The sequence below is a fragment of the Vanessa cardui genome, chromosome 6 (genome assembly GCF_905220365.1).
Source record: "Vanessa cardui chromosome 6, ilVanCard2.1, whole genome shotgun sequence".
Taxonomy (NCBI): domain Eukaryota; kingdom Metazoa; phylum Arthropoda; class Insecta; order Lepidoptera; family Nymphalidae; genus Vanessa; species Vanessa cardui.
This window is the reverse complement of record NC_061128.1, coordinates 2,614,964-2,883,924: the sequence shown is the minus strand read 5'-3', so window position 1 is coordinate 2,883,924 and position 268,961 is coordinate 2,614,964. Positions and strand designations below refer to the sequence as shown.

The 268,961-nt window shown below is 30.8% G+C and overlaps 4 protein-coding genes across 5 annotated transcripts; 3 read left to right on the top strand and 1 right to left on the bottom strand.

Annotated features, from left to right (window-relative positions):
* The first annotated feature begins 51,812 nt into the window (after window positions 1–51,812).
* LOC124530752 (serine/threonine-protein kinase DDB_G0283821) lies at window positions 51,813–203,084 on the top strand. The gene is made up of 9 exons (XM_047105020.1): window positions 51,813–52,204; window positions 94,419–94,574; window positions 143,613–143,808; window positions 173,097–173,194; window positions 178,948–179,108; window positions 183,615–183,805; window positions 199,328–199,555; window positions 199,866–200,020; window positions 200,332–203,084. Exons 2-9 carry the CDS (start codon window positions 94,443–94,445, stop codon window positions 202,192–202,194), a joined length of 3,024 nt encoding a protein of 1,007 aa, XP_046960976.1. The 5' UTR covers window positions 51,813–52,204; window positions 94,419–94,442; the 3' UTR covers window positions 202,195–203,084.
* A 77-nt stretch (window positions 203,085–203,161) lies between these two features.
* On the bottom strand, window positions 203,162–204,063 carry LOC124530754. Its single transcript, XM_047105021.1, has 2 exons — window positions 203,977–204,063; window positions 203,162–203,899 (listed from the first exon to the last, which is right to left on the bottom strand). The coding sequence occupies exons 1-2, from the start codon at window positions 204,016–204,018 to the stop codon at window positions 203,228–203,230; spliced, it is 714 nt and encodes a 237-aa protein (XP_046960977.1). The 5' UTR covers window positions 204,019–204,063; the 3' UTR covers window positions 203,162–203,227.
* Window positions 204,064–204,632: 569 nt separating this feature from the next.
* On the top strand, window positions 204,633–225,179 carry LOC124530240 (phosphatidate cytidylyltransferase, photoreceptor-specific). Its single transcript, XM_047104293.1, has 10 exons — window positions 204,633–204,831; window positions 204,913–205,037; window positions 205,383–205,479; window positions 207,417–207,593; window positions 210,614–210,806; window positions 219,733–219,899; window positions 220,353–220,505; window positions 220,811–220,939; window positions 221,074–221,208; window positions 221,804–225,179. The coding sequence occupies exons 1-10, from the start codon at window positions 204,757–204,759 to the stop codon at window positions 221,894–221,896; spliced, it is 1,344 nt and encodes a 447-aa protein (XP_046960249.1). The 5' UTR covers window positions 204,633–204,756; the 3' UTR covers window positions 221,897–225,179.
* A 6,304-nt stretch (window positions 225,180–231,483) lies between these two features.
* On the top strand, window positions 231,484–265,906 carry LOC124530702 (protein spaetzle 5). Of its 2 annotated transcripts, none has more exons than XM_047104957.1 (8): window positions 231,484–231,719; window positions 234,652–234,724; window positions 261,418–261,560; window positions 261,975–262,189; window positions 262,894–263,209; window positions 263,707–263,886; window positions 263,997–264,057; window positions 264,364–265,906. In XM_047104957.1, exons 2-8 carry the CDS (start codon window positions 234,674–234,676, stop codon window positions 264,454–264,456), a joined length of 1,059 nt encoding a protein of 352 aa, XP_046960913.1. In that variant the 5' UTR covers window positions 231,484–231,719; window positions 234,652–234,673; the 3' UTR covers window positions 264,457–265,906. The 2 variants fall into 2 exon arrangements, with proteins under 2 accessions (XP_046960913.1, XP_046960912.1); XM_047104956.1 differs by having other exon boundaries at window positions 263,997–264,170.
* Window positions 265,907–268,961: the final 3,055 nt, after the last annotated feature.

The window sequence follows — 268,961 nt, the reverse complement described above, 5'->3', positions numbered from 1 at the left end:
ACTAACTAGACAGAATGATATAATGTTTAATTTTATTATCTCAGAGTATTAAGCTAATACTTAATTGTATAGATGAAAGCCGTTACAATGGCGTTAGCCTTGCTCTAGACCTATTAGATTTCGTAACAGAAATGCTGTAAAAAGTAAGTAGAGTAAGTTGGGTCAAACATGGATATTTATGTCGAAAAGAAGTTTAATAAAAAAACGTTTATTTATTAAATACAAAATGTATTATTGTGTATATAAAAATGTAGTATTATATTTATTACTCAACAAAAATGTGTACTTTATATTTATAAAATAAAGGCATAGTGCAAAGCAATAAACACAAACAAATATGCATTCCAAATTTTGTTACTATTCTAGAGAGTGGTGAGATGAGATAACTGATTGAGATTAAGAGATTGGTATAATTTGTATGTATTCTTTGCTTTTGCGCCATAGTGTCCCAAAAGAAGAAGTTTAAGTATCTTTTTCATATTACTTATACATGTTATAATTAATATTTTTTTAATTACATAAAAAATAAAAAATAAAACATCTGAGGGAAATTGAAGACTCTCTTCTGAACGCTGGAACCGGGCATTATTATAATTTTATCTTAGATTACTGTATTTTTGTACTCATTGCTTAACTAATAAAGACAAGTTATTCGTTACTCGTATAAATTGTACATTGTACTATAAACTGTCAACATTTAATTATGCTGAATATGATATTATTGCACCAGTAAATAGAAATTACCCTTGGAAAGCGATCTATATTCGTTAATATTTGACTTTTTTTTTCGATACTAAGGGTTTATTTTTGGTACACTTTGAATATGGAATTATCATTTTCAACCTCGACATCGCCAATCTCGGCCGTAACAATTAGTATTGGTTAGCATTAGCACCGATCTCTATGAGTAAGCCGTAACGTCCTTCAAGTAACGAATAACGGAGGCCGTTGCGAATCAAAAACATTCAATTTAAATATAAAATTCCTATGGGAAGTTTATGACCTATTTAAAAAAGTCGAAATAACTAAATATATTTCTAATTTATGATGTATTTTCAAAATGAAGGGAATTGAAGTCCGACACAATGTATTGTCACGCAAGTCTACCGTAGTTTCTATAGATGTTGAGGCCTCTATAGAAACTGTCGACATCGTTATTCGATACTATGCTTCCGACACTAACTTTCACGCCTTGGACTATTGTAATTGATGGAAAAAGTCATTTTATTTGCTTGGTTTATAAGCATTACATGAACTAAAACAACAACAAAACGTGTTGTCTGATAATATTGCTATGTTGTTTGGTACGGAATAATAATTAGCTGTTATTTAAAAAAAGAATAACACAATTAACAAATAACATCTTTTAAACGGAACATAAAGAGTACAAGAATACGTACACATTTAACGAATACCTACTCTTAGAAAGTAAGGTTAGCGGTATATGGACTATTTCCTATGTTGAAATATTCAGATTAGGCAAGTAGGTACTGTTACAATTTACGCTTATTGATAATTTAATCTAACCAGTGGTATATTACCAACCAAATATCAATAGTTTTTTTGCTTGCATGTTTCGATCTGCAAGGTGAGGTAGTATAAAAATTAGAGGGATTTTAAATTTAGTTCCAACGTTTTTTTTTATTTAGTTTTATCGGTCTATAATATAATTTATTTTAAACTTACGATAGAAGGTCAAAAGGAATCATTCTTTACATCTCCAATGGGCCATCGACCTTGAGTACTAGGTTATTATGTGATTTGTGCTCGTAGACACACTGGCTCACTCCTCTTTCAAACCCGAACACAACAGTACAAAATAAAGTAGCTCGACGGTAGAATATATGATGACGCTGGTGTTTAAGTTTAAAGTCGCTTAGGAAGTTAAAGAAAAAGTAAAGTAACAGCTTGCAAATGTTCTTCTCGTTTTCAAGTCTTCTCCTCATAGGAGAAGACTTCGCGGGACCTCGCGCTTCTGAAGTTCAGTTCAGTTGGTGCTTCAGCTTCGTGTCAGCCGGTTTGATGAGGTATAGTCTACTTATCGTACATCCTTCCGTCAAGTAAGAATTCTAGGTATTGTATGTTGTGTGTTCCAGTGTAAAGGGTGTATTATCCAGAACTACACGCATAACAGACATAGCATTTTAATTTAGAACTTTTGAGGCTTGTGGAGCATTGGCGACAGGGAATTGTTAATATATCTTACGGCACGAATGGCAGTGGTAACCAGTTTTTATCAGGTAGCTAATTTGCCCGTTGCTTACAACAAACTTGCATTGGTTATGTTTACCTTAACTTTTTTTTACTTTAGTTAGAAAATTTAAATAAAACATATTTAAAAAAAGTAAGAAATATGTATTATTTTCATTTCTATTGTTTTATAAATACAGTTACCTATAATATGTAGGTATTTGCCTTATTATAAAATAGGTTACACATGATTTAGGGCCCAGGAACTGAGTACAGTCTTAGCCGTTCCGATTATTACTATGAGACTCATCACTGGAGGTTAGTAGATGTCCCAATTTACTTACTACAACTACTCATGTATATTCCGTTTGCAGATTTTACTATAACTTATTAATTTTGTATTAAGCAGATTTTGTAATATTAAGTCGTCGGTGGCAGGTACCCGACGTGATACCGTAGCATGAGGGAGGGCTACGCGCGGTACTTCACAATATTTGGAAATTTCAGACTAAGAATATGATGAATTGCATAAATAATTACTGACGGCCATATAAAATGATATTTTATAATTATAATTATACCTTGCAAAATTAATGGTCGTGGTTAAGTCTAATATATTTAATACCTAATAAACAATCTCTACTCATCTACATAGTATTGTATCATAGTAATTAAATTATTAAAGCTTTGGTCAAATTTATTATTTTTACGTGGCACCCCAAAAAGTTAATTTTAACGCGTAAATATCCCGCAGCTGGAATTAAGCATCTTTGCGTACAGAAGATTTAGAAAATTATTATGGACATTTTTCAGAACTTCAATGCTTTATAAGGTAACTACAAATTTTAAACTAGAATGGCGGAAGTCTACGCCGTTGGACAGATCTACGAAAGATGACATAAGGTTTTAGAGTCTCTCTCTAACTATTAATTGCGGTCTGATTAAGCCATTGATCATATTGACACCCATTCTAATTAGCTATCCAGGCGGATGTATCATGTTATTGAGGCTAAGATGATTTTTATATAACTATCAGCGAAATACGCAACTAATTGAAGATACGCCCTGAGGTATCGTATATCAAATGTAATCAAATAGTGGCTCAATACAACTGTAACAGATAATATTAGGATACCAACGCCGCAAAATTCATAACGAACAAAGCATTAAGTTCATATTTTCATGTTATTTACTATTTTAATAATGAACAAGTAACTTTGTGAAAAAAGTCATTACAAAAAGTATATAATTCACAATGCCTACAGATGTAACATGTTAAAGTTTTATTTAAGTGACTTTGCCGTTAAAATATGTAAGGCGCTATGAATATTGAAATACGAAATTGTTTAAGTATGAAAGGTTAACTAAGATTAAAGACTAAAATGTTTTGTTTAATTTTTCCTTTTTTATTTTTATTCAACAAGGTATGTAAAAACTTAACCGTGAGTCCTCCTGACCGATTTCAGCCATAGCCGCTTATATTAAGGAAGACTGACCAACTACAAAAGACATTTTAAAGTGCAAAGCTGTACGCTATATTCCCTTACACTCTTAATTGGATGGGAAGGTAAATCCGACACGAGTGGTAAAAATTCAAGCACAGGAGGCGCTTTACGTGCTTTCTGAGGCGAAGGGGGTCACAGCATCCAACTTTCAGATACACAGCTGCTACTGAAAAATTTGGTGCAGAAAATTGTTATAAATTAATATTAGTCCTGTGATTTGAACCCAATACCTCGAGATTTGCAGTCTTGCCATTAGAGACTGGATAAACGAGGCATTTATACAATATAGGTAGGTATATCTATTGTCCTAGTATAGGTAACCACGCGTTCAAATTAATGTAAGGAATAGCAATTATGTTAGGACACATTTTTGTGTTGAATAAAATGTCACGAAATGCTATAATAATAATGTAATCATTCTAAAAGACACAGAGTAGCGTGTTTAACTTACTATGCTTATATGTGGTGTTTACGAGCTTTACCAACGTTTAATAGAGCTGGTTTCCAAAACGATATATTTTGATTATGTTATTTAGTGTCAACGAATAATAATGTGCTAATCATTTCATTGACTAATCGGATTACTTCGATACTACGAGTATAAATAATAAATAAGTATTCAATAAAAATATTATGTATATCAACTACGTTAAACTACTTGATTTTCATAATGGTTACTATGTAAAAAAGGCTTCAAATTAATTAATAACAAGTAGGCAAGTGAACGGGCCACAGTCCGTAAAGTATCACTTTCGTATACTAGTAAAAAGGAATATTGCGACAATTTCCCATCGGCTTCTAGTGTTACACATATCGAATCCAGCTTTCTAGTGAAAACGGAGCGTTTGTGGTGGGTTGTGCAACGTACCGGAAGAGTAGCAGTACGGATAGACAAAAAAACTAATCGTGTAGAAAAAACATATTATGCTAACATAAGAATTTCAATAAATCGATTTTTTAGAACATAATTAACATATTTTAGTTCGTCTTTTGTCAATATTTATTTTCCAGTTGTAATAATACTTAGACTAACAAAAAATATGGTATAACTTCAATATTCTTTGTTTGTTAATTTCACGTAAGCCTAAATTTGATATGTTTCGTTTATAATCATAATACAACGAATATAATATGATACATAAATAAATAAATATTTCTGTTTCTTTTTCTGTCGGTACTAAATCTGTCTCGATATGAAGGGATCCGCAACAATTGTAACACATTGGGTACAACAATTTATGTGAAAATACGACGCCCTCCCATTAACAGTGGAGATGATATCTCATCTCATTGTTATATAATCGGAACTAATTGCCTTAACAATGAGTAATTAAAAATCTCGTTGTTATCAAACAGACTAAAATTTTAGAAACGGAAATTAAATTAATATGAGATATCTTCGTTCACCATATTACTAGAATCCAGAAATCATACAAATTACGTAGTGGTTATCCTGTCTGTAAATAATGCTTTTTCACGGGTAAGGCTAAGTGTCTTTTTTATAATTTATTTTATACGGTGTATACAAATTTATTTAAAGGAATCTTAATTACACTTTAACAAATATTTCGTAATAAAATAAATTTAATCAATGTCAAAAATCGAACGACATAAGCCATAGTTATGATCTTTTTGTAGGAACTTTTGAGGAAACTAACACTGGTATAAATATAAATAAGTTTAAACACAATCAGTGTGGCCAGATAATTGTAATATAAAAAGTTAATAGCCGTAAAAAGGAGGTACGGCATATTTTCCTTTTTTTCCCTGGATTCAATTACTTTGTAATTTCAAAACGTGAGTGCAGCCGCGGACAACTACTAGTTTCAATATACATCAATAACTTCGTGAAAATTTTGTACATATATTTGCCTTTTTTATGGAGTGTAACATTTATTTTCTTATAGCGATTTCTTGCTATTCTTAGGGGCGGGCGGTGCTTTGATTTGATTAATGTCAATTTGATGTGACGCGATTTGTTAATGGCTTTAAATAGCTACAGGGTGTTTATGGTCATTAGATACATTCGTTTGTATCTTTAACTACTGACTGTGAGGTCTTTCTCGTAACAAGATAGTAAAAAGATTAGATACTTAAGAAATGAAATATGTAACGCTTTATACAAAGCTTTTTACGCTTCGAGGCATAAAAGGTTAATTATAAAGTAATTCTAATAAATAGTGAGCTTTATTTATGGTACACACATTACTATTAAAGCACTTTCTTGTACATTAATCATTTTTACAAGCTAAAGCCACTTAGTCCTAAAATTGATAGCGCAATAAACATGAATAAGTCATATACAGTCACGAAATATCTGTAATATTTCAAATATATAATATTTCAAATAAATTAATGTCATCAATGGAAATGGAAAACAATATTTTTTTCTATACTGCTTATTGCTTATTGGACCTAAAGCTTCAAAGGATGGTAACTATTATATTGATTATTGATTAATAAGCCTGAGTCTATATGCCATTTGTCAGTCCAAGTAATAAAATATATACATAATTATACTTTATTTACTCATGAATTAATTACTGTTCCACCAACCCGCATTGGAACAGCGTGGTGGAATATGTTCCAAGCCTTCTCCTCAAAGGGAGAGGAGGCCTTTAGCCCAGCAGTGGGAATTTACAGGCTGTTGTTGTTTGTTGTAATTACTGTATAAATAACAATTTTAAATAGCTACCGTACAGAATATTATTCCTGCATAGAAAAGTGGCATGAATACATCATTTCTTCGCTAAAACGCTATTCTAGATGCAAAATAAAAATAAGTATCGTAAATATATGATTAGAAACGTGATCATAATAAACGACAACCAACCTTAATACATTTAAGATTTCTCAAAAAACCTGGGAATTATTGGACTATTTATGACATGTGTTGAACTATTCGAATTTTATTTTACACCTACATACATATATAGAGTCACTTAATTAATATGACAGATCAATCTTTACATGTCTTACAATTCTAATTTAATTTAATTTTGATAAAATATGTAAAACGATATTGTATTTTGCCTCTTTGACTTTTCTGGACAGGAAGAATAAAAAAAATGAGTGTCGTGCTCACTCTAAGTTTTATAACGCATTCACACATGCGCGAAAGTGACGAGGAGAAGCGATGCGGACAGTGACTCGTAAATGGTAAACTCGTCAATTCCCATACCTCGTTTTGTATACGTTGGGTGGTCTTCAGGTGCCAGGGTGAGTGGCAAGGCCAATTTTATCAGTATTGCTCGTCTAATAGCATATTGAATGAAAAAAAAAGTAACTTACGTAACTTTGTAGAATTATTTCTAAGAGTCTAAGATTTTTAAAGTACTGGCTGATGTATTTTGAAATATGCATTAAACGAATTACATAAAGGCAATTTATAAGTCAGGAGAATAGAATATTTTTTAACTCGAAAAGCAATGGAATGCAAGAACGTAGAGGTTGTCCATTTTATTGGTGAAGTATTTGTTTAAATTTTAATTAATAGATTAAGAACGAGTAAAATATCGGTTATGTCTACCCGAATGTTCGTGATTGGCGACACAAATAGCGTGTTTGCATGTATAAATGAGGTAATACATTGTAAACAAATGTTATTTTAATAAAATGATAGCGGCAACTGACAAGTCAGTGCTAGAGGTGAACAGTGAAAGGGCTATGGCACTCACGGTTATTCTACAACATAATACCTTTTATTTATTGTTTGCGAATAATTGGAAAGTGTTGCGATAACTTATGTTTAGTTAGATAAAGATAACGATGTTTGCATTTCTGCGACAAAATATATTTATTACTCACTTCAATTTTATGTTTCCTTACCTCGCTTTTTGCAAATTGTATTAATCTCATACAATAACTGTAGGTATAGTTTAGTTCATAGTTGATGAAATTTCTAAAAATATGTTAAACAACAACATCCAAAACATATTACAAAGTTTGATGTTAATTTAATTTATAAGCTTACTCTATTGTCTCGGAGCCTTGTTAGACTTACAATTAAGAATATAATTCAATCGAGTCTACAGAAAGCTTCGGTAATTGCCTTTTAAGGCATAGGAGAGAGTACTCAACTACTCAATACTCTATGTGATAGCGTTTTTCATATAGTTTTATTTTTAATAATACTACTTAGTCCTTTATCTAGACGTCGTATGTAATAAATCTATGTCCAATAATTTACTTATTAATATAAAAACTTAGTACGAAAATATATTTATAATGATTTTTATATTCATTAGTTGTTGTATAAGTCATGAAAGAATGTAATGACTAAGGAGATTCCTTTATCCATATCACTGGCTAGAACAAATTAAAAAAATAACAAAAGAGCGCGAAACTAAATTAAATCGCGATACCTTTTCTTTTTGGGCGCGTACGGTAAGGTCGATATTGACTATTACTTGTAATTTGTTAAAAGTATTCGTTGCGTTTTATTTTCGATTTGTAAACTCACCTGAATATGTAGTTTACTTCAATATGTATATTTTAGTTATTTATTTATGTAAAATTTAAGTTAGGACTATTTTTGGTTTGTTAGTACATTGTTAATTCTTGTTTTTTTTTATCTCTTTCACCTCTGTACATTAAATATAATATTAAATTGAAGCTTGTCAGTTTTTGTTCCTGATATACAATACTCCTTCACCACCGAGGACTAGATTATAGGTCTATTTGATCACGAAAGCGCGTTCTCTACATTAAAATCTGCCATTACAGATAACATAGCTTATAAGAACTCAGTCAGATATTTTATTATTTTATAGGTCACACATGTCCGCCACAGTATATTGCAAATATTTTCCAACCCACATCAGCTTAGATTATTTGAATGAACCATTTATATACAATGAACGCAGTTCGTGCCTCTGTTGTTTAGCCACTGGTATTAAATCGAAAGAGTTAGCGCTTCAACGTGCCCCCATTATGCGAGATAATGTAGTAAATGACACCGGTCATGATTTTGTTACACATATGATTAACTCACCGTACGTAACGCATATTATTTTAAATTTCGTAAAGTCGTTTTTTTTTGTTCGGCAGCAACAGTCGACCTTAAGTTGCTTGGGTTTTAATAATAAAGAAAATGAATGTTTGTCTTAGAACTAATAAATGAAGTCAATGTAATATGTGTTCTCTAGGCACAAATAAAAGCCAAAATAATAAAAACCAAACGCTATTTCTAGCGTAGGCTAGTTATGTGGTCACCTTTTTATTGCCGCGAGTACACTTGAACTTGAAGAGGAATGCGAGTAACTCCAGATCGGAGTGGAGTGGATTAGCGAGGGCTGTGTTGTTGGGGACAGGAACACCTTCCCCCCTTAAAAGAGTTCTTGCTATTTACAAGCGGAGTACAGCATGGGAGGGGAAGTGGACGGGCATATAGCCCAGCAGCAGCCTCTACGATCCGGCTGAAGACAGCCATTACAGTGGTTTTGTCCATTCCCACACACGTTAAGAAAAATAGATACCTACATATAAGTCTGCTCCAAACAAGTATATGTTTATTTTGTTTTGTATGCACATTATTATATTATTACTCGTATATTATTACTATAAAAAAATGTAATACTAATATCAAATATTCAGAAAATTGGCGTAGAAAAGTGGCTACAAGAATTTCTATGATACGTTTTAGATTAAATTCACCTGTTTAAGCTCCAACGTGCGATCAACTCATCACGAGGGCAGTTAAACCATTAATAGGTTAACGGTCGCCACGACCGCTGAAAGGACATGCCATTAAATCGGCTGTAAAACACAGCCTACGCACACTGCTATTGATACGACAATGTTGCAAACATTACGCAACAATCATATAATTCGCTGCTATTACCAACGGACTTCGAGGATATTGACATTTCTAGATATTTTATCGAATACAGAAATAACTTAAATGAATTTACATTATAAGACAATATATATTAGTATATTTCAATAAATTTATATGAATTTATGTATTACTATACTACATTATATTACATTACATATAAGTATGTTTCGTATTCATTTAAGTAGATGTTAATATGTTAACTGTTAATTTATCTTCACTTAACAAACCTTAACTCTAAGTTTAACATAATACATAAATTCTTATATCTCAACACATGTTCGCTTGTAACACGCTGATTGTTATCATAATCGCTAATTGTTTACATGAATTTAGTGCCTAATTCTAATTTTCTATTACCTTATGCAACTAGTAATAAGTAACGCTAATTAAGCTAAACAATGACGTTTTCCAAAACAAAACAAAGGAGTTCGAAACTGTTTCACAGCCTTCCTGTTTAAATTCCGCAAGTCGCCTATCGCGTGAAAACAGACTCATTGAAAATTTAGTATTGTCATCCACTTAATGTTTTGCGCAATGGAAATATACGTTATATATTCATATAAGAGTATCTGTTATACGGGGATAAAATTCGCGCCGGACTTATTTATAAAGCGCTTACTAAGTAGGCTAATGTTATGGTCCATTTTTTTAATACTTTTTGATTGGCTACCTTTAATACTATATATATAATACTACTTACCTATAACGTTTCTCATTTATAGTATATATGTACTTTATGTTTGTTCACATAAAAAGTAAGAATGCACGAGTGCATGGCATATGGATGGCAAGTGGAGTTCAGCGTTTACAGACTTTACACTAAGAAATAATAATCAATCGTAACATCGCCAATGCGCCGCCAACTATGGGAACTAAGATGTTATGAACCTTGTTCTTGTAGTAACAGTACATGACGAGTGGTTCCAATCCAGATCGAATCCCGTCTAGGTAGGAACCCTAAGTACGAAACCTTTGTGCAAGCGCACATAGCCCTATCGCTAAATTGAAAGAGCATTATGAAAAGATATGCATTTTATGTTTTCATTAGCTACTTTAATTATAGAATTAATGATCATGTTATCGGCTTGAAACGTTTTGCTAAGCCTTGCTCGACGCAGCTATATCCAGTAGTCAGGGTCTTATTAGCTTTTGTTAAGTTTGTTTAAAGAAATTCTTATCACAAAATGACCTTTATGCCCATAGCAATAAAGTCGATTCGTTCTCATGAGCACGTGTTCATCCACTTTTACTCTTAAGATATTTTACACCACGAACGTGACAATAGGCCATTTGACCACATGTAGGGCTAAATAAGGCTACATACTTAAATATAAGGTCTGTTCTAGGAGAAAGTTGAGAGGCAATTTTGGTTAAATATGTTTTAGAATATAATTTATGTAGATTGTACGGATAAACACGATATATGATTATAAAAAACATATCATTTAATTTTTCTTAACTATAAGGTGTATTCAATTCTACCAAATTTCAAGAAGCATCAAGAGTTATTAGTTATAAGTTTTTATGTTAAAATGTTATTCTATGTAATTGAGATTATGTAAAGTGTTTGCACCTATATTTTGTATTAACGTCATACGCACCTTTAACTGTAAATAGACGGACAATTCATTTTATAGCATTTAATAGTTTGATCATATGTGCTGATAGTTATTATAACAATAGTATATATGTATATGTAGTTCATTTCAGATTATAGAAAGCCATTATAGAAACACTGATAGTCAGTTGACCAGCAGTATAATTATGGATGTCTGATGAAATATTGACTACGTTACTTATGAAAACTGCATTCCTTCCTCAATAATAAACAACAAGTATTAGGAAACTCGAAAACAATATTGCACTAACGCAACCCTTGCTGTCAAAATCCCTTTTAACAGATCTCTATACTCAGCAAAAGAATACCTATTAGCTAGCTCTGGAGAACTCGTGATGAGCGCATCGCTTAGTTTAGTTAGTTACATATTCAATTGTTATTTGACGTTTTGTTTTATTGTTATACATTAATAGTACTATTAGAATTAGACAACACGACATTAATGAGTGTGACAGTATCGTGACTGGCTTTAACGTGCCAAGTCTCTCTATAAGTGTCACATGGTACAGGTTAATGCAGCTAATTTAATACATTGATTAAATACAGTGTTTATACAATAAAATCATAGACATGTCGTGTCTATAAAGATTTCTATCCTTCTAGACAGCTGAGAGTCGATTTGCACAAATTTGCTAATAATTTGTAGATTTAAATAAAACGTTTTATTGACTATACAAATTTTAGTAAACTGTATATAAATGAAATAAATGTTACGTATTTACTTGAATCTATAAATCTGCATTGTGTAACTCAATACTTTATGTAGTTAAACAAGCAAATCATGGAAACTATAATCCTGATGTTATTTATTAAATAAAATAGACCATTTGTAGACATAAACTTTTGGCTTTGATGTATTCTTAAACTCGGAAATAAGTTATTTCCTTTAGTATACTTCCGTTTTTCTATTCGCTTCCCTTGACTTAACATTAAATACCAGACACATTACTTCAAGTTGAAGTAATGTTGTCCGGCTGTCTGTCTGTTTGCTATTTTTTCACTTGAAAGATTAATTGTTGCCAAAATAAGTTATTTTATTATATGCTATACGTTCGTGCGCAAATAATACGAATGAAGTCTTGGAAAATATATATCAGTCAGAGAAGTCTCGCTAATATATATTTCAATTAGTGGCATAAGGAAGTAATTGAGTTCAAAACGCCAGACCGTGCCATGCCCAGGCGTGAATTGCCTATAAAATTATGCAAATATAGCAATTTTGCTATTGACGCGTTTAATATAGTGTAAATTTTAAGTGTGCGTTGGTCTTCCGCGTTATTAGCAGCGATGTCCGCAATCAACGATTGTTCATGATTTAATAGCCTTTTCTATGAACTTTAGATTGCTTAGATTGAAATATGTATATAAATATTATTTAAATAGAATATGTTCGTCTTATCCGATTCGTCTGAAATCCAGGTAATTCAGCAGCAGCACGGTTCTCACCAAAAACTAATCTCAGTGTTGCAAATTCATTATATGCATTTTTTTAAATAAAGCTTTAAATTTTAATTTTTATTTATTTTTGATGATCACATAACATTTAAGTACTTTTGTTATATATATACAACCTTTTCCTTTATACCTTGTAGTATTAATACAAAATATTCTTATAATAAGTGTAATTGCTCCGTGTACACGCTCGCACTCATGTCTGATCTGGATCTTAGATTAATTACAAGATAGCGTGGCGTTGTCGCTGACACAATACAACTTGGTTAGGTAACATATTGTAAGGCTAGTTATGTGTTGAGACTGTATGACCGGAAATAGTGACCAACTTATGTGTTTAAGCGATTTATATTTTTTATAAAAAAAAATTCACATGCTTATTATCGAGCCTTCGATTACGTTACTGAGGTTATTGAACTTAGTATTGCTTTATCGTTTTGGTTTATCATTGTTTTATATACTTCATACATAATAACAATAAATAACTGTTTCATTTAGTTAGTGTAATAGGCAGATGCTCATTTCCTGTAGCTAACTTTCATTTTTATGATTCAGACCTTATTCTCGGTGAACCTCAAACCTTATCATTATAAAATGTTTTCACGACTGTTTAACATCCTATGGCTGTTATGAACCTCATCAATACACTTCAGAGTACGTTTGTGTAGATAAGTGTATGAAGGTTAATGACAATAACATTTGTTTGCTCAATTTGCGAATGAATGATTTATCTGTGGGAACGATTTTAGAGAGACCACTCGACTTTATGGTTTGCAATGATTTGTAGATAGTTATTATTATTTTGTAATTATAGAACTGTAATATTTAAAAAGGCGTTATTTTAGTTCTATTGGCTTTTTTAATGGATCGGTGTGGTTCATGGAGAGTGTGTTACAGTCGTTGCATGCCACGTGAGACGTTAGGCTAGGCGGACGGGTGGACTTTATTTATTATATTTTCTTTATATATTTGTTCCTACTTAAATGTGCTTGAAGAAATCTCTACATGGGGTAAGACTAACTTTTACATTTGTACTAAGTGTATGTGTTATTATATAGTTAAAGTATAAATATGGAATAAGTACCTCATAATGACGATAGTTTTGTTGAAAAACTACATATATTTGTGAATTTAATTTTATTACAAATTGAGTGTTAAATACATAGTTACAAGAAGTGCGGCAATACAGCGGGGCAGCAAGTTAACTTATCAATTACAACCCATCATCCTGTTTAATTTTTCAGAGTAATGTCATAATTTTTAGTATCAAATTTTGAAATTTTGAACTCTTTAGAACAATTTTGTGAGATTAACTCTATATTGAATTATATTTTATCGATTCCATAAGTCATGTTCGTAAATACGATGTTTGCCGATGCGTCATATTTATTCCATTGTATTGTATGATTTCTACAGAAAAAAACACTTTTCAGAGAACAATATTATTGAAATATAAATAAATGCAAAAGTATCCATATTTCAGTCTTGCGTGACTTTCGGCTCTCCGTCTCCACCCGACACCGACATTGTAACGAGGTCTTGTTCCACGTCATCTAACCTGAGTTGACCTTTCCTAGGACCGCCTGGTCGACCTTACCAACACAATGAGAAAATAAACATAAAAAACAATTTGACGATGGTTTCTGAAACAAAACCTACCTCCATAAATACTCCTGTAATCAATTATTACTTTTATTTTATTCGATACACTTAGTAAAGAAAAAATATAAATATTGTTTTAAAATATATATAGAGTTTTATGTTTTTTCTTTTGCAGTTGGTTTTAAATTTCGAGTCGAGGGTAGGATTCATATTAGTATCTATATATCTGCTTCGTAACTTTCTTAATATAAAAAAAATACATAATGTACGCCAAAATAGCAAGGTTATCATAAAATGGGTAAGTAATTATATATTAAACAAATTTGTCAGTATTACGCATTCATATCACATCAAATATGACCCACTTAACATTTAGGTTTGATAATTTGCTCTAAGAAGCGAGATGTCATTGCAACTGTTTGGCTATCATTCATCATGCAATACGCCACTTCATTCACTATCGCTCACCAGATCTTTCCGTTCAAATCAATACTCATTGGTCAATACGGTCAGTGATGCCAAGCGCTAAATTAGTAATGCGTCGTACCGAATTTCAGTGACATAACATTACTAAACGAGAGTGTAGATTGTAAAGTCGATTTGTAGTCGGAGAGCTACCGGGGATTAGAGGTTTAGTATTTGTTTAAAAATTTGTATGGGTAAAATCTTTATGTAATCTGCAAATACGGATTCATGGCAACAAAACTTTAGTTTTAGGATTATTTTTATTACGATCCAAGGTTCACCAACCATCCATAATAACAGGTGAGATAAAATATAAAAATTAAAAAGCTAAGCAGTTTGAAAAACTTATTAAAAGGGTATGTAAGGACGTCAATAAACGTATGTAAAAAACGTTCAATAAAAAAGAACATTTTTTTTTAAATTTCGTATCAATATTAATGTGTGTGCTACGTACCTATACATTATTAAATTATTTTATGTATTGAATTATTTTTATGGCGCACAGCTATGTTACATATGTGCTAAATAGAATACACTGACTCTTAGACTATTAAGTTAAACATCATTCGCACTTCCTCTAGTTCACGTAATGTAGTTCCCATACATGATACGATTGCTTTAGTTACGTTCGGGTAAATTGTTTTACTCGAGACAGTCAAGATCCGCTCCCATTAAATAATATTACATATAATGTCACAAGTCAAGTATTGGCAAATATTTGGTTAAAGTTTGATTATACAGGTCAACTAGATTATTGGTTAGGACCGGTTTCATAAAAAACTTAGAGATTTTGATTATTATGCTATTGAATGTAAAAAAATGTTGTGCAACTGAAGCAGAATTGATCCAAACTAGCTTTAAAGGTTTCTAAGGAGTAGCTATGTCCAATCACAGGAACCTTATAAATTTTAAATCTAACCATCTCAGCTAAGACATTTCGGTTTCACACGTGTATAATTATGAATATACCGAAAAGAAAAACATAATTATGAATTATGTCTTTTTTTTTGGTCAGATCATTTGAAATTTTACGCTTTTTCGTTTGTTTATATACTTATAATGCTATAATGGTTTTTTTAGCTTTTTTACACTTTTGCCGATAAATTAGTAACGCATATTTATTTGGGTCCATAAATAATTTATTTCATATAACTTATATATTATAATTAAATTAATATTATTGAACAATTTAATTTTATTTAGATCGATGTATTACATAGGTGCTTTCGAAGGTTTTTTTTTCATTTATGGCCGTTAATTGGCAGCAACTTCGAGCACCTTTAGCTAAGCACTCGAAATTCTTAAATTCTTTTGTTTTGATCTTTGTTAACGTAAATAAGTATAAAGGCATTAATCGATTATAAGTTTGTGTTTGCTTATTAATCTCATTTCATATGAATACAACCTTCTACTGTAATAAATAACTATATTTTAAACAGCCGAGCTATTTTGCGTGAGCGATATCTGGGTGTTACATTAGTAAAAACGACGTATTTGTCGTAATAACTGTTTTAATTAAAATAAACGTTTTTCCTTAATTTAATGGTGAAGGTGTAATTCTGCTAATTTATAATAGTATCCTAATGTCTTAAGAGATAAATTAGTTCATGTAATGATAGGTTCAATATTTATAATAGTACTATTTTCGAGCTAGACTAGACAACTATTTACGATATATTATACAAACCTTCATTCATTCATTCTTTCGTGTATATTCAATACAGTACAATTTCATCTTTACTCTACGAAATAATCAATGATTGTCTATCATAGTATGTAATGTTCCAAATATGAAACTAATTTCTAATAATAAAAGAAAATCAAACCAATCTCGCTTTCATTACTCTATAAATCTTAATTGACTTGTCTATAAATATATCTAATTCTCCTTATCTTATTGAAAGAAAACCATAATAAATTAACCAATAACAACCTTCTTCCGTCGGATGTTAAGCAGCCAGTAATCAAAGAATCTATTAGATGGCAGAGATGTAAAGTGTAACACACACAGTTGTATATAATTAATTTTATTTATTATTTTGTTTTAGTATATACTTTTAAATTTAATGGGCTTTGGATTCTACAAAAGCATTTGTTGATTATTGTATGGATATACAATATAGTGTTCTATAATTTAAAAAAAAACATTTAGAGATAAAAGAAATATAACATTTTAGATTGCATAGATTACGTTAAAACTAAAATTGGTTTATATGTCTATCAGTTGGTTCATTCGCAAGTTATCCCTAAGATATATTAAAACAAAATTTACGATTTATTATGTTTTGAAACTAATCAATGTTTATGTAACTCTTGAATAAAAATTGATTATAGTAACAATAAAGCGTTAAATTAATTTGTATGAAAATAATTCAATCAAATATAAAATCAATCAAAAATAACTCAAGTGTGTCTCAGCCGTATATATTATTAAAAAAGTAAAAGTGAAACAATTATGTGCCTATCATTGAAATTGGTTCCCGAATCAGCCAATTGACCTATCGCTTGTCCATAAATAATTATGGTGCATTAGATTAGATGTTCGTGTTACGATAATGGTCAATTGCCAAAGCTCTTTAAGTTATAAATACGCTATACGATTAATATCGATCACTCATAGACAAAGCGTGTCGTTTATATTGACTGCTTATTAGGTAATATGGACGTGTGTTTAACGATTATCTGATTTAAGAAAACTAGCTTACTAATTATAAAATGTATTATCTAGATTTATTTATTTTCCTGTTCGTAAAAATGGTCGTTAAAAATAGAACGATTATATTCCTTGAAGGCTGGCAACATACCTGCAAGTCCTGCGATGTTGTAGATGTCCAAATGTCCAGATGTGACAAATATTACAAGTTTCTTACGATGTAAATGTGCCACCTATCATGGGAACTAGCTTGTAATTATAAAACCTCACTCACCTTTTAACTAATCATAGCAATACACCGTATTTAGTAATAGAGGTAAAATTGATGAATGCGTTTCACCCCATGACCTAACCGCCGTATAAAATGTTGTTGGTTTTGAATATCAGACAAAACTAACAATATAATATTATCTCTAACTGAGCTAAATTCACTTAAACAATAGCTTCCTCACGTTTAAAACGTTTGCGTGTTTCCGTACATTTAGCTGCATGTATTCGAGAAATCTGCTTTGGCTTATCGACAGTATTCGGGTTAACAGCTATACGAAATTGTCGAAGGTGAAATTGAAACGAATTGCAACTATCTATTGGTTTGTATAGGATGAGAACAATGTGGGTTAATTATATAAAATTTTGAACACTGTTGTTTTTATTAATAGCCAGAAAGTTATGGTATTTATTGTAATTTTGTTTAAAATACTATTTTTTATATATTTCAAATAAACGTAGAATATTTAATATAATATTTAAATATTTTTAGTTTTCGTTACGAATACACATCTTAATTATGAGTAGTTTTGTTGAAAATTGTGTTCAAGGTATCGAGATTATTTAGAGAACATTTCTTTTTCAATAAAAATAATGTATTAGTTGTATAACGTATTTGTTGTAATAAATACTTCCATTAAGCAAAGCTTGATTTTACGGAAAAGAAATTTTAATATGCATGTCTAATGGGACTTTCTTTAGAGGGAAAATTATACATTCAAAGGTGTGGTTTTCACACCATCAATAGAATAAACATATAACAATTTCCCACAGTTAATATAATTTAGATTTTATAAATAACGTTTCATATTATTATACGTCATAAAATTAGAAAATATGTCCTTTCGCTACAAATATGAATATTATTATTCAAGAATTATATTTGTGTTTCATGTTATGATTTTAAAGTAATTATTGTTATATAATGCATCATGTATTGTAATTTTGAAATAGTCCTACTTTTTAAGTCTACCGCTCATGTACTCGTTAATATTCTAATTATTTCTAATTGAATATTTTAATTTCGTTCTTGATTTAAGAATTTAGAATTAATATTACAGAGTAACAGACACTCACGTAGAGTATAAAAAATACCTCAAATAAGTTTTACCTGTCAAAAGACAACTATAGTAAAAAAGCTTAAAAAGATAAAGATCCTGTATCACATATAACGTAATCCTAGACGTTCTTTTCTTGATTTTTCTCAAGTTTTGTCTATGGTATGGCTCTTAATTTTATTTATATATTTTTATCTGCTTAATGTTATAACAGAATTTGAAATTTGAAAACATATCATCAATTAAAAAAAAACAAACACGCTAGTAATTTGTTTGAATAAATAATTAAATTAACTATATATTATATAAAGGTAAAAAACAATGTTATTATACCGTATAATTGGCTTATAATTATTTTATCTTTACGTATGCAGTTTTTGCAATACGGTGCTCGTATATTATACATATTGTGTTCATATAAAAGTTGTCTCGGTCCATGTAACCTAAACTAAATCTATAATTATAAGTATTATGCTGTACTATACAATATTATAATTTAAATCACAAGTTAAGTAATGAGATTGATAAGGTATTACGTTTTTTTTAAATTGATTATTGTTTTATTGATACGTAATTAAAAAAATCTACAGAACAACAAAACAGTTTTCGGGAACGTTAGTAAATGGGTCAAATAGTCGAGATTGATTTTTATTATTTATTTATATTTTTCACCACGTAGTTACGTTAACAGTGTATACATATATCGCAGGCAACCATTTATGCAGTTCGCAATTCAATTTACAGTTGCTACGACTAGGATATCAATGAAATCGCTGATTAAATTATTTGAATGTGAAATACATATACCCATTATGCCTTTAAAAAGACATAAAAGTCTATTAAGTTTGTAAATGTGGTCGTCATAAAGCTCCTGAACTGTGGATATCCGACAGTAAAATTATTTATACTCTTATCGTTAGTTTATAAAGTGCTTATAGAAAAACGTGTGTTATCCAATTATTGATTGAAGATAACGGTCTAACGTCTTGTTAGGACAGAAACTGATTTGTAGTTTCTAAAAATGCGTAACATTGGTAGTAATTTGCGCTTGATGCTTGTGTAACACAACGTTTACCTTCACCAAGTTAAAGGATTAAATAACTGATACAGTTTTAAAAATATTATTTTAAACCGTGTTTGAAATATTGTATTAGGATTAAAGTACTTGTATATAGCGTGCAAATATTATGCATTATCAAGAGAAAAGCTAGCCTAATTAATAACAATAAGCATGTAAATCAGTTTAATTAATTATTATTATGTAAACTTTTTTTTAATTCCACAATATTATATTAAAAAATTGTAAAGTAAATCTGAAACGAAGCCTACAAATCAAATCGATACATATATATTTATTAAAAGAGTGCAAAAGATCTCAATATATAAAGATGTAAGATTATTCAACGTTTACGAAAGTTGAGTCTCAGTGTAAGCTATGCGTCGGTGTAAATTCTCGAAATACAGCAATTATGCATCTATTTGGATTGAAGCAACCATCTGTAAACAGTCATCTGTACTGGAATCTACAGAATTTTCAATTTCCAAATACTTATTGTACACTTAATTCTTGAACGAGACTTAAACTATGATTCATTGGATGATCGGTAATGTAAGTAGGTTTATTTGTAACTATTGTAATCTCGTGAGCGCTAAGCTAAAATTATGAAGAAAAAAATGAATGATAGATTGCTATGAGTTCTAAGGAAATATTTGCGACACTGCGACAACATATGTCTATCAATTTAATGTTACCCGTAACCGGGGCAGGTCGTTAGTAGAATTTTTTGATTAGTACACGAATTAAATACACGAAGTAAAAAACTTTTTTTCGTAGAATAGTAAGTAGTGTTTGTAATTGATTTTAATGTCACTTCTTGTTTCTGTTAAGTGGTAGTTAAATTATCGCCAAGATAAAACAATAAAATGCCAATAATAATTAGTATACTCGTAATTCTTACCATAAGTAATATTTTTAACGACTAAAATTTTGATAATGCTGAATAGTTGTTTCGTTTAATCTAATGTAAGATTTGTATCATTTGAATCAAAATTGAAGTTGATTTGAAACTCATAATTGTCGCATAGTGAAGTCACATTTGGTGTAAATCTATCTATATTTACATGCATCCAAATATCCGTTTTTTAATTAAAATACTGTTGCAATTGTACATTTATAAGTACTAACTTATCTATTGTAACTCTGAATGTTACGTAACAATTTGTCGCACTGTCTGTTTACACAATAGTCGGTACATACTTTAAATAATTAAAACATGTATTGTTAGAAGTTAATTACGTCTCTAGTTACCGCCTTATAACGTAACTTGAAGTATTTGATGTATAAGATAATGGTTTTGACATGTCGCAGTTTTCTCGGAAGTTTAAATTAATTAAATCCGGATATAACTGGAGCGTAATAAAATGATTACTTCATTTAAATTAATGATTACTGGCATTTGTATTAACGAGGTATCCCGATGTGTATCCCGATTAAAAATGAGAAAATTTGTCAAGAATTAAGATCTCACACTGATATTGACTGAATGAATCGTTGGTGGCAATGGAATTTGAGTTTCAAGATGTGGAATGGAAATCCTGCAACAAACATTTTTTCGTACAATTTTTTTTAATACTTTTCCTATGTCCGATATGTTGCAATATGTAATATTTTCCGTCGTATATTTATTATTATTGAATATTATTACCTGTAAAATCAACATTTTCTTACAAACATAATTTCAACTAGAATTTCAAATGTGATACACTATACATTAAAAATCACTTTTATATAAATGAGAAAAAAATACTTATAAAATGAGAAAGTGTTGTTAGTAGAAAAACATTAATACATTTTTCTCAATACAGCATTTTAAGTGTAATAGAGACACTCGCGTCAGTTTAGGCATAGAAATTAGAATATCATTGTTTTATTGATATCATCGGGCGTGATCTTGAAAACAAAATAACATCGCTATAATACATAGTAAATTATGTACCACACAAATATTTTTATTAATACTTCCGAAAGTTGGTCTTGAGTTCTGACATATATGTATACTTAGTTGTTTGAATTGCATATGCTGTGTACATTTTTCTAGGAAAAAGAAACAGATATCGGCTTATAGTCTATCTCTATGTAAAATTTTGTGTCGATTGTTCTTGTCACGTTGTTTTTGTTTTGTTGTGTGAAGAACGCACACACTCGCAAACGTCTAATCGACCTTTTAATGTCATTATGTACCATGGATTCAGATATTTGTTTTTTTTTCTCTCTGATTCTATTAAAATTATTTTTGACAACAAGGATTTTCGTAATTGGTTTCGTTATTGCAAATGATATTTTTAAATCTCTGTATATCGGACATCCCCTTATAATTCGTGTCATTTGAAAATCTAAAATGTAAAAGCCCTTTTTTTAAGTAAAGCCGGATAATATTTTATCATCAATCGCTATCATCAACCAATCATTTATACCACACATCAATATTATATAGCTAAATTATGATTTAAATATATTTTTTAAATCCGCTTGATGACTTTTTTTATTTAAAGGTACTATATAAAATTTTTAAATTGATACAATATTATTACAAGTTTTTTTTAGCTATTATTAAATATCATTACTGTAACATATAAATAAGCAGCACAGAGCGATTTTATAACAGTTATGTTACATATTTTTTACAAAATACAATAGTGTGCAGCGTCATTATATTTATCTATATTTGATTGCTATCAATAAACTAAACGAAATTGACATTTTAGTCTGAATTCAATCGTCGTTAAAACAAATTGTCGAGAAAGTGTTGCAATCTCGCCGACATGTTACGCGAAATGTTTATAATGGTTATAGAAAATTTAGTTTGAATACGGATTTATGTGTATGCTTGCAAAAATCACCCTTATACCATTGTTTTATATATCATTGTTGTATGAATATATAAAACATTGAGACACAAACAATTACGTTGTTTGTAAAGGTTAGATATAAGCGATTAGTGTTCATACATTCGTCCATAATAACATTATCCGCATATTTGACGTTGAATTCGATTGCACCTATTTATAGTTAAGGGTTAGTTATTTGATTGAAAAAAAAAACAAACAAATGAACATATTATATTATATTAAGGGTTTTTATTTAACTTGCATTGTTTGTTTGTTGTCAAATCTGGAAATCTGATTAGAAGCCTTTAACTCTTTTATGTCTGTTACTGTCCCCATTAAGAGTGTAATAGAGACTTAAAAGTTTTCGTGTAGGTTCCATTCTGAAAACAATGAGTTTTTATAGAACGCATAACCCGATTCTACTTCAAAGATTGGCTCCAGACGAAGAAACCCTTCTACGGACAACATCATCAATTTATAAAGCATCAGTCAATCGTATTCCTGTTCTGCTCCAGCTCTAGCTGGAGCAGAACAGGAATACATCTATATAAAAGCTTAATCTTGTAATATTGCTTTATTTTCAGTTTGAAATGCCGATACTTCCGACACGATCTCCCCCTTAACAATTTAGACAATCCGACACGTGCGTAGATTATAACAGTTATCCAAGCTTGTCATTAACAGAAAATGCTTTCTATGTCCATTCAATATGCTATATATTATCTCACATGTAGTCTTTATCGCTCGATTAAAACGAACGTTCATTAAAATTATATAACTCAAAGGTACGACGTTGTTGTTTTAAACGAACAACAGTGATGAAACATTGTAACAATTTTTGCATTCGTTTCTATGAAATATATGCACACAGAGTAACAAAACTAAAATGTACATTACATATACATATTATATTTAATAAATAGAACAAAAGGTAACAATATATTTACTTATTAATATAATTCGTTTTAAGCAAAACAAATGTTTTCTCTAAAAAAATTGGAGTTCTTTGAATAAATCTTTTAAATATTAAATTTATAGAACAATTAAAAAGCAATCTGTAATATATTATTAAACTAGTCGTCGCCCGCGTCGTCGCTAACCTTTTAGAAATATAATAATTAAAGGGCTTTAGGCTCAAGCTTTGCTAACAAATTACATTAAATTCGGTTTAGTTTAGCTCTGGAAGAGCAACCTACAGACAGATGGACGTATAGAGTAAGTTTCGCATTTATAACGTTAGTAATATAATATAATAATTATTATAAAAAATGTGATATACGTTTAAGTTATATCACTACATAGTATACAACAAAGTCGCTTCCCACAGTCTGTCTGTCCCTGTATATGTTTACATCTTCAAAAATACGTAACAGATTTTTAAATAGATAGTGTATCCAGAAGAAGGTGTGTACAATACATGCATAACAAAGTTGTCAAATTCTGATAAGGTTTCTAATGTGATGTTGTAAAAAAAAATACATGTTTTTGCTATTACTTTGCAAACGCTGGCTGGATAGATCAAAATAATATACTACAGAATTATATAACTTAAAATGTTCCATAAGTAAGTCCGCGACGTCATATGTTTATCTTTTAGGGATAGTTCACAATAAACTTTGCCCTTTAAAGCATGTTATTTAAAAGAATGTTTTCGAAGATATTACAAATTTAAAATGCAGGGACACAGTGGTTTGTCGTATCCCCCACCGACTTCGTTCTGAGCTGAGGTGCGATCTCATAGGAGACACCCTCAGGACGAACTTTACATTAGTTCCCGCCCGTAAGTCAGTAGGTCCAACAGCAATACGTCACTCATAAAAAAAAGGTTTGACGTAAATATACTACAGACATCCTGTAGTATATTTAGTATCAAAATTGCACCCGTACGAAGCCGGGGCGGTTCGCTAGCTAAGAATAAAATAAAGAACGGTTTGATAGACGTCGCATTAAAAATGATTAAAATTTTAATTGGTTGTGATTTGTAACAGTTACATGATACATTCATTGCCTTATCGAATTATATGTAATTTATTTAATATTCATTAGCGAATTGAAAATTAATTATTGAATACATTAGTATAAAATATTTAATCGATATTAAAGGGATGTAATTTACATCAAAATAATAGTATAATTACTAAGAAAATTCACTATTTTTTTTTAGTATAGTTTAAAACTTTTCTTATATTTATATATTTTGCAGCTTTTAATTAGTTATTTAATTTACTTTGACTGAGACAGAATACCACTCCACCAACCTGCATTGGAACAGCGTGGTGGAATATGTTCCAAAACTTTTCCTCAAAGGGCGAGGAGGCCTTTAGCCCAGCAGTGGGAATTTACAGACTGTTGTTGTTTTTGTTGTTGTTGTTGAGACAGAATAATATTAAATAAGTTTGAGGGTGACAATGATAATGTTGTGGTGAATGATTTTTCCACGACGATCAACCTTACGAGAGACTGGTCAACTACGTAGGACACAAAGGTGTGTGCGTAAACACAAAGATGCACTATCTATTTCTTCACCCTCATAATTCGACGGAACGGCAAAGATGACACGACTGGGCAGGGTTCAGAGGCATTATTAACTTTCGGAATCCTGGCCGTTATTGGTTTTTTTTCGACAGAAAAATTCAAAAACTTTTTTTTGACAGTTCGACCTTTTATTTAAACTTCAAAATTCGTGACTTGTGGTCTTGCATCCACTATACTAACGAGACAGTAATCAAATTGATAGTGCCACTAACAAAATAAACTCATGAAATCTTATATTTAAGGTCAGCTCCCCGTTTCTTCAGATATCTTAAACTTTGACACTGAGGTCGTAAGCGAAAGGCGTCATCGCGACTGTCAATACTCGTCTCGAGTATCTTACTCAACGGTGAACACTCAACGATTTGCTTTGAAGATACAATTGAGCGTGAGACTAAATTTCTGTGTTTTTCTTAAGCCTACCCATAGAAATTATTTGACGTTTATATTTGTTGAGACTTATAGAATGTGGTATTTTTGATCGATTACATAATTATTTCTTAACCCTCTTAAGAATGTATATCGTAGTCAAAATAACTCGTTGAAACTAGTTGTCGCTCGCAGCTTCGCTCGCGTTTTACGGAGTTGGTTGCAATGTGTTAGGCAAGAAAGTACCCTATCTCCTTCCTTGGACTTCAAGTATTATTCAGACCAGATTTCATCGAATTCGGTTTAGTGGTTTGCTCATGAAAGAGCGACGGACAAACAGACAAAGTTACTTTCATTTATAATACTGGTATAGATTAATTTTATCTAAATATGTTTTTTACACTACTCATACACAAATGATAGATACTCAAAAGTCACTTTACTTTCAAAATAGTGATGATAATACGATTTATATTTCTTAAATAGATTTTTTCAATTATCTTTTAATGTTTTTTATATATCAATTTTACAACGTTACCTCGTGTACTTTACGTAATATTTTAAAATGTCTTTTCACATATTATGTTGAGTTGCATCGTTGCAACATTGTGTTTGTTTAACCTGTCAGTAATGGTATTCTATTTAATTAAAGTTAAGTAAAGATTATTGCATAATACTAGTAGTTAAAACATTATCCAATATACTTTGGTTGAATATTTTTAAATTGATAGCTCGCGGGTAAAAATAAAGAGTTGTATTATGTCATTGCAAATTGGTCTGCAATCAAGTCGTTTATTTAGCACATTTCTATTCGAGTCGCTTGTTATACTTCACTGTTGTAACACATCCAGTAAAAAGTTCTCATCGAATTTATGCCAAGCAATTAGTACATCTCACTTATCAAAATACATTTAATTTGTTTTTAATTTACATATATTTATGTAATTTAAATATACGCAATAGAACAAATAACTATTCAAGATAAGGTCACTTGTGCTTATGTAATTGTTTTTATTCGATTTGTGCTATATAAGAAAATCACCAAATCAAGAAATAATACGTTAGTTAAGATTTCATGAAATCTAAAATCATTTTACTTAAACGAACTAACTTTTATTATTACATCACTAAATAGTTGCAATATACCTTTCTTAGGTTTCCCATGCTATATCAAACAAATCATGAACAATCATCAGAATGTTGCGTTTCCTTGCTTTTTATTAGATTTGACACCTAGTACAATAAAATAATCAAAACAAAATATTGTTCTAAGCCTTGACTTACGTGTAATAATAAAATTAACAATAGAAAAACTAATTGGGTCAGTGAAATTAAGATATTATTTTAAACTTTCTTTTATGTAAATCATTGATGAAGTAAATAAAATCATTCGGGATAAATTTTCAAGCGAAGTCGTGATCGAGAGCTTGTTATTGTAATAGAAACGTATATTGAGTTAAGTGTTGCGTTAAATTGTTTTGCTGGAATATATCTTGTTATAACATTACACTATGTTAAATACCAACGATAGTGAGTGATTGTGATATATTGTAGAAATAGTGAGCTTTATAGGAGACAGACCGTTAGCCAACATGATTTAGTGCCTCTTAAACTAAATCGATTTAAACGTTATCGACGTTATCTATTCAATTTATTATGGATTTAATTTGTGATTTCCAAACGACAAAGCATGTTTCGTTTAAAAAATATAAAAAAAAAAATATATTTTTTATTATACATAGATAATTTACGTTAAATTAATAAAAATATTGAGTAAGAGCGCGATTTTGTTGAGTTTGAAATCTTAATAGCAATATAATTTACTTTTAATTACAGTTTAGTTTTTCATTAATTAATAAAATTAAAAAAACAATAACAGAAACTTCGAAATAGCTTTATTTATTTATATTTCTATAAAGTCTTTCAGTATATATTACACAAACTTAGATATCAATTTCCTTCCCAATGAAATAATAATGACAAATTAATCAATAAGTTGCAACGGATTTTATTAAGTGCAACGTTTTTCTTAGATCTCATTGAAGTAATTAATAATTTATAAAACGCTTCTGATGTCTAGGAGGGAAACTAAGAGGAAGCGAAAATATATGCATTTATAATACTATATGTATGAGAAGAAACTTCATAATACCTTTTATAATGACACAATTTGCTTTAAGGAGGTTAATGTTTTTTTCCGGTAATATGAAACTGTTCTGAAGTGATCTATATTTTTAACCAAGGTTACTTTTTTGTCCGACGTTTTTGTAAATTACTGAGACTTACCTTCTACTCAATTTTAAAGTATTTCGGTCATTTTGAACTTCGAATATTGTCAACCGCTTTTATTGACCTACCTTAATATGACCTCAAAAGATTTAGCCAGTGTAATCGCTGCCACTGATTTTAGAAAATTAAGTTTTTTTTAGGTTAATTAGTACTCGTCAAGTTTAATAGTATATGTCGGAGACATAGTTGGGTTGTCAGCTTCCATTGCAATTAAACGCAGCCATTTCAATATTATTTATTACATTATATTAACAATTTTATAAAATTAAGTAAATTCTTCGAAAAAGTGTCAATGTGATGTGTCGTTGCTAAAACAATCTTCGTTTCGTTAATCTCGTTAAAGCGTTCTTCTAGAATGAATCAAACGGATATTCACAACTACAACTTTTATAATAAATTAATGCAATTAATGCAAATTCATTCTTGAAATACAGTTTAATATTAAAAATGAATATTTATAAGATTGTTATTCTTAAATACAGCTCTTAATCAATTACAAGCGAATTACTTAAAATAAGTAATATAAACCAATATTTCTATTACATAGTCGGTTATGACACATTATAGGTGGCGCTGCATAACAAATCCACATTTTAGTTTTACTTATAACATTGTAGTGTTTTACAAATTTACATAATAAAATAGAAACATTCAAATGATAGTTAACAATATATAATTATTAATTAATGTAATTAATATTTTAAAACCATTGCGGATAAATAGCGACATGAGCTCACATCTTCCAAATAATAAAACAATCAAATCTCTATTAATTATTAGAGTCTGATAAATAACATCATCATGTTTACAAATAGCTTTTAAAATACATATTTACGCTTCTTAGACATTTATCTAATTAAAATATAATAATATAAACGATAACTTAAAATATAAATATCGTTATTTAACAACCATTACCGATAGATGGCGACTTGCGCCCATATATACTAAGTCTTCTTCTTTATGAAGTGAAGTTCTTAGGCTACTTTAGTGTGGCGTGGCACAAACATTAATATCATCATCATGAGCCTGGGTTTGTCCACCGCTGGACATAGGCCTCTCCAAGTGCACGCCACTGTGGTATTTCTCCGGCTACTCGCATCCAGCTCCTGCCTGCCGTCTCGCGTAGATCGTCACTCCACCGTGCCTGAGGACAAACAACAACACGGCCACACAATGAAATTACACACAAAATAACTTGAAAACTTTTTAGTAAATTTTGATTAATATTCACGTATTACTATTCGTTTAACTATTGGGCAATCTCGGCTCATATATGATTAATTAATGAAAAAAGAAACAAAAAATAGGATTAACTTCTTTTCATTTATTTCAAGAAAAAGATTTTATAAGATATATGTTAGCTAAGCTGAGATGGCCCAGTGGTCTCACCACTGTGCATATTAATCGATGATGTTGGGTTCAAACCCAAGCAAGCACCACTATGTATATATATATGTGCTTAATTTGTGTTTATAGTTCTTGTGCTCGGCAGTGAAGGAAAATATCTTAAGGAAACCTGCATTTCTCTAATTTCATCGAAATTCTGCCATATGTTCATTTCACCAACCAACATTGGAACAGCGTGGTAGAATATGTTCCATAAACCTCTTTAATGGGAGCAGAGGCCCAGCAGTGGGAAATTTATAGGTTGTTACTATGTCAGCTAGTAATAGTTCGTTGTGTTTGGTTGAAAAATGTCTTTCAATCATCACGGTAAGCCCATAGTTTTTTAATAAAACTATATGTATTAATCAAGGAAACAATAAACCAATTTTGTCCTTGAAATATTAAGTTTCGAAGGTTCTGAAATCAATACTACATCTCGAAGCTCAACGGAAGCTTAACTGAACATAAAATAAGTCATAACACCTGAGTCATAGCAAGTAGTACGTAAGCAAAACGTAAATCCCAAAAGCAATTACTAATTTTTCTTCAAGGAAAAATATTAGAATCGAATGAAAAGCGCAATCTAACTTTTCATACTTGTAATATGTTAACGCGAGGAAAAGTCTACGTCGAAATAGGTTTTTATAAATAAAATAACATATAAAAGCTGTGTTTTGTATTATTCTATCAGCTTTTACTTCATTTATATGAATGAGTTACTGTTATGTTATGAATGTTTTATACTAAATGTAAATGTTTTATACTAAAATCTATTATCACAGCTACATAAACGCTGTGGTCAAGAATTAAATCATCGATTTTACTATAATTGTTCTTCAGCGGTCTAACATAAATGGCGAGAAGTTATTTAAAATAGTTGAGGGGTCGTAAGAGTGGTTTAATTGTTGTTGAAAAAAATGTGACGAGTGGTCATTAAACTATACCATTTTTACATCAATATTGTTAGTGAGATTTTACTCAATAGTATTTGTAGTACCAAAGATGAGGGGAATGAAGCCGTATACTAAATGTTTGTGTAAATGAGTTCTTAAATCAGAAATATCTTTTGTGTCTTTGATACTCATAGGACGAGAGACATGATTGCGTTCTCTATTCAACGACATCAAAGTAAAAATTACATTGGCAATTTAATTTGACATCATACGTCGAGAAAACGCATAATTGAATAGCCAATCAGATGGAATTCCGTGTATCAGTATAATAAAAAGAAAAATTTATATAATATACAACATGATGAAATTCACAAATGCTATATTAATATTCTAAGTTAAAGGGTAAGTTGTCGCACGTATCTTCACTCGCGTTTTAGAGGTTGGTCTTTAATTTTTAGGTATAATCAAATTCGGTTCAGAAGTTTGGCAGTCAAAAATAATCTCTTAATCTAATTCTTATTTATAGCGGTTTTTACTTTTTTTAAAGTTACGTAATAAACAAAACATTTCCTTATTAATTAATTGTAACCATATACATTGGTATATACTTACTCATCTGAATATACCATAAGTCATACCTTCTGAGTCATAGTTAGTTGAACCAGAGAAAAACATAAATCCCCAAAAGGAAAATATAGAGTAATCTAACTTTTCAGACTTGTGCTATGTTAAGCGAGGATGTATATTTTCAACTTTAGCTTTTAGTGGTTATAAACTAATGTTGACAAAGATTTCTCGATTTTCTCCACAACAAATCATTATATCATAAATTTAAAGGCATTTTGCAAATATATAATTAATCAATTGACTTCGTAACTTCGAAGGCCTACGTAATTCACATATTAATGTGCATATGAAAACTGTTACACTGTAGTGTAACAAAAGTGTATATATAAACGCTGAGTTCTATTTATTTATTTTTTATTTCAAATAGATTAAATCAGTCTAGGTATAATCACAAATCGTATAATAATAATGATAGACATTTTATCATCATCATCCTGTACACAAAATTCCGTGAAAAGTAATTATCACTTTTTTTATGACATAGGTGGCAAACGAGCAGGAGGCTCACCTGATAGAAAGTGACTACCACCGCCCATGAACATCTGCAACATCAGAGGGCTTGCAGGTGCATTGCCGGCCTATAAGAAAGGAAATATTTAGTATATGATAATATCATATATGTAGCTGCTAGTAATTGTTATATAATTTATATTATATTGAAATATTACATCAACGTTAAAGAAATATGAATTAACTTATAACTGATAATTGATTGAGGGTAGAGGCCTCCTATTTCACCAATCATTTTTATTTTGGATCAGTTTGGGGATCGACATATTATGCAATTATCAAGATGGTTTTTCGTTGTCGAATATGAGATGAATAAAAAATATAAAACTAGGTAGTTGTTTGTTGATTTGTTGTTGGAGTAAAGAAGTAATTTGAAACTACATCAGGTAGTACAGTAAAGAATGTGTTAAGCCTTACGCTATCTAGTAGCGACGGTGTGAGCGAGAGTCCCAAAGAGTTATAAACTAGAAACTAATGATCAGCCGATAGTTTGGTCTATACCTACTTGAGCAATTGGCGGAAGAAGCGGCATCATGTGAGGCCAATTTCTTAACTATTTTATTACCCGTGCGATAAAATTTGCTATTACATTTGAAATAATTTCGTATTTTATTAGTAAATTGTAATTAGGCGAAAAGAAAATCCAGTTTTATATAAAGGGTCACGCTAAATATCATATCATATCAAATATCATATACAAATATGTTGTTTGGATCTACTTTTTTCTACATTATGTCTAACAGTTACATAAAGTAAGAAAAGTTGTCAATATTACAATAAAAAAGTTTTAGTTCTTTACTATGTTCGACATTCGAAAAAGGAGGTATGGAGAACACACGAAAAAAGATACAGGCGCTAACATATGTAATATACTTAATTTTTTATATATTTTTTATTGTATTGAACAGGATGTTCGAGTTTAAAGTGATAGGCTGTAAAACACAAAAAATATCGTAGGTATCGTAGGTTATGTGAGCTCTACATGAGAATATTTACATCCAGGTATGATCGCGGTAAAACGTAAATGTAAACAGATGGTAAGAAATGTATTTTCTGTTCTGTTTTATTAATAATATATAATAATTCTAAATAAATATATTTGTTTATCTTATCTATGTACATTTTAATTATTAACAATATATTAATCTGATTGTACGATAAGATCGTTATTAAACAATAGCTGCTTCTTAGGCCGTCAAAGGACAACAAATGCGAACAAAAATGTTATTCCTTTCAAACAAGACATTAATTGAATTGTCGCTCCCAGTTTTTTCGGCTATATTATAATGAAAGAGGTCTTTGCCAATATGTGTAAAGCCGCGGGCCTTAGTCAAATTATATAATGAGTTATTACTACTTAATACTCTGCTTTCATTTGACCCAGTGACTTTACATATGATTAATGCTATCATATTATATTCTGTACGTAACATCTCAATCTCATTAATATAACAGATATCACACGCACTCGTCATAATTCATAAATATATTGCTGTTTGTTATTCGCCTTTTGCAAATTCAATTTATACTTTACTAGTAACGTTACTTCGCTCAGGTATTTATTTATTTGCATAAGTTAACAAACAAAGAAGGAGTCAATAGAAAAAGTACGTAAATATGATAACAACAATGATAAAATCTTCCTATCAATTAAAAATGAAATTAAATCAAATTTCAGACAATATTTCATACAATAAACTGTCTTTTTAACGACTATCTATTGAATAATATCAAAATAATAAAAAAAATGTATCCGTAAACACCTCAAATATGAGCAGGATGTTTTGTAACAAATTCGCCCGTAAGAGCATTATAAAAAGCTTTCAAAGTCGATCTGATCATTTTCATGCAAGCAAGCCGTTAACCCGTTAATAATAAGTATAAGAAAGCTAGTAATAATAGAACATAAAAAGTTTTATAATAATAATTTTATATATACCAAACTTAACACGCATAATTTTGTTTATAAGTTTAATGATCTATACGTGAAAGCAGTTAAATGTTTTACTACCTTATTTATTTAGTCTATTTACGTAAGATGTTTGAGTTATAAAATGTTACTTCTTACTAATTGAACTATAAATACTTATAATATTTGTTATCAAGTATTCTATCATGAGACTATGTGATTTCCTCTTTATGTTACGTCCGATTTGTGTTATTTTAATATCAAATCATACCAAATCACATTTATTAAACCGAATATTTATGATGGGCGTTAATATAATTGATGAGTGGCTAATGACTATGTAAGCTTTTGATGCTGTTTTTTATTCTTATTTAATAATAATGTCTCAATTTGTTTGGTATTAAATTATTTTTTAATTTTATATTTCGTTTTGTTTTAAAGCCATGTTGTTTTGTTATTTGGCGTTCAGCTCTCTCTGTATTGCGTCTCCATATAATCGGCGTCGTTAAGCTTTTCGATTACGGATGTTGACTTCAAAAAACTCTTGAGACATTAAGCATTTATTATTTTATATTTATTTAAACAATATTAAGTAATCAATAATTAATTTATAAGTGTATGTATGTCACTGTCAAATTGTAGGTTAATACTCGAATCGAAGTACTTTTAAGTTAAATGTACTAATTAATAAAATATCGAAATTTTAAACTATTTATTGTAAATTGAATGTCCGTGAACAACTGAGTCGAGGTGGCCCAGTGGTTAGAACGCGTGCATCTTAACCGATGATTGCGGGTTCAAACCCAGGCAAGCACCGTTGTTTCATGTGCTCGATTTGTCTTTATAATTCGTTTCGTCCTCAGCGGTGAAGGAAAACATCGTGAGGAAACCTGCATGTGACAAATTTCATAGAAATTCTGCCACATGTCCATTCCACCAAACCGCATTGGAACAGCGTGGTGGAATATGTTATAAAAACCTTCTCCTCAAAGGGAGAGGAGGCCTTTAGTCCAGCAGTGGGAATTTACAGGCTGTTGTTGAACAATATTTTGACTGTTTATAATCCATTTTACGTATTCATTGTATTTATTGTAATCTAACGGTATGTATTCTAATCTAACGGTTTATAAATTTTACTGTAATATATTTGTATTACACATACATATTATATATATTGATTCGGTATCAATATATCGGTTGTGTTTTAGGTTCATCTATAAAACATTTTAAAAATCGTCAATAAAATAATTGTTTGTGAACAACATATAACATACAAAACAAAGTGACGTATAAAAGAGATTGTAATAAAATTATACATCTCTACTACGTACTGCTTCGATCTTCTCGGATCTAATTATCTCGATTCTTCCTCATCAATAATATTTAATAGCTATGAAGTGTCGAGCTTTTGAAAAACGCCTTATGATTAAATAGTACGTTTCCTTGCGCCCTCGGCGTTTTTAGCTGCTTATTTGAACCCAGCACTTCTATCATTTATTGATGTAATTGGCGTGTTGCTCTATACTTATAACTTTGTTCAGAAAATGTTGTCTGTATGTGGTATTATGAAACCATCGTGAGGAATCCTGCGTGTGTCGGTTGAGAATCTGTCACATGTTTATCTACTGCAATGGATCAGCGGTGGATAAAATCTGCCAGTGGGAGGGACATTTACACGCTGTCACTTTTTCATTACTTTTACAGTGGATGCAAATCATTCACTGGGCCATTAACTCTCACTGAAATATCACCAGATATTGGTAATTAAACTTATTTTTATAAAAAGGCTATTTCAAAGTGTAAGTACTTTTTATATAAAAGAAAATCTCTAAGTGATTTTGCCTTTATTACTGAAGATAATTTTAATTAATTAATCAAATCAGTACTCGTGTTTGAACGATAAAATGAGAAGAAGTAAAAGACTCTCGCTTAAAAGGAGCTTATAATATCACCACTACATTAAAATATGCTTAGTAGTAGTAGTTAGTAATTGAGTTTAATAAACGCTTTATTTAAAGAAGTGAGCAATGCCACGGGCTATTTATAGTATTTAAATTGCCGCTAGTATTGCATTAGAAATCTGTAGAAAATTACTAAGAATCTACGGTTTATGATAAATGACATTTGTGTTACGTTTACGTCAAACTTTTAAGTTCTCGCTGTCATGTGTGGACTAAATATGTATGTATATAAAGTATTGGTTTGTATTTAAGACGCGCACCTATTCGCACACAGCCGAATATTCCATTTCTTTGTCTTGCATGTCAAGTGTAATTGACATTTATAGGCCTTCGTATGCTTTACAATCCCTTAAATAGGGTTTTACATTGAAATAATTGTGTATTTGAATTTATTTTAAGAAAACTTTTATAGCAATAACATGATCAGTGTCAGCTGCTAATACATATAAACTGGGCAACTTTAGTGGACTTATTTGATATATATGCTGAAATTACTCCCTAATATACCCGAGTATTTTTAATTCAAATCGTCTAAAACAATCCAATTCAGTTGTTTATTTTGTAAAGAGTTTGCTGTTAATTAATTATCCTACTTAATATAGAACTAATCTGAAGCCTCGGGATTGATATACGTCAGTTTTACATTTCCTTTTCCTTACACAATAATCACTCAACCGTGACATGTCCAATATTACCTTCCAACTTATTTTTGCAGCTAATAACGAATACCTCTTGCTTTATAAACCTTAATCAGACGTAATAAAGTTTAAAATATAATGACACAAAAATGTTTTATATCAAATACAGATTTGTAGGGTCTAAAATAAAACGATATATTAGATTTGCGCGTGCGCATGCATCCAGTCTCATTCATCATCGTAATGTTGGTCATTAATGGTTAAAAGTTATGTCATTGGCTGTGTTCTGGTGATAATAATAAGTATGGGATTCCTACGGTTTGATTTCACGCTGATCGCCTTAGGTCTTTTTTTTAAATAATGAGAATATTTTATTTTTGATATTTATACTAGGAGTCGCCGGCGGCTTCGCTCGCGTTTAAGTGGCCTGTCCTTTCTTGTAGTTCTAGTTTGCTTCATACCAAATTGCATCAAATACGATTCAGCGGTTTAGTCGTGAAAGAGCGACAGACAGACAGATAGAGTTACTTTCACATTAATAATATTAATTTAGACTACTTTAATATTATTTATTTATCATACAACTAAATTGAAATTCAAATAAAATCTTTTTAATGATTACAATTATGTAATTGATATATTCAACACTAAAACAAATAAGTTGCCCTATCATGTATATAAAAAAAGTTAAAATAAATGATAACATGCAGTTTAATACTAATAAAGGAACGTGAATATATATAAATGTAATTTAACCATTATGTAATTATGTTTTCACTTAATTCATTACAAGTAGGTTACGTTCATTATTTGGATACCATTATAGAATAGATATGATTACCTAGTGTAATAAATATTATCTTTTAAAATTGTGTGAATTTGATTATTTCATGTTATATTATATTTTTTCAACATATTTATATTTAAAACTAGCTGTGCCCGCGAACTTGTACGCGTTTTAATTTAACAAAAAAATATATTATTGTAGCCTAAGTTACTCCCAGTTATCTGACAGTGAAAGTACCATCAAAATCGGTCCAGCCATTCCAGAGATTAGCTGCAACAAACAGACAGACAGACAGATAGACCGACAAAAAATGTAATAAATGTAATTTTGGTATAGGTACCGTGTATAGATACATATGCATTGAGTAAAAAGGGCTATTTTAATATTACAAACAGACACTCTAATTTTATTATATGTAATAGCTGTGTAAATGTGGTGTTAATATATTGAACTGAATATGACAGACATATAATATACTATATTTAAGGTTTATAACAGAATCGAGTTGTGTGAAAACAGCTTTAATAATGTCGGCCTTAATTTGTAGGTTAAGTGCTTATTTTGTTTACAAATTGCAAAAACTAAATAAATAGCTGTAGCATCAAAGACATGTACATTGAAATACCACTATACTGCATTAAAAACTGCAGTAACATTACGCTAATTATCTCATTTCTATTTTTCATCATAGTCGACTAAAAATTCTTGTACACTTTAACTTAAGCAAACAAGCATAGCCTCCATTCAACCAGTTTAACCGTATCATTCAAACTTCTCACCTCGAAGTCCCATTCCAAAACCATTGATGCATGCTGCTAGAAAGAGATGGGTGTTGGAGAGAGACGGATTTATTTGCTCCGTTTTATAAGTTGAATGGATATCATTCTGAGAATAACCTGTTTAGTAGAAGACGACTCTACGCGTCCTTTTATTTTTAAGGATGCCTTGTTCGCTTCCAAAAGCTTGATTTTTATACGATTATGAAGTAATGTAAGCCTTTGAAATGTGCATACATTGGAAAGCATTTTATGAATGACTATAACATGTAAATAACTAACTAACCTTATCTGACATCGCTATTTAAGAAAAAATACGATTTGATTTGATACAGACAAATACATACTTATACTTATGTAGGATTATAATTAATAGACTTTAAAAAACGTGCCATAATAATTTGTTGTTTCTCAAGTAGGGAAATTTATCATGTCTTCTTGTATAACTATGTAATTTAAATAATTTTATTTTATTTTTAAAGAATACGGTAGTCCTTAGACTAGAATGTTTCCAGCATTACCAAAAGTTTGCACAAATTTTTAGATCAATAATAGTTGAATGATGTCAAATTAGCTTTTATTGAGAGTACTTAACTATTACATTTTGTAGAAAATAACTTAGTCACTAAAATAACCTTGTGAAATATACGTTTTGATTTAGACTCTTACTTAAACATCTTAACGAAACATCAATTTTTTTTCCATAATAATATAAAAGTAAGGGCATGGAACAAAATATGAAGCTATTAATCTGTTTAATACGACAGTAATGTCGACGCCAGTGACGTTTTAATTTAGCTTACATGTAATAATAATATTAGTCTAGACGATAGCGGGTATAAAGTAGAACTTCTTTCAGCTATCTTATCTGGAAAATGATTTAAAATTAAAACTAGTTATATGAATGGCATGGTATTTCAAAGACTCGTACAAAATCTTATATTAAAGTAAGAAAACTTTTCCAATTAATCGTTTTAAAAATAGTTATGCTGTAATTATACCATGCATCAATAATTCAAAACTCGTATCGATTTAATATGATGCATAAAGATATGTATTTTTGTATATGTTTTATACATTCAAAGGTATAATAACTTATTAACTAATTTTAACAATATTACAAGCTATATGATTTATTTAATTCATTGTCCAAGTAATTACTTGGACAATGAATTAAATAGTTTTAGTGTAATTGTTTCGTAAACTTTACCATTAGTGGTTAATAATTTATTATGGAACTAAGGCGCTATGCAAAGCTGTCTGGGTCGATAACACCCATGGATTAGTTTTTCTATCGTTAAACAAAACTATTTTGTATTTTTGTGTTCCGGTTAGGTTTGTTTGTAAAGTTCTGCTCCGGGTATTTCTTTGGAACTGGTATAAGATTTTTTTGAAAGCATATTTTGAAGTCACTGTAATCCTCCTATTTATTTCATTAGTATACTGGATTAAGTTATATAAGCATTATGTAGAGTTAGCAAGCATTGAAAATGTTTTTTAGTATTTTTATCATTATAAGTAAATAGACAGAGAATACCTTTGTTATTGTAGTGCCAATTTCTATGAGAAGTAGTGACCACCTACCATCAGGCTCATTTATTCATCAGCCTTTGTACGAGTATGGCATAAAAAAGTAACATTTATCACAAATATTTCGTTATTGTATATATTTTTATGTATAATAATTTACTTATTATATACCTAGTAAGAATTTTAATTTAAATAAGACTTTAATATTTTAAAAGTTACACGATGAATTTTAAAATATATGATTCAATAGGGTAATTATCCTTCTTCAGAAGGACTTCAGATGGATAATTAAAAAACTCTACTTATGGTATCTCTATGTACAAAACTAACTTGCACATCGCGTGCATAGAATATTTGACGAGTCTCTAGTAAGTGTGATATTGTAATAAGATACTATTTTCACCTTTACTTTCCAGACACAAGATATCAGTAATTGATCCTATCCTACAAATGTGTCTCAGGTATCTTTTCGTTAAGTGAGAAATTGTAATAAATCAATCGAGTGTCATTTGACAGCACTCTAATTATTATTGCTCCAGTTCAACTCCTGCGCAATTAACTAGTTTTGTTTCTATATCTGTCATGGAAAGTGTTTCCAACTAAACAATTTTCTTACTTAATATTCATACAATTATCTTTCTTAACTTTAATGTAATATGACATATTTCACTGCACACCTTTTATAGCGTTACGGTACTATTTGTAAATGATTGTAGCTGTGATGATGGTTCTTAATTCAGCTAGCTAAGGGTTATTTCGGCGTGCACAGTTGTTGTACTGTGTGGGTTCATTAATAGCAAAACGTAGGGCACATATGAAGGCAGGTTGTGTGAGCGATACCTGTTCGTTGTCAACATACACCCGACCTACTAAACCTGTTGGGTGGCATGAGTCATAGGGCGACCACGTATTGCTACTATTATTTAATTTAATATTAAAAATGTATTACGTTAATCTATTGTGAAGTCTGACTATATTTTCTTTAGTTTGTAACTTTTGTTAAGTCGAGATGGCCCAGTGGTTAGAACGCGTGCTTCTTAACCGATGATTGCGGGTTCAAACCCAGGCAAGCACCTCTGTTTCATGTGCTTAATTTGTCTTTATAATTCATCTCGTGCTCTGCGGTGAAGGAAAACTTCGTGAGGAAACCTGCATGTGACAAATTTCATAGAAATTCTGCCACATGTGTATTCCACCAACCTGCATTGGAACAGCGTGGTGGAAAATGTTCCAAACCTTCTCCTCAAAGGGAGAGGAGGCCTTTAGCCCAGTAGTGGGAATTTACAGGCTGTTGTTGTTGTTGTAACTTTTGGTCGAATTTAAATTAAAATATACAGTAGCATTGAGATGTACGTTTTCATATTTTTTTATTTCGTAATCGTTATAATAGAGAGCTTTCGTGAGCTAATGTAAAAGAATTTTTAAAAAAACCTTTTTTACTTTTAAGGGACTATGCTAATATATAACACGACAAATGATAAAATTTGAAGTTATATTGAAACACGAGGTAATGTTCAAACGAGCGCTCCGGACGGTCCGTAATCAAATCGGGTGTAGATTGATTAAGCCCTGCGTTCGTTCATTCTGCCTGTTACCGTTAAATTGGACGAATGTTTTCGTCGTTCTGTAAAATTTTGCATTGAAATGAAACTTTCAAGTATCAATTTTTGTAAAAAATCGACAGAACATTAAATGTTAAAATAATTTGATTTATTTATATCTTATTTGTTTTAAAGAATAACATTTTTCAATCAATAATGATCAAGAATATACTATTTTAATTATATCAATTATTCTTTATTCTGAACTATAGAGCGCAAATATTTGTATATTCCTTAATGTTTACAGAATTATAATTTTTCTATCGTAGCATTTAGTCTTTCATCCCGTATTCACGTGGACACCCTTACACGAATCAAGTGCAGGCGGTTCGCCTTGCCCGGACGTTTCGCTGCGCGTGCGCAAGTCAACACCAGACACTCCTTACCGTGCGTGTTGATTTGCTGCTGAATCGATCAATCGTCCAATGCTCTTAATTTCTAGACTCTCTCCGTTCAAGGCTGAATATCTTTTTAACTATTAGAACTAGTTAATTGAGGTGAATTGCGTTTTTCACTGTCAGTTGCTATTTTTACATTTCTAGAATCATTCGAATGCAATTGAAGATATATAACTACGCATTTTTAATGTTCTCATGTAAATAAATATACTCAAAACAGAAGCTTGTATATATTGAATATAATAAAACGAATAACACTTACTATACTAAATTGCATTTTATATTGACAACGATTTATATAAATTTTTAGCTCAATTGGTCACAGGGATTGGCTTTAAATTATATTTCAAGATTTAACCGACTCTTACTAACAGGTAAAATAACATAAAAAGCTAGTACAAATTATAGTTCGTATGTTAGTTAGTTCAACTTGGATTAGATTTAAAATAAAATATATGTGATATTTGTAAGTTTCTTAAATAATAATAATGGTTTGTCTCAAAAGATTTTTTTCTTTTTCTTTTATATGGAAACAAATACATATATGCATCGAATGTAAAGTACGGGTAAATAAAATCATTTAATCCTTTTTACGTGCTTTTCGAGGTAAGAGAGGGTAACACTGACAATTTCCTTACTGTAAGTGACTAATGAGTTGACACTTACCGTGTAAGATGATAATGACAGAATAAAAATCATTGTCTATCGTTCACTCTCATCACACGACGGGAGCTCGATACGACTGGAGACAGATCAGGTTATTCGTACTTACGTGTTTTCTGAGGCAACGGAGTATGACAGCCAATTTTCTAAATTTAGACTTCTGTTAGTTTTTTTTGACACAGCAATATCATGCAGTTTATTTACCCAATCCAGGATTTCCAGCCTTATAAGCTGCTAGACTAACGAGGTAGTCGGCGATTTATCCTAAAGAGTATAATAACATATAATTTGTATTTTTATATCAAACTAGTTACTAACTTACTTAACTTTCAGGTAGTAAGGATTGCATAACTTTAGTTGCGAATTAATAGTCTGTTATGGTGAGGGACCTTTTTATATGTAGTCGTACATAATTCCTTATACGGCGATCGAAATTTCTTCGATTTCTTAGTTTATTCCAATCAAGTCGAAATCACAGTTCCATAATAAAGTATAGGAACATATCAAATATTAATCTCGTTGAATTTTACAACTTCGATATAGAATATTATAATGATCTCCGGGCTATAATTTTCTAGGGAAGGAATCAATAGTGACATGGCTATCTACAGCGATGAATAACGGAGGGAAATTTATGTGACCCAAATGGGAATCGAAAGCGTTATATATGGTCGTTACAGTGACCTCGTGGAAATGTCTGTACACTGTTTCTATAATAAGAAAGTCCTATTCTGAAGAGGTTATCTCGTTGACGAGATTTTTCCAATTTCCTTCCATACACCATTATTCTTATTTGAACAGTTTGCTCATTTATGACTTACACTTCACGGTCTAGTAGCCCACGAATATATTTAAGAATTGGTTGTTGCTAAAAGAAAATACGATGTCTCCCATCAGAAGATTTATTTTATGCATTAAAGTGTAAAAACAAGTGTTCTCTTATCTATAACTACACTAAATATTTGTCATAAAATGTATAACGCAGAGAAACTCTACAGGATTTAAAGCATTTATATACATATAACTCTTTAGAAAAAAGGGATTAAAGGAAACTTGTCATGGTCTTAATGATTAATTTAATATACATTAGTTAGTAGTTAACTTACAAGAGGAGTTTGATGATACGAGAATGTGTTTTTAATTTTTATGCAAAGCTTTCACTAATTTATTTGTATTAGTAGTCTTTGGTTGTATTTTTTTGTAATATATTAATGGATCCAACCCACTTGTATAACTGTAAATGTAACAAAATGTTATGCCATAGATAATATTTGATTTTAATTCCTTAATTGATTTGGCTGTTGGTGTTAAGACTGAAAACACAACTGTGATACTTTTTATGAAAATAAAATTATGGCATATAGAAATAAATGAGCAGATAAAAAAATGATTATAGTTTAATATTAATCAGAATATGATTAGTAGTCATCAAGTTGAACTATTACGTTGCGTTTACCTGTAAGTGCTAGTAAATAGCTTTTAACTTTTTACAAGCTATTTATGCTATAATAAGACATATTATGTACATGAATAAATAAATGATTATAGATTTAGTAGCGCTGATAAAAGTCTATTGATTTTAATAAAACGTTATCTGAAACTAAAATAGGAACAATCACGCAAAGAGCTTCCTGAACGCAAGCTTTTATTTTAATTGTGACATTTAATAATAATATTTTAGTATAATTAGACAAAGTAAATTGATTGGAATGCTAGATGCTACGACTAAGCTAAGCTAAACTTTTGTTTCATTTGATAACTCTGCTTTATATTTTAGTTTTAATTTATAGTATGAGTTTGTTATTAAATTAGTACATTAAATATATTGTACATTAATTTATTTTGAATCACATATTCATCGTATGGAACGTAACTCCTAATGTCAGAAATTATGAAATATATATATCCATATACAAATAACTATTTGCATTGATTTTATAATATTGTCAGAGTCAAATTAAATCATACTAAATTATGTTTTCGTACACAATATTTTTTTTTAAAATCAGCATGACATTTTCAAATCGAGCTTGTAGGACTCACTTGATAGAATAATGACGTCACTATGGCCTAAAATCATTCGGAACTGTGATGCTAGGAATGTTAATGAGCTGTGCAGTTCTGGCCCACATCCGCCAGCGCAGCGTGGTATCAGTTTGGTGCGCTATGTCAGTTGACAAAGGTCAGGCTTCGGTCACGAGTTGAACCCGCGACCGATACTCATGGGAACAGTCTAGCCGTACCATCGGTCGCTTTTGGATACATTCCGATTGTGTACTAATTCTTTAAGGAACTTTATTTAATACATTAAGTACATATATGACGACCTAAATGGTCGAGTGGTGTGTACACCGGTTTTCATGGGTAACGCCACTCTGAGGGCCCGGGTTCGATTCCCGGCCGAGTCGGTGTAGATTACCATTAGCTTTCTATGTTGTCTTGGGTCTGGGTGTTTGTGGTATCGTCGTTACTTCTGATTTCCATAACACAAGTGCTTTAGCTACTTACATTGGGATCAGAGTAATGTATGTGATGTTGTCTCATATTTATCATTTATCATTTTATCATTTATATATTGTTCGTCGGTGCAATAATTTAAAATGCCTTTTAAATAAACATAACATGATGATGAGAATAGATGTCATTTAACGCGTGTGTTTTGAATTGATGTCACAATTTTATTTTCATAATAAGTATTTTAGTTGGGTTTTCAGTTCAAATATCAGCAGTCAGATCATTTAAGAACTTAAAATTTCATAACTTTTTCAAGCCCAAGTAAGTATAAATATATATACTTTTTAAGATAACCAGTGGTTCTCGTTAAATAATTTTCAATAACTCAAATGTTTCAATATATATAAATTAAATACGGACAAGTAGTAAGGGCAAGCAAGGTTGTACATTCAGACCAAAGGCGCCTCGCCCTTACTAATGTACTAGATTGTACCTGAATTATGACGTCTCTTGATATCGCTGTGAGGCGAAACTCGGATATTAAGCGAAAGTACCAACCATTGTTTTTGTGTCGGCGTAAATTCATATCTAAATGGAGCATCGTATGTTGTATTCGAACCGGTTGCGAAGTGTGTATGAATAATGTCGTGCTGAAGGAAATGATGGCAAAATAGTCCTATTTTGCATATTGCTTTTGGTGCTGTTCGATTCTAATCTCTGTCGGTGAATTTATGTAAATTTATTGGAACTTTGAGGGAATTTTGCAGTCAAGTGGTTTCGATTAGATACTTTCGACTCAGTATATCCGCTATCTTATTAGAAGACTATTTGGAACAGAGATGATAATAAGTTTAATACAGCATTGTTTCAAATCAGTTTTCTATCTAACACAGTCAATATTTTAAAATATTTTTGCTGCCTATTTAAATTCCACCGAATATCTCAAAATATTCCCCGTGATCATGTAACATACACATTTAAGAAGGAATGCGGAACTCTTCAGTATTTTCTCTTCAACCTTGCATGACCAAATTTGATCTTAATGAACGAAAATAATACACCGTAGGTGATTATAAGAAAAATAATTTACCGTATCATTTCGTTTTTCAACACTGTGTCAATAAGTGCTTTCAACAATTAACACACAAAGTTAAGTCTGGGAACCCGGTCCATTGTTTAGTAATCACAATTTCGTTTTTACTGGACAAGTTTTCGACACGCTGTCCGTTCCTCGTAACAGTGTGTCGCAAGCTAATTAGAGGAGTGATGTTTATTTTTTGCATATTGTTAATAAAGATAAGGTCTTTAAATACGTCATCAATCTTGTGCTGTCAAAATTATGAGTCCTATTTATATTTATACATAGGGAAATTACTGTATCTTTTTAAATAAATATTCTGTACGTGAGTAACTAAGCCCTTTGGACCGATAATTTTTTGTGGGTGGGTTTATGGATTCTTTGGATAAGATCCGGTAGCGCTGCTATCGAGAAAATCTTAATTCAGACTTAGTATTCTACTTTAAGTTAACTCACTTATAAGTTGTGCGCTCTATGTAAGTAACATATAATAAGTGGGTTGTTTTATGTTAGGTATCACATCTATTCCTGATATTTTAAGTTGATAAATGCTAAGTCGAGCAAAACTTAATGGTTATTAAACTCAATAGTGTAGTTGTACTTTGGAGGGGTCACCAGTACCTAGAGACATTCGCGTTGAGTTACATTTTACATCGTCAATGTGCGGACCATCGGAACCAAGATGTTGTCCTTTGTGCCTGTAGTTGCAATGGAACTCAACAAACTTAAGTATTGTTTTTTTGCGGTAAAATATGTGATGAATGGGTGATACCTACCTAGATGGCCTCGCACAAATCTATACCAACAAATAAATTTAACAATGTTTACATAGTGTGGTGTAACTACTTTTTTATAAATTATTTTAGCGTATTATATTTTTCAAACTTTAAATCAAGTCTCATCAAGGTCATGTCAAAGTATTTATTTGTAGTTTTTGTAAGATTTAATTGTAGTTTACTTATTACATTTTATTTCATTAATTGAGTAAATGTAATAAAAACTTTTATTTCTGCTTTAAGTGTTCAACTTTCCTTGCTATAAGTTTTACTAGCAAGAGTTCTTCAAGCGTATATAATGCGATCGGTAAATATATTTATTTTTAATAAACAAAACGTTATTGCGTTATGATTGATTGATTATAATAATTATATCTTCAATGCAAAAAAAATCGAGGTCACTTACCAAATTTATTACATAGCACTTCAGCTTTTAGCGTTAATTCATATTTTTTATTACTTTCAGGGTTATTCTTCAAATCATTACGAAATTATGTATTAACTAGAGAGAGCCTGTGACTTCGTGGCCATATTAACATGTCGATAACTAACTGTCGTGTCGGTCATTAGCTGGCTTATGCGACGACTGATGTCAATGTCTTGGGTACAAGCCCCGTGTCTCAGTAGCGATTCAGTAATAGGAAACTGGAAAGTATATCCTCTTAGTCTTTGGAAAATAATTCAAGCTAATTCTTTGTATCACGCCATTATTTTTTCATACGTATCGAATTGTCTTTGCCTCGTATAAAGTAAGTATAAGTTTGTGCACATACTTGAACAGTGCTTATCATTCTAGCTGCTGCAATTTATATTTCAGTTTCGCCAAAGTCGCAGTCGAGCTTAAGTAAGATCGATATTACGAAGATTTTTTTTTAAATATTAATAACAAAATATAATTTTGTTTATTAATGAGACGCAAAGTATTTTATATGTTGACTTCTATGTATATAATTACCAGTTATTTTAAAACAAATTGGATTCTTTCTTGTAGTACATATTAGCTAAGACAAATACTGAAATCAAATATTTCGAATTCATCATTAAATACTTAAAATTTACCTAATTTATTATTTTTTATTGCAGTTAATAATGTATGAATTCATTTTTGTAGCGCACAGACAAATTATAGTAACTATAATAATATATAGATATTGATTACTTTGAAGATAATTAAGATCGGTAGTCATTGGTTTCGCATTAGGTTTAAATTAGCATTAAGGCTTGCACTGAATATAAATGACGTTCGTTAGTGTATACATTAATTTTAAAAAAAGATTTTTTTTTACGAAATCAAAAATTACGACACCAACTTAATTAGAAATTAACTTTATACCAAAGTGAAGATGACATTTAGTATATTACAATAAGCCATGGCAATATAACTTTGACAATCGAGTTTGCCGATACAAAATATTTACTCTGAAGGATTAATTTCATAAATTTCCTTAATTTGAGTTTTTTTGATGACAACACTTTTTTGAAGTGTTGTTGAGATTACTTTTGGCTGTCCTAAATATTTTTCTCTAGTAAAATACCGTCTCCGAAAACGCCGTGGACAATTCTTGAAAATGTCTGAAAATGACAAATGACAGATCTGAAGCACTCGTGAGATTTTTATTTATATATAAGTAAGGCGAGAAACACAGTGTGAAAATAAACATTTTGTTTCAATATTTTTAACTCAAACTGTAGGTAGTGTCCTATTTTTATACATCGTTTTTTCTAAAGAAAAAGAAAATGTACATTGTATTGTGTATCAAATTATGAAATATTGAAAGAATAAATATTGGACGTGTGTGAGACACGTATTTATATAATAAGAAAAATATTATATTGGAATTTTAAGACATCATATTATGGATCTTAAGCGGTAACCAATAATGTATTATTAGTGATTATTACTCGATATGCTTATTTATTTTTATTTTTAATCTGTTGTAAGCCTAAAGCTCGGCGATACCGCAATGACGTAGAATGTGTTAGCATAATCGTTCGGCGCATGTTCGGATGGAAGAAACTGGGTGTACGAATATCCTGACGGCAATATTGGACTCAGCATTTATAAAAATTATATAGGTATATCCAAATATCTTATTGCGTTACATACACAGTCGTATATCTAGTCTGACGATCAAAACTGCGGAGGAGCTGCTACAAGGATTTAGTATGTTATCACATAATTTAATACGTATACTAAAAAAATGTGATATAATTTTATACTCCCGTAATATATTTTTAAATACGTTTAATAATCTAAACATAACACCACTTAGTTGCAAGTTCATCTGCCATTAAATAATTCAGCCCATGTCTATGCGCGGTGTATATATAAAGCATGAAAATAAACGCATATGAACCTCAAACTTTTTTATCTATAATGTATATTATATGTATCTTTAATAAGTATGAAAATGTTTAACGCGGAATTCAGACACTTAGTCACGAATCCATTCTATCAAATGGAAATTGTGAAATGCCTACATATTTCATTTTAACTGTTATGGAATTGTTGCCATGTAAGTACTTTTCTCGGTACAAAGGTCTGGCTAATAAATGTGAGCCTCAGATCTGGATATAATAACCGCGTGATAAACATTCTGAGCGGCGAGCAGGACATTTAACGTCATTATTTATGTCAGTATTTTGTTATTTACACGAATTACTTTCAGGGATACCATCGGTTTATATTAAGACACGAAATTAGTTCGAGTGACTTTATATTTTGATGGTTATGTATTTCTCTTATGGTAAATGCTCTACATCATCTTTTATATAATGCTCTAAGCCCATTAGAAATTTTTACCTTGGCCTATCAAAATCTCATTGATACATAATTGCTTGTACTTCTCTATTAGTATAGTGTACGATGTATTTATGTAATAAATAATACAAGAGCCAGAATTTTGTTACTCGAAGACGGATGTTTTGGTGATCATAAAATATATTTTTATTTTATTTATATACGTAATAAGTGATTTATTAAACAGTAAAATAGTATGTTCCTAGTGCCTGCTATATATATATATATATATATATATATATATATATATATATATATAGATATATGCTATATATCAGCTCACTGCAAACAGCGGTAAAAAGGATTGCGGTTGGGAGTACACGGGTACAATATTTGGTGAGTGGTTGATCTCTCTCATCCAGACACTTTATTAGTGGGTACGATATAATATAATTATTCTTTCATTCTGCCACTGTTTGTACAGCTAAAATCGTTGGTCTAATATATATAGATGGCTAATAAGCCATAAGTCCGCCCGTTTTACAACACTTTTAATGTACTTCTTTTGTTTTTTTTTTCTAAAATTCTTTTTTTGTATTTTATTAATTTTGTGTTACTTTCTTTTTTGTGTTTTTTTTTGCGGTGTGCAATAAAGAGTAATTCATTCATTCATTCATTCATGAATGTGTTATTTTTTTAATGTATATAAATGCATTATTTACATTTAAAAAACATTTTTGATTTTTTAATCAAAAATGAAACAAGAAAACAATATATTAGTATACAAAAAAGCTTTATGGGAGCTAAGATCCTTAAAAATGTACAACGCCGGTACGATATCAAAGGCTTTTTATTCACCCATAAAAACATTAAAACTAAGTTGGACGCAAAAAGACATCATACATTGGTTAATACCGCAAAAACGTCTAAATGTGTATAATTTAACATTAGAATGTATCAAAAAATGTAATCTTGTTAAAATTATAAACTAAATAAACGCAAGGAAATCGCTTAAATCTTTAAAATAGTTTTTGTTCATTTTACATTAATTACAAAATAAAGAGATAAAAAGTAATCCGTATTTTTCTACTAAATTTAAATCTTAGTAAATATTTTTTTAAAAGTTAGTCAAGTTTTATCAAAAAAGGGATCGGAACATGTGTTCTTATTTTCTCTGTCCGTTTTTGTGATAAAACCTAAATATTTCCTTTTTTTTATATACATATAAATGAAATCCATAATGTAGTAAATTTCATTATCATATATGTTTATAAAAATAGTTATCACCTCTGATACTAACAAAATTTGTGTAATAATTAATATACCTTTACCATTAACTATTCTTTAAATAAGATTTCTGGAAACTTACGACTTAATTGTAAAGTCACCTATGTGTAGGAACCGTCGAACCTTCAGTCGTTTTACCAGTCGACAAGAGTTTTACATTACTGTGATCTGCAGTATTATTCTGTAAAAAATCAGTTCGTAAATCGACAGCCGAGAATTTTGAATCTATAAATTTTATAATGTTTTAACAAATCACGCCCGTCTTCGGCAGTGATTTGCAAGTTTCTTTTTATGAATAGCTGTACTGATATCAATGTTAAGTTAGGGAGTGAGATTATTAGTAGGAGGAACTTGGCAACTTAGATCTCACAGTTGGTAGAGCAAATACTATGTAATAGGGATATTTCATTAATTCATTTCTTATGAAGAAATGAATTAATGAGAATTTAGAGAGGTCTTACAATCTGCGTGCATCATGTCATGACCGTTATATCTATTTTTTCAACTTTCCTATAAACATGTTTCCTAAATAAATGTTTGTATGTTTGCCCTTCATGCGTTCCTAAATCGTTGATCCGATACTTCTTGCAAAGCCCGTTAGCGTTTCTCCACTTGTTATCCTTAAAACCAAGATTTTTTTTCTTTATATTATTGTTTTTCAATAATAAACGTTTTAAGTAGGTTTGTGCTAACCGTACACGGAACACTTAGCTTTTTATAAATAAAAATGCATTTCTAGGAATCCAAGGCCAGATATTTAAGTCTAGTTATTAGTTGCACTATATTAATATAAAAATGTGTCATTTGTATTAAATGTAATTTTATATTTGCCCTATTGCTGATTTCAATAGTAGCCTCTTACAATGCGGGTTATCAGCGGCTAAATGTTAATCGAGCGAACTACAGAGAAGGGACCGTGCGAATACTGGAACATTTCGTCAGACCTGTGTTCCGTACAATCAGACTCGCCGACGTTGTTCACTCATTCAATTCATTCTAAATATAGATGAAGTAGCCTTTTAGCGTGCAAGATAATAGCTTTAAATAGTTCAAGCTGATGTATTGGTGCAGATTTGTGTAAGTAATGTCAGTATTTTGAAGCACTTAGATACTTTCCTACAAATAAATTAGTATTAAATACGATCATGATTTACTTTTGCCATGAAAACGTACTCTGTACACTTATAATAATTTGATGGAGTAAAATTTTTTTGAGTCAGAAAATACGATGACTTATATTTTCAAAGTTTCCAATACAATTTCAAGTCACCTTAAAAGGTCAAAATGTATCAATGCGTAGGAACTTCCATACAATATTTTATTATTTTAATTAATCATAATATGAAATTCTTAAAATTTCAAGCCTTCTATTTTCTATATATTTTTTGGAACTAAAACTCCTAGATTGTAATATTAAAACTATATCTTGATAATGATATATTTTTTGTATTTTGCAATTTTTAAAATATTACCAAGATTATTGCTATCCATTATTTCTATACTTTTCGCTGTATTTCATCGCGTGCAACGAAAATTGCATTTTCAAAACAAATCAAAAAGTTTACGGAGCAGGACTGTGATGTAGAATCGCACAGTCGCATTTACAGCAATAACATTATTACGGAAATTGTTCCTAAACTTTCAAAAATGTTTGAAAACAAAACAGTAACATGGTGCAATAACTATAAAAGTTCAGCGGCCCCATAAAGCGACTCGAAAGCCTTCCTAAGGGAATTGCCAGACGGCGCGAACGAAAAAACCAATTTCATAAAACTATGCACCCAACTGCATGCAGGGTCCACAACAATAAATGAGCAAAAGCCAGAACCTGATGCTTAGTGCTAATGTTCCATCTCAATGACAATTCTACCACACTACAAAACTTTTCACGCTACATAGACTTGTTTATACAACGCATGAAAATATAATTTTATAAAAAAGAGCAATGAATATCGTGTGATAACTTATATCGCACTACTTCTTGTCGTTGTAGTGGAATCTGCAAGTTCGTCACTCACACAGAAGCGTGTGTGACGTCGGAAGGCTTCGACTGCACACTCGTTAAAATTAACATCGCGTCAGTCTGCACCGAGCCGCCGTTCGTGTCGCACATGCCGCTCGACGTCGCGACGACGATCCTCCGATCGCGAAAAAAGTTTAACACACGAAACTTTCTTGAGACTTTCCTTTCAACCCGAACACTGTTGAAGTGGAACTGTCTGCTTTTGATCCAAACGTTGAGAGTGACCTTAGCTAAAAACCGGAATTCGGTACCCCCAAGAACGGGTTTAGAGCCCGGGCCCGTGGCAGGACATTCGTGAAGTGATAACTTGATTTTCAGTGCTGTGTTCAGTGTGGGTTACTGGATTTTTCTTTGCCGTTATACAGATCGATAAAGGAGGAGGACTGGTCTCTGCCTCTTAAGGTCGGCTACACATAACAGTGCTGTCAAACTTTTCCGTAAGTATGACGAAATGTATAATATAAGTAATGTTATTATTTTGTAACTGGTAATATTTGGTCGTTTTTTTAATACATCATAAATTTTAAAAAATCGTTATACAAACATAAATATATATATAAATATATGCATAACAATTATACTCACAAGATTTAAAATTTAATTGTATTTTAACATAGTTATCTTCTTTCTTGACTATTAATATACAACCCGATACTTGATAAGTTATTAAAAAATCTTTCACTATCCAAAGAATAGAGCTCTTATTTCGAGTTATATTAAACGTGCAGTCACAGATCATAAGTAATCAATCAATTTTAAAGAGAAAAATAAATTAACAAACATCAAGGTATAAAGAAATATTTGATAAATAGAAATCTATTTAAAAATATGTATTTATAAATGTAGTAAAAAACTGTATGATTACATAAATGTTAACAGTTACGAATTAAAATAAAAACCGATAGAATAGGGATATGATTTTTATCAATATCGTTTACGAATAAACCGTTTATCGAAGGCCACTATTTATTTTACATCCGGATAGACAGGTTCTTCATTAATTGTATGATTTTATGAATTGTTAAAGAGACTCAAATGAGGTTACAATTATTCGGACGTTTACGTAAAAACATTACAAGAAAATGTGAATATATTAAGTGGGATTAAACGTATAAAATCGTCTAGAGTAAGCGTATGAATTAATATGATCTTAATATTCGTATTGAACATTCACTAAAACTTCTTCGTAAATAAGTGGTGTATGTGATAAAAGTGGCGCAGTACTCAATTTACATATTTGGGAGATGGCCTCGACCGTGTCGCATTTCAATCGAAAGTGCCATGTGTCTATTGCAAATCTATTTGGAACCGAACAGATGTGCAAAAAGCGATCCATAAAACGACTTTTTAACGTTTTGTAACAATAAAAAAAGATCGCGCCGCTAACTTTATTCTTTTTTACTGTAAAGCAAAATTCGCTCTCGACACCAAGCGTAAGTAATGTGGTTTTAGTTTTTTTCGCTTAGAGAAATTATTCTTAACACTCACCAGCCGTCGTGAACTTTGCTTCATCCAATGGACCTCGGAGGTTTTTTTTGTTAAATTTTCGTTTGGCCTCGATCACTACCTCCGTATTTAATATCGGATTTGAGATTTCATTTCATAACTGTTCTGCCAAGTTGTCAGAGTTTTTTTTTGTAATGTTGAGGGCACAGTTGCAATTATCTCGGAGCTATTTATTTAATCGAATTTTATATTCCACATGCATGTTTTCCCTTTATTGATTTACTGTATTACTACAAACTACGGAAAAATTAATTTTTTTTCCGATGAAATTTTATTCGATCCCTGATCCGATAAGGCTAAATTTTCAAAGAAAGACTTATAAAGTAACAAAAAAAGATTACAACAAAAATTCTTATATTTTATATTGCAAATTATATAATTCAGTTTTGTGATTTAAATGTCTCAGACTCATTCATTTTGATTAAATTTTGTACCTTCTTTAGTCGTGACATTGATAAAAAAAAGCCAGCCGTGCGTATTTTGCCCGGCTCATTGAATTACAAGACAAAAAACTATCCGTTACAATATCAAGGCATCTCCACGTGAATGAAGATTAAACTTCACTTTATCAAGAATCAATAGAACCATCAATAAGATTATTGAAACTAATTGCTGTTATTTATAATTGTTAGATTAACCTCTCAATTGTTTTTCTAGACGTTTGTATAATATCGCGTAATCTGATAAGTTTCAACTATCAATGAAATTTAATGTAATTAATTTTAATTCTCATTACTTTATCGTAAATAAATTGAATTTACAAATAGCTGTTGTATGCGACTCAAAGTATTGAAAAATTTTGAAAAGGCAGTTCTTCAGGAACAGTTCCTATACGGTCCACTGTCGGACTTCAGTCCGGTTGGAGTGTGACTGAATTGCTTCATGTGGTTAAATTTCTTCCGGCACATGCTGGCTGCTCAGCGGCCAGCTTATAATCGAACCTGCGATCATCACTTAAAATCTACATGCCCTATCCACTGAATCAACATGGGGTGATTTAAAGTATATATAGTTTTGGAATTATAATCTTTTCGAAAACACTAAGAAATTGATGCGATTGTAATGCATAACGTTGCATAATGAGTGTTTGGTTAAATGATCGTCTAAATGTGGGGCAAACAAATGCCGTAATCGTCGAAATAGTGTAATGAAGAACAATTAAATGGAACCATATGATCCATTAAAGTCAGTAATAAAAACTTTTTACTAATCTCTGAAGCATTGCTCTATCATTTGTCGAAAAGAAATAACTGAGATTGATTGTTATTTACTTTAGTAGGGAGCAAATATTTACGGTCACACGAGTAATTAGTAAGACATCAGTTGAGAGACATCTCTTGGAAAAAATAGGTTGTTTATAGGTATCAAATCATCAGATCAGATCTTTAAGGGTTTATCGAAATTATAATTCGCAATACAAACTTATTCACGTTTTATGTGTCTTTGTTCATATTGAAATTATTTTTTATTGAAAAAGATATGTTATCCTTTTTACTCTCACACTAAGAGTGACAAGAGAAACATATTTAATTTTAAATGTAATGCAGTTCTTCGACGCAATTATTAGGATTTTTTGGCAAGAAATAAAAAAAATAAAATATTAAGTTCTCTTTTGTTACTTTTACTTAGATATTTTTACTAATAGATTATTGAGTAAGTAAGAGAATTAAGCCCATACATATTAGATGACACAAAAATGTATGTGGGAGTTTTGCAATACCTGTCATTCCTAACATGTTTCTGTCAAATCTTGTAACATTTAGATAACGATTGCAAATATTAATTTTGAGTGTACATGTTATTAAAACCGTGTATGCTTGCATATTGCTTAATTCCTTTAGCATGTGTTCTTACTGGAACAAAATAGCAAAAATTATTTGAAAATTATGGTTAATAGTAGTCGAAATCAGCAATATTAATAATAATTCCTTATGTATATCTTATGATTCCATTGTTACTTTCTGACCTTCTGACTACCTCGTACCTACTAACTAACTAGTGCCTCTATAGTTTTTTCGGTACTTTATAGAGATATATTTAAAATACACTTTTTTCATAGGTCTACTTATTCATTAAAAAAAAAGAATTATGTTAGTTTTAATGCCGTTTATAAGAAAATGTGGGATTAGTATTCAATTAAAACGCTCCATTTAATAAAACAAAAGCCACCAATCATTCCATTTAAAATACCTCTAAATACCTACTAGCATCTAGATAGTATTTTATTTCAAGAAATAAAATATTACTATTTAATTATTATTTCTTATAGTATTCGTAACAGATTATATTTGCATAATTCGTAAAAGGAACTTCTTTTTTAATTTATAAAATAGGTACTTAATTTTTAAATTGTGCTTAATGGAATATGTAAAGAGGTTTCTTACCTACGTTTAATTAAACACCTAAACGATTGCATAATAGTTAACAAGAAAAACACTTCAAAATTAGGGCAATCGTTACGAAAACCAGACTAGATAACAAACAACAACATTGCAAGTGCACTTAACAGTACCTAATTGATAAGGTCATGAGCAAGAACAATGAATGCACAGACCGAACACCGTTATTAGGACTAACGAAGTTTTGGTTAAACATCAAACATGCCTTTACCCAAAAATATGCAATAAATTTGTTACGCTATGAATTAAATTGTATTATACAATCGCAAAGGTAGGCGTATGCATAATGCATATTGAGGAGTTATGATATTTTACGTTTATTAGTATAATTTGCATAAAGTGTTTGTATTTAAATTTAAAATTTGATACAACCTTTTTTAAATTCAGTATAATAAAACATATCTGCGATTTTTTTTTAATTTTCTTTTTTTTTTAAATAAAGATAAATGAATTAGTCGTTCTGCTTTATATTTAACCTAATTGGCTCACTCACTCGCAGGTACCAGTACTCGTACTATAAAAATAATAAGAATTTCATGCCACAATATGAAAATGACGATATATGTCTATTTGTACTGTACTAACAAGCGTAGTAATGTGATGCAATTGACAAATCATTAAAGCTTAGCATAATATTATGAGTTATACACGATCAGATCAAATAATGTCGGCCTTGTGCTTATTATTTACCTGCACTCATTGAGAAACGCCTGTCAACTTGACAGATCGCTACGTCATCGCCTTGACACATGTAAGTGCGAAAATTAACGTTTTTGTTTAATAATTTCGTGTTACTACTGGTTTGGTTATTTCATCTTTACCCTCTAAATAAAGTTCTAACAGATGGACAAATAGTTTCTTAAAATAGAATCAAATATAATCACATGCCTTTGTTTATTATGACTCAATTAAAATTAACAGTTTTATGTGTTTAAGTATCAGTAACGTTTTCTTTATTTAGTTTCTATCTAAGCAAACAAGTATTTTATGTTTTTGCAAATTAGAATAAACAACATATTAAGAATAACTTTGATGTTTTGCATTAGGTAGGTACATTAAAGCTGAATAAGAGGAAAATTATTACAAAACCTGTTACTACTAATGCAAGTTGCATTATGGTCCTTCGATTAGTTGCGTCAATTCATTAGGTCTTTGAAATACATTATTAAAAATTTTGACGCAAGAACTGAATCAATCTATAACCTGACCTTTATCTTTACCGGATCTATTTTAAAAAAATATCTATATTATAATATATTATTGTATAAAAATCAAATTAATCGAGTTTTCACTTAAAAACATCGCTACTGAACATAAATAACATAAGTACACCAAGGTATATGATCATTCAGAAACTACATAATATTGAAGTATTCACCTTATTTTCATCACAGTATGACTAATTCACAACGCCTTAGTGTGGCCGTGAATATGTCGATGATATTGCTAATTATGAAGATGTTATTGCATAATAAAACACTTAACATTTAGCAATAAAAGTTTTAAGTAATGACATAAGGCCTTATGCATTTTGCGATCGCGGGATTTGGGTAAATTAAAGATATCATTAGCCTTAGAGCTTTTTATGCCTTTATGCTAATTAGATAAGTATAATGTCAGGCGCTAATATCTTGTATTTCTTGTAATCTTTTTCGCCGATTTTAGATAATTGGCTTTTAAGTATTCATATTTGTGGCTTTGTTGTTCAATAACTTTGCTCATGTCACCAGATTCTTTTTCGTCTTAAGAGGGTACTTGTTACTTGTCGTGTATACCTCAGTATGTGTGTGTCATAAATTTTAACCGAATGCTTAAGTCCGGACTCCAATGAGTTTTCATGTGATCTTGTTTTCGTCTGTGAACGAAAATATGGTGTAGATCAACCGATAAACGAAGGTTCATGTATTGGTTGAAACTCCTTTATACTAGTATCCACCAATAATTACAGTAAGATGATGTACTATATATTATGTATATACATAATATGTAACTAAGCACAATGTAAACTAATTAGTTCCCCAAAGTCGTGAATAATTTGATTGTGCTGTTTGTAGATATTTAGATATTATTATTGTACATATTGTAATTATGAAAAAAAACATTTTGAGAAATCACTGGTTTAATTATTAAAAAATAAATTAAGATTGACATTTCTTTCAGGAGATTTGATGTTTAATGAAGTTTGTAGAGCACGTTATTATCGATTACATATTATTTTGGCTCTCATGAGTTCTGTAAAAAATACAAATGACATTTCTTAATATATGTAAAAAGGAATGAAATCGAATGCGATTACTATATAATTTATGTAAAGAGAGTGGCAACGGAAAGTCGTATACAAATACGTGTTCTGAGATGCACTCGACAAGATTTATAAAGAGCCTCATATGAAGTAGTGAAGCCTCCTTAGCACAAGCACAAGGAGGCTTTACTTTGTATTAGAATTCGTGTGAATTTCAAATCTATTCTGTAATAATAATAAGCTTTAAAAAGGTTGTGTTGTACGCGTGTATACTAAATACATATACGTTATAACCTTGATCACAGATATATAACAATGTTTGCTTTTTACTTGTACGTATATATCAAACCGTTGAAGTGTAGCTCGAATCGGTAAAGGCCACACATGTTTGAATACGTCTTAATGCGGTACCAATTCTCATGGCCGCGGTACCATGAAATTTTTTGTACTACTTCCATCTTTCGCTACACCGCATCTTGTAATGTTTTAGTGAAACCGGTCTTTATCGTTTGGGAACGCAAAATTACGAGTACGACTCTTGACAGTTTCACCCACTTTATATTTTGCAACAAATAAATTACTTTTTAAAAATCATAAACTTATTAAGACATAAATAGCCTCTATTATAACCTTTTGTATTATTTTCAATAGTATTATTTGATTACTGAATGATATGTATATTCTGAATGGAGTAGGTGTTTTTAATCATTTGGTAAATGTATAAAACTACTACTTTCTATAAGTATTAATTATGAAAGAAGGCTAGAATGCGTTTTTAAGACCTTTATATTATATATTTTGCCATTTACCATTTTAGATTTCAATCGTTCCGATTGTCAATTCTTATTACACAATATATTGTAGTAGTTTGAAGATCGTATAAGTGTTTGAAGTGGTTCGAAGATTTCAAAAAGTCAATTTTCACCATCTGTTTTAGTCGTTTGAGTGAGCGACAAGGCCGTCTAAACAATATCTACGGCTCAGCCTAGCCTAATCGTAACTTTGATTAGTAATTACAATCACTCGGCCTTTAGGGTGTAAATCGATAAACGATTCTTACCTAGAATCGGGCTCAGGGTGAAAAGAATATGACCTTAATTTTCTTTTAATTACGAGCCGTGATGCCGCCGATTGTGAATGCATTTCCATTGTTTCATTGAAGCCTCACTGTGGGTCCAATTTTGTTCTGGTTTTGGACGGTAACTCAATTAGTACTTTCCTGGCCGACTTAACTTGGGAATAAGGTCGCTTGAAACATATTTTTTCTGCAAACAATCTCTTGGTACATTCAAACAACCTTTAAGGAAGAGGAAATGTTAACTTAAGTAATTTTACGACATTTATGGTAAATATATTCAAAGCATTTGTGACGTAGCGGCGTACGTTTTTGGTTATTTGATAAACGAGATAAGAGATAACGTATTAAAAGCATATGCCGCCTGGACTTGTTGATCAAAGTACCCAAGCGCTGACTCATACGTTAAGTTTATATTGTTGACCTTAAAAATAAAGTAAAGTAAATTAAATAAAATTGTTATGCTGAAATTTATATTAATAAAAACAAATATAATAAGGAAATACGTTTAAGATGCTTAATGTAAAAACATCCAGGAATGGTCATTGTTTATCAATATAAAATAAATTTAATATATAATTTAACTTTACTGGAAATAACTTATGGTAAGGTAAGTAAGACGTTTTTGTTTGCGACTTAATTTGATTTCGAAATTTAAACATATGAATTGAGTGCTTACAATACATTGAATTACTAAAAATAGTTTCATTGAATTAAAAGTTTCTATGTGATATGTGGAAAAAAATCCAAATAGATAGGATATTTCCTAAATATTGCCAAACGTTTCGTTTTATTAATTGCTTAAAAATATACTGAGTGGTTCAGCCATCATCCTATGAAGCACATTTTTGTACAATTTCTTCGTGATTAACATTATGTGACGTATCTCTCCGTGTCAATTACGAAATCGGCTAATTGCAGCCGCGGTTACGTCACGTAATTTCAAAAATTGACCCAATAATGTTGTAAAGACATGAGCAAGGTCATTCATTGAAATCAAACTAATACAATACTTATTGTTTTCACTCAGTCTAGAACAGGCAACAATGGTTTGATCTTGATGTTAGGCAAAATTGATACGGCTATCAGCGAGTAGGTATATAATATATTCATTTGCGTCTACTACTAGGATTTAACTTCCTTATTGCATTAAATATAAGGATTAAAATGTTTTCATCAAATGTTTATCATATTTGTAAGAACTATTCACTTTATTTAAATGTCGTGCCTTTTTTATAATTCGAATATTAAGTATAATTAATTTTATAAATTGTGAAAACATTTCGACTTTTTCAAATGTCTATCAATTTATATCGATCTCATTCAAAATATGACGAAAATAAATAGTTGTGATTTTGAATATTACAAATATTACTATATGTATGTGTAACATTATCCGTATGTACTCTTAAATTTTATTTCACTTATAATAAATATCTGTTTTAAAATAAGGCAACAGTTTCATTTTATCGAACCTAAAAAAAAACATAGAATCAAGAATGAAATAAAATATAAATTATTTATCTATAATTCAAAGGAAGCAAAAAACATTCAGTACGGAATGCTTAATAACTTCCCCTTTTTTATTTATTTTATCCGGGCAGCGCCGCTAAGTTCTAGCATTAGTTAAGTCATCAGCAGACGTAACAGTTAAAAGAGAAAACAAATTTGTTTCACTTTCATTTCTCACTTGACGCGTTTTCAATATCAAGGTCATAAAGTAGGGTGATATGTTTTAGATAAGCAAGTACCTTCTACTGGTTGTCTGTCATGTCTTCGTCCGAATTTATTCAAGTAGTTTCAAAGCTTAGTCACTAATAATTAATCGTATGGCATTAATCTAACATTTTAAATGCTTAATTTCTTATGCCGGTTTGCATGTGTGTTTAATCACTCTTTAACTTCTGAATGCATTCAAATGAAATGTTGTAAGTTGATTACACCGTGGAATAAGCAAAAGAATAAAAATTTAATTATTAATTTTTAAAAAATGCGCCAAATGAAGCAGGTGGATATTAACTAGTACAAGTTATTACATTTGCGTGAAGTATAAGTCCCAATCACCGATTTATGTTTCATAACAAAAATTAATTTTAAAACATTGTCTTAGATATAATCACACTATAATTTCACACTGTCCAGTAAATTGTTTGTAGTATTTTTTTTAATAATTATAATTAAAAGAACGATTCTTAATTATAAATTATGAACGATCTATTGCATTTAGTATTCAAAAACATTCATATTCAATGGCAAATCTAATTAAATCTAGCATCCAGTCAAATGGCTAGATTACGTTGCTCGGAAAGCAATAACGACGCATTGTATCGAAATACACCATTAGTTCCGCTCGGCTTTGCTTTAACCAACTTTACAGCGGCCCTTTCAAATAAATAGCTTTCGCTGGAAAGATCGAATTGCAAACAATCCATTACGTTTTACTTTTATCTCTAATTTTATTATCTCATAGAAATGATGCAATGGAAATTGAACCACTGTGGGAGACTAGTTTCGATCATTCATCAAATATATGACTTTGATATGAGGATACTACGGAATAAACTGATTCAGCGTGTCATTACCTTCTAAGCTGTTATTACGAGGCTGTGCTGTTTGTATTGATAATTGAATAGTAGGAGATACAGCGTGTACTAAAAGCACTGACTTTATATAATTACTACTCAAGGAATATTTATTTTTAACAGAGTGATTTTACTGTCGAAATTTGTATGTATAATTAGATTTTTATATTTGTACTTATGCTTGATAATTCGTTGCAGAGCTGTTAATTTTCGATTATTCATTGCCCTGTATTATGGTAGTTCATTTGCTTTCTTGTTCAATCGTAGTCCGGATTTATCTGTTTATGGAGAGAGATTTTGCTTAATGCGGTAGGTAAGCTGATATTAATATAAGTTATAGTTGTTATTGCAATTCGCAATGAATTAAAGTAACTTGTAAGTGGTGATAAATTATGTGTTTACTTTAAGATATTTAACTGCAAGTAAAGTTTATAATCATTATTTACATTACTTTATATATGCGTATATGCAAACTCGGATAAATTAAATTTGAATTATAATTTAATTCAGATGAAATAAATAACTATAAAATAGATATATTGAAAATGATTAATGTTCTATTTGTATTTAAATTTCGAACGAATTCATCATCCATGAGTACATTAATTTTGATTAGGTCTCCAATATAGATAGCGTTCTTTGACCCTTGAATCACCGTATAGGTAATTATTTATTATACATTAAAAAATATTTATAAATTCATTGTATTGCATACATAAGACTTCATATTTATCATTTGCATGAAACATTTAAAAATAACAGTATTGATTATAAAATTTTTTGAACAACACTGTAATAGGTGAGTAGAAATTACCTGTGGTTGCACACCCTTCTCCCCCTGAGAGCTAAGGCGTCTTTGGAACTACTTACAGCCTGCTTATTACCTTTGTAACTGACAGCTGTCAAGAGGAACTCAATACCTCTGTGGTCTGTTTATCCCAAACGGCAACACATTAGGGGAGTTTTGCAATGAATAAACTATGTTTTGGCATTAAGATTTAAAGTAATCATACCGTTCTGGAGGTATTATTTTCGTGTTTACGAGTAAATGTATATCCATTTTATATTTATCAGTAAAGTAAGTTAATTACATGGAAATAAACAAATATTTAGTAATTTAGACATAAATTATTTTTCAATAGTATATGAAGATCGTGCTGAACAAAAAATATAAATGCTTTTACGGAAGGTAACTTTTCATCAAATTTATAATGTACTTAGAAGATTTGGTCCGATTAATGATTTAAGTTTGAGTTTAACATGTTACTTATATATGTCTGATCAACGATTAAAACAGAAACTCGTCAAATATGACTTTGTTTAATATAAATGTAGATCGTGCAATCGTTGAAAAATATTAGCATACAAATTCGAAATTTAATATGTAATTGTTTTGAATAAAAAAAAACGTATTTTTTACTATACAAGCTCTTAAGCTTGTATAGTATAAGTAGTAAGTTAATAGTATCACTAAGTTTAATAAATAAGACTTTACTGTTAAACGCTTTGATTTTACAGGTACGATCCCTTTAGGCCTATTGTTTTACTCCGTGATATTACAAATGCAACGCTACGAGAGGAAGTAAAGATATTAGTAGCATCTTATTACAAACATTGTTAACTTTTCCTAAATTGGTCAATTATGTTATGACTAAATAATTTGTTGTGACATAATTTTAATGCAACATTAAAATACAATGTACCTAATCGTAGGCCCAAAAACAACTATCATCATTTTATTTAATAACATTTGTTTCATCCTGAAATACAAGTCGCACATAGGGATTGATGTATATAAGAAAATAATACTATATCACGTACGTACAGCGGGTTTTATCACTAAAAGTAATCTATGTATAATCGTACGTAAACACTGGTAATATGGAAAACCAAATCAGTATAACTTACCTTATTGTCCAAAAGTTAAATACTGCCTCATGTTTAATGAAAGAATTTAATTTAAAAATATTAAAATTCCAGATCATTATCTGAATAATTTTAACAACTTTATATTATTAAATAATACTCTACTATATTCTAAATATATGTATATATATATATATATATATATATATATATATATATAGTTATTATATTATATTATAGTTAACATATTTTGAGTAATTAGAAAGAGAACAAATTATAATTCGTTTCCATAGTACAGGCCTTCACATGTCTTTATTCACTCAGATATATAATCTTTTTAATTTTCTAATCTAACCTAGAAACCACACCGTATCTAATGAAGTATATAGATATAATAAATATCCAGAGATTTCAATAAAAAAAGCCGACAGATAATAATTTGAAAATATTACGCAACGTTCTGTATCATATCATCAGTGTAACAATTTTTTATATAAATGTAGTTGTACCTGGCGCAGTTGAGTAACAGTCGCAATAATATGTAATGGTCATAAAGAACGCACTCATGCTATTATACTAACAACTCGCCTCATCTCGTCTTTGATGATGCAAATTGGTCACCAACATTGGATGGTTGGACCAACAACCATTATATTATATTGGTGCTGTAAGCAAAACTAACCATTTCTGACATTGGAAACTAAATTGTCATATTCCTTCGCAATGACTTCTAGACTTGTTAAATTTGTTAATAGTTAGACTAGTTTGTTATCAAGTTCTCAGAATAACTCTTGCAATAATGTATTTTTTATTTAGTATACTACTATATACTTATAATAACAATAATCTATAATTTTAATTAATACATATATTTAAATTTATGCTCTTTACGATTTATGATATAGTTTGCTAAAGTCAAGAAAAAATGTAATTTTCACAAAATAGTAAAATATTTACATTAAAATACTTGACTGGAATTATATAAATAGTAATGAATAAAATATTTTACTTGGTGATATGACTTTGTGTAAGCATGCCTGGGTAGGGACCACCCAATCTTAGATATTCTGCCGCCAAACAACAGAAATTAGTATTGTTGTGTTCTGATTTCATCATTTGGTGGCGGATTGGCGATGCAAGAAACGGTAATATTTCTTACAAAGCCATTGTCTATGGGTGGTATAGACTTGATAGTCTATATGATCGTCCGTCAACCTATACGAAATTAATAATATAAAAGGAATATGAAGATTGGCTAACCATTAGCTATACAATTCTTCCGAGCTAGATTTTTTCCTTTGCATTAATATTTATTATACATATATAATACGTCTTTTATGTACATATTTATCCTTAAGAATAAAATTGTGTAACCAGGATTTTGTTTATTTTTTTTTTATTATATCATATTAAAATATTGCTTAACTAGTAAAAAATTATTTACATATTGTCACGTACATTGTTGTTCTCAGAAGTAACTGTAAGGACTACTGAGAATAGGTCTTAGAAAGCAATTTATGAATCTACTGAGAAACGATACTGAGATGCTGCATTTCAAATATTTTGTTTAGGTGCCGGGTTCAATTATGCATAATCATAAGATCAATGTAACATACATAAGTAAGCTTTGTTTGAAACGCAGGAAATTTTACCAAATGCATTTGTTATTATATATTCATGTGATGTTTATTTAAAGAGATTTTTCTGGGCGAAAAATATAAATTATATATTGAAAAGAGGAAAAAAGTTATTTAATTTTCATAAGAATAGTTTAGTCATATCCTTAGAATATTGTAGGATATTTTATTGAGCTAACTGGATTTCAGAATGCCAAAGACAGAAAAGATAAAATAAGATTAATTTGTAGGTATAACATAGTAGCCAGTAGGTACAACTGCCAAACTTATTCTACTACTTTTACCAGTCTGCTCAGAATGGTCACTTTTCGTATATGAACAAAATAACGGTTTCTATCAAATAAATAATCTGTATTTGTATCAGGACCTACAAGTTATCTTACACTTCTGAAGTACTAAATGTGATAAGCTAACTTATCATATCTTATCTCTGACTTTCTTTTTGATATAAATATTAAATTTAATGTTCATACGTCGAACGTTAATAAATTATCAGTAGTATTTATTGTATTTAAATAACTTAAAGGCAAACATTACTGCGACTATACTAGGATCACTAACTTTCCTACTAGAAGCATTTCTTCGGATAGTAATCTGTAGCTGTCCCGTTAATTTATATAATTATATGTCGCTGTCGGTTGTCTACATTACGAAACCCTTGATGTAATTTTCAGACTTAGGTGTGACTTGTGAATTGCAAAAGGAAATTACGATATGCGTAAAATTTTTACATATGGAGCAGTTGCAACAAAATTATAATGTAATATTAATCTAGAAGTAATTAATATAGTCGAATAGCATTTAAGTACACCTTTTTATTGTACAACATTTTTACATAATTTGTTTTAATGTAAGATGCAATATTTTACATCAATTAAAAACAGCAGCTATTATATAAGAACTCACATTGTATCTCGTCCATGAAATGTTGGAAGTAAATAGGGTTTTGATGTGTGAATCTTTAACATTTTTACAACTACTTTACGATATAAATATTCTGAAAATGAAATCATACAGTGATTACTATCGTACTATGTGATAATATTAATTATTTAGAATCTACAGTTGAACGAACTAACTTAACAATCTCAAGTTAGGAGAGTATCAAAGCTGAAGTGTCGAAATTCATAATTAATAAAGTCACTCTCATATCTACAAAACTTGTATCACCTTTTTTGACTAATTTAAGTTGAATTTGTTTTTTGTTTTTTTTTAATCAAAAAAATCCAAACGATCTAGTGGTGCTTTTGATATTTACATAAACCGCATTACATAAATTACCACAGACTGCTGGAAGCGCTAGGCCTCCATAGAGTAATATTTAAATTGTCAACACTGAAATGACTAGCGAGTATTACGTTAAGTTATATTGAAAAACAATTGCTAACAAAATAACAAGCGTAACCTAGTATTAACGACTATCAGAATTTACAAGGTAACCATATTTTATGCAAACCAGTTTAGCTTGAAGCGAAATCAGTAAAGGGTTGTTTATATTGTTGACATAGAAATTAAGTGCATTTAAAGCTTACTGGTAGTAGATGAGCCTTTGACTTCACATTTACATTTAAATAACAGAATACGCTTATTAAGTAGTAGTATATTAAAATTGTTGGAAGCAAAATTTAATTTACTTTTTATTCGTCAAAAATATTCTAACTTTCTTGTTCTTCTCACCTCTAACCTAACCAATCAACTCCGTTGCTAAATCAAAATTAGTTAAATTTTCTATAATTGGCTTTCTTGTCTTTGTTATTTTGCAAGTAACAGCCTGTAAATTTCCCACTGCTGGGCTAAGGCCTCCTATCTCATTAAGGAGAGGGTATGGAACATATCTCACCACGTTGTTCCAATGCGGGTTGGTGCAAACTCTCCTTTAATTTAGACAGAGGCTTAAATCACCTAATTAAAACGCTTACACTTCACAAAATGGGTAAAAAATATTTTACCAACGAATTCGCCAACGATCCTAGTTAACTTCAAACTAAACATTCGAGCTAGCTCATATTTCATACAAGCCAGCTCAAACAGCTGGAGGCGCGGTAAGCCTTAATAAAGCGCTGTCCAAACTGTCAACTGTAAAAACGAAATGCATCGCGAAACCACCGCATGCACAATGTCTAACGAGAAGGGCTTCGCGGCTTTCTGCGATATGCAAAGTCTAAAGGAAACGCTAATTTAGCCCGTGGCCTGAGTTACAGGCATAATGTTCATAAGTTTGTTATACTGTGATCTGTATTATTTATTAGTACCTGACAAAAGTTCTTTTATCTAAAAAAAATACTATAATAGGTATATAGAGATAATATTTTGCAGTGAAGTCGTGTATTGAATTAATTTATTATTTTTATAAAACATTACATTTACAGCACCTTTAAATTTAGCTAACACGATTTCACTATTACGATTTCACTACACGATTAAAATAAAGAAAAGAATAAATTTTCACTGTGAACAAAACAATACCTCAAACTAATTAATCGAACATATTAGAATAGTCAATTAAGATATGGACAAGATAAATAATTAACGTATCGATATTCACAAACATCCTTCTGAAGTGCTTTATAACTTTCCAAATGACTCTACATTTCCTACGACATTTGTTTTGTTTTTTGCACCACACGCCACTTACAGTGCTCTAGGCTTTGTTGATGTACTGTCCTCTTACTTTCACTGCAGTATCACTCAAATCTCCCTATCTCATTAGAATAGCGCTCCCGGCTATGAGTTTTAATCTCTGCCATCTGTTTTACACGAAATATTTATATTAATTAGTTAATAAATGCAGTCAAGGGCTTTCTCGAGTCGTTCTCGTAAGTAACGCACATAACTCGCTAAGCGACCAGCTCGAACTTGTACCGGCTTCGTTTATAGCATTAGATAGAAACTGAGTTAGTAGTCTTTATGTAAATTATGTGCCCGGTGCTTTATTTAAATATCTTTGTTAGCAGCCGCCTATCCTGTTTTTATGTAATAGATGTATTGAAAGCGAAATTTAATGAAAATGTATCTAAAAGATTAATTAATAGTAGTTTTCTCTTTAGCCTCAAACATAGTCGTAACAAGGCCTAGATTTGCAGGTTTCTTAAAAGGAGTGTGATTATGGCAACATTTTTTAACGTCAACACTAGATTTTTCTTATCTTGGCATCAAATATTCAAGAATAAGTATCGCTTACAGATCAGGTTATGAAGATTTCTTTATTTAATTATTTAATACGAATTATAGAAACAAACAAACATGTTTAGAGTTACAGAAAAAAAATGTTATTATCATTCGTCGTGTTACACATTAATTATTCTAATTGAAATCATAATGTCGCTTCTAATAATCTTTATAATGTGTTAAAGTCACCACAAAACCTTGAGAAAATGGTTGAACTGGTCACGAGGGTCACTTTTGTCATTACTTCCATATATGGTTAGGATCCTGTCATAATCATCATAAAAACACAAAAACATCACTCGTATTATTACGTCAACTCTTGACATTGCGACGCGAAATACCTTGAGATTTATACACGGAACTATATAAATATATGAATTACGAAGGTAATCACAAAATAATAGCATAGATATATAGTTCGTATTGGTAATGGAATACGGTATACATTATTAAAAATTTCCATGTAGATGTGTATTGGAAATATAAATATTGCAACATTTAAGTAAATATATAACTCTAAATCAATTTAGTCGAGGTTACGGCGATATGTGACTTGTCAATTCTATAATGAGGGTTTAACTAAGCAACGTACTGTAACGAGTCGGTTAACCTTGATTAAATGTAATTGAAACGCTTAAATAGTAAGATTTGTTTATTTTGTCAAGATTTCGATATTATCAGACAACTGTTATAGGCTTCTAATAAAAATGATATATACGGTTATATTTAAATATAACCGTATATATCATTTATATTTATGGCCTATACTGGGCCTTTTCAGCTCATTAATGAGTGGTTAGAACGCGTGCATCTTAATCGATGATTTAGGGTTCAAACCCAGGCAAGCACCACTATATGTACATGTGCTTAATTTGTGTTTATAATTCATCTCATGCTCGGCGGTGAAGGAAAACGTCGTGAGGAAACCTGCATGTGTCCAATTTTTGATGGTAGTGGTGGAATACGTTCCGAACCCTCTCCTTAATGGAAGAGGAGGCCTTAGCCCAGCAGTGGGAAATTTACAGGCTGTTACTTTACTTTTTTATATTTAATTTGAAAAACTGGTTATATTGAAAACAACATTGAAAGAATAATTTGATTACTTTCTTATCTTGCGACCACTGCCTTAGTTACTTTGCGTTAAATATCATCATTAACAATATAAAACCATATCAAAACATTTGAAACCATGTGTTTCAAACCACTGATTTATTTTTTAAAAATCTCTCATATCATTTATATAGTTCTGGAGACTATGACAAAGCAATAACTACAAAGAAAAATATTTAAAGTTGTGAAGGTTTCAATCCGAAAATAAATTTTTACGTTCATTCATAAAATAGACAGTGACTGACAATTCTGTTCCACTATGGCCGGAGTTTTGTTTTTGCTTTGAATGTATAACATAACATTTTCAAGGTTCTGAAAATAACGTGTTTAAGTTATTGAAAGCTGACTTATTTGGTGATACCGTTGTTATGTTATTATTATTATTTTTTAACGTGCTGGTCTTATTAAAGTACATATTCTATAATGATTAAACTGTCGCTTCCAACGGAACGGTTCATTAGTGAAAACTTTAAAATGAAGCACAAAATTTATTTTACTATTACTATCCTTTGTAAAAAATATAAAAAAGAAATAAAATAAACAACAAACAACAACAACAGCCTGTAAATTCCCACTGCTGGGCTAAAGGCCTCCTCTCCCTTTGAGGAGAAGGTTTGGAACATATTCCACCACGCTGTTCCAATGCGGGTTGGTGGAATACACATGTGGCAGAATTTCTATGAAATTTGTCACATGCAGGTTTCCTCACGATGTTTTCCTTCACCGCTGAGTACGAGATGAATTATAAAGACAAATTAAGCACATGAATTAGCGGTGATTGCCTGGGTTTGAACCCGCAATCATCGGTTAAGATGCACGCGTTCTAACCACTGGGCCATCTCGACTCAATAAAATAAAATATTGATGAAATATGTAGAACGTTTGAAATAAAGGAACAATTATATTAACTGAAATAAATTATATCCATTTTTTATTTAAAATCTGTAAATTCAATGACCAAGTTAGCAATGACACGACTTAAAAAAAAAACCTTATTTGGCAGAAACATTTTTTTTTTAAATTAAATAATATTATTACACGATTACTATAATTGTTTCCGCACGTAACGCTTGCTTTTAAGGGACGGCAAGGCTAAGGAGTGACGCCGTAATGCCATTTGACAATTATATTGTCCTGTCTGTTACGCTTGATTATCTGCGTAAGGTCTTGAAATAAACTGTTGTTATTCGTAATTATGATTTTTTGTATAAAACTAGTTTTGTCCGGTACATATTATCAACGTTTTTTTTTTGCAACTAAGAAATTCATATTACAAAATATAATTGCCAATCGTAAGCTTTCAGAGCAGTCAGAAATGTTATTTCCCATTGAAATGAACAATGGCTGGTAATTGGCATATTCACATCTATGCCGGACACCGTATTTGGTAAAGTCAAACATGGCTCGCTTGACCCTAGCATCGAACCCGGTACTTTACGACATGACCAATTTGGCATCTTTATTACGTATTTAGTTAGATGCATTATCTAATCCTTTGATTGTATAATTTAGACATTTTGACATGGAATGTAAAGCTGTACAATACTATAATTATTATAATTGACACTCGATAATGTATGAGGATTATACCATCGGTAATTTTTTTGTAAAGAAATAAAAAAAATATAAATAAAGCAGAATTATATACATCATGAAAAATGTAAGTTCCTTTTCATATTAAAAAAAGGATTCAACTGTGTGCAAGTGTCTTTATTATCGTAATATTATCTCAATACACTTATTTACATCGATAACTCTAACAATTAAATAAAAAGCAAAATTAAAAAGATCTGTATAAATTATAAACAAGTGGAATATATCTTGATACTAAGAATAATAATACTTGTTATGATTCATTTATTGGTCCTTTATCGACCTTGTGGATATTGCGCAAATTGTGTTGCAAATTTCAAATTTGAACTTTTTTTCGTAAACTTAAATTAGTAGTACCACAAAAACAAATGAAAACAATTTAAAAATTCATTATGTGACGATCGCTTTATTTTGTTCTACGTATAGTGTGAGAGAACGCGAGATAAAGTTGCAATATATATCCTACGGTTGGCAGTTTATTGGCAGAGTTGATAAATCTACTATCCGTTGGTCCACCTGCTCCTCTAGTACTTATATAAATTTAGTCGTAAAGTAATTTTTGTTGTTTTTTCAGGGTTTTCTTTACCTCGTCATCTAGTGGCTTGCTAGGGTATAACATTGTGAAATCCCGATTCAGGCCCGGATCGGAAGATTATATTATTTTTTGACTTTTTAGTTGGAAAATTTTTAGGACCTCGCAATCTATTTAGCCGAGTTCTCCCATGCTTAATTGCTCGTTTGTCCATCGTCTAAACTCATTCGCATAGACTTGAAAAAATATAATGAAATTGTCTTTTTTTGCTGTTTGTCTTTACTTTCAATCGTCTCACGCACACTTCGACATATTAACATTCATGACTGGCACACACACACTAATGCAAACCTATAATATATTTAACGTGGAGGGGCGCGCCGTCGCGTGTGTATAAATAAATATATCTAATATAAACAAACGAAAGTAGGCAACACTTAGTGTGATAGAAAAGTAATATAGAGTCCGTTTGAAGCCATCCACATTTTATCTTGATTAAAAATCTATAAAACTTGGCACCGATACAGAATATGTTATACCTATTTGTATGTATTAATGTAGTCTAACAGGATTCTAAAACAAGTTATAAAAATATCAATCGTACTTATGAATCTAATCCATGTAAATACGACGTAGTAGAGTAGAGCCAACCCATTTCAACTCATATGATTTGTAAGAGTAGATTAAAGGATTTTTTTCATTTTTAGTATATAATGCGTTTTATCTACTCGTATGGTGTTGGACAACTGTGTACGCAAACTGACCGCCAGGACAAACGTTTTCATAGAGTATTAGCCGTAGGCAGGTGGCGGAACGAAATTTACTGTTCAATCCTATTACATGCAGTGCTAGAAATGCAATGCCGACCCTAAATTATTGGTGTAAGGGGAAACTTATGCAATGATGTACGTAGAGATGTAGAAAAAATGCCTAATTATATGTATGTGCTCGTAGTAATAATTGAAAGTTTCTATACAAATATTAATATTTGTATAGAAACTTTCAATTGTTATTATTATAAAAAATCATAGATTAACGTTATGTATTAATAATTCAATAATACCAAAAATAATCATTTCATTTGCACAGAATGTTAAAAATTAGAGCAAAAACAATACGGCTCGTATAATAGATAAGTGAAATAGGTACTATTGAAATTGTCTTTGGTTGTTTTATCCATAATGTCTCCCACGCTAGAACCTTTCAATAAAATAATTGGACTACATTATTTCAAAATAAATTATACACAAACGGTAAACCACTTGCTCGTTGTATCAATACAAATAGTGGATGAAAAGTATTTATTTAACTTTTTACATTATTACGTCAGTTAGGATGTGCATGCACGATTTAATTTTGGTTTTATTATATAATATGCTACTAAAAGATTATCCTGAAATGAAAATACATTATTGGGATAGACAATAGGTATAAACGCAGCCGCCGACCTTGACAGCAAACACCCATTTCTCATTTACGCTGTACACCCCGAAGCGATTGGTACAGGGATTATAATACCTTTATGCTAGAGGGTTACGATACGATCATCGTATGGCTTTTATTGCTATTATATTATTTGAAACTAAAGAGGTTGCAAGGTGTAGTTTTATTAGTTCTAGTATAAATATATTTAATGAGAAAATATTATCCAGTTCGATGTTACATTTTGCTACATTTATTGTAGTTTATGGCGCGTAATGTAAAGTATATCCAGTAATATATCCCATCACGGACTATTTAATTATATAAAGGTAGGGACTGTCGCGTATAACAATTTAAAATTTTCAACTTTATAATGTAAGTATCGATTTCGATTATGGTACACTATTAGACGACGACCATTGTTATAGGCGACATTAATGCAAATCGCCTCGTCATAAATTATACTTTGATAATATTTAGAATAAGTGGTGTAATCAGTTTCAAACCTTTTCATAACAAGAGAATAAATAAAGCTATAAATAAATAAATAGTATAAATAGCTCAACATTGTGACATTTGCTGTCTGCACTGTGTTTTAAATATCAAGTACACCTAGTTGGGGCATATAGTGGCTACGTTAATGAACATTGCTGTATAAATAAAGGTTTAATGTGGTTAACACCTATGAAATATTATATTTGATATCATGTCGAATTTAATATAAGGCATGCTATCAGCTTGATGTATCGGAAGACAATAGTGATACAATGGAAGCCAATGTCATATGCAAAGCAATTTGCATTATATTTTGTACGTCAAATTGTATCCGAAGTCATAACATCAGTTGCGCAATCCATCAAGACTCTTAGCCCGTATGAATAATTCAGACAATCCTAATATGTACGTCAATAAATATTTATCTCAAATTGTTTTGAATAACGTTAAATATTAAGTTCCGGTCTGTTGAATGTTTTGTCAAGCGGTGAGCAAATTCGTTAAATAATTAGAATATTAGTATCGCTTATTTCTTTGAACGTTATTTCACAAACAATTGATAAAAATGGGAATGATTAGACTAAACTACACTCCTAACACGTTGATTGTTAGTTAATGCTATCTTTTTACACAAAATCTTACTTTTAAAGCGATGCTTACATTAAAATCTGTAATCGCATATTTAACTAGTAATTGCAATAAATTAGGATTTAAGAAAGTGAAGATAAAAAATTGTGGAAACTTGTGTTTACCTATCTATGAGTTTTATATATTATATGAAGTAATAACGATACATTTTTATGTTTCAATATTGTGACAATCTTTCAAAGTTAAAAGATAGATAACTCTTATAAGGGATTCTATATACGGTCGCAATGTCATGACACATAGGAAATGTTTTTTTTTAAAATTTGTCATATAAGTACAAAGTACTGTAGGTCACGTGTTATGATTCATACTTTAGCTGATTACACTACATCTAATTTTAAGAAAATATTAAATTAAAAATTACATTAATATCTATCTTTCCTTTAAAATTTATTTAAAATACTAAGGTGATTTTTTCTCAGACAGAATCAGACGAATAAAAGCTTATAAAAATGGTAATACGTACCTGAAAATATGCTTAAACTTCTCTGATAATATATATCCAACTTATATGCATAAAGGTCCAGACGCAGTTCGTTGGGGTAAAAATTCCCATAAGCACCAAATTTAGGTGTCTGCTTGTTTAAAATTCAATACAGATACCGGTAGTTTAAAGAGCAGTCGGGACCCTTAATGCTGGGGCTTTAAAGGGGCAATATCGCACCATCCGTGCGGTATAAAGACGCCGTCCGCATAGGGTTGCCAACTGTACACTTTCTTTCAAAGTTTCCTGTATCAAATATTAGAAGTACACATAAAATACACGTGAGAATATTTCACCGAATAAAGTTTTTATATAGGTCTTTTAAAATTAAAAGAAACCTGAAATATAGATGCTGTTTTTTTTTTGTAACTGTCTACAGAATATAGGTGTGTATATATTTGCAGAGAAAATCAAGCTCTCCAAATCTAATCACATCGGAATTCTAAATTCAAACTCCGTCTACATTCTTAACAGCCCTAATGCGGGTGGTGTGTGCGTTGCAGACGCGTTCGGATGCGATCGATACCCCCGTCTGCTCGAGTCTGCACTGCGGGCTGACCTTGTACACGCCGCATATAGATGCAATAGAGACCTATTTTTTTAATTACTACAATTTTAATGGGACCAGTGACTTCTGAATGTGGTCAGACGATATGAGATAATTGATATGAAAAAAAAACATCTGCACTTCGTGATTACTAAATATTAATTTATTTATAAAGATTTATTAGTTATAAATTTATTTATACCTATCTGAATAAAATAATAAATAATTAAAATTATTTTAAAAGAAAAAGAATAACTAGGATGTATTGTCACGGACCCTTGCCTATCAATAATTGATTAAATCAGACGACGGCAAATAACTGGGTGATTTTTATTTCATACGTCATTTTCAAAAAAATATATCTAAATTGACAATTCCAGTACCTTTCAGTAAATTTTAAACCGATTATAAAATAGTTTTTTTTTTAAGTAAGTGCTTTAAGTATTTATTAATTTAAGTTTAATGAATATATACAGTTGATTTCACACGGCCAATGGTGGAATGCACTGTGATATAACACGATTATTTTGGCACGCCGCCAAAGTAAAACAGGTAATGTAGATTTTATTTCAGTACTCAATAAAAAACATCATTGACAAAATAAATTAATTGCATATTATTGAAAAAGGCAAGCAGCTATGCTTTACTGGATAGATTACGTGTGAAATTCAATTAAGTTGAGTTTTTTCTATTAGTTATTTTTTACTATACCACTCATTCGCTGAAATGTAATAATATATTTTTGGTGTGAAATTTTATTGTTTATTTTTTTTTTAATATTTTTAGGAATGCACTTTTTGAATCTACTATTACATTTAAACCATTATAACACTTTCGTTATGAATGTACAGTAATTAGATGGAATACGCTTACGGGGTGTAATGTTAAGTCCTCTTGAAATACAGGTCGTAAAGCTTGTTCTACATGGTTGGGTTTTATTTATGCGTCTAGCCAGGTGCTCGGTGTTGCTACATTCCGATTGTACAATATTAAACCCTAATTATTATTATCCGAGTCTATATTTAACCATGTTTTGTCAATTATTAAAATAATCATGTAAGCCCAGTGACTTTTTAAATAATAATTAGTATAAAGTTTAAAGTGTTTGTGTGATTAGAGGAACAAAAGGTTTTATAGGAAAAAAATGTGGTTTCTACGATAATTGGTTCCTTTTTTTTAAATTAAAATGTATGTGATTCTTTCTTTATAACTGTTGGGTATAGCAAGCATTATTTATTAACAAGTGATCAGCTGTTACGATCCTTCGTCAATTTGGTTCAGATTTGACCCACAACTTTGACAAGTTTAGTTTCTTATTTATATATTACTTTCAGATTTAATCATTTAAATACAATTTCACGAACAAGGTTAGACATCTAGAGGTATAATAAATATATAAATAAAAATATATCTCATTATGTTTGTATGACGTAATTAATACTTAACTAGAGGTCAACCCAGACTACTTCCAATTTTCATAAGTTATATTTTCAAATAAATTCGTAAATAAATAACCTCACTGGATTATTCTATACAATAATATCGAATAAACCGTAATATTCTCCTAAATAAAAAACTATGTGCCTAGCATTGATCATTGACGCGTTATATATAAATTTATAAAGGATATGTGAATTTTCTCGCAAGAGGCGCTTATTAATTCTACTAAAAAACCCGTTAAGGTGAGAGGGGTTAAATGGACCGTTATCGTGCCACCATCTTAAATTCCAATAAATACATAAAATACCTTCGAATGATGTCTTTAGATTTTAAAATAAAGATAACGAATTTTATTGTAAAATTCTTTATACGGTCTGTGGTTTACGAGGAGTTCCGCAGTACATATAGGTTAAGTACGACATAGCAAGATATGCAGAACAGATAACCATTACCTAGACTAGTTCTAGAACGGAGGTCACGTACAGGAAGCAGTAGATATACACTTATCCAAATACAGTGCACAGTAAACCTAGTGCCCGTATAGATATATATAGTAGACCGTATTCTTTTAATTAAAGGATATTATTTAAAAGCGATATCACCTACATTCAAATTACTAATATGTTTTTATTTATGTGATATTAAATGGTACATATAAAAATGTTAAAGATACTATTGACAAAGGTACTAGAAATGTTTTAGAATGCATTTATATGCTTAATATTAAGATTATTTTTCAACTCAACATATACTTACAGTTATAATTTAGTAATTTACATTAATTATTATTAATAAAAATAGTCTGTCCTATAATTAACTTTCTGGTAATATTAATATGACTTTTGTAATGTACAAAAAAAAGAGTGACTACTGAGTTTCCTGCCGATTCTTCTCGGTAGAGTCTACTTTCCGGACCGGTGGTAGCTTCACTTAATTGTATAATGACTTCAAAAGTGCTTGTGAAGGCCTACTTGAATAAAGTTTATTTTGATTTGATTTGATTTGATTTACATATATAAATATTATTGCGTTACATTAAAAGAAAAATAGGTAGCTATATGTCAAGATAAAAAAATAGTTATCGGAAAAAAAAACGCTGAAGGACCCATCGCGTAATCTGTCACGTAGGCAATCATTGTCTAAAATAGGTAAGCCTAGTAAAAAAACAACTGTGACAAGTGTTTATGTAAAACAATAGGAGACGCGCGTCGCCGGCTCCGACGCGACCTTGGCGCGATTCCTTCGCATGACTTATTCGATGCGACGAATTGTGCGCACGTCTGTATTAAGACTTAGTCATATGGTAAAAACTAAGATGAAAATCATTTCCGATGTTCGATGTCTGAGTCGAGATGGCCCAGTAGTTAGAACGCGTGCATCTTAACCGATAATTGCGGGTTCAAACCCAGGCAAGCACCGCTGATTCATGTGCTTAATTTGTCTTTATAATTCATCTCGTGCTGGAAAAGAAGGAAGGAAGGAAGGAAAACATCGTGAGGAAACCTAGTGATCGTCGCATCGTAGTATCGTGAGAATACACATGTGACAAATTTCATAGAAATTCTGCCACATGTGTATTCCACCAACCCGCACTGGAACAGCGTGGTGGAATATGTTCCAAACCTTCTCCTCAAAGGGAGAGGAGGCCTTTAGCCCAGCAGTGGGAATTTACAGGCTGTTGTTGTTGTTGTTTGTTGTTGATGACTGATTGTTAGGAAAACCTTTGAAATTGTTGTAAAGTCGTATAGTATTGACAGTTTAGAAATATAAATTATCCACGAGTATTTATTTATCTTTCACAAAAGCTTGATAGATACTGATAGTAAAATTATAAGAAAGAAGAATTCCAGACTATTTTAAAACACGTATAATCGATATTATTTCTATACTATAGACTTGGTACAATTGAATTATGTTTACGTAATATTTGTCATGTTTATATGGTGATTAATTGACCATCATTATAAAGTTGGCCTTCTCCCATTTACTTCTTAAATTGCATGGAAAGATACAACGTGCTTCCGTGCAAGAAGCTAAAGAAATCGGAAATCTTAATCATGAGTCGGCTCCTGTATAAAAAAATACTGTTATGCAATGTTATTACCAAATATTTTAACTACATAAATTCGGACGTTCTGCCGCTTCTCTGCAATCTACATATAATTTTAGTAATTACATTATAAAAACGAAATTTTTCAGTGTTATATAAAAATCACGTTGGTATGATATACAAGTTTTGATCGAAAAATACTGTTGTTATTATGAATTATAGTTGAGATTTAGTTCTTGATTCTTAAGTTTAGTTGATGGTGGGTGCTCACCGTTGCTCTAATGTTGAATCTCTTTAGTGTTATACGACCCATTTTTTAGTTTATTAATACACTGCTAAATGTACTTATATGATACGACTAGCTCAATCTGATTGATATGATATTTTATTATAATTTGAGTAATATAACTTAAGTAGCAAGTATCTCCCCGAGCCTCTTTTGAATTAAATATAATTTTGTTTGCTTAATAAAAGTACTTATTGATTTATATCATCACCTTTCCGCTCGTAAATAGTTTTATATAATATTTTTCACAATGACCAGCGGCATTATACGTTATACGTTTGTATTCCCACGGCTCACATACATTCACTTTAAATAAAACGATGGATGTAATAAAATCTGTTATATATTCACAAATTCACAAGATAACGGTCACTACGGCTGCGGCGAGACAGTACGAATTTTAATTACCCGAGCGTTGCAAGCGGTGTTGCATTGAATTTGTTTATTATCTAAAAGTTGTTTTTTAAACAAACAGTATCGTAAGCTAAAGCTCTGATCTTAGAGGTGTCATCGACTGTATACAATACAAAGATAAGATTTCTAAATGTTCTATACGTGTATGTTACTCCCCTCTTATACAGCTGGATCGATTTTGATGAAGTTTTCTGAGTTTGTTTGAGTTGTTCCTGGAGTGGCTTAAATTGGACCTGGTAGCGCTCAGATCAGTTTCTAGGTTTTTGAATATAAACAATCTTATTTCAGCCATTTCGAAATCAGCGAGGGTAACTGATATTTATGAAAGCGGCGCTAAATTAAATTTTATTGGTGTATATTGATGCCATTTTTCATAAATATTAAAATTAATTCTTATTAAAAGAGGATCGGAATCCACCCCAGCGAGGATTACAATAAAGCGTCATCATGCACTTAAATTATTATCGATATATCATATTATATAAATCTCTACTTAGGGCTTAAAATTTAAAATGAATTAAGAAAGATGTTTTAATATTTTGTTATTTCAATTTATCTAAACGACATTCTAGAACAAAAAATAACTTAGTCCGTTTTTGCAATATTTTTCTTGGAGCAGATGTTAATCTCGATTTTTTTGCTTTTAATTTTATTTTTTGCACTCTTAGTGTTCAAATATTTTTAAACTAGTTTTTCTATCACTAACCAACATAGGTAATTAAGAAGTATAAATATAAACCAAGTAGTATTTATTTACATTAAATCTCGCAATCCTCTTTACAAACTACCCCTTTTTTACGTACTCACTTTGGCTTATTTGAATATTATTTAAAAAAAAGTCAAAGAAATTGCGATCATTTTTATCGGTTATATTTGCGAACCGGTAGCCATATAAACGATAAGAAGTAAAGGTTTTGACATCTCATATTAATTAATTATTTCCTGTTATAATGTTTTACAGCTTTATAAACACATAACATTAGTATAATTGTTTTATTTAAGTATTATAAGTGGTACTTAAATTATAATTAAAATTGACTAATTTACTATATCCTTCGAACTACTGTTTGTTTTCATCGCTGGCATAACATTTGTGAATGTCGTCATTATTTTAATTGTAATGTTTTTTTTTAAGTTTAATCGATTATTTATTTGAACGATACTTGAAGTTGATAGACATTATAATGCTATAAGATTAAAAGAAAAAGGATAAAGACGAGATTTTGGAACTACATATTTTATTAATATATTTATATCTTAAATTACATAATTGAGTACGGAATTAATTGCCGGTTAACTTTACAGTGGTCTATATCTGTATATCTATATTTCGAACCGATGCTTCGTGCAAACGGTGGTTTTTGGAAGTCTCTTGAAATAAAATTAATTTTGATTATAATTAAATACTTGTAATGTTGGTTTTCATATTTAAATTTATTTATCTATCAGTTTTTTAGTTTTAAATAATTGAATAATCTTTGAACCATTTAAAGTAATGTACAAAATAATAGCCATTTTCAAATGCGAACAGAATTCTTAACACTGAATAAATGAATCTGTAAACAAACATCTTAAGCTATTTAAATACGAAGAGGTTTTAGGAATAATAACATTTTAATAGCCTCCATAAAATATATCGTAAAAACGCTATTCTCACTAATTATAACGGTATTGTACTTCGTACGAAAAATCTTATTTATGACAACGCGTTTAGCGTACGCATAAAAATTACCCAAGTTTTAGTAAGCGTGAAGCTGTTGTGTAAAATACCTACCAAAACTGCCACAGTCATTATACTTCTCAAAAATATTCTCAACCTTATATTGTTTCTATTATGGTTTAATTTATCTCGTCCCTAAATTTAGTTTTCATTGGCAACAATCTGTATGCTAAACTAATAAAACGCGATAGTACGCAACGGTTGAACGCTAAATGTTGCTATTATTTTGTCATTTATTGTCCTTTTTATGACAAACAGTTATTGCTTTAGTGTTGTCAGCTTCAACACAGCGAATTTAGGGATAAGAAAATGTATCTACTATAGAGATTTTTGATCTTTTCAAATCTAATATAGCTTAACGTTCAACAGATGTATACATCTAATATTATTAGGTACTCAATATTCTTTGTGCTACGGTGTTAGTTATTCTAACTTCAAACAAAACTCAAACCGGTAATGGTGCTTAAGCCCATGGAATTACAATCATAAGGCTCATATTGTCTTATAGTTTTATTTTCATGGATGCTGTTGCTCTGGTAAGGAGTCGGTAAGTTCTGGTAAGTGTCAAAGTCAACCAGAGGTATCAAATGAAAATAAAAAAAATATTATTTTTTAAAATGAAAAAATCACGATTTTATATGATGTTAACTCCGCTGATTGATTATAACTTTTATCATGAAAATATATACGTTTTATCTTAAACTACTACAAAAGTTTTTATGGATCAATAAAATCTTTATCGTGTTAAGTGTCTATAAAGTAAATGTGACTTGTTTATTTTCATAGAAAACCCTAATACACCATTTCATTTATAAGCTATAATTTAACTGAAAAATGTTCGTAAAAATAATATATTTTTATGCCTATTATAGAACGAATTTTAAATTTTTTAGAAATTCGAAATTTTTTATTCAGTTAAATTAAGAATTAAGAAAAATAAGTTTAATTTATTTGTTAATAATATTTATTTACAAGGAAATATAAAGGTAAATCTCTAAAAACATAAAAAAACAGAAACTATTTTAAAAATAAAAAAAAATTTTGGTTTTTTTTCAATGTAAGTAGGAACTTTCTCGTATTAAGCTCTATACGTAGTCACCAATCCTTTTTGAGCAAATTTCACTGTTTAAGCCGGGAAACTACTATTTCTGGGTATTTAGGTACAGTTCAGAAGATTCAGAAGATGATTTATCATTAAACTCTTCTCAATTAATAAGATGTGGCTCAACAGACACTGATTCAGGTAAGAATTCGCGGTATCCCCTACTACTAGACATTTGTGATAGCGGCAGCTGTCCCTTTGTTTTTAAACGAGAAGGCATAGGAATATGTCCTCTGTGGGGTACTGGAGCGGTTGTTGATGGTAGTTCTGGATACTGAATTTTCTTGGCATTTTTGCCAGCCCGACGCTTGCGCTGATCAACTACACCAAACTAGCAATCATTTATGTGATTAGTGGGCTCTCTTCATATTCTTGGTTCTGCGAACTTCATACATTTTTTATCTCCTCAATACCAAGCTGGAAAAAATAACACACACGTATATAAATATATATGTTGATACACACGTTGTTCATTACCTATCGTAATTTTTTTGCAATTAGTGTACTTGAAAGTTATTATTAACTCTCTTACCTTCTAATGTGTTTTTGCAGTTACCACTCGGGAATTTAGGTGCCCATATTTTATCTTGACTTCGAATAGGTAGATAAAAATAAGCTTTATAAGCTTCACAAAGTCATATATTTGACGAAAAACTAGTTTTTTAACCCTTACTTTAATGAATTCGCCACATATATAACAAAAAAAATTATGTTATTTTGACACTTTTTGGAAGCCATTTTGGACTTCGCGCAACACGAATGACGTCATTTCTCAGTAATGCTCATGCGCATACTACTGAGACTACCCGCCGCTCCCCGTTTCATACGCGTAAACCCCTTCTAACCTCGTTACTGGTGTGTTAAATTCGTTGTTCCTTAAGAATTCTGTCAAAATCTTAAAATATTTATTTTTCATTGTAAAATGTACAAAAGCAAACTTTATTTGTTATGAATTGTTCCTGTGATTAATTTTACTTGTAGACAGTCAGAAAATATCAATTTAATAAAAAACCCAAAAAAAAATTTTTTTTTGTTGACTTGTGTTATTTATCCCCCCATTTTTCAAGGTAACGGCAAGTGTTCTATATAAAATTGCATCATCGAATAGATTGAAATATTCGAATAAATAAAACAGGTATGCCTACGGTTTTCGATCTGGATAGATCAGATGTTTGTCACAACAGCTATATTCATAACGTTACTCGCCCACGGTAATGTTTTGGAATTGGATCAATGGAGGCAATTTGAAACGGTTTAAATTATAATTTACATTAAAGCAAGTAATATTTGATTTCGGACCAAATTAAATCGTTTTGATAAATGTTTTGTTTTAATCACATGCGATTCTATAATCGATAGATAGACGAAAATTGAGATCTCGTATCACACGTTAAAAACATTTCCTACTATAAAAAGAAAAAAGATATGCCCTAGAAAGAAAGAGAAAAAACTATATATTTAAGAAGTTTAATTTTCATCACGCGTAATTATTTTTCTCAAATCATCTCGATTATGCTGAAATATATCGACTTTCCCTCAAAGTCTGTTAATTGAAATACATTGAAATGTGTACTGAGGTCAATTTTTCTATCTAAAGCTATACAAAATTATATATTTAAACTTTTAATAGGGCTTGTATAAATAAATTAAATAGGAACGATATTGAAAATGTCTAATTATAAATTAAGTCAAATTATTTGCAATAATGGCTGGTGTAGATAATAATATTTATACGACTTAGCATTACAATGTTCTAAGGCTTGCGAATTACGAGCAATTTGTCTAGAGTAAGGTATTTTACCTGCATATATTTTATTACTATTGAATGGTGTCTGTTCGTAATTTGATGTCATGCGTGGTGATTGAAATGAAGCTCAGCGTGGCATGATAGTACATGGTCTGATATATATTTTTATATGAAGAACAAATGGTCTAACTGCAGTTCATAATCAAATAATGCGACTTCTGTGATGCGACTGTGATGCATTTGTCGCACTGAAATATGCACTATACTATCTCAGAACACGCAGTGGTCACATAATGAAATAAGTTCCAAACCTTTTCTTTAGCAAGAGAAAGAAGTTTGGTATTTATCAGTTGTAATTATCGTGGCGTGTGTGTTCATATCCAAAATATGCATTTATATATCAAAAGTCAACGAAAACATGGTAAAAAATATGTTTATTTTTGAATAACATCTACGGCTTTCGTGTTTTATAGATATTACAAAGATGACGCTTAAGCAGCATTCCAGGGGCTTCTTATATAACAATATCTACTTTCATTACTTTAAACACACACCAATAAACCTAAATTCAGAGCCTATCGTCAATTATCATTTTATCAAATTTATTTTTTTTTGTTTTTGAATTGAAAGTAAATATCTATGAAATAAAAAATAGAATGTTTGCCGACTAAGTGATTATTTGCTGGAGGTTTTTAATGTCTTATTACGAAAATAAACTTCCATCAATTAAATTAATTACTCCTGTTTTATAATAAGAACAAACCTTTAATTTGTATTATTTGTAAAAAAAAACCCAAATCTTTTACTATGGTTGTCAGCTAAATGACCTTTTTGTGCGGTAGAATCCAAGCTAAATTGCAATTGTACAAATTTACTGTGAAATTATGCCATTGTAATAATACCTATTATTTTGGCAGCGATTGTAATGTGATCAATTTAAATTAAACAATCAAACGATAAAAAGATAACGCGATTTTGTTGCTTAATTTCGATTTGTGTATTTATTACAATCTGCATTTGCGAATAACTGAAATGGCAAATTATTTTTTTTTTCCGTGTATACTGAATAATTAAGAAAATTATTTAAATTACTTTTTGATTTAATTTTGTAAGAAAAATCAAAAAATCCCAAAATATTCTGCATGTACAAAAACATGGTCTCAATAGATTAAATTTCCAAACCATTAGGTAAGTTCATCTTCATTTTTGGGCACAGTAATGAATGCCGGCTCCGATATTGTCGTTCTTCGTCAAGTAAAATAAAAATTTTATTAACCTCTCGATCGCTGTGCCAACTACGTGCCCAAAAGAAACCAACCAGGGTCTCACTCAAGCCACATACTTTTTTTTTCGAAAATCGATCCGGCCAATTATGAGGAGTTCATTGACATACACATGTACAACATAATTATATATAAAAAGATATACGCTATCTGTGTAGGAAATATTTTTGAAATTATAATAGAATTTAAAAAGTTTTCTATTATTAAAAAATTAACATTTCTCATTTATGCCTTAGGCATATGTAGGTCACGGCTTACCTTTAAATCAGTAAAGGACGTTATCGTGAAAATAAACTATCTATATCGCTAATCGCTGCACCTGTGTTGTTATATACAAAGAATTCACGATTAGCGATTGGCTTTATAAAAAAAATAGTCGCTATGACCTCTATAAAGCAAAGCCGTTATTTTTTTAAAAATATTATCGCTTAATAGTAAGGAGTTGGAGTTCATTCGTATTTACGTATAAGTATATAATATCACATTTGCATTCAGTGATGCAGCACACCGTTATGACTGCGGCTTTATTTGGCTGTAGGCTTTATAATATAATCCCTAAAGCCCGCGTAACTGACACTTCCGCTGCGCTTTATGTCAAGTTCAAAGGATTTACGCACGGTCAGTGTGATTCGATCTTTTGTTGTATTACGATTTTTGTTTGAATTCATTGTAGTTTAATACTTGATATCATGGATGTTTAAATTTTTTGACTACACTACTATAATACAATTATTTTATCCGTAGAGAGATATGGCCTAGTGATTAGAACGCGTATATCTTAACTGATAATTGCGGGTTCAAATCCAGGAAAGCACCACTAGATTTTCATGTGCTTAATGTTACTATTATACGTATGGTTTATCCCTCACTATTTAGCTAATTATATCCAATAGGCATAACTAAACCTCGCAAATTAATAAAATAAACGCACAGAAAATTGCGGCTTAAATGAAAATCGAATTACTTATATTATTTGTTTTCTTACTGTACAGTTCTGTAATTGAAATTTATCTGCAGTTAGTAGGTGTTATCGTTGATAGCTGGATACTATTTCGAGGAATCAATCTTAGAACTAACGGTGTGATTTCTGCACGCATTGCCTTTTAAAACCGCGTCAATTGTAGTTTAGAAATAAATCTTGAATGCTTTGGTTATATTGCTTTACTATTTAAATAAAATGAATAAGACTGTTACAATAATAGATTTATAATGTGAAGATTTAAACCTTTACAAGTATACAGTTGCACAGTTTTACATTAGTTGTAAAGAAATAGATCACGATAAAGTTTGAAATATGTTTGTAAATACGTGATGCATTCATTGTGATAACTGGTGCCTATCAGTTCTTAAGACTTCAAATAGCCATGTCAGCTTATTTCTGTTATCGTGTGTTTGAGGTTAAACGACTATACGAGTTACCACGTACGGTTTATGAGAGTCATATTATTTGTGGTCAAATAAATGACGTACGCTATACAAACGCGCCCGCAATATTAGCGCAGTGACTTAATGTCATTGTGCCGCTGTCACGCTCGATCTCAACTTATCTCTGAATTCAGCGACTTATCTCGCAAACCACTCGACACTTACTAAACGGTAAAGTGAAATATTTCACCTGGAAACGAATTGGTGCTTCCTGCTTCTGTTCGTGTCACAACTGTGCAAATCAGATACAGACACGACTAATGATTATTTTAAACGTTTAAGCGAGTTAACGAGTGTCAACATGGAATGGAATTTTTTAATTGGTTTATCTTAATATTAGATACAATTGTGACAAAGGTCTTTTGCTTGATTTCTCGATTAAAGTTTGTTTAATGATGAATGACGATGTAACGAAGTTATCGTTTAATATTAAGCGTTGAATTTTTATAACCGTGCATTTAGGTTTACTTACCTTAAGCAAAATTTTATTTTGATGTAATATTTCAACATTTTTTATTTTATTTTTTAGTCCACTTAAAGAAAATATATTTCAATCTACAAATTATTCAGTGGCTAACTTATCGTAATGGGCGTTTCTAAAGGCAGTATAGTGCAATAACTATTGATTAGTTAATCATTATATTACGAAATATTCATAAGTTGTAAGATAAATCTTAGAGTCACATAGTTGGCTACGAAAACTATATTACAAAAAGCTAATAAACACTACAATTTAAGTAAATATTGAACATCAGTGGAGGCTGGTATATTAATAGCAGTGGGTTATGTTATGGCTCACCTGATAAAATATAAATCGTAAATCTTTTAAGGCTTTAGTAATCAGACTTTCCCGTTCATTACTTTCTCTGTACATCTTTATGGTATAGGCAATGCAAAAAGTGATGAAAGTTCTACCGTGTCTAGAAACTAGGCAACTGGCCACATTAACTTTATTGTATATTTATAATGTGGAAAACGAAAATAAATTAATGATTTATGGCGACCAGGTCTGAGCGGGAAATCAATAAGTATATCACCTTTCTCGTCTATATTTGTAAAACGTAAAAAAATCTTTGAAGGTAATTGGATCGTCTTGGTGAGAATTTTAAGTAAATATTTGTTTTTCGAGTGTGACCTACAATATACTTACTGCTCTTAATACACCAAACAGACTCTGTAACTTAGAAATTTTCGGACATTTTAATGTTTTATAAACATGAATTAATAATTTTTAATAATCTGTATAAGTAAAATGGTTGTCCATACTTAACTTAGGAAACAAGGTGCAGCTTTATTTTTGCAGGCGTTAAATTTTTATATGATGAATATGTCATTGTAGTAACAGCCTGTAAATATCCTTCTGCTGGGCTTCCTCTCCCTTTGAAGAGAAGGTTTTGAGTTTAATCCACAATGCTGATGGTAACACATTTCTTCACGATGTTTTTCTTAATAAAAATTAAACACATATAAATTTAGTGGCGCTTTAGTGGCGCTGGATGCAAGTCTTATAATATAGCCTATCTCGGCTCTTATTATACTAGTCAATGTACAATAAAAGAGAAACATATTTGATGAATATTGGGAAATTACACAAGTAGTTGGGCAATCTTACACATTAGTGCAAATAACCGTATACGAGGTCTCCCAGATCTTGCTATGTCTGATTAAAAAAATTAGTTGAATACCCTTTTTTATTGCCGATTACAGTCGATTGGACGAACCTTCCAGGGGTAAAGATTGAACCAGCAACTTTCACATCGCTAGGCGACACGTTAACGTTGAACTATTAAGCCTTATATTATCTCGTATCTTAGTTGTTTAATCATTTAAGATAGGTTTAAAGCCTTGATCAGGAATTAGGGTCAGTGTTAATTGTATCATAAAGCTTACCAACTTCCTGAACGTCGACAATTTTCTAACACCTAATAAGCTATCGTTTCCTGAACGAAACGAGGGGACGATACAATCGGTGATGTAAAAACACTTCATTCGCAATGGTTACACAACACCAGAATCGGCGGTGATGCCGTTATAATGACCGACAATAGACAGCTCTGGTGTGGCACGGCCTTAATTCTCAAAATGGAGTACCGCAATTTACTATCGTAACGTACACGCGATGCCGAAAAATGATTCGCATTTGCATGTACTGGGATAATGGTGTAGCGCAAATTTAAATGAGCTGAGAAAGCCCAGTAGATAAACAACATGTATCTTTTATGCCAGTAAGTTCGCTGACATAAAACACTGAATCACTGAGTATTCGAGTTGCTGATGTAGACTTAAAATCTTACGTGTCAGGCATTGAAAGAATAGGTCGTGACGAAAGTTGCCTATGTTAATAGTAATAGTCCAACATTAAAACCTTGAAGAATAGAAGAGGCCTTTGCTCAGCGTTGGTAAATTTCCTTGTTGTGTCTATAAACTTAAAAATAGCATATCTGTCAAATTTAGTGGCAGTATTCATAATAGGTAAACGAGAACAACGTTTTGCAGAAGTCTTTGACAACTTCTACTGTCGATTGAGTGTTACGTTAAAACGGCGGAAACTTCACACCATGTATGCCTTGTAACGTCAATATTTCGCCCCGAAGTGATATAATGACGATGGTTGGGTTGCCTTGCCAGCCATTACATAAAATAAATCGTTACATTTAAAAAAATATGTTCAAAAATAAGCTGACGTTTCCCGTAGTATTAAGTACTAATAAATAAAAGGAAAGTAATCATGGAGTAAAGGTGTTCAGTATCTATTTGAAACAATTTGAAACTTTGTTCAGGTGTTTTTATCAAAGTGATAAAGTTCAGCCGGTGATGATTTTCAACTCATCGATTTATCTTAAATATGGAATTAGAAATATCAAAGCAATAAGAAAGTAACCATTTAATATTTCATTGGTGGTAGGGTTTTGTGCAAGTCCGTCTGAGTAGGTACCACCCCTTCATATTATTTTTACCGGCAAGCGATGTTTAGTATTGTTGTATTGCGATTTGAAGGGTGAATGTGCCAGGTTACACTACTATAGGTAAAAGAGCATTGGTTATGTAAGAAATGGTTAAAGCTTCATACGGCAGCGGTGACCACTTACCATAAGACTATTGGCCCGTTCGCCTACCGATACCATAAAAGATATATATACGATTGTGAATGGATGTGAGTGTGTATAATGTAACATTCGTGAGTAATTTGATTTCATGTTGCGGTATAATATAATAGTAATACTTTTTATACGCAAAAGATTTACTGTTATATTAAATTAGGCTTTGCATATATGTATATACAGTTATGTATAATTTTTCGTTTTGGCCTACAAATTATTTATACAGTTCTTTTATTTTTGTGTAGGCCTTAATGTGATCCATAAAACAATGATTGTTTATACGTCTTTTTTAGTGTTTTGTTTTTTGATCTATATCGCAATCTAAAATGTTATCAACTTCAATTCTTGTTGATGGATCTAATAAACTTTGGTTAAAATTATAGTCATGAAGATATTTTTTTTGTTCCAAGTTAATAACTTGAAACTATCATAATATAATGTCTTCAATATTTCTAAGGTCATTAAGAGTTGTTAGAAACGTAGACGCGCCATTATCAAGTGAATGATTAGACTTGTAACTCAAAACAATTTCTACTTAAATAAGTGTTTTGGAGTCGGTTAAATAACCAATTTCAAAAATTAATGGTTCTCGGTTTTTTTTTAACTACACGATTTAATCTTTCACTTTTTTAAGTTTTTGAACACAAATATTTACATCCAATTTTCATGAACAAAGTAATATATTGTATTGGTTGATGAAGTAGGTTCTTCTACAAAAAAAAAACTTGATAAAACGTCTTTTAATCGATAACTGTAATAAATATTAATTATTTTGTTGATGTGGTGAATGTTTTTACTATCTGGTCTAGACTCATTGAAGTGTCATCTTAGCCTTAAGCCAAAGTATATATTAATAAAAACGTCATTATGTCTCCTATTGTTTTCAATATCTATAATCCTAGGAATAATCCGAACGGGGAAGTATTAAGCGGTAACCATTTAAGATAAAGTCAACATTCCAATAAACCGCACTTACAAATAAATTCATTTGCGATTGTTTATTTTATAATTGGATCGTATCGGACCGTTCTATTCCGCGTTTAAGGAACCTTGAATCAGTATTTATAAGATTCATGTATTTTAGGAATGCTGTATATGGTATTTTATTGTTAGAAACTGGATATCTTTTATGTTAAAACTATTTCGTAGTGTTTATAACAGATATCGTAGAGCTACAAAATTATGTAGGTATCTACTAATTGGTGATGATTTTGTAAGTATAAAAATATGTATACTAATATAATATAGGAATAATATTATGATAGTAAAAATAGTTGCCATAATGATGTGCATTGTTTTAATTTAAAAAAAATAGTGTTATTGTGATTAATATTCTCAGTAGAATCTACTTTCCGAACCGGTGGTAGCTTCACTTAATTGTTAAATGACGATTCAAAAGTGCTTGTAAAAGCCTACTTGAATAAAGTATATTTTGATTTGATTTGATTTGAATATAGAAAATGCATAAACAACTACAAAAGTAACTCTCGGGCCTTAGCTCATTATGTATCCTTAGGGCGCAGAAATTTAGCAACGAAATATTTAATTTGAATAATTTGATAATAAACGTGCATTTCTCCTTCAAGTAAAATCTCTTCCCTGCTAAGTAAATCAACAAAAGTTATGTAATACGATTCAGACAGCATTGTAATGGCGCGCTGTTAAGTTGTAGTGTCCACAGCATGAGCGTTTACCTTTTAACTTGAATAAAAAAAACGAACGAATGTCAATCTTATGGACCGTATAAAAGGTCTATTTTTAACTGTAATAAAGTTCCAAAGGGATGAAAAGTGAGGTAAAGTTTCCGATTATGGAAATGCGTTCTCTAAGAGCTGTTAGTTGAGACACTGAAATTATGTCGCTTTATATAATTATTCGCCTTCCGCTATGATGTTTAATATGCAATTTAAAGTCCGTATTTGGCGTTATTAGGATAAGTTAACGTTTTCAATTATTTCCTTGTTTTCAAAATATGTAATTTGTTTAAATTAAAAGTGATGAATTCATTCACTTTGAAATACCACGATCTATCATAATCATTAATACTTTCCTTTTATTAATATCGTTTGAAAGCGATTAAAACAACAATATGTAATATATTATAATTTATCCATGAGATGTTGACGGAAATATTAAAGCAATTACGTCGTATTACTTAACATTGATATAGGCTTGTCAATCGCTAATTATGCGTTAGTACGCAACTATCATTTAGTGGAAGTGTAATTTTATGCAAACAAATGCGTGAAAGGACGCGGTATGGCTATTAGCTTGTGTCGCCTTGCTCTCAAACCGTCATGTCAAGGCCTTCTGACAATTGTTTCGGGTTGTTCAGCTTGTAAAAGATTTTATGGTTTGTAAACTTTTCACAGTTACTTAAGCTTGTCTCTAATATTTGAAGGCTGATAATATATTATTGTAGTGTCAAACATGCTCAAGCTCTTAGCTTTTTAGTGTTTTACCTTACTTCAATGCAATCGATATCACTGTCACTATAGACAAATGGACTCTATTGTACGCACAATGGATTTTTGATACTTATCTTAAACTCTTGCTTTGAATAATATGTAATAGATTTGACATTTCAAATATTGTACAATGCTAAGATAAACATTATAAATACACAATGATATCATACGAGCTGACCAACTAACTAAACCTGTAGAGATCGTTTATTTAATCATGTTTTTCTTATATTTTAAAATATTCTTCAGTTTGATTGATTAGTTACTTTAATATACATACCTAATTACATTTACATTTTTAGTAGTTTGTTATATATTGGGACGTTATTAGTATCGAATGACATATTATTGATTTATGTAATATAGCAATAATAATGAAAAAGTCAATTTGTAATATTTATGACGTACCTCGATGATATATGGTAGTGATTATAATTACTGGGCAGTGCGTAAATGTCGCAGATTGCATACCAGCGGTTCTGCGTAAATTTATATATAACTGACCAATTGGAAAGACTATAATGCAACCATATGACATATATTCTAATTTCACATCATCAAAGACCGCAAATTTCGTTGGTTTTACACGGTATGATTTTTTGTCTCTATCATTTTCCGTATAAAAAGTAACTGAGTTAACAATAGTTGTGACTGAATTGATTTTGGTTGGGCCATTAATGGACATTCAAAGTTCAGGAAGTGCAAAAAGTTTGAATGCGGATTCGACCATTAATCACTTCGAAGTTGTTTCTACATGAACAACAATGAAAAGTTTTCATAAAATATTACTAAATATACTGAGAATCGAATACGAAATCTTATTTTATTTTATGTCGATTGGCAATACTTATAAGAATACAATTGGAATTTTGTTTAACTTCGCTTAAGGAAGATTGTATTAGATAATTACAGCGGGTACTGCAGCCGCATGAGCTTGACTAGACCAACAAGACACATTGTTAATATATCATTTAAATGTGTCACAGAATATGTCTCATGTTGCTTAAACGTTACGTAATCGCTGAGATGGAGAACAAATCGTGCCATATAGTTTATTGATTCAGGTGTTCCCGTAAACGAATGACAAATGAAATAATTTCTGCGTGTCCACCTCCGCCATTACGTAACCGGTCACACGACACGTCTTGTTTGGGAAATGTTGATATACAGCTGGAATTTATTTGTTAAATCTCCTTCGACGTTATCTATCCCTGTTTAAATTAGATAACTGTTACAAATTGTTTCAATACATTATAATTTTAGGAGTAAGTACATAAGAAAAATATACAACTAGCCCTAAAATTACCTGTATAATAGACATGCTTTATTCAATTTTAAAATGAAGACCTACGATAAATCTTTGTCTTAAACTTTCGTCCAAGTCTCGTTTGATGTTGTGTTAGCCGTTAAAGCCAAGAAAGTGTTTAGTTTCGTCGCGTGTCCAGCGAAATCAATCAATCAACGCCTGTGTTAAGCGCAGCATTAAAAAGCTATCGTTAAGTTTGTATTTGTTAGAAATGGGCTAGACAAAAATGCGACTGTACCCTCACATGTCTGAGCTATTGGGCGACTGTTACTTCTATGCGATAAGAAGTAACAGACAAACAAATGTTTTCTTGTTTATGTAATACCGCAGATTCAACCGTTTCGATTTTATTGGGTAAGAAGGCTTAGCTAATTCAATCGGAGCAGGGGTTACAAACTAGTTGTGGATAAATAGCGGGAATTTATTGACTAAATGTATTTCGTCATTACGGTTTATCTTCTAAAATATAACTGGTATTGAACAGTGAAATTGAAATATAGACTAGGCTTAGATACAACTAGCTATAACTTATCAGATTAAGCTTAAATGTGATCGAAATCTGGAGGTGTTTTCATATAAATAGGCCAATTATATTGAAATATTACATCATCTTATTTACATATAAAGGACGTGTTAATAAAAAGCTATTTTATGGTAGAAGTTTTGAGAAATTCAGTTGTGAAGTCGTCTATACTTATTACAAAACAACTTGGAAGAATTATAAGCGTTGTACATACTTCGTACTTTATAAGTATGTAGTGGTAGATTTTTATTATAAAATGTCTGAAACGGCTGTTGTTCTCCAATTACAATATAGTTAATATCTCTGACTGACTGGCGGCTTAGTGACGTTGTATAATTACTAAAATAAAACGCAATACTCTTCTCTATTAATTCTAGTATTAGCTAACTAATACAAAGGTGAATATAAATGTTAATAAAAAATAGTAAACGGATTACAAAAAAGTTTTAATCTATTTTCATTTAATATATTTCTTTTTCACAGAGCATGCCGCCGCCCGCCTAAGGCATGAGTGTGCGCGGAGCGGGGGGGCAGCGCTGCCAACTTATCTTGCAGCGTTGCCTCGCGATCCACCTCACGAAGCCGGGCAACGCGCCAGATGACTTCTGGATGTACGATTCTGGTTATCTGCTGTTCCAGGTAAGCACTATATTTATATACTTATACCTATTTTATATATAACTAAAAAAGAACAACAGGTATTGAGGATGAGATTTTATTTTTAAGACGATTTTATGTGTTGTTCGTACTTTTAGGCGTAACTTTTTATTATTACGTGTATGGATATAAACTTTTTGATGTACCAAAAAGTTTTGTATCCATATACGGCGTCACAATAATATTTTATTCATTTTTAGTTTTAAAATAATTAAACTGTAAATATGACTAAAAATTTCTCAAATGTATATATTATAAAATAGTGCGTGAGAATGTGTTCTAGTTAAATTATATTAATTGATTATTATCAATGTATAAGGTGAGAGTGTGTGAATTTGGTATTAGATTGAATGAGTCAGGATTACTATTTTTACAATAAAATGTAATTACGTCCGGAGCACTTGCAAATTAATTATTATTTATTATAGTTAAAATTGACGGCTTACGAATCTGCTGAGAGTACAATTTCCTTTATACGATACATTATTTATTCTATAACGTTACATGAAAATACATAGTTTTTTTTATACATACGTTAACATCGATTATCTCCGCACACCTTGTTTTTTCCAGTTTCACTAAACTCTTATAAAAAGTTAACAAGAATTCGACATGTTTGTTAAAAATATAAGCGAAAGGGAAAATAAAGTATTAATTTTATGACCGCTTTGAGCTATAAAAAGTACTTATGAACTGTTCGCTTCTATAATGTTTTATTACACTTTCGTTTTTCGATGCGTGAGAAATGACTGCGTTAGCATTAATGTTTATCTGTGAGTAGCTTTAGATAATGCGATACATGAGTGAATAAACATTTCATATTTAACACCTTAAGCAAGTCACTTTTACACTCAACTTAAGCTTGAAAGTTACGGTTTTGAGCTATTTACGTTTATACGTTTTACAATACCTATAATAATACAATAATAACAATGTATAAAAACTAAATGATTTTTTAAATAAACACCTCCTCGTGAGATGCTATAATGTTCAAGTTGACAAATACATTTTATAACCTTACGTGCAACTTTGCTCTCTTTCCGAAGCAGTAAAGCACACTGCCAATTCTGCTTCCTGCAGCGCAGCTACTGGGAATTCCTTGAGAGAAAAAAACAAATAACTCTTTAACATCTAACCCGGTTTTCGGACCTGACGGCTAAGCATCATTACCTTTATAAATTAGCCACTAAGCCTATGACGTAGATTCATTTCAAACCTATTTTTTATCTTGATTTATGATTTGTAACTGAATAACAATTTAAGTCTTGTTAGTTATAATGTGTCAAATCATAGAATAAATCAAAAGCTATAAAAGATTAAAGAAAAATCTTTAATATATCTCAGTATAAAAAATTCGGAACGATTAATTTATATTTTCGATATAGTATTATGAATTTGATTAGACCTAATAAAAGAACGATTAAAAATCATTAGTTATTGATTTTACCGTTTGGGTTTAAATTAAATAATTATAAATTTTTACATACTGCTACATTTTCTTACCTAAATATAATGATTTAATGTCATTTCCAATGAAGTTATTGTTTTGGGGTCACAGCTGCCTCCAATTTCGTTCAACTAGACTTTCATTGCAGCTGCATTTCCATGGATTCTGATTAGAACTAGATCTTCGTTCGTCAGTGTGGTGAATGATTACATTCACAGATGCTACGTCTAGACATCTTATATACAAACGTAAGGTGATTACAAATTGATATTTCACTCAAAACTATCAGCGATTTCGGACATTTCTATATCAATCAATGGCCTATCAAAAAACTTTTTTTTATACTTGTTTGTATAGAATTTTTGTTAATAATACTTCGTTAATTTGGTATCGGTGATCGTTTAAGGATTTTTAAGTTTTTGTATATTTCAAACCAGGAGCTATTTAAAATCATTCTGTCCTGCGCACTCGCTGATGATAATATTTCAAAGGAAGTGTAAACAATAGCTTCACACTATGAAAACTTCTGACAACTCCGAGTAGCTGATGAGAGTATATCAACAGTAAAACCCGGTAACTTTTTATTGCCCCCTAAATCTAATAATCTCGGTAGCTTATACCATTAGACCGACGAGACAACTGCAAACCGCTTATAGGAGGAATAGGACCAGTTCTTACACAAGAATCAGTTTTCTTACCGCTTGATGAGGCTCATCCTTACTGAACATAATTTGTTCATCAATTAAAATTCTTAATTCCGTAATGCACATAATTATCTAACATACACCAGATGTTTCAGTTTTAAATAATTATAATTAAAATGCTTTCAGTCAGTTAATGAGTGTAATGCAAGCCATTAGACTAATCCAGACTATAACCGGTACATATGACCCAAATATATCACAAGTGCATCGGACTTGCATTATATATTGTGCTATTAATTTAAATCGAGCGAACTATATCGCTAATTTAGCTGTTAGTTTCATTTATGGACTTAGTATAAAGATGTAGCGTTTTGAAAATATTCTGTTTTTGTTTTTTATTATTTAAATAACTAATGTTAAATATATATGTCGTGAAATTAATTGTCTGAATTCGAAAAATAAAAAAATACATTTCGGCATAATGTGCATGTGTATATATTTATATTTTATTGTAGTACAATTAATAAAATATTTATGAAATCAATTATTAAATGTACAAAGTTGCAATTGGTGCAAAAAGTGGCTCTATCGCTCTAGCAACGATCTCTTCCAGACAACGTTTGGGCAAAGGAGCAATTGTAAAAAGTATTTCTATGTATATATCGGAAAGGGGTTCAATACATAAACATCATTAAAAAAGATATAATGTAAATAAATTATCTTTGTTACTGAGTTAAAATATTTTAATAACATTGTTAATGTGCTTACTTCAAGATAACAAAGGGCTTTCATATTACCTCGCTCGTTACTTAACTGAGATTTGAAGCCACAGAAGTATGTGTTGGAAATCTGAAACCGATTGGTCAGCGACAAAGTTCATGCATATTTAATGAATAAATTTGAACCTTATATCTATTGTTCTAAAGTACAATTTATTTTATTAATTTAAACACGTTTGAGCAATGTGCGTGATTCGTTCGGAATTGAGAGCATTAAAGATAATTCATGAATGATTTATCTGATAATGGATATTTGTGTCGATTTATTGATTTTTATGCATATTATGAATTATTTTATAATTATTTCCACTTTGAAACTGTTTATGACTAACACGTTTCCAAGAATGCGAATTCATACACGTATACAATTAAGCTTTCCCGGACAATACATTTCCTTATTATTGCTGCTACAAATAGATGTTCATAAGTATGTTTCACTAGCTACCCGACCATACTTCGCACGAGATAAATTAGAGATTTATCACCAATACCTATTTGCTTAAATAATAAAGCAGCCAATGAAAGGAAATCAAAATATTGTTCACTCGAGTTACTAATGACTTGTCATGCCAAAGTATTGATTTCAATGTGAAGCTGCCAGCCATCCCAGTGTAGATTCAAGACCGAAAAAACCAGCTCGAACGATTACGTACCTATTATGAACTCAATCTGGAAAAAATCAAACGTGAATGATAGCTTTAAAAAAATTGTATGGGGACGTTGATTGTTGTGAAACAATTTCAATTTATAGTCAGGAAGCCATAAGGAAAACAAAATGAATCTCATCCGACATCATCATCACTATAATATTGATATCCATTGGAGGTAAAATAAACACATACACTATAGATAAAGTTATTGATAACATTATGAATATAAGATACTTAATCTCCATATATCGTTTGAACATATAATAAAATATTTATTATATTTGCAGAAGCGTAATAAAATTAACCGAAGTTACGTGAGGCTACCATAGGAACTGAGAACGAGAAAGTACAACGCGGGTCACTTGCGGGCCCTTTATAAATCTTATACGTGCGTTGTAGCGCGTCATTGTTTCATTTTAGTATGGAGATATGTCAGCTAGATAAAATGAATGGCCGCTATCTTTGAGATTATGCGAGAATATTTTGTTAACTTTCATATTATTATGGAGAATATTGTATACGACAATGTTTCGCGCGAATGGAATCACTTTAATACTAAATATAATAATAAATCCATAACATTTTTTCGAGTGATTTACCTAAATATACTTATAAGTTTTAATTAAAGATTTTTTATTTAGGTACTTTTATGGAAAAAAGTATAGTTACTTTTCATATAATAGAGTGCCGTCCTAAGTTGTATATAGTTTGATCTAATGATTTAAGGTGATATAGAATAATATAAAATATGAGTGTCTACAAACGCAGTGGTTCGAACACATTTATTCCACAAACACCATCCTATATATGCCGCAACAATAAAGATAATTTAGAAAGAAGGTTTTATACGAAGACCTATACTTTTAGAACAATTTAGAGGAAAATATATGTATTTTTAATGCAATTAGGTTCAGGTTTGATTTTATTTCATCTCCTAATTCTATTTTTATTGGAATAGTGTAAATAACTGTACAAGTGATTTATGATTGTAAATAAAATATGGCATTAAATTGCAATATAAAAAATACGAATGTAATACTTTTAAACATTCATATCATATACTTCGGTATCAGCAAATTGTAAAACAAATTTGAAAAGGCATTAATGTAAAAGTGATATCTACAAATGGAACAAAAATATAACAAAACGAAGCTGAATGGATCGTTATTTTCAATTCGCTTCAAACAATGGATCGCTCGGTCGCTTTTGTTTGTTCTGAGATTTCATCTGTCCAGCGTAGAGTCGCCAGAGACGACGTCAGCTTTTCGGACATTATGGCTATAAAATTAAACTTTCAATGTATTTAATACAACGTTAAAACTATGGAAGATTTGGAATAGCTATTTATTTTAAGGGCTAATACTGGTAGTATTTACCTTTTGTTGCTATATATTATATGGACAACGTGACGAGGAAGGAAGAGATGTAGGTGCAGCAATAAGGCTAGATGTAAAAAGTTTCCTATGAAGTTTAATCTTGCTTCATACGAAAATTCATCAAATTACGTTCAGTGTGTTTTAGCCATGAAAGCGTACTAGACAAACAGACAGATAAACAGACAGAAAGATACAAGAGTTACTTTCGCATCTATAATATTGGTGTAAATAAATATAATAAGCACTACTATTATTGTTAGTTATTATTGATGATATTTGTCACATATTTATTGTCAACGGATGCTCAATTAAGAATAAAGTTCAATATTTGTTTTATAGTTTAACCAAAATATGTATTTAATTTAAAAGCATTATACCTGTATTAAATAATTTAAATAAAATGTTTATTTTATAAACAATTTATTGTATATATAAAAGTTATTTTTCATTGAAATAATTATTGAAATTATTAATTGTAATACACATATCGATGAAATTTCAACGTATAAGTACAATTCGCGCAATTTAAGTTAGCCTGTATATAAATAAGCTCTCAGTGATGCATTTCTGTGAAGCTGTAGGTCAGTAGGAAATAAGTGAAAATCGACTATTTACGTAATTGTAGGAGAACAGCACGCGGGTATAAGTTATTTTTGTTTTTTAAATTGTATATGTACATATAAATAATATATTTATTAATAATTTTTGAGAGATAAATAACAATGCGCTTATTGTAAAATGAGCAGAGTCAAATTTTATTTACTAATAATATTTAAGACAATTATAGTAACAATTAAATGTTTCTTACTTAGTTTTCAGTTTACAACTGACAATATACACATAAGTATATTATTGGCCGGGAAAGTCTTGTTATCGCTCTTATTCATGCCGAGTCTAGTCTGACGCCTCGTAATTTCCTCTGCAGACGAATCCGGGACACTTATGAACGAAAATAGTGTTATTGGAGAGGATTAAATTTCTATTGTGATATGAGATTGCGTTGCGATGAATTTAATAAAACTATTTATAAAATTCCTTGTTCCAGCCACGAAGCCATATAGTAATTTAAAATACGTATTTATTTGTATTAAGTTTTTTTTTTATATAATAATTTAAAAACGTATCGGTATTTTAAACATTAGCGACGTATGGTATCCATTTCATATAGTTTTTTATAACATCGCTGTTAGCGATTGCGTGATTATGACTTTGTAGATGTGTAAGAGTTTTAAACCATGAAGGTTTAGTATTACCATAATAGGGAAATATAAGATTGTTTGAGGTTGTCACGTTATGCTTAGATGTCTACACTTCTAACAACTGGAACAGCGCGGAGGCTTCGACCACTTCCTCGAAGGTATCTTTATTACGTTACTGTTCTACATTCACTTGTTACAAAAATAATGTCATCTTTTTTATAACAATTAAGTAATTAAATGTAATTTTAGGTTGTTATCAATGATAGCTACGAGTACTATCTTGTGATGATTTATTCTTATTATTATATTAGTAGAAGTTTGTGATCGACTGATGAGCTCTGGGTGCTGAAGATTTTATTTAGTTTAGTTTTATTTATTTTGATAGAGCACTAATAACTTCAATTTTTGAGAAAACAATTCTTAATTTAAAAGTTTATTTAATGAATAAAAACCTAATTATCGCTGACTTTGAAGAAACGCTGCATAAGCACTAAGAAGAGGCTGATACTTATTTTATTTAGTTTTTTTGCTACCTCTTTTAACCTGCAACTGATATAATTGGTAGCATATGTTTTTTATTATTAATAATCATATTATCCCTGAAAAATGTTATGTACTGATGTTGTGGATATTTACCACAGTGATTCAGCATTCGTGGTTAGGTATTGTCCTAAATAATAAATTTAATTATAATCTTATGTCTTTTTTTATTCTATATATAATGTGTGTTGGATAGTTGCATATAATAAAAGTTCTTAATACAACGATATTTATTTGATATTTATTTTTATGCGAAAAATAATTGCTATTATTGAGTATTAATATTACATGAAAATAACGAAATTTATAAAGTCTAATTCTAATTATTATTAAAAAAAAAACCTTTTTTAATCACTAGTCCATTTTGTGTGATCAAAAAAAGAATTTAGTGGCGAGAAAGAAAAGTCATTTCCGCTATGTCCTACTTAAATTGAACTCTTAAAAGGGTTCCCAAAACTTCACCTATTTAATGGTTTATTTTTAAAGCATCCACAAAGTGGTGTTTATATTCATTTGTACCAGAAGTTACACAAATGTTTACTTTTCGCTCGTAATAACTTAGCTTTTGTTCTTTGACCGACAGTGTCATAAAAACGATTGAAATTATGAAATTTTCACGTCACAAATGTAATAGATATCTAGTAATAGTTTTAAAGTAATTGCACCTTTACATCAAGCTTTTGTTGTTTATTTAAAAAAATGTATCATAATAAATAATATGACGAAATTGTGAATTTATTTTTGCAATGAAAATTAGATTTACAAAATTAGATTGTATATTATTTCTGAAGACATGCTGTAATATTGAAATTGTATTAGGTGGGCGTGGTTTAACAGAGCGGTGTGGATAATTGCTAAAGATTGTTCCATTGTAGAGGTAAAAAGTATATGTTAATAAATAAAAATTCCATATATATCCCAAAATGTCCACTGCAAATAGGGATAAGTTTTCTTACATATGCCAACTAATATTTGAACCTACGATCTTCAATTAAGTTTCACGTCTTCTGTCCACTAGACCAAAACGGCTCTATCTAGTAAAGTAACAGCCTGTATATTTCGCTCTGCTGGGTTAAGGCCTCCTCTCCCATTAAGGAGTGGGCTTGAGAAGGAGGCTTGGAACATATTCCACCACGCTGTTCCAATGCGGGTTGGTGGAATTTACATGTGGCAGAATTTCAATGAAATTAGACACATGCAAGTTTCCTTACGGCGTTTTTCTTCACCACCGAGCACGAGATGAATTATAAACACAAATTAAGCACACATATATAGTGGTGCTTGCCTGGGTTTGAACCCGCAATCATCAGTTAAGGTGCAAGCGTTCTAGCCACTGGGCCATCTCAGCTCAACCTCTATATAAATATATTTAATTAAAAGGCCGTTTATCTTGAATCTTTTCACACGTATCCGGTAAAAAGCCTTTCGATTTCTAAGTAAAGTTTTTGTTCAATACAAAAAGCTTATATATACTGATCGCAATCTCCGTTTTCGATTCAAACTGTTGTTAGTAAGAGTTTAATTTGTCATAGTTTAAAGTAACTCAGCCGTAGTTTATGTGTTATTGTGAATGAATTTAATTTTATGTTCTGTACACTTTTATCGCATTTCTACAGATTCCAATAAAGAGCCGTGAGAAACTACCGCGTAAAAAATCTATTACCATTTACTTTTAAGCCTACGGACCTTTTGTAACCTTTTCAAATTAAAATTAATTTTGTAAAATGAACATTCAAAAGTGGTTGTTAGAGGCTACTTGAATTAACTATATTTTGATGTCGAAAATATAATTAAAATATAGAACGAAAATACCTTTATTATTGAGAAAAGATAGTTTTTTATTAGTAGAATAAATGGGTCATACTACTGAGTTTCTTGCCGATTCTTCTAGGTAGAATCTACTTTCCGTAGGGGTGGTAGCTTCACTTAATTGTTAAATGACTGATTCAAAAGTCCTTGTCTCGGTAAACATTACTCCTCACAGGACCGAAATATATTTTATGTTTGTTCGACGTAGGTATCTATACAAATATAGTGCTTTTATAATTTATTATATCCATTAAAAATAGCAATTTTATAAAATTTTTTAGAAACTGCCGGGAGATTTTATTTTAAAAATTTTGTTTATATATTAAAATTAAAATAGTTAAAGTAAGCTAGCAAAATATTTGTTTGTTTTGTTACTTATATAGTTCAGCATATATAATTATAATTAAACATAGAGTTACATTTATTCGAAAGGTCGCTATATAAATGTTAATCGCACATTGTGTACTTTGCAAATGTCGCTATCGAGAGGGCCGGAAGCAACCCTGACAGACTTACACACAGCCGCACCACCAAGAAAACAATTTATAATTTACATCAAAATCCTGACCCCGGTATAAGTTCTTCTATAAATTAAACATAATTGATGAATAAATTATCTTACTCCTAACGCCCGTTATAAATGATATGCAACATAAATAAAACACTATAATAAAGTGAAATACTTGTCAATTATATCGTATAATCACTTTCTCGTGGTCATTTTGCACATACGATGGATTATCTATAAATCTTGATCGTTAAATGATTGGCTTACGTAAGTGATGATATCTTGTAAGTGGGATGGTCATTACCGTACTGCCTGCAGCGGAATGACGTTTTAAGGGCTTTTGATTAACCATATAAATTGTGGTCTCCAATTGCTTGAAGATACGTGACGTATATGTGAATGAGAAGTGCTTTTGAGTTCCGTGAAGATCATATAGCTACATATTAAAATAGATAAAACTTACGTGTATTATTTTAATTTATATTTGGAAGAAAACTGTGCAAATTATAAGTTCTGCTACATCCCCTTGATAGTAAGACGTACAATAGCACTATTCCTAACATAAACAACCAATAAAACTACAATATTTGTCCCTGCCGCCCAAAATTACACTGATTACATCGACCTGTTCCTAGCGATAGAATAACTTAATAACTTATTAATGTATCAGAACATACAATGATAACCACAAAGCGCTAATTCTGGTTGAAACTGTAGTTATATATGTATTTCTAAGTTCTAAGATGCAAGATAAATCTATTATAAAGATAAAAAATACAAAAGTTGAAGTTTCTTTTTATAAACACACATACTAAAACTTTTTTTGATCGCATGCTTCGTTAATATCTTTAATTGTTGAGATCGTAACACTAATGCTAGTGTATTCAATACGTCTCACATAAATGTCTTTAGAATGCCATTTATCTTGATTCAATTAATTTAAAATAGAACTGCTCTATTATACTGACGGATAGTTCATGTTTTGACCCATGAGTTAATCTTTTAAACGCTCGGGTTATATAAATGTTTTTGTAATACCACGTCTTAATTTTGTGCTTTCGTGAACGCAATTTTTTTGATGGTTCTCGGGTGATTCGTTCCATTTAATTGTATACCGTATGTCTTTGAGATAAGAGCTATATATTTTTAACGATTTTGTAAACATTCTCTACCCTACAGTACACGTGTGTCAATTACACGGCTCGTTATCGTTTTAACTTCATTTAATTCTATTGATACGATAATAGAAATCGTAATATACGTTACGTAATAAGCCCTTTCTATTGGAGAATAGGTTAAGAAAACCAGTAGTTGTTTATATTGAAACTTTCCTTGAATCAATGCAATTTTATAAATATATCAACGGAAGATACAACTGCAATTATTTACCAATTTCTGTTAAAGGATTTCCTTCACTATCTATTACTTTTTTTATTTTGCCAAATATTAATTAAAATATTTACGTTGTCAAATTAATAATTTTTATTTACGAACTATTTCTTCTCTTATAACAATTAATCATATCATATCATCTTATGTAAAATATATTAAACGTTACTTCTTCCTGATGCATCTGGCTAAAGTATTTACGGACTTTGTGAAAGCGATAGATCCGCCCAGCCATTAACTGTTCTATCATCATCATCATCATCATTTAACCAATCGTCGTCTATTGGACATAGAATTGGGAGAGCCTAAGGCACTCCAAAGCATAGCGCTGAGTTTTGCTCTCACACTCTAAGCAAATTTAAAATTTTTGGATTCGTTCCGTTGTTAATGGCATATTGGTGCATCGTATGTAGTCACTGTGCGCAATGTGTATTCCTTTTCCTATTTGAAAGAACGTTTTTCAATTGAAAATGTAGTGTCAGGTACAGTTAATATTAGCTGATCATGCGGCTTTACCGGTGCGAAATGTATAAAATTTTTCCTATAGCAGACAAGCTGCCTCCCAAATTTTGATTCCTCCAGAGGTGAATCAAAAAAAGGAGGCCTATATCCTCCCTGTGACTCAATATCTATACCAATGTTTAAGCGTGAAGAGGTACCAAAGTGATTTCCGCATTTACAATATTAGTATAGACTAGCGAGCCGCCCCGGCGTCGCACGGGTGCAATACTGATACTAAACATACTACAGAATTTGTTTGCTTACGACATCTCATTATAAACTTCTACAATTATACGTTTTGGCATGTGTACCGTATATACATTCATGTCCACGTAGTAGAAAAATTACAAACAGACGACGACGTCCGCGTGGAGTGGGAAATTTGCAAAACGCAACGCAACATACACCCGAAAGGTACCAGTATAAGCTGACCCCCAATTCATATCGACAACCATATCAGAAAAAGCTCAACTTAAGTTGGGCCCCGTATATTTCCAAAACTTTGTATTATTTGCGTATAAAATGTAGCCTAAGTTACGCCTTAGTACATTACCTACCCGCCAATGAAAGTCCTGTTCAAATCGGCCCAACCGTTCAAGAGATTACCCGGAACAAACGCACAGACAGACAGACAGACAAAAATTCTAAAAATGTGTGTTTTGGTATGTGTACCGTATATACAGACAAATGCATGTAGCAGAAAGCGGTTATTTTAATATTACAAACAGACACTCCGATTTTATTTATTTGTATGGATTATATGTATTTTTTGTTTTTTAAAATGTCAACACGGCTACTACTAGCCGTGATGACAGTATCTACAGACTTCTTACTATCAGCAGGACCATTTGCTCATGTTTTAAAAGAACCAGTAATCTAAAAGTTTGTTGTATTTTAAATTTAAACGCAAAAAAATTTAAGGTGAAAACAACTTGATTGAAATATTATCTTTTAAATTTACATATATTTTTAAATAAATTGCATGTTCATTCCAAGTCAAATGAAAGTCCGGGAACTCGACAAAATATCTGATTATAAGATTTCAAGTTCATTGCCGCTATTACACTTTTCTCGGTAGTAATTACTGTCATTAGTCATAATAATTGCGACTCCACGGCTATTTGACAAAGAGCTTTCCCATAGTGAAGATTTAGTTAACAAAATAATACAAAATAACATAGCGCCCAATAATACTTAGAAGAATTATTACTTTTAAGTTTAACCTACTAAAAATATTGCTAAGTTATAGAAATAAAATGTATAATATTTATTAATGACCGTATAGTAAATATAAGTAATGTAGATCTTTATATAGTTAAAAAAATTAACTAATCTAATTGTTTAATGTCTCAGAAAGGTCTTCATATAGAAAGTAATATGATAAATGTAATTGATATTATATATTCAATACCTTCTCTTTGGCTTAGTGTCTAGTTTATAATGTTGAATTTCCTCGGGTATCGGTTGAAATACCGTGTTATAAAAATAAAAATTATTAAGTTTTTCTTGTAATATTAAGCTTGCTGTAATCCAATTTCGATTAAGAGACTTTTTTAGGACAAAAGGTTTTATTAGAATTTATTAAAAGTACTGGTTTCCCATGAAGAGTCGTCAGGTGTTAGGTATTAAAAATATTATAAATATAAACAGATTTTTGTGGCACTTAATATAATTTTCTCTGGCAGATGCCTTTTTAAATTTAACTCTTATATATCATTCATTTTTCTAAAAGTAAAAGTGTATTGTTATTATGTACATTTATTTATGTAGCTATCATTATTCTCGTAATAAATATATTTTAATATAACGATAAATTATTTCAAAGAAATTTATGTGATATTATAATTTATAACGCTATTTAAACAATTACGCAAACGTCGTTAGAATTACATGTATATGTTTAATATGCCATATATTTTGGTCGCTTTTACATTCAAGGTTGTATATTTTTTAAACCTACTCGAATATTACTCTATATAATTATTTTTAATACGAAAGTAATTATCTCTATCTATTTTACTTGGTGGTAGGGCTTTTTGCAAGCTCTTCTGGGTAGGTACCACCCACTCATCAGTTATTCTACCGCCAAATAACAGTACTTAGTATTGTGTTCCGATTTGAAGGGTGAGTGAGCCAGTGTAAATACAGGCACAAGAGATATAACATCTTAGTTCCCAAGGTTGGTGGCTCATTGACGTTGTAAGGTATAGTAAAATTTCTTACAGCTTCATTGTCTATGGGTGATGGTGACCACTTACCATCAGGTGGCCCATATGCTCGTCCGCCAACCTATACCATAAAAAATCTAGACAGATAAAGAGTGTAGTTTAGACAAACTACACTCTTTCACGGCCAAATCACTGAACCAAATTTAATACCTTAAATCTGATGAAACCCTAATATACGAACGAGGCCGCAAGGGATACTTGTATTTTATATGCGATAATTTAATAATTGTACTGTAGTATCTTCCATATGGTAAATGATATTAAAATATTCTTATAACCAACACATTTAAAACGGAGTCTCTTAAACTACATGTCTACGAGAACTGAGAACTCTCATATGGACATATAAAAAGACCATTTAATTTATCTCGTGTAACACAAACATTGCCTTGTGGTCGCGCAGGGAAATTATTTAATAGCATATTTCCGTATGTTCCATAATACCTATCGCATATCATAGTACTAAGAACGTATAACATGCCTTTCTAATAAGGATTTAATATTTCTTATTTATATACTGATTTTAATGATTTTTTTTCATATACTATCGAGTTTAAAAAGCTTTTTCTATAAGAACTAAACATGAAAAGGAATAATTGTATGGGAATAATTTTAAGACGAAAACTATCTACAAATTTTGCAGTAAAATTGGCGTAACACTTGTACTCCGCGAAGTTAAATCGAGCGAAGGAAATTTGTGGAGCAAGTTTCTGGAGCCTACGCGCTTTCCATTCGACATTTGCTACCAATTTCACGTTGACTTTATTTTTCAATTTAAATGTTTAAAAGAAGTCAGTTTAGCTTTTACTATTCCAACATTTTATTAAGTGAAACGTTTTGGTGTTTTTTTTTTAACTTCACACACGGTTTTATTTATATAAAATAAAGCTATCCGTGTAGTAAACTAACGTTAAAGATAAAAGAAGTAACAGTCACTGCAAATCCGACGATAGCATAATTATTTTTCTCCTATTTTCCTCTAATTTCAGTTATTTCAATAACCTGATACGAACATCTTCCTCTTAAACTTCAATACAATCTCTGCAGTGGAACAAACACAGTTAGTTTCGCACTTATAATGGAATCGTCGGTCGTTGTCGGAAATAAGCACTGCTAGTGCTTATGCGCATATGTCGAAGGCGCGTTACTTTTTCTCAGCTTCATATTATTGAGGAGATCAAATCCGAACAAGCAACGATGCGTGTTCTGATAAATGGGCGTTATTAATTTATTGATACATGCTTGCCGGTGAAGAAACATATTGTGAAACTTGTATGTATGGGATGAAATTGTACTCATGTACATCCGCCAACACGTAGTAGATCAGCAGCATATTGCAAAAGCCTCCAAATAATACCTCACAAAACAAACAGGAAGTGTTAAGGCAGCGCTAGGACATTCCCGGACTTACTATTTGCAGTAATAATAAAATCTACAGCAAATGCTAATAATAATATATTTTAATTAGTATTGTGTATTTTTTCATTATTAATACAATAAATAAAAGTTACGAAATTACATTTCCGTAATCTTCCAGTCAGTTGCTATTTGCGTTATTATTCCTAACGTCGCTTTATTCCTTTGACCAAAGATGTGTATGAAATATAAATTACAGTAATACAATCGCTTCCGTAGGTTCATCACATACGATGTTTGACCTCTGAACCATTAGATCTTTAACCTGATACTACGACTAGTTATTACATGCATATCATGGGATATATCATAAATTACAATTTGACAAACAAGAGAATACTCTTTTATTTCTATATTTCAACTTTAATTTTTTTTTTATAAAATAAAAAGGAACAATTATTAAATGTCATTATTTTTTTCGTATATACAGGATAAAGTCGATCAATGTTGTACGTTAAATATAATGTATAATTTATTTGATGTATATTTTTATATAACAATTTTGTATGCCTGTTTCGTTGGCACGGAAGCGAGCTTAGGTCAAATTGGTGTAAAATTAGTTTGGAACTTATATATGGATATAAATATGTATATCAATTATGAGATCTATAAGACAGTACACAAAGTATTAATAAACCATTACTGATTGCAGATGATCAAGCAAAAAAGGTTTTATGTGCTTAACGAGTCACGAGGGCGTAGTACCTACTTTCTAGATCAACTCTATAACTCTTAATCTTTATTAGATATCTATATGAAATAATATTAATTCACTTGATCAAACATATTAACTTATTTGTAACAAGAAAAGGTTATTTGAAGGTGCTTTTGTAAAAATGAATCAATCGTGCATATACGGAAAAGAATGTAATAGTAAAGTCATGCATAATTAATTATGTCGAATTCTTATCAATAACGCCAATAAATCTACTTTTGAAATATGAATGACAATCTAGATTTGACTGTATTGGTCCGCTTTACCTTATAAGGTCATCGTTATAATTTATCAGCAGTTCCGGACTAAGGCGATAAAATCGTCTACTCTTATAATAAGTAATAACATTTCCGTACTGTAATAAAGACATAACTCTTTCACTCAATTTTGAGTAAAAGGTAAAAGCATTTAGAAAAAGTTATTGAGTCGTATTTAAATAAAAGTGTGTGATTTATTTCCATAGAAAGGAACGCGACCGAATGGATTACCGGATGTGTTGTAGTCACCTTAGCCCGTAAAACTGGCATAAAAATATAAAGCACATTATACTTATTTATTTATTTATTTATTTATTTATTTAAGGTTCGTCAAGTTACAAATCAAATGGGTTGATACGTTACAATTATAATAAAGCTACGTAAATTTAAGCAATTTGTAACTTTGTGTAGACAAACACCACATGCATATACATTTAAGTGAGAAAGAAGCTAATGAGTAATAAAGTTATACAATAAAATATGATTCTTATCTAATAGAAAAAAAAAGACAAAACCGTAGTAAGGATAAATTACACATAAAACAGTATAAAAATAAAAATAAAATACAGACAAATAAAATTTAAATACACAGACATTAAGGATAACTTAGTCGTTTCTTTTTGAGACTGTCAGGTGTACACGAAAAGATATCTATTTGTTCGGCATATTTATTTGATAAGCGACTCAAACGCGGAATAGGTGAGTTAGCACCGAGTACAGTTCGACGGATTGGTGGCACAAAAGGTGCAATAGGGTTACGCGGATATTTATAAGGCACTCTTAATCGTAGACGTGATAGGATCTTTGGACAATTATAATGAGAGTTAAGTAATTTGTTGAGAAAGACTAAATCTAGAATGTCCTCACGTTCTTTTAGTGAGCTCATTTCAAAGTACCTTAACCTATCAGCATATGACTTAACATCCTCTGCTATACCTTCAGATTGTGCTAAGTGCCAAAGAAATCGTTTCTGCACACGCTCGAGTCTCAGTGAGTGGGTAGAATAGTGAGGTCTCCAAACTACGCAACAGTATTCGAGCAAGCTTCGTACGAGACTATTGTATAGCATGATCTTAGTTTTCCTCTGAATGAAAACTTTACAGTTTCTCATAACAAAACCTAGCATACGTGACGCTTTGTTTATGATGTTAGTTAAATGGTTATTAAATGTTAATTTTGTATCAAATATCACCCCAAGGTCACTTATTGTTTCACATTTTTGCAAACATTCAGACTTTATATAACAGTTGGTCCGTATGCAAGATTTTTTTCTGGTGAAAGTCATTTGAAAGCATTTTTTTGTATTTATCACCATTCCATTGTTGTCTGACCATTTTATTAGCCTATTTATGTCATCTTGTAGTTTTGTATAATCACAACTTGTTTCTATAGTTTTAAGGAATTTAAGGTCATCTGCATACATGTACGGCGTACAATGTTTAAAACACGATGGAAGATCGTTTACAAAGATGTTGAATAGTATCGGACCCAAGTGAGATCCTTGTGGGACTCCTGAGTAAACTTTTTTAAGAGTAGATTCAAAGCCGTTAACAACTACATAAAATCTCCGATCAGTTAGATATGACTCAATCCATTTAAGTAAGTTACCTGAAAAACCGTAAAAGTGCAATTTTTTTATAAGTATATTGTGGGAAACTAGATCAAAGGCCTTACTAAAATCGGTATAAATAACTTCAATTTGCTTTCCTACATCAATTTGTTCAGCTAAGGTTTCGGTGAAGTCAACCAAATTTGTTGTAGTTGATCTTGACCTCATAAAACCATGTTGGTGATCACTAATCAAAGGTCTAAAATAGTGCTGCACATGCGGGAGAATTAGAGATTCAAAAATCTTTGCAAAGGTTGTCAGTATTGATATTGGTCTATAATTTTGGACGCTTGTTTTGTTATCGCTCTTATATATAGGTACCACTTTAGCTATTTTCCATTTAGATGGAAACTTTCCTACTTTCAATGACTTGTTGTAAATAAAACACAATGGTTTTGAGAGGTTAGATGCGCAATTTGCAATGAGAATTGGTGGAATGTCATCGGTTCCTGCACCTTTGGCTTTGTTAACATGCTTTAGTTTATGTAATACATCTTCATGGTCAATAGATATATCTGATAAATTATTACTTGATTGATTTAATAAAACGGAGTTTATTAGAAACTCAGTGTTCGGAGGGTCTTGAATTACATTTTTAGAGATTATACTTGCAAAGTGTTCAGCAAAGAGTTCACTTATACTTGCCCCTCCAAGCACTGTGTTTTGTCCATTAGTCATCTTTGAGGGATATGAGTTAGCAGCGTTACGTTTTCCTTTCATGTATGTCCAAAATAATTTAGGTTGCTTTTTGATCCTATGTTCTATATAATTAATATATGAAAAGTAATTTTCATTGGCAAAATTTTCACAACGTTCTTCCAAAATTGACAACGATATTTCATCCATGGGGTTTTTGTACTTTTTATATCTATTATGTAACTTATTACTTTCCCGGATTAATTTAATAAGCTTATAAGTGAACCATGGCGGATATTTAGTACTCTTTACTTTATATGTTGGAATAAACTTTGAGATACCTACATTAAGAACTTCATAGAAAACATCAACCATTTTATCAATGTCATCATCGTCACAGAACAACTCATGCCATTTTATATTATTTAAATAAGTGTTCATTTCTAAATAATCACCCTTAATGAAATTATATCTTATCTTATTAAAATTATTATTTAAGGCCTTTGTTTTTATATCAGAAATGTATGCAATGATAGGTGGGTGAAACTTATCCACCCTACATAATGATTGCATAGATGCCATTACTGAACAGTTTTCAATATTTGTAAGAAAAACATCTAGAATCCTATTCATGCTATTCAACACGTTATTGCACTGTCGTAATTCATTGAGGTTACAAAAATCGAGAAATGTATGTCCTAAGTTTGAGATGCGATAGTTTGGAGATTCAGCACAGTTATTAAGTAAGTTCCAATCAATACAACCCAAATTCAAATCACCTACGATGCATGTATTATTGTTATGAAATTCTGAAATCTTATTACAGTTATCAATAAAATTATTTAGGATATTTTTATTGACATTGACAGGAGGAGGCAGATAAACAGCACATAAAGCAAACTTTGCGATACAAGGGTTACCTACGTCTACCGTAATCCATAAATCCTCACATACACTCTCCCATTCTTGCATACGCTGACATTCAATATTTTTAGACACGGCAATTAGAACTCCTCCTCCTTCTCTTTTACCTTGAACTCTGGACAATGCTCTGTCTCTTCTAAAAACCACATATCTATTGTCAAAAAGCTCCGTATCGAAAACACTTTCATTAAGCCATGTTTCTGTTAAAACGATTATATCATAGTTACTACGACACACATTTATATAAAAACTCGTAGTTTTGCTTTTTAGTCCACGTACATTTTGATAATAGATATTTAGATTTGCGAATACTATGATTATAAATTTAAATACTCTTATAGCTAAAATAATATTAAAGATAATACATATAACAAAGGGAAGTAACAAATCTATGTAAGTTTTTTCAGGAAATCTAAATCTTTAACTAATTTACATTCTGAATAATCAGTTTTACGTATAAATATACGGCCATTCTTAACCCACACATGCCTGTATCCTTTTTCCTTGGCTGCTATTCTCGTTGCTGCGTGAAGAGACTTATTCGCAGTTGATAGATGCTCAGTTACATATATTGGCCTTTTATCTCCACTCAGACCGATATGCGACGTATTAAGTTTATTATCTGGGTTACTTTTATTAAATTTTATCACCGAGGATAGTAAATAATCCCGAGCTTTGGGAGAACATAACTGCACAACTATCGATCGGGGACGAGAACTAGCAGTGTCTATTTTAGATATTCTCGTACAATGCAAAATATTCTCCTCTTTTAGAGTACAGTTGACAGTTTTAAACAAATTAGTTATCAACGTGTTAAGATTTTCATTCTTGTTTTCGGGCATACATTGGATTTCTACATTATTGGACCTAGCTTGCTGCTCAAGAGTGTTTATTTTATTCGTGAGAATTTTGACTGTTGACGAGAGATTATCGTTCTGCTTCTGTAGTTCCTTAACAGTTTCTGTGCAGGCAGCAAATCTTTTAATAATATCCTCATACTGAGAACTCATAAAATTCATGGACTCTTTTACCTCTTTTAGTTCATCCTGTACAACCTTCAGCTCTTTATTTAGAACACAGGATAATTTATTGTTAAAATCGTTTGATAATTGACGCATTTCAATATTTATTGTATCAGTGATTAATTCACGTAGACTTTCAATAGTAATGGTATTGAGTGATGCTGGATCTGGAGGTGATGAAACGGCCTGCCTTTTAGTTGAACGTTTTGCTAAACTTTGTTTCAATGTATTCGCGCCGGGACGTCCCGATAAACTTAAAGGAGTATCATCATCTTTGTTGCGTTTGGGTTTAATGCGAATACACGCAGGACACTTCCAGTTATTATCTAATTCTTTGATTATGTCTATGTTCAAACAATTATAGTGAAAAGATAATTTGCATGTCACACAACGTATGTAATCTTCGCCATCTAGCGTCGCAATGCAGCAACCCCACAATAGTTTGTCGGAAGTATTTAAGGTGTTGTTTTCTGTTGACATTTTGTATCTTTGAGTTTAGATTAAATTATAATCTTGGAAATAAATATAAATTTTAAATTTTTATGTTCTGATCCGAGCGGGGTTTGAACCCTGGTCACTTTAAGTATGCGGCTCAATTCAAGCGCAAAATTTCTGCACCAACAGGTTACTGTCTAATAAATCGAATTTGCGGTATGTATTATAACGTTCTGTGTATTATATCATACGTAGAGTAGTTATATACAGTTGTCTTTTGTCTTTCCACTAAGCACAACACGTTCACTAATTATATTTGAAGGTAGAAGTAATGAACACAGAAACTATAATTGAGAAATTTGTTTTAATTTCACTATAAATTATGGTTTTTCAACACTATTTAAGTCTTTACTATAACTTTCAATCTCGTCCGCACAGTTTTAATTGTAAAAAGCCGAAATTAATGAACTATAGTACTAATAATCAGCAAAAAAGGGAGGACAAAATTTATTACGTCTTTCTCACACGAGCGCCAATCGCAGATGATACAGCCATTGTGCCGCCAATCTATAAATTCTAACTTTATTCTCTTACTGGCTCACTCATCCTTTAAATTAGAACACAGCGGTACAGAGAAATTATATTTGATCATTGAATAATAATGGATCAGTGGGGTTTTTCTTCCCATACGAGCCTGCACAATGCCTGATATATAAAATGTTTAGTATATTTTAAATATGTATACGTCTACTGTCTACGCACGCATCAAGCGGAAACTGCGGGATATTTTGAAACTCAATATGAAGGGAAGCTATTCCGGGAAATGAAAAAGTTCCCATAGAGTGTTTAAAACATTTAATCCGTCCGTAGTGCGTATCGGTTTTACGCTTATTTTATCGTTCCTTATTAATCTAGCCAATCATTACAAATTTGTTAGTAAAAAAAAATGTTTGAAAATAAAACTTACTGACTCTTGTGAAATTTGATTTTGATTGTTTTAAATTTATATTTGGAAACAATATGAACCAATGGGTCAATGTAAGCATTGTCTTGCATTTATTATCTGTGCTTTTTTTAGACTTTATACTTATACAGCTTTGTATCACTATCCAGCTTTGTTATAATGATTTTTATGTGCATATATAATACACTATTTATGCCATATGCATTTCATACTATAAAGCGTCTATGCCCTTGCATAGATACATTATACAATTAAAATTAAAATTAAAATAATATTAGTATATAAATGATCATTTGCTGCTATATGAATTTTATTTAAAACAACGGAAATTATTCGACGAAAAAAGTATTGTATTTATATTCATCATAAATCTTAAAAGTTGTAAAACACCCGCATAAATGACTAATTAACATACGAAATAACAATAAATTTAGAATAACGGTACAGTGAAGCGATATTAGCAAAAATAGCAAAAAATATGTTCCATTGTTCGAGTACTGTTACACACGTTTGATGTAACAACTAACATGTTGTTCGTATTACGTGTACATAATAACTGTTGGAGGAGAGCTTTATTATGGAAAAGGTCAATTTTAATAATGCCTTTTTCATTTGTCTAAAGTTCAATACACCCTGATTGCCTTTAGGAGTGTATTCCTTGAAATTATACTTCCGTTTATCAATGGAGATTATAATAGTATAAATGTTAACGGTGTGTATTATTTGTCCTTTGTCCTTATTTATATTTAAACTAAACCACTGAGATTACGTGAAATTCTTGAGAGATGTGGCGTATTTTTTCTGTGAGGGAATTGTTCCGGTAATCCCGGAAATAACAGTGTTGCAATACCCGCGTCTCGAAAGCATGTGAAGCTATTTATTGTGCATCCAATACACTGCCAAGATCGGATTTCCGTCAATTCCGTTGTTTTGATTGTTGCAGTTGCCGAAATCAGTTTGGCAATTAATATTTTAACTTAATTATATATAATGAATGCGTTGTTCGAACATTATTATCATTCCAAAAGTGTTTGTTGTGAAACAACTTAAAATATCAATTTACATAATTTATGACACTTAATATAGCCTTTTAACTACTAAGTAACCAATAAACACCAAATTCGTAACAACATTTTTAACGTTGTTGCATTAATATGATCATAAAATACTTACCAGGCCTGACTCGGTTTTTTAATTTTTCCTTAAAGATATGGCGCACATTCTCTCAGATATTGTGTAACATGTAGTAACAATCCGTAGTAACGAACCCTGCCACGATCTTCTTATCAATGATATTATTATTGGTATTATTTCCTCATTTTATATTGATGAATTCAACCAAATCAATAATTCATCATTTAAAATAAAATATTTCAATTATGTCATATATAATTTAAAGAAAGATGCCGAAAAATGTTGCACTTTTATGACTTCACTTTCAATCTTGATCCTTCTTGATATTTGCCCAAATAAGTATAAAGGTCACACACAAAAAGATCTGTCTGTCGCAGTTGGGCAAACGTCAAGATATTTAATTATTCTAAATTCACCATTTGTATATCTGTATTCTTATTCTGGTAACTTAACTTCTATTCATAGTAAAACTGTTGGTATTCCGCCTACTAACCTTATAATAACCATTCATACTGACATCAAGCTACACAGAGCCTTAGTTTTCGGTCGTGGAATAGCTGCCAAGTTGGTTCTCTCCCAGACAGGTTCACTGGGACATAACACCGAGTCACAGTGACTGAGACTTAGTAAATGTATTTATGCTATTTTAACAAGGAAATGTTTGATTTTTAGCTTCGAATATAGTGAAATTGATTAAAGGAATCTGTTACTTTTTGTACGAAAAGGAAAAGATGGAAGTGTGATATAATAAAATAGTTTTATCGGTCAAGAAAATTAAGTATTACGTGTTTGTAGTCAGATTTACAAAGATCATTTACAAACAGTTACCAACCTTACGCTCTCCACTTGCAACACAATTTCTCTAAATCTTATTAAACAATAAGTCACAAACCACCATCGTGTCATACGAAATCGACTCTTATCAAGTAAGATATAGAGATTTAAATAATATAAAGGAAACAACATATTAGAGTTTTTATTCTGAATTTTGTGGTTAAAATCAGCACGCAAATTCCGAAAGGTTGATTGATGATGATCATATTTGCCTTAAAACTTTAATTTACGGAAGATAAGTAGTTACAGCTGTATACTGCCAACAATAATTAAACTTACCTTAAAACGATGTTGTCGGTCTGTTTAAATCACACATTAGTTCATGATACATATTTACGCACGCTCGGTTACTTATTACGTCACATTGATTAAAAATGTAGGTGTTTATCAAATAAACTAAGTTATACGCGAGTATTTATGAAGTAAAGATTTCTTAAGTCTACTACATAAATACTTTAAAATAGGTCTTTTTATTAAATTACGTCGTACATATGTGCAAACTGTATTGAAATGAAAGGAACATATATGGTTAGTTTAAGACTACACTGAGAAACATAAAATACGGTCTGTTGCCGACGGCTTCGCTCGCATGGAATTAGTTATCCTTCCCGTGGGAACTGCTACGTTGAGTTTCATTCCACGTCTTATACCATTTATAATAGACAATTTTTACCCTACAATGCAGACTCTTTCATGCCTGTTATATTTTTTTATATTAGCATTTGTAGAATGTACATTTTTTTTTCATAAATATTATATTTAAAAGTATTTTACATGATTATACTGATATCAAGGAGACAGGGTTTCCATTTTCACAGTTTCATTGGTGTTCTTATAGTGTTATGTATGACTTTATAGTAGGTATAAGTTTATTTTGTAATTGCTTTAAATAATTACAGTTGGTTTCCAGGGTATCATATGTTTGTCTAAATGTTGTAGACAGCGTTATTATATTACAAATATATACATATTATATCAAACTACACTATGATGTTGTTTTTGGCCAATCTTAATGGAGACAAGTCAACTGAACATGACATACTATAGTACACAAATATGCACAAGGACACGTGTATTCCGATGGGACAGCAAATCTGACCCGACCGTTAAGAGTTTAACCAAAGAGGCTTTACGTGCTTTCTGACGCACAGAAGTTTACATACTTTAATCTTTTACCGAGCTATTACTGCAAATTTTCGATAGAAAAATCCAATCACTTTTTATGGGCCCGACTTGGGGCTTGAAATCAGTACCTCTGCGGGATCCGATCTTATTTCCAGCCACGAGTAAAATGAGGCAGATAATTAAAAGATGTAGATATTAACTAAAATGTATGAAAAATGTGGTGCTATCTTAAGTAACACTGTCAGTGGCATAAAATATTTACTCAGTGTAATCGACTCATTTTGTTCTTAAATATCGTGATTTCGGTTGCAATTGTTCATTCATTTGAAAAAAAAAGGTGCGAACAATCCGAATACTATAATTAGTTAAAGATTTGATTGACGTGAGAATAGAATGCTTTGAATTATTAGGTCATTGAACTTTTTGCATTTTATTGAAATTGATAACTGTAATACCATTGCCAAAGATCATACAAAGATCAAACATAAACTACTCATTTGTAATTGAATAAATATTTAATTTTAATATATTACGAGTATATCGCTTGAATACGTGTAACGGTGAGTGTGTGAAGTGTGTAATCGAGGAGTTACTTAAATGTTTCTATTATACTCATATATATTTAATAATGTGTACGAGTATAATAAAAATAAAAATCGTAGTTAATATTTATTTCTAAACAGAAATTGCAATTATTCTTGATAAAGAAATATTTTTAATATCCTTTTGTTTTATTTTAACTTGCATATTACTATTTTAACTTGCACTTACTAAATTCGCACGAGAGTTTTTTTGTTCATTACAGAATTCTCATTTGGTACTGCTAAGCTGCAACATACGTTTTGTGAGCGGTTTTTTGTTATACTTCAACTACCATAATAGTAATATATATCTCTGTTAGTAAGTATAATCTGAATAAAAAGTTTCATCAAAAACGCTTTAATAGTTTTGTCCTGTCTTGTATAAGCATATAATTTTGAGTTTTACTATATCGGCTGACAAATGCTATTTGCTACACCTATCGTATTTTATTGTATGTGTGTGTGTGTTTTAAGTGTGTATATAGTTATTAATGTGTGTTGATCGAACACATTACTTAAAAAGGTGATGTTATCACCATCATTTTCAACGACAGACGGTGTCTATAATGTGTTTATTTACAGCATAGCTCACTTTTTATAGTTAAAGAATAAGCATTTACACAATTAAATGCAACCGAATGAAAAAAATAATGCAATATGCATTAATAGAAGCTGAGATTCATAGAACAATACTGAGTACTATTCGCACGCGGTTACTCACTTCATGAGAAATGAAATGAAAATCAAATATCAACAATAAACGGCGTTCGTATTGTTTTTGTAACATTTAAGATTATCTTTTGATTACTAAATGATCACAAAACACATGTATTTGTATTATTGTATATATGTATACAACGTAGACAATTTGTGGTAGGGACTGTTTGTTAGCTCGTCTGGGTATCATCCGCTCATAATATATTCTGCTTAGTATTATTGTGTTCCGGTTTGAAGGTCGACAGAGCCAATAACTACAAGCACAAGGAATATAACATCTCCATCTATCATCGTTACATTAGTTTGAGACGTATCGATATAAGGAATGGTTCAAAAGTTTATGAGTGGTATTGTCGAATTTGACCGTACGCTAACCTATGATATAAACAAACTATGATTAATATAATATTTATAAACACATGGAACGAAATAAACAAGCGATATAAAATGTTAACGAAAAATCTATATAATTTTTTTAATAACACTCCAAATTGGATATTGTAAATGACAGAAATTTGAGGTTACAACATTTAAAAAAATACAATCGTAGTGTTTCCCTTTTTCTTCTACTGAAGTTATTTAAATAGCATAGACAAGTTACATATCAATTAACGCCTTTTTAATTTCATAATTAAAAACATATATAATAACTGTATATTAATTAACATATGTTAGCAGTGATGTAAACGCAGCATCCGTCGATCATCCCATTGTACAAAAACTTAGAATATGATACACAACTTTTTAATTTATTACCATTTAATTTTCAACTAGATGAAAAATTTGAAATAAACCTCATATTCGTGTATGAATACTTCCTAGTAATAATATTTGTATTATAATAAATGTCTAACATCATTTATGTTTTTTGTTCACAGGTAATTTAATATTATATGGCGGCATTGTAAGCGTGAGTTTTTTGTCTCAAACCATGAATATTTATAAATGTATCGTAAAGTAAGCATCTTATTAAGCATTAAAATAAGTGTTCAACTTTTGTAGTAAACGTGTAAAAACCACGTATATGATTAGATAAAGATAAAATTGTAATTAAATTTCAAAATTATAATTTCCTTCAACGACCGGTCACAGCGGCTCATATCAAAGATCGCAGAATATATTATGGTGAGCAAGTGTGTGCATTATCTATATACATTACGTAGGAGCATGTCTGTATTGTCAACACTCCTTGGTAATGGAATTAATATTTTAGCATATACATATACTATCAAAATGTGTTTACTGTATAGATGAGTAAAAAGGCTTTTCAATTAATTTGATTAGAGTACAATAATTATTGTATTTAAAAGCATTTAAGTAATTTAAAGAAATATCAATCATTCCTACTCACCTCGTTCTCCTTACAAAAAATATCTTTTGTTGAAAATTATATAAAAAGTGTCTATCAGTTATAGCATTGTTGCTTGACAATCATTGCAACTTATCGTAAGAAAGTGATGAATTGATATCGAATCTATACGATACAATAAAATAAAACATTTTGTTATAGCAATAAGGTACTATAACGTGATAATGTTCTCCAGACTGAGTTCGGTCATGGCGGCAATTCTCAGGGGAGTCTAGACAACTGCGCTGGACATGTTATAGAGGATGAATGTTTGCGCAAATTCTAGTGCAAAATCTTGTCCCTCCCGCTCTTAATCCGATGTCTTGACAAATTCGAGACTACCGGAAAAAGTTCAGGTGAACGATTAATGGCTTTATGAGCTGTCCGAGGCGCGGAAATGAAACCACTACCTCCGCTGCTATTGACAATTTCTGGGGGGAAAATCCTACACTTTTTACTGATGTGACTCAATGATTTTCCCATTGGTACCTAACTCATATGTTTTGTAACCGTATGTGCTAGCTACTAAAGTAACGATACTTAATATATCATTTAATATATTTTTTTACTTTTCCTGCGTTTTAATTAATAAGTCTAAATTGATCATTAATCGGTAGCACGGTCAGTAACCTTTCGCCGTTGCATATTATCTGATCAAGGACAAACAACTTACACTACCTTTCTGTATATGGTTACCAAACGGCACACGGGCAGAAAAGATCATCTCAGTCTTACCAAATTGTTATTCGATATTAATGCGTAATACTAGCAGTTTAAGAATCAAAATAGAATCACAGAAATCTAATTTTATATCGAGTAACAAATCAACCTGTCGTATGTTTCGATACGATATCGATGTGATCGACATTTTAGTTCAAGACGAAGTCAGTAATTCCTAAATGTCGTAAATACATACGTAATTTTCTGTACAAAAAAATGTTTTTGATAATAAATACGGGTAGCGTTAAATGTTACTTAGTAGCTACAATTCTTTACTGTAATTATTACGCAAATTACGTTTTTCACAGAAATTGTTTCGCTTTTATTTTATTTAAAAACGTGTTATGTTACTTTTTTTCTTATTTATAATTGGTAATTTTATTACTTTATTTTAAATAAGATTTCTAAAAAAATTTTATTTATTAAAATACTTTTCAACTATTGACAAGTATGACAGACAATGCAAAGAAGATCAGACGATTTAGTATGCCTTATCTGATTGTACTTTTCATTAAGTGACAGTTCGGTCAGCTGATTAAATGCGTTCTAGACTTGAATGTTTCCTTGTAATGTTTAACCATTCCCTTAAGGATATTATTAGTTTCATATTCTATATCATTAAATCTAATACGTCATAATGCACCGAGGACAGGCCCGTGATAGAAAGCGCAGGGCGAGTCACGACACGCCGCGGGAAAATCGCGCTACAAATTGCAGAAGATAATTGCGTACTGTCGAGCGAACTGTGACATCATTAACTGCCTTTGTAATTTTAGAAGCGGAGCGTGGAAGCCTAATCATGTGTTCTGGACTTAGATGTAGTCTGAATAACTTCTTGTTCCCATTTCACTTTTCGTCGTTAAAATCGCAGATTGAATGTTTCAAAGAGCAGGTAACTGTAACAGTTTTGTTAATACTTAGATAATGTATTTATGAATATATATATTTATTTTACTTCAAGCAATTATTGCAGAACTATAATTAATCACATGGCGTGAGTATGATTTAATCGCATTATTTGTTTTAAGCAATATATTCGCTTTTATTTTCGCTTACAACGATCTCGCTATCGATTAAACATTCAACCTTGCCTCCTTTCTCAGGCTAAAATAAAATACTAAGAACCGTGCAGTAACTTTTACAAGGCTCGCATTATGCATTAAAAAATCGATTCACTTGCATTCGGCAGATCGGTATCGATAAACAACTCGATATTGTGACTCGAGTGCTCAATGTTTCTTTGTACTAAAATCGTTTTATTTTTACTGCAACCTGTATGTAGAATACTAAAACTGATTCCTAAAAATATTCTTGAATTAGAAGTATTCTTAGATTTAATTCGTTTTTTATTAAAATAACTTAAAACCTTTACAAAACAATTTATAAGATAATTGTAAGTATAAATAATGTTTTCTGGGAAAGTCCGAAGTATTTCCCAAGTTCGTTTTAAAGTCTGAGGTTTTATTATGTAAAACAGATGCTAACTTGCGTCAAACTAAATATTAATAAACAAAAGCGATTGCTCAATAGTGTTATAAAATAAACATCACGCATTTTTCTATCTTAAATAATAAAACGATTTAAACAAAATTAAAAGCAATTCACGCCACATCCTCATTGCATGAATCTCATAATAAGTGCGCCTCGAGGTACATAAAAGGTTAATTTTGAAAGTGTACTGTTTGTTCTATGCGATATTACGTGAACGTAATTTTAAAGGTATTTTTAATCAGTGCTACCATCGTCCTAGCTTTCATTAAAGTTTGTCTTTTATGACATTGCCTTTAAGTTTATATCATGTAATAAAAGTATTAAATATTGGTGGTGTCTGCCTGAATCAATAATATAGATACATATATCTTATAAATAATTTTATCCGTCTGTTATAATTATAATTATAATTATAAATTAGTAAACATAAGCATACGTATAATGTATTGCAGTTTTTAGGTAGAATGTTTATTTTTAAAATTTATACAATCTTAGTGCCAATGTATACAATAATTAAAACCGACGATTTTGTTTTTGACAATGTCGAAAATATATTATATCCGTCGGGTCGTATTATAATTAGCTTTAACAATAGATAGACAATGAGATTGTTCTACAATAAGAGTTTCTTTTTGCAACACATAAGAACTTTGTTGGCAACATAGTTCACGCTGAACATGTAAAGCGAATTATATTTTTAGTGGTACTATGAAGTCCTAAATTGTAAATACTGCAGCAAATAAAAGAATATTCAGTGAACGCGTTACGAGTATGAAGTAGCGACTGTGAAATGCAAGCTATAAAAGGAGTAGGAGGATCTGGAAATGTCATAAGATTTTTGGTTCCATTTTGCTTGAGCGATGATCGATCGGTACTCACAGCTGAAGTACATTCAGACAGTCTAGTCAGCCACATCTAGCATATTCTGTTTCACAGGATGTGGCCGCAGCTTTACAGCGTTTATGTTAGCTGTAGATAGGCCTCACATATTGGCTGGAGGATATTGAGCGAGACATCCTCGATAAACATTAGTTCTGCTTGATTTACTGTTGGCAATAAAAGTTTGGGCATTTTTTCCTTGGAACGCTTCCAACTGTGCATAAACGGCTCGGGAGTTTATTTTGTTGTTTATGTAATCCATTAAAAGCGAACTACTAGACTTGTAATATTACGTGTTGGTATTTTTATAAGAAATACCTATTAGGTTCTGAAATTCTGTTGATATTATTAAACGTTGGCTAGCTTAGAATAGTACAGCTCCATAAACTTGAGACATGCAAATATCACGTAGATCGGTGGTTCCATTGCTGCTTAGAAAGAAGGAGAAATAATCCAAACAATCAATAATATACTTTCACAATTATTATACTCCGTCCAATATAATACGAGGGTTATTCGTTAAGCATATTTTATAAAGAAACTAATCGCAAATTTAATTTCGTGAACAGACCCTTCTTATATTCAAATCCCTCCATTCACCTGTTTTGTTCAATTAAAAGTTTGAAGACGCACGACGACGTCACGTGCCGCCGCGTGCTAGACTTTAACACGCTTCATTGTATTCGAGTTTGTCCGTCCGTGCGCCCGCCACTGATTTATGGAAATAATGAACTTATTTTTTAAGCATACTTTTTAATTAAAAGCTTATTTTAAAATGAAATGAAAGACGTCTAGATTTAAATTTTAATCGCTATCGAATTTGACATAACTAATTCTGGTATAGGCTTTACAACATAGGGAACTAATAATGATTTAAAATGCGGTACTCATACTTCTTATTAATTAAAAATAATGTGGGGATGGTTATTTAAAATAATATGAGTCCTAGACGTTAAAAAATTAAAGAAGGATATTCGAGTTGAATATATTCAATTATAATACAAGAGATTGTTGAAAGTATTATAGATACATAGAATTAGTATTATTAGACCTCTTGTTTAATTTGATAAGCTAATGGTTTAAATTCAGCTACAATTTTTACCCTCTAACTTGACTAAGAAAAATGAATAAAACCTTCGAAAAAAAAGACGTTCAATTTACTTACTTATTCTCGCAAAATTTGTAACTCATTCAATCCACCGTGATAAGTATAGGGGCCAGTTCACAGGGCGTCTCGAGTCTCCCCTGTAAATGCCTGACTTGTCAAATTCTAAAATAATCGTAAGGGACGCGGCTTCTAATACCTTTTTCTCCTGCCAAAAAGGGTCAGGATTTTGATGGATTTATTCAAAGTCATTTAAGAACTGTGATAAAATTGAAAATGAAACGATTTAAGCGTCGGGGAATTACTTCCAGTTTGGTTTTAAGTATATTCTTTGTATACTTCTATGCATAGTATGATTTTACTTTTAACAACTGGATTTGATTTTATTTTTAAAAGAGCTTTTAAATCTTAGAGTTAGTTCAATTTGTAATTTATATAACCTCATATAAAAATTTTCTGAAGACAACGGTTCAAGCCATGTTGATACGATTAATTATTAGGATCGGAGATTTAGAAAATATAAAAGATCATCAGTTATCAAGAAAACTTGACTTTGCAATAATAATAATGGTGCTATTTCAATGGTTCTCGGAATCTACATTCCCAATTGAAGATAGCTTTGATTTCATACTGTTATACAATGATTCAAAAATTTTCTTTGTAATTGAAGGTGTTGGAATTTTGCTGCATTGATTTTTAAAATAAGTTTACATGTGACGAAAGCGCTATCGCCGCCCTCTTAGCGTGCGGGCCGCGTGCGATACACGCCCTGCACGTTCCCTTGCAGTGGGTCCGCCATCACATGTAGGTCCACTAAATAACATTACTTATTGTGCCCTCTACTCTGGTTAATAAGTCACTTTTAGGAAAACCCTTAATGGCAGAGTCAAAATTATTACATACGGTTGACTATTTAGCCACAAATGCAAGAAAATATCGAGCTGTAGATTGGATGTTACTAAATCCGATATATTTTTTTTATTGGTGGTAGGGCTTTGTGCTAGCCCGTCTGGGTAGGTACTCAGTATTGTTCTGTTCCGGTTTTAAGGGTAATTGAGCCAGTGTAACTACAGGCACAAGGGGTATAACATCTTAGTTCCCAAGGTTGGTGGCACTTTGACGATGTCAAGAATAGTTTATATTTCTTACAGCGTCGTTGTCTATGGGTGGTGGTGACCACTTACCATCAGGTGGCCCATATGCTCGCCCCCTACCTATACCATAAAAAATATATTTTAGGGATAGTATCGTATCGTTAAAAATTGATGTATATATACATGTTATACTGTCCATGATCTACAGTAGTGAAAATGTTGAACATTTATTTGTGGGAGCGTTTAGTATATGTAACTTAAGGGTGTACTGGAATCTTGCCAAAATTGAGATCTGTGCTCGTATGTCTCTACTCTATAATTACATCGGCTCCTCAAGTTAATTATTCGGCAGATCCTCAGTGAAGGGTTATCTGGCGAGTTAAACCAACTAAGCTCTGCCAATAAGTCAACTAACTAGTATCCTTAATTTGAAAGTTGTATTAAATAAGCGTGTCTTTAAATAATCGCCATAAAGATTAGGATTGGTAAGAAACATTAGAACTCTTATAATAATATTACGGAAAAACTATACAAATTTATAAACAGTAAAAATAATATTTTGTTACCAATACTTTTTATTGGTTTCGGTTTGAAAGTATGTGCAGCAGTTATAAGAACAAGTGATACGTATATCACCTTAAAATCCATAGTCGCTATATGCATTGATATTAAAATAGTTGTACATTATGTGTAATTTCATCGCATGCCAAAAATAACTATAAAAAAATGATTTTAATGATTATTATCACTCTAGAAGTCAAGTGCGTCTTGTACGTATTGATATGGGGACTGGTTGCTTGATAATTAAACAATTCGTATAATATAAAACGCATTAGTAAAAGTTGATAAGTGAACCGGTTTCTGCTCAATGGCAACATGACGTTTTTTGCTATATTTCTAATCGACAATATCAGTGAGTTTTTAACTACACATACAACTTTCACGATTGATAGAAATTAAAGTATAATTTTTCTTCAATCATTTTATCAAATAGGAAAAAGAAATGAAATTATTTTAATTGCCGTTTCGTCAAACTTCGGTTTTTGCTTGTTATTTATGTAAAATTTATAAAATATTTAGTCTTTTACTAGTAAAAGTTTTTCAGTGATAAAATCTTGTATTCACTTTTAGAATTTCATTCTTATATTATATCTTATTAAAAATGTAAATAAACACGTTTTTTCCATATTTTAAAATTAATATAGTCATCAAGTGTAAAAATAGTTTCTAAATATAATTTAGTTGCTTTGGTTTTATAATAATGTAGAATATGATCCAAGTATTAAGATAGTGTTTGACACCTTTTTTATATTGTGAAATTATTCTGTTAAAAGTGAGTTTTATTGTGAAGTGTTTATCTTAACCATAACTTAATTTCATTAACCAATCACTGAGCTGAAATTCTAAGACACATGTTCAGTAATTCGCAGTAAAAGTAGTCAAGAGGTTGTTTTCGTCGCTATCTTCAGATCATTTATTATAAGATAAAATATTCTATAGAACCTGATTTATTTCCTCTATTAGATGAGAATATATAATATTGATTCCTTCAAACGAGCTGTCCGGTTGCGTCTTGTATTAATTAGATTTTAATACTAACAACATTATTATTTATCTGGTTATAAATGAATCTCATCCCTTCTAGTTATGATGTAAGAACGGAACGTGTCTTTGAAACATTTTATTTTTAAATTAAGTAATAATGTTTATAGTTCTTGTGACCTTTCATCTTACCTATGTAATAACAGCTACAAAATGTTGTGAATACACAATGTAAGGAATTAATTAATCAACGGATAAAGACATAATAGCCTATTTTGTTTAATCACATAAATAGTTATGAACTGTGAACTCGTTCTGGCTACAAAGCTGGATTATTGCTAAAAAAATCCCCTGAGGTTTTAGTCTCGATCCTTCTCATCCTTATCAAATATTTCCGAGACAACATTTTTTAAAAGCTATGATATATGATAATTTCATGAGAATATTGTATTATGACGTGCTGTGTTTCTATTTTCATTAAATACTTATTAGTTTTTCTTAAGGCGTACAACACTTATACCGTGATTAAGTAGTACTTAATAATTAGGAATTTTAACAGATTTGTAAAAAGACAAAGATTGAACATTTCGGTATATTTTTATGATCTGTTTGTCGTATGTATAAGGTTATGTATAAGTGCAAATTGGTATTAATGTTTTGCTCAGGTTTTCAATATTGATTATGTCCGAATACTCTTTATACTAAAGTACTTGTTATTTATGTATATTGACCGCAAATCAACATCACACAATTTCACGTCTAACACTTGCAATGTTCTCTTATGACTGATTTCTTAATATTTAAATAGCTACTGCCGGTCGAAGAAAACGAGTTTGATTTTATCCATGCATTTGTATGGTTTAAAAGAAAGTAAATCTGGTAACATTTGCATATATCAACTGACGCGTTGCTGACATTGAACCTACATGTTATTTCATCGCGACTAATTTTAGTTTTGTTGATATTGTGATTTGTTTGAATGTATGGAATGGGAAAGTATCTCTCGAAAATTTTGATATATTTTTATATGCGAAGTTGTTGATATGTTTTTCTATATTTTGTACATTTTTGTTAATATAAATAACATTGCAAATCTTGACGAAAATATTAATATATATTCCTGTTGAAAGTATTTCACACCATTATTATAAATTAGGTGTCAATATTACGCGAAGTTTAGTAGCTGTCTTTTTTTCAGAAATACATTTGTCGTCTTATTTACACTACTAGTTCATTAAAATAATAGAAACGTGTATATACTGAATTTCTTGCCGGTTATTCTTAGCAGAATCTGCTAAACGAATCAGTGGCAGCTTTCCATTTAATTCAAAACTGTAACATGATTATAATTCAAAAGAGCTTATATGAGTTTACTTGAATAAGGAATATTTTATTTGTTTTATTTACTTATCTATTTAGAATTAAAAAAAATAAATAAATGATAAGGTAACCTGTCTTTGTGAAGTCAAAAGGAAGAGAAAAGATATATTGAGTGAGACGTAGCTACTTATCAAATTGGGATGGGTACGGTGCATTAGTCTCGGTGTGTGTTTGACGTATAGGAGATCCCCCTCATGAAAGACCAGTTTATACTGAGCTCCGATTTCTTTCGGTAGTCTGATAGTGATAGGTCGGCGATTTATCATAGGTTCGAGAAATATAATATTACAAGCTTGTAAATCTCACAAACAATGATACTTGTGTTTATTTACGACGCAATAAATTGCAGAAACATAACACACTGAAATATTGTTAAATAAATACACCATTTCAATTGCAATTCTTTTTAGAGGTAATATGATACTCTTTCATCAAAAATTTATATATTTACAACTGACCTTATAAATGATTTTTAAATTAAACGTTCTTAAAAGAGAAATATTATGTGAGCTTTAACGAAACTACCTCCAGAAAAATGTATACCTAAACTATAAATGCAAAGTAACCCTGTTTGTTTGTCTGCCTATCTGTCGGTATGGCTGTTGTTCCTTTACAGCTTATTGTGTGAATTTGAAGAAATTTGGTTGAAGCAAAAGAAGAGAAACATGGATTTTTATGCTTAATATACCTGACGACGACTAGAGGTTGACTATAACACGAGCAAAGCCAGACACCATGTTTCTCTAACTTGTTTGTTCTTTATGCATTTGTATTTAGTCAATTTAATCCCTAATAATTATCGAATATGATCATTAAAACGTCTATTGAATGCTAAACAAACATTGAGAGCTCATTATATATTGGACTGTCCGGAAGTGTTTACCAGCGACTCAAGTATGGCGTTAGCATTAATCTGGCTATGACATATGAAAGTTTTTATTTAAATATTCAGCTAAATATGCGTGTGTGTTTAATTTGATCTATGTGGTGTAGGGCCTTATTAGGCTTAGCATAATGATTTTTCGTTCTGATGTAAACTCCGTTCCGATCAGTACGAGTTCGTGGATACTGATGTGTCAGAAGTCCATTATAAGAAGAATAGAAGTTATCTGATCTTCTAACCAGATAGGTAATTGATTCATCTCCAAGAGACAATATTCAGCTGTTGTAATCGAAATCAATGAACTATGAAGACTTAATCAAGTTCGTTATGCAAATATTCGTCCGATGTAATAAATTTGGAGTCGATATCATAACTTCCAATCAAGATCTTTACGATATCGTAAATTTGCGAAGAGAAGGAAGCACTTATGTAATGAAACATTCTTCTAAAACGCATATAATCTAACTGGACCACAAGTTATAACTATTTATCTAAATCTGGACTGGATAATAATGACGTCACTTTATAATCATTTATTCTTGCACAAACAATTTAAATATCCAGCTCGAAGTATAATATAAAGTCATCATAAATTCTATACTGCAAATTATACGAACCAAGTCACGCGGCAAGCTTTTAATTACTGTTTCCGAAGGCAAAGATATTTTATTTCACAGCCGGTCAAGATAGACGTGAAACTAAATTTATATGACTCGCAAGCTATTTAGAGAAATACCGCAGAATAAAAATGTATCGTATGGAAATAGATGCGTTGAGTAATTTTTCATGTTAGGAAGTGATTAATGATTTTGAGGTGCGGAAATGTCTTTGGAATGTTTTTATTAGTAAATTTTAAGACAACATGAGCATTCATCTTTTACTTACAAAACCTTGTTTAACTGCTATATCAATTTATAGCTTAAAATATGTAAGACACATATGTTAAGCTATAAATATATGTATTGTAGAATTTACTAATTATTTTGAATATGTTTTACTGGCTAGTCCATATAAATCCAAAGCTCACGTAAGACACTGCTTTAGGGGCAGATAATGTTGTTAGCTCCTCCTCGGACTGCCCTTAGCCCTGACTTATGTCGTTAGTCGTTGGCTACTAATCAATACTCCAAAATACGTTAAGCTGCACTGACGATTTCAATCTCTACTACCTACAAAATAAGAAATAAAATTACTTGTTTTTTTTTGTTTGATCATAGTTTTCAAACGTCGAAAAGATCTAGAGCTTTGTGTTTTCCTGAATACGTAAGTCATATATCAAAATACACATTTAGATAAACTAGAGAACCGTAATTAGCTCTCCATCGCATCTATCTGTTATCATTAATCAATTAGCAAAGAAAATTTCACTTTTTTCAGTGAATTCTATTATTAAATAATAAGCTTTGAAGTTGAAGTCGTTTCTCATAAAAACAAGATTATAACACGCTATCGCGATTAGTTTGTGTCTACATGTACTTCAAGTTTATAAGCTATATTCCATATCCTTAACGCAATTATAAACATATGTATACATTTATTTGAGTTTCTAACACGTTCTTAATTTGAATTTAATCACGTAAATTTACCTAATAAGAGCCGTCTCAAATAAATAGTATGACTTTATTCGAACCCTGAGTTTATTATTTTAATCGTAATGACGCTATGAATTGATAATCGGCTTGTAGGTTTCGGTACGGATCAAAGTAGGTATAAAGCATACACCAGCACTTTCTAAGTAATCAGGAAACTCCAAATAAGGAATGGAAATGTATTGGCAATTGACAGAACTTACTGATAGTCGTTTTCAATTATTTTTAATGTGGTATTTTGTACTTTGTTTCCTGCAAAATTTATGTAATCTCTTCAACTTGTCTTCTTTCAACGTTAAGTATATTTAATTATCAATTAAATTTTGAACTTTATTTTCCAATTTAATACCAAAAGTTGAGATTGCTTTGAACTTTAATGTATCCATTCATTCCATTTATCAAACGTTTCCTTTTTTGCAACACACGTATTTTGATTTTTCATCTGTATAATAAGATATCAATACTACCATTAATATCATTTATTTAGCAACTTATCATGCAAGTTTTCACCGTAGGCCATGAGTGCACTGGGGTCTTACTTCACATATATATTCACACCTCTAATTTTTTTTATGTATAACATTGATTTGCTATAATGATTTGACTTTGACTTTTTACAACAATATCTGGACTTATTTTGAAATTATGTGTCATGTTAAATAATGATGTAAAGTTGCAATGAAGCGATTCTGTGATTTCCACACTCGTTAATTACCTTTTCTGACATCGATATTTTTGTCAAAGGAAATACATGTTCCTTACTCTTAATATAAACACTTGCCTAATGACTACGGGTAAAAAGACGGATTTTGTCCCAGTACGTAACTTCTATAAGCAGATCGAAATAAATTACTAAGCGATGAATTGTTTCCCATTGCGGCACATAAGTAATACATGAGAAGTAATTAACTTGAGATTTTTAAGTAAAGTGATTGATGAAATAATACGAAGACGTAACAGTTACGACCATAGCAAACGGTTCTGTTGCAAAAGTAATACTGAATCAAATAATATAATTAATAAATTATATAGTCCGTTGGATATTTATCTTAACTTTATAATAATACAAAATAATATTAACGTATGAAAGCATACTAATTTTCATAAATAAGATAAATTCGTTTATCTTTTATCCACAGTAGACGTAGAAAATTATTTCAACAAACGTAAATATCAGCGCACACATTAATATATAAATAAAATCGTCTTTAATATTGATTTTGATCATGTTGATTTGAGAGAAAAAATAATAGGTATGACACAACCAGCAGAAAATATAATGAAGTAATTCTTCTTCAACACAAAAGAAACCAACATTGCCTACATAAAATAATCATCTAAGTGTTGTTATTTCAGGTTCACTTACTACAGTAACTTCAAGCTAGCTGTTATGATTATTGCAATGAACACAATTGAAGCAATCTCGTCCATAACAAGGGAGAACGCTTTGTATTCTGTAAGAATTACATTGAATAGTACTGTAATATGTGTTTGAGCACTTTGATATTTGATGAAGTAGGTTTTTTGTTGTTCTGAATAAAAAAAATATTATTTATCTATATTATATATATAATCTATATTTAAGTAGATATTTTTGAAATATATTTCTAATGATTTATAGATTGTAAGCTGTCATCGAAACTTAAAAATTATTAATGTCTTTGCCTTTCATGTTTAATAGAATAAAAGCAAACTGCTATTTCGAGTAGGGCTTATTTAATAAGAACCTTACTTATTTATTGCTCTCGTTACATCTGATTGATTATAATTTTTGACGGATAGCTGAATTTTGCTTCCGCTAAGTTATTAAACAATAATGTCGAAATAATAATCTGGTTTGTCATGCTGATGAAATGAGCATAACGTAAGAATAGATTACCTGTAAACCAAAATTCTGTCAAGCAATAAAATGGAATTGGCTGCTACTTTAATTTCCAAGTCCATTGCACACGACAGTTTAGTGTCTCGTGAACTTAAAACCAATAAAACTTGTCAATTCCGTAGACAATCTTGGTCTATTCGAAGCAATAGATTACTGGAGTAATTCAGCGAGTCGGCGCCTTTCGGCTGTTACTGTGACACATAGTCCTATTGGGATGAATTGGAAAATTTATCTTTACGCCTCGTTCGGTTAAGCGATGCTCTTTCGATGAATGTTACAAATTAAACTGAATTTCACTTCCCATTTGTCTTAATAATTAGTTAAATACTCTGATAATAAATACTCTCAAGTACTTGTGTATATTAAGATATTTCGGTTTAATTATAAATGTTTGTACGAAATTAGCCAAAGCAGTCATTTGTCTATCGCAAATATAGGTGTGAGGATGCGGTTATTTTTATTTAAAACTTTGGAAAAATTTAAATTCTATAAACTTTAGTACTACAGATTATATTTTGTATTTCCTTGTAATGATCTTTAAAAATTACAGATTGTACACAGACTACATAATAGATACCTTGTAAGACAAGCAGATAGACATATAAAATAAAATCTGTAGCAAACGTGGGAGCTATTCTAAAGTAGTTCATACACTCAAACGGAAACATGAAAAATGTTATTGTGATATATGTAGAGAACCGTTTAAGAAACCATTATCGATGATACAATAGCTATGTAACGCCATATTCCGGTTAATGACCCACTTGTGGAAGCGGCTTTATTGCAGACGCATGCAAATGGATACTTAAATTTATTTTCTTATGTCGATTACCACAGATTAAATAACTACTTCAATACAATCTAACTTTAAAAAAAGGTCACATACAAAAGTGTTTACTTTTGAGAGTTTTATTTTGCCTCATACAATTGTTATGTTGTGTAGCAATCTATACAAAATAACATTACGTGTTTACGAATTTTTATAAAAAAGATAACTTATTCCATGCAATTCCTATGATTTCGTTTTAATTAATAAATTTTATTTCACCTTAAGAAAGCTTAAAATGCATTCGTTTCCTTAACTACTGAATTTCTTTTCGGTTCTTTTCGGTAGCATCTACATATAGATATACGATGATAGCTAGATGATATTTTTTAGGTTATCCAAAAGTGCTTGTTAAAACATACTGGAATAATGTATATAAATAATAAGATAATTTCGTAACATAAACTATAAAAACAAAAACTTCGTGTTAATGACACTTTTAATTCAATTTTTGAAGACGACTTCCATGCTCGAGTGGTGTGTAGGTACACCGGTTTTCTTGGGTACGCCATTCCGAGGTCCCGGGTTCGATTCGATAGATTAACATTAATTTTCTATGTTGTCTTGTGTCTGGGTGTTTGTGGTACCGTCGTTACTTATGATTTTCCATAACACAAGTGCTTTAGCTACTTACATTGGGATCAGGGTAATGTATGTGATGTTGTCTCATGTTTATTATTTATTTATAATTTTAATTAAATTATTGATTTTTTTTATTCTTGGGATGGTTAAATTTTATTTAAATTCACAATAATAAATTCATAAGGTCCATCATAATAAATTGTTGTTATTACGTAACACGTAACATTAAATGTTTTGTAAGGGATTAAATTCTCGTTGTTACGTATTAAAAAAATATGGTATGTCAATTGATAATATAATAACCGGATGTTGTTTTTCCCATATTTTCCAGTATCAAGTATCTATATCGGTATACGTAACTACATTCTTATAATGTCGCCTTGTCCATACATGACAAGAAAATTTATTATTTAATGATAGCAATATAAAATATCCTTCACGGCTTTTTGTTGAAATTGCATTTCTTCGAACGTCAAACATCGATTCTGCCAGTCATTAGGAATTCCAGATGATACTGATGGAAATTTAAAAGTCAACGATAAGGTTTATAGCTAATGTTACCACGCTGATTAAATATAAACAAAATTTTAACAAAATATCAAAAATAAAGATTTTATTTGGTAAAATATTGTGGGTTTATTTTATGCAAACTTACTAACTAATACGCTAATAATTGTTAAATGATATTGACAAAAAAATATTTTACTTTGTTAATAGTAAACTAAAGTATAAAATTTCCTGCCGTTTAGAGTTAACAGCAAGTTTCTTTTTATTCGTTGATCTTTAGTATAAGATCATAAGTTTGTCCCTGTAACAACAATTTGATATCAAAATAATACATAGCACATTACACAGTTTTATGGTTAAGATATTTTGACAAGTTCTACACCCATTCATACAATTTCAATGAATCTACTTTCTCTCCATTCATGGCATTACTCCATTTTGTAATAGTTAATGTTTCGTATTGGTTCTCATTTTCACCGGATGCGTATGAGTTGCGATATATTATTTTATGGAGACGTACAACCTTGCATTGTGTAACTCATTTCTTTTTAATTCTGTTCGCATTATTAAATGTAATTCCATTTTCAAACTTTATAATGGAAACTCAACGTCAACTATATGAATGCAAAAGTCACATTTAATATTTTTAATATTTGTTATAGTTTTTTGTTTTAATTATAATTCTTGTCACTGCACTCACCACATCGTATGACTATAGCAGTAATGATTTTTTGTTTGTAAGGCTAAGCCGAGTTTCATTTACTTGATTACCGATTTGATTGATTAATTTTCTGGATCTAAATCCATTAAAGCCTAACTCCAAACTAAATTACTAATCATCTTAAACTTTAGGTTAAAGAATGCTATGTACCATAATTGTAAGTCATTGGTTCCCATAGCAAACAATATCCTATTTCTTGCCTAAACAATGTTGTAATTGTATGCAAAGCGCGTATGTATTGTTCAAAATTTCGCACGACGCAAAATGTATTCCTGTTCACTTGCCCTTCAGACAGTCGGTTTATTTTATACAGGAGTAAATGATGCAATCTTTATGTTATATATCTTAAATAAAAACAATAACTCTAAATGATTTGTAATACTTATACTCTAATTGGTAACTACAATATAGGTACTACGATCGTAATCTATTATTCAAATCGCGCTATGTGGGTAATAAAGTTTAGCCATAATTGACTAGCTTGATACAATTCTTAGAAAAACGGAGGGATTGCTGACGGTAAGATAGGCTAGAGGTAAATTTTTGCTGTTATACTTTATATACATAAGTACTTTATATAAAAAATGCTTCAGTGTACATTTTGTATTAGGTTAGACATGGAAACGAGGACATGTCTTTTTTTAATAGCTGTGATCATAGAAATGATCAAAAATATTCTAATATTTATTCTACCTTAAAATCAATTGTTTGTTAAATGTTACACGAAAAGAAAAATGTTTAAATAACTTTAATCAAAACATAACCCAATATAAATAAGAAAATTAAATAACGCCCACTAAATAGTTACTCTAAACAGATAAATCTTTGTTAACGCAACGGTCAAATTTGAAGCAATAAAATGAAATCTCTGTGAGAGTACGCAATGATCAAGACTCATAAATCTCAATCATACTTACTAACCGCGACCAAGTATTCTAAATGCTAGTTATTTATCTAACGCATCTCAATACTGGTGTTACATCTAACAAGGAGTAATCAGTTGTTAGATTGCTATGTATTATAAAGTATATATTATTATCGCATCTATCTTGTTGATCGAATAACTTATAGGGCTGTAGAGACCAGATCTAGGTCCTAAGTTAAAATTAACAGAGAAACTGTATTGATTGTTTCTGACAAGGAAATATTGTAAGGAATTTAAAAATTGCTATTGTTTATATATTATTACCAATAACATCATGTGGGTCTGTTTAAAGAGAAGACGGACCCAGTATTTTTGATTTTTAGGTATACTTAGTGTCTCATACTAATTAAAGAAATACTTATAAATATATTAGTGGAGAAGTGGAGTAAATTTTCAGGGACTAATCAAAATACTGCAAAGATACTCTAAGAAAATTGCTTCTAGGTAAATACAATTTCAGTTTATATATGTTTACATTTTATTATTAAATTGTATTTGATAAGAGCTATGATTTTATAAAAACGCGATGATGATTAAAACTAAACTGCAATCAAATGAAGACTTAACAAACACCAGTGGTCGTAATAGTTTTACTCGCTATTTTTATGTTTTCGAACATTTCACAACAGTTCTAAAAGGGAAGTGTGGGCTGTAAATCTAACCATAGTGCCATTAAAAGTTCGGATAACTTCATCTCTGACTTTTTAAATGATGCGGATGTAATGCGACACTGAATCCCTTTTTATCGACACGTGACTTCTATTTATATGATTATATTTTGAAAACGACTTGCTAGCTGACCCGTCCCGTTCTGGGCTAAGGGTCCTCGTAAGCTCCCAGTCGGAATTATTTCTTTGGACATCTTCAATAATCATCGTCATAAGTCAGTCAATTTACATAAAAAATTAATGAATATACATCCTATTATTTCTCATGAACAAATTCGTCAATCGGTGAACACTATCAATAAAGTGAGATATAGTGAGCATAGATAGTTTTTGGATTTATCGTGTTCTGGTAGACTAACAACAGACGCGGCATCGGATATTTGTTTTAGAATTATATACAGCGACTTAGCTGGTAGGTTATTGTATGCTGTTAGATTATGAATACTATTCGAGCAATATTTCAAAATTATTTCATTATAGGTCCATTGACTGTAACAATAATATTTCAGATTATGGTTACAGTCAATTAACCCATTTCATTTTATTAAAAATGAAATCAGTTTTATTACGACATATTTTAGATTTACAATTTTTATTATAATATCTTTTATACATATTATATTGGAAACTTACTTAAGTAAGTTTGTCATCGTCGTCGTCGATATGTCACTGTCGAAACGTCGGACAGAATAATAAAAATGCATGTTTGTGGTTAAAGCTCGACAGTAAAATACCTATATAAAAACATCGATGTGGTTCATTTACACCTGTTTCATAATACGTATAGTTACGGCGTTTGATTACAATACAATTCGTTTAATTAAGCGTGTAACTCGGAAACGTAGATAAGTCGTTATCGTGTCTATCTTGGGAGTTTTTGAATTTTCACTGCAGAAATAAACACATAGCATTGTGTGCGTCACGCTCGACGGCGATTCCCGTGTGAGTGGAATCCATCCCGGGTTTACTGTCATTAGTGTTATTGTTGCGAATTATAACCGCATACTTATTGTGACAAAGATAATGCACCCGTTTTAAAAGGATGGGATATAATTTAAGTGTTTTTTTTTTATATATGCTGCCTTACTATTGTTCAGTCAAGAATGATACTTACATTTTAATAGTTAAAAAAATTACGTCTTATACTCTTTATAATACATGCATACCATATAAAACTTATTGTATATATATCTATGTACTATATATATGGCTTTTTAAACAAACCAAGTACCAGTTCGAGTTGGCTTTGTCTAACTTAGTTCCACATTTCGGTATATATAGATTACGATGACGTTGACGCATATTCATAATTAAAATATATACATAAAAACAAATGAACGATATCATCTCCCCTTGTAGACATTATTCTTTTTCATATCTCTATAACATACGCTTATATGGCGAACTGACTCTATTACGAGCAGAGCAGAGCAAAATCCACGCAAACGAAGCTTGAAACTGTTTATTTCCAAGATAGAAAAGCTAAATTATTCATTCTCGCTATACACATAAACCAATCTTTGTTAAGTTATTGAGTTGTTCCTTGATTTAATATATCCGAAGTGCCAAGGAATGTCTATCGTATATTAAATTAGCTTGTTTGGCAGACACTGACTAATAAAATCTTGCGCATATCTAACCTGTATCTAGGGTGTGGTCTCATAAAATCTCCTTTCCTGCCTAAACAAAATAATATACTTGATTTGGTGGCTATAAAAGCATTAGTGTAAGTAATTACGTCCCTAGCTTTATGAGATCAGCGGTTTGATAAAAACATTATGTAACTAAAGTATTCCAAGTTCTACAAATAGATCTCATGAATCGGTTACTTTATTTAATTGTTTTTTAGATTTATTTATACTAAATAGACGTTGACTTCCGAGAATTTTTAACCGTTCCTTACATAGTAGATACGCCTTTACCTTTGTACTTATACTTTTTGAACCAGAGAGTTATGTCACTAGTTTCTGTAATCATACACATTTACTCTTACTTTAAGCCGGAATACAATTATTCTAAGTAGTGCTGGTTAGCGGTAGAAATAAGTGTTAAGAGAGTGGGGCCAAGACGGGCTCGCTTAAAGCCAACATACCAATAAACAAGTAAAAGATTAAGTTTTACAAAATATCTCAATTTCAAGTTTTATATAACTAAAGCTAATAAGTGGCATTAATATGATTAAATTTATTTACTTGTAATAATTGCAATTATTATTTTAAAACTTAGTCGAACTAGAACTAAGGAAAATTTTGCGGTACACTACGATCGTTATGTGAATGACCTTATGACCACACGTACGAACATGAAATATCTTTATATGACATCATCAAAATTCGCGGTACTTGATCGCTAGATGACATCAAAGTAACACACACCATGTAAAATAAAGCCTTATAACATATTACTTTAAATTTTAAAGGATTTTCGCCTCTTTGTCGTTAATTTTATAAACTATAATACGCTGAAAGCTTAAATTTAAATGTACGAGCATACATGAGTTGTTCAAAAAACCCAAAACTTGTATCGTAACGTTTTATTAGCCTTGCAAGTTCTCTTGAACGGAATTGTGTTAAAAATAACATCAAACCAGAGTCTTTGCCTTAATTGAATAATTTGTCTACAAGAGCTATTAAGGGTTTAATTTGAAATTGATAATATGATTTGTCAATTTGATTTAACGCAGTAATTACTTACGCATGAATTATACCAACATTTAAAACGAGAACTTGGCATTGATATTTCGATTTTGATATATTGATTGATAAGGAAATATATTTCTATTTTTGAACGTGTGGCATCGATTACTGACTTGTCTTTTTTAATAAAATTTGTTACTTGACATTGTATGTGTTCTACATATTTAATAATGTCCTACAGCACGGCAAAGGCCCACCCTCTTAAGAAGGCTTGGAGTTTATTAGATGCTATATATAGTGCAGGATTCAAATTTTTGACAATATATACTACATAGCATTTTATATAAACATAAGGTTTCTTGCTTTTACGTAAATTTGTATATCCAGCCATCCACTGCTTCAATATTGTACAGTTCAAAATACTTACTTTCCAATTAATTAAGAAAGTAGTAAATTGTTGTTTTTGTTGCATTCAAATACATATATTTTCTGTAACCTTTAATCTGCATCAAACGATTGTTGAATCGATTTGTAACGATAAATTAATTGTAGTTTATTTTACTACTTTTAATTTTATATGATAACGTCGAATATAAAAATCATTTTATCCATGATAAATATTGTTTTGGCTAATCAATTAATATTAAGATTATTAGTATTAATTTAATAATTTAATTGATAAGTGAAAAATTTCAAAGCGCAACATTTATATGTTTAAAAAGCAAACGTTTCTGGAACCAAAAATGGTGTTCGTCCTTTGCATCTTCTGGAAAAACATGTATATACATATATGTGGTTTATTAGTCAATCAGTTTTGAAACTCAAAAATAACGACCTAATGTATTAATTTACATTTATTATTATTTAAAATAATTATAAGATATAATACTAGAGAAGAATCATTCTCTCAATTATGTCGTACCTTCTCAACGGATTCTAATGACATTAAATATGAACGTTTATTGTTACCTCAAATGGAAAATAGGGTGCGCTATAAATAAAAGACAAAAAATGTCATTGTAAAGTACGCTTTCAATTCAATGATTTAAAAACCTTTGTACAAAGTAAGTTTTTTTTAAATCGAATAACAGTATGAATAACGGGGAAAATAGTGGTTGACTACTGTGTAATTGAGTTGTTCAGCGGAGGTTCAGAATGAGCAATGTTTGTTGGGCAGTAACTGCCATTTGCTAAGTGCAGGGCGAAGTGCAAGTTACGAAACACGAAATGCCAAATGAATGGGTCAAGGCAAATCGCAAATATCGTGCAGTGTTCCGACAGACAAGAGAAATGAATGGCCTCTTTCTTATCATCGGTTTTAGAATGAAGATTTCAAGAATACTGACACTCGAAACTTAGGGTCACGAGAAATACTGTTTTATTTTAAGTAATCAAATCGTTATTTAAGTTTTATTCTTTTGGATATAAAGTGCAGATTTTATCTTTTTTTTAAATTATTTATTTTTAAAATCAGTGGTTTTTTTTGTAATAAAAAAGTTTGCAACTAAGTTTCAAGCTTACACCTGCTAAGATTTTATCCAAGATATATTAAATATAAATAATAAATATTAAGTAGTATAATTTCTTATAGTCATATCATCCATTTGCCGAAGATATTTATATCAAATTACAAAACTTACAACGGTATTGTCTTATTAAGATGAAAATTTAATTTCATGATATTTAAATTAAACTAATAAAAATATTTTTTTTTTAATTATATTAGTAACTGTTACTATTTTTATGAGTAGGTTCTGTATTTATTTGTATTTATTACTACAAACGTTAATGTTGTCGATATTTTGATTTTCATGTTACACATGTACATGTAGCCATCAAAATAATATAAAGTTTTTGTATGAAATCCTATTATTCATTTTAAAAGTTTAATAACTGTTTATCAATAAACTGAACTGTAAACATTTCAATTGAAATATTACAAACTATATTATTATTCCTTTGTAGCAGTTTGAGTGTAAGACAACTTGATTATAATATAATAATGGAAGAAACATAAAAAGTTAATGCCGTATTTTTTAAATCCTGTGAAGTTTTTTATGAAAACGATTCTAACTCGTACTTTACCAAAACAACCAAACTGATTAATGAACACTGTTAATAAAACTGTAAAAAATATTGCGAAGAATTTTGAAGGTTACACTCCCTAACTCGTATTGCAAGCATGGTGAATTAGTTTCGTATTCACTTAAAGTGGAGAAGACCTCAACTCAACCTCGCTGTGTTACGTGCACTGTCTGTTGCTTGCTTATCTGAAGTAACACGTGTTCAAGTAACTGCTACACATGTTTGTTTGCGCGATGTGAACGGGTTACGCATCAATGGAGTCGCTTCACACGTGACATTATGTCGGATAATGCGTTATGCGCGTCTCCTACATTACGTATCGAACCAATCGTTATAAATTATCAGTCCTATCGTCAAATTCGGAGCAAACATATAGAAAAATGTTGATGTGTATAGTCAGCAACTAAGAGTCGACTGTATTTAGTTAAGTATAGCTAGGTAATATAGATATTACATAAAATATAATCTTCCCTCTAACCTTGGCCACTTGGCTTGGTTTTGTTTTGTTCAATGGTCAATTGACAATCGCAATAATTTGTATAAACTGACAACATAAGGCTTTTTAGTACATAATTAATCCCATTTACAAGAAATTGAGTCTAAAGTCTAAACTCGACGATTGATAACGCTTTGTGATGCTTCAGGTTTATCTTAAGAGTGTCAATTAATTTTCTTCAACTTATGTTTTAATTTACTTACATTATTGTATTATTTTCAGAGTTTCCTGGCAGCTAACGCAAAATGTTGGTGGGCGGGAGCCCTCGCTGCAGCAACAGCAGAGCTGCGTTACGCCGGCTATGTGTCGCCAGGAGTGCTCCTAGTAGCGGGGGCCCCGCGCGCACTAGAGACCGTGAGAGGGGCCTACTCTCGATCAGTGTTGAAACCACCACCTACTTATCTTATTTGCGGGCTTGGTAAGTCTTAATCTAAAACTCAATATTTTTCATTTAATTAGGTATATACTTTAGTTTCATTTTCTCCTATTCATCAATATCTTATCTATACATATAATAAAATAAGAATTTCTTTTTGTGATAATAAAATAACCGCTTCTTACTCAGTACATATTTAGGCATGCAAGGTACATATATCAAAAAAATGCTGTGCAATATTTGTGTCTGACTGTCTCTCTATTTTGGCTAATTTCTGGAACGGCTGGATTGATTTTGATGGTACTTTCACTGGTATATGTATGTAATAAGAAAGTCACAGAATTAACAAGTTATATTAAAATCTAAGCATTCATTCATTTTTGTAGAATTCAAACAAAGTATAAATTAGATTCCTTCTAGATAGAATAAAAAATATATAAAGTATGTATGAAATTATACAAATGATCGAATAAACAACGTTAGTCGTTATGTAAGGGTTTACCAAGGAGCAATGCATATAATCCCCGTCAAACACTTGTTGAAAATTTGAAGAGGCATTACATATTGTCGTGACAGTGATTTGGGGTTAAAATACAGGTTTTGTAAAAAAAAGAAAGTCAATTGTTTTTAACCCCTTAAATCTTTTCAAAATCGTAATGATGGCTTTAAATCTTGAATTTGTCTGAATGAGTTGTGTATATGGTTTAGCATAGAAACAAATATACCACATTTTGTAACCGTATTATGGAAAGCAGTATCCAATCAAACGCTTAACTTATATCAAAGCTCTATAAATTACTAAGATTATTTATTGATACAATTGCTTTATGGAAAACAAAAACACTCGTTTTATATATTCTATGTGAGCTTTAGCCACGATTATACGTTACTTATTATTAAGGAACTAAGTAACTATAAGAACTTCTTAAAATTTAAGTGCCTAAAACAAATTTCTCACGGTTTCATTGTATTTGTGTGGTGTATTCGCGATATAATAGTAGATATAAATACAATAAAAGTGTAATGGAGGCAGGCGAAGAAAACTCGTGCAATCGACGTTGGAGGCCGCGCAGAGCTCCCAGTCAGCTCGTGACCACGACGGATGCTCACTCAGTTGCAACGTCTTCTTAATAAAGAAAGTTATAATAGCAATTAAAACTCTATAAATATATATAACGATAAAAAAATGTATAAATGTATTGTAAAGTAGTTGAGGTCAAGTTCGACTACTCAAATCTCCCAATATTCCCACGGCTCAAAAACAAAGCTAATTTACACATCGTGTTTTATCCTACGCGCAGGTCGGCCCACGGCCTTGCAAGGACAATCTTGAATCATAACAATCTTGTTTTATTGATACAACCGTTTAGCATAACATAATGCTTTTGCTTAAAACTTGCATTCGACCAAAATATATCAACGTATGAAAAAATAATCGAACTAGTCCTTGCCGCAGCAAACCTTACCCTTATATTATGTATTATTGATTTGCACCAGCATTAATGGCTTATTTGTATGGCTACTGATGCTGATTTGCATGTTATACCCTTTTATACATTTTATTTACGCAAAATACAACAAGTAGTAATACTTGATGACATACTTGATACATACACTCTTTAAAAAACAAGTTGATAAACACAAGTTTATCGAGTTGTATGAAAGTTTTTGAGTTAACGAATTATCATAATTAGAAGTTTTGACATCATTTCCGTGCCAACTTTAGTCGAACTCTTCAGCAATTTTGGCAGGATTTCGGACTTTATACCGGGGCAATGGCCGACTGCTACTACGTTATAGTGTACATTGTGTTTAAAGCTGAAAGTTAACCCGAATTCGAAGTTGTTATTGCAAATTGAAAATCGTAAATCACCAACATTGACACGAGACGTACACTGTAAACCACTTTGAGGTATTTGTTCAGCAAACAAAGTTCTGAACATGGAAAAGCACGGTAAGGCTGCGTTTCCAGGCGCGAAACTTAAGCGAATATATTTTCTAGGTCTGCCTTCATAATGAATACAATATTTAATTATAATGCAAAAAATGAGGCAATTTAAATAAAAACATATGAAATTCTAATTATACGTCCTAGTTTTATAGTTCTCGTAATTGTTTAAACTTGGCCGGTCATAACTGTTAAATCTTTATGAACAACAATTGTTTATATTCAGGGTATGAGTGGGCTCATCATATCAGTATCTGTTGCAAACATAAATTATAAAAATCTGAGATAATAATGGTTCATACTGTAAAAATAAAGCGAGGAGTTGTTTTTAAAATGTACAATGAAAACGTAGCTTAAAAGTTATATGAATGCCATGTAAAGGTTTTAACAAATGGCCTGGCGGAAACGACTCGTAACCACCATGTCGTATTGTGTACTGGTACGAGTTTCCAAATAAATCTTGCTTCTAAGTTCATAACCTCGATGTCAGGTTAAGACTTCTATTAAGATTGTAGTCATTTTTCAAACTGTGTTGAATTTTAAAATAGTTCTAAGTACGCTAGCTGGTTCTTTTATATTACTATTGACTATTGAATTCAATCTTACGAGATTGTTGCCAACTCAAACAGTTTACTTCGAATAAGTAATAGCACCAAGATTCTCTCACTACGAAAGGCAATCTTGCTCATTTCCGATCAGCTGATTTTTGATATTTAAATGATCTACTTGTTTTATACATTCTTGATGCGGAACGGAACTGCATAGCTTTGAACTGGTTTTAAGTATTTTTGAATTTACTTTCTTCGATGTTTAAGGGCCGGTTCGTGATGTTCTACATGAGCCCACAATGCGTATAATTAACATATTTTAGTATTGGTGAAAAAAATAATATTTTTTCTTAAATTCAATGAAATGGAAAGGTTTTAAATTATACTCGATTTCATTCGTAGAAATGTTCGCAAGTGCACATGGTGATAGAATTTTAATCATTAGTACATCTTTACTGATTAATTTGGAGAATCATCTATCGATTTGTTTTGAGTTAAAAAGTTTCAAAGATGAAAATTGACATGAAGTTTTTGTTATGATTCACGACAAGAAAGGAATACTTGGTTAGCCAGATGTTTTTTTGCGTTTTTACCGAACTAAACTACTTCAAAATCTTGTTGAAATTAGAAAATTGATGCCTCGCTTTTAAATGTCTTTTAAATTATCATCTGTTCTTAATATTTGTGAATATAATATAGTAATATATGTAGTAAGTATCAATCATATAATCGTAACCATCTCAGCTCTAGGTGGTTCTGGTATCACCATAAATAATAGTTATTTAATAAATAATATAATTCACAGTTATCTTCAATGTGTCAACTTAAACGTGGGCATGAATGAAAGATATCATAATCGAGGCATTATTTCTTACTTTAAGCGACGGTATGTGCTATTCATAAGACTGTTACATCTCAGTTCGCTAACGTGATCGCCCACAATCGATTTATACTAGATACAATATTGGATTCAATTTATCTCGCGACAGATTAGAACGGTGAGGAACAGGTTCCATTCCAACCATCAGTATGCATAGTAGCTCAGCGGGAGCTACGAGCTAACCAAGGTCCAAAACATGACAGATATGTTTATCCAATTACAGCATCTATACCTTAGATAATAAGGACTACAGTACGTAATTCTCAGCCTCGTATTCAGCTTCCAGTATCGCGTGCGACGTGAACCTAAATAATTTTCATTTCATAACACTGTAGCACCTTTCTTCGGTTTCTATTTGAGATTTATGGTATGATTTTCGCTTGCAGCGAGTAAACAGAATGTGGCAAAATTTCTGCTTAATCTTTATTGAGTACCGAGATGGCTCTTGTATTGTAAATTATTGCAAAATTTGGACCCAAAGTAATCAAACTTGAATACCTTAAGTTGTTATTTAATATAAGAATTTATATGTAAATTTATGTCTGATGAGTTATAGCCGTTCTTATTCTTAATATGTCGTACAAGTTAAACATGGAACGCGTGTTTTTTTTTAATTTATTTGTATAAATCGACATTGCGAGTTATTGCGTAACATATATTATTAAATACATATTATTGCTTATTAATATAGTAAATGACAATTGAAATATATTTTTATATAAATAATATAGTCCAAGTGTTCATTGTGTCGTAAGTATGCTCAGTTATTTTATGTATCAATTAAATTAATCAATCAAAAACGACATCGATTTTCATATTATACTCCCTATGTCCGTGTCACTGATTTCAGTTGAGATAAATATAATCAATTCTCAAGAGATAACCTATGATAACATATGTCATATCGGCAATTGATCACTATTGTATTCACAATATCTTTCCAATGAGACATTAAAACAATACATAAGAAACATTGGCGCCAAATTGACTAGAACATAAAGTAAACGTAACTTATAAAGGAAAGTAAGTATAGTCACTGATGTAGTCTATTTACTAACCAAACCATGCTTCACTTTTAAGTAGTTTTAAAATAAAAACCGAATCCAATTTAATAACAATTTAGTCTGACGTTCATTATGCAATAGCGCTATGGATAAAAATATTTTGAAGTAAATATTTCATAATTTAAATCCAAGATAAAGAAGTATAAACGAAGTATCTTTAACCAATTTCTCAGTATTCGTACTTCTTTGATGTCTTAGAAAGCAGCCATTTTGTATTATTAAATACCGAGTGCCCTAGTCGATTGCAGTTTAATACATTGCTTTAGAGTTAGTTGCTTATCAAACTGACACTACGTCCTCTCATAAAATAATTGTCTAAGGGTTAAAAATTAATAACAAAAAAAAATTTTAAGATTTAAATCTAATAATAATAAGTCTTATCTTCTTTGAAAATTTGGTTTTTATTTATCAAAAATAAAATTGATTCATATATATAATATTATCATATAATATAATAATAACAATATAATATGATATTATCTGAATACGTAATGTATACAAATAAAAGAAACAATATGAAACAAAAGAAAATTAGCAACTTTAAAAAAAATATGTTACCTACAAGTGACAGCCCTACTTATTTGGCACTAACTGTGTCCTTGGAGCTTTAGGTATTTTTCTGATGATCCACAATACACATAGAGTAGCGGGATAAGGCGAAGGCAAAAAAACGTGCTTATAATTAATTTATCCAGCTGTAAAGCTAAACATCGTGAGGAAACCTACATTAAGCGAATGAGATGAGATTCTACCAAGTGCGTCCGCCAACTTACATTTGCGGATCGTGAGGGTGTAAGCTTCTAGAATTTTATTAAAAAAGAGACATTAGCCCAACAGACTGACATTAACCGGCCGTTATTTACCTTGGACTATGTTTAATTTATCTCTTTTATTAAAGAAGTAACGTTTCAAAAAATAAGACTCCATAACAGAAATGTTATTATACATTTAGATAACTGCATTATCGGCTTGTATTGTCAATTATGTAACTGTCAGATAGACTCCACAAAACTTTCACAAATAGGAAATTAAATACGCTCATTATAACTGTGACAATTTCTAGTCACAAGTAATTTGATACCTAAATTTACCTGGATTATTCAACTAGTCTAGAGAAGAGAGAGATTGTAAATAAAATTGTTTTCCTTAAAATGTTAAAACAACATAATATTGAAAAAAAAATTGTACATTTTTAAAACCATTTATTAGTTTATTGTAGTCGTTATAAAATATATAGACCATAAAAAGTGATAGAGATCGAAATAAATCCATTTCATGAAGATTGGGTGGTCAAACGGTAAATCCATGATAAATCAACGAATCCAGGAGTATATGAAGTAGCTGCTATTTGCATTGAGTTTCCTGAATTTATTTAAAACGAATATCTTGACATATTTTTTTTTATTATCATTGAATACGTATCTCATCTCATCATTTCTGTTGTTGCATCGTCATTATGATTAGAAGTATTGTAATGTACAAACACTATACATGCATGAAACTCGAACAGAATCACTTATATGTTTGGAATAGACAACAGTCAAGTATAAATACTATTTCAATAGTTTAAAAGGAATAATTTGATTGCAGGTAGAATTATACAAAGTACAAATTTAAATAGGCTTTGATTAATTGTAGACATATAAATTGGAAAACTATGGATTTGAGATATGTAAAACTTTGTTCCTAATTTGTTTGTTTTATTTGTGCCCAAAAAACTAAATAATGTTCAAAAGTCACGCGAAAGAGTGCAGAGTATTTAGTAAATGAGCAATAAAATTAAGGATTAATGACAATAATAATATATTATTTCAGTCAACACATCTTTAACTATGATTCTATTTACAAAAACAAGACTAAATATTCAACAATCAATCATAGTTTCCTGTATAAGTCATAGATAACGACAAGACGATATCACTATAAAATATACGGTATAATTGACACTTTTATTGCTAGGTTTATCGATGGAAGCAATTACGGAAAATCATTTTGCTCCACTTGTATTGTATCACTTCTAAGATGCGGACAAGACGTATACGTACGACTGTATCCTTAACTTGGCAGAATTATTATTCAGTTTATAATGAAATATAACCTCTTGTATTTTTGTTTGATTTTCAATATGTTTTAATGTAGTGCTAATAAATATGTATTTAACATTTGATATTTTATCATAAAATCAATGGATTAATTATTCCTTCTAAAATTGGTATAAGTTTCAACGAATATAGAGTTATGTATCTAATAAATGACTAAAAAAACATAATTACACAGTTTTAAGTGTTGATTATGAATGCTAGTATATAATAAAAAGGAAATGATACTGACATGGCATTAAAGTGCTGTAAAAAAGACAGTGCACATAATATGAACACTCATCGGTGTCCCAAGTTAAAATTATTTAGCTTATATCGTGAAATATTTTATACTGTTAACTACACAGGTAAAGTATTATCAACTCCACAGATTAATAAAATATAAATGAAATTAATCCTTTGTGTGGAAGAAAGCCATGAGAAATACTCCAATAATATAGTGTATCCGTGTGATAAAAAGATCTATCAGATTGAGAGACGTTCTAGAAACAATGACGTAGATTCCTATCTGTCGTGATAAACTGTGAATGGAAAATGCAGTTATGTTATCGAAAAGTAGTCTCGATTTATAAATCTTGGCGTGAGAATTGAATGAGGATAACCCTGGTTCCAGACATTCGAATACGGAAGATCGGCCAAGAGTTACCTGTATACTTTCGAACGTGTAGGAAGAATTTCAATATATATTATGAAATGTCTCTGGGGAGTTAGTAGATAATATTACAAAATATTTAATATTATAAGGTGAAACCAATATTGACTTGTTATATTATTTTGGAAGAGCGACTTCTTTAAATATTTTAAGGATGAGTTTTTGTTTATTGATTTATCCATCTTTTATACAAAAGCAATAGCTGTGCTATAATATGCACGATAAACGATATTTTTTTATTTATAATAAAATTCTATTCTATTTAGTTACATTTATGTACATATATGCTCTATTTTACTTTACTATTAGTTCCATAACGTTATTCATAAAACCATTTTTTATTAAGCAAAGTGAATGTCATGTCAATTTAAGGTTCAAGCTGTTCATTTGATTTCAAATAGGCCTTATTAAGATTTATTTTATCTTTTTAATAAAAATATAAAATTCGCTGTTTATCCCATAGCCAGAACACATCTAAGATACTCGTATTCTCAAATATTTTGCACGTTTGTTTGAATGTATGACGCCGACATAACGGTTGCGTATGTGAAGTAGGAACTAGTTACGAGCAGATATCCTCGTACAGCGGAAGCGTAAATCAAGTTAGGATGGCGTATAGCGTTTTATAAGCTACATAAGAAACTTGTACGTCAACAGTAAATACGTTATATATTAACTCTTGACGTATCCTTTTGCTTTTTTATTCTTCATTATAGGTTTATGTGTTAGAGTGTCAAGTCATTACAAGTTGAACGAAAGTTATATTTATTTACATCGTATTATGTAGCATGTTGGCAGTCGTTAGCACGTAGTATTATCCTAGAAGGATCAAATTAATACAATTTGTTAAATATTGATTAATAGTTATAAATAGCTCAAAACAGCTCGAAGAACAATGTCGATAACTACGTGCTTGTCGATTGTTTAACTGAGTGCAGTAAACGCGTTCCTATTACAGTAATAACATAATAACAAGCATACTCCTAGTTAGCCTTGGTAGTGATATACGATGACATCGTGTGGGAAATTTATTAACTAAGGATTTATTGCTATGGAACTGCACTATCAATGTAATTAGTTTATTTGGTATTGTGAAGATAGTAAGGGTAATTTTCTTGCGAAAACAACTAAGAGTTGTGGAACCAATTTTGGGAAAACCTGATTGACTTATCATAAAATTATAATAATATATGCATGTTCTAAAATACACTAAGATTAACAAACAGTAAATTTGTTAATTTAAATAATAGGCCAACTCAAAAAAATCCACACATCTTGTTCAATGAAGTAATTTGTAATAAAAAAGAGCCAGCCAATGTAACTACAGGCACAAGGGACATAACATCTTAGTTCCCAAGGTTGGTGGCGCATTGACGATGTAAGGAATAGTTAATATTTCTTACAGCATCATTGTCTATGGGTGATGGTGACCACTTACCCTCAGGTGGCCCATATGCTCGTCCGCCAACCTATACCATAAAAAAATAAAATAAAATAAAAAATGACATAAACAGATTCAGTGGGTATACAAACGCCGAAACGTAAGGATAAAAAAGCATGGACGTAAACAATAAAAAATATATGATTCTAAAACCTAAAACATATAAACAATATACGACAGAAAGTTTAACAGAAGATATCCATAACCTTAGTTTCTGTGTCTGAGTTATTTATACTGCTAATTTGTCTCGTAGTTATAATAGGAAAATTGGAGCACTGGGAACGAATCTTGCTTCAAACAAAGTTAAACAAAGTATTATAAGAGCTTGTAGCTTTATTTCCAGTATATGATGCTTGTTTGATTCGATCTAGATTTATATAAATGTCAAGAGCACGTGGCCTTTAACGCGCGACTAAACTTATAGTAACAGTAGTTGCACTTTTGTTGTATTTGTAATTTTAATACCTTGCTTAAGTTAACTTCCATATGGTCCGCCATACACAATTACACAAAAATATGTACAGGGCATTCATATATTGCATTGTAACATAAATGTAATTTTCTTCATTTTATCGATTCAATTAAAAATACTTAATTTTATAAATAACGATTAACCCACAATTTGACTTATAAAAAGAAATCAGATCAAGTGTTTTGTTTACTTATATCATAAAATGCATATTAACTTACGAACATAAAAATGATACTTAAAGTCGCTACATGCTTATTACTTTCACCGAGTAGTGACCTTCATGGACCTTGCGCGTTACTTGAGCGTGCGCCGAATCTTGCTCTACGAAATGGCACGGATTCACTATTTAATTGACCGCAACTTATATAATTCTTCTTGCAATAATATTATACAAATGATAACGGTATTATATAATGCTTATGCGCGGTTGATAGTCGCAATTATTAAATTATTATTTTAATTTAATTAAAAAAAACTTATTCTTAGATAGATTTCGGTGTTGTTGTCCAACTTGTTATGTATCGTAACTAATTGAAGATTTGCGAAAATAAATTACATTTCAATTTTTATTATAAGTGATCAGTTATAAATATAAAACAATCACCCGTATGGACATACGGACACAATGTTAGAAATAGGTCACCTTTCCTTTTGAGAAAAAGTTATTATCCGTTCTGGATACACGTGACATAGGATTTCACACCGTTTTCTTTTACCTCCAAGCGCGAAATGAATTATAAACACAAATTAAGCACATGAAAATTCTGAGGTCTTCCCTGGCTTTGAACCCACATTCCTCAGCTATGATTCATGTGTTCTAACTACTCGTCGGCCTCATGAATGCTCATTATTATTAGTCAATGAACAGAAACATTGGAGTAACAAATAACAAAAATATGAAAGAAAAAAGTTTTTACTTTAAAACGCTTCAGTGGCCAAAAAAGTTCTACACTATTAAGTATTCTTTTGATCACTGACTTGTTATTAGATGTTTTCACACAGTTGTGTAATGAATCGTGACAGCGCTTGACCCTGACGTGGTTTAATATGTTTTATGTCAAACCAGAGTGACTGTATAAAACCAGTATATTATTAAGGTGTGCCAGGATCTCACGCTGTATAATGTCAAATCATTAGAATTCAACAATGGAATATAATAAATGCTATACATAGAACGGGCGTTTTGAATTTAAGTGTTCATCATATACATTTTTTCATTTTAGCAACATGATTATTATTCGCTTGATGCTTCCAAACAGATATACAATAAGACTAGACAGTATATTGAAATAAATTTTATATATTATAATTTTTTTATAACTTTTTGTGTATGTAACTCATATACTTCTATGATGGTCTAAGATATATAAAACGTCTGATATTTAACATAACTTTATATGCTTTTCTAAATTAACCCCTTTATCTAGTCCTCTGCCTCTTTGATAAGTAAAAACAATATTAAGTGTTAAATATCTACTCCTCCCAATGATATGAAGACTTCTGGAGAATCATAACCTCATTCCTAGTTTAAACCCGGGCAAGCAAATTTGAATTTACGTGCGATTAGTTTGTGTTCATAATTCGACCCATGCTTGTTAGAAAGGTAATCTCGTCGATAAAATCGGCAAATATAAACCATCTCCATAAAAAGGAGAGAAGATTTTAACCTGCCCGTAAGACATTTACTGGTTGTTATTTCACATCTACTCAATTTTTTATCTCATCCTCTAATAACATTCTTCTTATTTCATTAACGTTATCTATAACAGCACTCAATCAATATCCGGTAAGGATTTCATAACGTGCTGTAAATATATTATGCCAGTCATATGCCAACCGTGTTAATAATAAATGACAGATTATATCAAACAAATATTATTAATCAATCATGCAGTAATTATTACTTAAGACATTCTTCACAAAACTGCAATTGACAAGCCTTAAAATATCATAACTATCAATACTATCGCCAAGTTGTAAATATCCAATCACATGTTGTCATTTGTATTGTAAACTCATCAATCAAATCGATTCAAATAATGTATGTGCATTATTTGAATCGATTTGATTGATGAGTTTTTAAAATAAGATTTTAAGTCAAATCTATAAAGTATATTATTGTGAATCAAATTCGTTTGTTGAAAAAAAAAATCAGACATCCGCCAAAGTAGATGAGCGCCAGTCATTTTTATTATAGCCACGATACCATCGGATCGTGACTTCTGGTCACAAACGCCTCCTTTGATCTTTGATGAGACTGCCGATCACTTTTTTGGAATTATATAGCGTGTATCGAAGTCATTAGCAACAATAAAAATATGTAATAAATTGAATCTTCAAAAGATACAGGGTGATTGTACTTTGAAGGTTACTTTTTTAAAAGTATTTAAATGTGTCATACGTCTTGTAAAAATAAGAATATAAATCTTTAACAGCGGCAGCTTTGTATACGTTCCATTCTGGAATACTTCGCTGAGACGAACATAAACAAAAACATGCCAAAACAAGGAGAAAAGAAATAAAACATTGATCTGAGACAGGTTTTTTGATATCCTTATCTATTGAATCGAATATTATTTTTAAATTACAATAAAGAAGAGAAAGTACACACTCGAAGCCATTTTCATATATGAATAGGAAGAACTTTAGAAATTTATATATAATTTACATATTTTGAAACTATTAGTTATATCTCATACATACATACTTATAAAATTGGTGTTGTGTTTATTGAGCGCAAAGAAATTCAGTTAAAGGGTAATTTATTATATTAAGAAACTGTCGACATATCCAAAGTACGAGCAAATTACCGTGCATAGTAATTCGTGCATAATACGAACTATTACATTCTAACTGCGATCCCGGCATCTCTCATCCGATTAGTATGATAATTTAAAATCACAACGACGTTGTCTAAAGATTCCTTCAAAGTTAGAGCCGATAGACATTAACGATAAAAGAACAAGTAACGCACGTCTCAAATGTACATAGCGAAAGTATTCATAATGAGTTGCACCTCCGGCTATAGACGCCATACGCCAACATCAAAACTCCAAATTGGCCCTCATTTGACACTCTTCCGTCTTAAATAACAGCCATATCATTGTAAAGTCTCACTTATTCCCCTATTAACAAAGTAGAGTGTTGACTGAGGCGAGACCGCACTATCAGAATTTGTACAACCGGTGCGCTAGAGTTCAATATCGTCTGTCTTGGGAAACAATTGTGCGTATGCAAGCGACTCTAGATCGATGTTGATTATTTCGTACTGACAAGCAAATTAGCCGATTCTTTTGTCTCGTTTGGACGTATTAGCCGTGATAGGTGATTGAAAGAGTCCAGATAAGGGGACCAGACGTGGTGTTCAATTAAACAGTTCATTTGATCTTATATGAATGGAATTACAAAGCGATATGACCAGATTGTTATTCAATGTTAGTTAACTAGTGAAACTTTCTTTAATCGACAACACATTGTTGTAATAATTATTTTTGTTGACGATTACTTTCACATTAGAAATTATGCATTTTTTTTTGTTAAAATAACGATAATTTCATCATGATGATTATATTCGGAACATAAAATATATATGAATATGTTTATATATATATATCAATGTATCATAAATTAGAGGCTCAATAAATTGTTTGCCGATATAAATGTAATTTAATATGCTTACAGGCTGATAATAATAGTAGCTGATTACTTACAATTTTGGTAATGGTTTACTCGAAAACATTAGCCTGGTTTCAGACGGCTACCATAATTAATAACTAGTGGTTTCCTTAAAAGACATACAAAGTGGGATGCCGTTACGACAGACTCACATACATATGACCTCAGATTTACACCCATTGAAAGTGATCACTGGCGAGAAAGTTACAATAATTGCACGAAATTCATTTGTTCCTATATTAAGGTACTCGGAATCTGATAATAATATGAATTCCTTATCAGCTTTCGACATGATTTAAATGGTAATTATGATATGATTAACAAAAATAATGACCCATTATTAAAGGCGCAATGTACGAATTCAGTCAATTCAGAATTCAATCAATTGTTTTTACATCAAGGGTGAAGTAAAACGTTTTAGATTTTGTATTTTCTTTTTACATTATTTTCATAATTACTAGTGCTCCTATGGTTAATTACAATTACAAGTATTTAATATATTTTGTCTCGGCATATGCAAAAATTTGTCAACTCCATAAAAATTTTGAATATCTCCAATATTAAAGGTAACTTATAACTTTGGTGTAATCTTAGTAATGAGACAAATTTATGTTTTTAATCATAACTTTAATCGTCGCTCCGCAAATGGTGATGAATTTAAGACATGACATGACTGAGGTAGAAAGGAAAGATGAAACTAGAGCAATCAAAAATAAGAATATACCAAAAAGACGATACTGCATTTCCTTGAAAGCTAAATGTACTTTTAAGAAAGAGTAGCCATTGATAAGAGTATAAAAAGATATTTGTTGTAGAAATGTTGTCTAATTTTGTGTAGACTAAAATATATGTCATCAGAACTTTCTTATCACTCCATCTGATTTATTAATATTAACATGTAGACACTTAAAAATTAATAATAATTATGCTATTATTATGTTATATACATTTGCTTGTGCAAAACTGTAAACTGTTATAACTTATTGTATTTAAATACGAAATTTATTTTTTACTTAAACAGCTTTGCCGGAAATACATCTTATTAACAACTCCGTATAATAGATTAAATAACTTCGTAACTTTATCGTTCGCTTTCCCTGTATTGCCTAGGCTTTTCCTGTCGCACAACTGGTAAGTATTTAAATGTTGTGGATGCAAATCGAGGAAATACGTTCTCATAGATTTTCACCAGTCAACGATTGTCACGACATTGGACAGTGATGTGACAGAATGGACATAACCGAGACATAACCAAACACGTATGCCGACAAAACTAACAAAGTTATATTTACGATTTCCTTTTAGTTGTGCCGTGCTAATCGCGACCTTATGTCAAACACATTAAAACTATGAGTAATTAGATCAGATGCAAATTATATAAAGCCATCGTTAGAACAGTAGTTGACGAGCGTCGAATCGATCTTGATAGTTATCGATCTGACGTAGAGCCAGTCGTAATCGATATTTACGAAAGTGAATGTGAAATTCGATAGACTAAGAAAGCAAAGGTTAACCATTATGACGATGAAGATGCACGTGAGCTCCAACCTGCTATTAAATTACCCGATTTATTCGACTGAATCGATCATTAGGATGTAGAAACACTGCCAAATCTCACTAAAGCTTTCTCATGTAAACAAACGTTAAAATATCATATGATAATATAATTAGGAAATTGTGATTTATTTGTTAAAACTAGATTATTTAAGTAATATCAGTTCATTGAGACATTTTATGAGTGGTACAGTAGTTCGTCAGGTTCAAACAGGTTTACTTGAGGTTGACATCCGGACACCGTTAGCCGCTGTATCATTGACCTGTGCCTTTCTTTGTCTGCTCACATACGTAGCACAATTAACAGTTAACAATTGTATCCAATTTTCTATCTTTCGTATGAACTTGCTCTTATGCTTTCTCTTAATTTTGCAGTAAAATTGTCTTGCGGTGCTTTCTTAGGTATACTATATTAGTTAGACATGGTTAGTATTTGTTTTTATTATAATTTATGGCGTTAGATGCCCAATATTGAATTTATTTCAGCATTATCAAGATGATATGCAGACGATATAGTTAGAAAAACTGGATTGTGAAATTGCAGTTGTTACTGCGAGCGTTGTTTGCAACGATTTCCTCACATTATGGGAACTGACAAGAGCTTCCAACCTGTCATTCCTTTGTTGGTAGTCAATTGGAGTATTTAGGTCTCGTAGTCTTTCACTGTTCAGTAAGCATAGAGTCAAGCACCGTGGCCTTGTATTGTGTTACAACCGCAAACCGATATCTTTATCTGTTGTTACTCCTCGATTGATACAGAGATATATGATATATAGGTCATCCATGAGGGTCAAGGCTTTCTTTACAACTTCATTCAATGTTTTGGTTAACAGGTCGTGTTGCGTTGTAATGACCTGAAATATGTTTGCTGTATTTTAAACATAATAAATGTAACGCTATTAAGATTAGTTATCAATATTTTTCATTTATCCTCGATAAACTCTTTAATAAAATAATTTGCCGATGTTGAATTTTTTCTTGTACGTTACATCTTGCACCATTCTATTTCGCACTTGTAGGAATGTATGAAAACATTTACAATATGTATGAGCGATATGAGGAATATTTGTTGATATATATATATATATATATATATATATATATATATATATATATATTTTCACTATTTTGAAATTCATTTTATTTAAAAGTCTGTAATACTTATTGTACTTTATTCAATATGATCAAGAATGATTTCAGTTCTTAATCACGTTTACAGTATTTTAGAACTACAATAAAAAAGTACATCAACTTTAAATACTAATTACACAGATAATTATGCAAATAAAAATATGTAATGACCTTGGCATTGCCTTTCATCAACCTGATTCCCAAAAAACTAGTCATATGCTCATTATTTGATCATAATTTGATTAAATTGTCGCCATTTCCGTTCGATGCTTGCTTATCTCACATGGTAAAATGATCGAGCGACTGTCCGATGTCTAAATGGTGGTCCGATGTTCAATATAATTTATTATAATTGACAGCAGTTAAACAAGTAGCCCTTTAATCTTGTCACAACAAATCAAATTCGCTTTAATTAAAAATTATTTCTCACGTTAGAAATAAAAGTATACTATGTATAACGTATTATTTCCTTAACTATGCATTCGAATGAGTAGAAATTTCGGATAGTTTTTTTTTTTATTACGTGATTAAAGGTACACTTCAACGTACAATAAATGCTTAATATTAGTCCAATATGTTGAAAAGAATAACCTATAACTATTTTATTCATATCAGTTGAATTTGTGTAAACAAGTTGCAAAATACAGCCTGTTTGCTTTGACCAGAGAGCGTTAAAAAGTCTAATCCCACGTTGTTTTACCATAAGGAGTTTAAAATTAGCACGTTATTTCGCAATCCGCAACGAACTTTTTCTTAGAATCGATATAAGTAAAGCCACACACCAATAAACCCACACATATAATAAACAGACCCCACGCATCTACCTATACTAATTTTTGTCGATTTTCCCACAGTCATTAAAGTAAAAATATGAAAAATAAATTTATCCTAAACAGTAATAAAATTTGCATGGTATAATATGCTTTTAACTGGTGTTAAGTAAATTAGTATTCCAATAATAATTTAATTAGTAACATTTGACGGTGTAATAAGTTTCATAAGAAATACGTTTAAATTATTTGCAGTATAATATAATCATAGTCATTTCAAAAGATTGATTGAATAAATGTTTGAAAAACAAACAACATGAATATCTAAATTATACAGACCATATAATAGTTCATCTTAATCAATAATACAAAAAGATGACCCAAAACACGTGATAGATGTCGATAATGCTATATAGAAAGTAAGAGCGATAAAAAATAGGAAGAAATTTCTATTAAGTTAAAAGAAATGATAACGAATACATCGCTAACAATAGAATCAACCATCTCGCTCCAATTCCCATTGACAGTGATAGTTTCTAATCCTAAATCATAATGAGTATATCATATTCACACACTCGCGAAAATATTCCCCTTATTCCGTCCGCAATTACATTGTCTTATCGCTAATTAAGGGAAATGTGCTATTAATACAGATATAAGTGCTACCTTGTTATTTTTCTTTTCAGTTCGACTAATTTTTAAGACAATGAAGCCTCTTTAGTGTTGCTTGTAAGCTTTGGTTGTCAAAATAAATATTGATCCGTAATAATCCATCAGTATTTACTATCTCGTTATTAACTCTGATGTTTTATCTCCGCTTTAATTGCGTATAATGGTTACTAAGTTAAGTCTATCAATCACTTCACCGAGTTAAATAATAACGTTCAAGTTGACACGCGGAAAGAAACGTATTAATAGAATGTGGGAGTACGTACAGGAAATAAATAGAGATTTTGATAACTTGATTACGGATTGTACTTTCTACTATATCACGCTCATTGAACAGAAGATTTAATGAACAAAATAACACGTCAATTACGGCATAAAATTGCAATGTTTTAAAATTAATTTAATATCGTCAATATTTTATTTCGTTACGTTCGAGAGAGTTTGAGTTTAATTGAAAAGAGACGGAACCTGTAGACTATTCCGCTCTGTTTTCTTCTGCATAATAATAAGTATTTAGACGAATTTATCTTCATATGGCAACACTTTTGTGATATTCATGATATTTATAATATCATTTATATTCGGGTGAAGTTTAAGTTTGACAACGAATCTCGAACATTAACCTTGTTGTTAGAAACGAAAGTAATCTCATTGTTGTTTCCGCGACCTGAGGTCAAAGATCTGTCGCCGGCCATCTGTAAGGTCTCTTCACATTGGATCACGAATCGACATCACGATATAATTTCACGAAGCTCGTGTCACGGCGCGATCTCAAAACGATAGCGGCGGATCGCATTCAAATTGCCGTGAATAATTTGGAATTGGAACTAAAGGTTATCTATTGAAGGACCGGCAAATTTTATGGTACGCATTTCTATGTTGTAAGTAATTACATCCTGCATATTAAAATTAATTCTAGTGCAACGTTGAACCAATGACTTTATAATATATTTACAGCCTAATCGAGGCTATTTAAATGTCCAGTTTTGCAGCATTATGAAGTCAGTGAGACTAGAAATTCTTCAATTAATGGCAGCGTGAAGTGGAACACACCCACGGTCGCAAATAAACTACTATATTAGTATCTAAAAGTAAAAGTTTCTTGTGAACTTCCGTACATTAAAAGATTCTCAAGTAAAAAGTTGGTAACATGAACTTTTTTAATTCTTTTGTACGGTACTGTTTTTTAGTTCACACTCAAATCTAAGTTTGGGTCAATAATAAGTGGTTTAACTTTCTTAAAATACTTACACATGCAGTCTTATTTGTATAACCTCAATTAATGCTCCCATTGATTCGAAATGCAATACGTAATTGTATTTATATTTTTTGTAATATATTAAACTTCACCTGTTAGCGTTGTGTGGGTCAAAATGATTTTAACCTAGTTCCACCCAACACGTTGAACAAACACATTCGGTCTTAGTGACACTATATTGTACAAGCAGAAAATATTAATTTTCAAAAGAATATTTAAAATTTATTTCTGTATAATAAAAAAATAAATATATTTATGAATGGTAATGTAGTTAGAAAATATTTTTGTTATCAAACGACAATCATTTATCTGGAACAATGATCATCATATCTTCTAAATTGATTAATTTATATACACTTTCGTTTTTTTCGTATTGTTTGTATTTCATTAAAGTTTATAGTTTCATATATCAGACTCAAATTGAACATAGTCTTTACTATCCTGTAAATTGTCAAAATCCTACAAATGGATACCTAGGTTTTAGGTTTTTCCAAGACTAGAGAGAATCTACGAAAGAAATTTAGTAGTTTTCTAATTGTCCAAGAAGGGTGGACGACTTGGAGGCGAGTGTCACATTGCTAAGATGGGTTATCATTTATGCTATAATAACCTATAAAGATATAAACAATCTGAGCAACGAGAGAGCCTTATATATATGTACATCGTTAGTAAATAAGCGACATCCGTGTCGTTAAAGATTGTGCGATGTTGCCGATAGGAATAATAATTTCCCAGTTAATCGATATTTGTTTAAAAACCACAATAGGAAAGTGTCGACAGCCATCTGCCGCGGGTAGAGAAACTTATTCTCATCTCATTAAACGCCTCCTGACCTTTGTCTAATTGCGAATTGTTTGTGAGGTGAAACTGAAGGTCGGTTTATGTAACAGGTTAATACTATTGAACTTTGTATTCTGTAACAATGTTTGTTAATGTGTTTTTGATATAAGTTGTTTTCGATTTGGCTTTACTGTTTTGTTGTTTATTCTCCTGTTGAAGCGATTAACTGCATAAAAATATAAGAAAGTCTATACATATCAAAAACTGTACTAGTTGAATCGTTTGTTATACTAAATTTATATTACATTTCATGTAATTTGTTAAATTAAAGTCTTTACTGCTTATGTCATGATAATTAATTATTAAACATTAGTTTCCTACCGCAATTATTCTCAACCTCTTTGGCCTCAGAGGAGACATAATGGCAGGATGAAATTAATTCCAATCTTTACTTAGTCATGATTTTTACTACCGGAGAAGCATTGTTTGAGTAATCACAGCTAGATAAATGTGTATCATTAAAACGCTTATCATCTAGTCGCTTAATGACGAAGTAAAATGACTCAAGAAATTAATAGTCAACTCTAAACAGACTTCACAGAATTATCTTTATAAGAATAGCAGTCGTGTCGCAGGCTCTGCTCGCCTATATTGTTGTCATTGCATACAAACTTTTGACGACCTAACACTGGAACCAGAAAAAAAAGAATATTACTTACTTAACAATCAAAATAATTAAAAAAAAAATCGTGAAATAAGTCGTTTAAAATTTTTTTTCTCGAGCATTTTGATTTCCCCGTTTTTGTGATCTCTATCTATCTATGATTTCTTAAATCTTTTTTTTCCTATAAGATAGCTAAAAGACAAAAAAAGGAGTAATGAGAAGTTTTCTCTCTGATTTATGAGTTAAATCTTTTTTAATTTTTGATTATTGTAAAGAAGTTTTATTTTTATAAACAAATACATCATACGAAAGTAAACAATTTAAACGCTATCTACATTAAAAGTTGCATACTTTAAGAGTTTTAAGAATGGAAATGTAGTGACTAGCTTCCTTGTGTTTCGCACGCAGAGACGCCTAAAAGTGTTCCTTGAAAACTTGTGTGTCTCAAGCATGTGCTGTAAACTTGGTTTCTAAATTGACATAAACATGCGTCTCCTTTTTGTTACATGTCTCCGTTTAGTAAGAACAACATTGACTATAGTTTCTATCTTGTGTTTTATTGTATTTGATAGGTCTTAAATGCGTTTAAAAAGAAAACAATATAGTTCCATAGAATTTCAAATAAATAACATTTCATTTTAATATGCAGATACATATTTCCCTTTCCATTTCAAACTGATTGGTTTAGAAATATACACAATATAAACGGATAATGAGAATTTAACATCTCATTGGTCAAAAACGTGGAAATAAAAACCTTTTAATACCTGTGAAAAGTTAGAACGGTAAACTAGTCCACGTACATATATGCATGTATAAAAGCTTTTAATTTAATATACGTCGGGTTTAGTTAAAATAGAAAGTTATAAATCATGCTATTAATCCTATAATTATTTTCAATAAATATTTAGCATCATTAAACATATTGTTAATCATACTCATGGTAATCAATACAAATTTATAATAAAATATATGTTATTTATAACACATTAAGATATTGACATCCCATCTTAGAACGCGGTCTTAAGACTTATGAGTGCCTTCAATATGAAAAATATTACGCACGGATTACTATTCGGTACTAATGAATACATATTAATTTCTCGTTACTAAATTCTATCACAAGTGCACTTCTACATTAGAAATGCTGCAATCGATATTTTAATAGATAAATTTAAAGTTGATCGGAATCGTTTAAACATTTTCGAATTATTCATGCCCACTGGAGGGTAATAGAATCGTTTATCAGATGAAAGCGATTTACGTGATTATATTGAACCCGTTTCAATCGTTTTTTTATAATTCTTTAAATGATACAAATCTATTATATCTAGTTTCAACTCTATAGCTGTAACTAGTAGAAAATTTGACGTAAAATGGGTTCAAATTAGGTTGCTAACATTTAGAGCAAGCTTTATATGACAATAGCTGGTGCTCGAGCTTTGTGTAAGCTTTATGCGTCTATGCGGATACCATCTACTCATAATGTTGTTGTTGTTGTTGTTACGGTTTTAAGGGTGAGTGTGCTAGTGCCACTACAGGCACAAGGGACATAACATCATAGTTCCCAAGGTTGGTCCAATGGCTAATATTTATTAATGATGAACGGCGGCAACCTCCATGGGTGCCATTACCACTTACTATCAGGAGGGACCACTTACTATCATGCCAGTCCGCCTACCTATTTCACAAAAATAAACCTCCTTAAAGATCAATTCTTACATACACAAATTGACTGAAAAACTATGTGTCAATACAGTGTGATATGTCTACAGAATATACCAATTTGAATCATTAATAAAACGAATATAATAATATCGGCAATCTACAATTGCACTCTCCATTCTCTCCCCTTCATAGTTCGACACGATCGGAAAATTATGAGGCGCAGAATCCCGACGAAAGACGCGCGATACAAAGTTTTCCCCAGGACTTTACGACATGTAAACCAAAAACCATTGTAACAGTTACATAGTGATTGATTAATTTCTTAAGCTACATGTCTCATCATTTGCAAGTATACGATCTTAAGCACCCATTCAAACGCAAATAGCATGGAATCAGCTCGAACGCCCATTACGAATTGCTAATAATTAACTCAGGTGTCAGCTGGCGCCTGGCGAAGTGCTAATGATTTACTAGACAGTGTAATGATATATGCGGATTCAATTCGCCCACGATACAATGGAATATTTCTTTGTATATTCAATTAGGGCTTAGCATTCCTCGTTTGAAATATTTTTGACAGTGGGATGATTCAATTCTTAAATAATATTTTTTTAATGCGCGAGTGAAATAGTAAAAATTTTTTATAATTATTTTACAATGCTAAACACAAATAATTTAAAAGCATTACTCTTGACATTTTCGTTTACAAATACTTCAACTTGCGGTTTTAATTCAATAAAGTTAGTACTATCAAGAATTTGTCGACTTAATGCACGCTAAAAGCTTTACCAGACAAAAATATCATTATATTATTATTATACTACCCTTAAAGTATTTTGAATAAAGGCAAGTGCTTTTAAAATTAACAAATATGAAAATGAAAGACTATAATTTTATTTAGGCGGCTAGACTTAGCTCTGATACATATCACGCGAACACATTTACATATACGTTTAAAGGAACATGTTCACCAAGCGTACGTTTATTGCATATATTATATATTTACTGTGGATATACTATAAATATATGCTGAAAATATGACTAGAAGAGGAAAATATTTCTTGTAATAGTAGTAGAAAAAATATAATCAGATATATTGATAGATTTAAAATAATTTAATTATGAGGAATCAAGATATCAGGATAAAATGAGGTTTAATACTGAAAATGTGGAATAGTGGAGTGAGAAACGAGTTTGTTTTTTTTATATATATTATTCATCTCGTGTGAAGCTCCCCGAGATTGCCTTTTGTCTGTAGGATACACTTTGATAATGAGTCATGCTAAGTAACAAACGTCAACAACGTTAAGTTTGCAAAGTTCGTCGTTGAAAGACGTAAATTAAACGTTCAGTTACGGAGTGAAGTGTTGCGTGCACGCCAATACATGAAGACGGCTAATAGATTAAAGTTAAATTTTTATCGAGCCAAGGACTTAAGGATATGCATATTTTACTTAAAATAATACGATAAAATTCTTCGACCCTTTTTTTCTACTACAAAGCATAATTTGACATACGAAAGCTTATTATTTTGGTTCAGTGATTGTTTCAATATATGTAATTTACATATCGTAAATTTGTCGTGATTGCTAAAAATTAAAAAAACAAACTTACGTGTCTCTGAAATAATAAATAATTATTCCAATATCGTTAATATTGTTAAACTTTTTATACCTAATAATATAATAATTGAATAAAATAATTTCCAAATTATATTATCCTTCATCTTTACGCTTAAATAACTCTCTGTTTTATGTCAAATTATATCCATAATTTTCCATGACGTATTTCGGCCCAAATACTGTAATAAATCAAGTTATTAAATCTGTTAATAAATAATGATTAAAAATTGATGCAGGTATGTCATTAATTTTTCGTATTATCATCAAAATGGCCAGCTCGACGGACCTTGGCTTAAATCATGAATCTGGCACATCGCGAACTTGTAAATTTATCGTTAAATAAGTATGAAATTATTCTTGAGTTATTGAATTGATGCGTGAGAAGAATGGCCTTGAATTGTCAATAATTTATTCGAATTAAGAAAGATTTTATATAGAACTAGTAACAATTATAAAATAAACCTGTAATAATCTTTAAAATGGTCATGAATAATATTATTGATGCAATTTTCCAGCTATAATTACATGATAAATAGTTATTATTGATTAATAAATGCTAATAATTATAAAGTTTATGAATTACAAATGTTTATTTTTAAACATTTTTTCGTCTGGTAGGTGGTCCCTACACAACCCAAGCATCTCATGTTCTTCCACATACTAGGTTACATACTAGGTTGAGCTAGACAGTGTACCTACATGTATAAGGAACATCACATCTTTGCTTACCATCAGGTGGTACTTGCAAATTCACTTAACTTACTAAAAAAGAAGCTTTTTCACCACGCTGCTCAAATTCCGGTTGGTTGATACACATTAGGCTGACTTTTATGCGACATATGCCGTTTTACGAAAAATTATAAATATAAAAGAAATAAATAAAAAAACCGTAATGGTTGTCAGTATTTGAACTTTAATTAAGATTCACGAATTAATATCTCTACTCATTTTTAAAGACACTATTGATTCATAATACAACACTTGTAATGACGTAATTTACGTAGCAAATGTTATCGAAGATTATCTCATCTTTGTACATGCACTTAACCGTAATAATAGACCGCAAATGACATATGATTCAGTCTTTAAAATTACAAAATGAAAAAGAGTGGGTACGCATAAAATCTCATTTATATCTTTTTTTTGCGACCAGCCGGATCGTAAAGTTCGCTATTTACGATGCAAACGGGACACCCACGTGTTGATGTTAAGAATTAAGAAATATGCGCATAGGGTGCAATTTAAAATCATTTTTAATGTAAGATATTATTAAGAGCCAAGATGGCCCAGTGGTAAGAACGCGTGCATCTTAACCGATGATTGCGCATGTGAACATTCGTGTGCTTAATTTGTTTTATAATTCATCTCGTGCTCGACGGTGAAGGAAAATATCGTAAAGAAACCTGTATGTGTCTAATTTCATAAAAAATCTGTCACATGTGTATTCCACCAACCCGCATTGGAACAGCATGGTGGAATATGCTCCAAACCTTCTTCTTTGAAAGAGATAGGAGGCCTTAGCCCAGCAGTGGGAAATTTACAGGCTGTTGTTGGTTGTTGTTGTATATTATTAATATTTTTCACCTGCCATTTACGATATTAGTATAGCCCATATTGCTAATTATTGCATATCCATAAGGCTATCGGCCGATGTAACTTTTTAGTGACCCAGTATATTCTAAATGGAGAACTCAGAAACAGACAAAATACAACTATAGATCGTTTGAATATTTGACATTGTTCCAAAAAAATCACATAGTAACTGCAACAACTTATCGTAAAAAATGTTTTATTACGATTAATTTTTAATATATTTTTTATAAAAAATGTCGACAATGACAGCGCTATTAATGTAATTATTTTAACATTGATTTATTATAGACTTAAACAAGAATTTAAACGCTGTGATCATGAAATATTCGCAAAAGCGCAGGTATAATTTATCAACATTGTGTGGTGTTTGCCGCAACCTTCGATAATCCCACACATTCCATGTCCATAAACGAATATATTCGTTGAGCATTCGGCGTCTTTACACCCACATTACTGTTAACTGCTTTTATTGAACTATCTCAAACAATTTGTTGCGTGGCTACGAATTGTCGGAATTGTAATTATTATCATTATTTAAATGGAAACTAATGATTTTTGACATTAATGTTTACTTGCTGTGTGGTATCTGAAAAGTAGGACTTTTTCCATCGAACCTTAAAGATCTGTAGCAACGCGATGGAAAGCACGTAGAACCAATTACAGCCAATTCAGTCCGAAAAAAGTTAAATTAAATTTATCAAATCCCTTTTTATGCAATATTATATTTATCAAAAATAACATACACAAATAATTCCACGGATATACTATAAACTTAATATCAAGGATAGTTGTAAATGGTTTTCAACTACATAACATAATTAATCGATTTTGGCATCGTCTTACTTAAACACTTTCCGACGCCGGCGACACTTGGCTCGGATCTAGTGCTCTTATAAGCCAGATTTAGGTTACCTGAGTACTGTTATGCAGTTCGTTATCAACCGGTTCAGAGGACCTTCATTTTTTTTTACCGCTACGTAAATGTGGTATTTCTGATAGTTTTTTTTTTCTTATATGATTTTATTTTATTATATCTTTTTCTCTTAATACGGTTTACAAAGTCTGTGCTTTCTTATGATGAACGATCATTTGTCATCAGGTAATGTCCAAAAAATTATAAATAAATCCTATTTGTTTAATTTTATTAAATTCCTATATAGGTACACCTAACGTAGTAACAACATAGGAACACATAACAGACAAGTGGATGTTTTAAAAATTTACACAAATTATTGTACGCGTGTATTTAGCTTTGTGGTTTTATAATGTTAAAGTTTGTAGCGTTCTCATCCTATACAAGAACTTTTACTAATTATTGAATATATGTTGAATCGAAAATCCATAAATAAATAAATTGGCCTAAACATAGTTATCATATATGGGATACTATTTCCAAAAGATGCTTACACAGTTATGTCATATTTACCTTTTATGGATTATATTTCGCAAACATAGCACAGTATTGGAATTGTTGCTTAGAAGATAAATATAAAATAATACAATGGTTGCTCTAAATAAGTTTTAAAATAATGTATCTAGTTATTTCTGTTTTTTTAATTTAATTTATACATAGAACATTTGAAAATTTGCAAAATTAACTCTTATTTATTTGGCTTTTTAAATACACCACTAATAAACAATTATCTCAGCGTAGGTACATAGATATATATAAACATAAAACTGTGTTTATAACGATCCTACAAAACATAATGTAACCTTAAAAAAAATATTCAAATTAATATTTCAGCAAAATTCTTCCATGGTCTTATAACGTTATGAAAAAATTATAAAAACCGTACTTTTATTTTGTAATACAAATAGCTAACCTTATTACATATGAAACCGCAGGCAAATACTAGTTTAAACAAGGAAATGCAGTAATAATATGCCGTGAAACGCTTAGCAAAACATGTCGCCACGGACAATTTAAATACGCACAATGCTCAAAGCCTACAGCAAATGCGCTAATACTTGATAACTGATCCGTCTGACCGATTCGCCGCTTAATTTGCACAAGAAATGCTTGCACGTGTGTGCATACGATTTTAAATAAAGATACCAGGAAGTACAAGATGATAATTATTTACCGGCTTGTATTTATAGTTTTGTTTGTGGATTGTTTTATTTTAGTAGTTATTTTTATGTTTAGGCGGATAGGAAAATGGGCCACCTAATGGTTAGTTGTCACCACCGACCATGAACATTAGGGATGTAAGAAATATTAAGCATTCCATATTTTTCATTACGTTAATTACATTGCCAATGAGTTGGCACCTTGAGAGCCAAGGTGTTATATGCCTTGTCCCTCGTTACACTGGTTCACTCACCCTTTAAACAAGAACACAATAATACAAAATTTTGAACCTTGGCGGTAGAATTTGAGGTGAGTGGACGGTACCAACCCAAATACTACCACAATAAGACAAATAAATTATGATTATAAAATATATACATACATATATTTATATTATTATAAGTAATTTTAATAGTCTTACTAATATTCTTTGTAAATTTACATAAACGATATATAAATTATTCATAAGAAAATCAATAGCAGGATTCGGCGAAATAAAGCGTCCAAACTGGGGCTATTATCATTATAATTTATTTTTTTTAATTTTTGCCGACAACCATAGTGTATAATTACCAAACCCAGAATTTATATTTTTTAGTACTTTTTTACCAGCGTCTAAATAATATGAAAAAAAATCGTATATTTAAAATCCTTTGTATAGCGTTAACTATCAAAAGCCAATTAATCTTTCCGTGAAAAATATACGCATAAAATAAATGCAAATTTCATACAGATATAAGATGTGAACTACAAGCGAAAATAATTAAATGAAGACCTAATAAATATATGTGTTTAATAAAACCCTTAAAATCCTAATAAGCAAAAAATAAATTAATTTACGTGTTCTTAATATCGCTTAATAAAATAAAAATATAACTGTAAATTTCTTACCATTACAGCCCGGTAGAATTTATGTCTGAAGTGATGGTAAATTATTTTAATATTTATTTTAATATAATATAGCTGACTGATGTGATAGTGACTTTTAGTTTATTCAAAGACTATAAAAGTAACGGATTTTGATGACAAGTTAAGAATTTAAGTTTATAATATAAACAGTTGTTATGTTCTAATAGAATTATTATAAAAAATATATATTCTAATAGAAAAACCGTTCGCAAATTATTACGTTTCTACTTATAAACATTATGTAGGATGGTAAGATTTATTTTCTAAGTAACATGTACTTAACCACGTAGTAGATTATTAAATAAACATATCTCTTAACTACGTTATATTTATTGAATTGCAAATGTGAATTCGCTGCCGAGCGTATCTTGCGCCACCTTAACTTGGCAAGAGTCCAAAGCGGACTGGGAGTCCGCAGTGGCATTGTGAGCGAAATTTATGGACGCCCGCACTCCCGATCCCACAGAATATGAGCTGGTGGCATTTGAACATGAATAGCTTAATGAAATCCATCCAAAGTTTACAACCCTGCTATTCGATGTTATGAAGAGGTTATGTCGCTATGCATCGCACCTATCCTTTTAAATTATTTATCAAAAAAAAAATAAGGTTTATAGACATTTATTCCCAAAAAAGACAAAAGTCGCTTACATGAGTATACACATAAAGAGTAAAGTATAATTTGTGCTCGTCCTAAAATAATCAATTCGTATTTTTTACTTTAAAACTGCTTTAGGTTTACATTAAAAACTAGAGACATAATATATTTTATAATACATATATTATATTCAAAGTGATAAATTCAAATTCGTTTTTGTGTTTCGTAAGTATACTTGAAAATGTCCTTGTATTATGTTTTTTAACTTAATGTTTCGGAAGATTAGCATAACCATAAAAAAATTTTACAAGGTATTTGCTAATCCAATATTAACGTTTCTATGGTTATTATAGTAAATATTCTTAATAATAAAACACTTTCTGTACCAATCGCTTAGATCTATTTATTTCGAATTAAATATATGGATGTACTTCAATATTAAATATGCGTAAACATATAAATTTACACTAAAATAGATCAGCTTCGATCTTCTAGACTTTGGAATTTCAAGGAGTTACATATTAACAATTCTGCCGCTTGAAACTTCTATGTATGAGATAATTCGAGCAAAGAGATGATTAAGTGTTAACAACACTTGAATTTTGAATTAGTTTCAAGCATTCCAATATTTGAGTTTGGCTCCCGTACAAAGCCCTTCAACATTCTAACTTCATTTGCAGATTTAATAATGAGATAATAAGTTTGTTATACCTAATTCGATCTAATAAGGAATACATAAACAAATATTTAGTATTTAAAGGCTTTGAATTTCGAATTAATTAACAGTTTTCTGTTTGCTTAATACTATTATGAATAATCTTAACAAAAATAAGGTAACTTGTATTTTCCTGATATATTTACGCTTTGTTATCTCACGCACTAAGTAGTCTTGTAAATAGAGCATCCTTAAAATCAATATCAATAAATAAAGTATAGTAATAAAGTAAGTTTAATGTGTAAGGGCGCGCTTTTGTGAGTGATCTATTCTATTATTTTTTATAGGAAAACATATAAATGAAACCTTTGCACCTAAATTAACCATACTTTTGACGATGAATTCAGTATATTGATCGAATTAATATTCTTTTATGCATATTTGTTTAGTTAGCTCTGGTGTATCAATATAAGTTTAATTAATTGTATTAAGAGGCAAAGCGAAAAAAAAACTTCGGTGTTTATAATAGTAACGATTACTTTACTTCGTTTATTTATTTTTTTCTATAAAACTTTAATGTTCTAAAATATCTTTATATTGTTGCAGGTGACATAGAGGACTGCATCGTGACGCCGGCGTACCAGGGGCAGTTCACGCCCTTACCGGAGGCGCTATGCGATTGTATTATGGACCTTACTTCGCAGGTAATTAGGACTATTCTAATTTTCATGATTCAATCATCATTGAAAAATATACAGAAATTAGTATTTAAAAGCGGTTAACCGCTTGATACCTATATACCTATGCTGTTTTAAGGATAAGCTTTATTACTATTTAATTGTGTGTAAAGAGGTAACTCGCATTGGAGCAATGTGGGATAAGAAAAAAAAACAAACCGATAGCTTATATTTTTAAATGATGATTATAAATAACGTTATTTTACTTAATTTCACTGACAAGTGAACCTGTCTGGCTAAGAACCAACTTGATAGCTACTCTGCGAATAAAAGTCGACTGGTAGTGGGACACTTTACTTATTACTTCACTTTATTTACATTAAAGAGAACCTCTGGATGTGATAACAGGACGCAGGATTCATATTCTCTCCGCATTCCGATTACTAAAGTGACCGTTTGCATATTAAGGGCATTGATTTTAAATTCAACCATAACAGGATTTTTGAATTCCGATTCCGTTGAGCCACCTAATACCGGAATGACTCTTGGCCATGAAATGTGGAAAATAAAAATAACATTCCGGTTTCGAGTGTGCCAACCTGCCTCGCCGCATAACTTATGTTATGGTTCAAGTTATAAGTAATTTGCTCTCAATCATACTCGCAATCAACATACATAATTAAGTTAACATTTTAGTTTCCTTGGTTGTACTTACATTTTTAATGTATATAGGTGCTAAATACAACTTATCATCAGCCTAGGTAGCCTATTTGCTAGTACCCACCATACCAATATCTGCTAAAGCCTATAATCTAACTTAAATAAAATTAAAAATTATGTTTATTTTGTTGTTCATTATGGTTATTTTGGGTCTCTATATTAAAGAATGGTTTGTAGTGGGTACCACCACTAATGTCTATATGAATAATAAATTTAAAGTCGTACTTTGCGTTTTGATGATGTGATTTTTTTTTAACCTAATTAAAACACATATGTAACTATTTAATTTTTATTACACATGTGACTGAGGTCGACGGCAATATAAAGACCTAGTCTTAAATCTTGTGATTTAGACCACACCATTTCAATCGTAGTCTTTTTCACGAAGCATCCCTAAATAACGATGCTGTGAGGTCAGCTTTTGTGCACGCCGTGTTTTATGGCCAGACACAATTATAAACTGTATACATATCTTTACATATTCTATTATTAAAGATACACTCACATGTTTAAGCGAATCAATGTAATGAATTTATATTGCTTTGGTTGAAGTAGTATATAATTATCTATGCGCGTTGTGACTTTAATTTTATTTTACATTGTTTGCTGTGTAAATAAATAATACAATTTCAATATATTATTTATCTAAATTTCTGAAAGACAATTGATTTAATTAAAAATTTAAATATATTTTGAAGGACCTTTCTATAAAATTAATAATTAAGATGGCCCAATAATCGAACACACAGATCTTTAATGAGATTTAAAGGGTTTTTTATGTCACACGTGGTCATAACCACACATTGTGGAAGACTAACCTCCAAGCCTCCTCCTAAAGAGGAGCTCTTTCTCTGCTATCCTATGGGCTGTTCCTCATTAGTTTCTATATAGTATAGTTACTTTTTGTCTGGCAGTAATAGTCGTACCAACTTGTCTATAAGTGCTACAAGCTAGCCACTTATCGTATGACATTTTTAATGAAAGTAATGAGTATTTAACACTTTCTCCGAATTGAGAGAAAAATTTGCATATCATAATTTTAATGCCGATAAATGTAAATATGCGTTATTTTCATTTTAAATGTCATTTATTCAAAAAAGCTTATCATCTAAGTATTCTATTAGCCTTAATTTTATTTAACAAATTGACTGTACTAAAAATGCTTGGTAAATCCTTGAAAGTAGCCACTGTATCTACAATATTCAATATTCAACCTCTGAAAGTCGGAAATAACTATTCGAATGCGGTTAGCGATAAAAGATTAATAAATAATTTATTTTGATCAAGCATACCGATGCATAATTTAGTAAATTTGTCGAACCCTTTCGTAATCGAATACAATCATCGTCACAATAGAATGTCGTTAGCCGTCCGCAGGTCTCACTCTAAATACCAAATGTGGGCAGGAATTTTAAGCGAATTATACAACGTTTAGATTATGCGATATCTGTTTTGATCGTTAGGAAATATGTGTCAATTCAAAGCCTAGTTTTATTCATATCATCAGCGGGTCAACAGTTTCGTTATTTTTTATGGTAATACTAATTGCTCTGCCTAGTTTCACTTACATTAAACACCAATACTTCGCGGCCCCAGTCATAAATCGATTTAATTTTAGATAAAGTCGGCATCATTTTTTTTTTTAAATCAATATTTTAGATTTTGTAATTATAGCGTTGAAACAAACAAACTCCCTTACCGATGTTGTCATATATACGTTTATAAAAAAAAATATTTTTGATGCATTTAATAAAGTGAACGTCTAGCAAAATAAAAAAGCAAAAGCTGCTCCTTCATTGCATAAATCAAGTTCTTGCTATAGTTGCATGTTCATAAGATTAGTTATACTTATAAAGTACATTTGTAAAAAAATATCTTATTGGTCGACGCAGAATTAATTGTGTTAAGACGTTGCGATTTTTTCTTTAGTAAATAATGTAACTTTTAAAAATCTATTTTAGGATTTACATCATACGGATCCGATACGATGTTTCTTCACGCATTACCGCATAATGTAAAAGCCACTAATAAATTAACGTTTACATGGGCGGCTTACCAGGGCGAAGTAAATCACAACCGGTTTGTCACTAACTAAGGCGGACAATTTAGGTGTTTTATTCAAATTAAATATGCAATCTATATATCTATCTTTATCCACGCACCTTTCTCTGGAATTCGCCATGTCCTTATCGTGAGAATTGATTGTAACCTTTAGATTTATCAGTACTAATTACGTTAATTAATTCGTATGTGCTGTCGCTAGATAATATCCACTAGCAAATAATTCTAAGATATATACTAGGAAATAATTCTTCCTCATATTATAAAAGTATATATTTCATTATGAAAGAAAACAATATTCAAACAATATTTATGAAATATAGCTTTGCGTAATACTAATCAAGTAGGTAGCTGGGGAAAAAAATACATTTTTATGAAACCTAAAAATATTTAATAAAACTCTTTATGAATGTAAGTTTTTATCTTTACGTAAATCGTATAGATATACATAGGTAAATTGTTTAAATAAGATAAAATAGTAATATTAGACAGATCGTAATTAAGAAATGTATAAATGAAATTCTTAGCTGTGTTTAATAATATTAAAATAATTAATTTCATAAAAAATATTGCAAGTTATAGTAATCATTATATTTCCAGTTTTGACAGAATGTGACGCTATCGGGATATATATATATATTTTACAATGTTAAGAGGAACGTAATTCTATTATTGAGCTTTAAAGCTTTCTTCGTGTACAGACGATATGCTTTGTTCAAAGTCAACAAGCTGTTAACTGTGTCGAGAAAACAACCCATTTACTGGTGAGCTTTCTTAAGGTAAATGAAAATCGTAATGTTTTTAAGATGATTTTTCTTAAAAATTAATGAGTTTATCTAATAATTTAAGTAAGTATAAAATTCAGAAGATACGATATCGCCAAAATCTTCAACAAATTTAGTATTACCGTAACACGTAACTTTCGTTGACGGTAATATATTCTTATTAAATAACACCGAAACACCATAGCCGTTATGTTAGACTTCAAGAACAGTGATATACCGTTAAAAATGATAACTTAAGAATATGTTTATATCTATACATAAAATAAAATTGGAGTGTCTGTTTTTAATATTAAAATAGCCCTTTTTTTACTCAATGCATATGTATGTATATACGGTACATGTACCAAAATAATATTCTTTACAATTTTTGTCTGTTTGTACCGGCTCATCTATAGAACGATTGGACTGATTTTGACGGGACTTTCTCTGGCTGATAACTGATATAAGAAGGAGTAACTTAGGCTACAATAATATTATTTTTTTGTTAAATTCTAAGACGTCGCGGGCACAGCTAGTTTTGAAATATAAGTGTCTTTTGTTTAATCCAGCTCGCAACTAAACCAGTTTAATTGCTCAATGAATACTTACAATGACATGCGCAAATACACATCTAACGCAATATCATGAATTAATAATCTGTCACAAGTCGCGTTCTTCTTGCAAAAGGTCGAAGCAACAATGACATAAAGAGATCAGTTTTAAGTGTATGCTGATATATGCTGTCCTCAGATCGAAATATGTTTATAAGCAGATTTGCGATACAGCCAATTTATAATATTGCTTTCATGGAATGATTAAGTACGAATGAATCCAACTATCGTTTCGGGTCTATATAAAATACTGTTTTGTTAGTCTAATAGCTAGCTTATAAGGCTAATCATTCTAAAATCCCGGGTTGGACCACAGGATCTGTGTAGTAAAAAGTTATTCAATTATGATACATCTGGTGTTACTGATAGCAGCCCGATATATCACATCATCCCCTATAAATAATATATAACTTTATATTTTTATCTATTCTAAAAATAGTTGCTTTACTATGTAAAGTTTAACATAACCAAAAACATCGTTGAGCATTTAGTTATCATGGAAAGTAAAAAAATCACATTAAATAGTCTTCCATTTTCATTGACGTAAATAATAATAATATTCTTTTTATCCAAAATATAACAAGTTTATTGATCAATTGAATTTTTTTGACTGATTAATATCACAGAAAACAAGTAGGTATGACCAAATCATTTTTGTATGAATTCAAAACGAACTGCTGAACACATCAAATACGGGTAATATAATATATCCGGAACCGAATTTACATATAGATTAAATCGAAGACTTTATCTTAAGTAACGTGTCAGTACTCATTTCTTAAATACCTTGAAGATCAATTCCTTTATCGTAGCGCCCAAGGTGATCCAGATAAGATTTCATTGATCGATGAAGACATTACAATAAAATCTTCTCAAGTGTTTTCCTAAAATAAATATTGGATTAGTAAGTCTGAACATCAAACTTTATAATGTGCGTAGATTCATAATTATACCTACATATTTTTTTACAAAATAAAAACAATGAAAAGGTATTAATTTCAAAAAGAACGGAGAAGAAAAATACAATAATAATTTCTTCATTCAATTTTATTTTAATCTGTAAATGTCATAAGAAATAGTTTTTTTTTTACCTTCTATCAGCATTGATGCACTAAGCATTGATAGTTGGGAAACAACTGATTAACTAAATTATAGGGTTGGCATCCGTAAAAGTCTGAAAAATCTCTTTCTTAAATTATTATAATAATATCCGGCACTGACCCCAATCAAGTTTGCTAGTTAATTCCTTCCTCTGTAAAATTATATTTAAAAAGAAAACTTTTCCTCTCTAACATTATCAATAGATATTTATCCGAATTTAAAGAAATCGAAAATGAAACTTTTATTTAAATATTACTTTTTGCATTGACACTAAAATCTCAAAAAATCATGTGGGTGCAATTTATGTATCTATAATACTTACTTTCCATTTGACACTAATTTATGGGCGACGGAGGATTTCTAGTTAATAAAAAAACAAACGTTCTAGTGAGAACTGTTGCGAAACATTCGATACATATTACAGAATATAATTATTCTTTTACTATTCGTCAAGAATTTTAAATACATGACCGTTTTAAATAAACTATATGTTTAGTTACTATTGTGTTTTTTATGTTTGCAGGGGCAATCCGCTACATTAGAAAGTATAAGAACCTCGCTATCAGCTAAGTTTCCGTCTATGCAGACCCCATCACAAGAAGTGGTGTACGACACGCTAGCCCAGTTAATGCAAGAAAGAAAAATATACCAAACCTCGCGAGGATTCTTTATAGTAACACCAGAGTAAGTAAAAAGATACGTAAGTTTTTTATGTTGTTTTTTATATGAATACGTATTATAGTGTTAACAGTAAATTTTATTTGAAAACACTATTAATATGCGAATTTTTAACGATCACTATTATATGGTAGAATTTATTACGAGGCGTTATTTCAAAGCGTCGATATAAAAACCTTATCGTAAGTTTTGGAGTCGCTACATATTCCCATAGTCGTATGAACGACTTTAACGAATCTTTACTTGTAATTCAATTATCGATTACTCGCGCACAATATTAATTTCAAGTGCATATAAATTTTAAGTTTTTTTATATATAAACATTGGCGAATGGTAAAAAAATTCGAATAGAGTATCAATAAAAATAGAAATTTGTACTAAATATTTAGAGATTAAATACGTACTACCGTACTAAGTGTTACAGCTTTTTTAAATTTATTGCGCTGATCTAGACTGACGAGCGCTTGAATTTTAAACAAAAAAATCCCAAACTTTGTAAATATCTGATGGAGTTTACCACTAATATGCTATCATTGTCACGCATTCGGTAAAATTTATGGTTTTCTCTCAGTCGATAAGAATTCTACACAAAATAAGAGTGCAATGCTAGTAATATGTAATAATATCGAATTAAAATCGTGGAAAACTTTACAAACTATAGAAGGATATAATTATTTGGCGTTTTTACATCTTATGAAAGTTTGACTAATTTCAATTTTAAAATCTAATATTGACTGCTTAAGTAAATAATTTTTGCCGATGATACGACGCGAGTCATGGCTAAGACCGTGAAAGACTTCGGCACTGTGCTGGATGACCTCCATCGAGTTTCTCAGCCAGTAGACCTAAAATGAAAATGGACATGACGAAGATGATATTGAATGACGATAGTACACCCACTCAAGTAACGGTGGGAGACTCTGAACTCAAAGTCGTAGACGTTTTTATTCATCGGCGACAAACCATTCAACTAGGCAGGTTGAAATTGAAACTCAAATTCCTTTATTCAATATGGAAGCATTGCATTTACTTACTTCGTAAAAGGAAACACCCAGATCAGAGAAGAACCGACGAAAAATTCAGTGGGTCTCTTTATTTATCAAAATAGAAAAGAGTCAATCGCCGACTCCAATTCAGCTGGGCAACGTTTTGGAAATCTACGTAACATCTTCTCGTCTAAAATACCAGACTGTCTCAATTCGAAAGTCTTCGACTTCTGATGAAGAGACTCTGACACTAAACACCTCATAAGAAAGCTCAAAGTCAATAAAAGAGCAATGGAGGACTATGCTCGTTGTTTCTCTCTGAGACCGAACCAAAAATTACGAAATATGGAGGCGAACAAAGATTACCAACATAGCCAAAATAATAACCGATCTGAATTTGCAATGGGTAGGCCCCTTGCTTGCGTTGCGGTAGAAAAGTTCGTGAATGGTGACTACGAAACTAAAAACGCAGTGTGGCATATTGGACTGACGATTGGGTCAGCGTTAACGTGAGGAATGAACGTAAACGAAAATAATTTTATACATACTCATGTAACAGTACAATGATAAGTGTGTGCGTTAACAAGGAGTGCACTCTCTATTAGATCTATCACATCATTATATCGATAAATAAAACCACCCTTAAAAGGTAGCTCGGTAGCATCAGCGCCATAATGTCGTAAACAGGGAAATAGTAGAACAGTACTTAGGTTATAACAAAAATAGATCACGTCATAGATATTACTTACTGTTATAGTTTTGTTTTTGTTTTCTCATTCGTAAAAATAATAAATTCTCACCATAAACAGATGTTCTTTACGATCCAAAGAATGAATATAGTTAAAATGCATGAACTGAATATAAAATCGATTTCTTACCAAACCAAGATATTTCTTTTCTCATGGACAACTAACGTTTAGTAATCCGATGATTCACCGCACCATTTTAGGATTTCGTCCGTATTTGCGCAAAACTGAACGCACATAGCGTATGAATGAGCCGCGAATTCGGTGCCAATCTTGGACATTGCCATTCCAACATAGCTATTTATTATATTATTAGGATTAAAAATAAATGCTTAAAACATTCTATTTTTATTTTGTAAAGTAGTAGTAATAATAAATACCATATTAAAACGTCTCGTATAGTCTTGAAAAACGACTTGTAATTTCAAATCATCATTTGAAAGCGATATTATCATATCTCATTTACACCTTGAATAACTTTGGTGCTTAGCTATTAAACGGTACAAAATCAAGATCCAAACTCGATAATCGTCAACATCAGTGTTAACACGATGGAACTGTACAGTAATTGGCGAGTGGGCGTATGCAAATGGATTCCAATACACGATTTGACTGTTTAATTGTTTATTAGGGAATTATTCAACACTTTCACGAATCAGCGATTGATGTTTCACTATGCTTTTAACAAAAGCTTGAATAAGTTTGAAACCTCATTCAAATAGGTTTCTTAAGGCACATCAAGGTCATTAATTTGTTAGGAAAAATTAGATGTTAATCTACGTTTCTAATTGATATATTTATTATACATTCAAGGGTGAGTGAGCCAGTGTAACTACAGGCACAAGGGACATAACATCTTAGTTCCCAAGGTTAGTGGCACATTGACGATGTAAGGGATAGTTAATATTCCGTACAGCGTCATTGTCTATGGGCGATGGTAACCACTTACCATCAGGTGGCCCACATGCTCGTCCGCCAACCTATACCATAAAAAAAATGATAGAATACAACCATATTAACCAATCACATAACATCTGTGGTTTTCAATTTCATAATATATTGTGTATGCAATTCATGTTGTGCTCTGCAATTGGAAAACGTGAGGTAAACTGCACGTGTCTGTAGATTTTTTAGCACATATATAGATTACACATATCCACCAAACAAATCATGGTGGAGCGTTGAATTTGGATTTGCCAACTGTGAAAAATATCTACTACTGAGTGTACTATTGTACATTTCACTGATCTTTTTTTATGACAATTATTTTATTTAAAGTCGAACGATCGTTACTTAAAACGTGTTATTTTTTAAATGATCAAGCTTGTTTAAAAATCATAGACTTATAATTATATCTATATTAATTTTATATAAGTCAGAAATACTGTTTGATTATATAGAAAGAAAGAATTCCTTTAATAATCTTATTGTAAGTACTCATAATTTAGGATATAGATTTGGACGTTTTTTTAGGATAGGTATAAAGTTTAATATAACTATATATTTTGATTACTTTAGGTATGGATTAAAATAGAATGAGTACTACAAATTTCAAGAAATAAGTATGAATCACTGCCATACAATGTATTTATACATTATGCATCAATGCAAAATAAAGACATAGTTAAAACTTTCGTTATCCTTAACTTATGTCAAAGGGATCTAAGTTATTTTAAAATAAACCAATTAAGTCGAGAGTCGAGATGGCCCAGTGGTTAGAACGCGTGCATCTTAACCGATGATTGCGGGTTCAAACCCAGGCAAGCACCGCTGATTCATGTGCTTAATTTGTCTTTATAATTCATCTCGTACTCGGCGGTGAAGGAAAACATCGTGAGGAAACCTGCATGTGAAAAATTTCATAGAAATTCTGCCACATGTGTATTCCACCAACCCGCATTGGAACAGCGTGGTGGAATATGTTCCAAACCTTCTCCAAGGGAGAGGAGGCCTTTAGCCCAGCAGTGGGAATTTACAGGCTGTCGTTGTTGTTTGTTGTTGTTGAAACCAATTAAAATCGATTAGGTTGATGATGTTGGGTAAAATCGGTTTTAATAATTATAATTATTAAATACATTGCAAAGCATTGCTAAGATTAATTAAGTTCGTTTGAATGGATTGAAAAACCTTTACAATATTTACATCGTATTAGCTCACAATATTGTTAAAGCCAATAATGAATGACATGTGAAATAAGTTATAGATAATTCAAAGAGTAAGGTCAAAACAATTTATAATCGGCATCAATATTATAACGTTACGTTTGATTCATTTATTATGCTTGTGCAGATGTAAAGAGATAACAGAGCTTGTAAAGATTGGTCAATCCTTGTTTGTTTTGCAAGAACAGGCGTATGTTTTATAAGAGTCCGAAATTTTGCAATAAATTTAATAATGTTAAGTGAATGTTGATGAATTATTGTATATTAATTAAGCGATTTTTTCGTATCATACTCATGTTTAGAAATATCATAGATCATTTCGTTTAATTTCAAATTGTATATATGATTACAGAACTACCATTTTTTTTACAAATGTATTTCTTGGGAGGGCTTTGTACAAGCCCCTCTGAGTAGGTATCTTCCACTGAACATATATTCTATCGCAATGCAGCAATTCTTAGCTTAATTTAATTGTGGCCATTAAAGGGTAAGTGGCTGTTACTACAGGGATATCACAAGACATAACATCTGATTTCTTTTATTTGATATAATTAAGCTGTAAATAATTATACCTAACACTCACATTCAATATAACAATTTTCATGTAACCATTGACAGGCGTCGTCGCTCCCGTTCGCGCTCCTCCTCCCGTCATCACTCTACAGAAGATGAATGCAGCTCTCCCCGTACAATCCTCATGTCAGATCAAGAAGCGCTTCACCAGCTATACGGAGAAATAACCACCGTGCGAGATGGCGCAGTGACGCACCAATGTGTGCAGACCAACTTGGCTGATGTTATATGCGGAGGTAACGTATAAAAAACAAAATTAAAACAGACAAAAATATATAGTTATCTATTTTAATTTTTTTTATAATATTAAGGACAGACATATTTAATTAAATGTATAAGTTTTACGATTTCTTGTCTTACTTAGGTTTAGATATCCTCATTAAAATATATGTATGTTAAGGTGAAATAGTAATAATATATATGGCTAAACAGTTGTGTGTGGTGTAATGAGAAAAAGAAAATGAGAAATGATAACTGCCAAAATTCATTTGTATAATATTGCCAAAAAACTTCACATGAACAGGCAATTCGAAATTAAATAGTTATCATAGGTAGGTCAAGAAAATGCAAGAGTGCAGTCAATAGTTAAGTCCACGAAATTGTGCCTGGCTGATCCACAAATCTCATAACTGCAAGGTACAGTATCCTGAAAAGCCTTCAGTGTTCTCGTCGATAAGACCTAAAATCCTCTACACCTGCTGAAACAAAACAAAATGTAGGACGGCCTGCAGTGGCCTGATTCACTGTCGCATTGCTTTGGGCTTCCACAATTTGCATTCGTAATTTATACTGCAAGGAAGTTTTAGATTGATCGCTGAAATCACCTTTAGCTTTGACACGCCACCATGCGAAACTAATAATCACAAAAAATAAAAATAAAATTATTGTATATTTTTTATAAACAATAACTCTTATTTTTGGGTTGTCCCAGTTTTCCCTTCATTTACTTACATTGTTGTAAGTAAATGAAGGGAAAACTGAAAAGGATAAAATAAATCTAAAGGTTATGATGATACTCGTAGGTTTATCGTCTAATCTTAGCTCAGAGGCCAACTAATAAAAACAGCTAATTAATGGTCATTATAATCGAATATAAGAGTATATACAAATATTACCGTAACATTGGCTATATTAAACGATAAACATTACTCCTAACCAGCGTAGATATACTACAGATATCGTATTAGGCAAGTCCTCTTCGATGTAAGATGAGCTTGTTCAAGCCAATTTAGCCATAACAGCATTGAACTTGAAGATGGTAATCGTATGCACGTATTTCTCTAGTTTTATAACAAGTTGCCTATTAGGGAATGTGGACCAGTATTCACCCGTTACTCTATCCTTATACGGAGGAAGGCACTGACATTGTATCTTTTTATGCTTATCAGTAAATAAGATAAAATTAGATTTTGCAATTCCATTTCAGTTGACTTTTGTATTTTAAATAATTGGATAGATACAAGGTTGTTGGACAGTTCTGATTTTTTTTCTTTAATGATTGAAATAATTGTCTAAGATCCTGTTTAGATCTTAGATTGTTCGTGTCTGTGGTACGCTACGAAGTAACGGATTCATTACTGTTTGTATTACGAATTTCAACATTGCACGTAATCTGTTGATATATTTTGTCATTTACGTCAAATATCAAATGTCAGATTCAATTGTGTTTATGTAATAAGATTTGATAACATTTATTTATATATAACAATAATACAAATAATATTCACATAAAAGTACTTGTAACGTCCGTTCTGTGAATCTTTCTTTTAAGCCATTCAAGTCACTTTATCTGCAAAACGACGTGTAAAACCCTATGTTTTTCTACACTCGCCGTACAACAACTATTTGAGAACCGTACATTAATATTTTATAGTTCTTATTACGTTTTATTAAAGGCGATAATTGCTTGTAGCTATATATCTAGCCGTGTAAGATTGATTACAGTCGTTTCCTGTCCCATACGAACTGGCTTTCCACTGATCTCTTTACTTACATACTGGTTTTAAACGACAATTTAATCTTGCACTTGCACTAAGTCTTATTGCTAGAACATAAGGTTGTATTTTGTGTAACAACGATTTAAGGAGAGTCCTTGTGTTAGATGTGTGTGGCCTTGGTAGGTACTAGCTATTAGTTCAGACGGATGAACTATTGTAGTGTAAGATTACATTAAATTGTTCTTATTAAATAAAACATTACTAAATGCCTAGTAATTTATTAAGATATTAGGTTGATGTTGACAACGTATTATAACATAAAATTATTATTTGTATATACATTTTTACATTATTAGCAAAACCGGTGTTGCAGTCTGACTATTAAATTATGACGCACTATTTCTTTTAATTATCAGCTATACATACAATAAGTACACAATAGTAACTATACAATGCAGCCTGTTGATTCAAAATAATTTTAATTCTATATTAGTATACAAACGAAATAAATAATCTAATAGTGAAAATATATCTCAATCAATTAATTAAAATCAAAATTTCCAAAAGAAATGTGAAAGTTTATCTATTATGATACAAATAAAACGTTTCAAAACAAAATTCTCACTTCAAAGCTTTTACCATTATGGCCGGCGCGTGAGTATGTCACCAGGGAACCGCTACTGTTATTCAGCGTGCCTTTGAAGATGGCTATCGCAGTTTATGCTTATCAATCATTTTCGGTCAACAATCAAAACTAATCGGACAATCTAACGGAGTAAATAATCGGATTTATTTTATTGTGATAGTTCCGTTGTATACATATTTCACAATTTACCGCTAAGTTTCCTAAACAAATTGGCGAAGTCACGAACTCGTGTGACCGCCACGACCTTTGACGTTCCGATACGGATATAGAACAATGTCACTAGGCAAATATATAGCTCATTAATGAACTAAAATGGCTAAATACTTTATAGCATTTAACTAAAGATAGAGTACAAAGGGCAGTTTGATTTGTACTAAATAGCTTATATGGCCATTAAACGGTTCTGACTAAGTTGGCTTCAGCGATTACCTCTTTTTTAATCAGGGTTGGTACAGACTTAATATTACGATACAATAATTATTGAAGATTTAAAGCGTTCTTTATCGTTTTATGTAAATATTTATTTTGATTTCAATATGATACAAAAATAATTTGCTTTTTTTCGATTTATTGTCGATCATAACCTAGCTGCTCCGTGTGAATTTACCAAAGTTTAAAATGATTACTTGTTCAGTTTAATCATTGTTAATATTGTAAATGAGAAAGTAATTCTGTCTGTCTGTCGCTCTTTCACGACTAAACCGCTTAACCGAATATGATGAAATTTGGACTTGAACTCTAAAAAAGGATATAGGCTATTTTGTTGGCTAACAAATGGCAACCAACACCAAGAAACGTGAGTATAGCCGCGGGCGACTACTAGTTTTATACATTCTTATAAACTATATTAATAACCTGGCTATCACTAAAAAAAAATTCAAAGCGAACTGCGGGTTCTGAGATTATCGTAGTCAATTATTATAAATAGTGAAACTAGGTAAAAAAAGGATGGTAGTTTATTATCGGTAACGCAATGAATTATTTGTTTTTGTTCGACGATTAGTAATCACAATCTCATCACGGCCCTGGAATTAATTTCTTAGTGGAATAATTGTTTTCCCTTTAAATTGATTTAATATCATGAGCGGGGAAATCACCTTCAAATGATCATCTCTAATGACATGTCATTACTGTCAAATTAAAGGTGACAGTGACAGCTATATGGAAAGTGAAGCTTCTTTCCAAACGTTAGTGGGTACTTTCCATGCGAACGAGAAAACTTGAACGCGGCTGTTCGAGGGATTAAACCCAGTACACATTAACACAGGCTATTTCTATTTAAACTTAAAATCATATTCACTAATGTATAGAGAAAGTAAGACCATCAAGTTAATGGCAAACATTAAAGGAACTTAAAAACCTTTATCATATTTTAATTCGAGCTTTCCGAAAATAGGTGTTGTCAGAAATGTTTCTGTTATAAGTTAAATCATATTTTTAATTAAAAAAATATTACTTAAATACTTGTTAGTCACAAAAAAATCAAAACAAGCTAACAATAAGTTCTATTGACTATGTGTTAAGATAACAAATAATAGCAATCGATAAGTAGGCCATAGAACGTGTAGCCTAAGTACTAGAAAGCAAGTGCTACTGTATATTTAATTTTGTTGTCAAGCTTTCACACAACCCGGATCATTGTTAGAAAAACACATGTTCATTAACAATTGTGTTTAGTTAATTTAAATAGTATCACCTTCTTGATTTCACTGTCATTTCATTGGTATTCTGACGGCGAGTACGCTTCTCGACTACTCTTAAAGATACTATTCATATATGCCTGTTCTTCAAATAAATTGTACTCCCTATTGATCCTCCTATCGATCGATCGAATGTCGGAGATTTGCTCTTCTCTCTGGCTATATTATCGTTGAATTGTTCAACTACTTGCAAACTGAATTTTATTTTGTGGGACAAATAGGGTAATATAAGCATTGTCAAAATTGTTCCCTTAAAAAAAAACCAAACAAAAAAGGACTTAATTTCTTCATAAAATATTTAAAAATTATAACGAGTTCAAAAATGTTTGAAACTCGTATTAATATACGAGTTTCTAATTTAAAAAATACGTGCTACGTCAACGTTAAGACTTGTATATCTCGATGTCTGGAAATCCACTCATTACTACACCTCACACAACCAACTTTCGTCGACGGTTTTTCTTCACCGATTCAACTTGGGAACCTTCAAGAGAAGAGGCCTTCCCATATCTTAAATTCTGGCAACTAGATGCGTCGTTGTCCGAACGATGTTGCAGATATTTGGTGGTTATTTTCTATCGTGTGTACCATCACCTGTGTCATCAAACAGTATTCCAATATGTATGTGTCTGTGTATATGTCTGTTTAAGAAAGTTATTCCAGATACATAAAATATACATAAAATACCTTTAGTTAATCTTTGTTTTGCGGTTTTTTTATGAGTAAACATAAAAATCAATAACAACCTACTGTTAATTTTCTAATGTTTCAACATCTATGGTAAACCACAAGTTTTCCTGAGTGTTTTTAACGAATATACAATCGTGGAAAATAAATTGTCGCAGGTAAAAAAGGAAGATATAAAAAAAAATGTTGTATATCTTGTTCTCCAAGCCTAATTATAAATGTCCGAACAGTTACGAAATGACGCTATCTTATTTGGGAAATTAACATCCCATCGGTATGATATATGTACATATATTCAAAGGGAAGTTAATAAAAAAGGAAAAATAGTATAAATATAATATAAAATAAAGTCATAATTCTTTTAACGCCCTCTAAAATATGCGATAAAAATCGTTAACAATTAATTTTCGTAGATATCGCCCGTAAAGTCTAGATTTTATCAATTTAATCCAGACTAATGGTATTCAACTATTGGTGCAGTGATTACGTAACCACATGCAAGGCTTAGACGCAAAGGGTGATTTAAAAGGGGATTTATTACACTGGAGTACTGCAAACTTGAATAGTTTAATATCATTATGTTAAGAATTGACTTGTTCCATAATTTTTGATTTTCATAGAGCTGTTTATTTAATTAAATATCTTTATTATACAGTACATTAATAATATACAAGTATCACAATAATAAAACTATTAGTTTAGTTAATGATAATACGGTGCGTTTATATTTGAGCAAATAATAGATTTAATAATTATCATTTCCGGTCCCGAAATGTTAAACTCATTAGTAATATGTATGAGTAACGGACTTCATATGTTTTTAAAAGCACAAGTTGATATATATGACTTAAAAATATTACGTTTGTGATTTTTCTGCTTATATTTTCCTTAAATTACGATTTAAACATTAGCACCGTATTGTTACTAATTTATTGCAAATAATCATCAACAATACAAAAGTTTAATATATTGTGTCTTTAATCAATATTACATATTTAATATTTATTATTAAGTACATTATACAATATTATGATTTTTTATATTTGAAGCTTGCAATTTCCTTAAAAAAGAAATAAAACTAATAAACATAATAACATAAATATAACATGATCATAACTACAATAATTAGGACACCGTTATTGAGGCTAATAATAATTTATAATCGGCTTCGTAATAAAATACAAATCAAACCCGCCCATTATGATACCATAAAACAAAAATGGCATCAAATTAGTTCAAAACTAAGGAACCGTAGAAAGTTATCGAAAGCAGAAGAAATAATTTGCAACGATGACTAGGTGTTAAAAATGTAGCACGTCTCTATAATGTTGAATTTGATATACAATTTTCGATTCTGAGTGATAATGTATCGCACTAGAACCGCGTGAAGATTTAATATTGTACACAACAATGTGATAAGGTATCTCTTCATTCAAATAATGTTTTTTTTTAATAAGTACTTTTAATTATAATTACTTCATATCAACGTTTTTTAGTTGATGGTTCTAATCACCTATATGTATTTATGTAACGGAATCATTCAGTGTGAGTTTCATTTTAAAAACGTATGATTAACTTGAAAATTGGTACACGAACTAGTGTCCGCGGACTGTACAATAATATAGTCTTAGTAATGATTAAAAGTGACCGTTTCTTCACAGATTGCAAAAGTACCATCGTCCTATAGTGTGGGTGTTATTTCTTTGTATGATTTTCTAGTTTTATTCAAACCTTTATATTAATTGCATGACTCAATTTACATCAACATCTATTAAATATGCGACATTTAAAACTACATCAAAATAAACGGTCGAATTAAATATTAAGTGTCTAATGTGTAATAAATTAAAACAATTTTAATGATTGCTTATATTTATGCAAATTTCTTTATTTAAGATTGCAAGGCGTTGCAATTGAGGTTTGTGGTTCATTTCTCACGCCAGCGGTTTCAAATGTTAGTTGAATGATAACATCAATATAAAGAAGAGTATACCTACTTCTACAAAAAGAATGTAATTGTTTTTATTACATTTGAAGCAACCACTCTTTGTTCGGTAATTTAAGTAGAATCTTATTTTATTTAAAATAACGTTAACGTTATTTAAAGAAAAAAAAAATAAGATTAAGTTTATATTAACTTATCAAAAAAAGTTCTCAATATATGATTTGGCAAATATATCTCGAATATTTACCAATTTTTTTTTTTATTTTATTTGTAAACTTGAGTTACCTATACTTTTATCCAATCAAAAAACATTATTATAGCATTTAATTTCAACCTAAATTTTAATTCGTAGAATTCAACCTCAATGGAAATTTAAGTAGTTTATTCGATTATTCGAACTCAGATTATAAATCAAAATACTTTACTCGATTTAAGCTCTCGATTCGAGAAACATATATCCTTAGTAGTGAGTTGAGATTATCTATGCTTGGCGCCGAACCATATGTAGTAAAGAAATCTGACCTGAAATTCGAAGTCAGGACCCAGTGAACTAAACCAGTGACATGGTATTTGTGGGCATGTTGTATTAAAACAAGACCAGGCCTAGTAGGAACTCGATGTTTTGTTTATGGTATAGTATCACTCGTCTTCACTTCACGGTACACTAGTTTTATCCAATCCTAGGCTACTATAGTTCATAGCCATAAATCTAAACATTTATAAATACTTATTTAGTGTTTACGTTAAATATTTACAGGGCTTGTGTGTAGATATATGCAAATGTTAATTTTGAATACGATTATTAATAAAATATAAATATTTGGATATCAATGTTTAATTAGTTATTATAACCTGAAATGGCAGCCGGTACAAACAAAAACACGTAATAATAGAAATAAATAATTATACTTTTCAAGTATTATTTTAATAAATATGTATACATCATACGTCATGGATGGTCAAAAGCATTGCACAATATTTTGTTTACAGCCTGTCGTTTACGACAAATGTATATTTGTATGTTTAGAAATTTAACGGCATTAAACAATTAACGTTATAATAATAAATACATTATAAAGTACGAGTATTTACTGATTTGCTCATTCGCGTCATTTTGAAAAAAAGCTTCGTAACATTTTTAACACTTACATCCTTTTTTATGATTACATTATACAATTTGTTCAATATTATTATTACATTCGATGTTCACCTTTTTCTTAATATGTGTGGGGATTTTTAGACGCAACCGCAAAGTAATCATCTTAAATTGAATATTTGGGAGTCACCTTGACAGTCACTGGTTTGTAAAGCCTCAATCATTATATTTAAATACATTTATTTCGGTACTAGTACCTTAATATAATTCTAAAATTAATTCAGTTCAAAAATAAAATAACTTAATTATTTGTTAGACTAACAAAACAATGAAATATTTATGTTTTATTAATATCAAACCATTAAAATATATAGATTGATAAGGTTTGATGGTATAGTCTTGCTAGACACACTCTTGAATTAACTTAGGTAGATTTTTTCTTTAAAATTGAGTGTAAAAAAGATCAAAAAAGTAATAACATTATAATAATAGGTATATCCTAGTTATCTACTACCGTTTATATTAAATGCACAATAACGTACAAACTAATGTAATTAGTGTAGATATCACGTTCAAATTAAGACTACTGGTGCGGTCTTCCTTAATGAATCTACGTCAGACACATTCTTTTAAAAGAATGAAATATTTAACCAAATTGGAAACCGTCAACTAATTTTATAGTTCAGTGTAAGATGGCAGATCAAAGAGCAGGATGGGCATAATCCAATTTCCTGCTACCAGAGTTCACGTCATTATAACGAGATAGCTAAGATTAACCTAATATGTATGTTTTAAAATCTACGTGTATCTCATAACCGCTATGAGAATTTCTTTCACAATACGATCAAACGGACGCGTGATATATGTTTATTGTTTACAGAAATTTATTATTTACGTCATTCATTTTAATTACACAAAATTATTTAATTTTGATTACAAGGGAATCTGTTCCATTTTGGTAATTAATTATATTTGTAAAATAAAAAACAAATGTTCAATTTGTTATTTTAAAACTTCACAAATATTTTTTTAATACACGTGATTTAAATGTTTACAAAATGTCTTACGAAATAGATATATTCTTAAAGAAAACTGCGATAAGTGTTGTATATAATAAATATCATGTAACTAAATTCAAATAAGTTGTACCATTATTGACCAAATGTAGAAGTTTAAGCCTTTGAACAAGACATACAACATTTATTTCCAATGATTAACAACTGTATTAGTATAATCTAATAATATCCCTTTTTGGTCTTAATCAAACATTTATAGTACATTGATTTGCTCAGAAAATAATATTACAAAATATGGTCACGGTTTTTTGTTAACACATACGAGTAAGTCTATTTATACTTTTAGATTCATTTTACCTTTTTGTCGAAGTCCTAAGAGACTTACAAAAACAAGGACGCATTAGCAATCTCAATATATTCGTTTTGTTTTACTGTACATACTGCGTTAAATTCATTTGAAATATGTTAATGTAAATAACAACTATAATATAGAAGATCATGCCATGACATTCGATTAAGTAATTTCTAAGAATTTCGTTTTTCGTTGATTGTATTACACATATGAAACGTGTAGAAAATATGAATGACGTATTACGCGTGTTACACGCCTCAACAGTAACATGCATTCTCTTAGAGTTAAAAATAATTGATACACTATGCTAGTTATAATTTAGTTTGTGTAAGTTTATTTCGTTCAGTTTTAGATTTATCTTTTAAGCTTACTTAAAATAAGAATGTCGTATGATCAGTTTATTTTGTTGTAGTTTATTAATTAATGCTTTAAACGGAAATTATCAAGCGGTAAGTCTCTCAACGATACCTTCCTCTTATATAAAAATTACGTAAATTATTTAAAAGTGTTTTCATAGATAAGACAACATTTATGCATTCGTTAATGAGTACGTTATTTTAAATTGAACGGATGCGGCTCGAGAGCTCGTTAAGATGTGGGTCAGCTACTGCGGCGGCGAACTGCATTTATTTAAATGAAAACACGTGCGAATATCATATGAGTGCATATATCGATTAATTCCTGAGATTTTTTTTATGAATTTATGGAAAGTAACATTTTTATTAAGGTGCGTTCGTGCGTAAAGTCAACGTACGCAGAGTTAATAGTTAGTACTGTATTTTTTGTACAAATATAATTTCGAATATGTTTCCAATTAAAATGATAACGTTCTTTTTATTAAATGAGGATTAATGTTTGTATGCTCTATTCTTCCGATTTTGATGAAACCGTAATGAGTTGTTGTACGTTGGCGAAAATTCCTGGCCTAAAAATTGTTTTTTTTTTTTTGTATGTTTATTCTGAAATTTAAACGCCTTATGACCATCTAACCTTAAGAAATCAAAGTGATTTGTTTTATTCTATCTATCCATTAGCTTCTTTAACATAAAACATAAAAAAACAGTATTGCATGCATTAAAAATATTAGCATGCAGAGAAAGTACAAAAAAAACGAAAACGAGATTTCAAAATAGAACAAAAGTTAACAGCAGATGTTAACTTGAAGTTGGTTAGTATTTAAACAATTAAGACCTGTATTACTTGAATATAGAAATCATTATTGAATAAACCTTAAGCACTTAAAATTGACAGATCCATTATATTAGAAAAGCAATGAGATACTAACAATATGTTAATGTGTTTGTTTGCAATGTTAACAGGCACTTAGCGATGTTGTGATTACATGCAATAAGGCTCTAAGATATTTGTATATCTTATCAGAAAGATCTAGTAAAATTAATAAACTATAAACTTATGATAGAAAAACAGAGAATAATAATTAGCAAACTAAACGTCATCTAAAAATGTATCGTCATGGCTTCACACTTCAGTAATGTTCTCTATAATACTTTTAGACCGAAGAACAATCTCTAAAAACTAAATTGTTTGTTAAGCTACAAGCTGAAATTATCGGCTTTTATCTACTATGCTATGCGTAATATTATACACTTCCTCTTAAATCAATCTATCTATTCAAGAAAACCGCATTAAAATCCATTGAGCAGTTAAAAGATCTAAACGTCAGACGACGGGAAGCGACTTTGTTTTATCACCACATAATATAGAACAAAGTTGCTGCTCGTTGTCTGTCCGCCTCTGTGTATGCTTAGATCTTTAAAACTACTATATTAACCAAAAATGTGTTTCCTTATTTGATTCTTTTTCTTTCAAGAAAAACAAGCAATGATTAATAAATTATCTGTGCCCATTATTTGACCAGATACATAAATTCTAGACTTTAGATTCTTCTCCTTTCTTTTTAACTTTACACATTTATTCTTAACCCTGTCAAATTGAGAATAAACTATTATTCATATAATGCTTTAGCATTGAATTAATGTTTAGATTACGAAAGCTCGTAATTCATATCCCTCTTTGAATAATGAATTATCATTCTAGCTCTGTCCAAAATAATTATGTTCGGCAACAATACAACAAACACAGAAACGAATTTATAAATCCGAATGCGGATTTATATATTAGTCTGATTTACTACATAAACATTGAAATTTCAAAAACAAAACATAAATATAGTAAAGGATCAAAAATGAACTCCAGTGGTGGCACGAGATGCTATAATAACTCTTGTATTGGATTTATTTTAGAACATCCCGATATGCAACGAATCGGCAGCAGTGATTTTATGGTCTAATGTTTATTTTGAGTTCGATTTATCCAAGTGCATTCCGTTTGAATCCGAGATCGCGGAATGTGGATGGAAATGGCGTGACACCCACGCACTGCGTACATCATATTTAACTTTTCAATTATATCGAAACGTCGCAACTTTCATTTACTCGAAATAATAGAAAGTTAATTGTTTTTTTTTTAAATATTAAACTGTTTCCCCAGTAAGAAAAACAAACTAGGATCCGTTCTTATTTTTCTACGAAAAAATAGTATATTGTAAAACGATTTACGTTCAATGTTAGATGCATTAACGTTAAGTTATTTGTGTAAATAATACTTACACGTTTACTGTACAATTATTACTGAATGTGCGTAACGCCATTTCTGGTGTACTATCTGTTCTTATAAGTGCAAGTACCTTCATACATATATTCTCTAGGTTATTCACCTTTCGATTCTTCCTCATACCATTTTGAACGAAGGTCATGGCTTTCATACATTTATTTGTATTTTATAGTCATCTCCATAATTACTTGATATCCAAATAAGAATATCTTTGACTGTATTCGTTTTCTTAATGAGACCAATATATGTATGATTTTATATTACACTTTACGCCACTTATTTTAAAAGGTGCTTTGTTTAAAAAGAAAAAGTAACACGTGGGTTTACATTAAGTTTAATTCATGTAAAAGTCTACGCTTTACGTTTCTTTTTCTGTTTTCTCTTCAATTCCACACACTAGGTATATATGTATCTCAAAGCACCTAATCACTCGTTGCTTTATGAAACGCTAAGGTGAGCTGTATGTTCCCATCGTCATTAAGCGAGCAAGTTTACTTATATACATAAAGTTTGCATGAAAATAAGACTTAACAAGATAATAGTTGAAAGAGTGAAATTATTTTAAATTATGTATCGTGTGTATTCGTATGGTTTATTAATTTTTCGTACTATCCTTGAAAAATCTAATAAAACTGCTTAGGTTGCGACATTTGTCATTCAAAGGCTCGATCTAGAAATTTCCTATTTTTGTATTAAGAAGGAGCACTATAAAGTTATCGTTTAAATACCAATTTATGCATATAATAAATAATTATTTTCAACAAAACTATCTCAAAACTTTTAAACAATGACGACTATATATTCTTAATTCTGCAATAGATTTCAGAACAATAAATAAAATCTAAGTAATAAATATTGAGTAAATAGCGATTCGTTTCACTTTATACATTATTTTATATTTGTAAGGAGATTATCTTATGCGTGTCAATATTAAATAGAGATTATAAGAGCACTTAGCAGATAAGCAAGAGTTGCAACTTGTGCATTTAAGTTATTGAACACAACAATAAATAGGAACTCATGCAACACGTTCCTAAGTAATTGTCTCGATAAGATGTCTGTTAATATTTTAACATCTAGATGTAATTACTTTTAACTCTCTACTGTCTAGGGTTGGGTGATTATTTTAAATTTCACTGAGACGAAATATCGAAAATATTTTGAAAAATTAAATACATGATATTTTTTTTTTTAAATTTGGAATTATCTAAATTTTTTATTAAAAAATTATGTTCTTTTATCCAATCCAAACAGGCTGACGGTTCGATATATATTTTAAATAACTGTTGGTAGATGTTTATGGTCTGGTCCCAACAAAACTACTGTTGGTTCAGTACCGAAAAAAAAGGAAAATGAGCTAACTTGGATTCTGAATGAAGCCTTCTGGGATCAATTAATTTAATGCAAAAACAATCGCCGAGAACTTATATACATATATGGTGAATAAGAAAATGGATAAGTATTATTGTGTATTAATTACTCTAATTACGCACCAATTTTATTTTTGGTATACAGTTTAAACTAATGTCAAAAACAAAACATAAAATAAAAGTGAAGTTGAAATGGACTATTGCGTCTGGAATGCCAAACGCAACGTCAACAATGTCGAGACTCCCATTCGATAAAAACACTTCAAAACATTGTCGAGCGCTCTCATAAAGCCCTGAAATGGCGACTCGACAGACTGGAGTGCACACGACAGCTTATTGATGGCGAAATAAACACCTCTAGGTAAATACAGTATAGACTAAACGTTTCTTCTAGTTTATTTAGGAGCAATAATGTACTCGTTTACATACGTTTCCTATACAGAAATATACGTATTTTCAGGCAAATCGCAAGAATACAAAGTAGAAATTGAATTTCTTGTGCAATATTTGTTTATTTTTAAGTGTAGATTAAAAATTATACCTTCAGTATTTAAAAAAAATGTAACGGGTTCCATTTTCCAGTGCATGTTTTTTGTGGACTCAACTTATAAAAATGTTACAAAATCATCCAATTTGAGCTACATACAAATGATTGAACCACTACATACATATTAGGTACATATGGCGTTTATCATCCATTTTAATAAAGACGTAATTTCTCAGTTAATCGAAACAATATAAAGCATTCGACTTACTTATTATTTTCTTTGTAAGTGAGCAAGAATAGAGCTTGATGTTATTTTCTTCTTCAGCGGTAGGTTAAAATGGCGCGTGTGACATACCCGTCTATTTCTGTAAAGTGTAACGGAACGCAGGACGGTATTTTAATGGAGAGGGATTCCACTCAAGTGACGAGTCCCAGAGATGTTTACAGAGTTTGCAAATGAGCGTTAAATTAGCGAATGTTTGTATAGGACAAATGTTTGGTAAAGACTTGAGGACGAATTTTGAAAATACACGCTTAGATTTTATCGTGACTCAAGGAATAGTAAGTAGGCATTTAGAGTTGTGGTTGAATTAAAAGATTAAATATGATTACATGACACATTCATAATGCGCTAATTTGTATAATTTTTTAGTTTGTATAATTATTTGAATTAAACTAAATTATCACTGCAGTCTTTTATTTTAACTTTTGAGTTATGTTTTTTTACTTCACATACGAAAAAATAGGCTGCCCTCCCAGCGCAAACAGATGCATTTTCATAACTATACGTAATCCACCCTGACCGGAATTAGTTCAGGTGCAGCACTAGAGGCTTTACATGGGTCCCGAAAGACGAAAGTGTTAACAGTACAAATATCTATTTTTTTCAGCACATATTCTTGATAAAAATATCTACAACTACAATACACTAAAAATAATTACTATAGTATATTACTCTCAAACTCGTAACAACATTAATGTAACTTATTTTAGACATCAACATATTATAGATCGTTGAATACATGTCCGTCATTAATAAACTCAACAGTATATTTACACTTGCTTAAATTATGCGTCTACTAAATCCGTCGAAAGCATAAATAAAACATTTAGTATACAATACGTCGAATCGACTGTCAAGTTCAAGGGTGATTTATATGCACATCTGCGGCGATGTTCTTTGTGCGTCACATGCGCTCGCGCACCCGTTCATGCATCAGTGCACTTATTTAGGCATCTTTACAGGATTTTCGTGGATTTTATATATTAATATGGACTAGTGCTAAAATTATAGGAAAAATACTAAGTTACATACTACATAACGGTTATTGAAAACGCTTTGAAAAGCTTAAGTCTTAATTTATATATATGAATGCTGAACAGTCATGACCAAATGTCCATACGTTTACATTACTTCCGATTATTCTTAAAGCATGATGTACATAGTATATTTTAGTATTAATTGCAGATACATCGATATAACGGTTTTGTTGTGAGACGTGTTAATGTTTCAACTTTAATCAATAACCGTATATATTGTTTCATACAAGTTTCCGTTTAACATGTTATGTTCATGTTATGAAATCTCAGCCTGACCATAAACCGATTCACTTTATGGGAGATTTCCCCACCTCGTAGCAGAACATAATGTGAAATATATCAACAAAGAAATTGTTTTATTTAATTTATTACAACCGAACGCTGTTTTACGAAAATATTACGCTATTTTTTATGTGAGTAGGTACGGCTTTATTTTAATTCTGAAACGGGTTTTAGTGGAATGTTATTGGATGACCTGGTATAATCTAATGAAAAATACGAAAAATATACAGAATCGATTAAGAGAGAAGTGGTTGCGTTAATTTATCTTCTCTTTGTTTATTTTCAGGAAACCCAAATGACAAAATTCTGTATGGTAGACCAAATAAACGACGTAGCGCATCGTTCCCTGCTCCACGCTCCCTTGACCGCCGCCACTCCCTGAGGATCTTCGGCTCCTCGAGCAAGTACTTACAGCGATGCGCTTCCACACGCAGCTTGCACCATAAGCACGCTAACACGACAGATAGCTCGTCTTCTACCGACTACCCTCCAAGCGTAGAATCTGCGTCGCCTAGTAAGTAGAGTTTTCGTTGTTTTATATGACATGTACACGACGTACTTCTATGGTGTGCAGCGCCTTCCGAAGCATCCAATATAAACCAAAAGGTCATTTACAACACGTTATAAAGATTATCTAATAACTAGTCAGCCACTATTATCCTTTTCGTTACATATTACATTTGTTTAGCTTTATTAGAAATTTGCTGCATAATTTCCGATTAAGTAGTTGATCGCTAAATATTATTCAGTTGAACTGTTTCTATTTATCTCATTTGACTACACTTTTAATTGTCAATAACCATCAATATTTATTGCATTCGCAGAGAAAGTGTCGTTGCTCTCCCGCTTATTCAGACGAAGCGGCCGCAGCAAGCAGACCCGCGCGATGAGCACCTTCTCTGCACAGTTCCCGCCCACTGAGTGGTTCAACTCCAAAGCGGTTCATCTGCACTGTGTTGCTACGCAAACCGACTCTAAGGTAAATATCAATTTATTAAAATATCAAAAACTTGCAATCTACTAGATTATTCATTTGATATTTAACTTTATTGAATAAATAAATATTTGACGTAAACAACTCAGCAAATCTCCAAATAATATGCAAATAGTTGATTTTTTCATATCGATATAAAAAAAAACGTAACTTACTAAATTATAATAATTAAAATATCATATAAAACGGCTACTTAGCACAATCTACATAGTTGTAGTGCAGTTATATATCAGCATTTTAATGTGATTAAGATATGATTTTCTGTTGAATTTAATTATTTTACTCTCTCTTTTCAGGAGTCACTGCAGAGTCAAACATCTTTCGTATCATCGTACTATGACGGTTCGGAGATTAGCAATCGGTCGTCGACATTGCCGAGGAGGCATAAAAGACATCTTTCCACTGAGTCCGGTCTAGCGACTTCCACACAATACGACCATTCACCTGTAAGACAGTCCAGTCCTAGTTCTGGGAGTCTACCAAGATCAACTTTAAGTAGAAGTTCCACCAATAAAACCATCTTAGATCATTTTGGATCACCTCAAAGAAACAGCGAACCGAAATTAAGAGATAGCCCCAATGGAAGTTTACGTCGTATGGATTACTCCGATAACGTTATGTCCACGAGTGGCCCTTCAAGTTTGGAGAGCACGATTAATCACCGAACGCCTAGAAAAGATTGTAAAAACGGACAAATAGACCTAAATTCATCCATGAAAAGAACTTACCAAACTAGTAGCAGCGGCCATTCCAGTTTAGAATCACACATATCAGACCGCACACTGAAGCCTTCGCCTAGTCATAGTAATGGAGCGTCGGGTCTAAGTAGAGCACAGTCACTCGTTAAAGTTCAAAGTCTGCAAAGTTCACCCAAAAGTTTACATAAGTATAGAACGAAGCCTCCAATTGTCGGCGGTGAAACAATAAAAAACGGTAAAAGCGCCTCGCCAAGGACTTCTCCAAAAAACTGCCCAAGTACACCCAAAAAAACCGCAACCCCTCTGCATAACAAAACACTTGGAACGAAAGTTGAAAATCCAGCTACTGCAATGTTGGCTAGTTCGAATTCAAACAATTCTATAACACTTAAAGTCACTACTAATACGATGTCACAAAACGGCGGCACAAACACTAAAGTCTACGTCCAAAATTCACCTGTTCGGTCTGTCATCACTTTTGAAAATGGAAAAGTTACCGAAACCAGTAACGGAAGCAATATCTATATTATTAATGACGACAGACAGGTGGTATCGGTTTCGCAAAACGGTACAAATCAAACAGCAAATAACCCGAAGGAAACGTCTTTTGACGTTTGCGTGGAAAAGAATAAACAAATTTACCAAGAATCGGAGCCTGTCAAAGTACAAGAAAATAAGTTTAATAAAAATTCGATTAATGACACGGGTATGAATAATAATCGAAAATTATCTTTACAAATAGGCGGCGCGGCAAACAACAATAGTTTTATATACAAAAATCAATTAAATAATACGAACGAAGTAGTTTCTAATCCATCGTCTCCGGCCATACATAATAACATAAACAGTATGGAAACAAGCGCTAATAGTAACCCCTCAACGCCAACAAAAAGCTATGATAATGTACTTGGATCTTTAGGAAATCTAAGATATCAAAAAAACTCTTTGTCATCGACAAATACTGGAATTCATGCGAATATAAATTCGAATAGCGAACTGAAAAGCGTTGATCTGTTAAAAAAAGCTGCTGCTTTGCAAATGTTGAATGGGCTTCCAAATGTACATAACAGAATGAGCTCAGAGTCGATAGCGAATTTGTTAACGAAAGGTATCGATCAAAAACCGACTGTACTTGGCTCGGAACCGAACCTTGCACTGAAAAATTCAGAATTAATAAAAGACATTAATACTTCGACCGAAAAAATCAACTGTTTAGAGAACAAACAGAAACGATACAGCCTTAGCCAGGACGGGAAAAAAGACCATCAGGACTTTTATAATTTCCCTAGCCTAAGCGACTTGAGCTTTAATTTCACTAGTTTAGCTGCACAAAAGATTCTGAAAGGGGTCAGTATAAATAGCGTTGATACATTGGTAGAATTAAACATGGCTGCCAACGGTTCGGAGAAGCAAAACAATCGTGATGTCGCTGCGGTATGCACAGACTTCGGACTTGTATAGTATATAGGCTTTGTTTATTTTGTTTAAATGTACAATAGTAGTTGTAATCAGTACACAATGTAAGCTAGTTAAAACTTATTTGTAACGACTTCATAACATACCTTAGGTACATGCTATATTTAGTTCAAACTTTGTACTCATTTGGGATTTTGTACTCTCAAGTTATAAAATTGTCCTTTAGAAATCTCTTATGTATCCTTTTAACGGTTTTTAGACGTAACTAACCTATCATCTACAAACATTAACTTAGAAATTTAATTCATTCAGTATTCATGAGATTATATTAACAATCAGTAAATTATTAGTTTGTAGTTCACTGAAAGTAATATGACAATAAAAATTACTTCAAGAAAAACGAATGTGGCCTAAAAATACCCATCCATAAGGAATTTAGTGCCTATATCAAGTATTATATTATAACCTATCACTTTTAAGAAGTAATGTTATATTCTAAACTTTACTAGCCTTTAGCACCTATAATTGTTTACACTTCATTAATACTTATTGCATTTTCCACAAATCAGCACTTCTGTTTGTGCCATCGCAGATTTTCCAGTGAAATAGTTGAGTACAAACTAGATTACCTACATCTCCATTTAAAACAGATTCCATCCAAAGGTGGGAATTTATAGGGATGTTATGTAAAGTGTATGTCATGTATAAGTGCCATAAATAAAACCATATTGTAATGAAATGAGAATCAGGCAATTAGTATGATTTTTGTGGATTGGTGACCATTATTTTTATTTGTCTACTGCACTGTAAGTGCAGTCGAAATAAAGGGTAATATTTATTCATTAGAGAATATAATCGGAGTCAATGCATATTAGTGTAAGTGTTCAGTAACGCCATTTGTAAAAAATGTATTAACAATATAAGTTGATGCTTTACTTTAATTGTTTCATTTATCCCTGTCCCTTATTAAAATTAATGATATACATTATCCAAATATATGTTAAAACAAAAGTTAGATAAAATAGAAAAATTTATTAAATGCATTTTAAGTAACAGATTAAAATAAAAATATCATATGCTAAGAACAAGTTATAGTACTATGCTCCATTACGTCAGTGACTTGTGACGGTTCAGTCTCAGTTTGATTTTTAATAGAATTGAGCCAGTCATCTGTAGGATTTATTTTTTTTACTTCTATGTCTGAACATTCACTTTTTTCTTCTAGGCTATTATCTAATGATTCAACTTGATCACTTTCTTTAAGATCTTCATCAATATTTTCAGTTACATTACCAGTGTTTATATTAGTATCTAAATCCCGGAATTTTCTTGAAACTTCCTCGGTTTGCACATTCACATAACACACACAATCTTCCGTTTCAGTTATTTGTTTTATAGCTGCCTCTTCAATAGCTTCTAATTCTTCGACATTCTCTTTCTCAGTTATTTCTTCAATAGTTTTATATGAATACATGTGATCGTCATTGGGACTGATATAATCTTCTAATATAAATGTACTATTATCAAAATGAAGTTTCTCGAAATCAATTACACCATACTTAGATATATAATCTAATAAAGTAGATTCATTACTGTAGCATATTTTAATATTCTGAACACAATTTTTTTCTAAGTCTTTATTATCTTCGCACTGTTTTCGAATAACATCGAGTTGCCGTAATGTTTTTAGTTCTCTCGCTTTTAAGGTCGCGTATATACGGGCAAAAGATTTTCGCACTGTAGACTTCAACTGAAAAAAGAGTATAATTAAATATTTTTTTAAAGAGAATCAAGGCGCATTAAAGTGTTCATAGTTTATTTACTTACGTTTTCAATATTTTGTTCCAAATCATCGGAATCACTCGCCATATTTGTTGTTGTTATGATATTTTTTAGTCGCGATGGTGATGTCAAACTGACACAATCTAGATACGAGGCATTTGGCATTAAGCATACAGTTGTTTGTTACTGATTAATTAAATAATTCAATCGTCTGATTGGATCCACGATAAATACCGTTTAGCTTATATATTATACGTTAAGCTTACCTATTATTTTTATTATATTTTTATTATTATTATTTATTATATTATTTTTTTATATTTTTATTATTTTTTGTTTAAAAATATGATATATGAAAAATATTTGCAATAGATACTACTAGGGATTTTCTAAATTCTTTTGAGATAAAGATTACTCTAGTCTCATGAATAACTAATTTAGAATGGCATTTAATTGATACACAAATATAGAGCTAATTTATTAAGTATTATTTTAGATAAAAAATCATTTCGACATAAACTTTTTAAATTTTTTTTTTGTTTAGTCACTTGTATATATAATTATAAAATATATAATAGATAAAGAATTTTTTCAAGAAATATATTTCCTAAATGATATTTTATAACAAAATAATTAATTACATTTTATTTTGTTGATGTTTCATTTATTAAATAGCAACACTCAAATAAAAAAAAAAACGAAATATTGATTTTTCGTTTGACAACGGCTTCAAATGAAAAACATCGAACATAGTTTTTGTCCCAAAAGCTAAAATATTTATTTCCACTAACAGTAAAAGGTGTGTTGAAGTGTTTGTGCCTAACTATGAGTGAAATAAGGCATCGACGGGGTGATGGCGATGGCAACGAAAAAGTGGAAACGGCTGGAGAATCCGATCATGTATTAATAAAATTATTAGTTATTTTTTTATAAACCAGTTCCTTAAATTGTTGTCATATAATTTTGGTGTTGGTTTCCTAGGTGGATTCGGAAGAGGAAAAGGTTTTAGAAGAGAAATACGTCGATGAATTGGCAAAATCATTACCTCAGGGTACTGATAAAACTCCAGAGATCCTCGACTCTGCTCTTTCTGGTCTTTCCTCACGGTAAGGAAAAAAGTGATTTAATTTTACAAAAAAAATAATATTTATATTTGATATCATTTCTTCTTTTAATTTACCTAATAATTTTTATTTATACATACAGAAATATTGAATCAGTTATTTAATATAGAATTATTACATATATATTCATTTTATTAGAATATATCAATTACAAAAGAGGTTAATAGCAAAACAATAAATAAGCATAAAATAATTAATAAAAATAATGTAATTACTAAACCGTCAATAATGTTTTTTCTTTCATAACCTTCTATTTCAAACAAGTAAATCATTTTTGTATTGTATTTATTTTACACAGTTTGTCTGAAATATTATAATTTTATTTAGATGGCGAAACTGGGTGATCCGAGGTATCTTCACCTGGTTGATGATTGGTGGATTTTGCTTGCTCATCTATGGTGGTCCGCTGGCACTTATGATAACGGTAAGATTCCTTTCATGTTCTAATGCTTAGTATAATAAGTATATGAAAATTTAATATTGAATATCATTTATCTTTTTTTTTTTAAATTTATTGATGATTATATTTATTAACATAATTAGAGGAAGTATAAAATAGAAAAATAATACAAATCAGTTACAGTTACTAAATTATTTTCAGTATTCTCACGGAATATAATATTGATTTTGTATTTTGTTTGTAAAGTAAGCTATATATAATATTTGAATTTATAATTAGTTATTTTCATACAACCTTGTCGAGTTATGAAGGATAATCTATTATGTGATTTCCTGATATGTTGAATATTTATTAAATGCAAAGAGATTTGTCCATTTCAAACATTTATACTGATTACTAGTTTCTTGTCTTTTTACATATTACTTTCATGATAAAAGAAATTGTAGATGGCTTTTTTTCCAAGTATTACGTAGACAATGTAATACATATTAAGATAAATGAAACTCGCTAAATTATACATATTTTTATTAAATATTATATAATGTACTAAAAATTATGTTTTATAATCAGCAACTAAAATCTTTCCTTGAAAAGTTGCGAAGAATATTAGCAGATAAAAAAAAAAAGTCTAATAAAAAAGTGTTATAAAAATCCTGCCATATGTAATAAAAATCTCTATATAAAACATTTAAAAATACGTAGTGGTCATCAACTACATAACTTTAACAGTGCCTTATAAGAATGTATGAATAATTAGTAATACACTTCATTAAATTATATATTTAAAACTACCTATAAAGGTTTCTAAGGATAACAATATTTTATAGTAATGGCACTACAAAAATTTAAAGTTCGTAACATAATTAATATTACTATTATTCATACTTATAAATTAGAAAAATGATTTGTATTTACAAAACCTACAATTTACATGAGAATAAAACTGCAGCAAGTAACTAATTTGTGGTATGCCACAAACAAAACATGTGATATTAAAATAATAATATACTATAGTACATTATTATTTTAATGTCACATATGTAACCTAATGTATGTAATATTAATTGTGGTCATTTTTCTTACATAACAGATGCTCCCAGGGAATGTGATTTAAGTTACAATATCTCTTGTTGTTTAAAACAGGAAAATTAAATATAGTTGTATACAATAATTTCTAGCAACCTCACTTATACCACTTAACCTAGAGTATCATGCTTGCATCCATTTTCTGAATATGCAGGTGAACTATTTAGTGATAATTGTATTCTTTTCGTGAATTTGTTAAATAGCACGTCCCAAACACTTTGGTTAGACATCAAAGGATGCTTATTGCTTATATTTCCGTCGGCTTACCACACTCGCCTCCCTCAAAAGCGTTACGCTACTGTTGCGGTAAATTGGGATATATTATTAAGCAATTTTCAGGTTCCATGCTTTCATATGTTTGCAATATTTGTGAACACACTGAATAGTTTAACAAAGAAATATCGTATATAATATAATATCACTACGTAAGTTGAGCTGAGATGGCCCAACGGTTAGAACGCGTGCATCTTAACCGATGATTGCGGGTTCAAACCCAGGCAAGCACTACTATATGTATGTGCTTAATTTGTGTTTATAATTCATCTCGTGCTCGGCGGTGAAGGAAAACATCGTGAGGAAACCTGCATGTGTCTAATTTCATCGAAATACGGCCATATGTCCTTTCCACCAATCCGCATTGGAACAGCGTGGTATTTATGTTCTAAATCTTCTCCTTAATGGAAGAGGAGGCCTTATCCCAGCAGCGGGAAATTTAAAGACTGTTACTTTACTTTTTACTTTACTACGTAAGTTTGCTTATTCATGTCTAGTGCGACTTTTTCATATTAATCGTATAAAAGAGCCGAATGATTTAATTGAGTCTGTTATTCTATCATATTTTTCTTTGAGTGTGACCTTATATGTAATGTCCTAAGGTACTCTGCGTGCAAGTGAAGTGTTTTGAAGAAATTATCAACATAGGCTACGCTGTTTACCGGGTCCACGGCCTGCCATGGTTTCGTTCCCTGTCATGGTACTTTTTGTTGACGTCCAACTACTTCTTCTACGGGGAGAATCTCATCGATTACTTTGGAGTAGTGATCAATAGAACTGTAAGTAAATATAATGTTTCGTTTCATTAAATCTAAACTCATCATATTAATGTTAAAATTTTATTTGGTTTTATTAATGTATTTATAACGATACTGACAACTTGGGCCTGTCTACTGTATAAAACAAAAACATAATTATAAGAGTAAAGTAAATAATCGCCAAATCATAAAGCACAGATCGAAATGTAATTAACAATATTTTGTATCGATCATTTAGGTATAATTGATTAGTATAATTGTAAAGAAAATTGTGCCATATATAGGATTTAGAAACCCTGAAAATAAAGCCGACTAAAGCTGGGAATTTAATTAACAATTCGCACTATTATTGGATTTACACCAGCAGGTCAAATGTCAAACAGTAATCTTGAAAACGGGGTTGCTGTCAATTTTAATACGATTGTGATTGCGGGTATATAAGAAAGAGCAAAGCATCATTTTATCCAGCTCAAGAAAATTTGTTTATTAATAGTAGAAAAATAGCTTTGAAATATATTAAACATCAATTAGTTAGTTTTTAAAGCTATTCTGCAAGGTCACATACAAACAACTCGTTACGATATATTCCGCATTTGTATTTTGCCTTTGGCTGTTTGAATTTAAAATTTTAGTATTGGATTTTTGTTTACACACGTGCCTCAGACAGCACGTGAAAACAATAGTTTGCGCCTCATTTCTCTTCGAACGTGTCGGAGTTCAATTTGAGATTAAGCACCCTTTGTTCCCCTAAATTCGTTTTACTCCACTTATGTAATTATTAATATAATGAAAGTTTAGAAAAATATTTTATTTTTTAATATATATACAGCTATTCAGTGTTAGTGAAGTATTACAAAGTTACTTGTTTTACTTTGAGTTTAATGGCGAATAAATTTTTTATGATCACTTTATTTATTGCCCTAACAAAGTATAATGGTTACAGTTTATACTGACATTTTGTTTAAAGAGTTTCTATATTGACTTTTTTAATACTGTTCAATTTATTTGTTTATTTAAATACGAATAACGCAAAGTCAATGCTCTTTGTCGTATGGGCATTAACTCTGGAATCTATTAATATATTTATTTAATGATTGCTTCGAACGTATTGTTTTTCTTCATTACGATATACAAAATCAATAAATGAACGACACTGGCAACAAACAATACCTATTATTTTTAAATGTATAACTACAAACTTTTTGTTCAAACATCTATAATTAGAACAATGAATACCTGATAACATATATACACACGATTTCAAATCAATATAATATGTTTTAACTAAAAATGTATTTGATAACTTTAACAAATTAGCACGAAAAATTAGCGATTTTTCCCTATACGTTGTTCAATCCAAAATGAATTATATCGAAAAAACGTCTAGGTTAAATATTCAATTATTCGTAAATAAACTACATCCGATAACCTTAACATAGGTAACACGATAATGTTAATACAAAGTCATTTCATCAGATTTATTCAATATTATTTAATTTGGTAATGGATATTAAATGCTCTCGGGGGAAATCATAGTATGATAATGTCGTAAAGACATTGTCAAAATATATTAAACTTGCTTATTTAATCAACTATCGACCCGCTCCGGCTTCGCAAGTGTGCAATACTGATACTAAAGATACTACATATTTTTTCATGTTTCTTTACTATTTTGTACCTGTATTATATACAAAAACCTTCCTCTCAAATCACTATCTATTAAAAAAAACCGCATCAAAATCGGTTGCGTAATTTTAAAGATCTAAGCATACATAGACACAGACAGCGTTAAGCTACTTATTCAAGATTATTTTGTGCTTTTTGTGTACTTGACAAATAGATTTGAGATGCATAGATAACTTATGTGGTATACAAATATGGCCTAAATATAATGTATTTTAAAACTGCACGTTCGAAATCCTTTGTGATTTTATCGTTTAATAATGAATGAATCAATTATACCACACGCATACATTTGAAGGGAATTTTAAATACATTATTTGATTGTTAGTTGCATCAAAGTTTTTAAAGTACGTTTTTAAAAAATGCGTCCGTGTATATAAATACGAAATAATCTTATTATTCATAATGGTCCAAATTTGCATCATATTGCGTAGTCTCGGCAAGATAACGCGGTAACGTCGAATACTTCGTGACTTGAAGTTAAGCAATAATGATTTCATATACCTAACAAGAATATAAGTCCTCATCCAACTGTAGTTGTATGCGTTGCATTAGTTAACTTTATGGGTCGTAGTAATGCTGGACTAAATACTATGAAAGAAAGCGTTTCGATGACTCTTATCTTATCTTTTATAAGAATCAGGTCGTCAAAATATCTCTATGGTAGAAATGCAAGCAAAACAAGAGATTAACGCGACAAGCGATTTATGGTTATTCTAGGTGTCATTTAATACATTAATCCATTGCGACTTCAATTTTAAATAAATATTACAACTCGTCAACCATTTCGTGTATCTTTTGATTCCCTAAATGTATGGTTTCACGTCGATATTCTTTAGCAATCCAATATATATATGTATGTATAATAAAATTTAAGTGCCTGTTTGTAATAATAAAATATGCGTTTTTACTTAATGCACATGTATGTATACACGGTACATCAAAATAATATATTTTTTAAAAATTTTGTCTGTCTGTCTGTGTTTTCCGGCTAATCTCCGGAACGGCTAGACCGATTTTGGCGGGATTATCACTGGCAGACAACTGAGACAATAAGGAGTAACTTAGGCTACAATAATATATTTTTTTGTTAAATTCAAACGCGTATAAGGCCGCGGGCACAGCTAGTAACTAATAAAAAGTAATTTTATTTCAACGAATCTAGCGACTTAGCATTAAATAGATACATGCACATTATATTCGTAGGTTGCAATTCTAATTTCTGTTATGAGCGATGCGGTGCCCTACGGTTATTTTGGTTGAAATACGTTACAGTTATATATTTAGATTACTATATAAACAAGCTGGTGCTGTTGTAACCGACAAAATGTGGACTTGACGCAGAATATTTCTTCCAGGACTATCTCCATTTCTTGGTCACGTACCACCGATTCATCTCGTTCAGTCTCTACTGCGTCGGCTTCGTCTGGTTCGTTCTGTCCCTGGTCAAGCGTTACTACATGCGACAGTTCAGCCTCTTCGCTTGGACTCACGTGGCTCTGCTGATCGTCGTCACGCAGAGCTATTTGATTATACAGAATATCTTTGAAGGTTAGTGGCTTTTTGCATTATGTAAGTTATATTAAGTATTCAATCTATTTCGTTATATGATATTATATAGATATAGTATTTATAGTAAATATTAAGAAGTTATTTATTTACAAATATTCAAGTTTGTTATAAACTAGTAGTCGCCCGCGGCTCCGTTCGCGTTTTAGGGTGTTGGTTGTCTTGTCTTGGATTTCAAGTTTGCTTCATACCAAGTTTCAGCAAATTCGGTTCAGCGTTTTTGGTCGTGAAAGAGCGTCAGGCAGACAGTTCGACAGAGTTTCACATATATGAGATAATATAGATTGTATTAGCCGTTAAAAGTAGCTCCGTTCTCGTGAGTCGTAGGGCGTTATAAATTAAATAACATTTCTCTCGATGGGAAACTAAACGGGAATTGTTTTTCTTTCAAATCAGACTGTTAGTGACAAAGATGAATGCGTTAATTTTTCAATTTTATATACTACCTGTCTAGTATGTAAATGCTAATCTATATTAGCAATTTAAATATGATAATATACAATTGTTATTTGTTCTAAGCCCTCTTCAACTGCGGTATCTGAAATATATTTATTGATGATAGGATATCACAGACTGCTGCTAATGTATACCTGCTAATATTTTATGCCTATATTACACCGTTTGATCTTGTATACTAGTGTAAATGAGAATTGAGAAAAATTGCTACAACAGATAACCAAAATAAGTTCTACTGAAGGGGTAGTGACGATGTAAGCGACGCAAAAAATATGTTTTCATTTACGAATCGTTATTAAAACGCACTGATTTCGCGCCCTCAATTAACTGAATTAAATCAATTCGTATGTATTTAAAGTTTTATCACTTTTGAAAGTCGAACGAAAAATAATTATAGTACGACACAACTTAGATGTCGCATCGGCAAAATTCGTAAAACCGATCACATCCGAATTGAGAATCCAAATCCCAAATTATCAATAGTTATTTCTCACGCGAATATGATCTTTGCATAAACGTAATTACTTGTAATATCATATGATCTAATAAATTCGTCAATTTGACGCGTCGATTTACATGCACTTGTTTTCTCTGACGCGTGAATCTATAGCGACGAATAGCGTCGAATGGCGCGATAGGGAGCTATTACTATTGGTTGTGTAAATCGGCAGTAATCGGTTTTATTTTCATTCCATTGCATTTTTCGATGCTACATCTAATTTGTGTCTTACTATAAATGATATTCACTTCGTATATCACTCGTGACATATTGACAACAGACTTACGCGGTGAAATGTCATTTTGATACGTGTATGATTATTATAGTGAATGTTGCATATGTCATTTTGACATTTCACGATTATTTTTTCGCGGTGAGTTTCGAGATTTTTCATACATAATAGGTCTACGAGTGGCATAGGTCGTAGACGAAGTTTAATTTAAATCCTTATACACGTAAGAGAATTAGACCGGCGGCGGGCTCGGCGTAGGCTGAAAGTCGTTTTAAACGGATGTTAGTATTATTCTCTAGGACATACGTATTTTTATATGATTTAAGTAATCATTAATATTAGGATTCTTTTGTACGATTAAAAATTTGTTTTAATTAGAATATTTTTAATAAATCTTATCTTCTTGCTTTAGAATCTGAATCGAAAGTATTCTGGGTTTGTGAAACTTTCATATCTTAACCACTTAACCGATTATCATGAAACTTTGTATTATTTCTGTCAAGGTTAAGAGAAGATAGAGGTCAACCATAACTTAGATTGCTATCATTCAAGTTACAACGCAAGAGAATTATCTTATATTGAGTAGTCCGAAATACAATTTCGGATACTCAATTTGTACTAAATCAAATATCGTATTTTTTTATTATAAAATAGAAATTATTGTTTTAAAATGTTACTTATCTCAATATAGCTGAATATTCACTGGTATTTTTAATATTATTGTAAAAGATAATGTTAGTGTTATTAGGATAACCCCACCGGTAGCAGATTATATTAAATACGACCCAAGACATCGATACAGAATATGTTATCAGTAAAGACACTAAATAATCATCAAAAAGTCCCACCTCCCTCACAAACACACGAGTATCCGACACTATCTATAGATAATAATCAGACACATAGTTGCCGCGTGGACACTGTCAGGGACGGGAAACCGTTCAAACGCCGACAACTAGGTCAGATTGATATTGGCATTATAAGGTGAGGTGCACACCGCACACGTGTTGTATTCTATATTCAACCTCATTTGTGACATTTAAGACCTATAGAATCTCTTTAGTCACTATATGACTTAATCCATTTTATTAAACAACGAGAAAGACTAAAACAAGATTATATTATCGTATATCAGCTTATCTTTATATTTACATTAAACCTACTTTATCTGTATATGTAACGGAACTACTCTTAACAGTTGAAACGATTTCGATAAAAATTGCGTGTACTTGAGTGTAGCCACGGAAAACTTATGCCATAGGATGGTTGAATTGGCTCCGAAAGGTTGTGCTGTAATCGGAAGACAGGCTTCTAGTTTTTAAAGGTTATTGATATAGAAGCATGATATTACACATATTTGAGATTTGGTAGATACGTGTCTGTTATTGCCAAGCAAATCATTTTCTTGTTATCTCATATTATTGCTGTATATACTTGATGATGTGTGGCGAATTTCTTACGGCAAAATAATATCAACTCACAAGAATGATATTACCGACAATATCTTGCGTTGCATTTAATGTGTTGTTAAATCTAATTTCTTTTATCCTGAGATCAATTACAATTTCCTAGTAATATTCGTTGGGCGATATTTGGTCATTTTAAAGGCAGCGTTAGAGCGATTTCGTCTGTAGGTACGTTCGATCGCTCTGAATCTAGATTTAGACTGGCTAAGTGTTATTAGACTTTCCACCTTGTAAATGAGATGATCGCCTCCAGGCTGTTTCCAATAGTAAAAATATGTTTATTATTGTAAGTATATTGTAAATTGATATTATAAAAAAAAAAAAAATAGATCCCGCTGAGTTTCTTTCGCCGGTTCTTCTCAGGTCTGAGGTGTTATATTCCGAACCGGTGGTAAATTTTCGACTATCAATAAGAAAGTGTAAACACTTTCATTAAAGGTTTTTGACTTTGATTATCTAACTCAGAGTTACTATAAATAGAGAGAAAACAATCCTGAGCAAATACTAAGTATGATTTATATCTTGTATTTGTCTTTTAAGATTAAATAATTAAATTTGAGGAGGCATTTTAACTATCATAGAATCGTTGTTATATCCTTATTATAAATTTAAAGCTATCATCGACTCTGGAGTAGTCTATCTAGTAGATTCGATAGTCAGCTCAGTAATATAGTTTACTTTTTCGCTTGTTAGTAAGTTCGCTAATTAACTTACTCAGGTATATTCATTAAAAAATTGAAATTATTATTTTTCTTTTTTATTATCTACTAACTTTTGCTCATGTTTTCTTTTACTAAACTAACGTTAGCGACGCTTATGTACTGTAATAATCGATGTAGGATTATATATACATGAAACGTGTATCGATCAGTGTTGTCAACTGTCTAGATATGTTGGATGTCATTTATTTTCTGTAAACATTATAAAATAAAAATACTTTACTAAAGTATTAATAGTTTCCTAAGACTATTAAACGGTACTAACAGTTTATGTCGGAAATGCGTGCATTAAATATTTTCATATGAACGCTTGTTTGTTTTACTAATACAATTAAATATAAATTGCGCACAATATAATAAAGATTTATATTAGGTCTGTCAATTATTAATTAAATATTGATACGGGTCTCTGAAATAATGTACCTAATTGGCGGATACATTTAATTGTTTGAATATATACATTGATACGTTAAAATATAACAATTTTTTTCAGCGTCACTTTGTATCAGTATTCGTTTTGCGTAGATCGTAATTTTTATTATATTATTTTTTCGTGAAACCAGTAATGGGTTTCGATGCATAAATGATAAACTATCATCATGACTATGCGAAAGTTAATAAAGTGTACAATGTGTTTAAACGTGCATACGAGTATAAGATTCTTATAACGTACAAGTATAACATAGAACTACACTTATCGACTGATAAAATACATGAGTCGTAATTTCTCGAGAATTATTCTTTATTTATTTTTAATTTTGTACTCATTCATTGAGTGATTGATTGATTGGAGATTCGCAAGTAACTGAAGACGTCTAAAGATTTGTTTGCTATATCTTAATTTAGTGGGAATAGGATATTTTTGTAATGATTGCCATCAAATAAATATGCAAGATTTGTAATTCATGATTAAAGTACAGATAAAAATAAATGTATGGCGTCAACTTCGCATATAGTGCGTGTTAAAATGTCTGACTCAGCATTTAGAAAGATACCACGAATTTATTAATTATGACAGGTCTTTGAAATAAAAAAAATGCTTTAAACTTATTGAATGTTAAAAAGTCGAGGATAGTTTAAAACCTCAACAGTTACTCCAACTTTGCATGTTATATAGTGATTGGTACGTAGAGATGTGCCATGGTGAAAACAAAATTTAATAGTAATGAATAATGTCAAAACAATCAATAAAGAAATTTCCAGATTTTAAATTTCGAATATGGGATTGAGACCGACAATCTATTGAATATGATCGTCCTGAAACATACAACCATTAAGTTGAAAGCTCCATATAGGTAACACGAATTAGTTGTTTTTGCATGAATCCGGAAACAACATATAAACCTAAGTGTCTTCTTTAAACGATTATCTATTGTTAAGCAGATAGCGTCGCGACGTTTTCTCACGCTGATAACATTCAATAAACAAGTCTCGATTGCTGCTTATGATATGTGATTAAACTAGATTGTGGTAGATAGTTTATAATATGAATCGGTTTAATTGTTACCTATGTTGTTTGAAAAACAGGAAAGAACTAATCGTTTAAAAATTACCACACTAATGATTGTCAACCGACTTCAAAAAGGTTATCAATTCGTCTGTATTTTTTTGTTTTTGTTACCTCATAACTTTTCACTGGGTGAACCGATTTTGATAATATAACAATAACTATAACCACGTTATATAATCGTAAATCGACGCTTAAGTAGTCTAATATTATTCATTTCATTTTACTTAGGAGGACTCTAAAAAATATGTTGAATACGCAATTATTTTTATTACTTTTTAGTGCATATTTATTTGTCATTTTAAAATAGTGTTTTGTTTGAAGTCGGTTTTTCTTTTTGTTGAAATTTTTATTTATTAAATTCTTAAATTTGGTTCGAAACTAGTTTTACACTCAAAGTGAAGTAAGAAAATATTTGTAGCAATAACAATTACCTATTGTAATTGCCTTAACTTTGAAATAAATAAAATTTATCGTAACGTATCGAAAAATGCTGTATCATTAAAATTTTGAAATATTATGTATTTCTTGTAATATATAGTATCTAGCGCATGTCTAAGTGATGATGTAGCGATTTAAATTGGAACGTTCAATGTGTATTATATTTCATACAAGCTCGTTGCTCCGTAAACAATGGACTATTCTTAGACGCTGTAAGATTTTATCATCTCTGGAATAGTGTACGCACATTGCAGATATATTTAAAAAAAAACTCCGTTGACTATCGCTATAACTAAAGCATGACTAGTCTTTATAAAGCATGTAAGCGATTTTTGTCTAATAAAAGTGAATAATGCAATCGATAAATTTTGATTTTTTGATCCATTCGTTATTGATGCGTAATCGATTTGTTTTTTTGAAATTATATGTCAGTGTCTTTGTAGTCATCATTACAAATAAAATATTGTTCCGAGTTATATCAGTTAAAACAAAAAAAAGCGAAAAGGTAACAAACATTTTGTTTCTATTTAATTGAATGACCGATAAGATAAGAGTTGATTTTATTTCCCATTAGCTTTTAAATGTATTAGTTTTATGATTTCCAGGCTTATAGGCAGTACGTATGCTAGCGCACGACCACTTTTGTTTCCTGTTGTGTTATTGAATTGAATGCCGACCTCATTCATGTGACAGTGACATTCATGGCTGTCATTGGCAAGTTGAAATAGTTAGTTAGATGGACGTCCGTCAAAACAGTTGTTTATTAAAAAGACTACAGCTACTGTTTACACTTAATTACCTATAATTAAACCAATGGATAAAAATTGTATGTACTGATGTACACCATAATTATATATAACTTAAGGCTTATTAAATCAGTTTGGGTATATGTAACTTCACTATACAATTTTAATAAGCCCACAAGTTTAGCAAACTGGAATATTTATTTAGTGTAAAGCAGGACTATTCTTGTAGAAAACTACCATACATGTATGTAAATTTGTACGCACAATTTATCATTAAACGTCAATAATAGATCGTATGATGGCATTGAAATTAATAAAAAAAATGTTGCACATAGAATTTGCAGAGCAAATTTTACAATCATGTTCTCTTATATTGTTGATTGATATTTTGAGGGCTACTGGCGAATCCACGGTGTAAAAGGCTAAAACGCTTTTTACTGTGTCTATTTATTCGACCGAAGGTGATTAGTTACCAGCCTATGGCTTGACACCATTAAGATTTTCTCGACTGTTAAATGACCTCCCAACCGGTAACGTAAGCAAGGTCTCCCAACAGCAAAATACAAAACACAAAAAATATGAGTTATGCATTTGGTTGTCTGCTTACCAAAAATGTTTATAAATGTTTTTGAATTCTTCATATCTATTTGTTTGGGGTAAATAGCAAAAGATAAAATAACAATTAATAAATAAAAATTTTAACAAAAAGAAAAACCGACTTCAAACAAAACACTATTTTAAAACAAATGAATATGCACGAAAAAGTAATAAAAATAATTGCGTATTCAACATATTTTTTAGAGTCTTCGTAAGTTAAATGAAATGAAAAATATTAGACTACTTAAAAGTCGATTAACGATTATATCATGTAGTTATAATTATTGTTATATTTGGAGCCGGTGTCAGCTACGGTGCCCTTGCCCCAACAATCAAAAGAAAGAAGCGATACGAGACCCTTGATTGATCCAGTATATTATTGTGTAAAAGGTAATTTGTAAAAAACATATTTGTTAAAGTATTCTCGTATTGTTTTTTGATAGATATACTGTAGGGTTTTATTGGCTGACACCGACTCCAAATATAACAATAATTATAACTACATGATATAATCGTTAATCGACTTTTAAGTAGTCTAATATTTTTCATTTCATTTAACTTACGAAGACTCTAAAAAATATGTTGAATACGCAATTATTTTTATTACTTTTTCGTGCATATTCATTTGTTTTAAAATAGTGTTTTGTTTGAAGTCGGTTTTTCTTTTTGTTAAAATTTTTATTTATTTTTTGATTTTAAGTGAAGCTGATGTTGACTAACTAATTTTTTTTAATATGGATAGGTTAAGCGCTCCGTTTATATGAGTCAGAAACTACTTCGAGGACAATTTCAAAGGAAACTTGCGAATAAAGCAAAAATAGACTTTCGAAAATGCGGATTTAATACGTCACGCGGCGTAAACTACAAGGATCCCTCGAAAGAGCTATAATCGAACTCAGCAAAAAAACTTTGAAAAAGACCAACTATATTTCGTACATCATATAACATCACATCACATACACAAAATTTGATTAAAGATAGTAAGAAATTCTGCCCCATATCGCACCCTAACTGCGAGCCGTATAGGAGTTCCATCACTACATAGTATAAAACAAAGTCGCTTTCTCTGTCCCTATATCTTTAAATCTACGCAACGGATTTTGATGCGGTTTTTTTTAAAAGATAGTGTGATTCAAGGGGAAGGTTTGTGTATATAATACATGAACAATATAGTAAAGAAACACTGATAATTTTAGAAGTTTGCGACGTGATGTCGTAAATACACAAATTCTGTAGTATATTTAGTATCAGTATTGCACCCGTGCGAAGCCGGGGTGGGTAGCTAGTTGATTATAATATTCGACTATGACAATTACGTAAACATAACCACATTACGGAAGGTGACTCAAATATCCAAATAACCTATAAATAAAAGATTCGACTGAGTATCGCTAATGCGCTCCTCAGAATTGTTCCGTTCCCTTCCGTTCGGTTACTTTGTCATGGATCCTGTGCTCAGAACCTTACCAAACTTTCACCAAATTACCGTTCAAGTATATATTTTATAATAAAAAAAGAATTATCAAAATTGGTTAACGTGATTTTCAGTTATTCACCGATTTGTCGCGCATATACATAATGTAAATTTAAGACTTATGTCGTTTTCATATGGATACCATCATCGGAAAAAAATAAAAAAAAAATGGGACCCCACGGGAAGCACTACCTTTCAAACAAAAAAAAAATTATCAAAATCGGTCCACCCAGTGAAAAGTTATGAGGTAACAAACATAAAAAAAAAAAGAAAAAAAAAAAATACAGACGAATTGATAACCTCCTCCTTTTGGAAGTCGGTTGAAAACTAGTTTTTATAACTGTATTATATTTTACTAGTCATTACTTATCATGTTTTTAAAATAGTACATAAATATCATATTATAAGGTATATTAACGTCTCGATGTTGCGATGGAGTCATGCTTCATGAAATTTCATTAGGCAAGTATATTTGTAATTTAAAATTATTTAAATGCCGATTGGTCAACACGAAACTGCATTGTATGCTAATTGATTTATTATTTTTACGGATGTTATAAAACAACGAATTTCTTTTCATTGTGTCCCTTTTCATACTTTGTTCTAAAAAAATCTATGGGCTTATAAACATTATTTTTGTCTTGAATATTTTATGGTGCTTACTCTGCGTAAACTTGCAATCTTCGAATAACGTGTTGTAACAACTATTCCACCTTGGCTTAATTAAAAGCCAATGCTCTTTATTTTAATAACATACGAAAATTGTTTCAGGCTTAATCTGGTTCATAGTACCGGTTTCTATGATCATTTGCAACGATGTGATGGCCTACGTCTTCGGTTTCTTCTTCGGCAAAACACCATTGATCAAACTTAGTCCTAAGAAGACATGGGAAGGCTTCATCGGCGGCGGCTTTTCAACCGTTTTATTTGGGCTCGTGGTAAGTTTTTCGATTTTAGACTTAACTGTCTAGTACATAAGAAAGTATTTGTTATATGGGTAAATTTTGTAGCGAAGAGGCCATGCGTTACAAATTAGACCCGAAATATTTTTGGACATCTATTTTTAGGAGCTCCACAAATTTTGTTTCGAGATGAAGTTATTTTATTCGTTCCAATTTTATTTAGCTAATTTTAAAAAGTATAAGTACATGCAATTTTAAAATAAATCTATTCTGATAAAATCACTTGTCCTAACTGACTTTCAACGCACAGCCTATGCTGAGTTTAAGAAACGAAAACCTCGAAAATATATTTATTATATAAAATAAACATTCAGCTTGGTAGGCATCTAGTTTATATGTAAAAATACAAACACACACATATTTTTTTTAATACGTTGTCACGAAGAATCATACTCACTACACTAATATATAACGTGATATATTTTTCAGCTATCCTACATGATGTCTCAATATCCGTACTTGGTGTGCCCGATCGAGTACTCCGAATCCCTGGGACGTATGACCATGGACTGCGAACCGTCTTCGCTCTTCCGCCTGCAGGACTACACTCCGCCACAGTTCTTGCAACCGGTAATGAAAGTGGTAAGTGTTATTATACCCACCGATTTCTTACTAATATTTTCTCTATTATCTAATATTCAGGCGTACTGTCAAACAAATCAAAGACAATATTCAACAAAGACAAAGACAATTTTTCTACTTCTTACTAATTATTACATTATAGTATGTGTGCGTGCGTTTGTGCGTGTGTGCGTGCGTGAGTGCGTTTGTGCGTATGTGCGTGTGTGCATGTGTTGCGTGTACGTGTGTGTGTGCTAGTGTATGTGTGTGTCTGCGAGTTGAGTATAAGATTTTTATTATCAATTCAATCTTAATACTATTTACAGTTGGGTCGCGAGAAATTCAACATGTACCCGTTCATGATCCACTCGCTGGCGCTCAGCATCTTCAGTTCGGTGATCGGGCCTTTCGGTGGATTCTTTGCTTCTGGATTTAAACGAGCTTTCAAGATCAAGGTCCGTAGTATAACAGTATCGTACAAATTATATTTTAATTTTATTGAATAATATATTATAGCAATTTAACAATTTCTCCCAATAATATATTTCCATTCATATCATTGAATTTAAATTTATGTTAATTATTCCAGGACTTTGGAGACGTGATCCCGGGACACGGAGGCATCATGGATCGCTTCGACTGCCAGTTCCTAATGGCTACATTCGTCAACGTGTACATCACTAGCTTCATCCGCACCGCTACACCCCAGAAATTACTGCAACAAGTAAGTATTACCAATAACCAGATATAAACCTACTGCTTTTAACTAACCTTGGCTAAGCTTGGCTGACGGACACAAAAGTCTGTAGCTATTATATCGTCTAATTTTATTTTACTTTGCACGCCTATTTTATTATGCCGTGCTTTAGTTTGAGAAAGAGTCAGCCAGTGTACAAAGTGATATGATCTTGATATAGGACTACTGAAATAATTTGTTCCTGATAGGTCAGCAATCGAAGTAACGATATAACTTTGAAGACTATCACTATGTAATAGATTTTATATAGATTATAAATCGATTTTGAAATAATATTCTCATTAGTTTGGGTTATCCTGCACAGTTAAATGGCTATACCAACTGTACATTTTTGTAGTGCATCACTAGCAATTCGCCATTGGTGAGTAAAGCATTCTCTCAGCGGCTGGACTTGCATGGCATAGTAACGGATTAAAGAGTAATTATTATTTATTACTGTGCCAAAGTCTCTGGATGGAGCTTAGCTGTTAATATTAGTTCAATTTCCAATTTCACATCAAAACAACTGGCTATGAATAAGTGTTAGAAACGTCTAATAATTAAAATTTCTCTTCCATTAAAGGTTTACAATCTGAAGCCAGAACAACAATTGCAACTGTTCTATGCGCTGAAGGAGTCTCTAGAAAACAGGAATATACTGAACATGATACCCTAGACGATTCTAGAGAAATTACGGTATTTTAATTTCTATAATATTGATTTTGACCGAAATTGTAAGTGCAGTTTCACACTTGATGGATTTACCCGACTATTGTGTAGTTGAATGATACTACAGCGATTTTTAACTGTTATTTTTTAATTATAACACACATTCACATGAGTTATTTTATTACATATTTATATACAGATTTTTGTAAAAGAAATATATGAAATATTTTTTTATAACTCGCAGTGTGTTTGTGAAGTGTGACACTGCACTAAGGTATGACATATCCCAAACTGTTTGTTGAAACAGCATACATCTTATTCTAGTCTTTCTAATTTTGTACTCATTTACCTTTCATGCACTACTGACCACGAGAATTTATAACTACAAAGAAGATTCTTTTTTTAAACTACTCAAAATGAAATTTTTAGTAATATTTAGAAAGTCGTAGTTCAATTTAACTTGACGTTTATAGGAAATGTTAATCTAACTCATGTAGGCGCCATTCAAATTTTCCCCATTTCTATGGAACAACCTGATTTTCTCGTATAATCATTTATGACCTCGCAACGTTACTTGCATCATGTTTGTTAACTGAGCATAATTTCTCATGTCATATAGGCATATTACATCAATATCAATTATCATTATATGTATGTTAAAAGTATTAATTACTTAATACATATTCCTTCCATTTTTGGTTTTAAACTTCTTAGCTTGAATGGCCCCTGTGTTAAAAATATAATTATAAATGATAAATGGTTGTATATATATCCTGTTAAATCAATTCAATTACAAATCATTCTCGAAAATATTTTTTTATCTGTGATCAAAGTTAAACTATTTCAAGAAATAAGCAATTTCGTAACATTCTATTCCTTGCATGTTAAACTATTCTGTCAAGTAGATATGATATTCGATTAAATTAAATTAATATTGGTTTATTATGAATATTTTCAATTAAATTAAATCCCTTATTCATTTGGATCATTTCATCAATTGGATCAAACAGGGAACTTGCATTTCTTTCATTTAGACTGAATAACGACTGTTTTATCGCGTGCTAAATATTTTGTGACATTTCCTTTTATTTCAAACTTTATAAAGTCTATTTTTCTATGAATTTTACTTAAAATTGTCATTCTAAAATTCATTCATTGATTTATTTGTAAGTTGTAACTCATGTTCTGTGGTTATTTTTTAATATAAAATAATATTTACGGGTTCATATGGAGTATTTAATTATAGCATTATCTACCTTGTTGGTAAAAATTTAAGAATTTATATTCATCTCTTTCTAAAGTATAGAATTTATCAAGCGGGAACAGGACAGATTTATGGATGAATCGAAATCTTAAATATTTTATTAACAAGGCATCTAAACGTATAAATTAATTATAGTAAATATTATTAATAATACAAAAAAAAAAACTTTCATAGTAATATTCTATTAGTTCAGATAAAGATACATTATGTATGACAATTCAAATATACTTAAAAATTGGAACGCGTTCTCAAAAGATTTATCTTATATACTAACATTACTATTTTTAAACGTTTAAAATACGAAATAATTAGACCAGGGAACTATATTGTAATTTAGTGATGTGTTAGAATATTTGTTTTGTCGATATATCGATATCGATAATTGATAAGCCAACATTTCATCAAATGCTTCTCTAGGCTGCATTTAATTATGTAACAGCAGTGTCCTGGTCTGATAGTGACGTTGATTTTTTTTTTAATATTTAGAAATCGTTAAGTTTTTTGTGATTAATTTATGTGATTTTATGTTATGTTATGGTTACGTTAAATTTTTTTCTTGGTATTTGGTTAAATAAATCCATTATATTAGTTCTTAGCTTAGTTCAAATGTGAAAAAGAAATTATACTCATGTTTTGTTTAGAAATCTCTGTGGAATACAACTTGGTAATATTGGTTTGTACAATTGTTCAAAATGTAAATCAAATTAATTTAATGTACATTTATTTGTATATCGATTCTAAATTGTTGGATTTATACATTTCGTTTAAAGTCTCATAAAATTGAATTATTTGACTGCAAAATGTCTCTACGTGTTTGAAAATAAACTTATATTATATATAATAAAAAAATCTTTATGATTTTTGTCGTGTACCTAAAGATTACTTTAAAGTATTCGAACTACCAAAAACATATTAATGTCGTATATGTATATTGTTATACATTTATAAATGCCTTCAAATTTATTTGCCATAGGACAAACCAATGCAAATGTTTATGCAAAAGATTTATTTGATGTTAATATTAAATTATGTCGATTTGTTAGGGACAGCTCTACGTAAAAGTTACAAATGAGAATTTATAGAAGCGGTCAAGCGGTCAGCGAAATTTAGAAGGGTGTCTATCAACACAAAGAATTTTAATATTTGTGTCTTATGGCACTTAATAGCCAATTATACTGAGGTTCGAAATTTGAAAATGTATATTTGTCAGAAAATTGATTGTGAATGATTGATAAATATTTTTATTTTGAATGATAATATACCGTATATGGGCATTATGGCGAAGCAAGTAGGTGCCATAATTTTAAATTCGATTCGATTTTAAAATCATTATTTTCTCATTTGTTACATTTTACTAAAGCTTTTAAAATATATGTCATGTTAGTATTAAACTATTGATGTTCGTATTATAGTATCGTAACTGTCGTCCCAGATTAATTAAATGTTAGAGATAATATTAAACCACAATATAATTCGATGTTGATTGAAAAATAATATTACATTTAAATGAATAGAATGTAATAAGCTTCCGCTTGCAGTAATCGTTTGTATTATTTATTTAACATTTTCAAAAATTTTTGGTCGTCTCATATTAGGTTAATTCATTGTCTTCTATTTAGGGCTACATAGAAATTTAATTACGCTATTAAAAATAAATTTCAAACTTGTCGTCTCAAAATCTACAATATTTCAATAATAGTTTGAAGATCTGATACCTTAAACATTTTTCGATTTAGCAATTTTATTAAATGGTTAATTTTCTTGCAAGTATACCAATAGTTAGAAAAAATTTACGTTAATTTAAACGTATAATAATATTTCTACGATGAATTATAAATGATATAGGTTTTTTTTTAAATTTAATTTTGGTGTGAAAAAATGGTAAGGTTAATTATATTTGCTCGAATCGAAAAATGTTTTTGTTCGTAAATATATACCTTAGAACTAGATATGTGTCTAATTATAGAGTTTATTTATTAATTGTGACTTATTTTATTAAAATAAATAAATAAACATGATTCCTGATTCTGTTAGTTTTATTTTTTTCTGTGTACGGAATGGTTGAAAGTTCTTACTGTTCCAATGCCTTTGGATGGTGGTGACCACTTAACAGGTGGTCAAAGTACACGCCCGCTTACCTCTTTAATATAAAAATATTCATTAAATATTTCATGAATATTCAACATAATCCCTTAAGAGATTCTGAAGTTCATCACAAGCCCAGTCTATGTTATAAAAAAGAAACTTTAGTTTTAACAAATTAAAATGTAAATATAAAACTACTAAGCAATTCAACCAATGCCAACAGAATACGGATCTACGGACATCAACCACATCTGATACAACAAAGAATATTTCGAACTATTCGCTATTTTAACGTCATTTCCGTAAGTAAATTACAAGTAGAGGTCACAACACAATAGAAAGTAATTGTGACCAAGGTTGTCTAAAAGATTTTGGAACAATAAAGACGTTTGCGTCTAAATGTAGCCTATGTTTAAATGTATCGAACTAGCTTCCTCTTTGATATTATCCTGAAAACGTACCTAAATATATAACCTATTTTATTATTATAAATGTGAAAGTAACTCTGTATGTCCCTAAGTCCGTCGCTCTTTCACAGCCAAACTGATGGTATATACTTGATGGTAGGGATTTGTGCAAGCCTGTCTGGGTAGGTACCACCCACTCATTAATTGGTATTGTTGTCTTCCGGTTTAATGGGTGTGTGAGCCAGTGTAACTACAGGCACAAGGGACATAATATCTTGGTTTTCTAGGTTGGTGGCGCATTGGCGATGAAAGTAATGGTAATTGTTCCTTACAGCGCCATTGTCTATGGGCGGTAGTGACCACTTACCATCAGGTGGCTGATATGCTCGTCCGCCAACCAATAGCATAATATAATCCGGTTCATTTTTTGAACTTTTCTTCGGTGATCCATTGCTTTATTAATAGCTAGATCAATAAACAGGCTACCTAACGCTATACTTGTTAATTTGTCGCTGCTCAACAATATAGAAACTTGGACTAAAAACTATGCCCAAAATATACTTCACACAATAATCAGTAAAACTTAAAATCATTAATTAGCTTCAAAATAAGCTCTAATTTATTTTATATAGATAACATATAATAAAATTATAGAAATCCATAAATGAGGTGACACCTTCAAAACATGCTGGCATGCAAATCAAAATAATAAAAAGTAACACGTACATAAGACGTTTGTGACGATTAATTAAATAAAAAAATAATCATAGTATCAACTACACATAACAATCAAGTCGGAAGCGAGTTCCGGCGGTCTAGTTTTTGCAGACCTAGTAACCAATCGCTGGCACGTTCCCACGCACCTTGCGTAACTCAATCTTATTCATGCGTCGAGGCGAACCTTTGCATACGAGACACGACACGACTTCATTATACCGACTCCATAATAGAGTAACTATTTGTGCAAATATTTTATAGAGTCTTAGCTTTCTTGGAAATACATTCCAAATTCAAAAATAATAATAATTCAATCCCATTTTTAATCATATCCTATAAAAGACCAAATACGTTTCCCAAATTCGAATTTCGGGTCTGTTAATTAAAATTTAGTTTGCTAATATTTCATACAACGCTAATGACTATGAAATAGGTGATCACTTACTGTCAGGTGGCATATTTGCAGATCCGTGGCATTATTATTAAAAAAAAAAAACATGTTTACTACCTCAACAAATAAGTCCATATATAAATGAAATAATCATTGCCCATATTTTTTTAAATATACAAAGACATGACTTAATTTAAAAGTCCCATCCATTTATTTGGTACATTTGCAAGTGTTAAATCAAATGTTAAGCGATTGTAGCGTTGGGTTACCGTTTTAGTGTGCGAATTACGAGACATTTAAATCTTGTTTAGTTAAATTAATGCGTATAGATCAGCTTTTACAAGAAGTTTGAACGGTCATTTCATGTAAAACCTCCGACATGAAATATGCATTTCATAATATTGACATAGGTTTTCGTAATTTCTGCATTGCTAATATAATCTAATTTATGGAGATTTTAATTGCGTAAATGTTTTATTTTTAACTTTTATATGATTCAAATACTTTTCAGATCGTTATCTGGAGCTAAGGTCATTGTAGTTTTTACTGACCATTATTTTTTTTATTTTTAAAATTCTTATTCCTTAAAATTTGTTTATTATTTTGCTTCACATTAATTAATTATATTCTAAATAGACTATAGTCTAATTATGTCATATTATTAAAATAACTTTTTCATGCTGTATGAAGCTCTATATTATTAAATAATAATCCATTATGTATAACAATGTTTCAACCTTTTAATGTTTTGTCTTTTTGAATATGTACAAACTTAATTAACTTTTATATGATCTATATAAGGAAATTATGTTTTTCTGATATAATAAATAGAACAACATCAATGGTACACATATATTTAATAAAAAAAACATAAACTATCTGCTCAAGTCTAGCAAAATTAAGTAATTTTCCATGTACAGCAAATAACCAAAGAAATATATTACTTATTATAAAAAAATCCGGTTTTTGTTAACTAATATCTAACACTTACATTTATTAAAAATTTTAATTTCTGTGATATAAGGATACATTTATAAATAAAATACGTCAAAGTCAAACGTGGAATGGAAACGCACACTATAGTGAGTTTTGTACAGATGATACATTTATTATTTGCTTCACGTCGACAACGATTGCAATTTGAATAAAAAGGGAAAGTAATTTAACTCCTTTTTTTAGAGACTCTTATTAGAACATCTAAAGAAATCAAATAATGCTCGAAGGAATAATAAGTAGCGCTAATGCAAGGTTTGATCGTAAAACTGATTTCTACTTTGTATTGTCCCAATTTTCGTTTGTCAGTAAGCTTAAGAAATCACATTTTTTTATTTACCTAATATGAATTTACCAGCTACTTTAGGCCTAGTTTGAAATCCCTCCCAAAGCATCAAACTTAAAACCTACGATACGATGCTTGTATACACGCTGAATATGATATAAATGAATAAAAGTATTTCACTTGAATTTTTATAAAATGTTATTTATTTATATTACATAAATAATATAATTTAACTTAATATTTCATTGCAAATTATTGGGAATATGTTTACATTAATAAAGCAATCTAATATACATATAATATAATATTGGAAGAGTTCTTTAATTTGCGATGCGAGATTAAAATATAACTAAAAATCATATATTTTTTTAACAATTTTTGTCCGTCCGTTTGCAAGAATCAGTCTGACGCGTCCAATAAAAGCTATTGAGCAGCCAAATTCATTAAAAAACATACTATATGTATGTGTACAATAAAATGAGTAACTAAAGAAATTTACTGTCATGTTTCTGTAAGGCTTGTACTTAAATAATGATGCAAAGTCTGCAAAGATTTGCCTAACATGTTAACAGGTTGAAACAAATTAGGATAATGCCTTTGTTTAACGATTTCACAATTCTCCTTGTTTTCCCGGTGTTGCGTCTGCGGACGTAACGTCATATGGAAGCTCTGACGAGAATGCTAAACAGTTATCTCTAGATAAGAAAATTTGAGCTTTTTTTAACTTTAGTAAAGTAAAGTAAAGTAACAGCCTGTACATTTCCAACTGCTGAGATAAGGCCTCCTCTTCCATTAAGGGGAGGGTTTGGAACATATTCCACCAAGCTGTTCCAATGCGGGTTGGTGGAATGCACATGTGGCAAAATTTGGATGAAATTAGACACATGCAGGTTTCCTCACGATGTTTTCCTTCACCGTCGAGCAGAAATGAAGCACATATATATAGTGTTGCTTGCCTGGGTTTGAACCCGCAATCATCGGTTAAGATACACGCGCTCTAACCACTGGGCCATCTCAGCTCTTTTTTTTAACTTTACCATATAAAATTAATTTTAATTCTAAGTATATTACAATTTTATGATTTCTTATGTTACAATTATTTCTTAATTTACATATATCAAAAATATATAAAAAATTACCTTACTATAAATCTATGTACCGGTAGAAACACTTTATGGATTTTGGGATTGAAGTTAGTCGCATTTATTGCCAAATTCTGCCGACATACAGCAATATTTTTACCTGTTGTGTTCCGGTGTAAAAGGTGATAAGTTATTCAGTCAGTAGGACGACAGGCACGAGAGACGTAACTTCTTCTTCTCCAAGGTTGGCGCCGCATTGCCAATGCAAGGTATGTTTAATTTTTTTTTTAATAGCTGATGCTGATGGCGTTGGTGACCAACTATCAACAGACGGCCCATTTGCCCGTTCACTTACCAATATTATTAAAAAATTGAAAACTCGTATCACTCGCGTTAGTTTCTCGGAAATCACGTAAAGCTTGGTCCTGCATTGACGTGATCTTATCAAACTATGAGAGGAAATGGAATGCATACAACTTTGTCATTTGTTTTTTTTTTTTATAACAAAGTTTATTTTAGCCACGAATATGACTTGTAGTTAGAGTAAATTTTGTGAGTGTTATTTGCTATAAGTTTTTGCAATCCTAATCTGGTAGTACCGTACCATAACGATAATATTACAGATTTTTTTTTTTAATTATAATTCAATTCATTTTCATTTTTCATGATAATTGGTAATAATCTAATGTCATTACATAATACAAATACATGCGCGTGTGTCTATCATTTTCGTAGACATCCGACTGTTGACAACACGTCACGACCTTGCGAGTTTACGTAATGTAGCTTTTGCTTTGATGACCAAATAATGTGATAACTGATCGATAAAACCTGATTTGACGGCTCATTGACTCACTTCTTGGTTTCTTGTTATTAAGTTTTTTTCCTTTTTCAAGTATATATTATATTTGTTTCCGATTTCTTACTACTTTTGTGTTTTTTATTAAAGTTACCCAATAAAAGAAAAGCATAAAGCTCAGCTTAGGTAAAAGCTCCTAAAAATAATATTTAAATAAAAAACTAGTTTGTTTATGAAAAAAAAATACGAATTTTGATCAAGTTAAGCTCGAATTATCCTGTATAAAGAAAACGAAAATCGTATACTCGGTCGAAACCATTTTGTTCAAGGTCAAAGGTCAAAGCTCAATGTCCAAGATTCTAGAAATCTTCTTAGCATGCTTTATTTCTGGCAGATTCATTTCATGCTCGACGATGATATGAAACATCGCGAGTGAACCTGCACGTATTGGGTAAAATTCTGCCACATGAAAATCTAATGAAGTAGTGTGAAAGCTGTGTTAAGTATAGAATAATATTATTTACGATATAACATATAGTATTCAAGTAGCTTTCACAGGCATATTCATTTTCAGCGTAGAGTAGCCAACTGTGCTGGAGATAAAACGCACAAAAATTTGTGTAATATGGCTAAAAGAGTTGGACCCCTATTTCTCTTACTGCCATAATTCGATAGGATGATAATTCAGCAATGTCAGGTAGCGATGAAGTGCAATAAATTGTTATACGAACTTCTTATAGGAACGGGAAGTTAAACAACCTTCCAAACACTGGCTAATATTTTAAGAAAAAAGCCCTTCACCATATTATTGACCAAGGCTTTAGAACCATGAAGCTAGGTTACCGAAGCCTTGTATAAGCTAACCGCAAAACCCGACATGTTTAAAAAACGATATTATTTTTTTAACCATCACAAAGCACTTTAAATATTAAAGGACAAGATTCGAGGACAATGAGACTAGTAGAGCTTTCTTCGTTAAGTAGGTTGATTCGATCATGTCAAGTGTAGGCGCATGACGAGCTATTCAAGTATGACAAGTTTAATCTAAGTGTGACGTACAGACTACTGTCACACAAACAAGCCTTACACATATGCCATAAAATTAATTTATTACGTACTTGGTTGAAATCTTGTAATATCATCGTCATACAAAACACGATAATATATTGATAGAAATATTAGTAGAAAATATTATCGTGCTATTTTAATGTTACGAAATTATCGAAGAAACAAAATATCTTAAATAATTACATTACATACCTACTTATAGAAACGTATTTTAGCACGATTTTGAGTATAACATAAATTAATTTTTCAAGCAAACTAATAAATAAATCTTAAACAATTGAAATGTAGAAAAATTGTAGAGCATGTTAATCATATCATAAAATGTAGAGTTCTATAGTTCAACAGCATTTCTGTATGAAATTTTTTACGATAGCCTTGCTTTGGCAATAGATCATTCATACTTAATATATTATCATACAGCTCCATATACTTTCTCTCATGATTATGCGAGTCGGCGATTAGACGGCCGATCGGGCATCTAACTGCCAGATTGTCACTTGTCAGTACCGCACCAGTACGCGACCTGGTTGTACGTGTGCTTAGTGACTCGCTGTTAAAGAATTTACCCGCGAATGTAGATATGCACGATCGTAAACTCGCTGTGGGTAAATTTGACTTTGTAAGATCGGTCCTGGACGTTTTCGACAATTGAAATATATTAATTTTTGCTTCTGTGTTAGTGCTGTGTTCAGACTCAGGGTTGGTGTTTACGCGTAGGCCAACGATATCCTTAAATAGGTAGGTTCTATATCGTTTTACCGTTGGAAGTTTCATAACATTTTTTTTTGTTTTGATAAAGTCTAAACCGTGATAGTTCAATTCATCAAAAGTTATGATTATTTTATTATATGACGTAGTGTAATATAGTGTAGATTGAGTTTTAGCTTAATCAGTAAAATTTTGGCAGCCTTAAAAATAAACAGTATCATTTTATTTATGTTTCAATTTTTATAATATATTTATAATTTATTATATCACAAATAATATATTAGTGATATATATTAATAAAACTGGTGAATCAAAGACTATTCCAAAGATCCGGCATAGATATGATTAATTTATATTTTCGTATGTTTTTATGACCCCGATAGAGAATCACACGGTAATTAACTGAATAGAGAATTCGCATCCGCATGTATATAACTAAATGTGATGTGTAATTATATACTTGGCGAGAGGTGATGTAGTTTTAAGCCAAAATATAACTTAGTGATCTAATAAAACAGGTGAACAACTTTAAATACATTTACTTTCGACCTGTGCTACCGATTTTGTTATGACTAAGAGTTGAGCCAGTTCATTTATGTATATAGATTAGGATTATATACGATTCTCTCGATCTCTCAATCAAAACACGAGCTTAAGGTGAAGATTTTATTAGAAAAATATGTTGTTACATTCCTCTGGCATGATATTTCACAAGTGAATAAAATAAAAACAATGGCAAGAATATTTATAATATATTATTGTATACATTTAATTAAATTACACAAGTAACAGATAACAGGACATAAGACGCGTTGATGTCTTTTATAGGGCAAAGTATCTTCAACTTAATAATATTAATTAGGATCTTTGAAACGTAGCTGTTTTAACTAAAATTTAAATTTGTTCTCAAAATTTTAATGAAATATTTTTGAATGGAAAAAAAGACGTAGCCTATTAAAAAAAGTTTAGAGGTTAATAGCTATTAAAGCTTTAAAATTATCGCCACTTATTCGGTTAGTAGCCGCTCAGAGAATTGTCTCTTGTTTTCAATGAAGCCTTTAGCTATAACGAATCGCAATTGCAATTATTGCATGACCTATTGGTATTTGCTATATACAATTATATAGAAGTCGACATTTGTTTAATTTATTGCCAACGTAATAATTTCGCCTTTCTCGTAACATTGTATTGTAAATATTGAAACTGTAAAAATACTCTAACAAAAATTGACATCTAAATGGCAACATTTGAAGATTTAATCTGTACTAAATAAGATCCGATTATTTTGTAAATATCACGTAGGATTTAGAAGATATAAAAGAGGTAACTCGGAAAAGGTGGACGCGATTATTATCACATTAGATTCAATATTTGTAATCAATCTATTTTTTACATTTTATTCTTAAGAATATTTTAATTTTTTTCATCTATACATATAATAAAATTATAGTGTCTGTTTGTAATATTAAAAAAGCCCTTTTTTACTGAATGCATACATATGCAGACATACATACATATGTATACACGGTAAATATACCAAAGTAACATTTTTCTACAATTTTTGTCTGTCTGTCTGTTTCGGCTAAAATCTGGAACGGCTGAACCGATTTTGACGGGACTTTCACTGGCAGATAACTAATATAATAAGGAGTAACTTAGGCTAAAATAATTATTTTTTTGTTTAGCAGGCACAGCTAATGTATAAATTAAATTTATACATAAATTACGTTTATAAGCTTTAGTCTATCCATCATGCTTAGATTCAACAATTTAGTCTTAATTTTTGAGTAATTGTTTTTTAATTGTTAAAACAGATTCAGGATGTTGTAGGAAGTAGTCAAAAAATATTCTTGTAAATATAATATTATAATTAATATAAATATTGTTTTTAATATATTAAGTAATTTGTAGAATATCATCGTGGGAAATATAAGTATTGTTTGTTTAAATAGTCTATGAACTAGCGCCTTGCGAACTAAACCTATTGTTCGGACTTTATGATCCGAAATTATATTCGTTGAATTGTTTTTAACTTTTAATATCCGCTAATTATGAGATTATATTTAATAAATTTATTTAATTATTACATATTCATTCGTTTGCACTCAACGAATAGGCCAAAATTATGAAACGTATAATATTCCCATAAAAAAACATAGTTGGGACGGCAAGGATTTTACAATTGGTTTGAAGGGTATAGTTTGATATCGATATAAACTCAAAGATTCTTTCAAATATTTTAATAGTAATATTATTTGCATAATACGACACTTTATTTATACAATTATATGTATAAATATGCTATACTATTTGGTATCATATAATATATATGTATTAGAAGTTGAAGTGAAAATATTAGCATATTAAAACTGTCAATATTTTAACAACGGCGTTTTTAGGAATATGGACAGATTTTTATTCGACTAATACAAAATCATGTATTTGGTTTAAGATTTAATTTTACTATTAACGGAATGATTATAGGAAATCTTATTATTAAACAGTGATAATTTTAAGTTGATCATCTAGTAATTTGAAATAAACTATATTTGTGATCTTGCCTTTACTATTACGATGTATAAGATGTTTTAATTAAATAATACAGTAGCCCTACACTGTATGCTATAAAGGATTACAAATGTAGAGGCGATGTCGAAATACGTTTAACGGTGTAGGGCTCAAAGCAAGTTACATTGTTAGATAACTTACACTCGCTATTACTTCACTTCTACATTGCTTTACATCGCTTATTTACTTCACTTGTTTAGTATGTCTCAAAGAAACAATTTCTAGACAGGCATAAGTAATAATAACTAAGAAAAACCTCTGTACAATATCTTCGTTGAAAAACACATGTAAAGTCTAAATTTAATTGTAACTTCTTTGCTCCATAATTGAATGCTATATTTTCTTCGTAAAAATCTACAATTTCTTTGTCGTGTAAAAATATTTTTTATTTCAGATCAACCTTAAGAGGCTGCGATATGGCGGTGAAGTTCAAAAGATTCACTCTCCATTTGAGAACATATTTAATGGTAAGTTAGTAAGTAAGCAAGTAACATTACGCAAACATGCAATTAATAAAACGCGATAAGATTTTAATTAAAATAAAATGAAAACCGTTTATAAGAACATTATTTAATCTTAAATATTTTTTATTTTGTTATTATATTTGATTGGGGATTTTTAATAATTCGGGAACAAACCAGCCAAACCGGAATAAAGTTGTGTCTATAATCGAATCTTTATTAATTCAACCTTAAGAACCATAATTTCGAGCGTATTTGTCGCATTTCCACAATTTGAGAATATTTTCAAAAAAATCATAAATTGATTTGTATAAACAAATCAATTTATGAAGTTTTCTAAAAAAAATAGCTTTAATAGTATGATAATAATAAAATACAGTATTTTATGTTAGCCTTATACATTTGTATTTGTATATATACGCAATAAAAAACAATTAAACTAAGTATACAAAGAGGGTTCTTACAAGCTCTTTCGACCATCATATTAAAGGACTGTACATAATTTAATAATGTAGTTTAATACATGTTCTTCTCACTGATTTCGGCAACATCAGCCATTGTCAGTTGATACAAAGCGTAACAAAATGCGAAGGAAATATAATTTTTAAATAAATATGTAGACGAACACAGCGACATTCCTAATTCCCTCATACTCCCTACTCAATAGGTCGGTCAGTAACGCGATACAATTGAAAGCAGTTCACATGTAACACCAAAGACTGTAACTCTAGCAACTTTCAGACTCCAAGATGCCATTGAAATAATCTCGACAAAAATCGTGTAGCTATACTGACCCAAAAACTAAATCCAGGATATGTAAATGTACCTTATAACTAATCCGAAAGCAAGTAACATTATAATTTTATACGTATTATATATTACATGATCGAAAGAACACATTTATATAACTTCAGACATCTAGAGGACCAATTACTTTATGAAGCATTTTAAAATACATATTATTGTTTGGTGTCAATAAGTCCGCTACTGCGTTACTCATCGTTACATTACTTGCGTTGCGTCACACGACGCGCACTTGACACAAGACGCAATGCTTTATGGGTCAAAATTAACCGTTAGAAAGAGGTTGGTAGTTGAATACGTGAATATGTCTTGAGGCAATGTTGTTTTTTAATTTATTCGTGTATGATTTCGAATAACTTCAAATATGCCGAAATAGCAATACATTAATAAAAATTAATATCATACTAATATCGGTATATATTTTTTTGCTGGTGTAAAATAATTTACTAACATAAATTAAATATCTTTAAAATAGTACGATATAAATTAATGTTTCGGAAACAATTCGAAATAAATTTGTTTTAACGATGAAAAAAAATAATTTAGATTATAGCTTTGGTTAGCTAGACCTTGCATTCACTGACCACGTACTAATATGATAACGGTGACTGTTTGTTTATTGCATAGGAATACATAAAAACTTTGCGAAGTATGAACTCAATGACACTACTTATAATGAAACACTTAAAAAACTCAACGTAAAATTCTTTACTGTTTTCGGTTGTCAAATAGCGTTTTTCTATTCCAAGTTGCTTGTTTGTTTTATTGTTACAAATAAAATGTTAAATAGCCAATTGCTATATAATTTATCTTACTTAGCTAGCTCGAGTACTCCACTAATGATCACAAATTATCCGTCTGATTCAATTTAATTCTTTGCCTAATGGATTTCGATTTCGTCACACGCACTTCGTTATACTCGTTTTGTTAATTAATTCAATAGAAAGAAACATTAAAACGATCTGTTAAACGGCTTTTTATTGTCAGGGAATAAAAAGAACGTCCTCTGTTTGTCATGTACAATATTTGTTAAAACATTAAACTTTTTAATTATTGCCCTTGTGTTTGACAAAGGTGTAACTTCTTAGTTCCCAAGGTTGGTGAGGATTTGGCGATTTAGAGCAATTGCTTTATATTTCTTACATTGTCAATGTCTAAGCGATGTGTGTTGTGACCAACTCCCATTAGCTGATTAATCTACAATATAATATACAATCCATTGTAACCCGCATACATACCCGCTTTTGATTTAGATTATCAACGTGACACCCGTAAATTTAATGTTCGTGTTCTATAATTAATTAAAAGCCTTTTACTTCGAAAACCTTCAGATCATATTACAATTTGTTGCACTGAGTTAAAGTTTAAAGTGTGATACATTAAAGTATACGAGTAAAGTTAATGTAGGTGCGTAAATAATTGGTATTTACCTTTCAATAGTCGTGGACTATCAAATTTTATCATAAATTATATTTATTAAAATGCATATTAACCCAACAAAGTAAAAGGCACAGTTAATATGTTGTTCTAAGATTTATATTCGATTGTTATACAAATATTAAACCAAAATGTACATGTTCAAAACAAATAACATTAAGAATTGTTTTCTAAAGATCTTCAAAATTTCATTCCACTACAATTTGGAAATCGCATATCCACCAAATAGACTCAGCGTGAGTTTGTTTTTACGTAATCACCTCCACTGACTCATTTCTTTTTAACCAAATACAGTATTATCCAATGACATTATTTCTTCGCTAAATCTTTTTTGCTTCAAGTGTAGCGTTACAGTACAGATTAAATATTGTATTCGAAATTTCGTCAAGATTTTTTTTTGTGTTCGGCATATCTTATGGAAAAACGAAAAACGATTACGCTCGTGTTTACTTACGCATTTGTCAAAGTCCAACTTCATTGAATGTACTGTAATGAAATAAATCAAATCAATTTTAATACTACCACCGTCTCGGAAACTCGCTTAGTTGCTCTTTTCAAATAAACATTTTTACTATGCTGTTTTTTAAAATAATAATTGGTGTGTTAGAATCCGAGTTAAATCCAGGCGTTTATTTCTTAAAATTATTAATAATCAGATTTCGGGTCGGCAATAGAAATTCGCATTCCGAATTTGATGATAGTAGGGGTTGTTTCTTAAAGGGGTTGTTCCCCACTCTCGAAATTTACCACTCCCAACCCGCGGAAACCCATAGTTTTTTTTTTTAATGTACGTTTAAAGTTACGTGTAACGTATCGATATTTTACATTATAATTAACCTAAAATCATTATTTTTATGTTTATTAGCTTTTTTCTGTATTATATTTTAACAAATACTTTATTAATTTATAGTAAAAAAAAACGTGTAAAAATTTTATATAATTTTGTAGTGAAGTGAAAGTTTCTTTTGTAAAGAAAATAATAATCACCCAGAAGATTTTACGAACATGATAATAGAATACAATATAACATAAAATATAAAAAAGATCCATTTATCGCATTATTAAATGTAGTCAAGTATATATACAGATAAATGGTTCTTATAAATTTCTAAAATATACCTATTGTTGTTTCTATTTTTCACCCAAAATTAACAGCTGTGAGGGGCACAGGAGTGGCGAAGCCACTCCGGCAACAAAAATAGTAGATAGTTATAGTAGGAAGGTTAGGTTAGATTTTATGACCAAACGCTGCGAGCGAAGCGAGCATGCCGCGGCAGCGGCCGGCGCAGCGCCAGAAATCACGTTGTATTTGGAAATTATATTGGAATTTTATATCTCTCCCCTTCCAAAATTTAACTAACAGTACGAATTTTGATGATTTTAGTATTGAAATTTAAAAATTGAAAAAAAAAACTAATGATTTCCGCGGGGGGGGGGGAGTGGTGGTGTAGGTACTACACCACCGCCCCTTACCCCCCAGCCCTTCCCCAACCTTAAATTTGGGATGCGAATTTCTAATGCAATCCCAGTATAATATAATTGTATAGGTATTGTTGTAGTATAGCATAGTGCGGTAACTCAAGTAGGTACTACAACAATTAATCTAAAAAATAATCTAATGAAATTCTTTGTATGCATATACGGTAGTTATAGGACAGATTGTTTTAATTAGGCCTTGAAACTTAAACACTTACTTTTCATGCAATCATAAATATAGTGTTTATATTAAGTGCTAATTCTCGTTAGCTTTTATCAATAAATTTGCTATGTAATCATTTAATTGATGTCCTTTATTCGTTCAACGAATTATAAGTTTATATGATAATAAGATATTTCTGGTAGTTATTACGGTTTCTCTATTATTTGAGCATCATTAATCCCTATTATTTAGCACGTAAAGATTTTTTTTTAAATATACAAAAAGAACCTGTAAAGAACATCGCTACCATTAATCAGAAGGCTTCGAGCTTAACCAACCACGGTGCTGGTTTTGTTGATAGTGAATACATATTAATACTTATATGAGTAAGAGTTTTATTCGTGCGTAATTAATTTAAAACACAAATTAAACACAGCTAAATTCAGTGATACTCACCTGGGTTCAACCCTCAGTCTTCGTTTATAATTCATATTGCCTATCTAAAGTCAACCATCAATAAATATATATATATAATCATACTTTTTGGATCTTTGTTAATGATCTTAATTTATAATGTCAAAACACGTAATATAAAATAATGTCATGTGTTTGGGTCTGTTAAGTGTTAGTGTATATTAAGAGTTATATACCATTTTAACATATTGAGCATACACATATGTTTATAGATAAACAAATTCAGTAGTAATATATTATGAATTCTAATTTGTCTGTACGATGTCGATTTGATAAACAGGTCTAATTCAAATGACACATGAAGATGCCTTGGTAGTTTTGTATGTTGTTTATTGCAAAAAAAATTACTTAACATAATATTATATTTCTCATTAAACTTAGTAAACTTATATGATTATCAATTCAACAACAAAATATTTAACATATGTGATATTGTTGGAATAATTAGCAAAGACACAGAAAGAATATACGCTTCTAGAAAAATATGCTGTTTAAGCAATAAGAAATCGTCATAAATATGTTAATTATAGAACACTGGTCAAATATAATGGTTTTAGTTTTGGCCATGATCTTGACACTGGTTTACGAACAGGTTTAATTAGCACTGGTTTATATTTACGTCATATTAATTCAATTATCGTATCATATATCACATAATTATGTATACATATGTACATATATTATAGTAGTAATTGCTGCAAACGTAGTTTGCTTGGAATTTAGATATATTTAAACATAAAGTGTTTGACTGTCCTTACTTTTTTTCTGTGTTAGCGGATGAATATATGGACATTCAGCACTGCCCATAGACACTGGCTCTGTAAAAAATATTAACCATTCCTTATATTGCCAATGACCCAGCAATCTTGGGACCTGAGATCTTATGTTCCTTGTGCCTGCAGATACACGGCCTCATTCACCCTTCAAACCGGAACGCAACTATACTGAGTACCTACTGTTGTTTGGCAGTAGAATATCTGATGAGTCAGTTGTACCTACCCAGAGAGATTTGCACAAAACCCTCCCATGTCTTAATTATGTAACATATATGGTTTCTTACAGTAGTTCTTAAAGTATTTATTTTTATTCCATGTATTTAAAATATCATGTTCGGGCTACTTAAAAAAATACTACATTAGTTACTTGGGAGAATCGGAAAAATAAGATAACGTTTAAAATATATGTGTATGTGGTTTTACTGCTTCTGTGTTTTTTTGTTCTAGTCTCTAAACTGTCAATTCTCAGACAGACACACAAAATGAATAATAATTTTCTATTATAATATTTGCGTACGAGAACTACTTGCCAGCAATTTGCTTAATTTTAGTAGTACGTAGTAGTACCTTGCAAGATATATTGAATGTTCCTTAGAACGCCACCTTACCAATCTTAGGAACTAAAATATATGTCCCACGTTAACCTCTGTAGATTGGACTACTGTCCAATCTGTGGACTAAAAGTTAAATAATTTTGTAACAAGAATTTGGATATAATATATTACAATATACCAAATTCCGTTTTAGAGAGCAGTTAGCGTTCTTGACCGTGTTAGCAGTCGTGACCGAAGAGCGACACTGCACCCGCCCTTGTGCCGAGACGCGCGACCTATTGTCTCCTAAAGGTCTAGCTTCTGAGAATGTCTGCAGATTTCTATAGATTCTGCCAATGGAATGTCGGCAAGATTATCCTCATATCTTGTTCTTTGTCTTAACTATGGGTCAAATACATACTATTGAGTCCAGGACACATATAAAACAACACACAATATGAGTGACCCACGTCTACAATATACTTTTATTAAAACAGTAATGTTTTTTTGTGTTTAGGCAATATTACAAACAGCATTCAGTTGCATCAAGAATAATGTATTGACATCGTACATGAATTAGCCTATTATTATGGGAATATCTATGTGATTAGCTTACTTTCAATTAAAAACACTTGTAATACGCGCGCAAACACAAAATATCCCAATAGCCTTTCTCTCTGAACTTTACATAAGCTGTAATATAAAACGGAATCATTTTTATCAAAAGATCAATACATTACAGTACCTTTGGTATCGAAAATCCGATACTAAGGTAAATAATATTATGACAAATTCAGAAAACAAAAGTATGAATGCTGTGTATTGAATATATGTTGAACAAATAAAACTCATTGTATATAAATAAAACGTGTTTCGTGTTGAGTTCAAACTCAACTACCTCAAAATATATCGGCATTCTATGCAATATAATTTATTAGGATTGTCGTTATGATAATATTATCACATACTAATGAATAGTTTTTTTTATATAATTTAATAATATATTGTTTTGAAAAAATATTTTATTTGAAAGCTGAATTTGATATTCGATTAAACTATTCTGATTCAAATATTTATATATTCGTGTATGAAACGCGTAAAAGATTGTGTTGATTAAAGGAGCGTAATTTGAGTGAGGTTTTATATAATCGTACAAAATATTAGTAGTAATATTTTGAATAAAATTACCTATATACTAAATATAAAGAAATATATGCAAATATTTCTCATGTAGGTCTCATACAATGTTGAATAATATTGCTGATTTATCTTAAAAAGAAATGATTATAATTAAATATTTTTTAAAAATAAATGTCAGAAACATTTCCATTCTTCATAAAATGTTCAAAAGTAATAACGTCATCAATTCCTGCGTCTTTATATTATAAAAAGATCGATGTTTATTTTACATTCCACTGATCACTAAAAAAAGAAACCTCAGTTTCTGACGCAATAAATCTCTTCTAATTTATGTTTTGGAATTTCCGAAGATTTATGGATTTATTTTCATCATGATTATGTATATACTCCGTTTGGTATAACATAGGTTTTTATAGCAGTTTTGGTGTTTGATTGATCTTAAACACTTCTTAATTAATTCTCGTACCTCTAAATAATCCAAATGATGCTTACATTATAAAATATTTTTGCCTAATGGTATAGTTTGCATAAGTAAAATAGAAGCGTGAATCTCACAAGTGCTGCCTTGATTTATTTACATAAATATTGCAATGAGTTGTAATATATAACACATATTCGGCTAAATACAATATTCCGTCGATTGTGACCCAATAATATCCAACCAAAAGCTAAATTGTAAAACAAACACATCGTTTATTTGAACTGTTATATTACATAAATAATAATATATCAATTGACATGACCGTGTTTTGAAGGTTAAGTAATAAAACGTATCACTCTTAACAAAAGATAAGTCTACTTGGTGGTAGTCTACGTGGGCTTTGTGCAAGCCCGTCTGGGTAGGTTCCACCCACTAATCAGTTATTCTACCGCTAAATAACAGTACTCAGTATTGTTGTGTTCCGGTTTGAAGGGTGAGTGAGCCAGTGTAACTACACAAGGGACATATACGATAAGCACATTGACGATGTAAGGAATAGTTAATATTTCTTACAGCGTCATTGTCTATCGATGATGATGACCACTTACCATCAGGTGGCCTATATGCTCGTCCGCCAACCTATACCATATAAAAATGGCAATAGTTTTCATGCGTTCAGTTCATTTAACCGGATGAAATGGACACATTTGTATCCAACAATACTCATTCAAGCAGCGCAGCGGAATAAATATCAAACTTACCTCTAATGAGGATGGGAGGACTTTAAGCTATTGATATTTCTATGCCAATCACACAACCTAAGAAATCTACTTTATCCAAATCAGTTATATGTTATAAGGAATAATCCTTTTGATTAAAACATTGTATGAAATATTGTCAAATCAAAAATACGATGGACCCACTCTATCTATCAATTGTCTATCTAGCAATGTATTCAAATGAACATAAACAAATAACCATTTACCATAAATTTAGTCACATTATATTCATTTGTTCAAAAGTTCATATGTTTGTAACTGCATACCTGCACGTTATCCTAACGAAATCTAGAAATCATTTAATATTAATAAGTAGCTATTTAACCTAAGTTCATTGAATATGCCATTAAAAAACAGAAATCATGTTTATTTAATTCATTTTATAGTTACGTAGTAAGTTTTACCGCATTTTATTTCGCCAATGTCACGTGAGACGAAGACGCGATGTGATTGATCGATACGATCGAGTATAATTAAATTTTGAAGATAAACAAATGAGGAAGTTTGATTATTTTATTATGCAAATAAAAATGCTTGGTATGTCATTTTAACTACCTTCAAACATTCTATGTGTCTTATTTTTGGCTAAGCAATATTTGCTTTTTGATTTTTTTGATACACGTATGTATATTGTACATATTTAATCGGTCTATTCTAATCTTTGTCACTTGGAATTGAAGTAATAATGCAATTATATTGTAAAAATATTTGACAACCCAACGTACTGCAGGAGGATTAGTTCATTTTTCGCTCCGAGAATTGGAAACACGATCTAATGGGGAAATGTTCTAAGCTTTCTTTACCCCTTTCACGCATTTACTTTCTTAAAAAATTTGTTGATAAACTAATTCAATGTTATCATCTACGTAAATATTATATATTTTATTAAATTATATCAGATTAATAAGTTTACTTACTTTAGGACTACCTCAGATATTTCACTTAAATAAAAAAATCAAATATATGTTGTTAAAAAAAAAATCATTAATCATTCAATCATTGACTTTATTACCCTAAATCAAAAGATCTACAGTCATGTAACCTATGAAGATCCGCGATGTTATGTTAGCTAAATAGTTATATATTCCTCAAATGATATATGCCTCGATTGGTCTGACCCCGAAATTTTAAGTCTTAGTCAGACATTGACACGAATAAGTCAAACGGCGGCTGCAAATCCATTTGTTGCTCATCGCCACCCGACCACAGGGCGCCGTCTTAGGCGCCACTAGTGTTGACACTAACGATATTCTATCTAAACATACATATATTTGATTAAATTAACGTTTTAAGCTTCTTTGGTTACATAATTAGTCTTAGACATATATGTTAGATCTATTTCATGTTTTTGCATAACATGAAACTTTTATAAGAACTTTGAATATTTAATGCATTTCATTATAACTACATATTTTTTCCATGTAATACAACATATTATGTCATATTATAAATTTGTTTGTAATAAAACAATCATCAGATAAAAAATACTTGTCAGAGCAGATTATTTTTACACAATTCTATTAAAACTTTGTTTTAGTGATTAACACTTTTTGTTGGAATTATAGTAACAATAATTAGATTACACAATACGATCGAGTTAAATTTGAAGGGTAAGTGGTCTAGTGTAATTTCAGACACAAGGGACATAGCATCTTAGTTCCTAAAGTTGATGGCGTATTTGCGTTGGAAATGACAGTGTTTACCGCTTACCATGAGATGGCCCATTTGCTAATGATGACAATTTATGAAAATTATTTGATAGTTTTGTTTCAAACATTTATGGGGTTTAGTTGCGAATATTAAATAATCTAAAACTGTTAAATGCGGTTTAATGTCATGAAAAATACAAATAAATGATTGCGACAAATAACTTGGCAAATTACTTGATATTAAAAAAAACTTTATAAAAACAAGTTTTCATTGAGTCTTTCTACGTAACCGTATAAAATTAAGTATTATACTTTGTATTGTTACTAATACCGAACAATTTTAGCTTAATCATGAATAAGGAAATGGTTTTAATTTCGGCCACAAATAAACACTCGTAATAATAGTAGCTGTTAATTGATTGTACTTTAAAAAAATGTATTATTGATTGCATAATAATTGAATGGTATTTTCCGTGCTAGTTGGATTAATTTGATATGTGTCATATTTATTATTTGTCGGATAAGCCGTTGGCTGAATCCGCATTACCAATAGTCAAACAAATAAAAAAAATATGCGTGCGGTCATGTCAATTGTACTATTGACACTTACATATATTTTTAATTTGAACACATATCAAACCTTTTTGTATATTAATTCAAAACCTTTTTGTTTACAAATTAAAACCATTGAGATATGATTTACAAAATCAGTTTTGTCTAAACTTTTTTTAATTAAATAACGATTATAAGAAGAAAAAGAAAAAAATAACAAGTAAGTCAGTATTTTGTGTGTTACTTACTCCTTATAAAAAATGTTTATATCTAAACTATCACTAAGTACAATAATGGCTTTTTATAGTATTGCATTCTGTGAGTGAGCTATTGAATCAGGTGCGAATAATAACAGTGTGGTGTTAATGAACTCAGGAGTTTAGATACGGTTGTCGAAATGTGATACAAATGGAAATCAATATCTAAATCTTGGAACACATAGACTTTTTTATTCGTTTAAATAATAATTCGGTATACTTTCATACGAGTCATATATATACAAGTTTTCGTTAAATGTGTTAAACAGTCTTAAATGTAATTATTTGCGAATAAGTATATGGCGACTAATTTTATTATAGGATCAAATCAAATGCGTAAGATGAGTATGTATCTTACGGATTCGATTTGATCGTTTGATTTCTTTCGTAGATTTTGTTTTTTGTTATTTTATAAAAATCAGAAATATTGCTGAACAACTAAGATTAAAACTCATCAATAACGACCGAGTTTTAGTGAGATTTCTTTTTTTTTTTTATCTGACATTGCTGGTGAAGAATAAATATATACACAGTCTTAAAAACAATAATGAGTGTTTGAAATCATATCGACAAAATCAATCGAGCTAGTTTTTTATGCCATCGGTAGTAGTACGCTCAATTGGCCCTCAGATGGTAAGTGATCCATCAGAGCTTACATTAGCGACGTGGGAATTTAAGCGTTTAAGTCCCTTATGCCTGTAGTTACACTGGCACTTGAAACATTAAAACCAGATACATCAATACTAAATGTTGCTATTTAGTAGTAAAATACACTATGAATGAGTCACACTTACTGAGGTGGGCTTGCACAAATCCATACCACCTAACATGCGTAAATATAACACCGAATTCTTCCCCACATGAAAGTACTCCTGTTCCCAGAACATCTACACAGTAATTACAACATATTACGATATCCCTAAAATCCTTGTAAATGTATAGCTTTATTTTTAATATTTTCTAGAATGTTTTGTTATCTGTATTTATCGTATATAAATCAATATTCCGATTGATATTATTAGGCAATACACAGTCTTCCTCAAGACGTACTTTTGTAATTTAAAAAAATGTGGAAATTTTAGTTTTAAGTAAAGCGCTATAACTTTTCAATCTTAAACTACATCGAATAGACTTATTAATATTCCATCGAAATTACATATTTAGTATAAATAAATTTACGGCGTATCTTGTACAGAAGCAACCCGTCACGCTGAAAACGTATTTATATATGATTTAAGGCTACGATTAATATTGCCTGTGATCTATAAAACAATACCCTACATTATAAAAAAAAAACCTTTTGTGCGTTATCTATGGTCTACGTAAGAAAAACAAGATAAGGATCTTATTACAACTGTCATACTTGTCACTGATATAATTATTATTACAATAAGCAAATGTAGTTATTTTAATTAGTCATTATAAGCAATGTCTTGTCCAGTCACAAGGATTTCCTACTGGGCATTGTTATTGTAATTAGAGGGACATGCAATCTGATATTGAACGAATCAAACATCGTGATTAAACAGATATATATCTGTACGCACGATTTTGAAAGTAATTTCATGCTAATTAAAGCCAAAATGTCCGCACCTTATTTCTTGATTAATGTTCTGTTATAGTTATAAAAAATAGGGATTGTAATTTTAACAATGTATACTAAACAAAGGTGAACAGTATGTTTGTGAGAATGCGTTAATTTCAAGAGCTCTGTATGATTTAAATAAATCTTTTATCGTTAGACTAGAAGCCTGTCCCGGCTTCGCAGGGGACATAAGTTTTAATTAAATATTTTACCATTTATTATTATTTTTTTTCATTGTTTTTTCCGACATGTTTAACAATTGTCGTTCTATTTCAACATATTTACACAAAAATTTATTAAATGATATTCCTAAACCTTCCTTATGAATGTGTATTAGTGAAAAGCGTATGAAAATCCACTCAGTATTCGATTTTAACGCGAACATACAGACAGACGCGGTCGGGAGCCTTTGTAAACTGTAATGTAATAATTGAAAAACAACGACAGATTAAATCAAGTTATTAATACTTACAAAAATTATGAATGATATGAAATCAAATTAGTTTATGTAATAAAATATTAAAAAACATAACCGAAAAAATAGCCCAAACTTATTTAGGTACAGTGCGAAACTCAATGACTCATCATATTAACAATATCATATATATGCAAATAATGAATATGCAGTTAACTTCTGTGGTCTAATATTATGCATATGGAGCGAGGCTGTACCGCCGCGCGCGTAAGTGCTAATGTTTCCTAATCTTAATAATATCAAATGAACTTCTGGTTTTAGAACATTATTTATAAGGTAGATATTTGAGTAATCATAAAGTAAAGCGTTATAATCCTCTTACTAGTTCAACCCGCAGCTACGCCCTCGTTGAATTAGGTTTACGATTAAAACAATGTGTACGTGCCTATATAATAATTATTTGATTACTTTCCTATATTAGGTATTGAGCTGAGATGGCCCAGTGGTTAGAGCGCGTGCATCTTAAACGATGATTGTGAGTTCAAACATAGGCAAGCACCACTATATATATATATGTGCTTAATTTGTGTTTATAATTCATCTCGTGCTCGGCGGTGAAGGAAAACATCGTAAGGAAACCTGCATGTGTCTAATTTCATCAAAATACTGCCACATGTGCATTCCATCAACCCGCATTTTACGGCGTGGTGGAATATGTTCCAAACCCTCTCCTAATTGGAAAAGGAGGCCTTATCTCAGCAGTGGGAAAAGTACAGGCTGTTACTTTACTTTACTACTATTTCATATTTATATATATACATATATTATTACTTATAATTTATAAAAATTATCCGTGTGGATTGAAGTAATTATTATAAATAGAAGCTACGAGAGTGCACTTTTGGTCTGCTTTTTATATATGATGTTTAATGCCATGTGTTATACAAAGTAAAACGACGTGAGGTTAACTTGCATGTCTGAGAGTTGACAAAGATTTGTGAAGTTTGCAGAAGGAACTTCTGAAACCTTAGAACCGCACTGAGCCAGTTAATCTTCCCAACTTTTGGCTTACTGTTATTACACTGACAAGAGGTCCATGCCCATCAGTTCACTGAAATAACATTTTATCTCTAAGTTATTTTTTTTTTAATACAAAATTGCAAGTACATATGAAATTATTACTCCTCAATTAGGATATGCAATTTAACTTTGAACCATAAATTATGCTATAACCTTTTGCTATATTTTATTTATTTATTATAAAAGATATACCATCGTCTAAGGTAGGTAGGTAGCATTCAAGATCATTCATCTTTATAGGTTTAAACAACATTAAAATCTTATTGCGATACCGGGAATCGAACCCGAGCCCCCTGGGTGAGAGACAGGTATCCTGGCCAATAGATCATATCGTAATATCCATATGTTCATCAAGTAATAAAATTATAAAAAAATTATAATATTGCGAAAAAATTACAACAGTTTGCGATTGTACTTTACTCAATAAATCAACCCATAAATTTCAATTCTTAGACAACATATTTCCTAAGAAAACTATATATATAAAGTTATTTCACCTTGTCATTAGATACAGCTTTTATTATAAATATTTATTTATATCTATTAAAATTCAACATATTCTACAATTAAAGGAATTTATATATATAAATATATATTCAATAATTAGTTTTCTTACTAATTACTTGCTATATACAAACATATCCGCCATCATATTTAATGTTTTTTATGTGTTTAAGAATTAATATAAGTGTACATAATCACTCCGGATAGAATTATAAATGTTACTATATTTATTTTAATAATAATCGAATGTGCGTTGATAAAGTAAAAAGTGAAAGAGGGCATAGTTGCCTAACCTCTTTATATTATACATTTCTAGTTCAAAAACTAATTTTAATATACATAAAATTTGTCTTGTCGAATTCATTTAGAAACTCTTCATTTATATAGATTTATATAAAACTTTCATATAGAAAATATTTTCGATACGGAAATAATTTAAAAACTCTTCTTTTTCTTCAATTGTTAAATGTTTATTGGAATGTCAAAATTGTCGGTTAGCAGGGCGCTTTCCAAGCGAAACACTACGCTGCCAAAACGAAACTTATACTCGAAGTAAAAATTTACAAAAGTTTTATAAACATCAAAACTGACTAGAGAAACTCGTATTCTAAGCAGAGTTCATATGTGTATATGTATTTGGGTTTTGTTGGAAAAATATACCAAGCAATTGGTCAATTAGTAACAGCTTCATATTTTAGCTATTTTATCATTATATATATTATATAATATTATAGATGTGAAAGAAACTCTATCTGTCTGACTGTCGCTCTTTCACGGCCACACCGGTGAACCGAATTTGATAAAGTTTGGTATGAAGCAAACTTGAACTCCAAGACAGGACATAGGCTACTTTGTTTTCCTAACACATGACAACCAACAATCTAAAGCGCGAGCGAAGCCGTGGGCTACTACTAGTAGTGTATAAATGTTTAATAGGATATTTATAATTATTTATTAATTATTGATATTATTGATTATAATTTTATCATGGTCACCGTCACGCCTTTTCACAGACAAGGCTATATGACAGGGCAATGAATTCGCGGTACTGCTACGGAAGTTAACTTTTTGTAACATTAGAACTTAATTGTACAGTCATTTAACAGTAATTAGTGATACATATCGTATAATACAACATAGACAATTGTCATTGACATTGGCATAAAAAAATATATTAATTTAAATTTCGAATTATTCGAAATCGACATGTAAATACTTTTTTGTATTAATACATAGTGGACAATGTTGAGGTATTTAAAAGGTGTTTTATTATCTGCAACAAAAAATAAAGTCAATTCCGAATGAGTGTAATAGTTTATGTCTTGAAACATTTTATATCAGGCACGTGCTAGGAACGCAGGAGTCGATCACGATTATCCTTGTATTTCGAACCACCGGCACCGCTGCTGTCACGAACCGAAGTGGGTGTGGCTGCATAAGTATTGTCCATTCTAATTTGATTATAAAACTACGCAGAAGTAAATTGACAAATCAAACTTAACGCATATTTGTATATCTAAACCGCTTTTAAAGGGACGTAATACCTTCTATCGGTTTACGGTCCCATATAATGTAATAGGTATATCAACTTCGATATAATATCTCGTAAAATTTTCAATTTCAAAAGATACAAGTCAATAACGTACCATGTAATAATAATAAATAGTAATTTAATTTCAAAATTAATTTGACATCGATGAACGTTACAAGAAACCGTCATTTCCATTATAAATTAGATTGCCAATAATAATAATTTATTATTTATAATTTTTTAATATACTTTATTTGTAAATGCTCTTTGTGTTCGCAAATATAATTATCGAACATGTCTGTTGAAGTATTTCCTTGGTTTTAGTAGACATTAAAAAAAATCGAAATTTTATTTAGTGTAGACAGAGATGAATTAAACAATTTCCTAAAAGTGATGACACTGAGAAAGTGGTTTTAAATTTATTTGTCCTGGTAACCATTAACCCTGTTTACACACGGATGAACGTTTTGCGCGGACTCTCCTTTGTTTTACGCTTACACACAAATGCGAAATTGTTATTTTTTTTTTTTCTTGACGATTATCTGACATTCCCTATTGGTTACAATGTCTAGACAATTAAATTTTCACATCCTTATTTTGTTTATATACTTATTATGGTTTGGTGGAAGAGATGAGTATTCAGTTCAATTAAAAAAATGACAAACAAAAGATTTAAAGAGTTTATTTGTCTCAAGTAGATAAATGTTGGTAAACGTAAATTCTTTGTTTTCTTTTATTCATTATTTTTGCATCAGATATGTTTTACTCAAACGTTACAATAATTAAATATAACTTCAAAAACTTAATTCGTTTCGAATTTTCATGCTATCTATACTTCTAAACTCCAAACTAGTATATGTATACGCGTGTATTGAATTTGTTACTTTCATTGTTTATTTAAACAACTGTATGTTTTCATATTGTCGACATTTAGCATTCAACTCGGACTTAGATCTTATCTTCAGTTGCGCAGTATTTGAGTTATCGTCGGGTTTAGTCTACTTTCCAAACACTTGTACGAAAAAACCTTATGTAAATGAATAAAAATCTGACTGGTGACAAAAAATATAGGAAAATTTTAAAACCTCATAAAGGAATCTTAAATTATACTGTGTTTAAAAAATAACATTACTTCTGGATACATTTGTGATGGTTCGGTAGGCTAATTATAATTATAGTCAGAATTTTGGTTAATTCATCTTTTTGGTTTACGTCATTGTAATTTCGTAAGGATTTAATCTCACTTTTTTAGATTATTCTTAACAATGTTTGTGTATTTGTACAGATACAAACAGTAAATATAGTCTTTTGACGTCAACAAAAAAAAATAAAAAATACATTTTTTTAAACAGCGCAACAAAAAGAGGAATGTAAGTATATCATATAAGAAACATATTTTCAGACATTTTGAAAAGTTAACGATGCTAAATATATATCACTACATTAATGATTCAATTAACCAACAAATACAATACCTATATTTATTAACCAAAAGACAAAGAGATTTCACATTAAACCTCTGTTAAACAGCAGTATCTACGTTTATGTGGAAAAACCAAACCTCTTGACACCCAGAATAAGATTCCATAATGAAAACCAATGATCTATAAAGAATCTAAGTCAATTCGTTATTCATTGCCTATTATATTACTTGTATAATCTTCCTATAACAAAGGGGGTTTGTGCGAACTTATTACCACATAATACATAACCAAACTTACATAACGATACGTGGCTTCCGATTATTTCTTGTAATTAATACCGTGGTATTTTGTACTATAATGGTTTCCGACTGCAACGTAACTAGCGTAGTTTCTTCGAAATAAATCTATTTCTATCTTTCTGTGGAAATTAATGTTATATTAATCCATAATTATAACTCTGGGAGTTCAAGTTCTAACAAATATTTATGTTTGAGGTATATTATATACTTGTGGTATCGTTTTCATTCAATGCATTTAAGGAAAATATATATTTTTGATAATATATATCCAACGTCATATCTTTGTTACCAGTGTTTGCAATTATGAATGTACTTGTTTGTATATTCGTTAATTTTGTAATTAAATCTAGTCCGAAAACATATGCAAAAAATATGTCATTAAAAGTTTAACATATTAATAAGCACAGCCTTGACAACAACAAAACAATAACAAATAACATAAATAACAGTGAAGAAGGTTCCAGTGAAATTAAATAATATTTTATGTTAACATTTAAACTTATACAGATTGTTATATTTTCTATGCTTTTTAGGTTAACTTTTACGTTAATTATATCATATACAATATATAGAGAACTTTGGCTTTGATAGCAATCTAAAAGTTTGTGAGTAAAATAGAAAAAAATGAAGTGTAGTTATGACATATCATAATAAAAGATAATATAAGCTATTGTTGTCTGTACTTACGCGAATTAGCAAGAAAAATATGTAAATTACATAATTTAACACTTTTCTAGTCTAAACCATGAAACTATTGTTTTAATTTACTGGCTAGTTACTTAACAGTTGAACTTCTCTTATAGAATTATTTTGCAGCTTACATGTTTCTTTTGATCATTGCGTGATTTCCACAATTATCTTAAGTATAATAGGACCATTCATATTTCATTTAGAAAAAAAAGTTATTAAAATAAAATGTTATATATTGTCGGTCAAATAAAAAAATATATTAAAAATTCGTTGAAATAATTTTAAGATGAGTGTTTCATCTGAGTAAAATGTGATTGTTACGTTCTTGGAATACGATTCTAACACGGTAGGTTATCATGTTTGTACACACATGTTCGCGTGCCTCAGAATTTCTCATAAACAATATGTTAATATTGTGTGAAGTTTGCAACGTAAATATTCCGCATACAACGAGCACTATAACATTTTACTATTGACCAAAATTATGTTTCAAAACTACTTCAAACCAGTAAAGAGAAGATGGATTTTATATACGTATATTGTTTTTGACGTTTGGCGACTTGATGTAACTACTGTATTGTTCTATTGGCCTAATCCTGCGTTGGTACAATAAAAATATACTGAAATTTTCTTTATAGAATATGTCACTGTGCAGAATTGTGAAGTTCTCAGTGTTATATTCCCGCGCATCGTAGGGGTAAAAGATCCCTGATCCTCAACTAATCTCTTCGGTCGAATCGATTTTAACCCTTCATATATTGATAGTCCACTTGAGATGGCGTATATGTATATTAATATCTTTTATGTTTTTGACATGAACCGCTATGACAGATATTAAGCATCAGAAAGCTAGCTTCAAAACTACGTATTTAACATTTGCTACTAATTATTATCTACGCCTTTAAGATATAACATAGCATTAACAATCGAAAGGAAAACGTTTAAAATAAACAAAGTAAACAGATGTCGCTGTTCGGAATGGTATTGATAGAGTCATGTACGGGAAAAATTATGTAATTTTTGTTGTTCACATCAGCCGTCGAAGCTATAGTACATAATACAAAAATAGGACATTTTCGTACACATGTTCTGTAAACAAATTCGTCTACCAGATTTCTACATTGATATATCCTCGAATAATTATTGTACAGAACATTTAAAAAATAATTTACACGTTATTGTCTGCCAAAGAACTAGTTGAAAACATATTGTGGTGAATTTGTAGTCGAAAATTATGAAATTTTTCGAGTACATGGTTTGTTATTTGGTAATGCGAAGAGCGTTTCAAGGTTTAAGGAGGAAAAACTATTCAAAATTCTCCATTTCATAACATTCATATGACTCGCCTGTGTTGTCCTACTTCGGTTCGGCAATTGCTTTGTTTTAAACGATATCGCATGCTTTGCGCTTACAAAACACATCCGAGTACTTACGAGCGTCTTAGGATTATCACAATGAAATTTAATTCAGTTATCAATCAATATCAAATGATATATTTACATTTATAATAACAAAACAAAGCAAAATATTTATAGCTCTATTAAGCGTTGAAATAATGATTCTTTGCATTACACTTTTTTCTTATATTATTTAAATTACTTAAACTATGTTATATAGAGATTCAAATAAAAAGTAACTATTTGTTAAAAGAAAATTTACATATTTTCTAGTGTATATGTATACCATTTATTTATATATTTTATCGCTAAGAATCATTGAGTTGTGAGTGAGGATTAATGAGTTTTAGTTTGAGGAATGACTCACTCATTGTCTCTTCTATCTATTCTCACAGTGTATCTTTAAGCGCTAGGGAAATCCCATATCATTACCAAAGATTGGCAGTGTGAGGCTAAAATTACTTACGACGCTGTGGTTACCTATTATCAATTCTACATTTGTAATAGCATTGAAGCAGTTGAGAGCAAGGGGGAGGCATTAGCAGCCAGCTTGGACATAGCGAAGGCCTTCGATCGTGTATGGCACAAAGCGCTTCTTTCGAAGCTTCCTTCCTATGGGCTTCCCGGGAAATTATGCAATTGGATTACCAGCTTTTTGGCAGATCGGAGCATCAAGGTCGTTGTCGACGGTGCATGCTCTGACTTAAAATTCGTCAATGCTGGTGTTCCACAAGGCTGCGTTCTATCACCCACTCTGTTTCTTCTGCATATCAATGATTTGTTGCAAATCGGGAACATTCATTGCTATGCAGACGACAGTACCGTTGACACCTTATACACCGGCCGCGCTAATATTTCTCGGGAAAACGTCGAAGAGAACCGGAACAAACTTGTGTCTGAAATCGAGTCTTCATTAAACGAAGTCTCGAATTGGGGCCGGCTAAATCTAGTCCATTTCAACCCCAAAAAGACGCAAGTTTGCGCGTTAACCGCTAAAAAAACACCATTTGTCGTATCTCCACGATTTGAGAACATTCCGATAGCCGCTACAGGTAGTATCGGAATACTTGGCGTTGATATTTCGAGCCTCGTTCAGTTCCGCGGTCAATTGGAAGGCAAAGCCAAATTGGCTTCAAAGAAGCTCGGTGTGCTCAGCAAGGCGAGACAGTATTTCACGTCGGCCCATCGCCTAAAACTTTACAAGGCGCAAATTCGGCCTCACATGGAGTACTGCTCTCACCTCTGGGCGGGTGCTCCCCAGTACCAGCTCCTTCCATTTGACCGCATCCAACGTAGAGCGGCTCGAGTTATCGACGATCAAGCCCTTTCCGATCTCCTTGATCCTTTGGCTTTGCGTAGAGATGTCGGATCACTCTGCATCTTCTACCGAATTTTTCACGGGGAATGTTCCGAGGAATTGTTCGGATTAATCCCGGCTGCTGAATTTCACCTTCGGACATCTCGCCAAAATTCTAAGTTTCACCCGCACCACCTTGATGTCCGAAAATCCACAACAGCGCGATTTCTCAGACATTTTCTGCCTCGCACAACCACTTTGTGGAACCAGCTTTCGCCGGCGGTTTTTCCGAACCGATACGACATGGGAACCTTTAAGAAAAGAGCCTACTCCTTTTTGAAAGGCCGGCAACGCACCTGCAAGTCCCCTGGTGTTGCAGGTGTCCATGGGCGGTGGTAGTCACTTTCCATCAGGTGAGCCTCCTGCTCGTTTGCCTCCTATGCCATAAAAAAAAAAAAAAAAAAAAAAAAAAAAATAAATATCGAACATTAATCTGGAAATGTATCCTTCGTTTAGTGACCTTATACGAAAGTCTGGTGACTTTAAAAGTAGAACTCCTAACCTTCATGAGGTCTTGACATCAAATGCTTTAATGTGTCAATTTACTTTGACACCCCATTGTGCTTTGGTTCAATAGTTAATGATATCACATGTGTCAACTATTGTTGTTGATTGATGTAATTATCTTCTATTGCGCTAGCCTTGCCCGTATATTTATGACATGTCGACGTAATTTCAAAACCTCAGAGTTCTCTCCTTTCATTTCCATTGTAGAACCGAGCGCAAATTATCTGGGTAGATAAGATCAACAGCGCTAATTATACTGACATACAACAATGATACGATTCTGTACGATCATATAATCAGTCTTGATATATTCACAGCTAAGTTATTAGCAGCGATGTTATCGGAAAGGTAACTAGAAACAAATGCAAAAATCTAGAAGGCTTTCTGCGAGGTCGTCTGAGTAGATATCGCCGAACGTCAATACTTTTATATTACTGTATTTCGTTTTCCGGTTGTATGAACCAAAATGATTACAAGCATAAAATATGTAGCAAGTTGCAAGCTTGTGTGTTTAGATAATTTAATATCATATCATAAGATTCGCATCGGCTGCGCGCTGGAGCAAATTATTTGATAAAGAAAATGATATGACAAAAATATAATTTCTAATCAACAGCAATCAGGATTTTTTTTTATGATATAGTTTGGCGTACGAACATATGGACCACCTAATGGTAAGTGATCACCATCACCCATAGACAATGACGCTGTAAGAAATATTACAATTCCTTAAATCGTCAATGTGCCATCCAATCGTCACCAACCTTGGGAACTAAGATGTCATGTCCCTTGTGCCTGTAGTTACACCGGCTCACTCACCCTTCAAACCGGAACACAACAATACTGAGTACTGTATTTGGCGCTAGAATAACTGATAAGTGGGTGGTACCTACCCAGACGGGCTTGCACAAAGCCCTACCACCAAGTTCGTAATTATGTAATTTTCTTATAATTTGAATGAATCATAGTCAGTAAAAAAATTGATTTAATTTACCCCCACATAAAAAGACATCTTACAACATTAATAAGAGTTAAAATGTTATAATAATATACCGAAAACAAAAGATTGTTAATGAAATCAAATATTATTTTTATGCTGAATTCTTTAGTCAAGTGTATTTATATATGTTAATTAACTTCGTTTTTAATGCCTTACGTGACCTACTTCAGCCGGTTATATTTATTACACTGACAATACAGTCGTTTACTTAGATTATTTTTATTCACTAAAACGGTACAATGATACCACATAATGTTCAATTATTTATTCGTATCACACAAATGAAAGCGACGCTTACTAATCTGACTCGCCTCTTGAATGTACGATGTTATACCGTTTCATACGTATTTCCCTGTTTTCGAATGTAAACAAAAACATCTCTTACACAAATCTATTACTCGCTTAGGAAATAAAATAAAATGTAACTTTCTCTTAAAAATCGTGTTTTAGATTAGACGGCGTTAGTTGCCATAGGTTATTTATAATCTAGGATGTATTAAAAGTTTATTTATACACACAAGGATCCATGAACTTTTTGTTGTTGTTAAAAGTATAAAGTAGCAGCCCGTAAATTTCCCACTGCTGGGTTAAGTTAAGGAGAGGGTTTGGAACGCTGTTCCATTAAGGGTTGGTGGTATGCACATGTGGCAGAATATCTATGAAATTAGACACATGCAGGTTTCCTCACGATGTTTTCCTTCACCGCCGAGCACGAGATGAATTATAAACACAAATTAAGCACATATATAGTGGTGCTTGCCTGGGTTTGAACCAAAAATCATCGGTTAGGATGCACGCGCTCTTACTGGGCCATATCTGCTTTTTTTATTTGTTTTTGTTGTTGTTAAGCAGATCGTATTCAATGTACACATGAACTTATCAATAATATATACCTAACCTATAATATATATTCTGGGGTTGACTTAACATTTACAATCAGAATAAATAATACTAATATTATATATGTGAAAGATGCCTATCTGTCTATTATTATTTCAAGGCCAAACCAAAGAGACAAATTTCATAAAAGTTTATTGAAACAAGCCTAGACCCCAAGAAACTACATAGGCTTTTTAGATCTAACATCTGATGACAAACCTATAAAAAGCAATCGAAGCGGCGGGTGACAACTGTTATTATATAATAAGATAATTAAGTCACTTGATAAGCGACTTCTTAATAGCATGTTCGATCCTATACTTGGTTAAACCTTGTTTAAGTAATTAACATTAACCTAAAAATGCATTGCTAACAATGTTTCTAAATACTCTCCACTAATACAAAAACAGGATAAAACCCTATAAAAATATATCAATAATTTATGTTGAAATGGTTTTATTAACATAAGAATTAACAACATTAAATGCTTAAATATATATATACAAATATGAACTAAAACTAGTTACTGTATAAATCTTGACCGCGTGGAATGGTGGCAAGAATGCTAGCAGCATTTCCCCGTTGAATCGCAATTCTGATCCTCTGGGCAAAAAACGAACCAGCCCTCCTGTCACCAGTGGAGGCAATGAGGCGAGGTGTTATACTTTTGATGAAGCTTTTTGCACCACTACTCCAAGGGCCAAGCGTTTCGACAGCAAATGGAACAAAAAAGTAATTAGACATAATACACGAATATTTAGTTATTTTTTTGGCTTCAGCTTTTTCCGCAGCGGCACCGGCTCTTAACATTGTTTCCCGGATATGAGATGGGGCCAACGTGTCAACACATGTAGCGTCCCACACAAGGGCCCGACCTCGTTCCCAGGGAACCAATGTTAATCCATCAGGTCTCTTACCATCATCACGACTAATTCCACGAGGCTCAGTAAGAGCAGGAACGTCGATGGTGGCAAGAGCCCTTTTTATTATGTCAAATTGTATATATATATTATATACAATTTATAATTATATAAAATTTATTGTATATATATATTATAGTATTTCATAAAACAGAAAAGTATTATATATTACTATTTACATTTAATATTATTTATAATTGAAATTAAAGAAAAATAAAAAAGTTTTTACTACAAACCGGCGATCATTACTAACGATGCCTAAGTGAAAAAACTTTATCATTATCGAAAGAAAACTAGATTCTGTCAGATGAACTAGCCGCTCGGCTTAAAGCAGACACCAGGTGGTCCACCAGCGCGTCTGTCTTACGCTTATACATTACTAGCGATTCGCCCCGGTTTCGCTCGGGTGCAATGCTGATACTAAAAATACTACAGAATATCTTACAACGTTTCTTAAAATCGCTTCTAAAGGAGCAAAAATTATTACTGTGGGTTGTCGCTAAGAAAGAAAATATAAAAGAGTCGAGATGGCCCAGTGGTTAGAACGCGTGCATTTTAACCGATGATTGCGGGTTCAAACCCAGGCAAGCACCGCTGTTTCATGTTCTTAATTTGTCTTAATAATTCATCTCGTGCTCAGCGGTGAAGGAAAACATCGTGAGGAAACCTGCGTGTGACAAATTTCATAGAAATTCTGCCACATGTGCATTCCACCAACCCGCATTGGAACAGCGTGGTGGAATATGTTCCAAACCTTCTCCTCAAAGGGAGAGGAGGCCTTAGCCCAGCAGTGGGAATTTACAGGCTGTTGTTGTTGTTTGAAAATATACCAAAGTGGACTTTTAAAAAAATATATTAATGTATCTACATATGCTGCATATTTTATACCTATTAACCTTCCTCTTGAATCAATCTATCTTTGCTTTTATGCTTTTAAAATTACATTAAAGATCTAAGTATCCAAAGGACAGACAGCAGAAAGCGACTCTGTTTTATACTATGTGATGATTATAATAAAGTTTTTATGAACGAAAGATAATTGGAGCATACCAAAAACATCTTGTCTGTCCTATCGCTCGTGTCACGCCCACGGGTTCGACACAAATGTCAATGTCGTCGTTACTCATCGTTGGAATCCGCAAAGAAATATTTGAGTAAGGTCTACTTAATGATTGTATAACATTTAAAGATCATTTCATATTGTTCACGATAATCGCTTGGACGTACGATTTAATCATATCATGTTATATTTGGGTCAACAATACAACATCGCTTAGCCTTTTAAGAATATTTAAAAAATATTTTTAACATTAAGTCTTTCAATTTATATAAATATTACAGCATAAATCGTCATCGCGTGAAATGGTGGCAACTTTAGGTAAATAAGTTAAAACAGGTAACATTTCAGTGAATAGATTTTGCACTATTTCTTATCTCTTATTGTACTTAATATTAAATGCGTTGATTTTCATAAGGATAAATGTATTTGCAATTTTATTTGATGAAAAAGTGAATACTGAGATTTATGTCGATGTTTGCAATAAACAAAAAAAACAATATACACTATATAATATATACCTAATATACAATATACTTTATAATAGGAGGTTTTAATGATAAGCATTTTTTAAATCTCTACATTATAGAGTTGTATTCTACTGTTCAATTATTTTAATTCAAAAACAATAATAAGAATGAATTCTGATATTGATGAAATGAAAAGTCTTTGTCGTTTTATTATCGATCTACAAGGTATATCATATATACTAACACTATTCCAAATATATTATCATCCACCATACCACAGACCTGTACAATCTTTGCATCGTTTGCATAATTAGTATGGCTTTTGAGGTCTCTTTTTCGTCATTCACATGTGTTGGCAATTTGACAATGATGACTTACTTTCGAGAACGGTAAATGCATCTGCCAAAACTAAGCTCTACCACCAGCTTATTATGATTGACCTCACATTCAAAGGCTTTCGCTTAGTCCAAATTTCATCTCCATTTTTTAGCTGAAACTTTTAAAGGATATTATTAATTTGTTTTGAATTCAATTCTTAATAATCTTCTATTATGAAGCTATGTTACTAAAATAAATATAACTTTTTCATAATCCTAATTTAATTTATGTAAGAATTTATTCATAAAAGCGCAAACGTCTTATTAATAGGCAGTACCTGGCTGACAGCTCATTTCGTATGTACATAATATCTATTTGTTGAGTTACTGGCAAAGCGATCGTTAGCAGAACTTAATAAAAAAATTTATTCGCTAACGATAATTGCTGCAATACCATAATACGGTCAGTAAAAAAATATTCTAACATTTCAGTTGAAATTTATGAATTATACTAATGTTTTATACGCGAGAAGTAATTTTAAATCGAATAAGGGAATACTTTATTGCATGCTTTCATAAACATAAGATAATTTGTTGTATGTAGGTACTGGCAAAAAAAAGTAATCTTCATACCATATATAAATATTAAATTTTGATAACTGAGCAATAAAAGAGCCTTATTCAAATTATTAGAGTTTATTCTCAGTTATCGAGTTATGACTTGAATAATATAACATAGTTTATATGTACTTATAATATTTAGTAATAAGTTTCCAAGTTTGATTTTGGATTTTAATATTTTACAGATAGTTTGGGCGGTAAGCGGTGGCGCTGGATACAACTGCCCGTATGGTCAGAACTGCGCGTTCGAGCCCGCCCCACCAGGTCGTGCACCTGCATGCGCACAGCCTGGCCTGACGTACTGTTTACATCCAGATCCATATCCCGAGTTAGTACCATATCATTTATTTATATACTAGTCGTCGCCCGCGCCTTTTAGGGTGGCCACTTGCTCGATCCACTGATGAATACACGTAAGAAAAATCTTCCAGTCGGGTCTTACAAAAATAAAGATGGCTATTATTCTTTAAAAGTATATATATGATTAATATGGTTATTAATTGTGGTAATTTGTTCATAGACTCTTATCATTGTAACAATATATCATAATATATTAAGTATAATTGTGATATTATGATGTGTTATAAGTTAAAACAATCCTCACTTTTAGATATACATATATTATTATTTAATCTGTACCAATGGATGAGACCCTTGCTATTTTAGATAGCAATAAAAATATTTGTTTTTCAATCAAATTGATAACTTTTTATATACGTATACATCAATATTTATTTTTCAGTAAAGTAATAAGAAAATTGGTCGAAGCTGGCCAATATGACATCCGAACTCTTTTGTCAGACGAAAGTCGTGACGACTTTGAGTCGAATAAAAAGACGAACTACCCGTATGGATATGGACCGAACTCGCTTCCTCACGTCGACCAAATCTCGCTCGTTGACGATGACGCCTTTCACAAAGACTACAATACAAAATTCCACTCGAAATTTAATCACGGTAAGGGTACTTATTGTTTAAATAAAGGGTTTCATTGTATTTGAAAGATTATTTTACTTTTTCCCGACGACAAGAAAGCTTTTTTTTAATTTTTCTCTTTACATTATATTCATTTGTGTCTCTTTTGAGTGATCCTAATGAAACAATATAATTGTATAGTTTATGATTAATTCGTAAGAGATATTACTTTGACATCTGTACGAATGTCTACTGTGGTACACTCGATAGTAGTCGATAGATATATTCGCCTAGATTTAAAAAGTATAGTAGGGATACACTATTTATATATTTTAGTGACTTTTTATGTATAAATATTTATGTACCTAATTAATAATATACGATTATTTGTTTATGCGGAATCGCGATCGCAAACGTTTCCCTGTTAGAAAAATAGTCAGTAAAAACTATTCATCACCAGAAATAACATCAAATCGTTGAAATTTTTAACGACCGAATGACAAACTGACAAACACACAATTGATTTTAGTGTGTGTTTTGGAAGAAGGCTAATAAGTTCATCGTAGCTAATGATGCTATTAATTTACGTCCGATAAAGGGTTTCACATTGATTAGATATTTCTACTGACAAATTATTTATAACCAATCGACTCGAAGATACTTAATTAGGCCGCTTTCACGCTCCGTATAAACTTTAAAAATGAATAATTTATAGCAAATGACGTATTTAATTTTCTACTTTACAGATATATATTCCGACAAAACACCATTACAACCTCCTTCATCGAACGACCCAACACCATACAATATAAAAGCATACCAAGCTTCCAATTATTCCAAATTCGGATTTCATGGGTACCACACATCTCCACCGTCGTACTGGAACCCTACCATCAATCAGTATGATTATGATAATAGACGTCTACGACAGAACAGTGATGTACCTAACTTGAATGCGTACAATCCGAACTATTTCAACTCACCTTTGTATCAAAATTATGAGGCGGATTGGCTCAGAGCGTCGAGTGGGGTGTCGCAGTATAATCCTAATGAATGGTGGAAGTAAGTAGCGAGGCGTTATTAATAGCAGTTAAATGAAGATAAGGTGCAAATACTATGTCTAGAAAAAAATAGTTTTAGATTTGATTTAAAAACACGTACGAGAACTATTTTATAATATTGCCAAATATTCTAATTGTATCTTATTCTAATTTTGCTCGATGTATAATTTTATATTTTGAAAGCAGAATGTAACGACGAATAGCACTCACTCACGGCTTGATCACAATATAGAACAAGAAATTAAAATATCGAATTTAGTGTTTTAAATTTCAAATTACAATCATTTCACAAGAGGAAATGCAAGCAGTCACGCATTTCAGTCAAAGATATTTTAAATCTTTTATTGTGTATTACTATTTGCAAATTCTTATCTCAGGTTTTTATACAGAAAATGCTGCTCTCAAAGAAATCAATCTTAATAGAGTAGTTGTTATCGTGTTATAGTAGCCACGTTTAAATAATAAAATCATACTCTTCTATTATGTTCCTATTATTAGATACATAGCACCGTCTCGTTCTGCCTCTGACGTGACAATACAAAGATCTATCACATTTCCGACACGTACGACGACTCTCCGACACACAAGACGGAGACGCAACGCTGAGTTGGTGGAGGCTGCAGCCAAGCGGACCCTAACAGGCGCGGAAGCCTTGAGGATAGCTCTAGGATTGGCGAAGTGAGTTTCAAATTTCGATTTTTTTTTATATTAGTCTGGTCGGATGAAAGCCTGGCCTTGCGTAATATATATAATTATTTAAAAATACATTATATTTTTATATTTAACAGCGAAGACGAATCAGCCGAGAGGCCCAGGCGTCAAGCAGCAAATACTGAGGAATTGTGCCGCGTACGTACACAATTTATCAATCCCCGCGCAGCCCTCAACAACAAAGGCAATTGGCGGTATGTCGTCAATATGCCAGATAATATGACACAACTTGTACGAGCTGAAATTTGCACGTAAGTTTAATATTCTAAACAATTTACTCAAGACAAATATTACAAGCAGTGCCATCTATACATTTTTTGAAGTACTAATAAGATATATGTGCGACAATCGACAAAGCGACATCTATTGTTCAATAGCTAATTTAATAAAACTTAACATTTTTAAAAATTTCATATAACTAATTATATATTTTTTATACAATAGATCAACAGAATGCAGTGGATTGTGTACGATACCTATTGGGTACACTTCCCGGTGCGAGCAAAAGTACATTCAGAAGCGCTTGGTGGCACTTGAATCGAGTGGACAGAATTTGTATACTGATGTTTTCTGGATACCTAGTTGTTGCCAATGTACAATAATAAATAATAACTAACATTGTAATAATTTTTAATAGATCGTTTGTGATTTAACTTTAAGAAATTAATCATCCAATTTCAGTTATACTATTCAAAAACAGATGGCGCTGTCAGCTTAATACATACAGACATTGTGGCTAATAATATTTTTGATAAATTACATTTAAAAAAACTTATTAAGAATATTTTTGTCATAAACCTTTTATCGTTTTTTACAATGAACTTTTATCCACTTTGACTTACGCAATGTCATGACATTATTGTAATATTTTTCAATTGCGTAAAAAGCATTCTGTAATGGGGTCGTGTGTTTCTATTAGGTGAGATTGAATTAGATTATCTTAGCATCCTAAAGGCAGAGTATTATGATTATGTATAAAAATAATAGATAAATATTTAATCAAGTATTATGTGTTTTTATGCGACTTGTAAATAGTAAGAATGAAAGTTACTCGATGTTACCATTTTAATGATTTATAAATATGTAAAACGAGTTAAATTTAAGGTTTGGTCCAATCATTGCACAATGTTTTGTCAAGTAATGTATAATGATAATTTAAAATATATAAATATGCTTACTGTATTGATCTCTGCGATGGATTCCGGGGCTCGCTTTTTAGTATGTAATACATTCTTATAATAATGTTTGAATTTGTACTTCTGATACTTGTAGAGTACATTTATTTTTACATAGTTAGCTTCTAACAAATAAAGGTAAAGCCATTACTTTATAATTGTCTATTAATTAAAGTATTTTAATAATCTGTATTTATATTATAACAATTTATATGTGTTCTCTTTGTGTAATATTAATTTCATAACACAAAAAATAGCGTATAAATTAAATTTAAAACAGGATAGTAAATGTCTGGGCAAAGTCCGCCTCTCCCGTTGATGCAAACGAATTCGATGCTAAATCTACCAAGTTACTCAACTGCAATAAATGAACTGGTACGAATCTATATGAGAGGCAGATATTCTCCTGATGTTCATACAGGTTTACTCACAACGTTTTTAAGCACAAAATGAATAATAACATTAGCGTATGAATAATATATAAATTAATTTAGACATGGTTTTAATTCCACAACACGAGTAAAGCTCGATATGAGAGAAATACCCTTTCGCTAAAATATTTTGGTAACAATTTTTTTCTTATATTTATTATAATAACTACCTAAATACATACTAGCCAGCTTTTTGCTTTATATGAAAATATATTAATTTGTTTTTTATATACAAATTAAGAACCGAATTGAATACGTTTGGGATTAGAAATAATGTATTTCGCATTTTATTTGTACGTTTCATATATTTCTAATTAAATTATTTCAACATGAAAAAATTGTTGTCATATTTGTACTACATAAATAAAGCAAAGATTTTTTATTTATTGAAGTTTTATTTCTGAATGACTTAAAGCTATACAAGTAATAAAATTAAAAACCTTTTAGATATATACAATATGGGTGGGCTAGTTCAGGCTGGTACTGGTGAGGTCTGGTTCAAGTTTACAGGCTTAAAAATAAGAAATTAGTAATAGTTATAATTTTTTTTATATATAGTCAATTATTAGTGAAACTTCTTTTTGAGTCTTGACAGAACCAGACAAGTAGAATTACAGAGAACATAAGAGACTATATTCCTTAATAATATAATCATCAAGTTTGGAAAAAGTAAAAATGTCATAAAAAGTTTAGTTCGATATCATTTCTCTTGACAGATGTCGATTATCAGCAACTTGCGTTCGCTTTTCGTTTGACGTTTAATATATATTTTATTCTAAATGGAAAGTATAATTGACCCGAAAACTAATTATACACAATTAACGGTACAATTTCTAAACTATTTTATTTTGAACTCTTTTATAACTCAAAATCAGTGTTTGTGTAGGCCACCAGATGTCGTTCTTACATCTGTCAAATACGAATACGTGGTGGGACCGAGAAAGTATTACAAAAAGAATATATGTCGTTTTAAATAGTTGTGTTTCCGCATATGAAAAAGCATTTATACAATATTTCTTACAAAAAGACATACCTAAATATCCTAATACCTATAAGCTCTAAATAATCATGTCATATTTGATTTTTGTTTATTTTTCATTGAAAATTAAAAATGCTGTGATAACTAGGTTTAAGAATTCTTTCAATCCATACAAATTAAAAGAGCATATTTTAGAAATCGTGGATACGAATTCTAACATATACGTAAGTATATTTTTCAATGCATAATAATTTTGAACTCTTTCACGTGGATATCTAAATACTAGATACGACAAAAATATTTGAATAAAATATTGTAGTCATTGAGTTTTTCGTGCAATCTGTATACGAACAGTAAAGACGGCACATTTTCCTTAGATTAAGTTAACAACAGTTATGGGGTGAAAATCCGCAGAGGGACAGCTCGCTTGGTCCCGAACCCCGGGGTTATCGGTCCTACCTTAACAAATTTTGTCTTGAACAAATTGTTTATTTAACAACAAACGCCTAGCAAATATATTATGTATTGAATGCTAGTTTATAAAATGTTTTTAGCAATCACCTACGTAGCAAACAACTTTGATGCGAACTGTTTGATTGATGTGTTACAGTTCGTAAAGTTTTTTACTCATTAAGTTGATAAAATGTTTTCACATTTTTATCGAGGAGTACTCAGCCCATATAAACACAACTTGGATCAATTTTAATTTTCTCAAAGACTACTCGTACGTCGTATGTACATTCGTCAAACAAAAAGTAATATTGAGCAATTCATGTCCAACAATTGTTACATAAATCCCGTTCAAATAAGACTGAGAGCACTCGCAACGAGCGCCAAAACTCGCGCTTTTAAAATAAAAATCCAAGCAAAAAGTCGCTCGACACGCGTAAAAGTAAAAGAGGAAGCGGGGAAAAAATCAATGCTTGCGTTTTATGTTCTGTGCGTGTGACAGATCGGTTGTCATGGCGACTACGGCGGGGGAAATTGTTGGCGGGAAAAAAGGGCTTATGACTCGCTATAAAAACAAAATGGCGCCTGTGCATGCCGCGGAAAGTTGACGATCGCGATGCGTTCCATTATAAGCTTTTATTGTTTCGGTGGGTTTAGTGTGCGTCGTGCGAGCGGGAGGGAAGATAGGGTAAGGGAGCCGGTAATCGATATTACGCACTTTTGTAGCAATGAAATTGGCGCGGCACGATGCAAGAACGCGGCTTGCACGCATTGCAACCTTTTAATTTTTGATTTCGTTCCATTTTATTCGAGCACTTTCATGTGAATTTTTTGATGGAGATACGATACTTTTGATATTTCAAATGTATGCTCCCACTTTTAGGAAATATTTTAAAGTGCATTTGTAATATAATTAAGTATGTGCTAAAGTTCATACTAATAAAATTGTAAATTTTAAGTCATAGAGCTTCATCGCTACCCAAATAAATCATTAATTTGATGAAATCTGTATCTTTCATCGACATACTTTTTTATCTTAATTGCTTCTTAGACTTATATAATGTCATTATAGAAGTATTTAATATAATTTGTTGATATTCTTTATTATTACTATAAGTCGACTGATTGTAGAGATTTTTAAAATTAAATAATTTCAAGGAAACGTGTTTATAATTTATAATAATGACAAAAAAAATCTTAGAAAATTAAAAAATATATATATGTATATAAAATAACTAAGACAATCAATGAAAAATACAATTTGTTTAACGTAAATATTACGCAGCAAGAAAAATATAATCAATAATATTATTACACAGATGGCATAAACCCAGGAGGATGTAGAGTAATGATGTTAGGACAGTAAGTTATTATTGTGAAAATTCGATGAGTCACAAACGGGCGCGTTACAAACGTAATAATAATTCAAACGAAATATACGAATTATTTCTTGTAACATAAATTATAACATTTATTATTTAAAAAAGGAAGATTGGCAAATATTTAGTTATTGCGACCCATAGACATTAGAACTGTTAGAAATATTTCCCAACCCTTGACGATGCGTCTTTAACCTTGGGAATTAAGATGGGTTCCTTGTGTCTGAAGTTACCTTTCAAACAGGAACACAGCTATTACCTATCAAACAACAGTACTAATAGTGATACCTATTCCGACGGGCTTGCTCCAAGCGCTGCCAAGTAATATCTTTATGATACGGAATGATAACTGACTGCAATCCTTACTGCTTGGCTTTCTTGATGTTAATTAAACTTTCGCTTGGGAAAAATATTGAATAAACGTTTTGTTACTGTCCGGGTGTTAGTGTTAGTGGTGTGTAGTACAGTAGCTTCTTGATAAATGACGTTTTTAATGAAGACGTTCATGTATGTTGTCTTGAACTTTGCGTCAAAGGTGAGTCGATATATCAAATGCGTAACACGACATCTTCAATCGTTAAAAAAGTGTTAAATTATAGAAGTCAAATGTCTAATCCATCATATTATT

Bases quoted from the DNA above. Each gene is read 5' to 3' on its own strand.
- LOC124530754 (XM_047105021.1), bottom strand. From the start codon at position 204,018: ATGGCGAGTGATTCCGATGATTTGGAACAAAATATTGAAAAC. The intron at 203,900-203,976 runs GTAAGTAAATAA...CTCTTTTTTCAG, and splicing joins TGGAACAAAATATTGAAAAC to TTGAAGTCTACAGTGCGAAA.
- LOC124530702 (XM_047104956.1), top strand. From the start codon at position 234,674: ATGGCGGTGAAGTTCAAAAGATTCACTCTCCATTTGAGAACATATTTA. The intron at 234,725-261,417 runs GTAAGTTAGTAA...AATATTTTACAG, and splicing joins ATTTGAGAACATATTTAATG to ATAGTTTGGGCGGTAAGCGG. The intron at 263,887-263,996 runs GTGAGTTTCAAA...TATATTTAACAG, and splicing joins ATAGCTCTAGGATTGGCGAA to CGAAGACGAATCAGCCGAGA.
- LOC124530752 (XM_047105020.1), top strand. From the start codon at position 94,443: ATGAGTGTGCGCGGAGCGGGGGGGCAGCGCTGCCAACTTATCTTGCAG. The intron at 173,195-178,947 runs GTAATTAGGACT...TTATGTTTGCAG, and splicing joins TTATGGACCTTACTTCGCAG to GGGCAATCCGCTACATTAGA. The intron at 179,109-183,614 runs GTAAGTAAAAAG...AACCATTGACAG, and splicing joins TTCTTTATAGTAACACCAGA to GCGTCGTCGCTCCCGTTCGC.
- LOC124530240 (XM_047104293.1), top strand. From the start codon at position 204,757: ATGAGTGAAATAAGGCATCGACGGGGTGATGGCGATGGCAACGAAAAA. The intron at 204,832-204,912 runs GTATTAATAAAA...TTGGTTTCCTAG, and splicing joins CGGCTGGAGAATCCGATCAT to GTGGATTCGGAAGAGGAAAA. The intron at 219,900-220,352 runs GTAAGTTTTTCG...TATATTTTTCAG, and splicing joins CCGTTTTATTTGGGCTCGTG to CTATCCTACATGATGTCTCA.